Source organism: Idiotropiscis lumnitzeri, chromosome 5, assembly GCF_059441095.1.
Source record: "Idiotropiscis lumnitzeri isolate Australia: NSW breed Sydney's pygmy pipehorse chromosome 5, RoL_Ilum_1.0, whole genome shotgun sequence".
NCBI lineage: Eukaryota > Metazoa > Chordata > Actinopteri > Syngnathiformes > Syngnathidae > Idiotropiscis > Idiotropiscis lumnitzeri.
The window spans coordinates 26,888,338-27,176,695 of record NC_142395.1 but is presented as its reverse complement, the minus strand read 5'-3'; the positions used below and the strand labels follow the sequence as shown (position 1 = coordinate 27,176,695).

The following is a 288,358-nucleotide window of genomic DNA, read 5'->3' as shown; positions in this document are numbered from 1 at the left end:
GGCATATGAAACCAACAGGCTAAATCTCTGCTCATATCTGTCACTCTGAACCTTGCTTTGACTTTTTCAGATTTGGCTGAAATTTGGTGTGTAAGTATATATATGTATATATATATATATATATATATATGCAAGTCTTTTTGATTCATGTCGAGCTAGATTAGTGCTTCTCAATTATTTTTGGTTACGTCCCCCCAAGAAAGAAGAAAACAATCCGCACCCTCCCCCACCACCACCCACTCACCGCCGCAACTATAAATAATAACATTTTTTTGTTGCAACACAAACCTACACCCAAGAATTAATACTCACTGCGCACAATAGGCAAGGAGAGCGCCACTACCAACTACTGGAGTGGATGTGCAATTACACTTCATTGTAGTACAGCGGGAAAAAAAGCATGTTCCCCAGGTTTTTTTTAATAATATTTACAAACTTGTTTTAACTTGTGTTCTTATTATGCTCAATTTATATGATATGATAAGTCACTACTGAAAAAATTCTGTAATTCAAAAAAAAAAAAATGTCTAACTGAGGAATGCTTTTGATTTTATCGACTTGGTCCCCTGGACAGTACAAGTTGCACAGCTCAAGTTGAGGCAAGGATAAACTTACTGAGTTCACGCAGCATTCTGAATATTAATATAAATGCCTGCCAAGTGTACAGATGTCTATTGCTACATCGGATAAGATGTGCTGACTTTAAAAGCCTTTTTTCCATTTGCATTGAATTTGGCATTCTTTCCTGTGATGAGATTCGAACACTCGTCTTTGTTAAAAATACAAAAACAAAACAAAAAAAAGGTCAGCGGCAGAAATAAAACACTATGGCAAAATCAAAAGATAAACCCCTGACTTGATAGTGAACCACAACAATATGACAGTATAATACAGAGCCATGAATAAAATAATCTACACTACATCTTTAAAAAAGTCCATAAGAGAACCTTTGGCTCTACCTCTCAACATAATTGACATAATAGCAGCAATACTTACAAGTGGACCTGCCAGACAATGAAACAAAAAAACGTGAGATATCCTGTGGGACATTATTGTGATAATATATGTAAGATTTTAGGTGGTTCGCTGCCAAACCTTTGCCACTGCAATTAGAGCTATACTGTGAGAAGCATTCCTCCATTTGCCAGGCACGATTTCGCTTATCACTGGGTCTTGAGTTTAAGCCCAGGAAACACCCCAAAAAATTATTAAATCCGAATTATCGTATACTGCACTTCCACCAGTCAGGAGGCAAGGATAAATGACTTGGTCACCCAAAATTATATATACATATACACAACGCAGACATTTTCAGTTGATTGACCGCTTTCAGTAAGTTCATACGTAACAGTACCGCATAAGTTATTATGCTTCCTGAGCAGGATTTTTCCCCCAAAGTTCAAATGACAAAGTTCCAATGTTGTTGGAAGACAAACAAACATTTGCACTCACAATCATACCAATATTTATTTATCTAATTTATATATTTGTCTGTATTATTGTTGTATTGCACTGGAGAGGGGAGCCCTCTAATCTCGTTGCACACTTGAGTACAATGACAATAAAGGGATTTCTATTTCTATTTCTAACAGACAATGGTGTGCGAACCTGTGGACCAGCATGCCACCTTATGTCTGAATATGTTCAGTTAAATAAGAAAAAAAAAATTCCAACAGAAGCCGGTGGAGCAATTCACATTTTGACTTATCGTGATGTGAAATTGAAATAATTGTGGTGGTGACAACAATCAGAAGAAAGAACACTAATTGATGTCTGCTTACTGCATTTGCAAGGGATGATTAAAAAAAATAAAAGGCAGGTAATATGTCCTCGGAACAACAAAAATAACAGATAGCAAATTAGATTAAGTATGGAAAAAAACAAAACAAAAAAACAGGTGTGTTGCAACTACCCTTGGTGAGTAAAACAACTTGAGCCCATTGACCCAATGATTTTTATGACACCCATTGAAAATTTGAATCACTAAATTTGAAAATCTAATTTTAAGCCCCACCCTGCAACACTTCCTTGCCCCGCCGGCCTGCACAGCCTGCACCACTGGTCAAATGAGGGAATGTCTGAGGACATCTGCTGGACAGCAGCAGAATATAAGGTTGGGTAAAGTGCAGTATCAGATAATAAGGAGTATACATGTTCGATAATTTTTTAAAATACCATCCTCTACACCGTATTCCTGAGCAGTGCAGATTCACACCGAGCACAAGCGCTGCTTGTTACTTGTACGCCATGCAGCCTTCATTGTCACGGGCACTGGATCTAACCTTGGATATGTGTAACCTTGTTAGCTCCAACACTGGAAGGATAAAGAATAAGCGAGCCAATGCCCTTAGTCCCCCCACCCCCCTTCCTCCCCCCATCATGTATCAAAAGCATACACACGCATGCGCACTCCCAGACCACGCACCAACCTATGCGCACGCTGGCTCACACAATCTGTCCCGGTTGTATTTACTAGTCTGTCGACCAGTGTTTGCAGAGTTGAATAATTGTTAAATTATTCACGCTGCTAATAACCAGCTGAGTCTCTGTGGTACGGAGTTGCCTTGTTCAAACATTGCTGGCTGCATGTGTGTGCGTGTGTGTGTGTGTAGAGAGCACAATGAAATTGAGGACAGTGTTTAAACAGTGAGGTGAATGTGTATGTGGAATGTGTATGTGATGGCAGCATGAGTTATCACAGACTGGGCGGAATGGACTGATATGCTACGTGAGGGTGGTTATCGGATGGGCTTCTGGGTCAACATAAAGGGAAACGGGTTTTGTCAAACGGAAGGTCACTCAACAGCAGTGACTGTGTACTTATCTTTTTTTTTTTTTTGGAACGGCATCCCAGGAAGGAGAAAACATTTTGTTTGTGCGCCGCCCTCACTCTTCACCACAAATATAGATGGTATCATTGTCCTATAAAATTGCGATAAGTAAACTTATGTGTAATAATGTATCGTTATTAACATTAAAGAAAACACAAAACGTTCAGCATGTCCTTTGGGGTCACATATAGTATATTTGAAGCTCATCTCCATACTTTCTTTGTGAAAATCCCCGTTTGGCTTTGCTATTCTTATTTGTGCTTCTGTCTATGATCCTCATCGTCACTCCTCCCATCTGAAGATTTTGCTGATGCACCAAACAGTTGTTTGTGGGATTTTCCTTGCAACTTTCAAAATGTTCCTGTCATCAACTACCCTTGATCTAACCCTTCAACATCTGTTACATAGCACACCAGTGCTTTCTTTCTTCTGAAGGTCATTCCTTAAACGGATTGTGATCAGTTTTTGGGAAATCTTCCTGAAGAGGTTTCCATCTCATCTTTCTACACATGGGCTGTTCTCTGATTTTCCTGTTGTTTACACTTTAACTTAGTGATGGGAAATGAAGCTTCAAATTTGCTTCATGAACCAGTTGCTGTATTTTTGAGTCCTGTAGATGGCACTGTTGGTTTAAATAAAGGGTTTAAAAAAATGGCAACTCAGTGTGCTTTCAGCCCAAAGTTGAACAGGGAGTGCCATCTAGAGGAGTCCAAAAGTACTACAACTGGTTCATGAAGCAGATTTGAAGCTTCATTTACCCATCACTACTAACTTAAATGCAGTCATCACAGGCTAAACCCGATGCTAAAGTGGGCATAGATGTTCAGCACTATTATAGTTTGAATAAACTACACCTGTAATTGGGTATAGCCCCCCCCCCCCAAAAAAAAAAGAAGCTACTTGATCTTGCATCTCCTATTTGTCTACTGCAAAAAAAAAAAAATGTAACTTCATTATTTAACATGAAACGGGACTTTTGGATGCAGCATTTGCAATGACCGGTTGGTATATTGACAAAAGTATGACAACACTCAAACAATCGACACAAAACTATGTAATATGAGTGCAAGGCATTAACAATTAAGCATTCACCATAGTCATCATTATCATATCATCATGCTCGAATGTGTGTGCTTTTATGCCTCCTTTGTGAGTTGGAATCAGCTTGACTGTCTTGTCTTCAACATTTTATAGCTTTTTTGTCCAAGATGCTAGGTGCATGGAAAAGGCGGAGGCATTGGATGACCTTGACAAAGGTCTGATGATTTGTGTAGATTGGCAGATACAGATAACAATGGGAGAAATTAATAAGGCAAGGTTGCATTGGCCTGAGGGACAGGCTACAATGTTGGAGGTGGAGGTGCGGGGCAGTGTCGGTCTGCAGTATTTGGGATGATTGGGTTCGGGGTGGGTGCGGGTGCAAGGCAAGAAAGGTGGGGCGAAAGGGTGGAGGGGGTCGGGAGGGAGAGGGCGCAAAGTGTACCATTTCCTTAGCAGCGGTGTGGTGCTGCAGTCCATGCTGTCACACGTCAAAGAGGGAACAAATCAAAGGCAGCTCTTTTGATGAATATAAAACAGAGCCCTGCTGAGAACCACTCTCCCTCCCTGCTTTTCTAATCACAGGGCTGCAGAGGCGACGGGCTGCATCACCCCCCCCCCCCCAACCTAGCCCGTGCGGCACAAAATGAACGAAAGCCAGAAACAAGGAGCGGAGGACAGACAGCGCGAGCAATCTCAACAATGGCTGCTTTATAATAACAGTAAACATTCGTCCTCTCGAGATGTGTGCACAGAAAGGATGGCTGGGGTGTGGCAAGATGCCACAGATGCGTTTATGTTTTATCTGTAAACATCAAAGCGTTATAGTTGCTGGGCTGCCAGGCTTTTTTAAAAACACGTCTGACATAAGCTGAAAAATCTGTTCTTCAGACAGAAATAAAATGCTGACGAGGATTGTGACTGATGTGAAGCTGTTTCATTATCAAATTATTAACTCGTTGTTTTTCACTAGGCATGACTAAGCCATTTACAGGTTAAACATGATTCTTGATTTCCATTGCATACTATTGATTAAAAATAAGTGACATTCAATAAAACAAATTAGTAATAATTAAGGAATAATTTTCTCACCGAAATGTGCATGCAACCTAAACCTCTTTTGTTTACCATTCTCCAGTCATAATCGCTGTCAGTACGATGTAGTGTCAATCTACTCCTGCCAAGAAGAGCATTCAGTGCAACACTCCTCAAGTTGTACGATTCAGAATCAGACCAAATATGTTTTGAGAAATTATGCCTCGAAAGTCATGCAAATGTTCACTCTTTCACCAGACACTGTCAAAAGTATCTGCGGTCTGTCTCTATTGTGCAAGTACAAAAAAGGCTTAAACTTTTTATCAGAAATAAAAAATAAACTTAAATCGGAACCATTCAAAAGCCACCATACATCATTTTTGAGCTGTCGTAGAACAGATGTAACCAACACTGTACCCATAGCTACCAGGAAGCCCTCAGGGACGGTTCGAAAAATAGCTCACCGATGATGGAACATTGTAATTTTCTTGGAATGTTGTAAAGGTGATCATTTGTAAACACTTGCAGATATTTGTAGAAATACTGTTGCATTATAGATTTTTATGTTTCCTATTATGGTAAATATGATTGCTGAAGGTGGCAAATCCAGGTCCAGAAAGCAAAATCCCCGCCACAGCTTGGCTTTTGCCACAGGTGCTTCTACTCGACAGGCAGTTAAACAAGCTCCCCAGGAGCTGATTGAGTAGAAGTCCTGTCGCTGTGGCTTTGACATGACTTGTTTTTTTTTTACTTTCCCAACCTGCATTTGGTTCTGGTGATATGGAAAACCATGAACATGGGCAGTGTCATCACAAGGAAAATATCATTAATTATTAATTCATTCACGACCAGCCGATTAAAAAAAAAAAGAAGATTTACCTTTAACGACTTTAGCCGCCAATGGCAATAAACAAGTTAACAAAAACATGATTGAACATAATCTGAGCAAGTTTTTTCTTTCAGATGTGCACCAAAAAGGCTTTCTTGCAGCCTGTAGTTCTTTGTCACAATATTCAATCCGAAGTCCGCTTCACAAGCACTGCCTAGCCTCTCCTCCACAGGGAAGTGTTCTACTTGTCCCACGGCAGCATTTGTGTGTGACACCCAAGTCCACTCCCACCCAAGCCTTAGGCCCGGAAAGTGACACATGCATTGGTGTCACTGCTGTTTCACCTCTTGCCTGCTGAAGTATGAGGCAATTTCCTGTGAGTGGTGCATGGCGAGAGAGTGAGCAAGAGAGAGGGATGGTAGGTGTAGGCCAGCTCTACCGTTCTCTTTGATACTGTCAAGGAAGAGTAATAGCTCTCTGCAGCAATAGCCACCACTAAACTAATGTAGTGTGACTTTGCTTCTCCGTTCCAAAGCATTAACGCCGTTGTGAGTAGAAGAGAATATACACGGTTGAAATGAACAAATATTCAGAATTGCCATTCACGTTCAGGAAATTCTAAACAAGTAATGGATTGGCTAATATTCGTCCAGTTGGTCAACTTTTGTCAAACAAACTTTTGCACTGTGCTCACTAGAACTGGTTCTGTTGGAACAGATTGCATTCACAGTGATGTGTCGTCTTTTTCTCAAAATCCAAATCATTTATCCTCACCGGGGTCGGGGCACTCATCGAGCCGATGTTCATGTCGGTTAAAGTGATGGCTGTTGCACCATCCATGAAGTAACTTTTGCGCATGCCTGAGATGTAATACCACTCCATACCAACACGTAGCAGTAGTCAGTCGTAGTCGTTCAAAACAGGTAAGCAGAAGCTCGACGTTGTGGAATATCAAAGAGTAAACAAAGCATATCGGCTTCATTTCCCAGTTGCTACCATTACTTCAGGATGTCTGCAAAGACAGCTGGAAAAGCAAGTGCAAGAAATAATATTATATGTTGATTAAAAGAAACAAACAATAGTGGCATAGAATCGTGTAATTCCTTAGTAACAAAAAATAGTCAAACTTCAGAATGCTCCTCGTGCCCTGATCCGCTAGCCAAAAGCCCATCAGTTTGATCACCTGTCAAGGAGAGCCTCCGACGGCTGACGCTAACATGTTGAATTGGCCAGAAACAACAACAGCTGACTGACGATGCCGACAATGCTCACAGATTGCTCGGTGCCGGCTTTGTGTCTTACTTTCATAATCGACATTCCCAGCGGCCATTACAACCTTGCTCAACTTGTAAATTGATCGCTCACAACCTCAAAAACATCACCAGGAATAGCCAAGAACGCATTTTTGTACACGTCTAGTCACATTTCTAAAAATATTCTTAAAATATGTGAAGGTGATTAAAATTGTGCAATATTGCAATTTATAATTCTAGAAATAATATCCCAGTTATTCTCCAGAGATGCATTCAGATGTGTAGAGGCCTAAGGGCAAGGAGCCAGCCTTTGATTCTGACCTTGACTTGGACAGTATATCCAGTCAGTGCCATCATTACAAATCCAATTAACTGGTTCCACAAAGCTATAGAGCTGAGCCAGCTCTACAACTCTATGACGTCTGCATTAAAAGCTAGATGATGTGAACATGATTTAGTAATTGGGTCATTTCAATTTCGTTGCTGAACGATGGCTGGTTTCACAATTACAGTATGTACACAAAATCCAAGAAAATTTGTGCTTTAGACGCATACTGTACATCCCAATGCCGAGGTCTCCCACCTGTGGAAATGAGGCACCATCACCTGGCTGAAGGCCTGTTTGTGCTTCTTTTCATTCACAAGTTCTTGTTCCACTGTATCATTGCACCATCAGAGGTTTTGTGTTTCCCAATGGGCCATTATTACAGCTCATTATTTATGTCCTGATGGCAGCCACAACAGGCCAAGCTTGCCCTTTTGAGTTCTTCTTGAAGTTCAGTAATAAGGAGCCTTTGATCTCTCGCCACGATGACAAAGCCATAACCACCAGGTCTCCTAAATGAGCCTTTTACAACTCAAGCAGCTACATCAAGTACAGCTTTGCAAAAAAAAAAAAAAAAGCAGATCCACATGGAAAAAAATAAAATACAAGGTCCTCAGTTATAATTAACTATGATGCGCTTCGAGCAGATGTGAGACTTGGAAACAAAAGAGATTACTGATTCTATGCGATTCAGTAGTCCAAACATGGCATTCAATTTTCCATAAAAAACAAACAAACATTTCATTCATTAATGTGAACAGCGAGCCGGTCACGAAAATAGAGCCTCGTGACTCTAAACGATTGCCTGATAATCAAAACAGTTGTCGATTGGTAATCGATAAGTTGTCATTTCAACAGTGAATTGTTCCATCTCTGAAGCTTATCTTATAAAATGTTAATATTGGGAAAATAACAGAGTAAAGGTCTACATCGGAACCAATAAAATATTAAAACATTCATCTGAAACAATAAAAATTACGGCATGTACATTTAGTGCCATTGACGGCTTAAGACGTCAAAAAAATCCATTTTTTTTTTTTATTTAAACTCGGCTGGTAGTGAATGAGTTAAATAGTAGCCACCACACTGAATCTACTTTGTGTTAAAGAACATCCACTATGTAGTTGCTATCTCAGCAATGCTGCCACCTACACTTGTCATCAGCACTCCTTTTTCCCAACCAGACACTGGCGTTAATGCCAGAGGCCCCCTTTCTCATTCAACAAGAAATCAAAATGATAATGACTCCTTATTAGAAATTCTATCTGGAAGGCCACATAGGAAACATCAAAAGGTGCTGACAGGGTGACTGGGGGCAAGCATGGGGCTTAATGATAATCCACATCAAAGCAGAGGCCAAGGGTGTGGGGACATCTATCAGGCAAGCAGGACTGTAACACAAAAAATAAATAGAGAGAGGCAAAAATGTTCAATCCACGGCCAGGATAATTCACTGCTCTGAAATTGGAGCGCATTATTGGTGACCATTCCCAAAAGAAAAAGGCACTTCTGTGGGTCTGATGAGCCCAGTTGAAGGAAAAGCCGGGGCAGATGGAATGATGTCGTTTGGTGAATTATAAATGATAGCTCCTCTGAAAAGACATCAAGGAAATAATAAAATAAAACATATTCTGGCGCCCGGATGACCGTGCGCTGCAAATGTGCACTTCAGTAAACAATCAGCCAGTACCAATTATATCAAATTGGACTTGCTTTTTTGGCAATGGGCACAGTCAACCCTCTAATGACAGACTGTACCATTATTGCTATCTGTTTGCTTCCATTTTGAATTCACAACACCTTTCACACAAATACAACAAAGAGTAGCTTGGCTGGTTCTTGAAAGTGAGGTTTTTTTTTTTTTTTTCCTCGCAGGGAGCTTAACCAACCATTACTCTGACCATAGCAATGCGGCCACAACCTCTGGAGGCAATCTGACCTCCTTCCAGCTTCCACATCAAACACAGTGAAATGGGATTATCATCGCAAACCTCAGTCAGTACATGATTACCAACCTGCATCAAAGATTTTATTCCCTAATTGTACAGTACTGTATCTGCTTACTACAGCCACGGTGCTCGGTACGGGGAGAGGTGTGTGTAGCTCCCAATACGTCAGCATTGTCAATATCTGAAGACAGAAAGCTCGAAGAGTCGGAATTAAGACGATCAGTGCTGTCTTTTGTCTTAACCTTGTAAGCATGAGGATACCGTTATAAGTTCTTTTCCGCCAGGCTCGAACAAGTGTGCTCAATTTCTTGGCCGCAATTTTAAGACACCAGGAAACTAGTGTTGCATTTGGCAGGGTGTTTTAGTCTAGGCTTTGTGTCAAGCGGTTAAAAGACTGGAGCATTTGAGTCTTATTCTTATTTTAGTCAGAATTTTCCAAGACTACTTTGGTCTAGTTGTAATCAAAAATCCTAATTTTTGTTTAATTTTACCTCTCCCGGAAACTGTTTTAAATTTGGGGAGCACAATTTCTCCTTTTAAAGTTAAACTCCTATGCCGAAGGGAAAACGCCTGGTCTACGGGCTGAGAAGCGCTGGCAAACGACAAAACATACTTTGCCCGCTCAGTGAATTGCCATTTTATTAAACCCTTTATTTAAAGCAACAGTGCCATCTAGAGGACATAAAAATACAGTAGCTGGTTCATGAAGCAACTTCGAAGCTTCATTTCCCCATCACTACCGAAAACTTGCAGCGGCAAGCATTTACTGACCTTCTCAGTAACATAATTACTTTGCACTTTAACCATTGAGATTTCATCCACACAAAAATCTGATATGGTACCATTTAAATCAACACAACACTGACACAACACCACAAATGGTAATAAGGAAATTCATTCCATTAAATTGGACTTATGCCAATTGTAAAATCAAGACTACACGGGGAAATCCATGCATAGCTGTTGCTAGATTAAGAATGGTTCATTGTTAAGTATATGATGGCTTGCTTGAACATGAATGCAGCAGCAGCACAATGTCAGCAATATGTGCTCATGTTTGCAAGTTGTAGTAAAATACAAATGTGGATGACATCTACATAGATACAACCGTGCCTTTCCACACACAATACCTAAGTCATATTCTTCCGAACACCTGTGGAATTTTAATCAGTGGTCATATCAAAGCATACATTCCTTCTTTGATTACAAATACTTTTTAAAGAAAAAAACATCATTATATCTAACGGGCAAGTTTGTCACAAAGAATGTTGGAAGAACCTTTATGCCGGTTCCCGGGGGCCACCTTCTTTTTCTGTGTTATGCTCTTATTAGCGAGTCTCGCCCACTGCCAGCTATTCATTCTCTGTCTCTCTTGACCTCTGCGTGGATGGAATTTCTGGCTATTACTTGTTCATTACATTACATTGGAGATGATCCGTTATTGTTTGGTGCCGCTGTACATAAATATCATAAATTTAAAAAATGTACAGAAATGAATCATGTGAAAAGAGAAAAGCAATGAGAGGAAAGCGTCCTATGGTGTTCCGTGGTTTAAATTGTCCTAAGTGGAATGATAATCACCCCAAGTAGCCACCTTTGTTCATTCTATTCAGCGATCTGAGCTCTACTGAGTGGTTTTCCGAGTATGCACGGTCATTAAAGCATTGCTAATGCAACTGGGGGCGGACAGTAATAATATCGCCACTAGCATATCAGTTATAGAAAAACATTCATACTATACAAAATGCCTGGAGCAGTTATAAATTGATCAAATAAATAAAAACAATGACCTAAAATTTATCCTTCTAATCAGAGATGCTGAGTCTTAAAAGTATTAATGTGTGCAGATAACTCCAGACGTGTTTCGTCAGTTGAACTTGGCTTGCGTTGTCCAAGCCTGCTCCCATTTTTTTTTTCCTGTCACAATAGGCAAAGAAAGGTGTTCCTCAAGGTCGCACAGACTGCAATGATATTGTCCCACATTGTTTCAATTCACCATGCTTGTGCTGCATGATTCTCAACAATCGATTGGCTGTCACCGATGCACCGCCGAAGAAGACGACGACCTGACTGACTCCTAAAATGTGGCGTAATTGTCGCTATTGACACTCGACAGACTTCCTCCATAAATTTTTCCCAAAAGCGCCGGTGTCTTTCATCCCACAGTCCATCGTCTCTCACAGATTCTCACTGCCGATCTTAAACTTTTTGTGCCAATGAAAACCGGATGGTCTGCCCATGCAAGTTAATCCATAAGCAAACGGAACCAGTTCAAAAGTGAGCACAACACAAAATCTTATTACGCTCTTCCAAAGTGTCTCCCCCATCCTGACTGCATTCTGCAAAAAGTCAACTGTGATGAGCAGTAGTTGGCATTTGCTCATCGTCCAAATTGCAAACAAAAATGTCTTTAGACATGATATTTTTTTTGGGAGTCTGCAATGATTTTAACTGCCCCTACAATGTATTTGCAATTCATACCCAAGATTTCAAGACCATCTTGGTATGCATAACGACGCATTTTCCACATTTCCCAGAATAATGCATTACTTTTTATCCAAGCACGGGCAGGAGGTAGGTATCCAAATTCGGATTACGTGGTCCTGGCAGCGGTCTCCCGAGTACCATTCCAGTTTCCATGTTGATGAAGGACAAATGATACAGGTTGTTTGAATGAATAAAGGGGATTGACTGAGTAAGGGGAGGACTGACTTTTACTACAGCAGTCTTAATGTCAAGCTTGAATGGCTAGCCAGGCGAGGACGCCAGCTTTGGACTTGATGAGGTAGTCCAGCTGAATGATATACATTGGCAGCCGCTGAGAGCTGTCCATTAGTTGCGAGGGCCTCCTGTAAAAGCCGGCTTCACTACATTAATTCCAAATACATCAGTCAGCGTTGCGCAACACAGATAAATTCTAATGTGTAGGAAGTGCAATGCATACTCTCGCCACTGTTATATTACGCTGCAGGTTAGGAGGGCAGAAAGAGCGAAGGGTGAAAAATGTCATTTATTTTTCACCGCAGCCAGTATTCTTGCCATTAGCTTCAAACATGAGGTAAGTTATGGACTTTAAGAAGCGCCTTTAGCCACTATAGCGTACTGCACACAAAAATGCAAGCGGCGAGAGCACAAGAAGAAGCAGTGGTAAACTAAATGCAAGTTTGTGGTGAATTAACACTACGTCCACCTTAGTATACATTTTTTTTCTTTATACCATACCTGAAATCAAATCATCAGTCTTTGATGAACACTGCATAGTGTGTTTGCAACAGAGCAGCTCAGCATTTTTTAGGTTTGTTTGAAAGACTGACAAAGGTTCGATGGATAGGAAGTGAAGTAAAAGAAGATAATGATGGTTGGACCAATGGCAGTATTCAAAATATGCTTGATTGAATTTCACAATAGCATTCTCATCACTGGGCAACCCATAGGACTATAATACTGAAATGAGATTCTTGTGCAAAAAAATAAATAAAGAAATAAACTTCCCGAGTAAAAGTAAAACTTGTAAAATGACCAGTGTTAATCTGGTGGCACTGATCTGGCAACAGTAAAAAAATAAAAACAATTTCAGAAAGAAATTATTATAAGATTACCGGTCTGTTTTGAGATACAAACAGTGATTGATGAATTAGATGGGTGTAAGGGATTTTAGCGACTCAACTGAACAGTTATTTTGGTTAAGTACGGCTGCCATGCGCAAAAGTGCCACTTATAGTTTTGATCAGCATTTATTGGTTTATCAGTTAGCAGGATTACTCCAAAACTGAAAAGCTACTTTCAAAATGCTAAGAAGGCTGTAGCAATAAAAAAAAAAAAAAAATGAAACAACAAAATCAACAAATAAACAAATTAAATAAAAATACATAAATAAATAATATAAATAAATAAATAAAAATAAATAATTAAATATAAATAAATAATTAATTAATAAATTAAAATCCTGCTTCTTAATCACAACACAATGTCACCCCAGCCCCAAAATAAGTCATGCCCAATTCATAGGCGCAAATTCACATTTAAAAAACTGTCTATTGGCTGTATTTGCCATTACATTTAGGTAAGGATAGCTTTTGACCATTTTTTTTTTCTTTGTTCAATCTCAGTTTAAGTCACAGAAAGCGCCCATAACAATCTGGCACTCTACTTTTTACAAGCTCCAAGTATACTGTATTAACTTTTCTACTTAACTATTCCCCTTGAAACTTCCTCCACATTTAGCAAAGCATGACGTGTCACGTCAACTTGTCTTGCATATCATCATGTGCCAGCTCTGTTTATTCCAACAAAAGTACTGGGACCTTAACATATATGAATTATAAATAGGACAAGACGCTAAATTACTTCACCGAGCCAGTCTGAATAATGCAGTATTCTGCCATACAACCATGTTTGTGCACATCGCATGCAATGGTTAACACAACTGCTTAACACCGCTGTGTTCTCTTTGAGAGGTGTGTATTTCACGATTAGTCTCAGAGATGCATTTGCATGCATGGACATGTTTAATGCAAGCGACGATGGCATTTGTTGCATGCAAAATGCAGCCATTCAGGACAGAGACATGTGGCCATGCACATGTTTACCCTCTGGCACTTGTCTGTGGCTCACCAAGCACGAGAACATGGAGAGAGAAGAGAGCTGCTCGGTGAAGCAGAAGACACGCCGAAATACACGCACTCACATGATTAGACACATGCACATACCTGCACAGGAATTACCACGCGGGATTGTAAGACTAAAGGTGTGCGAGCTGGACAGTGAGTTTATCTGCTATGCAACGGAGACGTGAGAAAGTGAGAGACACGATGCAAAACTTGGCCACATGTTGTCGAGAGGCAGGCTTTCTGCACTACCGGTTCATGCATAAACAGATTGAGAAGTTTCATTTTGCACAGACTAATACGACAATATTTTTAGTCATCCACAAAGTACAAAGTAGTTTTGCACCTTTAAAATTTACTTCGATTAGACCTGCATGCATTTCAGACAAGGAAATACCCCCTATTCATTGAGATAATGGTGCCTTTCACCTTTTGTAAAATGATTGAGGTTCATCAAAGAATTATCGACTTTAGAGGTATGGCGATTATTTCAAGGCAGGGATGTTGTGGACTTTTGCCAGCAGAGTAATGTGCCTTCTATCAGGTGAACGAGTGACAACAGTTTAGCGTTCTCGTATTTTCAGTCATCTACTGCTAGGCTACAAAACTGCCTGAGGTGGAGGCGCATCGACTGGGCGGCAAAAATTAGACCGTGTTGCCTCCCACAACGGCGCACATGCCCCTTTCTACCTGTGCTTGTTTGCCCAAAATACCAATTGAAATAAATCTCCAACCATGTGCACAGTTACGCTGTGCTTTGCACCATGCTTGTGGTGGACACTAAAACAGGGCCTGAAAATTTTATAAGGGCAAGAGTTTGACTAAGGAATTGATTATTTCTATTTTTCTTATTCTGTGTCTTAAAGGAATTGAAGATTGAGATTTACCTCCTACACTCTAAACTTGTCACATCATTGTTGTAAATTATTATGAGAAAGCAGTGTTTTCACATAGACGAATGCGATTAATTATTAATAGCACAGTTTGATAAAATGTGTTCTTTTAAAAGTATGTATCAAAACCGAAGCTCCCTGCCTAAAGTTACCACTGAATTACCCAGCAGACACATCACAACACTAACAAAGTTTTGTCAACTTTGGTGTATTATTTTATTTGTCATATGCAATAAAAACCATGCATTTATTTGTGCTATAATGATGAAAAAAGGTTGTCGCAAATATATCATAGTTATATATAATAGAAACGCAGGTTATTGGTCGCTCATTGTACAAGCAGAATATGTGCACTAGAAGGCATTTAGAAAACAGTTACAACAAAAAAATGGACATTTATACAGAAATGTACATATTACAAGATTAATATAAAATTTCTTTCAAACTTCAGAAAAGGAACAACAAAGGTCGGTGTGTTCATTGGAAGTTTCCCTTTTCTTCTTTTTATCCAAAGTTATAGCAATAAACATAAAATATAACAGAGCACTTGCAGATGTATCGTTGTTCACGTTAAAGGGGACAAAATGTGATCGAAATTGATTCTTACAAGCAAAACGCCCCTCTGTACGCACGCATCAAAGAAGAAGCAGACGCTCTTAAGGCGGAGAGGGAGGTGGCAACACGAGCTGTATGCACAAAAAGCTTTCTTCCATTTAAGTTCGGAATTTTCCAGGAGACGGTGAATGGCAAAGTTCCAAAAAAAGAAATTGCTGTGAATTTTCATGGAGGTCAGCAGGCCCCTTTGAAGAAAATCCGTGATGGCCGCTTTTGCCAGCGATGAGGTCCCAAATGTAAAACTGTAATGCAGTCCCTTGTTTTGTTGTCTTCATCCAGGGTAAGGTCCGTTCACGATGCAAAGCAGGCCGATTGTTACGTTTGTGACGTAACAAGATAATTGCAGCAAATAGAATCCTGCCAATCACATGCACAAACAAAGATCTTGCACTTGAACACATCAGCATCATCCAATTCTCCCAGGTCTCCCAGTCTGAGCTGGGCTGGTGCTGGCATCCCCGAGCGGGTACTTTGTGCAGACTATACATGCGTACCTTGAGACTTTCCTGCCCACTCCTCGTGTTTATTCCATGTAGATTTCTTCATCCAAAGAGAACAGCAGTGACAATAAAAAGAAAAAAAGTGCAGTACAAATGTTTGCACCCAAGCAATGAGGCAAAAATCGGAGGCGCTCCACCCAGTCGAAATCTTCCGTCTCTGCTTTTGTCTCCTGTTAATTTAGTTTCGCAAAGAATTAGAGAATTAGCACCTGCTACTAAGCCGTCGTGGAGGGATTTACGTGCACCCTCCCCCTGCAAATTTACCAATACCACCTTCCACTCCCCTTGCCAACCCTCTTTCGCCCACTGTCAGTCCAGCACAAGTTTTTTTTTTTTTCCCAGCCAGTCATCGCGCCCTCTTTGTGGGTGTGCTCGTTGAGTTCTGTGTGGTCATGAGTGTGGTGCACGTTATGCCAGCCTGGGTAGGAGGAGAGAGAAGGAGGGAAATACCTCTTTGTAACTTATGGGAAGGCTATAAAAACGGCACCGCCGCTCATAAATTATGTGGCTCATTTGAATATTCCGCTCATAAGGTATTATGCAAATGCAAGCATAATTTGCATAATGAATTCAGCTTGTTGCCTGCATTGCTGCGATATTAAAACAAACAATGGTAGATTGGCACACATTGCGGCAGTTTGTCGATGTTTTGTTTTTTTTCATCGTCAGGGCGTTTTTAACGACATTACAGCGCTGTCGCTAATTGAAGCGCGCAGAATTTGTGAACGTTGATGAATTTTCCTAAATGAGCCGATTCCGTCTTGACTATTAAAGCAAGGGGCAGCTTTGCTAATTAAGAGCAGTGGGCATTCGCCTCCTCCATGCGGGGGAGGGTATTAAATAATTAAACGACATCTCCAGTTTTAATCAGCGCCTTACTAAATGAGCAGAATTAAGAGCTGTGGCAGAGACGTGCAGACGTGACTAAGATTTAATTACGCGGCGATGACAAAACCGCTAAACGAAGAAAAGAAGCGTTTTTATTTGGATCCCCGGCATATCGACAATTACGCATTTGTTTACAACCGGATTTTTACGCCTTTTATGGACGGCTAATGAATGTTAACGACCGGGCAGATGGTTAAAAACGTAAAAAAAAAAAAAAAAGATTCATGATCATGGCAAAATGAAAGACAAAAGATCGTATTGTGTTATGGGAAAGAATCAATTTCAATGAACTGCAATCTAAAAAGACGCATGAAATTTTTACTGCGTGCCGTGGCATATTCAGACCCATCTTCCATCGCTTTTGTCGCATTGAAGTATGGCCACCGTGGCTAGCGATTCTCTTTTTCTCCATCCAGAACCAATGCGGACGCGGAGCAACCCGGCGACGAACACGGCTAATGCCAGTATACACTCGCGCTTTTAGAATCAATTAACCCACATGTTAATTAATGTCAAGTCCGTAGAACAAAAGAGGGCAGTGCTAGATGGGTGCACCGGGCATGTGGAAGGAAAGCAAGCAAGAGGAGGAGGGTGGGTGAGAGGGACTGAGAAAGGGGATGGGCAAAATGGGGAAAAAAAAAAAAAGAGCGAATGCGCTTGATGGCAGAGAGAAGTTGGCACAGTGCCAACCACTCAGTGGTAGCACCAAGCCAGACTTGCCTTCGCTCTCCAAGATAGGTGCTGAGATGGAGCTGCAAGTCAAAAGGGTACCACCGTCGTTTGGCTAGTCTCAAAAATTAGATAGCTTTTCCCTTCATCTTGTTTTGGATGGATCTCACTGGACTAGAAGGTGGACCTCCCTGGACGACATATTCATGCCATCTCGCCACGCCATGGCGGACTGCTGAATCTGAATCTGGGATGGACATTGGAAGAAGCCACCAGAATGGACTGACTAATCAATGAGCTACCAAGTTGCTTCATGCGCCATGATGAAATCATGGCCACCCGGCAAACTACAGCAAAACGCCACATCACAAAGGAGGCGAGACAGGAAGTGAACCCACATGAGAGACGAACATGCTGACAGACCTTCGTCGGATTAATTAGAGTGAAATTCAAAAACAACGGCGTTGTTTTTGTTGTCCTAATAATAATGGTGGGTGTGGCGGCGGCACAAAAGCAAACTCCTCCCACTCTTTCAGACTAGCTCTCTCTCTAACCATCTGAGGCACAGCGCTCCGTGCCAAGCAGCCAGTCGACCATCTGGGCAGGACACGCCATGCCAGTTTGGAGCTGCGGACATGGACGTTGGCGATCAACGCCATTTCGATGTCGCCGTTGGCAGCAACGGACGTGATCGAAGGAGTCGGAATGTGGCCTTGTCGGGTCGAAAACTGGATTGGCATGCCAACTGGAGTAATACAACATCTGGCAAGAAAAGTGACGAAGGACAAACAAAGCGGGACATGCACTTCAAGTCATAATCCAATCGCCTCATTGACTGTCGGATTCTGTCATCGGATCGAGCGTCGCCTCACAAAAACAAAAGAGCAAAGAACAAACAAGAGGAGCGACAGCACCTGATATCACTAATTAGCGCAACATTTGCTTCGTTAATCAAGGCGCCACTTCCGATCAAAGGAATAATCCAACAAAGACTCATTAACGGAAATTAAAAAAAAAAAAAATGAGTGGCAAAACAAAGCGGGCGACACGTTCTGTGCCAAAACCATCAACGTTTCCATTTTGTTATCGCATTGGATGGCAGCCATATCAACCATGGCACTGCTTCTTCAACAGATGCTGCCAGCCTTGTTTGAGGAGGAGGAGGGAGTGAAAATGGACCTGGGGGACTGGCGAAAGCTCAATGGCAGCTGCTGAGGCAAATATGCAAATGAGAGGATGCATACTAATGAACTGGCAAAACAATTTGTAATCAACAAAAGGAAAAGATGGAATCCACCCCCCCAAAAAAAGTGATGACATCATTCCATAAACGATGATGGGAGTCGCCCACAGAGAGTGGGCTTCTGTCTCAGGAACACCCACAGAAGAGAGGAACAACTATTTATTTTTTTTAATCAATATTTGCAGATTTTACCACAAGGCTGCATCCCGATAGGCTGAGTACGTCAGACATCGGATATGGCACACCTGCAAAATGAACGGGTTCAGAAGGCACAGCGAGACTGAGTTCAAGAGGCACTGAGGGGGAGGGAGGTGCTGGCCTGTCTGCACCCAAAGTGAGGCTAGTGAGGCCGTGGGAACTCATTACAGATCTCACACCCACATCTCCATCACTTTTTTTTTTGTCCCCCTTATTGCCAACCACCCAAAAGAAATGAACAAACTCCACCCTTTCAGGATTTTCCCCTCTGTGCCAAACTATCATAAGCAGACGCAATGTCGGCTTAACAGGGTTGACTCGGGCGTCCGGGAAATGCTGAGGGTCCGAAGGAGCAGTTCTTTGGTTCCCGCGAGGTTTGCTGGCATCGGGCACTGAGCCAAGATGGGCATCGACGCAAAGGCAGACAATGGAGGATTTTTATCAACTTTCAAATTCGGAATTAAAGCGGAATTATGTTCATCAGCATTGCTAGGATACCCGTCCGCATCCAACATTAACTTTTTTTTTTCTTTCCACTGGAATGAACAAGAGGCATAGTTGGGGAAAAATGAATAATTAAGGAAGTCATCCAAAGGGAGGGATTATCACATCTTTGTGCTTGCTTCTCTGCTATGCCATGCACAACCAAGATGCCCGAATCTGGATGTACCGTCATTAAGGAAGGAGGCATCAATTTTGGAATTATTTTTCGGTCATCTCAAGCGCGATAATTGGGATGGCGACAAATACGATTAATTTCATTTTTAATTACTGTTTTCGATCGTCATCGCGAGGAAACGCTTGGATATTCCCATCTTCGACGCTAATTAACTTTGGATAATCATCTTTTTATTTAATTCCACGGGGGATGCTAATTGCGCAGTGTCTTCATTACACAAATGGATTACAAAAAAAGAAAAAAAAAAAGGGGGCTTGCACGAGCAAGCAGAATGGAAGGGGAGGTGGAGTGTGTGCACGTGAGTTTGAGAGAGGGAACATGAGAGAGGGAGAAAAGAAATGCAAAAACAAGGATATGTTTCTTGCTTCGTTGTATTCCAGTAGCGATTTAACTGAAATGGCAAACAAGTAGAGAAAAATCTGCACTGCCAGTGACAAGAAGGGCTCCGCTTTTGGAAAACATTTTCTTCCTGCCAGCTCTCCAGAGTGCCAACTGTCACGTATAAAGACAACTGCCTTTACTGCGCCTGGATCATACAATCCTGGACCAAGAAGAACCCTGACTGGATTCTAAATTTCTCCTCAACTGGATTTTTTGTGCGTTATTAATTGGAGTCCATGAGAAATATAGATTTTAATTGTACTACGATGTTGGCGCTTGGGCGAAGCGGAACGCAAGGGAGAAAAAACCAGACTGTGGCGGGCACTGGCTAATGTTCTCTGTGCTTAATCATCCCACCGCAGTGTCGTTTTATGCATATTTCATTTGCATATCATTAAATCGCTAAGGCGTACTGGCAAATGGCGGTGGGGAGTGTGGGGGTGGAAACAGAAACGGGTACAATATTTATAGAAAAAAAAAAAAAGGCGACTCATTAGCCGATGACAATCCTTAACGCTTGTTAACGTTTAACCTGTGCCTGTTTTTTTTTCCTTCGGTGTTAATTAAAAATGTGCTTTGAAGCTTTACGGCTGATTCATTGGGAACTTTACAATATAAGGATGCAAAATGTATATATTTATGGTACATACCCTACATAGCAGACTTGATACAAATATATGCATATTGTATTTTTTTTTTAATTGGTGCCCATTTGAATGGCAGCTGATTTACATAAATGCTTATATAGAACAAGTGTAGAATGCAGGTATCCCATTGGACTCATGCTGAATACAGTGAGCAATGAAACATTTTAAATAAAAACCTGAAGAAACCAATTTGGGTAGATTGCAGCTTTCAGAAAGATAAACATTATTTTTATTTTTTATTTATTTTTAAATCAAGGACAGGTTGCTATTTAGAACATGACCAACAACAATTAGTTGTTATTGCACGACTCAAATCAAATTATCTCCAAAAATGTCAGCATTTAAATGTGTGTGACCTATTAATATTAGCAAATACATTGGGACGGCAAATCTCTTGCGGAGCGTGACTCATTGTTCATATTAAAAAACAATATATGACAGTATGAGAATCGTGCAGAACAATTCCATGGTGCCATTTGTTCCACAGAATCTTGTGTGTCTAATTACGGCTCCGCCCTTTTCCAGACATCCTTGCTTAATTCCCTCTCTATGCAAAAGGCAAATCCCCCCAAGCCAGAATATTCAAATGAAGCGAGCTTCACGCCTCACACAATTAGCCATGTTTAGTAATTTGAGAAATGAGCGCCACAGGGGATGTGGAGGAGGGGGCAGCACAGACGGCGGGCTAGCAGGGGAAGCCCAGCCAAGTGGGTGGGTATGAGCTTGGCGCTTTGCAACCGTGGCACATGCAGATGTCGCTGTAGTTCTTCCAAAAGCACCTACTGTACCAATCGAGTGGAAGGGAGGTAACGAGAATCTCGTTTGGGATCGCACACCTCCACCGTGTGTTTCCTAGGGGTGTTAGCATGTGAAGTGCAGTCTGGGAAAAAGGCTCGGCAGCCAGTTGGAGGGCGATGACGTGGGTGGAACTCGGGCGAGGGGAGATGCCTCGCTGTGTGTGGGAATGTGGATGCAAAGAGCTGGAAAGCCTCGGCAAGGAAGGGTTAAGCAATATCAGGGAGGTGTCTGAGAGTTTCGAGACAGAACATTGAGATATTATGCGGAGTGCTGGCAATAATATGCATGTCGCGCTCATTATTATTCAGCTCGGCAAGCAGTCATATCAGTGGGTTGTTCTGCCATGCTGTGGTTACTGTCTGAAACATGTTATCCATCGAGGACAAACGCTCACTTATCCCCTTTTATTCAAATGTTTATTGGTCATAAAAAGGAATGAGCATTTTGGAGCAAAGCCAGCAACAATAAGCTGCAGCAGGATATGCTAATTCTTGCCGAAGGGATCAATTAATATAGGAGGATTTGGGGAATGTTGTAATTGCTGCATTGTTCTAATTGAAAGAAGTTCCAGTGTATTGAAAAATGGCGCATATGACAAATGGGGGTTAAAGTTTGAGAAGCTACTGCGCTTCACTGAAAGTCACCCCAGGCCCTTTTAATGAAATGTCATGTCTGATGCCTTGACATTAATTGGTACCTTGTAATTCTTTGCAATTAACATTAATAGGTATGACCGAGGCTATCGAGTTGCTCCACAGCATCCAGCCAACTCCTTATAAACCAACGTGAAGGTCAACTGTCAATCAACAGACAACGCGATAATCTCAAAGTCGGCAATAGAAGGCCATTCACAGCAACAGTAACAGTAAATGAATAAAAACTCCTCACCTCATTGTGGAGAATTCTGTATTTTTAAATGGATTAGTTACTTCAGCTTTGTACACCGAAAAGCCGAGAAAACCGTCAGACTAAATAGTTGCAATATCAGCTTCTAATATCAACACGCATGTCTGTAGACGTGACGGCGAATAACGCTCTCAGACAAATTGAACCACTCGGAAATACTAGCCTTTGGGCAGTAGTGCACGAGTGGTTACAGATGTGATGCAACTGAAAGGCCTGTGATAGCTGTTAGCTTTCGATGGAGAAGTCAGGAAGCGCGAGTCGTGAAGAGTGATCAAGTTCTTAGTCTACTGACCTGGGTAAACGCCCCAAGATAAACACTAATACTGACAGAGTAGACTTCCGCATGTAAAGCAGCCACTCTTGAGTCCTGTATGTGCTAATCTTCAGCGATTTTGGCATGGACACATTTTCTTATCAGTGGACATGACGTGAAAAGTTGCATATTGAGTTTAAAGTTTAACAATAGAAGCGACTGTCTGCAGAAATGACAGAGGAAGAGGGAGGCAGAGGCAGCGTATAAAACTGCATGAGGAGCGCGAGTGCAAAAGAAATGGTGTGTCAGTGCAGTGTCCCACTGGACCTGAACTGGGCAGCGAGCAAGGGAGCCATTACATGCGTGCCTTTGACAGCTCATTCTCATTACAGCAGCAGACAGTTAACACTTCTGCTCTCAAGTCGCCAGGATTTTTTTAATGCAGACTACATCATCCCTTTCCGGAGGGGGCTTAGTTGTAGATTTAACATTAGTAGAATACACAACGTTGTATTTTAGCTTTGTGGGGGACAGACGGTTTACTTTTCGACGTCCCTGTAATGGGAAAAACCCCCACTAAATTTCCAAAAGTATTCGCCCACCTGCCACGCTTAAATAAATAAATAAACATATAAGGAAAATGGTAATTGTGAAATTGTCATAAGAGGTTGTCTCCACCCGATTGTTTTTTTTTGTTTGTTAAACACTCTTTGACCGCCTGAGACAGGTGCAGACTTTGTGTTTATCTTGTTTTCATGTGAAAGCTATACGTCCGGGTTCTTGGAGGCTCCGAAACAGATGGGCAGTGCTGCAGAAGTCTGTTTTATAGTTTGCTCGAGAGCCATCAAATGGGGAGAATATGATTGGGTCCACAATTTTATCCAGATTTTTCCCAGATGTATGATTTTGTGGAAATCAGCGTCGTATTTTTGATGTGCTGCTAGTTCCTGATTTCAAATGAACTCATTTCATTAAAAATTTGTAGTGGCCTCAGACATTTTCTCCAGCACTTTTTGTAGGAGTCGATATACTTTCTGAAATAACACTGTATAGATGTTAAAGTTCATTAGTAACCTATAAAACAGGCGTGGGCAAACTACAGCCCGGGGGCCACATGCGGCCCGTTATATTTTAATCTGGCCCGCCGAACTTGAAAAAAATTAAATGAAACCTTGTTAATGTTTTATTTTCTAAATACTGTGGGTTTTCAAAGACACATATATTGTTGTAATCCTTTTGGTCACTTTCATTTAAAATTAAATGGTTTTTTTTTCCAATGAGGTGAGGTTACCAAAACATTCCAGCCATTTGCTCTTTATCCGGCCCCCCTGTCAAATTTTAGAACCCATTGTGGCCCGCCCATCTAAAAGTTTGCCTGCCCAAGCACTAAACATCTTTTTTTTTTTGAGAGCCAAATTCCATAAGTTGCATTACTCACTTTTTCTTGAATTGTCTTTTTTTTAAGTCAGTAACGTGAAATTATAAGGCGGTACTACTGCATCACATTTTTTTTTTATATAAGTACTTTATCAATGAATCTGAATTTCATGCAGAATCCACTACTTTATTGGTAAAATATAGTTGCTATTTGTTATATCACACGGCAGTTGATTGTTACTGTCTGAAAATAAGTCTCCAGCAAATGACGCAGAACACGAAACCATCGAAACAATGAACTCTCGCCCCAAAATATGCAGTTTCATGATCCCTAGGAGGACCTTTACAATGCGCTAACAGGCTAGCAGATGTCCAGCACTGGCTATGGATGTCCTGAGGCAATTAAATAGTTTACTCTGTAACTCCTTTGCTGCTGTTCTGCAGCTGAATTGAATGCAAATTACGTGCAATAATAAACCACTGGAAAACGAGGTGTACAAATAATACCCAATATCCTCAGAAAAATTCACTCTGACATAATTCAATGATTTTGCTTCCGTCAGTGACCAGCCACTCTTAATTCGGAGTACGTCATCTCAGAAAGATTGTTACAAAAAGTTTGCGCCTGCATGGAAAAAGTGAAAGTACCTTTTATTGTTTTATGCTGTGTGGTCAGAGACCTTTGGCCAACAGCTTGACCGGATATCTGTGGCAAGCTGCAGGCTAAAACGTCTTTCAACAAGCTCACCCGTGCTTGCTGGCGTGGTACAGCAAGTAGCAATGCTTGACTTCTTCATGAACTCAAAAACCGAAACACAAGTATCATACATAGAACTCTCGCCATTTATGAGTTGAGAACAAGCTTCAACAATGATAAAAAACAAAAAAACATGTAAACTTCCTCTAAACAATGTTGCAAAATACATTTGACATTACCCTTGAAAATAAATGCTCCAGATGTGCATTGCAGAGATCTAGATGAACTTTTTGCGACGGTGGGCCCAACCTTTTTTTCTTGGTTGCACCGGCACTTAAGATGCACCAAAACTTAACCGTATCACATTCAAAATCTAAATTTTACAGGTTAATTAAATATTACTAAAAGTTCTTTACTTTAAGTACAATTCCGCCAGACGGGTAATTTACTGAAAAGTCTTGGAGCTTAAAGTGCTACAGCAATGCAGTAACAAGAGTAGTCGAAATTGGCACAGGTAGGCCTGGATGATTGACTGAAATATGTTTTATAATCTTTTTTTTTTTTTTTTCTTGCAGAGCAGTTTTGCGAAAACTTTCTAATTTTGTCCAGAGATCAATTCGACTACTAGTTTGCTGTGCAAAGTTTAAAATGCGGAGATTTTCTCTGCGGTTCCAGTCAGACGTTTGAGTTTATTGTTCAGTATATACACGATATAACTAAATCCTAGTAAAGGGAATAGCCGTACAATGATTTCTGAGGAATCGGACTCTGAAACTTGACGAATAATTGTATCAAAGTTTTTCAAAACCTGTGTTGTAAATGCACGGCTAGTACTTAAATTACATGAATAATTCATACGCAAATGATTGGTGAAGCAGTGTTATGTATGAATCTCCTTGATGGATCTGTCACGTCAGAAAGGACAAGGCGACGAACCTTACATGCTGCTTTCAGGCACCGCTTTCAAAGTCACCCCGGAAATTCCTCTTCATAAAAAGATCCTGAATGTCCTTTTGCGATCCTGCTACGTATTATCAGTACGATGCAGCTAAGTGTTGCAATTAGGCTCGGCCTTTTTCATGCAAATCAGTTTGACAGCACAACAATCAGTCAGTTATGCTATAGCTCCCGCTTCTTCCGACCTCTCCTTCTCGTCTAGCTCATTTTCTCTGGCATTTACAGACATTTGAATTATTTATCATATAAAGTTAGCATATGAGCCACTAAGGCGCAGGCCTTCACTTTTAAGCACAGTAGACACTGGCAGAACCCAGCTATGTCAGTTCATGGAAAAAAAAAACACATACAATGCCAAGTACTTGCATCCCTCTCTTCAACTTCACATATTAACGTGGAATAATATCATGTTGCCGAGAGCCACTTGACAGGAAGCACCACTACAGTCAACATGTCTTCCTACCTAAATAACACAAATGGTCATTTTCAATGGCTCCTCGATGATATAGTGGATGAGAGCTTGCATTGCGACCGGGAGGGGGGGGGGAAAAAAAGGGATTTTATTTTTCCTATTTTTACAAAACAGATGGCAATATTGTCAATATTATCCCCACTGGACAATTATTGCTATACAAGTAAATGACGACATGGGTAATAATCTGGTTCAGGCAGTGGTGATAAACTAAATGTACTCTTAAAATTCTAAACGTAGAGGTTACAACAAGGCCTAATTGTACTTGCACAAGCATAGAGTGACCCTCGAAAGCATGTGAGTGTCTTCTTTTTTTACAGAAAAATGTGTTCAGTGTTTACATTAAAACACAGCCGTCAGCAGGTGTTGGCCAAGAAGAATGTTGACATTCTGGGGCAAACTACGTGATTTTTTTTTTTTTTTAAATCACCTTTTTCTTCGGTTCAAATGGGTCATCAAAGAGACCCGTTTTGGAGATGTGGCCGTGAAGAAGACATGAAGCAAGACAGGCTGGGCGTTTTTCTCTCAGTGAAATGGACAGGGCATACGTGGTTTCTTAAGTCGGTGAGGGATGGACAAAAAAAACCCACTACCATCCTGGCTTAATTAGTCCACTTTAAAAACAAAACTTTTCGTCCTACGTCCCCAAAATGGCCGTCCGGAACATTCCATCCCTGCTAAACTACAAGTGTTCTTCAGGTATCCAAATATATATAGAAAAAAAGTCCTTTTTATTTCATCTCTCTTGTCTGCTCCTTCTCTTGAAACTCACCCTGTCCGGAGTGTTATTATTCTCATCGTTATTTTCAAGTCCACGCAGGGTGACCATAATAAGTCCATCTCTGCTTCTCTTGGACAAACACGTTTATGGATGACCATGGGGCATTTTAGTCTTCCAACGGTGGCGCCTCATTAATGCCGACCTACTATGAAGTCGTATAAATTCACCCCTTCAAAGTCCACAGCTACTGTAAGTTCAGAGGCGAAACAGGGAGACAGAAAGACAAAAATCAAAAGGAAATAACTTCAAGTGATATTTTTTTTTCTTTGGGTCCCAAAAAAATTTATTCTGATAGGGGGAGAATTTAAAAGATATAAAAAAAATAAAATAAAATACAATAAAAATAAAAATAAAAAAAAAAACGCTGTGGTTGAAAATAACTTCAAGTGATATATTTTTTCTTTGGGTCCCAAAAAAATTAATTCTGATAGAGGGAGAATTTAAAAGATATTTAAAAAAAAATACAAATAAAAATAAAACGTAAAAAATAAAAAAAAACGCTGTGGTTGAAAATAACTTCAAGTGATATATTTTTTCTTTGGGTCCCAAAAAAATTAATTCTGATTGAGGGAGAATTTAAAAGATATTTAAAAAAAATAAAATAAAAATAAAACATAAAAAATAAAAAAAAGCGCTGTGGTTGAAAATAACTTCAAGTGATATATTTTTTCTTTGGATCCCAAAAAATTTATTCTGATAGAGGGATAATTTAAAAGATATTACAAAAAAAAAAAAAGCTGTGGTTGAGGCATATATGATATGTGAGCGGGAGAGGGCATGGTGTGCGCGCCTTTAACATGGAGTCTCAATCTCACATAGTTTTGTTCCTTAAAAGGAAATCAGGGGGCTTAGCTACAACAGTGCCTTGAAAGTCATGAATAAACATCAGGCTCCTTTTCTGTGCGTACATCATACATCACAAGATGACACTACCTAATGGAGGAGGATTCCTCACCATGGGAAACATGAAAAGCTGTGAAATTACCCACCAAAACATGCAGCCATATGGTTTTAAAATGGACCACTGAGCGAGAGAAAGGGGGAGGAGGAGTACTAAGAAAAGGAATCTCTTATTAAAATGGCTCCCTGAGATAACAGCGCTCTCTCTCTGCATTCCCTCAGCTGTGATAACCACATTGCCTGTTCACTCCACAAAAATGATACATACAGTACAATACTAATCATTTACAATTACAATGACTTTTCCTCCTTTTGTGCGTCTCCTGGGACTGTGTCTCCTCCTGTCATTTCTGCAGGTGTCATTTTTAACATGATGTGGCAGTCGCCATTTTAGATCGGGGTTCTTATTCGACAGGAAATTTAGAATCACGGCTTTTGCAAGAAAAGGTTTTGCTTTTGCCAGTTATGACTTCACAGCAAAGGTTTAATTTGTCGAAAATGTCACGAGCGTTTATTCTATTCTGTTTGAGGTTGGAAGAGAAAATGAGTTGAAATCCTGCAAGGAAACAAAAGGACTCGTTGTTCAAAAGGTTTCTGAGGACTGCAAAGGTGGACGAGTTGAACCATTATCGTACAAAATCCTATCTCACGGTGCAAGGTACCCGGATAATGTAAAGCAAAAAGTCAAAGCAATGACGCATGGAAATCAAACAGACTAAATCGTATCTCAAATCATCGTTCCTCATTTCACTTAATGGAAATGAAAAGATAGTTCCAGCCACTTTGGCTGTGTGCGTCTTGGTCACCAAGAGCAAGAGGCAGTACAATATAGACAAAGATGTAGAAAAGTTTTAATTGATTTTCGCAGAGGATAAACAATGTATCTAAAATTTTTGCCTGCGGGACAAAGCACCAAAAAAATAAAAAATAAATAAATAAATATATATATATATATATATTAAAAAAAATGGGAAGTCGGGTCACTCGTATATCAAGGCACCACCGTAAATGCTAACAGCATGCACCACATGTCAAAAACACCACATCGTCGCCATTCTTGGGTATTTTTCTATGCACGCTATAGGTGATTAAGCTGTTCGGTGACCTGTGACCTGCTAACAAGACAATTCTGTCTGATACTAGACATCACCTTTTGCTCCAAAATGCTTTGAGATTTCAGGACACCCCCATGCTTGATGTCACAAAGCGCCCCCAGAGCAAAACACAGTCTCAGTTTCACTGCAGGTCCAATAACTTGAATAATATACAACAGTGAGAAATAATTACAATGTCCGTATCTGGCTGTAAATGTGAGTTCAGGCTTGTGTTTGTGTGTTTCAGAGAGGGGTAGCAGAGGGATGCACGACTAGAGAGGCGTAAGAGCAGTGTTGTGCCACTGGGTGCAGTCATTTCTTTGATCATTTTTAATGGCCATTCTTTCATGCGAGGCTGCAGCTCACACATGGTTTCTTGCAGGTGCCATCTCATTCATGTAGTTGTGGGATTAGTATGCGGCAGGTAATAAAAGAAAAAAAAAATAGAGAGGGGCCGTTACACTGCGCAGGACACATCACATAATGTCAACGCACCGGGATCATTACCTATTCAAAGGATGATATAAATGTACAGCAAGACAAAGCAGGAGCGCCTGGAATGGAGGGGGAAAACGAGCTAAAACAGCAGTGAGCATTCTAGACGGGATGGAGAGAATTAAAAAAAAATATATAAGGTCAATCAGTATTACAAATAATTGCAATGAGGTGGGCAGGTAGAGAAAATAGATCTCTTATAGCATGTAGATAAGAACACACGCAAGAATAATTATGAGTGTGGACAGACTAAAACTCAGTGAGTATTAAATTCATAAACGATTCCATTTTAGAATGAGAGAAGAAAAAAAGGAGAGGGTGTCTATCAGTGTAGTGTGCCTCCATCAACATTACACGCTAATTCAAAGCCATCTTTTAGTGCGTATTGAAGTGAATTAACAGCTGGCAAATACAGTATTGCTTTGACCCTAACAGACCTCAAAATGAAGGAAAGAAATGATATCAATTTGATAATGAAAGAATGAACTTTATAACCTTGCCATACACTTGCATTATTAAATGTTCCCTGAATCTGAAGTTACAGAAGCAGCAGACCTCAATTATTTCTTTTTATGAATAAATACGAATAATTTATTTGCAAAGCTCGACTTTTATATCGCTAAGTGAATTTACCAGAAACATCTATAGTCTGCCATTTTATTGTTTATATTTCTGTAATGAGAATTCTGAGATTTTTTTTTCTAAATACATTATATATGCTTGAAGATGATTGCTGAAAACACGCAGAGACTCAAAACTATACAGTACTGTACTCAGTTGTAGAGATATACCTTTAAACTTTTTTTTTTTTACCATTTCAGTTTTAATGTTTTTCGTTTTTTTTTGGTTTTGGACTGTGGGGTGTGATGGTTAAAACCGCGCCATGTGAAGCACTTTTGCGTCTGGCATGTGTCACCCCTCCGCCACTCTAAAAAGACTTGGGTGCCTTTTTGCGATGCACACTTAGCTAGCTCGCAGTGCATACATTCCAAAACAGCATCTTCCCTTTTGATAGTTAGCTGGTGAGGCCTATTAAAGAGTGCCTCATTGTCTTTCGTGAGTGCACGCATGTAACGCAAAATAAAATAAAGTCCGACTTTGCAGCCAGCGTGTGGACTGGTGCGTCGCACTGGCGTGGTAGCTTTAGAGTGCCTTGTTGTTGCTTAACCACGAGTTGGCAGGCTATAGTGTATTCCATCCAGCAGAGGCTTTAAGATAATATATTCTTGCAGCTCAAACCTCTTTATGAGTAGACCTAAAATGATGCTAGTCGCAGTAGCACCCAAGGTCGTAGCAAGGGCATTTGATTGGCATTTGATAGTGAGCGGGGCGTGTTGTCAAGGCCACAGCATTTGAGGGCGGAGAAAATGGGTTGATTTTACATGATTTTAAACCTTCATTTTATACACTTTAAGATAATCCAAATCAGGCAGGATTGTTACCAACTCTTATCCGTCTTGTTTTGTTTTTCATTCAAGTCCTGTGTGGAAGCCTGAGGCCTCAGATTGGAGAACCAATGTGAGTCACTGACCTACAGTACATGCACCATGGTTTAAAAAAAAAAAAAAAAAAAAGGGGAAATCGACCAACACACAAAAGCTAAACTAGGCTATATTTCTGTGCTCGAGGATTGCTTGTCTTTATTTCTCTGTGAAGACTTCACTACACATTTGCACTTAACACGGCAATTAGCTGACTCCAGGGAGATGCATAATGTGAGCGAGGCTTTACACTCAAAGCTGCTAAGCCGCAGTATTTTTCAGTAAGCTCATAAATCACCAACAATCTGATGATATCAATTATTTCAGTAAATAAGTGAGTCGAGATCAAGCCCTTTACCCTCACTCAATGCCTGCATTGAATTAGCACACTGACAGCTTTAAGCAGCTAATTAAAGCAGAATGAAGCTTTGTAAAGGATTAATGGAGAATATGTTCTCGTGTTGTGCAGCGGTATAAATTAAGTACATAATACTGAACGGTTTAAAAAAAAAAAGATGCTAGGTTTGACTGTCTACAATATGTCCACCAGTGGTGGGCGGTCAAAGACTTTATATTTATGATAAAAGTATGTGTTGCCTCGCAGATTTTATAGTACGCTTTCAGAAGCAACAGCGTGGGCTTTTGCCAACAGGATTTTAGAGTTGATAGTTGCGAGAGCCAATCAGATCACGAGTTGTTTACGATGAGGCCTAACATTGAACGTGCGAACGTTCTGTGATACTCACTTGTGACAGGGCGGCGCTATGCGGAAATCGACACCTGACAGTCTTTCCCGGCAACCATTCAAAAATCTAAAATTTTTAAAAAAAATTTTTAACCTACAATGGCCGAAGGAAGGAAAAGTGCATTTTATTTTAGATATATTTGCAAGGCCATTTTGACGGACCAGATGTGTCTGTATTTTATTTGTCCAGCCGTGATGTTCTTATGAGGCCTATTTATTTGAGTTGGGCTAAGTAGAACTTCTCTGAAATGCACAGCCCGCCACTTATGTCCACAATATCTTGATAGATACCTACAGAAAAAAAGTCATTCATATTTGATTCAATTGATCTGGCACGTAAGATCCCATTGGTTTATTTTATGGTTGATATCGTTTCTGTGGGCTTAGGACAGTCTGAGGTGTCTCCTTGCGATTCAGCATTGACCTCTTTTGGGGTCAGAGTGAATTATTTGAAGTAAAAACATCTGAAAGAGATGTCTGACAGGCAATCTGATTCCCTGGGTGCATAAGTGGGGGGGCTCCCACTGGTCCGATAAAAGCCCTGGCTTCTTGCACCAAACCATGCCTGCATGTCTACGCTCCAATTTTAATTGGCCGCTTTCGGTAGCTGTGAAACGTAATGACTTTGTTCCGGGATTAAAAGCCTCAGAGTGTTCAGGCAAAGCAAGGGTCCTAACCTTTTCTTGGCTGATCTGTTTCTCATCCATATATCCCACCGTTTCCCGAGATTGTCATTCTTCTTTCCGTATTGCAGCGATTTTGTCTAACCCGTCGTTCTCTTTCTTATTCATTTACAGGACTGGATTTTAACTGTTTGGAGGTGCTCGTTGATGCTCATCTTTTTGGATAGTGGTTCGTTAATGTCACATTTTTGGTTTTTGATTCTGCATACTTGTAACCCCAACTGAAAATGTACTAGAAATTCTACTAGTTAAACTGCCTTCCCAGATCATCTTCAGATTCCGATTTTTCACTTTTGAACTTTTGATTTCTTTCCTCTCAGAGGAAGCACCGGGAAATACTTGGAGGCAAGGTTGTGTAAATTCTAAAAATGTTTAGGAAAGGTGCCTCGATGCAAATTTTAACCCACCTTTATAATTGTGAATTAGTTTACTCATCGTCCATTATTTGCGACAGTCGACCGAAAAAGACGAATTCTATGTAAAGACGGTCAAAAGTACTGCAGTAAAAAAATAACTGGCAAACCCAAAAAAAGTCCTAAATAAAATGTCAACAGTGAGTTTAGCCTCTTTAAAAAATATATAAATAAATAAATTTAAAAAAAAAAAGGCACTGCTGGCAACAACCTAATTCAAATAAGTGTGGCAAGCACACATGAATTGAAGCAGTACTTTTTATTGTCCATGTTTGAAAAGTAGTAGTTTCACACTAGGGGCTGAAAAATGACATCAATTCTCACTTTTGTGTGATGACGTCAGTTAGGAAAAATGGAGTTGAATTCATTTGAAATAATGCAGACTTTCCCTATGTTTGAACGAAAGCACTTTTTGATCTCGCCTTGACCCGATGGCATTTTCCACGAGAGTTAAAGAAAGCTGGTATAAAGGTTAAGAGATTGCACACATCTCCAAACCCTTGTATGTCAAATCATCTTTCCTCATTACAAACAATGGAAATGCCCTTAATCTGTGCCCCCAAAAGACAAACAAAAACATTGCAGTATGTTTTTTCAAATTAGATTAAATAAAATATATAGTAAACTAACATAATATATAATTAAAACAAATGGGTCATATGTCAATGCAGCTCATTCTAATGTGTGGGCAGTAAAAGGCAGACACCGATATGGAGCCAGAAAAGATATGACTACTCTGTCTACAAACATATGTTCCTGCACCATTTGTGTTCAAATATCAAGTCACTTAAAGGGTTATCACGCCGCCGCATGAATAATCATTTTTTGGGGGCTTTTCCCATGTGCAAGCGTGTTAGCATGAGCATTAAGATGGCGGATTAACAGACACGTTTTTTTTTTTTTTCAATCTATGTAATTTTCTTGAGATGATAATGAAAGTAGCAATAAACAGTTTGATAACTTTGTTTGTTGACAGATATGGATTCTATTTGACAAACAGTTGCTTGTTGGGAAGTGACATTAGTCATTGCCACTACATATCGCATCTCAAATTTGCGTTTGCAATGCAAAGCAAAAAAAAAAAAATGACCCATTGACAGCTCGGATCTTGAAAAACTGCCCGCACATAATACATTTCTGGAATGTGTTGCGCAACAGGACTCATCACATTTGCATTACTGCAAAGGTTTCTATCTATAAAATACTAAATATCTATTTATTGTATAGTTGTATGTACAGAGAGAGTTCTTGAAAATAAAACAAAATCATCATCAACCTTAGTGTTTCAGAGGGCCAACAACTGCGCTGTCAACACAGTAATTGACATGCCAATCAATGGCCGGTGCGTGGCCAGCTTTTAGAAGGTCCCTAAGGTGACTGCTTGAAGCACGCTCAGTTTAACACAGTGGCGATGCCAGAGTGTAAACAGAGACTACACATTGACTAGCTCATCGATGCTGTTGATCAATTAATCGACATTATTTGCAGTTCTTTGTGCAGGTCTTGATGTCTACTCATATGCCAGAAAGTGCAGTGCCCACACCTGTCTCTAGAGGGAGACAGTGCAAAGAGCAACAAGAAGAATCCAGAGATCAATGGCCAGGCTGAGGTTTGTTTAAAACAAATACTGATGCGAATGGAAATGTATAATTATGGAGATTTCCTCATTTGACGTTGCATATTGGCAGTCATGAGAAATGATCATTGTAAGGTCATTCCCAAACTAGTTACTAGTGAGAAACTCTTGCCTGCTAAGTTTATGTTCATCTTTTTTTATTTTTTAAAGTAAAAAAATGTTAGTTTCCTGGCAATATGAGCATTACTGGGGGGCATAATGTGGAGGAATTGCTCTTCTCTGCCACAAATATGATATTTTTCTATTATGGTTACATTTTTTATGTTATTTTTACATAATCCAGTTATGGGGAAAAAAATCCATCCCTTTTATACTAATCTCAGAGTAGGCTCAAACTTGCCACCACCGTGTTGCAAGTAAATGTGCAACATTTGGTTTAAAAATATATATTTTTCAATATAACATCAATATTAACAGTGTGTGGGATTGTTCTGTTTATTTAATCAATCTCACTGACTGATTTTGTATTTCTTTTTGTTTGACTTTGTTAGATTTATTTAACAAGTATTTTATGTTCAGCACTTTCAGTGCATTTCAGCTGCCTTTTCTGCCCCCAAAGTGCTCTATAAAAGTTTAATTGATTTTTAGCACAGATCTACAAATTGCACCGCTACTTGGTTAATTGATATCTTTTATACACAGCACGTCATTTGATATAACGATGATAAGTGCTTCAAGTGTGCATGTTCTTTGCAAGGCCTCTCTTAAAATTAACAGCACTAAGGAACAAGGCAAAACCTAGTATTTAGAATCCACTACTTCAATTATAAAACTGTCTGGAATCACTATGGAACTTGCATAAAAAACAAGGACACTCAAACACTGAGCTAACAGCTCTATTCTTACTCCCCAGAGATAGTAAAAGCATATTGGGTTCCGCAGAAGAGATAACACAGACGGTTTGACTTTATTACATAGCAGCACAATCATGGGAGTAAATATGCAGCAGCAGTAAAGAAAAAAGGGGGGGAAATCCAAGAGAAACATGTGACTTTTTAAACCACGAAATGTTGCAACGATTACGAATGTGGCATAGTTAGAAAGTGGCGAGCACATCTGCCTCATAATTCTGAGGGTGGGGGTTTGAATCCGGACTTCGGCCTTCCTGTATGGAGTTTTTGCACGGTTTTCTCAGAATAAACCGTTTTCCTCCCTCAAAACATTCATGCGACACTATGTATGACATTGAATGTGAGCGTGAATGGTTGACTATATGTACACTGCGATTGCCAGGCGACCAGTTGTTAGCGTTTTTTCATAGAATCTCACCCAAAGTCAGTTGAGATAGGCTCCATCTTACGTACCTCTTATCTCATGGTTGGCCGGAAAACACTAATGCTCGAAATAAGATGGCAACACAAGCCATTGTTTGGCAGACATTTTGTTCAGACTGAAAAAAAAAGACAAAAGAGCACTGTAAGGCAGCAATCGACCGAACAATTAAAGAAAAAAAAAAAAGTCTTCAAGCTTATCGCCAGACCGAGTAGATGTTTACTGTCAAATTAAATAAAGAAAATTATAACAACCACAAAGATTAGCGCTCTGAAATTCTTTTAAGCATATTGCACAAAAAATAAAGACATAATAATGCAAAATGAAATGGCTAACAGTGGGAATTTGTGTTGTCTTATGAGGAGCAGCACTTAGTTTGATAGACCGAAGCAAAAATGTGGCAGACTTTATTTCTTTAATCATTTAAATGTTACACTTTTTAAGCATTACTCACACTTTTTTAAAATAAAATATTAAAGCGTGCTACTTATTAAAAATACAAAAATTGTTGGGCAGGAAAAGATTATTTGCATTTTGATTCATGTTTGAGTCTACTAAAAGTTTCACTGATAGGCGATAATTTACACGGCATAAAATGGCCTGAGAAGGTTTAGCATATACTGTATCCTCGGTGAGTGCCATGCTACTTGTCCTTAGCCAGAAATTTATTTTTAAGAGTCAACACAATGGTTTACTCTCAATAACTCGTGTGATACAAACAAAAGGCCAGAAGGACAGATTGCGATTGTCTTTAGTTAAAAACAATCCTGGATAAATGGCCCCTAAATCTGTAAAACTCTTGAAATCCATGATGAATTTTTATTTTTGCTCTCCTCTCAAAGCATCCACTTCAGATAGATGAAAGAGTAATATTCCAGAAATAAAGCTTGATTTACATCCCCTCTGCCGTTCTCCCTCTTCCTTTTTTATTTGATCATTTAGACGGGATCATATAACTGTATATCAGACACAAATGAAATCAGGTCCCGTGCACATTAAGGCCATGTCGTTCTGCAGCTAACATCCCCTCCAACCCAAGCAGGCAACTCTACGGCAAGCCAAGGGCAGTGCCATTCATTTTCAGGCCCATTTCCTCTTATGATTAGGCGATCAATCAATCCCAGCATTCAGTCTCATCAGGCAGACGGGATTATCTGCCCATCTTCGCCTCTTCCTCTTTCAACTCCCACCCTCCCAAACACGCAGCGGCACATTAACATCAGCTCAAGTATCACCCAACAAAAGCAGCGTGCCGCATCCCCTGACCGCAAACACACTACCTCTCATTTTAGTCATCCCTCAGTCAGCCATATCTTCACCTTATATCGCCCCCGGTGGTGCTCACGCATACTCGTATACCTGCAGAACAGTTTGTATGTGAGGTGAGTCACCGCAACAGGGATTTAAAAAGATATAACGTAGTATAGAACATAATACAAACCCAAGCACACTCTTTGGCACTTCGTTAGACCTTTAAAAAAATGCTTGTGCAATAATGCTATTCTAAGTTGCGCTATCAAGTCATATAAGGTGATGGCAGATAAAGTGAGGATAGATGCCGCTGGTAAAAAGACAATAACAATGCTAATTGGAATTGGAATATGGTCATATATCAGCGTCGTTGTAGGAAAAACAAATATACCTGACTAAATGTATTATTTCTTCTTCACAATCTATATTCCTTATGCCAACATTTTACCTTCCCCATCACACTTCACTTTTTTTATCGTTCTTTCGTTGAGAGCATTATGATAACATCATATTGTGAGGTGTCGAAGAGAACGAGATCTATTAGTAATAAAAATCGACAGAGAACGCACAAAACATTGAAATTACTTTTAAATGCCATCACTAATTTTTAATATTTCTCGCAGATAACCACTTGCTAAAACGGAACATTTTCCCTCCACACTCAAAATAATCATTGAATTTCACTTAACGGCAAAAAGCTTTTTGATGTAGAAATGTTAATTCCGCACCGCACACTGTCACGCTTTCAATACACACTAGCTTTTAGTGACCATGTTCCAGGTTAATAAAGTTTCACGCCTGAGAGACAACATTTCTTACCGTGCTAATGTCTCATGAAGGTAGGAAGCAATTGAATTATCACACGACTCCAACCCCCTCAGACACAGAAAGAAAAGATGATTCATTTGCACAAGTGAACTAAGGGGATGCAACCTAAATGCAAAAATGTGCGTACATTTTTGTCTTAAAACAAAGTGGTTGACAAAAAGCTTGAGACCGATGAGTTAGCGCTTGACCTTTTCTAGACGAGTTAAACTATTCAATCAGGAGTGATTTTTTTTGTATGTGCCTGGAATGTGAAACAAAAATTGAATGAGAAATTGTTTTCTAGTGACATCATGACATTAACATCATACAATTATTGGGCGGGGTGGGGGGGCTAACTTTTACAGGGAACGACCCCAGGATTATGAGCGGACTCCCGGGAAGGCCGAGCACCAAAGTATGGTAAAAAGGCCACCCAAGTAAAATGCTAGAATTAAAAGGAAAAAAATGACAGTTGTATAAATTCTTGATGTTAAACATTCTTGATGGCTCACAGGAAAGCACAAGATGAGTCAGTTGCTTTTTTTGAAAGCAGTGCAGTCCTTCGGGCAGGTGTGAATTAGCTGGCCGATAAAATAGCCTCTCTGGGTTCATAATGGGACTATGACTTGGCAACATTTTTGTTACAAACTAGATGATTATCCTTTGGCAGCTCATTAGACCATCGGCTCAGGCCATTCCCCCCCTACAGCCTTTAATTAAATTGTAATGATTACAAAAGTACAGATCAGTCAACAGCTATGTGACTGCCAGACTTAACTGCATAATGCCAGCAGGCACACTTTAAAACTTTGCTTTTTTTTTGTAATACAAGACACCGTCAAAACTCCCAGAATGCCTCACACTGTTGTAACCTCCTCTTTATTTCATTCAGTCGTCTTAAGTCTTGTGAATTGATGACGGCTTTATCTGCTTGCCAACACATTTGCAACTAATTTGATATATTTTAAAGCTCCTTGAGGATGAATAGATTATCTTCCTTTGCCATACATTTACACCCCCAGGTTACTGTGATGCATGAATTTCATATTGTGTATTTGTTTGGCACCAATGACAACATTAATTAAACGAGCCTTTCTGGTCCGAGCTATGGATGTCTTTTCCGAAATCATTAGCCATTCAGCGGTTTCGGGTAATCACGAAATACTCCTGAAATTCCTGATTGCCACCACACCCCTGCATCCGACCAACGTATGTTGGAAGAATAATTCTTGAGTAGGAACATCAGCCATTTTTCCCCGCAGCCACTGTTTGAGTGTTAAGATGCTACAGTCAAAGCACAATCTGATTATGAATGTGATTAGTTTGCGGCGCGGTGTTTCTGCTCGGTCCTGACAAGATGGACCTGCCATTAGATGAAGGAAAAGTGACCTTGGATGCACTTCGGATTGCCTATAATCACCAGTTATGTTAAAGGTAGAATTAAAGGTTTGACTCGGTACATGTGTTTGGAATAAGACTGGATTATCAATCTACTTTGTATTTAAAAGTAATTAGAATTTGTCATTTCTTTCCAAGTCTGAGCAGAAAGCCGTCGGGTGGTCTTGGTGGGAGTTGACAGGTTAATTGAGGAATAATACCCTTCAGAATGATGGATTTTGGTGACTTGAGATGTCAGAATCCATTATAGGGAAATTTAAAAGTGCAATTAATGGGGGAGGCTGGGTGCAAAATTCTTTCTTTTTTAATTCCCCCTTGCCTCTCTTCTGTTATTATTAATGTTCTGCATTAAATGTCCAGACGCTCTCGTCTCTGTTTTGGCGCTCGCCCACAGTCCAATACAGTTTGGCACAAACAAGGCTTAATTAATGATCTCATTCCTACAGTAAATTAAATAGCTTGGGTCTGAGCACAATGGCCGAATTGAGGGACATTTTATGAGATAAATGAGAATATACAGATCATTGACTTAAAAGAATAAGACCTACATGAGACAGAAGTAGGAAGAAATTTTGCTCTCTCTCGTATTTACTCCGTGGGCTCCAAGAGAATTTTCCAAGATCTTATTTTCATTGGGAAAAGGACCAACACGGAAATGTGATGCAGATAAACAGGTGATTACTGACATGCCCATATTTCTGGACCCGGGTGTTGGGTGTCAACACTTGTGTCAATAAATTTGAAGTGTGACATGTTTTGCCACCTGCTACAGGCTAAATTGTGTGTCACCAAAGCTCTGCAAACGGTGACTTTAATGACATGTTCTTAACTTGTTATTGTTATCTCTATTACCGGTATTTATTCTAAATTCAATACACTGTGGTCATTACTGTAGAATAAACTAAGGATTGTAATTTTGTGGGTGGAAGAGGTGGTTATAAGTCTTTGTAGCTTACCGATTTGGAATCAAAGTTGATGTGATAAATGAACGATGTCATTCACTGACGTTGTGCTTGTACATACACATTAAGATTATGCAGAAGAAGACAAATGGTTGTCTTGATATCTATTCGATGCACTCGTCTCTTCTCCGCTCATGTCCCCCATCATTCGGACAGCTGGAAACAAAATTCATCCGATTCGTTCTGCTGCTTTTCTCTCTCCCCACTGCCCCATTCCCGTACTCGCAGCCCCCACCACCACCCCCGATCCCCCCGCCCCCCCCACTGTCGTAATAGGATCTGCAGGAATCATTCAAAGGCTAGATATAATTTACTGCTTGCCGTGCACAATAACCCCTCCCACTTTCACCCCCTTTCTCAATCGCACAAGGTGCCCTGCGGATGAACTAATCATACTTGAAATATTATTTCTGCTTCTTATTCCTCCATTTTATGAACAGCTCCTTTTTTATGGTGCGATGGGTTTAACCCCTGCCTGGTCTTACCCACATCAGTCTGGAGGAGGCAAAAGGGAGTGTGTGCGTGCGTGTGTGTAGGCCACAGAAGACTGACAGAAAAAAATTTCTTTGTTTACATACATGCTTTATACGTGTGAGGGGTTTGATTAATCCCTGTCATATCCAGGAGATGGCTCTATTGTGAAAAAAAAAAAACAGTGTCCAATGTTATAATAACGCAACAAAATGTAATCAGAAAAATCACAATAAAAACTATTTACAGGAAAGTCACCTTGACTTCTTTATGCAGTCCTCCATATTGACCGACAGCCCTTTTCATTCACAATGTACAATATAAGACGCAGTAAATATTCTCATTATTATGACACAAATATAAATTCAGTCCTACTGTATGCCTTTGAGATGATGATGTGCCACTGAAAGGAAAAAAAACACAGAAACGGACGGATCCGACACATGGTTTGACAAAATGACCAATATCGAACCTTTGGCAAAAGCACAACAAAAGCTTGCAGAAACTCAAATCAAAAGAAAAAAGTATGGATGGATATAAATGCACCCCGAAAACTAACAACAAACAGCACATCTGGCGCAGAAATTGAATCCACAAGAAAGTGGAGGCGGAGAAGACCGAAAAACAAATTGGAGGAAATCAACCCAACAAGAACTTCTTGTAAATGGGTCGGAGAAGATAGCTCAGGACAAAGTGGTGTGGAGGGGCCTCATTGAAGACCTAAGTCCCACCTGAGGTAGCCACTCGCGATTATCATTAGCATCTCGCTAATCGCCAATTAGCAGCCTCTTCTTCTCAATTTATCACAGCAAAATATGATACAACATAAAATAATGTTCAACGGTTTTAGGTCTCCCATGGGTTTTAATCAATTTCTTTTCCAAGACATAGTTAAGCGAACAACAGCTGATTATAGCATATTAGCATTGAGGCCTAGCCTCGTAGCAAGCAAAGGTTGCGCTTACCGGAGCTCAACATGAGGGATCATTCGATGGAAAAAAAGCTCTTCTCATCAATATACATGCGTACACTTCGTTGTCCCAACACGCAAGCAACCGATATGAGTGAGTTAATCACGGTTTTGTGATTTTCACGGGAGATTGCTTCATTTGACCAGACAAGTCTTTTTGACAATGGATAAGAGAGATCCGCCACCTTGTGGCAAAATTAAGTATTACCTTGAATATGAATTCATCATTTAGTTACGTGTCAATTTATGGTTTTATGAAATTGGGTTATGAAAAAGCTAATTTATTAAAATCAATAAATCGATTTATAAACCCAACTCTATTGGTGAAATCTGAGCACTGATGCTTACGTTGTGTTTAACAACAAACAAGGAAATGTGTTTGCCTCGTATCCCTTTAATAAGAGCGTTTTTCCATTGTTGTGACCCAGATGATCAGATCACAATTTATGACCAAATTACGCAGGAAAAAAAACCAGGTACGTAAATCCAAAAGATTTGCATACTTTTTCATCCAAGTGATTAAAACCCACGAAGAACAAAGTTCAACTTTGGACAATTTAACAGAAAATAAAAGGGGAAGAATGGTCAAGTAGTCACTTTCAAGATTTAAGTAACAAACGATTTAAGTTGCGAACGGCTATATAAAAGAACCTATATATTTTTTTATGATTATGACGTATGTGTAGTGGCGCAGCAGATGTGATCATATGATACGGCGTGGAAAAGGGTGAAACAGCAAAGAAAAACAAGAGTACAAACTAGACGAGGAAGAGGAGGCAGACCACAGGCAGCCATCAGCTGCTCACTTGTACTTAGGGAGCACATTTACTTCTCATTGATTCCCCATGTTTTAGTCAATTTCTTGTCACTTTTCATTGCCTGTGCATGTGATCTCAGTTTAGCAGCGAGTACAATAAAAACAACAAATGGATAATTCAGTCAAGAAAGAAGCAAACAGTCCTCTTCATCTCAACTACAGTTAGCATATGGGGGACTTGCGCATGTCAAAAAAAGACAAATAAATGACATATCAGAAATGTGATAGTGTAACAGGCAAAATATGCACTCGATGAAAGTGTATATGGTGAGGCCATAATGAAGCTCCTAAAGCGGATCATGCCAGATGCAACTCAATAACTCAAAGTCAGACGCCAAACACAGTTAGACAACAGATGTTCTGACCCAACACTTTGCATAAATCACTCAAAAGTGGTTATTCTTAGTTTAATTACTTTCTTTACTTGGGTTATCTGTTTTTTCCACCCCAGCTTCTTCTTTCATGTTGATTGGCTACTCTCTGAACAAACACATTTCATTTTCTTCTTCTACCTAATATTTCTGAAGTTGCATTAGGACTTACCAATGTTGCCGTGATCTGTTTTGGTTTCGTTTCATGTTTTCTTTGTGTTACTTTGTCTGTGACTCTCTTGGTAGGTTATTGGTTCCACCTGTGCTTGTCATCCCCGGTGCCTTCTGTCTTCGAAGCCACTTGCGTCTCATCCAGGTGTCTCGTCACTTTATTTGTATTTAGTGCCATGCTTTCGTTCTGTGTTTAATATGTTTTCTAGTCTTCCATAACACCTCTGCTAGTGATTTTATTTTAATTATTATTTGGGTCCTCTGCCTACAACCGTGACATGTGTTTATTCTGATATCTGTGACCTGGAGAGAACGCAACATTCGGATGGGAACGACAACTCACAGCACAAGCTTGAGAGGGAATGCAGAACTTAACATTTGCAAGAAATGTGTACGTCAAAATGTACCTAAACCTTAATTTTCACCTAAAATAACAGGCCTATTATTTTGGCACAAATGGACCACCTTAAAAAATATTATTATTAGGCGTAATGGGAGTAATTTTAATATGTTTAGTGCTCATGTAGTAAATCAAATCAAAATATTGTAAAAATATTTCAGTATAAAGCAGTGCAGTCTTTCACCGCTGTAAACTACAACCACAATAAAAATTACACACCATCAATTACTAATATGTTCATCGACATTTTGTATTTTCTTTGTAAAAGCAGAAATTAGGACACAGTATTTACTTTTTTCTTTACCAGTTTAAGTGGTACTAGCTGGAAAAAAAACAACAGTTCTCCTAATTGAATATATGTAACAGATGTGTTTTCTCTTTAATTACAACGCTGAATTTTGAAGCATGTGCATAGTACGTGAGCCAACAATCTAATTTAAGTACAGCTTTTAGATAAAGTATTCTAATTATCACACACACTATATATATATTTTTTTCTCTTTTTTCCCCCCCCTTCCAATGTGAAAGGGGACATACAAAAACTACATCCTACACATCACTCCCCATGTTGACTGCAATGACATTAGCTACCACCGGCTTGTTTGTGGCTCTAATGACAAGTAAGAGGGGGCTGCTGTTGCCATAGCAACAGCCAAGATTTAATACATCATACCTTGTTACGGTAGTCAAGGGGGGATGTTTTGGTCAAAAATGAATATATCACAGGAAGGGGAGCAGTGTGGGACGACTGCTCTGCATTAATCACAAGGTTGCTAATTGCAACATTAATATAGTGATGCAGAAAGAGGCAACAATGCGCAATGGATGTTCAGTGACCTTGGTCTGATGTGGTGAGAGTGTCATGTGTGCATGAGGAAGACAGTGAGGATGATAAAGAAGCTGAACAAAGATTGGGGAGGGGAGGGGGGCTGTTGGGGGGGGGCATAGGCTCCAGGCAGTGAATGCTGCACTTTAATTGCATATGATTCACAATTGGAGAAAAACAGACATTAAAGCACCCAGACTCATCTGCAGCTTGACTGATGAACTGCTTTTGTGTGGGTTTAGATGTTTATGATTAAATTAAAGTTTGTGTTTGTCATGATCTCTGAAGCTATTTTTGCCTTTTTATGTACTGTATTAGCTGGCTGGACAGACAGAACTCAAGCTTACTCGTTTATACTGACCTGCTATATTCATTTTTTAAAATTGTTCTTGTGCTTGGTGCGGAGTAACTTCATGACAGCACATGCCTTGCATTATATTAGAATACACTGATGCCTTGAGATACAGATGACCTGACTTAGTCGTTTTTCCAAGATACAAGCCGAGTTTAGGATTACTTTTAGAACAAATCTTTGCAATACGACCCGCGTGTGGTTGCGCTGAACTCAACTGGGGTCGCTTCACACCAGGCTGCAGTTTGACATTGTGAATAAATTATTAAAAAAAAAAACAAAAAAAAAAACAGACTTCACTCCCAGTTAGTTTATTGTGAAATAAAAAATAAAGAGACTGACTGTATTATATTCTTCATGATTGTTTATACCCCCTATTTTTATTTCCACACCATTGTTGAACACATTTAAAACCTACAATTGATGTACCTAATGAAGTGTCCATCTTGTGCATGTGTAGCCTTTTGTCTGCGAAAAAACCCTACTTGAGCAATTACTCTAAGTGAAACACTGTCTGCATTTATTCGCGTGTACTTCCTTGCATGCTTGTTCATAATGTCGCCACTGTCATTAGCCCACATTCAGTGAGAATAATGAGCAATTCACTCACTTGACAAAAAGCCCTCAGTAGAACCCTGTTAGGTTTAATTATAGGATAATCTCGGGGAAGACAATGGACAATGATGATAAGAAAGTTGCTGCTATTTGTGTGTAATCAATGTTTAATATGTAAAGGCTCTTGAAGATAAGGCGTTAAGTGGGACTTTTCCTCACTTGAGAAAGCGCTTCCTCATTTGAGACTCTTTCCATTTGATTTACTGAGCCTCCAATGAGAGGGGGGAAAAATGGGACAAAGTGTTTTTCCCACAGGATTTGCTTGGAATACATTCTTGGAGTGTTCCTCTTAAGGGTTAAATTGTTGATGTTAAATAGCATGCTGGAATCTGCTATCTACCCGCTAATTAGATAGCAATTACAGCAGAGCTATGCGAGCCTGTCTGTTCCAATTAGACACACTTTTAGCAGTCAGTCTGCCTGACCTTTGCTTTACTTTCTCTACTTTAAATTAATGGCAGATACGAAGGGTAAAATGAGCTTGGATGGTCAGTCTTGTTGCTAGGCGAACCAAAGACATAGGCACACTTGGAGCCAAAGACAAATTCAGAACATATTTTTATCTTATCTTCATCTATTTTCTCTACAGCGTATCCTCACTCAGGTGAACTGGAGTCGATTCTAGATGACTTTTGGGTGGGGATTGGTCGTGTTTGTGTACATGCGTGTGTGTGTGTGTATATAAAACGTGTCAGCCAGCGACAGGGACAATTGCTTTCAATAAAATATGGCAGGTGATGCGAATGTCAGGTGTGAAACCTCACACCATTGTCCTGCGAGCATGACTACATTTACGTACAGACAATATTTGGGTTAATGTGAAAATTCCGATTTCTAACTCATTCAGAATAACCTGTTCAAATGGCTCGCGTGGACATTAGAGTCACGTCTTCCACAAGTTCAATGAAGACGTCTGTTTCGTCCTTGCTCTAAAAGCGAGGTGTCGTACTTACTCTAGCTTTCGCCATGTTTTGTTTATCACTACTTGTTTATATCCGGTGGTTTTGCACGCCGAACACCACACATACAAGCACTTCCTGGACTACAAAGGCCAAGATTCCTTGCGGTGTTATAATTTTATATATTGTATATTTCTGGTAGGTTGTGCGCCAGACGCAAAGACGTGAAAACTTTACAGAGAAATCAATGCATTCAAGTTAGGCTTGCTTAGTGTGTGGCAACGTAAAATGCCCGTATGTTTTTAAGAACCCAAATTTGAGCATATTCTGGGTTTTGCACATTTGCACCCAAATATCGGCAATATTCAGTTTTTTAAAGGGTAGTCACTATCACCTGGGAACTTGTCCTGCTGTGTTATCGTCTCAAGAAAGATGTGAACGTGTTACTCTCTACACACACACAGTACAACAAGGGCAACAGTTTCAAATGTATCAACTCTGGGACCCCCAAAATATTCTATTTGGTTCTCTTTGGTCAAAACACCAATGAAATCCCTTCTCCCTTAAAAACGATATCATGGAAATGGCTCTTAAGCCCACCGCAGGTTGCAGGAATCACACCACGAGCCACTCTGTTTGGTAGTGGTTCGCCCCCCTTTTCGCTGTGAGGAACTCTCCGAATGACTGAGGAGTGTCTCATGCATCTACAGTCCACCTGGTCTCTATTATCTCTCCATTTCACAGGCTTGCACCCCCTAACAGGGCAGCCTGGGAATGGGTCTGGCTCTTTCATCTTCCAATCATTATAGCAGCCAGCTCAGGGTCATGGGCCCATGCAGGCTGACAGGCATTCCAGCAGCAATACACTACAAGTGATTTTGGTTAGCTTTTTGAAAAACACAAAAAGCCCAACAAGGAAAAAAAAAAAAAAAAAACGAAATATCCATATACGAACAAGTCTCAAAGCACTTATTGTATTAAGAATCCGTTTCAGAGTTCCCATCCAATGTGAAATCCGATGCTGCACCTCCAAGCTGTGCCTCTCGCTTCCCTAATAACGCCTTTACTCAGCCATGGCCTCAATGAAGCCTTTTTTTGTGGCACAAACACAGAGAGGCACACAGGAAAACCAGGACTAATTTTATTTTTTTTAAACATCTTCCCATATGAAAGTGCTGTTTACACGTGTAACGTGACATCATGTTGATTCCCCCCGACCCCTTTCTGCTGTTTTATTACTCTTAAATCATGTCCACTGAGGGACATTTGAAGACAGATCAAGGAGAAGCCAAATTCTTTCCCTTCAGCTTTAACGTCCAAAGGGATTTAACAGACTCTTCTCAGACAATCTGTGAAACACATTTACGGAGAAAGGATACACCACCTGATGGTTCGGCTCTGACATGGTACACCCATTATCATTTTGCATATGAGAGCAGAATGAGGTGTAATAATTGATCTCTCATGTACTGGCACTCAAGCTCCCACAACACTGTCAGCGCGCCGTTGTTTCAAGGGGAACGCACTCTCGAGCGGAGCGCACTAGAAGCCTTTTCAGTGCATCATCACATCGAGGTTGCAGAAATGACACGAAAGGCACTTTGAAGTTGAGGAAAATTCTCCCTTATTTCTGCTTCAACGCATGATTTATTAAGGCCTAAAAGTGGTGAAACGAGACTAAGAAAAGGGCAGATAAAGGATAAAGACGGACAAACACATTCCCTGCACATATTCTCTTCATTATGAGTGATAGGGGGGGGGGGGCGATCATTCAATTACCGACTGCCGTCACAGGCTAATATTCCTGCCTGTCAGGGCCCATTCTGACTCAGTTTTGGTCGGACTTCTTCTGATGGACCTCATTTCCTGTTAAACAGAACCAGAAGGTGCTGCGAAAATGGTGACACTTGATCCTGTGTTCATGAGACGGGAAATGCTGCAGCACAGCCCTCAGCATGCTATGACAGACTGCACACCTTCCCAGCATGGATTCTGGAGGGAAGGGAGTTTACCTGCCACTCACTCCAACAGCACTGCTGCGGACTAACAATGAGTTTCTTTGAAATTAATAGCTTGCTTGTTTTTCAGTCTGGAAATGTGGTGATTTACCTGCCACATTGCGCTAAAGTAGCATCGTAGCTCAAGGTATTTGAATCTCTGTCCTTCACGGTCATCTCTATTGGATGGTCTTACTAGTGGAGAACGCTTCCTATGCAGAAAAGGTCTCGTCGCTTAGGGCACACTGCGCAGCAAATCATAGCCAACATTAAACTTCTGACTTAGTGTGAACGCGACAAAACTGGTTTGAGCAGATTGAACACACCCCCCAACAAGATGGTGGATGTGACGCTATGGAAGGAAATCGCGGCCGTCACGCGCTTCAACCAGCCGCAATACAGACCGGTCGTTCGAGAAAATCCAGAGATTTTCCCCAAATTCCCAATGGCCACCACACTCTCGTATATCCTCAATGTTAACATTATACAAAATATATTCAGTGTGTTTATTGCTTTCAATAGATAGAGTTGATCAGAAAATATTCTACATCGACACTAGTTCCAAAAGGTTTGCTGTTTTATCAGAATAATCTACTGGTTTTCAGCATAATTGGCTATAATGAATATAACATTGAAAGGGCAACATACTTATTGAAGTTGGACAATTTTATTTCCAAGTGGGCTATTTAGTACTTCCTACCAGTTCTGCCTCTGCCAAGGCTGATCAATCCTGAGCTCATTTATTTGGGGGTGTGGGGGGATATGATGGCACATCACAGTGCATTCAGAGTATGTGCCATAATCTGGAACCTTTTTTTTTTCCCAAAAATCACACTTCATATGCTAGCTGTTGGGCATCACTGCCCAACTTGGCTTCAATACAAACAGATTGTAATAGTGATAGGTTTATTCACAAGATTAACAACGAAAAACCTAAATCAATATCTCATTATACTTAAATATTATGGTAATCATACAAAATTTGACAAAAGTTTCTTATTTTATCCACTCCACATTTGCCTCAAGTTGAAATGTTGGCTTTCCAAGCAAAGTACAATCTTTCAAGGAGTGCCCACGAAAGGGTCAAACCCTTCAGGGTAACATCATCCATCATGGTTTAGAAAACAAAAGCAGAACTCAGTCCATCCAAAATAGCCACACTTGTCTTTTATACCTCAAAAGACATAAATGGTATTTCAATGTTTTTTGGGAATATGTCAGACGTTAACCATTTAGAAAAGACAGCTGAAAGGTGGAAGCCATACGCCCCATTACTTTCTTACAATGAATGACTCACTCAGACACATTTGAGAATAATAATTAAATATGGGGACAAGTATTACCGAGGTGGGCTATTCTCCTCACACTGCCCAAGGCCTGTGTTAGGCCAAGGCGCTAACCCAATTTCACACTGTGTGACTTGGTCTGGCCTGTTTCAATGCACTATCACAGTGTGAGTGCCATCTGGTCCTGGCCTGTGAAGGAAATGGCCTTGCTTTTCACACAGATCAGATTAGGGTGTTTTTAATTCATTCGGGATGTGCCCTTGTGTGTTAATTGGCACAACATGGCCAGTGAATCTCGCCTGTTCCTTAAGAAAGGATGGAATCTCCTTTGGAGGTTTTAGTTTCCTAAAAGCCCCCCTCTTTTCATCCGTCTTTTACATATTTCTTATCAATTATCTGTCGAGTCTTCAACTGTATCATATGGAGTGTATGAGCATAGATTTTCCTTCTGTGAAAACAGTTGGGCCGGAGTGTGATCTGTTTTTATCAAATTCAATCGTGGGTTTGCGGAAGCATTTTTTAATTTTTTTTTTACATTGTTTGAACAGATATTTCATTATATTATGTGGACACAAAGGTGGCATGCAAATGTCAGCAAAGAAAATTAAACCACACAAATTAATGGGAAAGAAAATGACACATGATGCCAGCAACGATCAATGGATACCAATAGCCACTATGGTTGAACCAAATACTACTTCACGACTCTGCGTCAATGTTCAAAGCTTCAAATCGAATATCTAATGTATTTTTTTGGCACCTCACCTTCATTTAAAGACGACTTTCAACTCAAGTAAAACCTGACATCTTACGCAATTACGAATGCTGATTGTCCTGAATCTGGAGTATGGAGTTTTGAAACTCCTAGCAAGGTTAGAAAAGTCCCGGGCCATGCATTTGCCACCTCGGCCTTCGGTGAAGTCCTACTTAGTTGAACTTGAAAAAATCCCCCTCATATTACCATCATTTATGACACCAAGGCTGAAATAATAAGAAGAAACACACTTACACGGTACTCGGTGAGTGTTGGGCGACCTAGCTTCTCTTGAAGGGTCCGTCTTGAAAATGGCCTCGCAGGTGTTTAATTAAATCCACACGTTTCCCTCCTTCGGCCATTGTGGTTTAAAAAAGCAAGAATATATTTTAGATTTTCAAACGGTCGCCAGTTACGACTTTCGCGCGTGTTGATTCCGCATAGAGCTGCCCCCTCACGAGTGAGTATCCGATCACAAGCCGCGTTCATCAAGTCCAGCGTAAAGCTAGCGAGAAAGCTCACAATCACCAACTTGTGATCTGATTGGCTATCGCAACTGTCTATCAAATCTGAAAGTTATTTGACTTACACAGAAGAGACGCTCGCACAATTGTATCTGAAGGCCTCGGAAAGAATAGTGCCAGCTACTGGTATTGTGAAATCTGCCTGGCAACACGAGCTAGCGGAATCCTGATTGGATAAAAACTCTCACCTAAAAATACAACGCTATAGGATATAATATGACAGTGTGAAGTATATGATATTTTTTTTTATTATGTTAGGCCAGCAGATAAGGCCTTTAAAGCCACCACTGAGATTATATATGATGTAAATCATTTTATTCATACGATCCATCAGAACAGAGAAGAATGAGTCCAGAGCCCAAGAGTCGATGCTCATACTTATTTTAATGTATCACAATGAGCAAGAAACATACTTGATGAAATATTTTCAAAGGAGTATATTCAATTAACATCTACAATCAACTTAACTAGGACAACAAGGTTTTGTGACAAAAGTTTCTTTAAAAGTCTGAAGTTCCATGTGGTTTGTATGTATGTCAGTTTCCATGTCATTTGGTACAGTCTGGAAATCTTCATCATATAATTACAGTAACAAAAAAGCTAACAAGACTACAGTATAGAAAAGACATCAAGAACAACATTTTTGGTTTAACTTGCTCTTTTTTGTACATTGCAAGGCTGTTTTTTTTCTACCCTCAGCTGGGCTGCCTGGAGCCCCAGAGCCATGCTTATGAGGCTCAAACGAGGAGTCATTTTAAGGAAACCAACAAAAAAAGTCTTAAAGGTTTAAAAAACAAAATAAACCAAAACAAAAAAAATTGTGGCACCAGAAGTCACAAAAGGAACAGATCGCCCCAAGTAACAGTTCATCTTTGACGTTGGAGCAAATAGTTGTTTGGTTGTTAGTTTGGTTGTTGATTTTGGTTAATACGCTTTTCTTTAAGTGTACAACTGCCTCTTTTTTTTAAAAAAAAAAAAACGACAGTTTGGAGAACCCGACCCCGCCCTGTGCTGTTAATTTCTCTCTCTTTTTTTCTTTGAACGCAGAAGCAACAGAGAGGGGGGCGAGCTGCCGCGTGACTTGAGAGCTTTACTTGTCAACCGAAGACAAGCGGAGGGGAAAGAGAGACAGGTAGCAACGTGGAGGAGGGGAAAGAGGCCAGCGTCTCTGTCCGTCCTGTCCTGAAATTCGGGAAACATCCATCAGAGGGGCAGAAGCGGAGGCAGATGGGGAGAAAGAAAAGAGGAAAGAGCAGCTGGAGTCAAGATTCAGTTTTCTCTTTCACTGTCTGTCTGTCACACATCGACTGTCGGTTCCAGAGTCCATTCTCGTTGTCACTAATCGGATAAGGAGGTGGTATTTAAAGCTGTTTCGGAGCCTGCCCTCGGCTCCCATGCCCAGTTTTGGTGTGCCCACAGCCTCTCGTGTCCTCCTGACAAGAGCTCCAAAGCTTCCCAGAGTCTTAGGTTTTTTTTTTTGTTGTTTTTTTTTCTTTGCAGTCCTTCTTCATCTCAGAAACAAACAAACAAAAACTGATGTCTTGTTTTAAATATATCTATATCTGTATACTGGTACACGTTTCTTTTCACAGTGGGCAACGATGACCTCTACTGCATCACTTTGTCGCTTTTTGAATGTCGAAAGTATCCCAATGTTGGTTTTGTGGACACAAATATCCACGGTAACATTTCGATAAAATATACACTTGTTTTTTTTTTTAGGGGGCTTGTGGACAAATGTTTAACTGCCTAAATGTTTGGCCACATTCATCTAGATCAATCAGTCAAAGCTATCAGAGTCACTTTGAGCATTCGATTTTCTCAGTTACTCAGAATTGTTTTGATGTGTAACACAAATAAAAGGGAGGAAATTAATTGGCTCTTATGAAACACGTGCACGCACACACATTCCGAATTCACATACAGGCCATGCTAGGTGCCTCTGATGTACGGATTGTAACTTCCACTACAAGAGAGCCAAAAATGATTACAGTATAACTTTGGAAACACGATATATTGGACATAGCTTTGAAACAATTACTTATATTAAAAAAAAAAAACCTCAATAAAGTGACCAGGACAAATCTTTGTATTTGTTTCCTAATTTGAAAAGAATAATTTCAAAACTAGTGTTAATTTATGATTGAAAAAAAAAAATATACAGTAACCACAAACATACAAATAATTAAAAGAAAATGAAAATACATGTTTGACATTTTAGGGAAATTAAAATACATTTAGGAGAAGAAAACAATATAATTTAATTGAAAAAAAAAGTAAATAAATTCAGGGAGGCTGAATTTTCGAGAAGTGGCCAGCTTGCAGAGTCAATCTTTGATCTGAACAACATGCTATGGTATCAACTCCAAAAGGCATTAGAGATTATTGGGGCGTATACATATATCTATATGAATTGGCTATACAATATTGGTCAAAAAAGAAATTCTTCACAAATTTAAATAAGTTTTGGTTTCGGTTGAAAAAATATACATTTTTGTTGGTGATCAGTGAAAGGGTGGTGGGGGGGGTACCTATGCACATCCATTTCCATTGCGATACGATGAAGTGAGTGACTTCTTTGGGACACGAAAGCCTCCTAGCCGTTTGAACCGAGGGACATCTCCCCCCAAAAAAAGAGCGACCAGAAAGAATGCTTTGGAATGAAGATGCCCCTCAAAACCTGTAATCTAAGCGTAAAAGTGGCACCCTGCTTACACACGGGACAAGTCATTGCTGGATTTCCCTGCAAGGGGGGGAGGGTGTGCAATCGCACCTCAGTTAAAAAGCTATCATTCGCCTTTGAAACAAATTTTTCGTTGACTGGCAAAAATATGATTAAAACCTAGGAGACACATCAGTACCAGATATATTATATACACTTTTTGGTAACCTAACCACCATTACTTGCCGGACAAGTAAGCAACAATCTCAACTGGATGGAGTATTCCACGCCTGCACAAATTGATCTTTCAGTAAAAAATGTACACAACAGTGGGGGAAAAAATGGAGTGAAAATAGATTATGACACTTAAAACGAATTCAAATGACAAAAGATCAGTCCTTGCGTCTTAAAGAAAACATCATTGTGGTATTTGGAATGCACTGTTCTTCACATACGTCGTAGATCATTGGCTTCAAAACGTTGGTCTGTCCAAAAAAAAAAAAAAAAAATCAGCAAAATGTCCTTTGGAACATACATATTCACAGTCTTCAAAGTTCCGTTTTTGCAACATGAAACAAAAAAAAAAGGTGTTGCAGAGAGGCAAGAAATTGGTTTATTGTTTGTTTTCGTTATAGCTTCGCCAAAAGCAAAATGAGCATGCATCTAGGTACTTTTTTGTTTACTTTCAAAATTCTACATTAGCAGCAAAACGTACGTCCTTGAAGACCGGACCTAATACATGATGTTAAATTAAAAAAAAAAAAAAAAAATGGACATTTGAATGTGTTCAAAGGTCAAACAAAGATTTATAACGCTATCTTACAAACTGCAATGGCTCTGTAACGGTGCTACTCCACAATGCAAGGACGAGGGCCCTTTTTTGGTTTTTGGTATTTACGTAGAAAAGCCACCTGTTTGCTTGCAAGGAAGCAAAAAAAAAAAAGGGCAACTCTAATGCGTACTCCTTTGTCTTTTAAAACTTTTTCTTTCCTTTAAAAACAGCAACAAATTATCAAGTATAAAGAAGCCTCTTTTCTCATCTTTATGCACCAATGGTGAAAAGTGTTCAGTCTTTGGATTTTCTTTTTGTCTTAAAGCGTGAGAATTATTATTAGTATTCTTTTTTTTTTTTTCACTTTCATGAATGACAACAAAATAAAAAAGGACAACAGAGGACCTGCATTGCATCTACAAATACAGGACAGCCAAGGGAAATAAGTGCGAAGATAAGAACACGTAGAGTGAGAAATGGGACTCAGACAGTAATAAGTGCACAAAGGTTAAAAAAAAAAAAAAAATTAAATAAAATTAGAATTTCAATATTTCACCCTCAGCTTGTTTTCATCCAGTTGATGCCGTACCAACCGACCCCTACACGTTTTTTAAATAATGCTTAAAGCGGTTTCCTCCTTTTCCGGAGGGGGAAATCTGGATGAATATCTCCCATGAAGGTTGTGAATCAGACGGAAATATCATTTGGATAAATGACCTGCCCATCATCTAAACTATCGGAATGATCAAGACAACATCAAATGAAGCGCCTTAAAAGTTGGACAATACAAAAGCGAAATGTACACAAAAGGTTTCTCAGGCTACCAAAACTGTTTCAATTCATTTCCAATCCAGCAACCTACAAAACACCACAAATGTTGAAAACTTTTATAAATACAGAGGGTTGTTTTTTTTTTTCCTTCCTTTAAAATCTAAATTATTCATGGCCCATTTTTTATATCTGCAATGCTCTCTTTGTCTCGGATAACAATTCTTCTCCCATTTAGTCTTTTGTTCAACAGTTCAACTCTGCCCTTTTAATGCCCAGAAAAAATGCCTCATCAATTTGCACCCTAATTAAAATGTTGTGGCAAATCAAGAGATGAAGAAAGCAAGCGTGTAAAACATGGATTTGCTTGACAGAACAAAACATTTGCCAGCCATTCACCTGAGAATAAAATAGACAATACATTATTATTTTTACTTTTGCAAGCCATTGGTATCTGAATGCTTAAAAAGCAAGAACATGGACCGGACTATTCTCCCACACAGTACATACTGGCTTTTTGTGAGTGTGCTATTAAATATAAATTATTACGAAAAAAAAAAAAAAAAAAAAGGACGTCTTCTCTACTCTGTTTTTTTTTTCCAAAGGGTTTCTTGGGCCATTTGTCAGCATTCCTCTGTATCAATCTTTTTTCTTCTCATATATTATTAATATGCGTGTGTTTCAGTTGAACAAAACAAAACAAAATGGAAACCAGCATGTTGATATGGGAAAACAATCCACTAACAAAGTTTTTGGTTACAAGCTTTGGAATTGCAGTAAGTCTTTACATCTTTTTTTTTCTGAAATTGGTTTGTATACCTTTAACGTATTTAACATTGCTGCTTTTTCTGTTTTTTTCCATTTGTGTTTTTTTTTGGGTGTAATTTTTGTCTTTTTTTTTTAAACATTGTCCATCACCGAAAGCTCTTTTACAATCTGATGGAGTCTGTTCCTACGCTAGCGAGATTACTACTACAAGAACTACTGTCTTTGACAAAGCCAGGTTGCTGCGGCTCGTCTGCCGTCCTGCCCAGTCTGTCTGCCGACTTCTGACTGCTGTCAGAGTCAGACTCGTCAGTAAAGACGTCTGTTGGTATCGAGGTCTGAACTCCTGAGGTGCTCAATGAACTTGAGGTAACCGTTGAGGGTGAGGACACGGGAGGAAACAGGGAGGAAGCATAGGAGGGACTGGCATTGGGCTTGCCGACTAAAGCTCTGGAGAAAGGGGCCTGGGGCCAGGGTTTGCTGGCAGCTGTGGCGTTGAGCTGTGTACTGGAGGAGGAGGAGGAGGAGCAAAGGGGCGTGGACACGGCAGATGTTGGCATGGTGGCTGATGTGGTTGGCGGTGGAGTGGGGCTGCTGATGGGATGAGTGGCAGACTGCGAGGTAGATGTGGTGTTAGGAGTGGGGAAGCAGGCTGAAGAGTGAGGTAATAAACTAGTAGCGTGCTCTTTGGCATTTCTGGCTGATCGCTTGATTGTTCTGTGTTTGTGCAAAGCTGATTCCAGATGTTGACCGAGCGCTTTTTCCCCATCCAACGTAGTGTCACAAGCCAGGCAGTCGTAGAGACTTCCAGCCTCGGCACCTACGCCACTGGGGACGCGCAGCAACATCTCTTGCAGGTTCGCCACAGACTGACCAAAAAAACAGTTAGACTTAAGGTGGGTAATAGCCGCTTCTTCCTTGATGAAAACTGCTTGACACTTCCGGCATGCCAGTTTATACTGCACCTTGGGGACGATGAACTGGTCTAGATGGGGGTCCACCGCTTTGCCATCCAACTCATTCTGCTCAGCGCATCTTTTATTAAGAGTGGAGGAGGTGGAAGGTGTAGTGGGAGACGCACTGTGGTGGTTGCCCTTTTGCTCCTCTGCTTTCACTGGATCTTTGGCAGATTCTTTCCGATCCCCCAAGGATTTAGGGGGAGCTGGAGTTTGGCTTGCCTTGGGTTGCTGGATCTGCTGAAGCTGCCTCTGCTGCTGCTGGAGTGCTTCCTGCAAGCTCTGCTGATATTGCTGATAATGCTGCAGCAGGGATCCCGGAGACAGGCCCATCAGTGCTTGTGACAATGCGGGGTTGTAGGGGAAGAGACTTTCCATCCCGTACATTGGTTGCAGGTAACCACCTTGGAGAGCGCCAGGGATCTGTGGGGTGTAGTATGGTGAAAAGCCAGGCATGAAGTAGGGCAGGAACTGGTTTGTGAGAAGAGCTGTAGGGTCTGAAGCCAAGGCAGCCTGCAGGGCTTGAAGCTGGGCAGGATCGACCACATACTCCATACCAGGTGTAGGCATAGAGGTGGCGGGAACAGCTGGGTCCGGCTTTTCCTTCTTGGCGCTGGCAGCAGAAGTAGAAGGGGCGGGGGTGCTTCCAGTTGATGATGGTGTTGAGGACTTCTCCGTCTTTTCCTTGGGCTTTTCCTTTTCTCTTAGCCTCTCAACGTCACGCTCTTTGGGGTGTTCAGGCCGGGAGACGGACGGGGTGCTTGAGGAAGTGGAGTTGGATGTAGAGGTGGGGCTCGAGTGGGAAGCAGATGTGTTGGTCTGCGCTGGGCTCGATGTGGACAGGGATGATGATGAGGGAGTCTTGTTGGGCAATCCAGATGTGGGCAAGCTTGGCGAGGGAACACTGGCACCGGGCATGTTCAGCAGGTTTGAAGGTTTAGGAGGAGTTAAAGCTGAAATATGAGTACAAAAAACAGAACAACAATAAGGGCATTAACCGAGTCCGGGTAAGCTATCCCCTTAAAGATTCAAATAAAATAAAAATGATAGATTGAAATTTTAAGTACCACAGTTATTATATATATATATTACTTGTATACAATTTTATTTAGAATTAGAATTGTTGTCATAGCACATAAAAAACAGCAACATACCTGAGTTAGATGAGTTAAAGCTGGAAAGAGAGGGGCTTCCAACCCCTGGCAAGAGGACCGGAGGAAGGCCTTGTAGATTGGAATAGGCTGACTGGAGATTCAGCGCCTGCATTGCAGGGTTGTCAAACATTCCCTGTTGCTGCATGGCCTGCTGCTGCGCCAATCCTAAAACTTCATTGGCCTTCTTAATGCGGTCCATCTCTTGCTGAGCCATAAGTTGACGGACAGTGGCTGGGTCAAAGTATTCTTTTTCTTTGTCAATCTGACTGCCAATGGTATCCTTTACCTTGGAGATATGCTGCTGGGAGAATATGTGATCGCGAACAGAGAGGCGGGCACTATACTTGACGCTACACAAAGTGCATTCAGTCTTGGGCCCCTCGTAGGATGTCTGATTAATTCCAAAGTGCTTGGCCATGTTGAGCTTTGCCTTTTTCTCCTTGGCGCGGGCATTTTGAAACCACACCTGAACCACTCTCTTTGGAAGTCCAATATCATTGCCGAGTACCTCACATTCCAACATGGTGGGAGTCCTGTAGTCATTAAAACAGGACTTCAACACTTTAAGCTGGAGGTTTGTCATTTGGGTTCGGAAGCGCTTTTGACCAGGACGATCACCGCTGTCAATGCTCCTGGTTCCTGAAGCTCCAGGGCTTGGCGAGCAAGGATCCGCCAGGCTGGATGTCTCGCTGTGGTCAATTATATGTTCGTTTTCACAGTCCTTCGCATAATAACTGGTAGCAGGGCTTACGAGCCCCGAGGACATCTGGTCATCATTTTCAAGGATGGGGATGGTGACCCCAGTCTTAGGCAGGTAGTCGCTACTACTCTGGCTGTGTTTTGCATCGGCACTGTCGTTATCAGCATTAGCCTCATCACCTGTAGTTGTATCTGTGATGGCTGTATTAACTGAGGAACAGTCGTCATTATCCAGTTTGTTTTGATCAAAGCTGAGGTTCACAGCAGACATGGCTGAATTCTCAAAATCTTCCATTCCTTCAACTTTAATTGACGAAGGACTCAGAAGAGCCCTGGGAGATGAATCAATCCCTCTATTCACAGGAGACATGGAGGAGCATTGTCCATCCATATTTGAAGATGCCATTTGGGAATAGCCTGTCTCCAAGGCATCCAACTTTAGTTGTATCCCATCATGGTCAGGTAACATACCAGAGAGGGTCAAATTATAGCCAGCACGTTTGGCTTCGTGCCAATGACGAGAGCGAATGTGTGCCTCCAGGGCAGTTTTTGCTTTAAAAAGAGCTCTGCAAAAGGGGCATCTCCGATGAGCTTGAGCCGGCCCCACCGCTCTAAACTGGCCTTTTCTCTCCCTTGCCCTTGTATTTTGAAACCAGACTTGCACGACTCTCTTCTTCAGGCCCACTTCATGTGCAATGTGGTCGAGCATCTTACGTGTAGGATTCGAATCCAATAGGTACTTCTGATAAAGAATCTCAAGCTGCTCGGGGGTGATGGTGGTTCTAAGCCGCTTGTCTCGATGTGGCTCTTCACTGTTTGTGCTGTCATTCTCTCCCGGGCTAGTTCCAGCTTTCTCCTCCAACTTCCTCTTCAGGGAGTTCATTGTGGATGTGGGGGTGGATGGAGAAGTGGCAGAGCTGCTGGGGATCTGGGGCATTGTCCCAGAGAGCAACTGACCTGCCAGCAGAGGATTGCTCGGGTCGAATAGCATGAAAGGCATGTCAATTGAGCGGTCGATGAATTGCGGGTGGATGAACTGGTTCTGCACAGAGAGGAAGTGTAATTGCTGGTGCTCCTGCCAGTGCTCAAAAGACGGGAAGCCAATCTTGCACTGATCACACTGGTATGGGATGAGCTGCTGTGCCATTTGTTGTGGAGCCGAACTCATATGGGGATTGTGGCTCAAGTGAGAGCTTTGCGAGGGCGCCTGGCTTGTCTGAGAAGCTGATGGAACACATTGCAGTTGCTGCTGGGTGAAGGAAGAAGAGGAATGTTTGTTAGGCTTGGACATAGGTTGGATATTCTCTTCTCGCTGATGTCTATGCTTTTGTGTCTCTGATTGTTGTTGGGGTACATGTTCCTGCTTGACAGAAGTCTTATTTGGCGGATCAGAAACTTCTGAGACTTCTTTTGACTTTTCCTCATGGAGGTTTGAGGTGGTTGCTGGTGACGCCTCCTCTTTATCAGCTGAAGGGAGGTGTGAGAATGCTGAAGTTGTCGGTGGAAGTGGGCAGAGACTGGAGGAGGAAGGCATTGGGGTGTGGCAAGAGGAACCGGACGGAGTATAACATTCATTCAGATCCATCGAATCCTCATTGTGGCTGTCATACTGTCCATCCTCGTCTTCATCTTTGTAGCACAACTTCTTTTGATGTTTTATGAGATCAAATATTCTCTGGAAAACCAAGTTGCATTTCTTGCACTGGTAGTTCAGATTTGAGGTTCGAATATAGCGATCATTGGAGAGTTCTCGTCTCTCGCAGTCTTTCCCCCCATCAGACTGGTTTTCGTAATTCTTCCTTGCTTTTTGGCGAGCATTTTGGAACCAAACCACAATAACACGAGTGGGGAGGTTCAGAAGGTTGGAAAGCTGTTCAAACTCATCGTCTTTAGGATAAGCATTGGCATCAAAGAAATCTTGCAAGATTCTCAGTTGGTAGTCTGTAAACCTAGTTCTAGACGATCTCTTACTTCCATAGAAGTCTTGCTTTTGTGGTTCGGGGGAAGGTGGTTTTGAGTCAATTTTAGTATCATCAAGTGTTGTGGTTGGTGGGTTGTTGAAGTTGTATGGCGAGTCTTTGTTGCGTTGTCTCTCTTTGAAAAGCGTGTTTCTGAACCAGTGCTTTATGACCTTTTGCTGCAGTCCTGATTTATCTGCCATCTCTTTAATCTGATCCTCATTCGGTGAATTGTTTATATCAAAGTACTGTCGCAGGACCCGAAGCTGGTCATCTGTGATACGCGTCCGTGGCCTCTTGTTCTGTTGCTGCTGCAACATGGCTGGGGTGAGCTGTTGTTGGTAGAGCTGGGCCAAGTCGGAAGCCAGGCTGGGTTCAACAGAGGGTAGCTGAGGTGTCAGCTGGCTGGGCAAAGACTGGAGCGACATGGGCTGCATCATTAGTGGCGAAAAGATTGGCAAATCCATTGGCATTGGAATTTGCTGCATTGGAACTGGAGGCTGCTGAGTCGGTACAGTTGGAGGGGTGAGTGAGGCAGCAGACACAGGAATATTTGGTGTAGGAGCTCTTTGGGGCGGTGGAGGTGGGGGAGGTGGTGGAGGAGCTGGAGCAGCCTCTGGTGTAGAGGGTCTCAGTGGATAGAGTTTATCATAATTCTCTCTGTATTCCTTGGCAAATCTCTCAAGGGATCGGAAAGGGAAGAAAGCCTGGTGGATATGCTCCTGGTGGCTCTTTAGAATCAGTATATTTGAAAAGAGTTTGCCACAGGCTTCACATTCCAGTTTCTCCAACCCTTCGATGGGATCCACCACTCTTGTGATCCCACCTGGTCCACTTGATCCTGTCGGCACGGTTCCCCTTTTCTGGGCCTTTTGTTTGTTTTCATTATACTGAATAACTAACTCAAAGCCAAAATTTTCCAGCAGTGCTTTGGTTGCATTTCCACGAGCATCTGAAGCAATCCTTGGCGGGAGCAAGCCAGAGTCATGATTAATACTTGTTGAAATGTGTTGAATGTCCTTCCTTTCCTTTAGTTTTTCCATTGACTCTTTGTTGATATCCTCGTTTTTTTCAGTTGCGTCTTTGTCTTTCTGCATATCTTTTTCGTTTTGGGAGGAAAGTGTCTTCTGCTTTTTTTCAACCTGCTGGTGGAGAGAAGCACTCTGCTGCAGCAACGCCATCTGTCCCTGTGCCTGTGAGTGAGGCGCCTGCTGCTGCTGCTGCTGCTGTTGAACTTGCTGCTGAAGGTGGTGATGCATCAGTTGCTGCTGCAAACAGCTCTGTTGGGCGGAGTTCTTGAGATCTTCTAGCAGCGAGGACGTGGCGGCTCCTGTTAGTCCAAGAGCTGAATTACTGAGGTTGATCTCCGGGTTGAGCTGAAATTCTGCTCCAGGGATGTAGAAAGGAAACAGCAACTGCTGTTGCTGTAAGGGGAGAAGTGCGTCAGTTGTCATGGGGAAGTGCTGCAGAAGTGCTGGGTTAAAGAGCTGGGATTGGAGAAGAGCAGCCTGCTGCTGGAGCTCTTGCTGAAGCTGAGCTTGGGCTTGAGCGTGAGCTAATTGCTGTTGTTGCTGAAGCTGTTGTTGACTCCGTGAAGACAGCATATCTGCATATTTCGCCTTCTTTACCTCGTTATTCTCAGATGGGGAGGACTGGCAGCTCACTGAGCTGCTCGTTTCGTGGCTATGACTTTGGGAGGTGTGGTTTCCTCCGAGAATACTCTGAACTGTTTGAGACCCAGAGGTGCCGTGGTTGGTAGAGTTTGTTGTTGAGTTGCTTGCTGGGCCTGGACTTGCCGTTGACGTGCTGATGGTCGTACCTCCCCCACCTCCACCGGTAGCGCTCGCAGAGCTCGTTATCCCTCCCGCGGCTTCAAGTTTGGCTGCCCTCGCTTTTGTTTGGTGTAGAACAGAGCGCATGTGGATCTCCAAAGTGGAACTCTGGCTATAGGCCACATTACAAGTGCTACACTTGAATGGCTTGTTGTCAGGGCTGCTCGTTGGCTCTGGCTGACCAGTGGTGGACTCCTGAAGAGCTCTCTTGACCTTGTGCAGATGGGAGACGGAGTTGTAGTGAACCAGCAGGATATTCTTCTGTGTGAACGACTCTTTGCAGACGGTACACTTGAATGGACGAGATGGATCTAAGAATTTCTCCATCGTAAAGTTGGGACCTTTTCTGAATGGCAAAGCACGTTTTGGTTCAGATCCAGAATCTTCCAGCAATGAGCCAGAGTCACTGCCTGTTGGGCTTTGCTTTTCTTCTGGGTCACTCTCCTCCCCTTCTTTGTCATCTTCACCCAGACCTCCATGTTCTTCACCTAGGGCCGGGTCACCCATGACCATAATGTCACCGTTCATTAATAAGCCGCCATACAGCTGCTGGATATCAGCTTCACTAAGCTCCAGGTGGCTGGTTTCAAGATGTTTCTTCAAGGCTTGTAGCGTCCTGAAGCTCCGCTGGCAGAGGCAACACATGGTTGCAGCTCGGATCACATGATACTGGGAATGGAGTTGAAGCTTCTCCACAGTCTTGAAGGCCAAGCTGCATTGGTTGCAACGATATTTGTAGACGTGGCGATCAGAAACAGGTAGCTGAGGCCTTTTGTTGTGAACTTCATTGAAGTGCATCTGGAGAGAGTTGGATGACTTGAACACTTGATTACAGCCTTTCTTCCAGCACAGAAACCCAGTCGTGTCATCCTTCTCTGTTTGTTGATCTGGAGGTGACTTGCGAGCCTCAACTATTTCTGTAGGAAGTGAAACTCCCTTCTCCAGATCAGCATCTAAAGCATCTGGAGAGAAAACATGAGTATTGAGAAATGTAAACACTCCATATAAAATGTGATTTTTTTATAAACCATGAAAAATAAAAGATTGCCTTTGATTGAAGGGAAAAAAAAAACAACTTTTCTCGTTCAACAAAAGCCAGACACTAACCAGCTTGTTTTGTTGTATCTTCGTCAGCGTTGGCAACAGCATGAGAGGGGTTCTGAGACTCTCTTTCTGGACCAGAAACCGGTATGAACATACTTGCTGGTAGGACATCGGTTGCTGTCACCTGGTGAAAAAAAAACAATAAAAAAAAATAAATTAATAAATATGTAATAATAAATGAATAAACCATCCACACCTAATCTAAGCAGAGTGAACCGAGTTTTATACCAAACATAATTTCCGATAAACACGAGTGGTGATAGGTTGCCAATAGAAATTAACATACTCGAATCGAGCTTTCACTTCTGTCTGGCAGAAGCGAGGGCGCAAAACAAAAACAAAAAGCAGAATGATTTGAGACAACTACTTTATTAGGCTATTAGCGGAACGAGCAAAGTATCCCAAGGTCACTTTTGTATTGGCCCGTCTAATTGGCAAACATAGTTCAAAATGGCTATCATCCAGCCAGACCCAGAATTAATGAAGCTCATTTTCATTGCTGCAAGCCTTACACAGACTGATAATGAAGCACCAAGTGAGAGGGACGGCTGGGGGATATAAAGAACTGTTTGTAACTTGCGTGCCCTAACACACACAAAAAAAAACCGTTTTGTATAATTAGGAAATTCATATATACGATTAAGAAAACAGCAGTAGCAGTCGCCAAATAGCTTGGGGGGGGTAATTAAACATTTGTACCAATTATATGATGATGAACTAGCATGAGGCTTTAATTAAAATCCTGGGCTAAAACATTGAAAACACCCATGTGGGGGGAATAAAAGTGTCCGGAAAGAAATCCTAGAAAGAGGCCGGAAAGACTTTGGGTCGACAGAACTGAAGTGGGATGGGTGTGATGTGAACACAATGGGATGATAAAAAAAGGGGATGAAATGTAGGCGAGAACATATCATTATGCATGCTTGGCGTGAAATAAGTCACCTATTTCAGAATTAATTATGCTCCTCTCCTTGGATGAGTGTAAAGGATAAAGTACTTTTCCGTCTGCATTCGCTAGTTATAAAAAATGTGTTGGCTTTAATGTGTCTCCTATTATGGGTCTTCTGTCATGCTACTCTGTAGTGGTTCAGTACATTACAACCTCTATAAAAGAAATAAATATTGCAGTCTACCATACTAATGTTCTTGCCATTTACTTTCGAGATGAGGGGGGGGGGTTGAAGACGGCCAGGCGGCGGCAGATCGAGTAATGTTTTACTGTGTGATTGTCCGGCCAGCTATTGAGCCGTACAAGATAGAACAGAACAAAGATTTGCTCAGTGATTTACAAGAAAACGGGGCAAATAAAATTTTATTTCCCCTTTGATGAGCATTATTGGAAGCAAGGAGATGACTTTCGGAGAAGAACAATGCAGCAGTACACTGCGGTTGATATAAATCTCACGACAGGCCTCAGTATCTCCCCTTCCGTCTGTTTGTTTATGGAAACAAGCGTGCCGATTAATGAATTACTCAGTCATTCAGGCGAGAGGGTTGTCGTTCCCGCTGAAGCTTTATTCCGCATCTTACAGAATCAGAATCAGAATGCCCTTTATTGTCAGTGTAGAGATTGGGAATTTGGGAGAGTTTTGAAGGAAGGTCCAATTCTGCTCTCACTTGGATGAGGTTGGCGTGGGGAAGAATTTGAAAGCACTGAATACAACACCCTTTTGGGATTTATTAAAACAGAAATGGTGAGTCAGCATTAGTGACTTTTGACATCACAAAAATTCTTCTGGATGAATGGAGAAAATGCCAACAGACATATTACGATATAGAGTAGCATATCCAATCCATATTTACGGTACGTAATTTGGAAATTCCTGTGTGTGTGAGATGGCCAAACATTCCAATAATTATGTCCATTTTGTGCGTTTTCTTATCCTGTAGGTAACACTTTATTTGACGTTTGTTCATAGGACTGTCATAATCATGACATGACACCTGTCCTGAACATGAAGGAATCCTTAGGTGTCATTAAGTATCATTTGGTCAATTAGGTCACTTTTGATACTTTGGTCAATGTCAACTTTGCATGAAATGTGTTTTTATTTATTTCTTATGAACAAACTTCAAATAAAGTGTTACCGATAAATCTTTTTTCTTTTTTCTTCCTGACTAGCACATGGCAGTGTTCAGAATTAACCAATCACACTCCATTCAAATTCATGTTAAATGGGAGCCAGGAGACACTTGTCAGGGTTTAAAGTACCCCAAATCCATTTTAAATGTCCTAGTAGGCTTTCTCAGATTTAAAAAAAAAAATTCATTATAATTATTATTTATTTATTTTATTAAATGGCAAACAAAAAAATAAACATTGGTTTCATTGGACCATAAGAAATCCTCGCAAACAATTGTGGCAAACCAAACATGATGAAACACAAACATGACGAACATATCAACAAAAAACAGAATTTGAACCAGGGATGGGGGTGGCGTTGACTTTTTCCATCCACCATACTCAACTGTATTCCAATTCCCCCTAAACGCTGTCTTAAAAACGCTGAATATTGGAGAACTCCTTCAAACGATGTCATAGACTTACTGTGGCGATGAGCTTGTCAACACAATCCGGCGCGACACTGTGCAGGTGTGTGAGGTGGAACTGCAGGTGGATCTTGTTGTTGAGCATATCCTGGCACAACGGGCAACGTAACATGGGCTGGACAGAGTGCTGCGTCATCACGTGCATTCTGAGTCGATTCAGGTCTGTGTTGGTGAACTTGCAGTAAGGGCACTGGTACATCTGAGTCAAAGTAGATAGAGACGCCGATGAGTGTGGGGGGGCGGGGGAGTATTCACAGAGGGTTAATAGGGTGAAATGGCTTTGTGAGAGAAGAGAAGCTGCAGATGAGGAGGGTAGGGTGAGGCAAGCCTTCCCTCAAGCAACCAGATTCCTCTGATCACAGACAAGTGTGTAATAGTGAGAACCACTCACTCTTGGCACCCACTTCAAAGTGCTCTCATCTGTCAAATACCTTATTGATTTTCCACCTTATACACAATTAGCAATGCGACTGCAGCAGAGAGGCTAAAATAATTTTTGAAAAGAAAGTACTGAATACTATGAAAAGGCTCGGCAGGATGAATACATAATTCATCCAAAGTAGTTCTACTTCTTCTAATTGGAGTAAAAGTTATAAGCTGATAATGAGGGCTTACTAATTGGCGATCTTTTCGCTCGGACTTTTATAAAGCGCACGCATGGCTGCTCGTCAAGTTGTGCGATTTGCGACGCTCACCTGCTCTGCGGCTCGCTTTTCGGCTGCCCGGGGACGCTTTGAGGACAGCGGGCTCTCAGAGGTCTCCGACCGTGACGAGGGCCTTTTGCTCGGGATCGGGGAATCGGACTGGTGCTGTTCTGAATGGCCGGACACTGCTGAGTCGACACACATGCACAGAGGGATAAAGAGGAGACGTCAGGATGAGTTGAAGGCTTGGCAGCACGAGACGGGTCAATCAATATCGGTGAGGGTAAAGAGCTAAAGGGCTGTCTTTCGTAAATGTGCCATATCTACGTTTAATGGCAAACGGGCAGTATATCACACACATTTAATTCTTCTTTCATGCTGCTTTTAACGCCAGAGCCATAGACATCATCATATACAAATGTTAGTTAACCACAGGGTGCAGCTTTAGGTTTCACCGCACCTTCTATTTTTTGTTCACATGAGTCTTTCAAATCAAGACAAAGTACATAAACATCGCCCCATTGGTTCACATCCATCTACGAGCTCTCGGCTTTGTTCTGAGAAATTCTACGTGGGTATTCTTGTTAAAGCAACAGTTTAACAGCTTGTAATAAGGAGAACGGCTCCTCTGTTGCCATGGCGACCTCGGGCCTTTTACTTTAGTGGCCTATAACATTGGTGGACAGCCCCCCCCCCCCATGTTGTGTTAGTGACGTTACTATTCAGAATTGTGTGCAGTGCCGGTACAAACTTTGTCAAACACTCAAATGAAAAAGCCAGAGCATCATAAAACCTTTAGTTCTAATCCAATGAGATTCTTAGCTGTCAACCCCCAAAAATTTATTAGCAAAAATTTGTTCTATGCGCCTTCACTCGTCTAAACATGGCATTCTGATTAATACGAAGTTTGTGGAAGCAGCAAAATGCACCCGTTTTTAGCTATCTCTGAAGTCGGCCATTTTGTCACTTCTGTCGCCTGAAAATAAATGACATCACAGTTGCTCCGAGGTCAGGTAGCGGCCAATCACGGCTCACCTGTTTTCTGAAGCTGAGCCATGACTGGTTGTTAGCTGACCCCTGAGCAACTGTGATGTCATTTTCAGTCATCAGAAGAAACAAAATGGCCGCCTTCTTACATGACTAGAAACGTGAATTTTGCCGCGTAAATCATATTCCACAAACGCAATATTAATCAGAAAGCCACGTTTCGACGAGTGGGCCTGCATAGAACATATTCTAGTAAAGTGCATTTTTGAGTTGACTTCCCCTTTAAAAATATCTGAATGAGCTCACAGGACGCAACAGTTCAATTTGACCGAGCTTAAGTGATGTTGCATAACTTTGAGTGTAAATGCGAACAATGCAAATTAAAAAGACTCATCCCCATGTTTGAAGAGCAAAGTCTCACTCATGAGCCGGTGCAAAACACTTTAAAACTCCTCTGCGTAACAAAGAAAGAGAAAATGGAAGTGGCACAAAGTGAATCATCACACTTAAACGCTCAGTTAAGCTGGAGCTTACACCGGACCTGAATTCACTCAGAGCCATCATGAGGAGAGCTACAAATTCACGGTGGAACATAAGGAGGCACCTTACTACCCACTAACAAGCCCATAAAGAGTTAAAATTGGCCTGATTTGTACAGTCCCAGAAGGGCAAATTGAGAACAGAGGGCAATAGTAGGGCGGGGTGGTTTGGCAGGGGGTCAGGTTAAGCGGGGCTGACCACGCTCTCGCTCCAGACATTAAAGTGTCACCTCCAATCAGGAGGACTTGAGCTGATTACCCAGTGGGGAACCTGGCTTTGGACAACGCCGCCTGCTCGATCTCCCAGAGACGCTGGGATCAGTCACCAAGGCCCTGTTAGGGTCCAGTCACAGCCAATCCCATTAAACACATCCACCTATAAACAATGAGAACGTTAAACAAAAGGAGACTCCCATTCCTGACAGGAACCAACCGCTCAGCCATGGCACGGTCCTCGCCAAATCTCCATCCTCACTCCTTTGATACTTTCCATCTTCGTAATCTTGTTTGGTAACAGCAGAGCCAGGCGTGGTTGGCTTATTAGTAGGAATAGACCGGTATGCTTGTTTTCATTGTCGATACCGATTATTAGTCGTCATGGAGGCCGATAACCGATATTTCAAGCCGATATTCATTGGTTGAAAAAAAGGGGGTAAAATGGTGTCAAAATAAAAAAAAAACTCCAAAACTTGACTTAGTTTAAATGCCTTTAAGCACCTGTTATAAACAACTTTAGTGATTTACAACACGCTAAAGCTTCTTTAGATCTTAGAAAATAGAAAACTTAATTTTAAAAGTCTAACGAAAAGTGCACAGAGCTCCCAGGCTCAGCTGCAAGTATTATAGCTCAATGAAACTTTTATTACGGCAAATAGATTTCTATTATTATTATTATTATTACTATTGTGAGTTGTAGTAAACTGAAATGTATTCAAATTTCGGCAAAGTCTGGTTCCTTTCCTTCCTCTGCTTGCGGGACCTCTCCCGTAGTGCGTGTGACTCAAGGTGAAAAAGCAAACAGGCAGCTTACTGCTGATTGGCTGCTAGAAGGAACCAATCAGATGGTGCTGTGGGCGGGCCAATCTGTTTCTGCAGGCAGGGCGACAAGCTCAGCAGAGAGGCGTGTGCTTCATTGAGCCAAAATAAAACATCTTTTAATATATCGGCCTTGAAAGTTATCGGCAAAATGCCGAATATCGGCGCCGATAATCGCTCCATCAATACTTAGTAGTCAACATTATTTGGCAAAAACAACACATTTTTGTACAGTGAGATGGCATTTGCAGACATTTTCCTTCATTCCTCTGTGAATAATGCATGAATCTTAATGGCAACATGAGGTTGGGATCTTCAATGGGCAAAATGTTGGCGCTGGTCTATAATAAATCTGGAATTTCAATCATTTAATTTAGGTCTTCAATCTTTTCAGACACCTGAGCACTAAGTGAAAATGTGCTATTCCATGTGAATACCAATTCGGCGTCTCCCTTGATAAACATGTCTTCACACTGTTTTAGGGCTGTCAGTATTTAAAAGTGAACAGTCGAAGCACAAACAAATACATCGCAGAATTAGTTCAGCGGACAAATGGACCATACAAGCCTCATAATTAGTAGAAGACGCGGGATTTATTCCAAGCCAATTCCATGTTAATTAGCGTGAGAAGTTGCTGTTGACAATGAGGGGCTGGAGAGCTTCCCCGAAGGGACCCCAACTGGCTTCCCATCAGGGTGCGACATAGCGAGCGGGAGATGCAAGCCCGGGGTCGCTTACTTGGACACAGTGTCTCTGGTCACGGCCAATTGGGGCGCCATAAAATGTGATCAGTTGCTTTTCTTTTGGGATTCCTCCAGCCCAACGCCATCACCAGCACCGTGACTAACACCCAACTCCTGTATGTTTTCTGTTCGTCCTTGTCGAGAGGCGGGTGAAAATAAACGAGCGTCAAAATGGAGAGGATAGGGTGAAGAAAACAGTTGGATATCGTATCCGGGTGGTGTTCCGCACGTTAGACACGCATATCTCCTGTGCAATATGAACAGGTGGTCACAAGCGACGACCACAACATTGACACCGGATTGCGCTACGATTGCTTAGAAGTGTTGACAAGAGTGAGCGGGAAGAAGACGGAGATTGGTGACACATTCGTGGAGAGAATGTGGAGCAAAAAAAAAAAATTTAAGGAAGGATTTTCTTGGTAAGAGTTTTTATCCAATCGGAATTCCGCTAGTTCGTGTTGCCAGGCAGATTTCACAATACCAGTCGTGTGCACTATTCTTTCTGAGCCCTTCAGATGCAGACCGAAGTAGGATTTCCCCGAAGGCCCACGTGTGAAATGCACGGCCCGCCGCTGGTGTTATTAGACACAAAACCAGCATCCTTAGCAAACCTTTTCTGACACATTGACAGTATAGCACCTTGTTTGAAAGCACAAATATGGCATCACTGCCAAAATGGACTCAATTAGATGATTATTAATTCATGCCCTCTTTTCTTTAAACCGGAGGCTTTTGTGCTGTTGAGTGAATTGGACGTTGGCACCGAGTCTCACCTCTCGCATGGCTGCAGTGTATTATTATTTAGGCGGCGTGGGGAATGTGGAGCGCGTTGCAAGCCTATCTGGAGCCTTGCTGTGCTGCCGGACAGAAAGCGCGCTGACGGAAGGATCGGAAACAGGTCATCTGACGTTGAAATCCATCAGGGCAATCACAGCCGCCATCAATCTACTTTGTCCTCTGGGTACAGCTCGACTCAGGTGGTAAATGAAGTGGTTGGCCGTGATTTGAAAAGTTGCTTGTTCAACTCCTTTGAGCAGCAGAGTTACTCGGCTTGCTTTTGACATGCCTTTATTCATCAGTGTGTGAATAAGTTAATTGAAGTAAAAAAAATATAAAATGCTGTCAAAATGAAGCAACATTCACCAGTTTATGCTGAAAAGCAAAACGAGGGCATCGGCCATTTGTGCATAAATACTGAATAGGAAGCAAGAGAGGACTGAAGCCACATTCTGCAATTCCAAACCCATAGAAAAATAAAACTGGTCCGTTAGGTCAATTTTTAAAACTCTTTTCTGAGACAAGCATCATTGTCATCAGTCCAGCAAATATTTTTCCATAAACCGATGGTTTGATTGGCTCAAAAACAAGTTTAAGTCAGGAGATATTTAGGGAAGCCATGCAGACAGGTGAAGGCAGCTCAAGGGTCCTCATAAGTCCTAGTCAGAAAATGTCTTGAGTGAAACTTGCGCGGTCATGTCGTGTCTCGTCGGTCGCACTGCATTGTGGCTCAATTACAGACAGCGAAATGTCTCGTGCTACAGCTACGAACATATGAGACCTTGGTTCAGACCCGGACTGCAGTCCGCTACTTGAACGCTGAGATGAGTCAACTCCCACAATGACACAAGCGCTTCTCTTTTCACGATATTACAACCAGTGGCGGGCGCTGCATTTCACACACAGGCCTTCAGTGAAGTCCTACTTGAATAAATACCTTTCGTGACACCGTCGATGACGCAACGGCTGGAGAAATAATACACAGAAAGACACTTACGTACTACTGAGTCAGTGTTGGACGACTGAGCTTCTCTTGAAAATCCGTCTTGAAAATTGCCTCGCAAGTGTATCTGCAATTAATTCCCTCCTTCGGCCATTGTGGTTTAAAAAAAAGCAAGAATATATTTGAGATTTTTGAACGATTGCCAGTTAGGACTTTATATTGTGTTGATTCCGCATAGCGCTGCCCCCTCACGAGTGAGTATCCAATCACAAGACGCCTTCAACGTGAGGCCAGCCAGAAGGCCTTAGTGCCATCAAATGGTGATCTGATTGGCTATCGCAGCTGTCTATCAACTGTAAAAGCCTCCTTGGGACACAAAACAGACGCCCGCACGATTGTATCTGAAGGCCGTACGACTGCTATTCTGAAATCTACCTGGCAACACAAGCTACCTGAATTTTGATTGGATAAAAACGTAAAACCTTAAAATTCAACACAAATTTATAATACGACATGAAATGTGGAACATTTCGGCCCAGTTTTTAATCTCCTTGCCGTCCAGACAATTAGAACAGTAGAATTATCGACTGAAAATGTAAAATTATGAAGAACATTATTCAAACCCTTGAATGAAACCACGTCCTGAAGTGTGTAACGGTCAATTCTTTCATTCGAACAAAAAGACACACTTGACGGGAAAAGCAAAGGAGGGCTTGAGCGTGACTAAGCGCGTGTTCTCACAGGGCGCGAAATGAACATGACGCCACGCATAGGAGTTATTAATTAGCAGGATTGTTCTTCATCAGGCTGACTGGACAACAGGATGACGTGGCGTTCACCTTTACAGGACACACAAGTGGAGCTCGGCCATTAGACAAGCGACTCGTAAACACCCAGCTTTCAGGGGCTTGGCTCGCAAACAAGGACAATTTACGGCCTATTATCTTCAAAGACAAAGGGAATTATAATTTGAAGGATGACAAGCATCCAGAGGATGCGTTATGAATATGTAAACATTTGATATTGTCATACTACTTTGACTTTATCAGCAATCACAAAGCCGGGCGGCAAACATGGTCTCCTCGTGATTCGGTGGCAAGTAACCACAGGCAGTAAACGGCTTATATTTGTGCGCTGTTCGATGCAAAACAAAGCCTAATATTTGTCTTCTGCTGAACGAGCACAGACTGCGATGCCTCAAAGGTGCGTCTAGGGGATGCTAATTAGCATGTTCATTATTCTGCCGACATGCGGCCTGTCGACAGCTGCTTTTTGCGTTCCTGCAGAATCGCATCTGGATTGGCAAACACATGGCGCAGGAAGTAACACCTAACGCATTCACTGCCATTGACGGGTATACAAGTCAAAAAAGTGCATTCATTTTATCTGAGCTGCTAGCGAAGGCCACCACATTTATACTTCCACAATCCATTGACGAGCTTGACAGCGTAAGAAAAACATGATGTCTCGCTAATTGCACGGCAAATAAAAGGCTATGTGTAACATTTGAAATTGTGCCCTCAAACAGTTAGATAGAGAAAGACTAACATTTTGGTCCGTGTGATCAGCACAGGAAGCCATACTTAAAGTTAAAATGTTGCAGATGCAGGCTGCACAAAGAGTGGACACATGTGAGCGTCATGTTTTCAGTTAGCGCTGTCATTTGTTTTTGTCTTGTAAAAATGTCTCAGTGCGTTTTGTACAAGAGACGTTTAAAGTCCTCCATATGTGGGTGAGATTCCCCCGCCCTTTCTTCTTTCTTTTCCCCACCTCCCATGAATCCGATGCAAGGAAAAGGGATAATAAAAATTTCAGTGACAAATATACACTTGCATTTGTGTGTATTATTAGTATGTTTTTTAAAAAAAAAGAAAGTGTTGTAGGATCATCTTGGCTTGATTACATCCTCGTGTGGGGAACCAATGTGACTATTCTGGTTTCTTTCCATGTGTCAGATTGCTGTTTCACTGAGGCGAGTGGGTGTAAGTAGAGCAGGTTTATGGCTATTTCACAATACATATTTCATAGTAGTGGTGGGCAACATGGCAAAAATATCATATTTAAATTTTTTAATAATAAAATCACAATCACCATCTTTTCACAATTTTTTTTACATTTGCCCATTTTGGACCATTTTCAGCAAATCTACAATATATATAAAATCCTAAAAAAAAAAAAAATAAATTTTAACGCCAACAGGTTGTAATTTAAATTAAACGTGATACAGCTACCATAAGGTCACCATAAAATATTTTTTCTTTCCACTGTTTTAATTGTTATTATGTCTCCTGTATCTCAGTTACTTCTTCCCCCCCCCCACTTGCTTTTTAAAATTTTTTTTTTTTTTTTTTTGACTGACATTGTCAGACATTCATTTATATGCTTATCATAGTGGCGGGAATATGCGCAAACACCACTCATGTGAGCCGTGCAATTGTACGTCTTTGCAAACAACAACCACAATAATCAACATTGCCAACGGTGTCAGCAATAAAACTATCGTTACCTTCGTGACGGCAGCTATCACTAGACCTCATTAGGCAGTGCAGGCGTACCTAATGAAGTGACCGACCGGCGAGTGTTGCTCCTCAGTGCAACGATCACAGAAACCTGCCACACGTCGACTCTGTTCGCAGTCGCTGACGTTTACATGTGTCTGCATGCCTACAACGAGTGCACGAAGGCGGCATCTTTTGCGATAAACACAACTAAATAATGAAGGCACCTTTCAAAATAAAATGACGCGCGGGGTACATATGCATTTTACAGCCACTTCTGATGTACTTTTAAGTGATTTTAATGAACAGCGAGGAGCCGGAGAACAAGAAAGGGGAAAATGAGATTGACAGTGGCTTTGCGACTTTCTTCTGCGCCGGCTAATGTCGCCTGCGTGACAGTGACTGTCATTTGTAAAGGAACAATTGTGCCCTGCTCTGGCAACTACATGACAATGATGAGAAGGAACACTCCAGTCGTTGCAAGGGTGAACTTAGAAGAAGAAAAATAAATAAACAGTCGGGTGCCTGAGCACCTTTCGGATAACGAACAGCCCGGCCGATGCATTTATTGGCCATATTGTTAACCTGCAACATCTGTTTGCCGCCTGCGTAAACATCATCAGGCCAAACAAAGCGCTTCTCTGCTTACCGCATCCATCGGCGGGCCCGACTTGCCTCAAAATATGCTTTTCTGCACTTGCTTTCGATGACCATTGTGTTGATCAGTCACACGAGAAAAAAAAAAAAAGTTTGAAGCACAAACAGGAGATTCTTCCATTAAAACTACAGCTGCCTGCCTTTTGCTGACAACACGGCACCCCAACCCTCTCCACCCACCTTTTTTTCCCTGACATCAAACACAACCTCAGACCCGGTTCCCTAATGCACATGCTATTTTTAACTAAGCGTTTCTAATAAGCTGCTGGGAAGCTGTAAATTTTTCATATGCAAGCACATATTTCCTTTGTGAAAACACAGAAACACACTTATTTGGTGATTAGCGACTGACAGAGGGAAGGGAAGGAAGCCAATGCGCTTGTATCAAATTGCATGCCTTTCAAAAAAAAAATAAAAAAGGAAGAATCCTAATGCGAGGAGTCATCTTCCTGCGCACACCAGGTATGAGTGAATTATTAATCGGCCGGCTCATTTTAATGCTTTTTAAAGTGCTTGATTTTGATGTGCTAAAACATACTTTTAGCCATATTCAGTCAGGCATGCATATCATTATTTCTCCCATCAAAGAAGAGTGTCACCCTTTCAAAGAGCACAAACAACTCAGCCTCATTTAAAATAGAAAGTTCGAATATCAAAGACGTTTTACAAAGACCGGGCTTCAAACGCTGATGGAGTTTTTCCCGGCTTTTTGTTATTTTCCGGCACTATTTAAAACAAAAAAAAAAGAGATATGCAAAAAGGTCTGGATTTTTTTTCTCTAGCTTTTAACCTAACGAGTGTAAATCAAAACACCGTGGACTCACAAAAAAAAAAAAAAAAAAAAATGACAAGTGAGAAGTAGCTATCCAAGCTGGTTCGAGTGTTTTGTGTCAGCATGATCAGAACTCTCCTGTCGACAACGGCTTGATTGATTTTATGACACCGGCAAAAAGACTTTTGTACGAGTGAAACGAGTCCTCGAGTAATTCGAGTACCTCGAAAAAAAAATGCAAGAGCAATTTCTTCTGCCACAGTCGACAAGTTTAGTGGAAAGAAGAAGACGACAGGCCACCAACGTGCTGAGAAGGGAGGGGAAGCAGGGAAGCCCAGACTTCTCTCTCCCCAGCCACTTCATCCAGCTCCTCCTGGGGGATCCCGCCCGAAGCGTTCCCAAGCCAGCTGGGAGACATAATCCCTCCAGCGTGTCCTGGGTCGTCCTCGAGGGCCTCCTCCCTGTGGGACATGCCCGGACCACCTCATCAGGGAGACGTCCAGGTGGCATCCTGACAAGATGCCCGAGCCACCTCATCGGGCTCCTCTCAATGGGGAGGAGCAGCGGCTCAACTCTGAGCCCCTCCTCGATGACCAAAGTTCTCGCCTCGTCTTCCCAAATACAGTTTTATGCTTTTGGAATGTGGGAGGAAACGGTACAAAACCCCCGCAGGCATGGGGAGAACATGCAAACTCCACACTGGAAAGTCGGAGTTGGACCGATGATCAAAATAATAGTTTGTCACAGCTCTAATTGTGAAAAAGTCGATTTTTGATTGTCCAGTGACAGCTCAAAGAACACGACAACATAAACCTCTCTGAAGCTCCGCAGAAGTCAGCCGGCGTCACCAACCACAACAAGCCGTCCCACACGTAAAAACCTCCAGGTGGGATACTATCCAAGCGGAGCACGTCATCTTGTGTGTGTGTTTGCGTGAAGGGGGCGGTGCTAAACACACACGTGTTACAACTAGCACCAGCAGCACACTTGCAGTCTGCCCCGAAAGAACGAGCTGTGATTGCAACTGCTCTCACTATGTTGTTGAAAAAGGCCTCATATGCAGGACAATTCAGGTGCAGGGCCCCCCCCATGTACCCCCCCTCGCCCCCGTCGCTCCCCCAAGTGTGTGTGTGTGTTTTGGAAATATTGGCCTTACCTGTCCCTTTGGTGAGCTCCTTCTCCCCCCCACTTTCTCTGTCTTTGGTTTGGTCCTCCTGGTCTGTGGTGGTCTCACTAGCAGCCACCACATCCTCACTCAGCTCTCCTGAAGGGGGGAGGGAGGATGGGAAATGTAAATCACCAAGCCATCAGAATTGGTGGAAGCACTTAAAGGGACGGCAGCGTTTTGTTTCTATAGGCGCTCACAACAATTACATTTGCTGACACACGGTTACGAGACTCGCAAACAAAGAGGACACAATCTGCTGTCTGTTTTCACTCTTCGGCCTCAAATGGAAATATATTGAAAAAAATGTAAAAATGCACACATATATATATATATATATATATATACATATGTATATATATATAAATATATATATATATATATACACATATACATATATATATCTATAATGTATTTAATTTATTAAATTTTTTAAATTTAAATTTTTTAAAAATTATTTAATTATTATTATTTATTTTTTAATTATATATATATATATATAAATTAAAAGAAATAATTAATTAATATATATATATATATATATATATTTAATTTATTTAATTTTTAAAATGTATTTAATTTATTTATTTTTTTAATTATATATATATATATATATAAATATATAATATATATATAAAAAAAGAGAGAGAAAGAGATTTTTTTTCTTTTGGTCAACCTAATTGTATTCTAATGTGGTGAAGCATCTTGCAAGCAAAAAACCACAATGCATCGTGTCCCCTGCTACTAACTAAACATCCTCCAGCCTATTATATATATATTGAGAAGAAAAATAAATATACATAAATATTTAAAACTCTCAGGGATGTAGCTCCTTTTACTTTAATTCAAGTCAAAGGCAGCAAACCCCCCCCCGTAACCACCTTAAAAGCCTCGGCTCGATATATCAGACCATTTAGGTTGCGTCGAAGTCCAAACAATGGATATCCAATAATGACATTTGTAAGTAACACACAAAGGAAAAGGGAGCGAAAACAGATAATAAAAAGACCATCAATCACCTTTATTTCCCTCCAGCGCCCCTTGAACATCCCCTCGCCTGTAAAGTTTGTTTAAAAGTAGCGGGACCCTGCACGCAACAGCATTGATCCGACAACAGTAAACTAGGCCGTGTGGTCAATAGGCCTTATCAGTTATTACACAAGTCAGCTAATTCTCAGCAAATGTGCTTAAATGCTCTTTAGAAAATGCTTTCATGCTCAGGTCCCGACACTACGAGCTATTGACGTATTGACGACGTTACAAGAGCCATACTGAAATATCCTGTTCAAGTATTCAGCCCCGCAGCCATCACATGGCCAGCCCGATTCAGCTCGCCACATGACTACCCGCAGCAAAAACCACTTTTATGATGTTACATTATCCCAGACGCTCGCTGTTTATCCCGTCCGCGGTCTAACACGGCGCGGCAACGTGAAGAGGGTACGCCGTCATGAAAGCTTTGACAACCACATAAATACATATATATATATATATATATATATATATATATATATATATATATATATGTGCGAGTGCTTATGTGTTTTTTTTTTTTAAATAAAATGAAAGGCTCGGTAAGTGAACGCAAAATGGCTAAATAACAAGAGTAAAATATCCATGAAGAACGCTGCTTGGTTAACAAAATAAACACCGCTAACATAATCACTTCCTGTTCTTTCTTCTTTTATTCTGAAAGAGCAAGTAGTGCAAGTTGCTAAATAAGCATATTTTTACCACTAAACATCATGAAATCAGAATCATTTGTTGCGTATTCGCGGGCATGCACCCATAAAGCAAAATTTCGCAATCGAATGTTACGATAAAAGATTATCGGTTTGAAGTTTTATTTTCAGCTAGGCCGTGGGGGTGTGATGCATTTGCACGACAAACGACTGACACAAGTGGTTTCTTAAATATCAAATTCAGATGCTGGACGGATTTAATAAATACGACCATTTTTTTTTTTTTTTAACGGTTTCTTGAATCAATCCTTTTTCCGTTGGACATTATACAACACTTCTGTTATGCTTCCCAAGCCAACTACAAAATCTATCGAGTGGCGCTCATCCCCAGCCGCTGAGGCAGATCTTAAATATTCGTGCGCAACAAGATTTGTCAATTTTAGCAGAATTAGAATATTGCTCAGCTGCACGGGTGCTAAGATTACAAAATAATCCCCAGGTACATTTTAAAGGGGAGGAGGGGTGCATTTTTTTTTTCACTGTGCCACTTGTCGTGGGACTAATTCTCCACATCTACATTATTATAACCTTCGACTTTTCTCTTGAGATTCCCCTGCACATATAATCACTCCGGTGATACATTTTATGCTTTTTTTTTTAATACGTACACTGACCAGCCACAACATATGTTCCACAAAATCTGACGTTCAAGAGGTATTAATACTTCATTTGGATTGACATTATGTTCTTATGTTTTATGTATTTGTGTTCTTCATGGAGGTGTGAAAAACTCACTGCATCATAAATTTAGCCACACGAGTCCCAATAGAAGAACCATTTCTCATATCGCGCAGTACGGTCTGGAAAGTACAACGAAATATTTAGTTTAGTTGCTAATCCCGATTTCTCTTTTATTTTTGTAAAGGCATATTTTTCTTTTTTTTAACCCACAATCCAGGGTGACATCCACTATTGTTTTTTTTTTAATTCAATTCCTGGAGCTGCATTATGTACGTTGAAGTAGAAAACTAATTTACAAAAGCCTCAACTCCGCTGGCAACAAATTATGAAATCCATGCAAACCATAATTAAAGAAAGGTCAAAAGTGGCCCAAGAGTAAAGACGGCAAAAAGAAAGAAAGAAAACCGGCAACACTGAAAGCGATTGCAGCAGGCTATTTCTAACCCAAATTTTGGATATGCAAAGACCAATAGCCTGAAGGTTGTCTTGTAATTAATTGTCTTCATTAACCACGTTAATACAATGATATGAAGCACTTCCATTAATCTAATCATGCAGGCTGAATAAACTCACGGCTGACACAAAGATTACACTCATTTGTTCCAAGCAGACGAGAATCAGATTTGCTCTGCCACTCACTCAATGGGGACAGTCCTCAGACACACACATTGACATGCGCACTCACACACACACACACACCCTCCAGACATCTAGCAGCTTTACTTGCTCCTGTGTGTGTGTGTGTGTGTGTGTCGGCGGTGAGTGCAGGGGCTTAATCAGGCCCATAGGTGTCACTCTTTACAAGCTGGGAGAACTCACACACACTAATGAGGTGCACAGAGGGGGGGGGGGGGGGGGGGCGGCAAAAGAGAGAGAGAAAGAGAGTGAGAGGGGAGGGGGGGAAAAAAAACAGAAGAAATGTTTGGAGATGACAAAAGCAGATGCTATGCAAAGGACGTCCGGTGAAGATGAGACTGGAAAAAAAAAACAACAATATTACCTTCATGATGAGCGGGAACAGCCTTGGTTTCCCCCACCCACACGCACACGCACACACACACACAAGAGCAGTGATTACACTGACGCTAATCAGACTGACAAGCACAAACGTCCCTAATAAATAATTGATGGTAACCACTGCACTTTCCAGTATTCCTTCCCAGACCGTGGAGAAGAAGAGCAGCAAGTAATAATAGTCAGTCTAAATATCTTTCACGAGGTCAGGCTCCTCCTCCCTCCGTGCTCTCGGCCTCGGCAGATGACACGGCCGTGATGCCGGCCGACTTTCTTGACAGAGCTGAGAAGCGAGGTCCTACCTGAGAAGGGCTGCGGCGCGTCCTAAAAAATTAAATAAAATACAACTTTGCATGCTAAGAAGCATCTACAAAGGCGAGATGAGAGTTTCTAGTTGTGTCTCATTATGATCATTGAGGCTGCGATTATTTTAACCAGGCGTCATCTAACTGCTGTCGAACTCAGAGGTGAGCTTCCACTGCTTTATCCAAACCTAGACACCACCTTTTTTTTTTTCTTTTAGCACAGCACTGTCGGATAAAAAGTGATCTTATTTCACAGTTCATAGACCCTCTCTAGCTCTCTTTCTCTCTCTCTTTTTTTTTTTTAAATCCCCCTTTTGCCCCCCTTCCCCAAACGCTCCATGATGCCTTGCACCCCTTTCCTCGTATCAAAGTTGTCCTGACTCCGGACTCGAGGGTGCAAAATGGAAGTGACAGGAGGGGCAGGGCAGGACAATGAGACACAGGAGCCATGCTGAGGGCTTTCATGCATTGTCCTCGTATCAGCACCTCTGCACCCCGCATATGCAACATGACCACCCCTCCCAACACGCTCGCATGCAATCCCCCCCCCCCCCACCTCAGCCCACCCCCTCTGACAGACCGGCCCCCACATCACAACCCCACCCCACCCCGCCCACGAGCTGTTCGTGTTGTCCATAAACTCCGGATTGTCAATGCAAAGTTAAATACAATGAAAACATGTTTTTGTATGCCACGGTTGAAATAAGGGACGGACCGAAATAAAAAAAATAAAAATAAAAAATTAATAAATACAAATATATATATATATATATATATATATATATATATATATATATTAGGTTGATGCAGAGTCAGATATTTCGAATAATAATTAATTAGCTGATTAATCCCCAAAAAAAAAAAAACATACCGTTTGGACTTTTTTGCAATATTTTGTCCGAAATTTCTTTAAATGCAAAAGAGAAAAAAATCATCCAGGAATGTTTGAATGCCATTATCTTTGTCATGTAATGTGTTGATGTGCAAAAAAAAAAAAAAAAAAAAAAAAAAAAAAAAAGAAAAAAGTTCTGTGTTATAATTCTATTGTTATTGGAAAAAGTATTGCCAAATTCAAAAGAGCTAATCCGATTGATTAATCGCTCGGGTCTTTAAAGTTTGCGCAGAATCTTCCATAAGAGACAAATGTATTGTAATCCACAGCTCTTAAAACAATCAGTCACGCGAGAACTTGACTCATCATCAAATTATTTCCGGACAAAACTGTGTGGGGGACAGTTTGAGCAAGGCCCTTTTTTTGCGTTCCCGAGGGGATGAATTTGGTGCCGGAGAACCTGATAGACATGACCTTGAGTGATCTAGTGCAGAGATGCTGAGTCAGGACCAACGTCACAAACACCATCCAGCATCTTGTCCAAAGTCTTGCCAGACAATTCCAGCTCTTCACCTCTTGTAGGTGACCCAATATGAGGAATGCGACGTTAAAGAAAGAAAAAAAAAAAAATTTGCGGCGACTCGTCACTCCCCGTCTCCCACACATTTTTCACAGAAAGCAAAGAAGCGCTGCTGGTCAATGTTACGTGTTAGATTCCTGACCTGTCTATTGAGGAGGGGATGGGGGGCTGGGGGGGCACGACACAGGCACGCATGCAGGCAGGCAGGCATCGCTCTCTCGCCGCTGGCCCTGCTGTGACCTCAGGATCTAAATGTGAATGAATACTTTGTGTCTCCATGGGGCTGAGGGCGAGCGTAAGGAAAGGAGGGAGGAGCCTTGCAGGATGGAGGAGGGGCACGAGGGTGAGGGCAGCTAATAACTAAAACAACTTTAAAGGGCAAGTTAATCACAAACAGCAGCCGGAGCTCACACCGACCCGAGTGAGCCGACCCCCCCCCCCCCCCCATCACACATGAGACCCGCAAGTCTTCATCCCAAAGTTCATCATGTTCATCCACCTTGTCTATAAGTAAAGCAAATAATTTGAGCACCTACAAAGTGCTTTTTAAGTCTCCCTTTGAATTTCCATGAATGGAAATGTCATGATTGTGTTTGAGCCCCCAACAAAAATGTGTTTTAATAAGGAGACGAGCGAAAAATATATTCAAAACAGTTTGTGCATCATGATCAATTTTTTACGGTTCCTTCTGGTATGTGTGACTTGGCCATGCGGGTGAAGTACAATCCAGTCATACACATTAAAGAAGAGTTTCACAACTATTTTAAGTGACTCGGTGAAACGTAATTGCAACTTTTTTGTCGGCTTTGACAGAGGATACAGAATATATGAGATATAAATTCTCTGTCTACATGTGTTGCCGCACCTTTTCTGTTCCTTAACTCGTTTTAACCCCCTTAGATTCTACTCATTGACCTATTTACGGTTTTCCAATTAGGTGTTAGTACTAAACTAGCAGACATTTAAATAAATACCAGATTGTAGAGTTTTCTTGATGTTTATGAGTAACAACACAACAAAAAAAATTAAAAAATTAATTATTTGCAAATTTGAGGCTGCTTACAATCATAAAATTCTAATCATCATGTGTTAACATTTTTTTAGACTTCCGAAAGATTAATTTAAGACATTTGAATTATTTTAGTTTAGATTTATGGATTCAGCGCAAATTATTTTTGCAAAAAAATAAATAAATAAAATGGCCGAATGATGGCCTGTATCTTGAAAAACTTCGCAAGTCGTACCTCAAGGCACTGCAGCTCTTCTTAAATGAAGAGCTGTTATTTAGCACTGAGCATGATGAATTTGATATTTTCCCCTAAAGTGGTGTGTCTCTCGTGGGAAATATCGCTAATTAGAAATAGTTCACCATAATGGCATGTTTAGATACATTACCACCCCCCCTCCAAAAAAAAAAGTGAGTGGCGCTCTACTTCTCTTTGTGTTGAGTGATGAAGGAGAGAAGGATCTAGGTTAATGTGGCTGCACAGGGAGTGCGCATTCAGGGACTGCTCACTCTTCTGCCCCGCCACGCACACACACACACACACCCGCACACACACACGCACATGACTGTGAATTCCTTGAATGTCCGCTCACTAACAAATATTATGTCCACAAAGGGGGATGCTGGCTGTACTTTTTCCTGCTGTAAGATGTGGGACTAAAAGCCTGCATGGGGGCAAAAGCATCACTGGCCACTGCGCTTCCATCTACTCTGCCCGAGGGACAATATCCCGCACAAAGGGTCATTCTGGCTGTGTGCCACCCCTCCCATGCATGTTTGCGGTCGTTCTCATCTGCCTCCTCTTAAATCACTCTCCTTTTATTAATGCATCTTTTTTTCTCTCTCTCTCTCTCTCCCGTTCACACTACAATGCCTTCACCTATTTGCAGCCATTCAATAGGGCCTTACAAAATTGGACGTGGGGGGGGGGGGGTGAATGGGTGTCTGGCAAAAGAAAAAAAAAAAGCCGCTGTCATGAAGGGCAATCACATCAAGTCTGAAATATTCACCAGTGGCTTGGAAAATGCGATGGTACAGTTATGACAGGCGGACAGGCCACTCTCACCCCCCCACCGCACACACACACACCCATTCAGGGCAGAAGCATGGTGCACACTCTGAATATGTATAGCCTGGAAAATGTATTGATTTTTCATTTGGCAACAACTCCAAAAAAAAAAAAAGAAAAAAAAAGGGACACACTCATGCACAAAAATCACCTAACCTGAAACTGTCACAACTCTTTTGTTCATATCTCATCTCTCCTGATGTTTGGCTTTTGCCACAAACTCTCTTTAATTACCAGGTAGAGCCCGCTTCAGAGCCTCCCCTCCACTGAGACGCAGCCACATTCAGCCTGCTGGGCTTAACAAGACAGCCCACATCTATTATATATGACATACACCCAGCAGCTTTTGTCTCATATCTGACTAATAAGCGTGGCGAATATGACTATACCCACTGTTTGTTTTGCGATTACACACAAGGTATACCTGCTTACGCGGGAGGAAAACTTGACAATTAAAAGTACAGACTGCTGTGAGGAAAGTAACACTTTTAATGTTCCGTACTCTGTTCATTGTTTGGAAGAGAGACATTTACAGCGTCAACTAATAATTTGTTTAATAATCGATTAATCTATCGATTTCTTTTCGATTAATCGATAAATTGGATGAAAAATTCCATGATCTCAATAATCAGTATAACATTATTTGGCAGTGCATAAAATGCACATCCAACTATTTCCCATCCTTCACAATATAAGAATAAAAAAGCAGATTTTGGTAAATGTCTATTTCTGATGAAACACAAATACAACATAACAACAAACATAAAATATATAACATATGTTTTGACGTCTATACACGTCAATGGCAGTGAATGAGTTAATGTTGTAAGGCTGATAGTTGGATTTTAAGTTCTTTAATCAATTATCAAAATAATTGTTGATTAATTTGATAAAAAAAATAAAATAATTGTTTTTCCTCTACAAAAATATATAGAGTAGTAATAACAGGCAGGTAAATTTAAGACTCCAAATTGGCCGTGGATGTGAATGCAAGCATAAATAGTCGTTTGTTGTCGGTGCCTTCAAATTGACCAGCAACTCATCGAGCCTCTGAGCTTTTTTCATGTCCAACTTGAAATTTTGGTGGGCTTCTATCTAGTGATGGGGAAATGAAGCTTCAAATTTGCCTCATGAAACGGTTGTTGTATTTTTGAGTCCTCTAGATGGCACTGTTGGTTGAAATAAAGGCTTTAAAAAAATGGCTTTCAGCACAATGCTGAACAGAGAGTGCCATCTACAGGAGTCCAGAAATACTACAACTGGTTCATGAAGCACATTTGAAGCTTCATTTAGTCATCACTACTTCTATCCTTCAATATTCTAAAAGACAAACATGATTGGATCCTTAAATTAGTAAAGAGTGACTAGTTGTGTCCAATCCGCAGCACATCTGCGACCCGAATGAGGTTATCGTCAAAGAAAACAAATACAGACGACGACAACAAAAAAACAATAATAAAAATCTTTTTCTTTTTTTAAATTTAGGATCAATTGACATTTCCAGCGAATCCAACTTTTCTCGCACATTTTCTACTTCCAACGGTTGATATTGCAGCCAACACACATTGTGCGTTTGTCCACGCAAGTGTGTACGCGTGTCCATTAACAGGTGCTTATCTGTTTATCTCCACTTTTAGGCACCGCAGAGAACTGCGCTGACTGAAAAAGATCTCTGCCTGTCGATTTATTGAATGCGGCATTTGCATATCTTTGTAGTCCATCCATCTGCCCGTGGACTGTTGCGTGGAGGTATTAGCGGAGAAAATCAATGTTGCAATGGTGGGGCGTTTGTAAGCGCCCAACCCCATGCGTGTTAGGTGTCTGTTCGGCGGCTCTCGTATCGAGCTGATTAGCATACGGCGCCATTCATTCAAGGTTTGTAAACTCCCCGAGTAAACACACAAGTTTCTTCTGCCCATCCGTAGCGGGCTGCTATGGTCATCCCACCCGCCTGATCCGCAGCCGTGGGCCCGACGGGCTGTTTGTTTATGAGAGCGTACGCCGAGATAAAAGAGACTCGGCTGAGTTATGAATATCAATTTTGCTAATCAATTTAATTTCAAATATAGGCCATCATTGATGTGTGTTTGCGCTCCGAACTTTAACAACTAGCTAAGTAGAGATTTTCAATGATACAAGTGGAGGATGGGAATTCAACTTTTTACCTTAGGCAAGGAGAATTTTTATCACTGTTTGTTTATTAGGAGAGAAACTAGAAGGAATAATTACAGCTGCGGTTATATGAAGTGTATTATTAGGGCTAGAATGAAAACAACAAAAATATCATGCTAGGAGAAGAAAGTCTGAATAAGAATGTCAAAAATTCCTCACAATGCTAAAATGCACTTCTTTTTTTTTTGGAACTAAAATTTAACATTTGCACTTGTCCATTGTGGTCCTGATATAGTGGTGCCTTGAGATACTTGGTAGCTAATATCTTTCACCACTGAAATAAAAATATAATAAATCCATACAGATCAACTTTATGACAACATGAAGTCATAAAATCATTAAATAGAATGTAAAGAATTAAGGGCGGCACGGTGAGCACATCTGCCTCGCCCTGCAGATGTCGTGGTTCCAAATCCAGCCCCGACCTTCATGTGTGGAGTTTGCATGCTCTCCCTGTGCCCGCGTGGTTCCCTCCCACATTTTACATGCATGGTAAGTTAATTGGACGCGCTAAATCAGGGGTAGGCAAACTACGGTCCGGGGGCCACATGTGGCCCGTTAGACGTTTCAATCCGGCCCGCCGAACTTGAAAAAAATGAACTGAATGAACCTTGTTAATGTTTTATTTTCTAAATATTGTGGCTTTTTTTTTCAAAGACTTATTTATTGTTGTAACGTTTTTGTTCAATTTCATTTAAAATTAAATGTATTTTTTTTTTTTTTCTCCGATGAGGTGAGGTTACCAAAATACACCGCTCGAGACCTCCGTGAGGATAGCCGGTGAGAATGATAGATGGACGGAGGGTAAAGAACTTTTTTTTTTTCTACAAACTTCTTCTGTTGTGCATGCCTCGGCCACCTGGGGGCAGTATAAAACACTGCGTATGGAGAAAGCCTCAGCTCCTCGTTACAGGAGCAATTGTCATTCTTTGCAGAGGATAAAGAATGTATGTTTGATGAGTATGGTCATATTTTCCAATCTACATGTGTTGCCCCACCGTTTTGTGTCCAAACATCCATGGCTTTGTTAGCCAGCCAAGGGGATTTACCGTTATGGTAGCTGACGTTAAAACAAAAGTCTGCGTCTTAATTTGACGGCGCGCTACAACTAAGAGAGGCAATAACAGCGTGATGCCTCCTTTTTGAAGAATTCTTTACTACGTGCCAAATGGAGGCACCACTGTAGTCCATTGTAGGATAAAAGTGCAGAAGTAGGATTTTTCTCTTGACAAATTGTAGGTATATATAGGAAATGGGTGTCTACGAAGGCGTATAGTTGAGTGTTCCCAATTAGGATTGTTTGGCCTTGGTGGAGGTCTGCGCTGTATTCATTACATCGCACGGGGGGGGCATATAACGGATATACAGTACATTTTTCTCCCGCAGAATGGAGTGGATAAACCGGGCGAGCTTTCTTCTAACAAGCACCCTTGCTGGTTGCTCATAGCTAATTGCTAAAGAAATCCAATGATTACACTGCACAGGCACTTAAACCATCCACGAGAGTGCTCGCACTTACGGAAAAAAAAAAAAAAAAAGCTCTCCATACCTCTATCCATTTCTAATACAAATCAAACACGGGGGGCTTTCTTTCACCATTTGTCTTTCTTTCGGTTCCTCTTTGCATAGGCCATCCATTACTTTCACATGAAATATGAAAAGGCAATATCCTCTCTGTGTTTGTACTGAAGCGTAATGCGATTGTGTTGTCATTTATAAGAAATAATCGCAAACCTCTCTTTCATTTTCCAGTTCAAATAACCATGAAAAATTAGCCTTCAATGTCATGGAGGACAACAAAGGGATGCACACAGACTATTGCGTCACCACCGCGCTTGACATTTCCCCTTAATAGGAAAGCGGCTGCTTGTCCCTATCTCGCCTTTTCAATCTAACCTCTTCCTTTTTTTTTTTTTTTTTAACCCAATTAAAAAGCGCTGTACTCAGATCTTTGTAAATGTTTCCTTCATTCTTTATTCATTGTGGAGGGTCTGGAGGTTAGGAAGGATATGGAGTGGATTACAATACTCTGGCCCTGCTCATTAGCACCCTTGCCACAGTCCGTTAATGGCCACTGACGGAGGGATACGTCACCAGACGAGCGCTACGGGCCGTCCGTCGCTGTGACGACCGTCCGGCAGCCCGACGGATAAATAATTCAAAAGCCATCAGACGCCTTGGTTCCCCCCTAAAAAACACAGACAGTGAAGCGCCAGCTTGCGCAGGCGTCCCTCGCCGATCGGCATTTACAGCCAGACGTCAGGACGGACAATTAGACTTTGTCGTCGGCGGAGGATGTTTTTCATTGGCAGAGATCTTTCGTATTAGTGTGCGCTGCAAAGTAATGATAATTGCTAAGTGTGTTGCTGCCATTAAAGGCTTGAAAGGCTGGTTGCTTTTCCTCTGTAATTATGTGCAAAATGATCAACTTGGCAATGCAATTAGGTGATGAAATTATGTTTTTGGCCAAAGTATGGAAAGAATGAAAACAATCCAAATATCACTAGAATACAGCGACGGGCAGGGCATTTTCGTCCTACTTGAATATTGCCATCCTTGATGAAACCACGGCTGGACAAATAATACACAGTGGGTGTTGGACGACCTAGCTTCTTCTTGAAAGGTCCGTCTTGAAAATGGCCTTGCAAGTGTATCTGCAATTAAATCCCCACTTTTGGGCCAAAAAGCAAGAATATATTTTGGAATTTCAAACGGTCGCCAGTTACACTCACTGGCACCAACTCGTGATCTGATTGGCTATCGCAACCGTCTATCAAATCTGAAAGCTCATTGACATTCGCAGGAGAGATGCCCGCATGATTGTATCTAAAGGCCTCGGAAATATTGTGAAACCTGCCTGGCAACACGAGCAGGCTGAATTCTGATTGGATTAAAACTCTCACCTAAAAATACAACACTAGGATATAATTTGACATCAATGTGAAGTATATGATATTTTTTTCTTGATTATGTTCGACCAGCAGAGACGGCTTTGAAGGCCTTGACGTCCTGCCACTTCATTTCGAGTCATTTGGAAGTCAAGATTTTGACGTTACGTATTGCCGCTGAAAGGTGGCGCTTTAGTAATAGTGTATTATCATAGTAGAACTGCAGTGTCATCCTAAAAAAAATATATATTATAAACAACTACTCCACATTTACTGCAGTCGTGCCTAATGTTGTGTTTGCTGTCGTTCAACTTGCCTAGCACTCGCATATTCTTGGCTTCTTGATTTCATCTGCGCGTATGCCTCGTGATGCATATAATGAAATTCCCTCCGAAAAGAGCTAATGAAAAAGACTGGCATCATGCAATTAGTTGCTCCTTAATTCCTTTTCTGGTAATGTATTAATTCATTATCCAAAATAATTGTGTCCGGATTATTTATTTATTTATCTACTTGATTATGCAGCTTCAAAAAAAAAAAAAGCCGGGTGGATGCGTCGCACCAACTCAACGGTCAATTTGGACCTTGTTGGGCTTTTTTTTCCCTCTGTGGTATTTTTCAGCTTTAATCAGAATGCCAATCTGCTTTTGGCTTTCAATTTTCACCTGAGACTCAAAAATGCTCCTGAACGACACTTGACAGAACGCACCTACGCAGTTCATTGTGTATGAGGGCTTCTTTTTTTTTTTTTTTTTTCCCTATCTCTCCTTTTTAGTTTTATTAAATGACTGGTTGTACCACTTCAGAAGAGCATACCCTCTCACAGCAGGTCATATTTACTTACTCTCTAAGTACAATTTGATTTGAGCCAATTCTGAGAGGATCCAGCAGTCCGAACGACTTCAAGACAAACAAGGCGAACGTTCCCGTGCATTAAATGAGGTAAGTTGTGCAAAATTCTCTTCGTCTGATTGTTCGCGAGCAACACCGCAGTGGAAGTGGGCCGCGGAAAACTCTCGGAGGTTTGGAACGGTGCTGTCCGCTGTGCTGCTCTCCAGAGGAACAGACTTGGAGTGATTACAGTCAAACTCGGTTATCTTTGGCTAAGCCACAGGAGAGGAAAAGACAATATTGGGCAAAAAAAAATTAAAGTGATGATGTGGCTTAAACATGAACCGGCTGTTTGAAAATACACAAACCAACGACTTCTGTACTGGGATATTTGCATGCATACGAAATTGATAGACCACCTTTTGCATATGTCAGAATTTAACCAATTCCTTGTATGCTTTCCTGATTGTAGCAAGGTTGTAAGCAAGACTGGATATGTTTTCCCTTATGAAAAAAGATAACCGCCACGATGCGGCCAAAACTGCCTGAAGTGGACCATCCCGAAAATTGTCAACTGCTTGGCACACAAAGCAGATTAGCACCGCTTATCCACTGAGATGATGCATTGGAAAAACTGCAACCGTGTATTAACATGTAATAAACTGCACTGGATTTTTTTTAACCACAAAAGCATAGTGTGATTGTCAAAGAAGAAGCAGATTGGAAGGGAGGAAATGAGCGACGACAAAGGAGAGGGTATGGATATTTTCAGATGTTACACCCACACATTTCCGCGACAGAGACTCTCCACACTTCGCTTTCTCAAGCCCTGGTGATTTGCTTGATAACAGGAAAGAAAAAAAAAAAACTGCACGACTCAAAGCAGACCACAAAGTCAAACTCGCCATGATGCTTATTCATCCAGAAGGGATTATGGATTATATTATAATACTGCATTATTAAGTGATGTGACATACAAAGGTGCTGACGCACAGATGAGTAAAGTGCATCAAGTGTGGCAATGGGGTCTGGATCAGCAACTAAATTTTTTTTTGCTGAATCTATGACTCATCATTTAAAAAATAAATAAATAAAAATAAATAAAAAGATAAAATAGAAAATAAAAAAAATAAAAATAATAATAATCTATATATATATATATATACACATTTTGAAATACATTACCCACGCCGTAAAGCTACAGTAGCAATTTTTTTTCCCGAACATCTTAAAGATCTTAAACGAGACCCCTCCAAAACCCGCAAGTGCGGCACAGGCTCATTCGTCCTGCACACCGCTGCAAGAGACGATATTATTAAAGTGAATTTCCAAATGCCCTTGGATTCTCAAGTGGAAGCCAATTAAAAAAGCTTAGCAACATCCATTTTGTGCCCAGTGAACAGGTATGAGCATGGAAGGGGGGGGGGGGGGGGGCGACGGGGGTGGTAGCCATTTGATGGATGCGGCAGTGCAAACGGGAGATTGCGCAGGCAGGTGCTTTGCCCGATTTGCACCGTCAAATCTCCACACTCAATGGATTTTTAATTCAAGCGCATTGTGGAACGTTACATTTAAGGCAACTTCGACTTGAATGAATGTCACATCGGCAGCATTTGTCAAATGTATTTTATTTGGGATTTTTTTCGCTACCTTTCCTGGCGCTGGTGCTGACCAGGCACATCGACATGGAAATGAGAACTTATTTCCAATTCTAACCTCTATGAGGCATTGTGAGGGATTAATAACTGCTGCCCTGTGGCTATGCTCTCCCATTTCTTATTGCATGCACGCCTGCGCGTGTGTGTGTGTCCGTGTGTGTGTGTTTTACAGCAGGTCATTCACTCATTAGTCAGAGTTGGGAGAGTTTGGGGTGAAAGCCCAATAAGACACCAAATTAATTATTCATTTTGTGCTGCTGGTGTTGTTGGGTGCCGCACGGGGGCCTAACGAACAGAGGTCGGCCTTGGGAGGACTGCTGGGAATAAACACTTGGGACAAATTGTATATATCGTAGGTGTCAGTAAACACAAACACTAATTACCAAACTCATCATTAAACCGAGCGACTAACAATAACGTGGCCCTGTGCGCATTGTTGCTTCCTCCCTTGTGAGCTGATCCAGCATCCTAATGCTCCATCATGCCCTCAGTGTACAGCGAGGCGTCGCTACCAAATACAGCTGGCTTCCTCCAGTCGGGACCAGTCCAGCGGCCTCCTGAGAAGGCCGTGATGAGAATTCATTTCTTCCTATTATGTGCGCTTGTCTGTTGCTTCAGTCCATCAGTCGGGCGCAACCAAGTCAATGAAAGGCCGTGTAATGAAGCAATCAGATGCAGCCTGCTCGTCTGGGCCCGTCACTCCACTCTCAGCTCGCTAAAGTCGTATTGCGGTGGGATTCCACCGGTGGAAGTGGTCGGATGGCCAAACTTCTATCCACCGTCTCCTCTAACGGAGCTTCAACATGTGGAAAGTATTCAAGAGGATTTGGTGCGAGGAATGTACGTGTTGAAGCTTTAAGCCTCAAAGTCGAGGATTCTGTGTCTCATTTGTTTTATATTGCGATGGAAGTTTCTTTTCAAATTAAAAAGGGGAACTTTTTGATCTAACATATTGTTATTTCAACCTTCGGGGGGGATGGAAATGGCTTAAATGTTGATGGCATGGACTGGCGGCGCAATCACTGCTTGACAAAGATGAAAGTCACGGGTAGCTGTGGAAAATCATCTTGAGGACAGTTACAAATTGTAGACGCGTGTAATGCGAAGAAAAACCTGGACTTCATGTCACCCCATGCAGAATGTGGATGACTGATTTCGACCCAGTTGAAAAAAAGTGCAACTGGTTTAAAAAAATTGAACATAAAACATGAAAGACACTAAAATAAGGGCTCTAGTCTCACGCTCTGTTGAACACCAAAGGGGGAAAAAATTTGGTTTTGAGGTGGGGTTGAAAAAAACGGACCTCATGTGATGTGCACAAAGATGCCGTTCCATAGTTTCGAACCAGTGACAAAAAAAGCAGCTGCTCAGTTGACCTGAGGCGGTAGAGATGGGAAAATGAAGCTTCAAATTTGCTTCATGAAGCAGTTGTTATATTTTGGAGTCCTGTAGAGGGCACTGTTGCTTTAAATAAAGGGTTTAAAAAAATGGCAATTCGGACTACTGGAGTCCAAAAATACTACAACTGGTTCGTGAAGCAGATTTGAAGCTTCATTTACCCATCACTCGCGTACGGCACCATTTATAGATTTTGAAAAGAAAAATGAACTCTAAAGTGGTGCGAGATCACAACAGGGCTTCCTGTTTGTGCTCCCTCTCACAAGTTCCAGTTAAGGATTGCGCAATTTGCCCTTGCACAAGTGTCCCCCTTGGCAAAAAAGACCCCCACGGCTGCATTCTACCTGACAGCCGCTCCTTAACAAGCAGCAGTCATTAACCTCAGGAGCAGGCAGCTGCCATGTGATGTAGTACACTCGGCCCGCTGCAGAAGGGCCCTATTGATCCCGGACATACTTGGTGCCTTCCTGGATGTCTCTAATCAATATGCAAATGGCCCACGGCATTGATTCAATATTAATTTTCAATTAGGGAATTCTCAGCGGGTCTGGAGGGGTCAATACAGATGTATTCAGAGCAAAGGCTTAAGCAAGTTGCAGGCATTGACGTTCCTCTGCCCAAGACAACTTACTTACTGTTTATTTAGCCTGCCCGGCTGTACGTCCCGATTAAGGCGTTGAGTAACGAGCCGAGAGACGGATCGGGCCTTTCCGCACTATCCCAACCCATAAGTTTGTTTCGTTTTTAGTGTGCTGCTCAGTGAAGACAAAAAGTATTTTCATGCCAATATCGTGAATATATACGCCTACATGCAGACAGTTTCCACCATTTAAATATAAACCAATTTATTATACAATAGAAATATATTTAAAATGAGACTCGATAATTAAATTAAACAGCAATCTGAGGTGCAGAGGAGGAAATAAGTAAGCGCAATCTTTTCCCAAAATCAGACTCAGACTAAACATATTTTGTCTTTTTTGCTCTACAAACGGGGAAAACCCTCGTCATGAAACTCAAACATGAATGATTACGACAATAAAAGTTTGTATTTCAGGCGTGGGCAAACCCGATTCCAAATAACGCAACGTAGAACAATGAGAAGACTTCAGCCTTCCATTGTGCGTCAATCAAAACCGCTTTGCCGTTTGTCACTCGGCTCTGACTCACTGTCATGTTATGTGTTGCAACTGGCGAGGCGCTCGAGTTCTCGTGGCGCTGGACTCTTGCCATCGGCTTGTATCAACACTAAACTTAAAATGACGTGTAATATTGATAATGAGAGAGATAATTGCATGTACTTAAAAAAAGAACAAAAAAAAAAAAGAATACGTGGGAGGAATTTGGCCGGCAATTCGGATGGATCGTGTACTGTCATTATAAAACAAAGGAAGAATAAACTTGCAAATATAAACAATACAGTCGGGACTTAAGGAGCGGTAAAGGAGGCCGGGAGAGATAAAAAAACATAGAGATAACGTGAGCGTATATACTGGCCAAGGTAATTGGTTTAGGGAGAACATTAATTAGCACATTGCTCATTAATGGCCGATGCCTTTATTGGTTCGATTGATCAACAGGACCTGTTCGCCGTCATCCTAAGCAATGGTGGATGTAACAAGCTTACATATTGGCAGACCAATTAATGCAATCAATTCCTGTCTAGATGTTGCTATTCCCCTTGTCTGCACACCAACCATTACAATGGCCCCTTGTTTCTACGATAACTTCATCGTAAAAAAGAAAATGCACAACAAGAAGAACAAGTAGGGTGGGACACTTTTGCACGTCATAATTTGTCGTGAGAAAAATGCCACGGCGCACCAACAAACAAAAATACTAAGGGCTGTCAAAATGAAAGCGTTAGCTCAAGATTGATTATAAAAAAAAAAAATTAAAAAAAATCACGCGATTAAATATTTTAACTGAGTTAACTCAGTTTTTTTTTTAACTACCAAAATTAAATTGCATATCTTTCAAATTCAAACACATAGCTGTACATCTTTAGCACATCATCTCAGAACAAAAATTCCTGCTCAAGTTACCACTGGGCCTTGCGAACCAACACTGCTGGAGTGTGGCGCTTACAATAAATGTTCTGTGTAAGTTTTGAGAATTGCTTCTAATAAATAAGTCATTTAGATTGTACTAAAGGATCAAAGAAAGATATGAGAACATATACTTCATATTTGGTGATTTTGCATTAATTACAAGATATTATTCAAGCAAATACCTGGTAAAAGCTTCACAAAAAAATAGTAGGAGAAAACAAATGCGATTAATCGCAATTAATTAAATTAATTAGTTAAAAAATAATCAGTTAAAAAAATGTCATCGTAAAAAAAAATATTAAAATAATATCTAACTGTTTTACACACAAATTTACTTTGCCAGCGTGAAATCTAAGTCAGTTTATTGGAACACAAAGATAACAAAATTCCAGTACACTGTAACTTCTGCTGTTGTACGAGTGGCAACAGGTGGACGGACAGGTTTCTTGTTTCTTCTTCTTTCTCTAGAGTTCAGAATATACGCTAAATAAATCTTTTTTTTTTTTTCTCTTGGGTCTGTTTTAATGAGCAAAGTTGTTGCCGTGTTAAAAGGCACTGTTTACATCTGTTTACAAAAAGAGTCCGGAAAATATGGTCCTTTTGCTTTCCCGCTAAGTTAAGATGCAAACCTTTCTATAGTTTGGCAATCCCTTGTCACAGATCAATGTGCCATCCAAGACATTGATTGCTGAAGTTAAAATCCCCTACGCGACGCTTGCGTTCCGCAGGAGGCTCTTTCTTAACAACACAAAGCGCTGTGCGCTGTGACGTTGTGAAATGACTAGAACATTGCCAATGAATGAGGGAGCACGGTGCGATAACTGAAAGCAAACCGTGACAAAGTGGAGGGATTTACCGTTGGGCCCGGAGCACTTCATTTGCTTAATAACAGATGATTCTATACGAAAGTAGCTGCTCCGAGGCGGGATATCACCCAACGTGGATGTCTCACTCGCAGAAATCCTATTTGAAGACAACACCTTCCCGGCACTCATCCTCCTCCGCGCCTAAGACGATCAACGCGCATGACAGGCCCCATTAATATGACGCCCCGTGTAACTTTGCTCTTTCCCCCCCTCCTTCATCCAAAAGGAACAAAACAGATAGCCACGGAAGGCGGGGCCTTATGTTCGGAGTGAGCGTGTACCGGGGGTTGGCATGGCGTTCATTTTAAAGAGATGGATCACATATCCTGCGCTGACAGACACTTTGTAAGAGGTTGAGGGAGAGCTGGAAGCTGATTTGGGCCTCTGCAAAAAAAAAAATTATATCTTCGACTCATGTTAGACCAAAAGCCAATAAAGTTGATCTTAATTTGACACCATGCAAAAACCATCCTTGAGCAACCTGCTGCCTACAGAAAGAAACTAAAACTACAATACAATAAATACAATATTTATTGTACTAGCCTTGAAGCATTTCACTGATTGGGTGCGATTTTGTGTTCTCAGGAAATAAAATGTATAAATTCATGACAAAATGAACTGTAATAAGAAGAATTGTGTTCTATCGAAAAATAAAATAAAAAGATGTGACCCACTTTCAACACTAGAAAATGCAGTTTTTTGCCAGTACCCGCTTCCTAAAATTACTTTAATTAGTATTTTTTACTTTTATAAATATTTTTATTTATTTATTTATTTTTTTACATAATTTATCCTTTATCCTGCCAATATTTTAAGTTTAATATCTTAAAACATACTGACAAAAAAAAAAAAAAAATGAAAAGTGGTTGTACTATCAGATATTTTTCCACTTTTTCATATGTTTTTGAATATTACCTTTTATCCCTCTAATATTTTTTTCTATTTTATAACTGGCAAAAATAATAGAAAATGACATTTAATTTCATGTCATTTGAAGAAATCACTGTGGATATACATCACTATTTGAATAGAAAATGACTTATCGGCATTTTTTTTTTTTTTTTTCTGTCCCTAATGCACAGCATTACTACCTGGAGCCCACACTTGCCCACTGCGGGACCTCCTGAAGCAATGCACAAGTGGGCTGAGCAATTAACAATTTCATACTGATTGCCTGAAGCATGTTTTTTCTATGCCATAAAGATAATAGCGTGATGGGTGCTGTGCAGCGTAACCCCGCTCCCTACCGCCTCCACCCCCGGCCGCCTCCCACCACCTCTGCTGTTCCTCTATTGCCTCCATCTCTCAATTCTCTGCTGTGCAATTCACATGTTGGAATGACGCTCTGCCTGCTTGCTTTATTAAAGACACTCTCCTTGCTTAGACGGCGCATTTAAGAAAAAAAAATTACAGAAAGATGACTCCCTGAAGAGTAAACAGGGATGATTATTAAAGGGAAGGAGAAAAGTAGTGTCGCGGTCCCCCACTGGCTTCTTGATTTGAAAGTCTAATTTGGCAGGCGCACACGACAGGCAGGTAGACAAAAACAAACATGTTCCATTTCCCCAGACAAATGGAGCATGCTCGGAGAGGCAGTCAGTGACCGCCCTCGTAGTCCTCATTCTCCTCCCCACGACGACGTGACAGAAATCTACTCTGACCGTGGAGCTGAACGGGAAAATGTGCGGCACACAAAATGCCGCAACGACATGACCATGTGACTTTTCGCCCTAAGTTTTGTTTGCAGCGACTGATGAGAAATTTATTTGAATCATCAAATAAAGTAGGAGGCAGTTTGGTGGCTCTTATTTGAGCTGAAATGGACACTACAAAGCAAGTTGGAAGTTACTGATGACAAACTTGATTAATAATACAGCTTCTGTGTTTATGACAGTGCTTAAGATCTCAACATGTTCTCTCGTCAATATTGACAGCGATGCATTTTTGTGTAATAGATTACACGACAAAGACATTTTTAAGATCACCTTCCCAATTTTGTCTCGGGGATCATCCAGCATCATGAAGCGCCTTAATGCATCCTTCATTTCTACTGAGATTTCTGCGTTTTTACCATTTTCAACACACATGAGTGATTGCAAAATGAGTTCACCTGATTTTTTTCGGCAAATTTGTGGCAGCTCCGTGTACTACTTTGAGATGTCAGTAATTAAATTATATTATAACATTGTACTACCTTTTTTTTCTGCACAGCAAATTACTATACTGCAATTTGAAGTCTTGAAATAATAATTAATAATTATATTCATTTACCATATTTTCCGGGCTATATATATACACATACATGTCTTTTTAATTAATTTATTTTTTGCATTTTTTTTTTAATTTATTTATTTATTTATTTTTTTCTAATTGAAATAGACCAGATATTTAGCGTATTTTCTGAACTATAGAGCGCCCCTACTGGTGAAATAAAAATCCACAGAAAATCTGCACCTTTATATGAGCCGCCTGGTTCAAAAATCTAGGAAAAATGTAGCAGCTTATCGTCCGGAAAATACGTTAACTTTGCCTTTAAGTGCGCTAGCATAATGCTAACCCATAATTGCAAACGGGCTAACAGGAGCAGCAATATTACTGCGACTTACTGCGGACAAACTCCTTCCACCAAGTGGCCAAGACGCATACCAGAAGGAGCAGCACAATGTCCGTTGAATTGCAGATACATCCATTGTTGATCAGGGGATTCAATACGTAGAAAGGGAAAATCATCTTCTTAATGGCAATTTTCAGGGTCCATATAATAAAGTGAGTGTGTTATTCTGAAGAAATTACGATATTACCGAATCATGTTGGGATTAACCACTGCTGTTAATTTCGAGCAGCAGTGGCATAAAGCTGACATTGGCTGATGGCGTGATACTTTTATTAAGTACTGAGGGGAACATATTCAGTACCATAAACAATTGCGGGATCTCCAACGGGACGCATTGTGCATTTGCAGTTAACATAGTGTCGTACTGCATTCGGCCGACCACGTAAAACTGTATTATTGTTCTCTGTAATGATGTGAACAGCTGAAAGAATATGATATGCCCCTGCGGAAGTCGCAAGTTACGAGGCGTCTTGCCAATTAAAAAAATATAGAATATACAATCTCCAACAAAGTCATCTTAGCAGGTGCAAACGGCCTCTGCTCTGGGTTTTATAGTATTTCCGAAGAAACCAAGCGAGCACAACAAACACGAATTAAAAAAAAAAAAATAAATAAAAAATAGTGACTAGAATCGAGGAGCATCTAAGTGTCCGGGCGTCAGCATTATTAATCACGTCGCGCCAGCATCATTGTTCCTGCGATGTGAAAACAAGGCCCAAAGACATAAGGAGGAGCTGCGGACAAAGGGGAGCGGCACCAGCCCCCTCCGGCCCGCCCCCCCCTTGACCCCCTTGCTCACCTCCCAGGCTTCTGGGGCTGTGTGTGAATGTCCAGCTGGCGTACTCAGCACACACACACACACACACACACACCCCCACGCACACACACACAGCTCAACCTTACGCAGCACCGATATTACATCCTGTCTGATATGACAGAACTGACCACTCATTCAGAGGCAAACATTTGCAATGTAACGTGTTTGCGTGTTCACTTCTAGGACACAACACGGCATCCTCCCAACTTATAAATTGCAGTCACATCCTCCGTTGCAAGAAGGGGATGATAATTGCGGACAGCCAATAAATTACTGTTGCCTCCACATCAATTATAAGCATCACGTCTGGCAATGAGGAAAATGAGATCTTGTGACAAATTTCATGAGGCTGGGCTACCCGGCAGCCTTTCTTAACATGCTACAGATAGCAATCCCTTATCTAGCCTCTGTAATGGGGAGCTACGGATAGAGAGATGGAGCTGCAGCCATTTAATTAAAAAGCTGGGGGGTCGGGGGGGGGGGTGGAGAGGTGTAATTCATTGAAAAAGGCACAGGAAGGAGACAAAGGCTTTGTCTCAATACATATTTTGCTCGATATTGTCACTCATCAGAGGCCAGGTTTAGACGCGACTAATTCAAGAGCCTTTTTCTCCTCGGCTTTGTGCAGGTCTTTCCTCGATTTTTTTTTTTTTTTCTCGCCATTTTCTCTTCTTGTTTTTTATATTTCCCCAGAGTCCACTGCAAGGTTTCTCCACTGGGACGCCTCTCTTTTTTTTTTTTAAACAAATGACTGCTGCGGACAGACACAGGCACTGAATGAAATGGCCCCTGCACCTAATTGTATTCCCACCTGGGGATGGTAGGCAAGGGCAGAGGCTTCAAGAGCACAGCAATGAGGATTTATGGCAGATGAGGAGACGGGAAAATAAAACACCAAAAGGGATGGCTCTTAAATCTCATTTCCAGCGCAATATTCATTGTAGTTGCAATTGGGTACGCTGATAGAGCGCCGAAAAAAAACCCAACAAAAAAACGACCGCTGTGTTCAAATTATAGCTGTACTCTCTACTAACATTTAACATCATTAGAAAATCATTAGAAAACCGTCATAAAACCTGGGATTATGACCAGAGCATTAAACACAATGATTATGCAGTGTGTTCCTTCTCTGCTTTGCCTTGTAAATGTGATTTGCTGTGCTGTGGCACCCGTAGCCGACAACTTTGAATATTTTCCATAATTACGGGAACATTCCGAAAACATGCAGAAACGTATATACCGTGAAGCATTTGTCTGCGCAATGAAACATTTTCTGTAAGATTATGTGTGGGCTATCATGAATGCATTTCCATGGTAATATCTTTTAGAATAATAAGAATATTCCAATTTAATGGCATACATAAAATCAAACCTTCTTGCTGCATTTTGTCCTATTGAGCCTATTAGCGGACCGCAGCAGACTTTGTTAAAACAACCATTACGAGCATCTTCATGTTTTCCCCGTGCCTGCGTGGGTTTTCTCCGGGTACTCCGGTTTCCGCCCACATTCCAAAAAACATGCGTGGTCAGTTGATTGGACACTCTAAATCAGGGGTGGGCAAACTTTTCGATTGACGGGCCACCACAATGGGTTCTAAAATTTGACAAAGTGGGCTGGACCAGGAGCAGATGGATGGAATGCTTTGGTAACCTCACTTCATCTGAGAAAAAAAATAAAATTGAATTTTAAATTAAAGTGAACAAAAGCATGACAACAATATATATGTCTTTGGAAAAGCCACAGTATTTAGAAAATAAAACATTAACAAGGTTTATTCATTTCATTTTTGGCGGACCGGATCAAAACGTTTAACGGGCCGCATGTGGCCCCCGGGCTGTAGTTTGCCCACCAAATTGTCCCTAGGTAGGAATGTGAGCACAGCTGGTTGTTTGTCTCTGTGTGCCCTGCAATTGGCTGGCGACCAGTTCAGGGTGTCCCCCACCTACTGCCCGATGACAGCTGGGATAGGCTCCACCCCCCGCGACCCTTGTGAGGAAAAGCTGATTTCTATGAATCTGAATGCAAACTATTTAAATTCCGTGGAATGACCAGCACACGTGATTTGTGTTGAGGTGCAGTTACAGTGGCGGACATTTACGTTAATCACCACTCATTCCATTGGTAAGTTTTGCTTACAATGTCGAGAAGCAGCTCATAAATGCTAAGTGGGTCCGAAAGTAGTGCTACAAAGTATCAATGGATGCTTTTTTTTTTTTTTGAAGCAGCAAATACGTCTATACGTTCTCTATACTCTGATGTATGAGTCTACTTAAAGCGTGCCAATAGTGTCAGAGTTGAGTCTTCACTTTTTGGGATTTCTCGGCAGCCCCATTATCAGGAGCAGCCATCAGCACAAAGATAAAAGATCCTAATGGAGCTGGCCCTCGTGAAGATGAAAGGTGCAGAGATGGCACACAGTTATGAATCTCTAATGCAGCCGGCGTTTGGACGCTAATGACTGACACAATAGGACGCTTGCAGTGCAGCTCTTCTCTTCCTTGTCACTGAATAGCAAGGCAGCCACCTCTCCGTTTGGAAAACCACCCGTCTGAGATGGGGAATAAGATGTATGCGTCTCGTCTGGCTGGCTCGCCACACCGCTCGGTTAATTACCGCTAAATAATTGTGTATACATTTGATTGAAGCTGCACACAAGACGGTTTCATTTCAATGTCAGTCATATTTTGCGCGCAAGGCGAATATATAGGAGCAAATCGTTGTCGGGCTTTTCAGCGTAATTGAAGTGACACTTATGAGAGCCAATGTTCTTTTGAATGCGCTACTTGGCAGATATTCAGGTTTTGTCCCTTCAACTTTGCCAGCGACAAATTACATCCATTGAATGACAGGCAGAGGTGGAAATATACACGGTGAGAAAGAGCAAGTCGTCGCCCCCCCCCCGCCTCCCCCCTCCCGTCCCTTTCACAGAACCTAATGGATTGTGAGCACTTAATGCATTAATCAATCAATATCTCTCACTGTACATCAACAGTGCGACCAAGTTATGAATGACCTTTCTAACAAAAAAAGGACACTTTAATGCAGAGAAAATGACTCCTGGGTTAGTGACTCGGGCCCCGGGTTTTGTCACGCGTGATTACACCTTCACAAGGCGCGGGGCCATTAACGAAGCACTAACTGGACTCGTCAGGCTCATGCAAGTTGCATCATTCGCTGACTGGAGGTGGAGCGAGCCTGTAACCTTGGTCGAGGCCTCACTCAATCACCTGTTACGAGCGCTTTGTTGTTGCGGCGGAATATCAAATTTGGATCATTTACTGCACCGTTATGAGACCGCCATGTCTTGTTCACATAATCGACGGCAAGAAACGCTTTAAATAACGGGAATCGGTGAGAGTACATTAGGTACACTTCTTTGTCGTGGATGAATACTTTCCTAATTCCTGATAAAGGTACACGGATAGCAAGCTTCCAACTTGGAAAAAAATCATTTTAATGCCATATGGTAGGCCAATCTGTACCTATTGTGAGTCATGTTCACAGTTATTCTGCGACTTTAATTTAATGTCTGATTTGGAAAAGTCGCAGCTACGATACATTGAAGCGATTTGAGTGGAAAAGTGTGATTCCATGAGTGATGACGGGGGGAAACAGCATTTTGCATATCATCCTGCCTCACAGGTGTTCTAATCCGTTAATTTATTCACTACCAGCTGAGTAAAAAAAAAAAAAAAAATGACGTATTTTGCCGTCAATGGCAGCTAAAAGGGTGTTAAAAGATAAGAAATACATAACATTTGTTTCAAAGTATGATTGGTCGTCAGATGAAGAAGAAAGCAGAGGAGAGAAGAAAATGTTCAAGTGAAAGTTAAGAAAGTAATCCAGGAAATCAAAATGAATTCTACATTTTAAGTACAAAGAGTCGTCAAATCCGATGACGACATTCGACATTATACGTGATAAGATGAGGAAAGGCTATCCATAATATAAAGCAGCCCCACATTTAGATGGAAGATTTTCATGCTTCTTCGTGGTTGTGAAGCAGAAGGAACAAATGAACAAATGACTTAAATACGAAGAATGTGCGATATTTTCTGCTTAAATAGTAACATGAATACATTATCACGCATATTCTGTCACGAACCAGAATTGCTTATTAGCATACCGAACTTATTACTTATATAGAATTGATTATTTGTAAGGAGAGTCATACATTTAAACCTTGGTATAATTTGCTGCTCGTTGCCTTTGGAGGACGACTGACAAAAACAGTACACGTCTGTGATGGCGAGTCCTGGAAACAGCGTTTATGGAAAAATACTTTTTTTTAAGAAAAAAAAAAACACTGTACTATATGTATGCAATGTGGGAGATTATGTGAGAAAAGCCTATTGACTTAGTTTTACACTACTTTGAAGAGTGCCCACAAAATGACGTGACGGTAAGAACGTAATGGGACTTGATGTGAGACAGTAAAACAAGTCTTTTTTTTCCTCCACGGATAAAAAAAAAATATATATATATATATATATATATATATATATTTATATATATATAAATATTAAAAGCGTGCATAACAATATCTAAAGCTCATTGGCTGGCTAATTTCCTATTCAAATCCATTTAGCATCATTTACAGACTCCAAAACACACTTGAGTAAAAGTCAAGCTAGCGAAATATAGCAATGACAATGGATTTCGATCTAAATTAGCCACCTAGGACAAATATTTAAACGTATTATCTATATTATGAACATCGAGCACGCAGCTATAGTTACCAGAACCTTTCTGAGACTCTTGTTGTCGTATGAGGTAAATTCATGAGGTGAGCTCGGACTGAGGACGAAGTGTAAAGATGGCTGTATTTATTGCACTTCATCCTGTTGCACAAATTAAATTAAAAAAAAAAAAAAAAATTATTAAAAAATATTTTGGCTCTCACTTGCTTCTTCACACAAACGCACATATTGCTCTGGTGTTTTTGCCCACTTTAGTGTCTCTCACTCACTCTCAGTTGAACTCTCAGGACAAGGCCCAGTACACGCAGTAGCATTACAAGATTTTATTCTGCCCTGATTGCAGATTTTAATTTCATATATATGATACTTAACTCGGTTAGGGACTACACCACTTTGATAACGGCAATGGTGACAGTGGGGAAGACGGTGATCGTGATGGGGGGGGGGGGCATGTTTCTTCGCCCCTTCCTCAACACCGGTGGAGCGTGGAAGTGAAGCAAAGAGACAGAGTGGAACGGATATGAGCTGACTGCAGAGAGCGGAAGAAAAGAAGGGCAAAAACTAATGCTATTGTGGACCTCGCACAATGGATCCGGCAAAGTGACTGCACAGGACCCTTAAACAAAGACACCATTGCCATTCCGTGCTCCCCCAGCCAATTAGATTCTTTTGCACCGTTTTTACATGACAAAAACAGCCTATTTTTCCTAATTCGGGCCGCCGTGCCGGCCCCCGCGCAACCTTAAATCGAGCCTCAGAACATTAGCCCGTTGGACTGACGGTGACATGTGACATGGACGCCAACACACGCACTCTGTTCTCCATTGTACGCCTCACACACCAACATGTGCCCCATCTCACTTTCCCAAGTGCTTGAAATATTTAACATATACATGCCAGGCTCTCATTTCCAGTATACCTGCACACATCAGGCACAGATAACACTTCATGCATCACATTTTTTGCGCGCGCACATTTTCATGTTAGATGTGAAACAAACACGTACAGAAAAAAAAAATGTGCAAAATAAAATCTTTTTCTCGATATTATCTAACTCATTGAATCCCAGCTGTTTTCACAAGGAAACACCTCAATCACAGCGTTTTTGTTTCTGGATTTGGACTGATTTAGGCCTACATAATATTGTGTTCTAAAGATATAAAACATGGAGCTCTGACACAAAAGGCTAAGACGTACAAATACGTCTTTGGGAGGCGGGGACTACAACTTTCAGAACGTATATATACGTCTTATGGATTGAGGATATCTAAAATATTTGGAGACTACTTCACAAATACCATATTTTCCATGCATCAAAATATTCATTCCGTTTACATTATGACAATTTTATGAGAATGAACACAAACGCGGGATGTGTTAGGTCACTCTGATTTAATTAGCGGGTAAATGTTGCACACAATTAATATGTAGTCGCTAAGCATTTTACACATGTAAACAGTCCACTCAGTACATCAACGGGTAAAATATTTTTATTTCCTATTTATAAACTGAATAATTCATCGGCTTGTGTTCCCGTCGAAACATTAGCATGCTAATTTCCAGAATTACACATAACATTACAACACTGCAATGTCCACAAAGCGAGAGTGACAATCCTCAGTGGAAAATACAGGGAGATATATATTTTTTTTTATATCGCATCTCCGACTCTTTATAGCCAACCAACTCCAACAGGGGGAATAGAAATTGCAAACCCTTCCCTCTCGTCAGTGCACTGCAGCTGAACTTAATCGATGTGCTCTGCTGTTTGCTTACTGAGCAAGTAGCATGAAAATTGACCTTTGCTTGCTTTCTAAACAGTGGATTATTCATCGTAATGCTTAGAGATGACTTTCTTCTCCCGCTCCCAAATTGTTCCCCCCATTTCAATTTATTAATAAACTGCTTAATTGCTTTTAAAGGACAAGACACCTTTGAAGCATACTAATATATTTGCAATCTCACATTGAACGCGGAGTAAGCTAACAGGATATTGAGCTAGCTTGCAAACAAGTGCAATAGTTACGTTTGATATAAACAATTTCATCCTGCTTGCGATGATCTGACACGATAGAAAATAAGGATAGTGGAACTCGTATAACTTATTTAGCGCAAATTGGAACTAACATCCGCCTTTTGAGGCAAACACCAGCGTCCGTTTACACCTTCTCAATTATTTTCTGTTACGCCCCCCCCCAGCAAGAAGAAAACAATTCACACCCCCCCACCCACTCTCCGCCGCAACTATAAATAATAGAAATGTTTTTGGCGAAACAAACCTACACCGTAGAGTTAATACTCACTGCACAAAAATATACAATAAGCGCGCTACTGCCAACTAGTGGAGTGGAGGTGCAATTACACTTAATTGTAGTAAAAAGCATGTTCCCCAGGGTCACATGCGGGGCCTCAGGATCGCACCGGCCCACTATTAGAGACGCACTAGCATGCTAACGGCTAGCCATCAGAATTACATGGGGCATGACGATGAGGCAGTTCGACTATATTTTTGTCATCCGCGGAGGGTTACCCTAAATGCCATCTTCCCCCATCAATGACTGACCTAACGAGTTTTCCTCCTACTCGTTTTTTGGTGATTTTTTTTTTTTTTTAGCAAAACTCAACCATTTCTCTTTACGCACCCTCCTCCTCCTCCTCTTCCCTCCTCAGGTGCCGCGCTGTCGGCCACGGCGTGAATCAATGACTGGTGCTCACGCCCACAGGTAAAGGTTAGAGAGGTTCTCTACTGAATTATTTCGACACCTCTCCCATCGCTGCCATCTGCCCGGCTGCTTTTATTTGATATAGTTGAGATGCTGGAGAGGACTCATTTTGCTAATGTGAGACAAGGACGTGCGCGGTTTTGTGTGTGTGTGTGTGTATGTGCAACCACCATGATGGAGTCCATGTTGTTTGGCTGTAGGGATGTTTTTACACTCGTACGCGCTACACAGGCTCATGTGTCAGAGTGGATAATGAATCACAACGTCTGTGCTTTCACATAAGTCTTTGTTTCATCTGGCTTCATTCTACACGGGCCTTGGAAGTGTGAGGGCAACATGCTGCAGCATAGGGCATCCTTCACTCTCTGGCTTTGTTTGGCTGTCAGCGAGGCCAGTCTTCTCCTCTGGGCCCAAGGGGTGAACTCATCCATAGTACAGATCACGGCCTTTGATCCAACACATCTCTTGGGGAGCACAAGCGGCCTTATTAAAAATGCCTAAATAAAACTTTCCCAGCCTAAACTCAATAGTTCCCAAACTTGAGCGGTACTTCTTCTCTCGTGGTGCCTATGGCCAAATTGGGACTGCGTGCATCATTGTTCACTCAATAATGCAAAACTGTGAGTACACTCTCAGAAAGTAAAGTACACGGTTGTACTTTTAAGGGGAGAGCGGCTTGTCACCTGCGTGGGGAGATTTAATGGAATGCTATGTAACCTCAAAATTTGGAGTTTTAGGTGGATTTCACAAATGCTTACCGTATTTTCCGGACTAGAAGCCACTAATGTTTTTCCTAAATTTCAAACCATGCGGCTAATACGGCGATGCAGCTTTTTTGTGGATTTTTCATAAATCTGGATTTTTATTTCTTCTCTTGGATCTGTTCTGTTTTAATTAGCAAAGTTGTTGCCGTGTTAAAAGGCACCGTTTTAGGAATCTGTTTTTGTCCCTTGATGTGCATTCACAGCACAAAATCGTTCTGTATATGCAGTAAAAAACTTTTTTTTTTCAACATGAAAAACTGCGGCTTATAGCCTGGTGCGGCTTGTATACTGTTTGTTTTTTTATTATTATTATTATTTTTTTTTTTTTAAATAATATTTATTTATTACTATTATTTTAATTTATATATATATATATATTTTTTTTAACAGCTAAAATACAGACGCGCCTTAAATTCCGGAAAATACGGTAATTCGGTCCTTAAACTATTTGGACCCGGAAATGGTACAAAGCATGAACCCAGGGGTCCTCAATCCTGTTCCTCGAGGACCGGGTGTCCTGCCATTTTTCCATCTCACCTTGCTACAACACACCTGATTCAAATGATCAGATAACCAGCAAGGTTGATAACTATCCTGATCATTTGAATCAGGAGTGTTGCAGCTGGGAGAGATGGAAAACAGGCAAGACGCCCGGCCCTCAAGGAACAGGATTGAGGACCCCAGCATCGACCATTCCCGAAAAAATGAGGGTGCTCCACATTGGACTGACCTTGAAATAGAAGAGCTACTACAGCGCCACTTTTCTAGCGATTCCAAAAGCCGATGGTTCGATCGTCGTCATTTTCTCACTTTTTCCCTCACTGCATGTATTTTTATTCAACTGACACGACTTGTTTCCATAACGTATCGCAACCGTTACGTCTTTGTCACCTAATCCGTTGACTCTTCTGCTGTCTGTCTTTCCCGAACCACTGACTTCCATCTGCACTCCTGAGTGACAGCCCCTACGGGGGGTTTGCGGTCACTCCGTGTGACAGGCATTCGAGGCGGCAGGGCTCCTTGCATTACTTCCTGCTACTTAAGATCCGACAACCCCGGCAACTCAAACCAACCGCCGCCACCTCTGCGCCGATATCCGGCAGAAAAGCGTCTGCGCCTGAAAATAGAACTCATTAACACGTAAGAACTAATGAGATGACTGTCTCCTGATGGACTGTCTATCTTTTGGATCAGTTTTCAAGGAGAGACCGGTCCAGTCACGATGAGCCAGGGAAACCAATATCATAATGTGCTGCCAGGGCACTCTGAAAATGGCTTCGATGACAGGCAGAGCCCCTCGTACCCTAACATAGCCCAATCTGACACCATGTGCATGCTGATATTATACAGTCCGTTGGTATGCCGGTTTGAAGCCTTTTACATTACTTGTATTTACAACGTAGCATAAATTGTGGAAGAGTAAGGTAATAGAACGCCGCGATTTGATGTCACGCATCCCGCGATGCACGGCGCCAAATGGAAACAAAACAATTTGGGCAGGAAAGAAAAGTTGTCGCTAATTTGCGGAAATGTCGCCGTTTTACAAAGGTTGACAACTGTTGTTCACTACGGTGCCACGACAGGAGGGGACGAATGAAGGGGCGACCAAAAGAAGAACCAAGGCATGAGAAGTGGACAGCAGCCATTAAAACGGAGATTAAAAAAAAAATAATAAAATTATGGTGTTGGAAAAATGAATGTACTTTTTGGCGTCTATATCCGTCAATGGCAGTGAATGAGTAAAACATTTTTTTTTCTCGTTGGTGCCAGCTGCTACTCTAAACACAATGGCCTTCGCATGGGTGACTTTGGACTAAAGCAGGTATGGGCAAACTACGGCCCGGGGGCCACATGCGGACCGTTCAACGTTTTAATCCGGCCCGCCGAAGTTGAAAAAAAAAAATTAAATGAATAAATCTTGTGAATGTTCTATTTTCTAAATTCCATCACAGGCCAGTCATCCAATCCTATTTTAAAAGGGCCTTTCCTTTCTTTAGAGTTTCCATCAGGGCTTTCTGAAAAGGATTTGGGGAAAAAAAAACTAATTTTGTGTTTTAGGCTACTTTGAGATTTGATTTAGCCTTTCTGTGAATTCAACTTTTGATATAAAGTATGTCATATCTCTTATTTCATTCACATTTCAGGCAGTGCAAAACTGGACAAAAAGAGACTTTAGGATTGCACAGAGGCTTTTCTTTCAAACCAAAGCGGACGGTATGGCAAACAGAAGCCTTGCTTATATTGGGAGGAGCAGGAGGGTTCATACAAATGCTGATAAATAAATCTTAAAAGTCATCATTTTGGCTTTTTAATAAACACTTTTTTTTTCAAAATGAAAAGTAAAAGGGTATTTGCGAATTTCCTGGCACGTTCCGTGGACAGCAAACAATTTCCTACGCCGTCTCGATGCCCTTCGGACAGGGATTAGGAGGCAGGCGGCTGACGGAGGTCTGACTGAGCTGCCGGCCCCTTTGGGGCCCCGGACTCATCCCAGCCCGCACAGTCTTCATCCTCATATCCACTCTGCATCACCAGGGCAATAACCCGCCTTTATTAAAAGCGCATTGCACCACTGTCTGACTATGCAACGCACTTTCACATTGGTCATAATGTGGCATGGACAGGATTCTGGTGGTTAGGGGCTACAATATCCTGTTTCTGGAAAGGTTTACTTTGCATTTTAACAGGCATGAATTGAAGAGGACATTCCAGAAAAGGGCTACTGTCTGATTTGCTCTCGTCTGTGGGGAGAAAAAGCTTAGCTATGACCCCTTGCACGCCAACAGAGCGTGGCTTGGCTCAACTCTGATATTACCTGGATCTTACAGCTTTAGCCTGGCCACTGGACATGCAGATAGTTCAACCATAATAGCAGAGGCGGCTTGCCAGATGTGTTGCGTGACGGAACGACAAACGGATGAATTGCGCACAATCCAATAAAATGACATGTTTGTTAACAGTAGTGTTGGGTAAATGAAGCTTCAAATGTGCTTCATGAACCAGTTGTAGTATTTTTGGACTCCTCTAGATGGCACTCGCGCTGAAAGCACACCATTTTTTAAAACCTTTATTTAAACCAACAGGATCATTGTAGCACTTTGGAACGCCCCCTTTCCCACAGTCGCGGTTATACCAGCTCATTAGCAACCTTAGCTAGCCAGCGATGCCAACGCCTCAAAAAATGCATCTTCCCCTCGGACAGTCCGTTGGCATAGCCGCTTTAGAGTGCCTCGTAGTTGGCTGTGAGTGCTGAAACCACGCAGAGTAAGGTGGAATAGGGAGGAGGGGAAAATTTAAGAACGTCTTTCGAGCGCCTCGTTGTCAGCTGTGAGTGAGTGCACATTATGGAGAGCAGTAGAGTAGCAAGTTTTATTTCAATTTTATTCACAGCCAGCTTTTGGACAAAAGGTTTTCGCTGACAGGGCTGCTTAGAGCGCCTCATTGTCACGGTGTGGAAAAGCCCCACGACGACCTGACTGGATACATTTTAGCCACCGAAGGCTTTAAAGCGTTTATTTAACCCAACCGTGCCATCTACAGGACTCCAAAATACAACAACCGGTTCATGAAGCAAATTTGAAGCTTCATTTTCCCATCACTAGTTAACAGATCCTTCTGAAAGCATGCGACGTCCCGGCATTTCCTTCATTAGCGAACCGATTCTTTGTCATAGCCTATTTTGCAGCTTTTTTGGATGTCTCAAGAATTATGCATGAGACAAAAGGGGGGGGAGGGGTGGGAAGAGAAATGCATCTGTTGTCAGGACAGGCCTCGCTATTAGGTGTGTGTCCCTGGAAGTGCACCCCTTTTAGTGAAACAAGTAATGGATCTCATTTTGGATCGCGCTATTATGCAGTCATTTGTATGCATCCTTTCGTCTCATTTCCATTTAATAATGCACATGGCTCCACTGGCCAGTTTCTCAAACTGGTCATTAAAAGTAACACTGATCTAAACTGGAGGTTTAGACTCCACTTACAAGCTCCGGTGGTGTGGTGGATGAAACAACTGCAGGGTCGCCGACTAATAAGCCCTCTCCTAACCAGTCTTTGCCCTCGAACACCCCAGGCTCTCGTGTCTACACACTCGGCTAACAATGACTTGTGGTCGTCCGTGGAGCCAAGCTCCAACCTTCTCCTCCCTGGCCTCCTCGACTCACAGAGGCAGGGATTTCCTCCCGTGCTGAGAGCCAAGCCGTCACAGCCCAGAGATCAAGAGCCTGCCATCTGTGACTGTGGAAGATTTACAGCAGGAGCTAATCCAACTGTCAGCCATGTTTGTTCTCCATCTTTTGCGCTTTGACATACATGCACGTATGCAAATACACGTTCACATGCTGAATGTCATCAATGAAACATATTTTAGCTTCCTGAAATGTTATCTGAATTTAAAAAAAATAATAATAATACATCAAAAAGTATTAAAATTTGTTCTGTCAAGTGCTGAATTTTTTAAAAATAATTAATTGCAAGAATTTACAGAATTGATCGTGATTAATCGCGATTAATCGTGTTTTTCAATGACAATGTTTTTTTTTTTGTTACAAAGCTTGGAACTGATATTTACTTGCGTAAAATCTTGGATTTAAAAAAAATATAAAAGTATATTTCTACTCAGACTGTTCTAATAGCTTTTATTGATTTTCGAAAAGTTTTGGATTCCTCCAATGAGACACAGAGCAAATTTTTTAAGTAAAATCTAAAAGTCCGTCTTTGCCACAGTAACACTCCTCTAACTTGGACTGCACAGTGAGCAGAGGTCAGCTGCTCCACGAACTAAATACAACTGAGTTAACTATTTTTAGTGCCTTATAGAATTTAAATTAATCTCCATAATTAATGCTTTCACTTTGACAGCCCTAATTAAATGATTTGAGCTCTTTTGCATAGCTACTCTAAATAATTACCACAAATAGAAAGAACTCTCTCCGTTCTAGACCTGATACGTCACGTGTGCCAAATGTTGTATCCAGTGCGAATTTACAAACTATTAGGAACGATTCAGCACAATTAAAACCCCGCAAATGGCCATTATACAAAAATACAGGAAAAAAGGTGAACTTTTGAAACGTGTCAGTATTGGAGCGTTCCTAATTAAATGCAGACTTAGTGCATTTCCGCTAATGGGCCGATTCTGGTCCAGTGTGTGCAGTAAGTGTAGCAGAAAAAAAGTGTCTTTTCGTCAGGCGTCTGTGCACAAAGGGCAGCTGTGTGGCTGGGCTCCCACTGAGGCCTCCTTTGTTTCACCCCCGAGATAAAGGGTTAAAGAAGACAAATGGAGGCGGGGCCAGCGAGCAACTTGCCTCAGCAGCACATTGTCAGTATGAGTAAGAGTTAAAACAATGTAAGCCTTTATTCTCGTGTAAGTCTAATTGGAGAGAAGCTCATTTCTGCTGTATTTGCTCTCCTCAGACATCCACCACGGAGGGAATATGTGGCACTAAATCCCCGGAGCCGGCATTTCCTGCACGCTCATTGGGAGCATTAATATGCAAAGTGGCTGGATGTAAAACACACACAAGGCTGCACAGGGGCCCATCTCATTTCAGTCGATTACTCATGGAAATGTCATCGGAAGGTATCGGTTGACGACCGCATATAATTGACCGTTCTCTTACTCCATTGTGTAATGTTGGGCGTTTTTGGGGAGGGGAACGCAAACAGCAACTCACACCCAAAGCGCTCACAGACTCACAAAACAGCAGCAGCAGGCCACGGAATGACTGTGTAGGTGACCCACAATTCCAGGGGCAACTTTGTTTTAACAAGCCAGGCAATGTTCCATCACTTAGCAAGCATGCTTCCACCACAAAAGAGAGCCATGTGTCGCACAAGTACTAATGGAGAGGAAATTAAATATTACACTAAGAGGGAATAAAAAGGTTCGGCCGTGAATGGCGCTTCGAGCGGGTCTGGGGGCAGTTTATAGGAGATATTACGCTGCGGGCACTTGCCAAGTGGAATGAAAGTTTACAGCGACGGACATTTAGACAAACTCGGTTTTCGCTACAGTCGAGCCTTACAATGTGCTTTGCTGCGGCGATTGCAACATAAATCCTCATCTTGCCAATGAAGAGAAAACAACGCGGCTATAGTTGTGCTGCTCTTTCTGTAGACATTGCGGTAGAATCTGTCACAAAAGTCCATTTATGAGGCCGGCCTATTAATAAGCATGGAGCCAGAGACATCAGTTTTTCATCAAAAGTACAGACCACTGCCGAGGTTATTTGGTGAAGGAGGCCTTGCTGTGGGTGGGTTAGATCATCAGAACATAGTTAAACACACTCCAAACCTTCAAGGCACACTAAAATGACACGCAAGTCCCCACGGTGGAGAAACTCCCTTTTGGTGGAAAGCCAATTGGCCGGTGAAAAGGTCACGTACAATGGAACATTGGGATGGTGTAATTTTAAGACAACATTAGTTTTAGCTACTTGGAAATTTTATATGTACTTCAGAGACTGCATTGCGACATTTTCAACCCATTTTTGAGTCACCGGATAAATTTAATACCGCACAAATTCAGCTAGATTAAATTAGCGTGTTAATTTTTATTTTTTTTAGAAAATGCTCTGTTTTAATTTTGTTTTTGTATTAGTTTTTTTTTTATTAATTATATGTTGTATTTGTTGTGTGCGAGATTAAAAAAAAAACAAAAAAAAAAACAACCATATTTTCCGGCCGCTATTTTTTCCCTAGATTTTAAACCAAGCGGCTAATACAACTGTGCAGCTTTTCTGTGGATTTTTCTTTCACCAGTAGGGGCGCTCTACAGTTCAGAAAATACACTAAATAAATTTTTTTTTCTCTTAGGTCTGTTCTGTTTTAATTAGCAAAGTTGTTGCCGTGTTAACAGGCACTGTTTTAATTTCTGTGGATTTTTCTTTCAACGGTAGGGGCGCTCTATAGTTCAGAATTACGTTAAATAAATCTCTATTTTTTTCTCTCTCTCTCTAAATATATACATATATATACATATATATATATATATGTATATATATATTTTTTTTGGGGGGGGGGTTATTTTTTTCCCCCAAAAAATATTTGCTGCGGCTTATATACAGGTGTGCCATATAGTCCGGAAAATACATTTGTGTGTTATCAAATAACAAACGACAATCTCAAATGACAAACTCAACAGCTGCAGTTTTAGAGCATGTGCTTTCGCCGCTCGATCGGTAAGGAAGGCAATTATTGTAGTTTTCACGGCATGTCCTCACAGAAGCACTACTGTGGGACCACAACTGGAGTGACTCGACAGAAGAGACCCGCAGGCAGTTGTGCGTACGTGAGTGCAACACAATGCGCGCACAGCCACAGCGAAGGGGCCCATTAGCTCTAACCTTAGGCTTTCATCCCTCAAAGAGGTTAAAATGGCCAACAAGCACATCAAACATGAATAAGAAGACAACAAAAAACGGATTGATAAGCACATCCGCCAAAAAGAAGAAAAAAAAAAAACATCTAAGTACAAACCGTGCCTCCACTCTCATCTGCACAAGAGAGGAAAAGTAAATTCCCAAGCCTTTTAACCTAAATAGCCTTTCCTCTTGCCGTTGCATGTTCGCTTGTCCACTCTACTGTAGTCATTAACATATTTGGAGTGCAGTGAGCAGAAAGCTTAATTGTCCCTAATTGCTCAGCTAAATATGTTCTCTAATGATTTGCTTCAGATCTGTGACTGCCTTTTGCGCAATTTCCCGGCCGCTGGCTTCATTATCCCTGCCTCCGTGGAACAAAGCGTCTTCACAGTCTGCCCTTTTTTTTCTTTTCCGTAACGCAGACAGTGAGTATGTGTGCGAGGGATGTAATGGCTCCCTCTTGCCGGGGACACACAAAAGAGCCCCTTTGTGAGGGCACCCGAGTTAAAGTGATTAGAAAACCAAATCTGTGCTAAGAAAGCGTGTTAATTGACCACACTTCGCTCATCCTAATCAGTCGATAATAAATGAGCAGTCCGGGCACTTTGTTTTAGCCTTGCGAGTGTGTTTTGTCTCCTGATGGCCTTCTCCTTGCGGCAGCTGCCTCTGGACTTTGCAATCTGGCCGACGTTCTTGTGTCTTAAAGACCCTGTCATGTGATCTCAGGGATTTGCTTCTCATTGATAATTACGGAATAATTGTGCAAAGACTGACAACTAGGTAGTACTCATTCGTGGAAATGAGTGATGGGTAAATGAAGCTTCACATGAGCTTCATGAATCAGTCGTAGTATTTTTGGGACTCCTGTAGATGGCACTCTCGGTTCGACATTGCACTGAATGCCATTTTTTAAACCCTTTATTTCAACCGACAGTGCCATCTGGAGGACTTAAAAATACAGCAGCTGGTTCATGAAGCAAATGTGAAGCTTCATTTCCCCAGCACTAGTGGTGCCACTTGACACACTTTGTAATTCCCCCTTTCCCATAGTTGCGGTTATCCAGCTCATTAGCAACCTTAGCTAGCCTGCTATGCCTACACCCCAAAGAGTGCCTCGTAGTTGGCTGTGAGTGCTCAAACCACGCAGAGAAAAGTGGAAGAGGGAGGAGGGAAAAATTAACGAACGCCTCCCGAGTGCCTCGTTGTCAGCTGCAAGTGCGTGCACATTATGGAGAGAAGTAGAGGAGCAAGTTTTATTTTCATTTTATCTTTTTTAAAGAAGTCCTACGTTACAGCCAGCATGTGGACAACAGGTTTTCGCTGACACGGCTGCTTAGAGCGCCTCATTGTCACGGCGTGGAAAAAAGCCCCATGACGACCTGACTGGATACATTTTAGCCACCGAAGGCTTTAAAGCAGAAGTGGGCAAACTTTTTGATTGGCGGGCCACAATGGGTTCTAAAATTTGACAGACCAGGAGCAGTTGAGCATCGTTTGGTTTCATCGCACTGAGCAACATGCGTATCAACGCATCATTTGTCACTTGGCAACTCTTTTAATCATTCAAATTTATTTTCAGTTTACTTTACTTTAATTAGATCCAAGTTCTGATTTGAGGGAACCGCTCCAACATAAGTGATTTCGCTTCACTTTGAATAATTTAACCTGTACTGCATTATCATATAGAAAACGTCTGCATTTTTTTTTTTCAAAGTTCAGCCCAAATTAGTATATTATTGTCGCAAAATACGGTGACTTTAGCGCACGTACACTTTATAGACAAAAGTTTCCATTTTTCATCTCACAGACACACTTTAAATAAACGTATGCCTCCAACTTGAATGGAACCATTTGGCGAAGGCCCCTTTTCCTGTTCCAAGTGCAAAATGCAAGGCCCACAAAGGCATGCTTGGACTTGATTGGTGCGGAAGAACCTGCGATCCCTGACTCACACCCCATCAAACACCTCTGAGGTGAACTCGAGCAAACATCGCAAGCCCGCCTCTCAAAGCTCTCAAGTCCAACATCTGTATTATCGAACCTCATCAAAAACTGACGTAGACGCTCCGGCATCTGCTAGAAAGTCTTCCCACAAGAGTGGAAGACACAACTCCAAAAGGACAACCAACTGGATATTTTCATTCACATCCCGTTCCTTCCGGTTTAACGGGCAGTTGACCCAAACATTTTGCCCGCAAAACAAAGACGAGAAGGTGTCTAACCTGTATCCGAAGAGGGGCATTTGCGAATGGTAAAGATGGAGCTGAGGTCTTCGTCGTCCTCGGGCAGGCCTTTCTGCAAGCGCTGCAGCTTCCTGAGGCTCTCGCTGCGCTGGTGCTTCATGGAGCGCACATGCTGGATCAGGTTGAGCTTGGCCTTGGTCGAGTAGTTGCACAGCACGCAGTGGTAGTAGCAGGCATTACCCTCCACCGCGTTTTCGTGCTGCTGCAGGTGCTGTGGGAGGAAACGGAGAGAGAGAGAGAGAGAGAGGAGAGAAAAAGTGAGAAAGTGGTTCTTGTGGACGACACTTTTGCTCACACAGCTGGCAAATGAACAAATCAATTCCCAATCACAGTCCTGTTGTTTAACATCCAGACCTCTTCCACTTCAGAACAACTGTTTGGACTGCGCACTTTGTCTGCATTGAGTGTCTGTATCAGCAGGCTAACAGGACAGGAGAGGCCTGAGGAGGGGGGGGGGGGGGCACACAAATCTCCCGAGTGCAAAGACGGACAGCGATGGCATCAGCTAGTCTTCAGAAGCCGTGAGCTCGGCAGCCCGGCAGACGGGAAAAAAAAAAACCCCATTGATTCCCCTTCACTCAACACAAGCCTCGCGCCTCTGAAAAGGAAACTCCAAACATCTGCCTGTTTCACGCTCGGGATACTAAATATTGATCACGGCGAGTTAAATCCCAGCTTTATCATAGAGCGCGGCACGCAGGCCTTGAGAGGCAGGAGGATGACCGGAACATTCCGCAACAGGACGACCGTCAGAGGACAGTAAATCAGCATCGGTATTGACCCGTCAACCCCCGTGACTTCCTCCGTGGCTAAACACAAACCCTCGCGTGAGCCGTCCGCCTTCACCCAGCAGTATCAAAATGCGCCCCGAGTGACGCCATACGGCCACAAAGTCTTGTCACACCAGAGCCTCAAGTCTAATTACCTCCTGCATTGCTCAATCAATGATGCAAGACCGGACCTGGCGTGAGCAAGCCGCTTATTCACCATTATCCTAAAGTATCACACTGGCTGCTTCTGAAGAGCCCCCTCGCTCTGCGTGGACTCTCGTGCCAGGTCTGTCATATTACACTTCAACATCACAGCTGGCCGTTGGATGCGACTCCAATCAATGTCAATCAGCAGGCGTTTTCCATTTGTTCCGGGTTGAGAACAAGGAATATACGGTGGAACGACGGATTCCGGATTTAAAGGATACGCGATTTTGATCAAGCGCCCGTATTGCGCAATTGGACGAAATGGTGTGGCCAGTGATCAGATTGTAGAACCAATTAAATACGTTCACGGAATATAAGACGCACCTGCATATAAGCTGCAGCAACTCTTTTTTGAAAAAAAAAATCAAGAAAAAAACAAAACAACACAAGCCACAGCACGCTATATGACGCCGTTTTCTATGTTGAAAAAAAAACTGCATGTACGGAACGATTTTGGACTGTGAATGCACATAAAGGTACATAAAACTTAAAACTACTTAAAACAGTGCTTTTTAACAGTGCAAAAAAAAAAAAAAATCAAGATTTTTATTGAGCGTATTTTCTGAACTATAGAGCGCCCCTAGTGGTGAAAGAAAAATCCACAGAAAAGCCGCACTGTTGTATTAGCCGCATGGTTCAAAAATCAAGGAAAAAAGTATCAGCTTATAGTTGGGAAAATACGTTATTTTTTTCTGTTTAATTAAGAGTGGTGAAGATTCAAGTTGCAATAAAGCCGAGTCTACTTTGCACTGCCAACACTCCCCCCCCCACCCCCACACATCCTGCAGAAAGCTTGAACCTCTCTACAAGATCATTAATCTCCACCCTCGTCCTCATATAAAGTCTCTGAAGACGAGAAGAAACCGAGATAGATGTCCTGCACACGTCAGCAATTTAATCACATTCCATTCAAATCCGATTGCTTACAAACCGAAAAGGGGGGCAAAATAATTTCAATCATGTTAAACGTCCTTGACAGGCTTGTGTCGCTATCTCCCACTCTTTGTTTCTTTCCGGTAATCTCGTAATATTGCCGTGAGGAGTTGCAAGAGATTCTATTTCATTGTTTTATTTTTTTCTTTCATATTCGTCTGTTAAACACCTAAAATGTGTATTAAGACACTGCTTCCAGGGAAAAAAGAAAAGCTCTTTCTTCCACCTTTTTTTTTTTTGTGAGCCCCACAGTGCGGTGTAATAGAGTTATTAGGTGATTGCAAAAGGCTCTGTCTCTGCATGCTCTCTTTTCTCTCCTCATTTTAAGCTATCCATGATGTCATGAATAGGTGTTGGTAGATATTACGAGGAACACCCCCCCACCCCTCCCCCGCTTTTCCTCTGTGCGCAAATATTGCATCGGAAGTGAGGCGCGGAGAGATTTGGTAATAGACAACACCAAATCCATCAACGCAAACTGCTCTTAGTCCTCGCAGATGTTCTGAATTAAAACAAATTCTCACTGCAAATGACTCACAGCCCCAGAAATCCATGTGAAGTCAAGTTGGAGGAAAAAAAAAAAAAAGGACAGCACCTGACTAAAAACTTCAAAGCTAGTCTCAGGAGGTAGGGGGAAAAATGCTGGGAGTTTTATAGTTTCCCATAAAAAGCCTGGGGTTTATATAGGAGTAAACCCGAGACCGCCTGCTCCGGCATCAGCCATAATTCACTCGTGGACTGACTGGCCAGGACCGTGGCCTCAACAGAGCAAAGAGTGGCTCATTCCAGCGCCCGTAGCTGCGTCTCTAACATCAAACGCTTCTACCTGTAAAGCCGCCCTTGCGCCACCTCTGCTCTTGCCATGACCCCGGGCAGCTGGGGGCAACTCTGAGTCTGGGGCTCAACCGGGATGATGATCGGTTGGGTTGGGTCACATATCGACTAACACCACTAGGGCAACATGATAAAATAAACCTCATATTAACATCTGCTCAGAGATGGTATTTCTCAGGAAAAAGTTGACAAACAGAAAAAATAAGTTTGCCCAACCTCCGCTAGAATTTCACATGTGCACACTAATATAATGCGCAAGACAGACAGAACTGTGTCTGTTTCCTATGAATCTGCAATGAAGCCACTCGTTGATAAATCACCTCCAACTGGAGTGCAGGAATTCACCAGCTTAATGAAAAAGGCATGTTAAGTTGTTCGGCATGGCTCTGGGCTTTCTAATCACCCCATGAAGGCCCCAGCAGAAGAAGTGGTGCTGAGGAGCCCAATGCAGCGGGGGGGGGGGGTCTGGCTTTGCCATGTCAGGGGCATGGATTCAATAAGTGTGTGACCGCCTCAAATGCATTCAACACAAGTACTCGTGTGGACTGTATGTTTAAATCATCATCATTCATCATTTGGACTTTGTTCTTACAGACGACTATTGACAGGATTTTATCCATACTACTATTTGGAACGATACTGTTTATCGATTTACACACTACAACATAAGAATGAGAAGGACGTTCAAACATTCATTCTGAGAAAAAAAAAAAAAAAAAAAAAAAGAATTTTCTCAGTTTCAAAGTTAAACAAATACTGAAAAAAAGTCCGTCCGCATGTAAGCGTTAAATGACAAAAATATATATTTTCTTAATTAATCTGTCAATTAATCGGTATATTCTACCAAATATTTGCAGGGTTTGCTATAAAACAATCCATATATATATATATATATATATATATATATACACACACACTTCCATTTATACTGGAGTGTATTCTTTTTTTTTTTTCAAAAGTTTCAAAAGTCCATGATGGCATATCAAAGCTCTCTCTGTAGAGCACCTTCTCTCTCTCTCTCGGTGTGGAGGCTGAGGCAGTTGCTCAATGCCTTTTTCAGGTAAAGAGAGATAGGGACGGGGCGGTGTGGGCACCACCCCATCCTCTCGCTCAGAACTCCACAGTGCACCTTTGCCCTTTGAGTGGGCACCGCACGCCTGTATCAGTTTCACCACCCACCAAGAGCACGGCAAACATCTACATTTCCATCCACTTAAACGCACAAGTAAAAGTGCACCTTTAACACAAAACTGTGTGGTTGCTGAGAGAGTCGGACTCACGCAAGATGGAGGTGGGTATTACTGGAAGGGTGGATGGGAGACGGAGAGACGGTAATTCCGGAGAATGGCTCCCAATGGAGCTTTATAATACAGCACGCGCACGCAGACACAAATAAAAGTATAGACAAAAAAAAAAGCACAACAATGTATAAACACACATGCACAGACAGACTTGTGCACACACACAAAACCACAAGCCATTAAGTTCATACCCTAATTTCCACCATTACATTTGGCAGTGCTGTTAATACAAAATTAATGCATTAAAACAGACGGCTATCTGGGAGCTAAATAGCTATCAATTCGAAGGGAGCTGCCAAACCTCCCCCTGTTTGAGCGCCAGGGCGGCTCTGCTTTGCAATTGCCCTGAAAAAACAAACAAAAAAACCTAAAAAAAAAACCCACAAAGTTTTCTTTTTTGCATCGCGACACAGGTTAGGATTCGGACACATGGATGTCCAAAGATCTCTTTATTAAAATTCAACCCGTAATAGTCACAGTTTATTCATGTAGAAAACTGATTTCACGCCGAAAGGATAAAATCTGCCCAAAGGAATGAAAAAAAAAAAAAAAAAGCAGTTTAAGTGTCATTGTCGGACAAACACGTCTGTGGGGTGTATTTTGTAGCTTCCTGTTACATTCAAAAGTCGGAAAAACATCAGAGAAAGTGTTTGTACAACTCTTGCCAACTTGTCAAGGGTTCTAAATCAGGATTATTTATCTATTTTAATGACGACGATGAATGTCAGGAGAGAAAAAAGCTCGAGGGTGAAAATACGGCTGTGGCGCGGGGGGGACTACATTCGCATACTGAATGTGACTCTGGGATTCCCCTGGAATGAAAGCAGGTTATTTCGCGAAGCAAAGCAGAGCAGAGCTTGGCCCGAGATCTCGGCTCTGCCAGCAGCTCGAACAACAGCTCCCAACCGCAGAGGCCCCGCTGGCTTCCAAGTGTGGTGGCTGCTTTGAATTAGGCCTCGCAAGCTGCAACATGCCTCAAAAGATAGCTTATGGAGTATTCCACGACTCAAGTGGCAACAGAAAGCCTCCTGTATCTCATTCTCACTCTTCCTTTAATGCATGTCATCCCTCCACCATATACTGGTCCTCTTTCAAAAAAGTGCTTCCTCTACTTGCTTCGACATGATCCATCACGAGCAGCGAATAAAAACAAGCTGTATATTTATCTCGGGGAGGAAGGAGAGAAACAAAATGGACCTGTGGGCAGAGAGCTGAAGATGGATGTCTTCAGGTGTCCTTAGAGAGGATGCCTTAACGCAAAGCCATGAAAGAAAGTCGTAATGGAGGATGGCGGGCAGGGGGGGGGGGGGGGTGAAAGACACTCCAAGACAAAACAGCCACCACTCTTCGTTACGTTACGTTAAATAAAACAATAATGATTGAATTCTGTTCGAATGAGTAAGATGGTGGAAAGTAAACAATGGGAACATAATTGCAGAAGGAAGGCAATCAATGGCGGCAGTAATTTGGCCTATGCTGATTGTTTATGCTTTTGTGTGTTTGTGCGAGTGTGTGTGTGTCGTTTAATACATTTGTGTAGGACAGGGGTGGGCAAACATTTTGATTGGCGGGCCACAATGGGTTCTAAAATTTGACAGAGGGGTCGGACCAGGAGCAGATGGATGGAGTGTTTTGGTAGCCTCACCTCATCGGAGAAAAAAAAATAAATTAATTAATTTAATTTGAAATGAATGTGAACAAAAGCATAAGGTTTATTCATTTAATTTTTTTCAAGTTCGGCGGGCCGGATTAAAACGTTTAACGGGCCGCATGTGGCGCCCGGGCCGTAGTTTGCCCACACCTGGTATAGGACATCTATCGCATATATGAGCTATACGGCACCGTCCTCCCACTTGCAAATCACTGTTTCAGGAAATCAAAAACGACATCTTCCTTGAGTTGCCAAACACAACCGCTATTTTTTTTCACCGCTGTTGCACGCAAACATGAACACATCACCTAAAATCTTTCTCAAGTGCTTATTTATTAAGCTACAAAAACTAAACAAAACATGCATTAAAATTGATAAAAAGTGGTTAGAACAGTTGTCAGATTTCCAAACACTTTTTTCAAAGGTCTGAGAGCCATGCGTGATAAAAATAAATAAAATAATGAGCTGACTCAGCATTTTAAGAGGTAGAAATGAATTTAAACACAAATGTACCGCCACGGCCAGTTACTTCAGCAGCGAAGCTTTTCCACGATGCATTTGGAACAGAACAGGCTTACTCAAATGTTACTTAATTATTTTCACCCCTTGTAGTCCAGAATACATTCAGCGTTTCAATCATGATGGAACTGCACGAGCTCCGTGAATACGGCAAGACTGTTTAAGAGGAACGATACAATTGTTCTCAAGTTAATTTTCAACACTTGAAACAAGTCGATGATAATATATATAAATATATACATAATACAAATATATGAAATTAACCATATTTGGCTATTTTCCCCCCCAATCAGCGATGCTATTTATCGTAAATGAAGAGTCCATATATGCTTTGGCAAAGAGCTGAGTAATACACGCACAAAACTGGCATTGGCCTTGACCCTGAGTTCAGAAAGACGGCTCTCAATCACATGATCAATGTGTCCCCATAATTCATGTGCAAGTCGGTGTCTTTGAGAGACCAGGAAGGGGATAAGCATGCACGCGGTGATGAGATCAATGCCCCTTGTGAGGTGATAACGAGCCTGAGCCTATGCCCACAGGAGCCTCACGACGCCGTCCAGGGTCTCGCTCATTAGGAACATTTGGATAGGCATGGCCATACATGCGTAATGTGCACTCGGAATCGGATCCAGATAAACACATTTCGCCACTTCTTAATGAGCCGGGGCCTTGCTTTTTGTAAGCCAACACGTTGACAGCACAACAGACAGGAAATTGTGTCAACCCCCGAAATAAAAATGAAAATGAAAAATAAATAAATAAATAAAAACGCAAATTGTCAGCAAGCTGTTGCCATTCACCGAAGGTAGCTAATTAACAGCTTAACCTCCCGACGCTTTTATTAAATCTGCTGGTGCGGGCTTGCCAAAACTGCAGTACAACGTGTCTGCCTGCAGGGGGCTTACAACAGGGTGGAGGCAGTTTGGGCACCCAAACAACGCTTGCAGACTGCTGACTAAGTTCTGGCAAGGTACCATTTGGAAGCTAAATTGGACAACTCAGGACTTGCCCGGGTCCTTTGCGCTATTCCCGACTATTTTGAAGCAACATACGTCCATTCAAAAGGATTGCTAAGCTAATTAACGGTGTATATGATCCCAAATACGATTGTGGATAATATTGTTTGCCAACCACAATGAAGGCTGAGATGCAATAAAACTTTAAAAACTCATTGAGAATTACATGGAAAGAGGAGCAAGAAACCCAATTGGTGAAAAGTTCCAAGAAAATGACACTACCCATAAACCATTAATTTCACACTCCCTTTCCTTCTGGCTATGAAGTTGGGCCAGCAATGACGATTTGAAGTGCTGCCGATTCTGTTCAAAAGAATGTTTGTCATGATAATGACCCGAATTGAGATAGCCCTGTAGGCATACAAACTACAAATCTAACAGAATCGTTTACCTCATGCGTGATGAAAACACAAGTGCATGTCAAAAACATCGCTTTCGGCTCCTTAAAATCCCACCAGAGTAAAATAAACGGGCCTTCTCAATTTGACATACCACAAAAAAATGTTGTTCACAACCCTGCCATATTTGATTTCTAAATGCAAATCATCAATTACATAAAATGAGGCTTCAAAATAAGGACAAATCAAGTAGTTGTCCCTGCTCTCAAACGCTTTGGGCGTTTTCGAGTAATAAGATGAAACCACACCACGTTTGACTGCAAAAAAATAAAAAATAAAAAAGTATGCTACTTGGTGTAGAGTCATTCTTGTGGCTACACATTTAAATGTGAGGTGCTTAAATATATCCACAGAACCTTCCTGTTATGAGGTGGGTCAAATTGACCCGTTTGGAAAATCGAGAAAAATTAAATCGATTAAATTTAGTAAGCTGGCCTCCGTTTATCATTTTGGTTTTTGAATATTAAAAAAAAAAAAGCTTCGTTTTACGTGATATTTTTGGATGATTAAAAATTAGGAGGATTGTTAAACCCTACAAAGGTAAACGTGTGGCTTTATTTCTTTATTATTATTTATTTATTTTTCTTTAATCCCCCCCCCCAAATTGAACATGTTTATATTTTCAATGTAAACCTGCTTATTGCATTTGTCGTCCTAAAACAAAACTTGTCTGGACTTTAGCGTGGCACTGTTGGCAGCAAAAAAAAAAAAAAAAAATGTTCGATGTAAACAAAGAAATGTAGTGATTTAAGGAGCTCGTGAGTCTGGTAACGAAGGGGTGTTGGATTAAGGCACAAGCAAACACCACTTGCAATGATTAATGCAGTCAATGCGAATTAAATGCAGAGCAGGAACATGACCCAAACACAATTAGTCTTGGCGAACAAACATCACATGGGCATGAATGCAGATTCATTGCAACACCTTCGCGGGCCAATCAGCAAAACTAAATGAAAAGGATTGTCCTAATCTCAATGTGCAAGTGAACACGTCTCCATATTGTGTGTCCACTTCCTCGAGTTCAGCGCTTAGCATGACCCAAAAAGCCCTCCGGGGGAGGGGTGTGGGGGGGGGGGGGGCCCAAGCCATAATTACAAATTGACCCAAGCTTTTGGCGTCGTATTAGTTGAGCTCGTGTTCCGTGTTTTTGCAAACACGACGGTAGAAAGGAGACACAGAATACCGCCTCCTCAGGCTCATATTATCTCGCTTTCACCCCTGGTGTCCTTGGTTTGGTCGTGTAAATATTTTATTACCACTTAATTGGTTGTTGCTTCGGGTTACGTAATAAGGCCGTGGTAGCAGAAACGCAGCATGTTTTCTAACTATCCCGTTTTTTGTCAAATCCATCGCAAAGTGTGAAGAGGAGACTGGCTACTCGCCATCTTATTAAGAACAGTGATTATATGTTCAGATAGTGTCAATATTTAACGCTCGTCGTATGCGGCTATCTTTATGAGACGCATTGTCATGAGAAAGGCAACACGGTCTTCGAGAGGTGCCTCTTCTTCAAATGAAAATTAATGAGTGGGGTTGAGTGGAGGTGAAAACCTAGAGTGGGTCTATATGTGGGCTTATTTGCATGGAGCGTGAAGTGCTCCGTTGGAGTGAAAACGGCAGCTGAGGGTTCTTCACACAATTCGTACACCAAACACCCACCAGCTCCACCGGTCAGCACTTCCCCACTGGGAAAACACGAAAGCTGCAACTTCCGTGAGTGCAGAGCTTACTGCAGTCTTTACGTTGGGAAAAGGGACAGTACAAGTTACAGTAAAATAAAACGTGACTTTAAGGTCCCATTTTTTTTAGCGGGCCGACATGGACATTTTTTTTTTTTATCACTTAACATACTTGCCATTTGCCATTTTTTTTGTATCAAAAAACGTAAAGGTTATTCATCACGTGGCATTAAAGGGTCAACTTTTAAAAAAAAATACTGTGTATGAATACATGCAATGTATTTAAAACAACCACACAACTCCGCCTTTGGGGAACGTCATCCAGTTTAATAATTACACACTAAACAGCAGAGACAGGCTCATATGTTGCCGCAGTGTTAAGCCTTGAGCACACAAACGGTGGCGCAACACATGTTGACAGACAATATAACAATGCTCACAGGCATATATTTTTTATCCTCTGCAGAACACGAGTATTACTGGAGCTTACTGAGTCAGTTTCAAATTTCGTCATCTGTGTCTATGACTGTATTATACTGCCCACTGGTGGCCAAAGTTGGCACACACCAGGAGGAGCAGCACAATGTCCATTAAATGTAAGCAAAAAATGTGGGAAAAATTGTTTGTCTTTAAATTATATTTAATGATGCCGTTACTGTGTTATAAGGTGCAATTTATTCATTTTTTTATTTAAAAATAATACTTTGTTGTCTTTTGTTGTCAATTGAGTATGGCAAAAAAATTTGAGATGTTTTTTTTTTTTGTGGGGGGGAGTTATACCAGGAAAAAGATTCCACTCCTATCCCAAGGCACCACTGCAAGTGGCTTTTAACATCTAATTTTGCATCCATTTCCATATTCCTCATCCTGTATAGGGTCACAAGGAAATAGGAGCCCATCCCAGGTGACGGGGGATTGAGCGAATGCTGACATGTCAGTCACAGGGCTGACAGACAACTGCTCACACTCACATTCAATCAACTTCAATGAACCTCACGTGCATGTTTTTGCAATGATGGTGGAACTTGGAGCCCCCGTCGCTAATCCACAAAAGCACACAAGAACAGAAAAGTTGGAGCCAAACTCAAGTCCAAAACTTTTACCGGGGGGGGGGGGCAACAATGCAATCTTCTTCAGCCCAATGCAGGATCAATCTCTTTTTTCCCTGCTTTTATTTAGTCACCTATTGACCTTCACCCACAGGGAGGAAGTGCACTTGCTTTGACAAATGATTCTGTAAAATGTCCCAACCCCTTTATCCCATGAGTATTAGAAACTCTGTCACTAATATATATGGGCCTTGTGTGGCAATGCACATTTACAAAGCGGATTCTGTTGCGTGTGCTCATTAGCCAAAAGGAAACAAAACAAAAAAAAACACACTATAATTTCACTTTCCATATGAAAGAAACAAAAGTGCTCATTGATCAGGAGGATCAATAGAGAATCAATAAACTAAACCCTCATCATTCCCAGAGCAGTGTAATTGCTGCTGAGATGTAGTTGTCATCACTAAAAATCAAACACAGACTCAACTAATTGGAGGAGGCCGTTTGCATTCGGTCATGCAAAAAGTCCTAGAAAAGAATTTGCGACGGCAACTCAGTGTGGTGAATTTACGCTGGCTGCCTTAGCAGCACGTATAAGGCCTGCTGGTACGCATTATTCACATTTTAGATTATTTCTCTATGGCAAACCCGACACAAAGATAGAAATAAAGAATTTTACCATTTTGGTTATCGTATGTGTGGTCCGATAATCGCAACACAGACCAGCACACACATTAAGAGTCTGTTCTACGATTGATCTGAAAACTAAGTCCTCCGAAGCAGAAATCTCATCACACTTGATATTCAGAGATGGGCATTCAGTCCCAAAGACGGAAAAGTCCGTCCATCCATATGGGACGGATACCCATTTTGGAGATGGAGGCCGGAAGATGAGAAGTTTTCACACTTTGTTCCTGATCTTGGACTCGGGCACACGTCAGGAATTAGATGCATAATTTCCTACGGATATATATTTTTTGATATATAAAATAGTGCCTGACATCACATCTGCTCGATATTTTCCAGGCTGGCAACCAGCACATCAACTGTTTGGAAAAGAGAAAGCCTTCAAACTGCGGTTCAAAGACGACCACTTTGCCCCCTTCCTGTTTATTGATCACGTCGCGCTCCTGTTGGGTAATTGTGCAGTAAATCAAGCATGGTGAGCACTAATCTCAACCCCGGGAGGAAAGTGTTAAAGGTAAAACCTGCTGAAAAGTGCATAATGATGGTGCAGTGTTGAGCCAGGAGAGAGGGCTACGCTCCTCCCTCTCACATTTCTCACTCACTGCCTGCCTGCACAACCAAAGGCAGAGGAAGGAGAGTGCTTGGCAAGAGGAGCAATGGGAAGAGTATACAGTTTCTAACCACCTCGCACTCTCTCACTTACTCTTCCAGTCGCTGTCAGTGCATTCCCAACCAAAGCGCCGGGGGCGCCATGCTTGTAAAGAAACCACAGCCTTTTTAAGGGCTTCTTGTATTTACAAAGGGAGGCATGTCGGAATCAAAGGCATTACCACATGACACAACACATTAAACAGTTGGCAGATTGAGAATTTATAGACTACAAAGATAGTGAAGTGGGTAAACAGGAATAAAAAAAAAAAAAAAAAGATTGTTGGAGGAGTTTAAACTTACCTAAAGCGAGTAAGTCGTAATGGAGCAGCCGTCAGCTTTGCCTTTCCCGCAGACCATACGGCTCACGCTGTACTCCAGGTGGAGACAGCTATCATTTTCCCATCAACTTCCTGTTTCTCTCGTCTCCCCAACCCCTCCCCCCCCCCACCCCCTCTCGTTCCTCGCTGCTCTCTCACTCGCAGCTGCACAACTTGATTTTCTGTGCCAGGTTTGAGGAAATACAAACCTCTGCCTTTCACCCATCTTCTGAAATAGCTCACAAGCTTCAGTTAAGAGACTTTTTTTTTTTTTTTGCCCCTCCTCCCTCCACTGTTATCCTCCTGCCCCCGTGTTGCTGCTCGCCCTAATCTCGCCTCACTTTTTACTTCACCTTCATCAGCAGAGACCTAAAAATACATGATGAATGGAATATGATATTTTAAAGTCGTATCTCTCCCATCTGTTCTTCCAGTGCGAATAATAGGGTAGTTAATCCTGCAGATCCTCCTCAAATTGATTAATCAGCACACGCGGACAATCAAATCAATGATTAATATTCCTCGGCCCCGTGGTCGGACAGTTACCCCCCGAAACCGTCAGTAATAATTCAGTAACCTTTCGGAGACCACGGGCTGCAGCTAGTCAGCCTCGCTCAGCATCAACCCCTTCGGATGTTGAGCGGGACTTTGAACTCTCCACACACAAACCGAGACACGGCGGCGTGAAAACAATCCGCAGTCGACGCTCCCTCCAATCGTCCGATGACGGCGGCCTGTCTGATCAGGCTTACGCGTCGTAAAACAATACAAACAGGCGGAGCCACGCTTGGCTTATTCTGTGAAGGTTGTACGGTAAAATAAGAGTTTTCAATGGTTCAACAAAAGTGCACGTTGAGCGTGTCCGCTAAACCGCATATTGTCGGGCAATCTTTTTTTTTTTTTATATATAGGAAAATTCCAAATTCAGAGTTTTCAGTGGAGTGCCACCAAGTAATGCAACATACTGGGAGGTAATGAGCTCTACTCGATATTATCTGCTCATATGCAGAATGTTATGCACGATTCAAGTCAATTACCCGACCTGAATCCAATTGAGCATGCAAAAAAACTGTAGTTAGCGTTAATCTACCAAACTTTAATACTCTGGGGTTTAAACTAACACAATTGAATTCTTTTTTGTTTTACAGGTCTGTTTTGCAGTAAAACAAGAAGAAAATTATTACTAGGATTGCAATTTTTTAATTAATCTAAAAAAAAAACAAATCTTGAATTAATTCGATTAATCATTTTTCAACTCGTATTTTTTGTGACGCTTGTCACAGGTATTTACTTGAGTTATATCTTGGAATGAATGTAAAATCACCAAATATGAAGTGTATTTTAAATCAAAGATTGTCGTAATCCATGAATATAATTTAAACAGAGTCTGCCATTTTTCTTAGAAGCAATTCTCAAGCACCGTGTTTTTTGTTCTGACATGATGTACACCTAATATGGTACAGTATTTGAATTTGGCTTTGCAAGATATGCAAAATATTTTTGAAGTAAATAAAACTGCGTTAAAATATTTAATTGTGTGATTTCCCCCCCCCCAATTAATCTAAAGTTAACGCTTTAACCTTGACAGCCCTAATTATTACTAATACTACTAAGGAATACTTTAAACCATGTCTTTTAAGTTTAAATGCCTTTCAAACCAATTCAGAGTATTTTTTCTCTCGAAATTGCATTTTGTTTTTCAGAACTTGTTGTAAGGTCATTATATGTAAAACATCAAACCCATCTGAGAGTTATGAATGTGAGAGGCGAGTGAGGGGGGGGTGACATAGAAATATTACCCTGAGCCAACATCTAGCGAAGCAGATGTCTCATGGCACAACACCGCCAGACTTTTTTTTTTTCTTCCCCAAACAGAAACTCCACCATGCCTGACCACACGGATGAAACACAGCCGTCCCGCCGGCTGCGGGACAAAAATGGGGAAGAAGCGAGCTTCTTTTTTTCCTCTCTCTCTCTCTCTCTGTCACCCATTACCATCGCTATTCTTCCTCCCACAGAGGTCAGTGAGCAGCCATCGGCATCATCTTGGAGCTGTTATTAATCAAGGAGAGAGCCAAAGATGAACGAGAGGACCTACGATGTGGACCAAATCTTTCTTTTTGGACGCATAATGTCCTGCAAGCCGCAACTCATGCATAGGCTAAACACACGGGGACCCCCCCCCCCTTCCTAATCCCTTGTTACTGCTGTACAGGAGACTTGGCCTTTGTGTTGCGACTGACCAGCTGGCTGCCAGAATCAGCATGTGCAGCTGTCCACTGTGACAAATGCTAGCACACTACCGCCGGTCCACGGTGACTCCTCCTCACTGCACAGCTACTGTGACAATAGCAGAAACACACTTAAAAAAAATTAAAATAAAATCACAATTGGGATTAAAACACCCGAGTACAATTTTACCCGGCAAATAGGCCATGTGATTTATAGTTTTGTCATTAATTGGAACCCCCCCAAAAAAAGGGTTTATCCAAACATCAGCGCTCACTTTCATCTCTTCTCTTGTTCAACTGTTTATAAATCAGCTGCACAAATATTTATGTGCTGAACGAGGAAAATGGCCGGTCTGGGTTGTATCTCGACCCGCCTTCCCTCCCTCCCTCCTTCCCATCTTCTCGCGTGTATGCGTGCACGAGGCCACCACAGACGCGACACGTCAAGGCTCCAGGCTTCATCCATCATTTCTGCTCTTTCGCAGGTTTTTGTGAGGTTCCCGAAAAAGCTGATGGACCAGATTGCTTAAAAATAACAACATGAAAATCAACCAGGCTGCTCCACTGCGATCACACACCACTAAAGTAAGAGAAAATTATTTGAATCTTAACTCCTTCACTGCCATTGACGAGTATAGAAGGCAAAAAAGTACAAGCTGGCAGTGAATGAGTTCATTATCAGCATTGTTCATTCCAAAATGGAATGAAAATTGCCCCCCAGTATATAAAAATTGGTAGCCAATCAATGCCTGTGGTGCACACACACACACACATGGAAACATGCACACAACAGAGGTGTTTTGTCAGGGGTTGGTCCACACAAGTATAGAAAGACAAACATACACACACACACACACACACACACACATGCATAAATGCCCATAACTAATGTAACACCATCAGTAGAAAAGCTTCAAAAATAATAATACAAGCACGTTCAATACATTCCATGGCCCGAGCTTCCCTTTTAGCTCACCTATCTGTTTCTGCCAACAGAACACACAATGGGACAGGCCCAGAAATTCTGGATCCATGCTGTGTAATTGCTCCCCTTAGCCCTGACCTCTGATCCAGATCTCCGTGATACACAGCATATCTCTTAAATTGGGAAGTGGGCAAATATTCTTCTAATGACCCACACTACTACAAACCTAGATGAAAAGAGAGAGGAGGGTGGAACCAATCTTTCTTTTTTTTTGCTGCCTTTCACTGACTCCATTAGTTTCCTTTTTTTTTTTTTTTTTTTTATCTAAGTGTTGCCTCCCAAAACTGTGGCGGAGAGCTGAGCAGGGTGGAGTGTCTATTTTCAACCTGACAGGGCAGTGGACTTCACTGAGATGCATTACATTAACGAGGAGATAACCAAGCAACGCTCAGAAGGAAATATCTTTTAAACGGCATCTTGACTGCTTTTCGATGTACGCATTGTGTTTGCTGAGCTGCCATTACAAAAAAAAAAGACAAGCTTAATCTAAAACTGTGCCGAATGTTGATCTTGCAATCTACACTCCTGATAATTAAAAAAGATAAGTTGGTTCAAGCCGGGATAAAACCAATTGGATTCGCTTTACGCCATCACGCAACGTGGGTGGAGAACAACAAAGACGATGTTAATGCAACGCTGCATCTGTTTGCGCGCGGCTGTACAGTAAGGGTGCATAAAAAAAATTAAAAAAAACGTGTGTTTTCTGCGGGCAGGGGCGGGCGGGGGCCGACGAGGTGATAGTGGTGAGCTGGCTTGTCGATCGATGCGGTGATTGGCAGTTAATGGCTTTTCCTGTTCTGCCTTGGTAACCCGGGTCTGATGGCTGTTGCGTCTGATCAGGGATGGCAGATGGGGTTTGATTTTCGTATATAAACCTCTGACTTTGTGGAGATGGCTTCATCATGTTTAATGATTTCAAAGTTAAGTTGAAAAACTAGGCAGAGTCTATCGCTCAGGAACGCTCATTTGAAAGCATTCGACGCTCCAGATGTGAGCTGTCGTGCATACTGTGCACATGCACGCGTACGTGGTCTCCCACAAACAACATGGTCAAAAATCGCTGTCAGGCGGAATCCTCGTTGAACCAGTCGTGATTTTGACGCAAGTTCTTAATTCTAATATTGCCACAATGAACAACTGTGTAGCAATATCAACACAATAAGATCTTCACGAGAGCAAATAAAAATAGTTACATTAGTTACAGGAAATGATATCCTCCCTGGACAACGATTATGTGTTCGTGCGTATTTCAGAATCAATCATTTGAGTCCAAAAAACGGATTCCAAATTTCACCATTACCAATTCTGAACATCTCCAAGAGCCGTCACTTTAACAGTCGCTGTGCAGACAGCCTCGACGCTTCAAATGATTTCAATATGGTTACTGCATCCTAACGAGCTCATATTAAGGAAATTCCTAATTAGTGACAGAGCTATGTCATCTGAAGTGAAGATTTATGTTTGAATTACCCGGCTGGTCTTCATTTCAAGACTATAACTGTCTTGACTTGTTTGTATTGGCTGACAAAATAAATTTGCGAGTCTGAATTTGCTTCTCTCAAAAAAAAAAAAAAAGAAAATAACTTATATCAGTTGTCACCTCTACCTGCTTTATTTTCCAAATAAAATTAGAGCAGACATAATATGTGGGCTGGGCTTAAAATCACCATATAATAGCACAAGGCTCAAAATAAGTCGCTTAGCATCATAATTTGCGCATAGCCAAATGGAGAATCACAGATTTTGAATTTTTTTCTCCCAATTGAACAACAAAGACAGTGCCAAAAAGCATCGGTGGGCTGGAGGCAACGAAATCATCTCACATACGGCCAGCTAGTCTGCGGTTGAGGCCCCGAAGCAAGCTCAACACTACTTAGGCCGCGCCAGCTAGCTAGCAGCGAGCTTCAGCTAGTTAGCAAGTGTGGCAAAACATGTACTAAAGTTGCTCCTCAGCAATCATCAAAAAGATTTTGACTTGTGAGAAGTAGCGTTCTCATGAAGGGATGAAGATGACTGACTAAGAGAAAACAGGAAAGCCATGCTAATTGCAAAGCTAACCCAAGTTTAACATGTAATTGTTTAACATCAGAGTTAAGTGCTTGGGTGATCACGCACATGTTACACATAGGTTTGGTTTGAATCGCGTTAAAGCGGATCGCATCAAACTTTGAACAGCAAAAGAAGAGAAAATTATACATAATAATGCTAGACTGAAAATTAATTATGTTACATTATAGCCTAATCCAAAAGTATAGTAACATAGTATACTGAATAATTATAATATCAGTAATATTATTTATTTGTTTGGACTGTTGAGATCTGAGCAATAAATGTAAAAATTTTAAAAAATTTAGATTTGCTATAATGAACAACCCATTCAAAAATTTTAACTAAAAATTTACATTTGTGTTTGAAATTTCCACACTGAAAATGTTTCTAGACAAGAAAAAGTAGTTTTATTAAATTAAATTTAAAAAAAAAAGAAAAAAATGGGACATTATACAATTAAGCAAGCCAATTGTTCATTTGTTATATTGTCATATTGTGATTGTTTAATAAAACGACTTCCGCTCTCTTGGATTTGCAACAAAAAAAAAAATCCTCACCAAAATGACTCATTGTTTTCTTCCTTAAATGAACTCACTGATTAGCAAAACTGCTCCTCAAAGAAAAAAGTTATTCCGAGCCTTGGCATTATATATTTTTTTCCCCCCACTCGACTATCCTGTCTATTTTGGGTATCGGTTTGTCATGGAGGAATGCGAAGGCCAAAATATATCAGCGCCCTTGAGAAGCTAAAGAGCATTCTTATCCCCAACTGTTCTCGCTGCTTCTCTCTTTCATTCACTACCGCTCGCTCCCACTCAAACCCCTTCCCTCTTATTCTGGGAGAAGGTTTAAAGTAAAACACAGGTGTAGAAGACGACACCCGTGGGAAAGATAACGTTCGGGAACATTCCTGGCGCTGAAAAAGAACTTTTCCCCCCCGAAATACTTCATCTAAGGAACTATAAAATTGCCTCTATTCCAAGACGATGCCTTTGACCCCTTTGAGCCTCCACCCAACGTTCCCCAGCGCCACTTCTGACATAACTACCTAATAATTTAAACAAGGGATTCTATTCTCTATCCTTTTTCCATATTTTGTATGTGAAGAATCAGAGACATGATGAGAAAACAAGATGCAAATGATATTTTCCAGAGGCCCCAATAAAAACCGCATGACACTCGGGGCCGCGTCGTTTAATTACTGAAGAATGAAATCTTTTCTTCTACATCTGGAGGAAACATCATCCGCATAACACTGATAGATTTATAGCTTCCAATTTGAACCCTTGACTCCAGCACATGGCAAAATTAGGCAAAACACGAATGGACAACCAGTACCCAACCAACTTAAAGTTTGGATTTGTCACAGAGATTTTGTGCTCCCCAAAAAAAAGATAAAAATAAAAAATCTGAATGCGTCTTCCCTTTGGAGTCTAAGAAATCAGAACTAAAGACACCGTTGTCGTCAATTTCTGTCCCTCGGGGAAAGTCCACGCTAATGTTCCCCATTGGGCTAATTATTTGACTCCAAATGAGTGCCTACCAAGAATCAAAAGATAGACCCAAATCTTTCCAAAGGTACAATGATATACTCGAGTACAGAAACTATATTTAGTGTTGAACTTGGCTGCTTTTGCACAAACACAGCTAAGAGGCTAGATCATTGGTTTCCAATTCTGGCCCCCGGGCCCAATTTGGCCCGCAGTGTTATTGCATTTGGCTCGCGAGGCTATACCAAATGACTACTATACCATTTTGCATTCAAAATTACAATAGTAATTTTAAAAATTAAATGTTGACATTGGTCAACTATCATCCAAGAGGAGATGTCAGGTATCAAGCCTGAGCACATCAAATTAGATCAGTGTGTAGCAAACTGAGCAATAATTAATGTTTTCTTGATGCACTTTCTCTTGGGCTTGAATGGTTGATTGATTTATTGTTTTTTTTAATTTTTAAAATTATTATTTATTATAATTCAAATTTTATTTAATAAATGAATGTCATTGATTTTTTTTTTAATTCAATTTTGAATTAAAATTTGAAAAAAAAAAAGAAATAAATAAAATATTATCTGGATTAATAAATTATATATTTTATAGTAATAAGTGTTGCTTGTTCCATATTCAATGTTAAAGCAAATCTTGGTTGGGTCCATATGAAAAGGTTCTTTCGGTCAATGCTGGCCTGCAACTTTGTTCAAGTTTTACTTTTCTGCCCACTGCGTATTTGAGTTTGACACCCCTGGGCTAGATGGACTAAATCTATTCTCAGAGACAACTTTACCATTAAATGCAAGCACCTCCGGCTCTTTAGGCGCTTGTAGTGGTGAGCTATATGTACAAACCAGATGGATTGGGGGCAAACCTCTTTATGGTAAAACAGTACATTTAATTTATATTTTACACATGTGAAAAAAAAAAGGCAAGGACACTAAAATGAAGCAACGGCAAGGTTCACATATCCATAATTGTGCATAACACGACAGCCCTGCTCTGTAAATGAAGTCCAAACAGAACGTTGGTCCCAGTGTGGTGCTCCTGGTCCATACGAGAGGAGCTATCCTGTCTCCTCATCAGTCTCCTCACCCCAACTTGCTTTCATGTAAAGCCCAACTGAACACAGACCTCAGAGCTGAGTAGTTTTGCAGCTCCAACCACGCGGAGGCCATTAATCTGGCGGCTAAGCCACTGATGTATTGATGGCACAGAGCCGGTAAGCCTGCCTGCTTCACTCTCTCCATCCCTTCAGTTTAGGGACTACGCAGACTCACAAGATTGTAGATTTGGCACAACATTCACATGCCCATTGACACTTTCCATCAGGTGTTGTGTATTTCTTATCGAAGCACCTGAGCCATGATGCAACTTCAAATGAGGTTACACGTAAGGAAACAACGCAATAGCCTGCTAAAATATTAATCGTGTTTCGTTCTTATTGAACTGCAGTCTCTTTGATTAAAAAAAAAAAAACATTCCAGAAGGTTTTAGGAGAACTATGGTCTCAGGAAAGGTTGAGCACCGAATTAGACAAACGGGTTAACGTTCACAATTGGTTTAGTGGGCTAAAAGACTTGATCTGTATTTGGACTTGATTGACTTTTAACCTATTTAAGTGTAGATAACAACACGTGGGGAGATGACAAACACTTGTGTCACACAAAAAGGAATCAAGAGGAAGTCGCCCCCCCCCCCAGTAAGTGATGATTAACTGTGATTTATAAGAGGTGTGCGGGTGCGTCTTCTTCTGTGTGCAATCAAAAGCTTCTGCATGTCAAATGGGAGAATGGGCCGTCTCCCAGGATGTGCAGCGAGCGCTTTATTAGAGCGCTAGTACCAGTAAATCAGCGCTCAGCTCTTCCTGGAACTGCTGCAACCTTTCCCACTGAGCACTATTACTGAACAATCATAGGCAAGCCATGATAATTAGAGGATCTATCCGTCCCCCCCCCCCCCCCCTCTCCATCTTCCTCCCACACCTCCTCTTTATAGAGGTCTCGAGGGTTCCGGCTGGACGTCACTTTGCCAAGGAGCTTCTAACATTACCCCCCTGGCATCCTTTTTGTGATTTCTTTAAAAGTTTGAATCTTTGGGAACGGATGACGGGTTAAATCTGAAAACTCATCCGAGTCCGCTATCTATTTGGTCTTGTGCAAAAGCGTGGAAGTGCAAACTTCCTCGCGATCGTCCCACAAGCACTGACGATAGCTCACGGCAGAAATCAATGGTGGCACTTCTAATCACGGATGTAAAGAGATCATCCAACCTGCAAGCCAGTGAGCAGAATCATCAGTGAAACCTGCTGATGCCACGCCGCTGCTAATCCCTTCATTTACTTTACAGTCTATTTTCCTCTTTGCTCGGCGGATTCGGGAGACGCCGGATGTACTCGTCGCGCCGCAGTGTACGCTAATGTTTCGGGAATGCACTCAAGGGTAAAATAATTGTACCGTCGTCAACCTGGACAGCTGTTTTGTGTTTGTTCATTGGCCAACGCCGGGCTCCGCTTGACAATGAATGTTTCGAAATGTTGCAGGTATGAGACAGACAGCGGATTTCAAATCGCAGTGAGGCGCTTGAAAAGTTTGCATGTGCTCAACAATGCAGGACGAGCCTCGGAGACAAGGGGTGTCAAGACTTTCAGGAAAGTCCCCCCCCCGCTCCCATTTGATAGTGACGGCACTCTCGGCCTCTCAGTCCACGGCCAAGCGGCATCTGGAGTGGATTTTGTGCGAGCAGACACTGAGGAACATGATTACATTCAGCTAACTGCGCTCTAAACTGATTATGCAAGTGCCAAGCTAATGGACTACATTTGCGAGAAGAAAAATAACATTCAATCAATCTCAATTACCGCCGATTGCACCGGCCCGCGAGACAAGGAAGGTTGCCAGCTAGCCCCCCCCCCCCACCACACCACACCACCCAAGTTCCTCCTCCCCCTTTTTTGCCGAACCCTTGACTGGAAGCTGAGGCCTATTTTGGCCCCACCCATTCTGTCTGGCCGGAGCAGCCAGAGCCTGAGAGCTGGATTAGTTCCACTCATCTCACCTCCAAACTAACACATAGTTTGCCCTGAGGCTGGCTGCTCGTATCCGAGCTATCAAATTCAAAAAAAAAAAAAAAAAAAGAGAGCGAATAGAGGGCTAGAGGACATGCATAGTTTGAAAACACTGTACACAAACGGACAAAAACAGCATTATTTCGAGAGGGGTCTTTTTGAGGGCATGTGGAGGACTATCGTCATCGGATCTGAATTAAAAAAAAAACTAACTCTTTGGTGGCAAAGAAAGAAATTCAAGCGCAAGTTGGCAGAGCGTGGATTACTTAGAATGGAATCTGTCATCAGAGAGCACACTGCAGAAGAAGTCATCACCCCCCCCCCCCCTCTCAATGTGTGGTGGTCTGAGCGGTGAGGATGACTTGCTGGATGTTTCTGTGGTCTTTTGGAACATTCCAATACATGAGGTGGTGGGGTTGATATTTTTAGAAAGCCCTAATATGGGCCACATACCACAGACTCTCAAATTATCCCGTGCAAGCTTAGCTCTAGGTTTCAACCTCCCTTTTTAATTCCAGTAATTACAGGCTCCAATTTATATAGAGCTGTGCACACAAAAGGGCCCGTTTAATGCAAACCAGTTTGATTCTGGCAAAAGCATCCCGAGCGTCCGCCACATCTTACACTCTGTTTATGCTGATTTGTTATATTTTCACAATTTTGCTATTTGCATCACATTTATTTATGGGAGGAATACATGCGTGGGGATTTTCCTTTTTTTTTTTTTGTCCCTGCGTATAATGCCAAGTTCGGGGTTACAGGCGTGGGCTAATGTGGGTTTGTGTCTGCCAGTATCTCCACCGGGACAGTAAATTCAACAGTGCTAAGTCTGTGACACCAAGTGCGGAGTCAGTATTGCCAAGAGGCCTTACAACCATGTACTTGTTGTCCACTAATCACATTTGTGAGTAATAAAACGCCAAGTCGTAAAATAATACTTGTCATCGTCGTCGTGGAGTTTGGTTGAGGGTTGAAGCGAGCTTCTGAGCTCCTCTCTGGGTGCGAACGCAGGTACGTTTGGCTCTGGAGATTCACTGGTTTGAAGAAACACGGTGCCAACGTAAGAGGCTTAAGTCATAAGAACGATCATTTCTAGATGTGTTGTACATATTTAATCCGCCCGCAGCCCGAGCAGCGGTATGACATGTGTCTTCTCTTAAAAACTTGAGCGGAAAAAAGAGACAGAAGAAAATCTGGTTCTCTTTTTCTCTTGGGCTTGCTGCTGCAAAGAGGAAATCACACATCTCATGTAATGTCGTGCACAGTTTATCCTGTGAGACAAAAACAATCCGCCCCACCCAAAAGGTGTGATGAGGAGAGCGAGGTTGCCAGAATCTGGTTTAATCCAAGACGGTCATTCGAAGGTGGGCGAGTGTACGTCCGGCAGAAAGTTCCACATGGATCTTATCCTTGCTCATTTCTTCAAACATTTTAAGGCGCATGTGAGGCAGGGGGACTTTCCTGTTTTTACTTCCTCGTCCCCTGGACCCTCTTTGATGAGTTGGAACCGGTCTCTCGCCTTCCCCTTTAACCAAACCATGAACATTGATTTCTCTCTCTCTCATGTTGTTTCAGTAGAAAGGCCTCCGAGACATGAGCGCTGCGTACGTACGATGCCGGTGGTTGCAATAAAGTATTCATAAAGCTAAATTATTTTATGGACAGTCTTTTTGAGGGGCTTCTCAGACCACTTTAAATTGAGCTTTTAATGTGATTGGACAGCATATTTGCTCACATGCCTTTTAATCTGCGCTTGTTAAAATATACCGTCAAATAAAGCGATGGAAAAATGTGCTCTAATGGAAACTTATTTTGGAGTGGACATTAAATGATATTAAAGTGTGTCTGGAAAAAAAAATTATATCTATATATATATATATATATATATATATATATATATCTATATCTATATCTATATCTATATCTATATATATATATATATATATATATATATATATATATATATATATATATATATATATATATATATATATATTAGTGCTGCCAAGGGATTACATTTTTTAAACTAATTAATCACAAAAAAATTCTGTAATTAATTGCTATTAATCGCATATTTCAACTATTATTTTTTTGTGAAGCTTTTAACGGGCATTTATTTAAATAATATCTTGCAATTGATGTAAAAATCACCAAATATGGAGTGTATTTTCAATCAAAGACTTATCTAATAGCTTCCTTTGATCCTTGAATACGATATGGAGCCATCGTTGCAAGGATTTTTCTCAAAATTTATACAGCACGAGCAGGGTGTTTTGTTTTGAAATGATGTGCAAAATATGTACAGCTAATATGTTTGAATTTGGCTTTGCAAGATATGTAAATGAATTTTTAAAGTAAAAAAAAACAAAACACAGTTATCTGAGTTAAAATATTTTATTCCGTGAATTTTTTTTTTGCCGATTAAGCTTAAGTTAATGCTTTAATTTTGACATCCTTAATATATATATATATATATGTATATATATATATATATATATATTAGAGTTGTGTGTTTGCGTGCGGGTGTGTCTAAGATTATATTGCAGTGTATGTAATGACTTCCAGAGAGGATGTGTTATTTGTGCTTGTCTGTGATTTGTTGCGTGTACTTATTCTACGTGTGTGTATGTGCCAGTTTGGGTTAAGTGTGGAGTGGTCAAACCGCAGACTCACAGGATAGGTACCTAAGTGGAATCAGGGCTGTTAGATTTATGGCCATTTGTTCGGAGAGTGTTCATCCATTGGCTATTATGGAATGATTAGAGGAGAAGGTGAAGCTCCAAGTCCAGCAAAAATCAATACAGCTGTCGAGAACGATTCAGCCTCTCCTGCTCCGGGGAGTATTAGCACCAAACCTCTGTCTACTCGCACTTCTTCATTCATCTCCAAGTGATCCACCCCACATCTAAGACCAGCTTTATGTGCTCTGTTCCTTTTGTGGAAGCAACGTGGCCTTCATTTCATGGAGCAACCAGGAAGGTTAGCCAACAAATGACCCCTAAAATGCCTCAACAGCATTGCTGTGAGAAAAAAAAAAATTGCAATGACTGTGTTTTCAACATTGCACAAAGACCAACTCACTGGGTTTGTGCATACTAATTTCCTGGAAGAGAATCATTTTGTCTTTACGTTGTATAGTGGAACCGTAAAATGCATTTAATTTAGCCGAACGTTCTTCAAAGATTTTGGTATGAGATGTTAGCATGTCGTTAACACAATCACCAAAGTGCTGAAAAAATGACCAAACTAAGTTATAGGCTGACTGGAGCAGTTATAATACCAAATGTTTTCCAATTTAAGGAGTGTATTGTATTCTAGTTTAACAGTGAATGTGAAATTTGACCCCGACACAGATTGATTTTTTTTTAGTTCTCTCCTATTGGCAGAATAGTTCCAAAATCACCCCCCCCCAAAAAAAAAAAATATAAAAAAGGGGTTGATCAACATGCCAACAGGACGTGTTCCATTTTTTTCAAAAGGATTTCTCTCTCACCGTGACATCGGATAACATTCCCAAATTAAAAAGTTCATCGCAACAAACATCATCGAGTATTTTGTCTCCAAGTTCACTCACTTATGAGCTTCAGAATTCAGTGAATTCGTTGATATTCATCTATGCAACTAACAACCGAAGGCTCACACCACAACGAGGGACACGGAAGAAAGTGACTGGACAACCACGGTAAAAATTAGAAAGTGACGCTTCGCCGAGACCCTCGTGAGCCACCAACAACATAAGGTAACATCATAAAAATAATATTTAACTTACCATATTTTCCGGACTATAAGCCGCTACTTTTTTCTTAGATTTTGAACCATGCAGCTAATAAAACAATGCAGCTTTTCTGTGGATTTTTTTTTTCACCAGTAGGGGCGCTCCATAGTTCAGCAAATACGCTAAATAAATCTTGATTTTTTTTTTCTTGGGTCTGTTCTGTTTTAATTAGCAAAGTTGTTGCCGTCTAAAAAGGCACTGTTTTAACAATCGGTTTCTCTACCTTTACGATTGATTTTTTTTTTTTTTTGGATTATTTTTTTTTTAAAGAGCTGCTGCGGCATACATGCAAGTGCGCATTATAGTCCAGAAATGACGGTACTTCATAAAAAATTGGGCTGATCTAAACAATTAGCAGACCACTGACCTTGTAAAGTTTGAGGCTGGCCTCGTGTCGGGAATTGACCGTGTGCATCCTCAACTTCTCCAAGCTGTTGGTGTAGTAGTCGCAAGCGTTGCACTTCAGGTGCACCGGATTGCCAATGGCCACACATTTCAGTCGCCACTCGTTGCCTTTGCCGCCCTCCTTAATGTGGGCGACAAGCTGGTACTTTTGAACGTGCTTGTCCGTCTTGCAGTGCAGCTGGAAATTGGCCTTGAGTTGAGTGGTGTAGTGGCACAACTTGCACTGGTGCGAGTCGCCCACCACGGCGCGCCACTCCTCCTCGGGCAGGCTGCGCTCGGCCCCCATGTGGATGCCGAGCACATCCAGGTTGTCAGTGGTGAAGCGGTTGCACACGGCGCACTGGAAGAGTTTGAGCGAGGGGTCGCTCGTTTGTGATAGACTTTCTCCCAGGGTCATCAGCTCCTCTGACACCAATTGGCCGCTGCCAAGGCGCATATCCATCGGAATCTCCCCACCTACTTGGATGTGAGAAACACAGACAGAGAAGCGGGAAATAAAGACACTTTGATCATTCGTCAGAAAACGCGACCGCATTGCATGTTTAAGAACTGAATAAGAATTTAGATCACTTAAGTACACCGTAATAAATACAATACAATACAATTTTATTCATATGGCGCATTTCTACAGCAGCAGGAGCAGAACAGCGACAGTCTCATGTTGAGTCGAAAGCTAAAGAATCAAAACGTATCTTGAAACGGGTTTTAAAAATGGACAGAGAGGGGGCGGGGCTTGCCAAACATTCAATGGGAGCCCATTCCATAGGGAAGGACTGGCAACAGAAAAGGCACGATCCCCCCCCCCCGTGGGTTAAAAAGTGGGTTCAACTCGTGATGGGGAAATGAAGCTTCAAATTTCCTCGATGGTTTTAATAAAGGGTTTAGAAAATCGGCAAGTCAGTGTGCTTTCAGCCCAATGTTGAACAGAAAGTGCCATCTAGAGGAGGCCAAAAATACTACAACTGCTTCATGAAGCAGATTTGAAGCTTCATTTACCCATCACTCGGTTCAACCTTGCAGTAACTTTTCAAATTTAATGAACTTATAAAATGTACTCAAAATCTAAAAAAACTAAAAAAAAAAAAAAACTTTCTCAAGTAAATATCACTCCCCATTTTTTACAGTGTTGTTCACTAACCCATACACCCTTTCCAAGAAACAACTTTTGAAGCTCACCTCATGAAATTACATTTCACCTTTTTGGGCATGATCACTACCATGTTGGTGTTAAAAACAAAACACTTGTGGGGCGTACACGGGCCTTATTTTATTCATACATCTCCCATGCCACCTATTCTCTAAATAACTTTTTTGTCGTGAAAATAAAAAGTCAATTCAAAATTCAAGCACTTTCAGTAAAGAACATAAATACTTAAGCAATCTAAGGCACCCGTGGGAATACAACAAAGTCAAAAAGGTATCCGATAGAACTCCCCGCCCCCTGTGCCCGCACCCCCCTCCCCCCATTCCCCTTTTTGTTGTTTGTTTAAAGCTGCGTTCCCCAAATCAATGCTCTGCTAAGCACATGTGTAATTGTTCTCCAAAAACTCATGTCAGGCCTTCCTCTTCCCACGCATCATCATGATTCCTCCTTGTACGACATCATTTAAGCGTCGGGAATATGGACGATCAGACTGTTCCACCTCCCACAAAACCCTTACTGCATGTGTTTGTACGATAGAGTCCTATGATTCTTTTTATGCATGTGCTGGGGGGGGCAGGCGGGGGCAAAACATCTCCTATTGTGTGACCAAGGATGACACAACTGACATTTATGAACCTAGCGTGTGTCATCATTGCCTCCCTAGTAACATGCTTATTAGAACGCACCTCACAGGAAAATGAAGCAGATGGTGAAGAGGGGGAAAAAAACATGAGTCACAGCAATCAATTCCTGTTTGTGTCTTTGAACTGGCAACCGTTAGAGACAAGTCTGCACAAACTGCGGGGTTGTAACGGGCACGGCAAACATGCTGCCGCGGTGCTTAATCGCCCATGGTGAGCCCTCTAACCTTTCTTCTTTGACCGTGATAAAATACGGACATAAGTACACTTACAAAGCTTTAAAAATAAATAAATAAATAAATAAATAAATTAGAAATGAGGAAATCCGATGGTGAGTTTCAGCAGCAGTTGGGGAATAATGACATTAAAACGCCTGACACGAGCTGACTCCAGGGGGGGAAAGTCTTGGAGAGGAAAATTTGCCCCCCCTAATTAACCTTTTTGCTCACGGGAAAATTGGGTATCACAAAGTAAACTGCAGTCGTAAATGCATCGAAATAGAGTCACTTAAGAGTGAAAAGGAAAACAAATAGTATTTCAAAGCCATGACCCTCTCCCCAATAATAAGTCTTTTTATTTTCTTTTTTTTAGAAGTAAAAAAAATGCATATATATATATATATATATATATATATATTGTAATTTATTTATTTTTTTATTCTTTAGCTTTCGACTCCACCTGAGACTGTCACCGTTCTGCTGTTCTTCTGGTATCTATTGTTTATGTGCTTTAATTAGTGTTCTAATTTCCCGCTAATTTATATTACTCCATATGCAAAGTGCTTTGTCACAGTTCCAGCTTTTGTGAAATGCGCGATATCAATAAAGTTATATTTTATTGTATTTTATAGATGTAAAAGGAGATGCTAATCACGTAAAAGACTGGATTTCATTCGAGAACAAACTCACCCAGTGCAGGAGTCAAGGCAGCCATGCTGGGATCTAAAGTAAAGCCCCCCATCAGGAACTGGGCCTCAGGTCCTGTTGGGTCGATCTTGAGGCCTGGTGGTAGGCTCATGTTCTGTGTCAGGTAATACTGGTAGAGCTCAGCCTCGGAGGGCGAGGGCATAGCTCCCAGCGCCAGTCGGCCGTGTTGCATCTGAGTCACGTTCTGCTGGAGGAGCATCATGTTGTGCATGTGCTTCTCGCTCGTCATGTGGATACGGAGGTTCCGCGCCACGTTGGTTTCGTAGTCGCATACCTCGCAGCGCCAAGTAGGTTTGCTTTTTGGCTTGGTCGGTGAGGGGGCCCCGCACGGTCCACTTACATGGGCGGAGGACTGTGTGGGGTGGTGGTGGGCAGGGTGGTGGCTACTGGCCTGGGTCACGGAGGGCACGGCCACCACGCCTCCCGGGCCGTGACCGAACACCTGCTCCTGTGCGGACCCAATAGAACCTCCGTTCTGCAGTGTCTGCATGTTGTTTAGGTGTTTATCCGACTGCATGTGGATGCTTAGGTTCCCCTTAGTGGTCGTTGAGTAGTTACACACCTGGAGAAGCAATCACAAAACAATCAATTCAAGCAAGTACAGTGGTGCCCTGACATCCGAGTTTAATTTGTTCTGAGACCATGACCTTAAGTCAAAACGCTTGCGTTTCAAGTCATATTTCTCTATTGAAATGAATGAAAATGCCATTAATGCGTTCGAGCATCCATCAAAACAATAAAAATTGGTGTGATGGCCATTTTAAGAAGGAAATAAAGCAATCAATAAATTTGTACTTCATAACTCAACTCCTCTCTCATCTCAATCATCAGTACGGCACTAATATTTGTTGTTCTTCAGAAGATAAATGATTTCTGAGTGCAGACATATTGTCCGTGTGCATGTTGCTGCACCAATTGTTTTCCATCTGTTGCTTAAAAGGTTAAAGGATCACAAAACTCATGCTAATTAGTGTTAGCATTGAGCTAGCAGACTGAAAGGCGATGGTATGATTGTTTTAAATACAGAAAGCAAAATCCTATTTATTTTATGTATATTTTCCAAGTTGCTACTTTTTTTTTTTTAAATATGAGTTGAGTCAACTGCCGTCATTTTTCAAATTCCAAAGTCAAAGCAACAAAATCATCAGAATGATGGAAAAACTCGTAAGTCAGGTCACTTGTATCTCTAGGCACCACTTTAGTAAAAAGTTTTAACTTCATCGCAGGCCCCAAAAATAGGCCAAAACACCTCAAACACTTTCTTGAAAAAGTTCAATATTTTACCTACCTCACATCTGAAAGGTTTGTATCCACACGTATAGCTTTCTCCCCGCGCCAGACGAGGATGACTTTGACCGCTGCTGCAGTACACACACGAGCCTCCCGAATCTGGGTGCTTCTCTTTCATGTGAGCCTCCAACGTCTGTTGATATTTGTAATGCCAGTTGCATTTGGGACACTTGAGGGTCTTGCATGAATTCCGCGAATGCATCATGGTCATATGACCCCCCAAAGAGCGCGAGGAACCCAGAACAGTGTCACATTTGGGGCATTCCACCCCACTTCCGACGCTGCCACCGGGCCCGTGGTTCTGCGAGCAGTCATTCGCCCCGGTGACATCACAGGAACCGCCGGGTTGGGGATGAATGTGGCCATGAGATGAAGAATGCAGGTGATGATGGTGGTGGTGGTGGTGGTGCATGTGGTGTTGCTGCAGAAGGGATCCATTTTCCTCCTCTTCCTCAGCCGGGCAATCATTTGGTTCTGGAGCTGTGGCACTATCTCGATTGGCACTTTCATCAGCAGCAGCGTTGGAGGACAGAGGTGAGGAAGAAGTGCCGGCGGTGTCCTCCTCACTCTTTCTGACATTGGCTGCCGCCATCGCCATGGGAACGGTAGTTCCCTGGCAGTTAAAGCTCAGAGGGAGCTCTGAGGTTCTCCCCCCACCTTCGGTAGCTGAAACCTCCTCCTTGACAGAGGAAGAAGTGGAAGCAGGGGATTTGCTGTTTCGCGTGTAGCTGAGCGCAGGGGTGCAGGCAGAAGGCTGGAGAGTGCTACTAGGCATTAATAAAGGAGATTTGGAAATGCTTTGGTTTGAGATAGCTGGTTCCCCTGCATCACCTCCACCGCTGCTACTATTAACACCACTGGTCACTCCTGTGCCTTCTGCCTCCTCCTCATCGTCTTCCCCTAATAACGGCTCCCCTTCCTCTTCTTCTGAACCCCCCGCCTGGCTCGATAGGTGCGTTGCACCGGCCCCGTCGTTTCCCTTGTAAGCCAACTCTTTCCCAGTAGGCTCCTCTGTTCTCCCCCCGTGTAAAGACAGGGCATTGGAGTCTTTGGCAGAGCCCGGGGTTGAGGGAAGAGTGGAGGCTTTGGGAGTGCCCAGCCGTCCCAGAGACAAGACGGAGCTTAGCGGAGTTTGCTGTTGCTGGAGGCTAGAGTCAGAGTCTTTGTTCAGGAGGGTCTCGCTCCCTCCACTGCCGCTTCCAGGCTCCAAATGGACGCCACTAAATGTGCCGTAAAAGCTCTGGCCAGAGTTCATAGGAAGCAGGGGAGGCGGTGGCACAGGAGTGCTCTTGGTTTTTGGTTCCAGGAAGCTGATGAGGGGCTCTTTGTCTTTCCCGATTCCCTGGATGATAGCAGACGCGTGGTCGTCCCCCAAGAGGCGGCGTTCATCCTCGCACAGCGTCATGCGGTGGTCATGGACAGCATGGGTGGCAAAGGAACGTGCATAACCAAAGGACAGCTTGCAGAGGAAACACATGAGAATTGGCTTCCCCTTGCCGTACAGGGCCAAACCATCAAATTTGGAGAAATCCACATTGTTAGGAACATCTTTGGATACACAGGACTTCTTGGCAGACCCGTCACTGTTCAGGTAATCCTTGTTACTTTTGTGCCGCACGTCAAAGACACGAAAACTGTGCAGGACAGGACTGAGGCCCGCCATGGATGAGGTATTGGAGAAACCTTGGTCTGAGTTGCCAAACCATTTCCCGAAGGACGAGGCTATGTGGAACGTGTTGATGATCTGAGGGTAGACCGAGGATGACGTCCCAGCAGGTTCCCCGGGTTTCCCCCCACTCGTGAGAGAGTTTGTGGGAAGCAGGCCGGGAAGCATGCTCCCACCGCTTTGGATGAGCTGACTGAGGCTCTCGACGATGTAGGCTGAGCCATCCGCTTGGTAGACGATTTCGCCAGCCAAGTTCTCCACGTCGCTACTCTCCTCTTCCTCTTCCTCCTCTCCTTCCTCACTCCCACTCTCCGGCCCACCTTGCCGTTGGTTGGGCGGAGGGCGCAGAAGAGTGGACATGGCCCCTCCGCCTTGAGCCATCACTACCCCGGGAAAGGGCTGGAGACTCGAGAAACAGCTGTCAATTTCCATTTCATCCAAGTCCTCCGATTCTTCCTCTTCTTCGCAGCTCAATCTGTCGCGCTCCTCTCCCTCGCGACCCTCTCTCTTGGAATGCAGCGGACCGGTGGCGGGGATATCCCGGTGAGCCTGGCTCGATGTTTGTTTTGGCTGGGAGTGCAGGGACTGGAGTTCTCTCACCTCGTCATGGAGAGCACAAGGATTTGGGGGTTGAGAAGGATAAGGGGCAGGAAAAGACAGCGGGTCCAAGGAAGGGGCCTGGTTGGCGCAAGGAAGCTGCAAGCTAGGATGATCGTTCCAGGGCTGCTGCTGCTGCTGGGAGGAGCTGAGCCCATCGTCTGTCCCAGAAAACACGGGAGACTCACAGCTGTCCATGCTGATGCCTACATGAGGCGGTCATCGCATCCAGGCCTGAGAATGCACAAAAAAAACGGCAGATTAGATTGCGTTGCTTCGGTAACGATGGAAAGGAGCAAGAGTGAGTCAGTCTTTGAGAAAATTCTTAAAAAGGGACACAGCAAATAAAATGCATCCTAGAAAAAAAAAAAACGTGTGTTCATTACGCAAAATTAGGCACCGAAACAATCGAAGGATTCATCTTCCTGTCAAATCTTTTATCTTCACATCCTAAACAACATTCGTAATCTTATATGCCGCAAAATCCGACATCTATTTTTAATTAACTCGCAGTCAGAAAAAGGAGAAACGGCGCAAGTGTAATGGATCAAACAGATGTGAGATAATTAGACATCGAGACGCAATCCCATCAGTACTTTGAACATTTAAATAACCTGCAGAAAAGTGAAAACCCTGGCAACAAATTCAAATTCTTAACTCCATCACCATTTACACTTCAAAATGGAAATATTGAGACGCGTATTAACGATAGCAGCCAAAAAAACGTCAGACGTCAGCGCGGCGGTGTTATGATCTTGCTTCCACAGTTCGGCCTCCTGACTAAACAATAAAACCATCCTCCACCCTTGAAAAAAATAAATGCTCGCTGAGCTTTTGGGATCTGGCTATTCTCTGAGACCCAGAGAGGCCCGACGCGGCAGAGCGCAAAATAGATAAAATGATAAGTCCAGATACTGCTGAGCTAATACTTTTTATTAAAGGATGCAGCCAGCATTGATTAAAGGGGGCAATCGGGCTAAAACCAATAACTCTGTGCTGCCCTTTGACCCCCCTGTGCTGCATATTACATGAGCAAAGTTTCCCAGCACCAAGCCCCCCCCCCTCCCCCGCCGGCTGATTAGCACATTCATTGCTTGCGCTTGATTTATTTACTTATTTACTTATGGATGCAAATTTTAGCCGCCGAGTCTACCCCCCCCCACACACACACACACTCACACCATATAAAGCTGAGGGAGACGAGAGATTGATAATGTCTGTCTCACTTTTCATGAATGTCTGATGAGGCTCTCACCCACACAACATACCTGAAACCTCAAACACACTCATTCGCAAAAAAAAAAAATAATTAAAAAATCATATTCACTTGCAGCAAAAACACGGAATATTAAAAAGGCAAATACATATCACCGAGTAATAAAATAAATAACTTAAAGCAATACAGTATGCACATAGAACACACTTTTTTTTGGGAATGTCAACTTCATTATTATTTTTGCTTACACTCAAAAGAAGTTAAATAAAAAAAACACACTGTCAGGCTTTTTTAGCCCGACTTGCTTAATGTGGCAAAATATGATTTTGGGATATCTGCTTTATTGAATGTGGTAACTACTGGTCGGCATTTATTATGCAATGGATTAATAGGCAGCTACGGGCTTCGCACGCAGTCAAACTAATGGGAAAAGGGAATTCAGAGAAGCGCTGAAAAATATCTGCATGTCTAGACAGTAACTCTTCTTGAGATTACACATTCATGAATTAAATGACCACTTTGGAATACACACGATCGCCATCTAGAGGATTGAACGCAACATTATCCGCAACATACGGCGCTATTTCCCGCTACATTTCTACGTCTTCCATGAGATGACCGTTATTGATCAGCCACGGCTGTTGGTCGGACTTTATCACTTTCTTTCCATATTCTTTTTTAAAATTTTTTTTTTAGAATGCTTAAAACCAGTGGCGGGCCGTGCATTTCACAGTGAAGTCGTACTTGAATAAATCCCGCTCATGTTGCCATCATTTATGACACTCCAGCTGGAGCTGCTCTAGCTTCTCTTGAAAGGTCCGTCTTGAAAATGGCCTCGCAAGTGTATCTGCAATTAAATCCACAATTTTCCTATCTTCGGCCATTGTGGTTTAAAAAAGCAAGAATATATTTTAGATTTTCGAACGGTCACCAGTTACGACTGTCGGTTATGTGTTGAATCCGCATCGCGCTGCTCGCTCACGAGTGAGTAGCCAATCACAAGACGCGTTCATCACTTTCAGCGTAAGGCCAGTGAGAAGGCCTTACTGTCATAAACTCGTGATCTGATTGGCTATCGCAACTGTCAAATCCCCTCATTAACACAGAACAGACGCACGAGTCAATCTGAAGGCCTTCGACGAATAGTGCGGGCCACTGGTATTATGAAATCTGCCTGGCAACACGAGCCAGCTGAAGTCTGATTGGATGAAAATTCTAACCTAAAAATTCAACACTAGGATATAAAATGACAATGTGGAGAATATGATCATGATTTCTTGATTTTGTTAGCCCAGCAGTGACGGCCCGCCACTGCTTAAAACTGCTCATCTAAACGCCAAAACGTCAGAGCACCACCGGTCACGATGGACAAAATCCGTCAATGGGGACATGGCTATCGACTTCCAAGGGCTCCCTGATGAGTCGGAATCAAGTGGCTATCGTTGTTGCATTTACCGTCTACAGTATAGCCATCATTCCCGCTGCAGTGTAAGCAACCTGAATCAAGAAGAAGCCTACAAGGGTGACACTTGTTCAGTGCGACAGATACGCACCGCTATGGTTGCGTCCGCTGCTTACAGAAAACAGAATTGGCCTTTAAAATCAAGATGGTGTAATTCAATAAAGCGCAGTGGTTACTGATGAGCTACGGGATTGTCTGGAGACAGTAAGTCGCAGATGGGCCCGCTGATAGAATGCTCGTCTCTGAGACTGTGCCTGGCTCGGTGACACCTGTTTAGGAGAGGGAAAAGCTTTAATCTCAAGGAGGCACCAAACAAGTCTGAGAGACAAACAGGAAGTGGAAGAGGCCGGCCGGCGTCTACGTGCGCTGACTGTGTTAAGAAGCACGACTAAAAAGTGGCTTTTTAGGTGATGTCACCATTGCTTCTGCACTCATGTTGAACTGAACAGAACCCAAACAAGTTTTGAGCTCACAATGAGAGATAATAGGGAAAAAAATTCCTCGGCCGATATCAGGGTCTGTTTTAGCGCACAATCTTGTTTCCGCCTGCCTTCAAAGCTTCATTGTATATAAGTCCCCCTTCTCTTCCTTAAAAGTCAGACTTCACTTCTTTCCAATATGCTAACAAACATGATGGAGTCAAGCTAGAGAAGAAGAACAAGATTTGTGCTGATACTCTTCATCTGCACTCCCCCCAAAAAAGATCTGATACTACGACATGGATACTACTTCGCTTTCAGATTTTCTAACACCGACCTAACCGGTTGAACTAAAAGACAGTGTGGGATCGCTCGATCCGCCGATTTGGCGCAGTTCCAGGATTGGCGCTCGGCAATCTTTTTGCACCATGGACCAGCCTCACATAAAGACACAAACTCAAAGATCGTTGGAACTGCTGTGTAGCGAGACCGAGATGTCCACCCGACCCGCCGCCTTGTCGACAGCCACTCAGTGCGGTTGTAATATAACGCGATGCGCACCGACGCACCACTTACAGTATGAGCACTCCTGTTTATAACTGAAATGCTTTTCCTTACAAGCTGAAATAAAGTGAAATATGTGGTAAGGCTGTTTGAAAACATGCATTTGGATGATAAAATTACATTAATAACCCTCTACCAAGTGTTATTTTTGAGTGCAACTTGTGTCATGTTCAAGCAGAGTGTTTCTGAACAATCCATTTTTATCCAAATTGCAAGACATAATTGCATTATCAAACAACCGTATTTGATATCAGTGATTTCTCAAATAAAAGTACTTGAAAGAAAAGTCATCGGTGCATCCCTCCCGCCATCAATGCCAAATGTGCATTTTTGTCCCTGTTGAATGTTGTGTTCCTGCGTCTGTGAGCTTGGCCAGACACCGCAGGGTAAAGGGCGCTTATTGGAAAATCAATGGCGTGAACGCTAAGCAAGTTCCAGGAAGATGTGGGAAGGAAGGGTTCTTATTGATAAAGCAGGGGAAGGCCTTTTGATGTTGCACGAGGGACATGCTCATTGATGGGGGGAACCATTGTACTCCTCGGGCGAATCGGAGCTGGGCTTTATCGGCTAAGTTAGTTCCAATGAATGGCTTTTAAAAACATCGGAGTGTTGTGCTATTTAACATAAGTCAAAAGGTCATACTTGACGTAGCTGAGTGAATAGTGGAATTGCACCTTTTTCTGTTCGGGACATTTCCTCTTTCATTTAACGGATTTTTCAGGACTATAAGGCGCACATGCATATAAGCCTACCGCTGCCCCCTAAATAAATAAATAAATAAATAAATACGATAAAATATGAATAAAAAATTAATTAATTAATTAATTAAATAAATTAAATTCAAACTAAAGATATACAAGCCGCACCAGGCTATAGGCCGCAGTTTTCTATCATGAAAAAAATTGTGTACTGCATGTACAGAACGATTTTGTACTGTGAATGTACATAAAGGTACATAAACAGATTCTTAAAACGGCAACTACTTTATTAATTAAAACAGAACAGACCCGAGAAAAAAATAAAAATAAATAATCAAGATTTATTTAGCGTATTTTCTGAACTATAGAGCGCCCCCTACTGGTGAAAGACAAATCCACAGAAAAGCTGCATGGTTCAAAGATCTCAGAAAAAAGTAGCAGTTTATAATCCTGAAAATACTGTACTTTAATAGTATATCCATGACACCAACAGTTTTAATTATGGTCTTCACAATTTGTTTTTTTATGCGACTGAAAAATTGACGACACACTCGTTTTAGAGTACCTTATGCACATTATGCAACAATGCGCATGTTCCAGTTATGACACTCAGCGGGCACATTTAGGTACACCTACACATTTAATAAGATCCAGTACAATAACATAAAGATCACATAGGGGAGAGCTGCACAATCTAACGCAGGTAAATTTCACCAGGATGACAGCAATTCTACAAAAACCGGAGCAGAATCCGTCTAAAGGTAATACTTTATTTGTGGCCCTGAGACATTTTGTACTCAAAGAACTAAAATATTCTATGATTATCCCGTCAGACAGCAACGCAAGTGTATTTAATGTTGTGGCCAGTGATTGAACAGTAATTGACATAACAGCAGGCCGTTTTTATAAACCCATTCAAGGTACGCAGTCTTGGTGCTCCGGTTGATTTAATTGTACAGATTTACCCCCGTGAAACTGTCAATTAACCGCATGTAGATACAGCAGAGCATTGTTGTTTATTGCAGCTGCAATTATTTGCTCAAGCATTTTGCTCATGCAGGCATAAAGGTACTTCAGCATTGTTCAGACTGCAGGAGGCAAAAAGTCACCTGAGGTCGATGGCACTCAGCCTGTAAACAGGGCTTCCCGTAAAATCAATGATCCTCAGTCGGAGATATCAGTGTGGGGGGTTGGAGGGGGGGGGGGGGGCAGAAATAGCCATGGTGGTGTTGAGTCTGAGGGAAGAACAGCTCTGGGTGTTTACACGAGAGTGTGGAGAGGAGTGAGGGGGGGGGGGGGGGGTAGTGGGCGCTCATTGGCACCTCCGAATATTTAGAAGAGATAGCTGAAGTGAGATCAAGTGAGCTTCCGTCAAGCTCAGGTTGCTATGGAGACTTCCCATATTAAATTATGGACAGTGGAACATCATTTTTTTTTTATGCTTCATCCCTTTACAGAAATTCTGAAACGGAATCGTATGAAATCCAAAGTAATATTTCCCACAGAAAATAATGTAAACCGATTTATCCGTTCAAGATGGACAAAAATCTTAAAAAAAAAAAACATTTCATAGAGAATAAGTACAGTTTTAGATACAATTATACATAATGACTAAGGAGGTGGATAATTCTCGATTTTTTTTTTTTTTTTCTCTTGGGTCTGTTCTGTTTTAATGAGCAAAGTTGTTACTGTGTTAAAAGACTTTGTTTTAACAATCGGTTTTTTTTTCCAACATAGAAAACTTCGGCTTATAACCTCGTGCGGTTTGTATATCATTTATTTTTTATTTAATTTTTTTAATTAATTAATTAATTTATTTCTTTTCTTTAAAAAAGTGTTGTTGTGGCTTATATGCATGTGCCCCTTATAGTCCAGAAAATACGATAAATACGGGTTTGGATCCAGGATTTATTGTTTTGCTTTATTTTCTTTTCTTATTTTCTGGGTGAATTTCTTATTGAGTCATGGTAAAAATACCAACGATAACATTCAAGCAAAAGCATAACGTTGTACAATTCGGTGCTGGTCCAAAGTATTCACATTTGGCCTCGGCTGAATGTCATTGTAGTTAATTAAAGAATCATTTGCCATCACATTTAGTCCACCTAACACGAGATTCATCCTAATTCCAGTAATACGATGTTAGTCTGAACCATCTGATTGGGACCTGATCACAACGCAAAACAACTTCCAGCGACCTTAAGGAGTCATTTCCAGTGGAGTCGGTTTCTCCTGTTTCTTTTGGTGCGATCGAAGCGGCGTGCTGGTGTAATTAGAAGTAGTTAATTAACTGTGGGTTAATTACTGGGTTGTGCAGCGTGCAAGCGAGAGACTTTGCGGGTGGCAAAGCAAAAGGAATCGGTATACACACAGCGAGAAGCCCTACAATTAGCCAGCAGCGCAAAGGGGGGGTTTGGTTCGCTTCTATCATTTCACTCAACGAGCAGACAGCGAGAACAGACAAAGAACATTACATTAATGTTGCATGCATTTACAGTAAATACTTGCTATTGTTGAATATTTTAACAATTACTGCGAAGGTCAAGTCAGCAACTGGATGCATCATTTAGTTTTCCAAATTGAAAACAAAGATCCCGTTGTGTACATGTTTGGTTATTTGCTACATGGTGTAAGAAGGCAGATGACAAAAATGGAGACAAAATAGTGTGACTTGAAAAAAAATAAATAAAAAATGATCAGATTAGTAAGATAGACATCACAATTTGAGCCTAACAGATCCGGATTGAAGGATTTGCTCCAGTCTAACATGAAGCCTCTCATCAATTAGCATGCACTGCTGACTTTCCCATCATTCGGAATGCACAAACTCTGAGAAGACACTCGCGACTTTGTACACTGCTCTGCCACGCTGGCACCACTCCAGCCGAGCACCAAACATGATGCATCTTGGGAGAATTACGACATGGACAATATTCACCAAGACGGCGAGAAAAGTGAGGGAGTGAAAATGGACACTTACAAGAGGACTTGAAAATGAGGGAAGAAATGAGCCAGAAGGTCAGAGATGAAGGGGGAAGTAGCTGATCATAGTGTGCGAGCCCCGGGTCTATCATTTCTACTAATTATAAAATCCGCTCCTATTTATATCTGCTGGAAGCAAACATTCTCTCATGAGAGGAAATAATGCTAAAAGCTTTAAAAGCTTCTGTTTGCACTCACTTCATTTCATTTTCACCACAGAAACAGCATGAGGGTGGCAGTGAGGGTGAACCCAAGGTCAATGAAGCGCACATCAGCATTCACGGAAAATCATCACCAAGGCGCGAGTAAAAAATACAAAGTACCAAAATTACACATTTATAAACGCCGAGAGAGAGAGAGCTGCCGCCTGAAAAGCAGAGAGAGGGCCACACGCACAAACATGCACACGCCGACCGGCACGGTGGTCGTTAAGGAAACCACAAACACAGTTGTTAAAATGATCAATATCCTTGAAATATTAAACCATAAGAAGCCACACTATTGATTAGCAGACCAATAATAAAATGCTTTACTTATGACTATTGTAGGAGTTTTGGTAAATGTTCACAATATCATCACATGGATGCACAAACACTCACATTAGGACAAGAACGGTATTTTTTTTCCCTGTTTCAGACGGATGTCCATATTAGAGTTGATGATGATCTAAAATTCACAATATGCTATCAACTGAAGCCTGTTATGGTAATGACATAGTAATAAGAACATACGTGTAAAATTTACAATGGACGCATTTCTGAATGGGTCATACTAGCGATGGGGAAATGAAGCTTCAAATTTGCTTCATGAACCAGCTTCTGTTTTTTGGAGTCCTCTAGATGACGTTGTTGGTTTAAATAAAAGGTTTAAAAAATGGCAATTCAGCCCAATGTTGAACAGAGAATGCCACCGAGAGGAGTCCAAAAATACAACAACTGGTTCATGAAGCAGGTTTGAAGCTTCATTTACCCATCAACAGATTATACGATATAATCGCTTAGGAACGCTAAATTGATGATGGGGAGTAGTTAAAAAAAATATATAAAAATCAGCAATAATAAATTCATTCATTCTCTGAAATGTCGCGGAAAAACGACAAACAAATCTAATATTGAGAACATTTATTGTATCCTACAGATCTCCAAAGTCTAAATAAAAATAGTTTTAAATAACAGAGTTGTTCTTAAAAATATGTATTATACTAAATGGAGCCTTTAAGGTCAAAAGTATTTTTGCTCAACATTTGATTTTAAAGGTTCATGCTGGTTGAGTTTTTGGTCATGTAAGATTTTCTGTCTAGACTCAAACATTTACGCTGATATCTTCAAACGAATTTAAGAGCGGTGTTGAGAGTTGCTCCCCTCGCATTAATTTCTGAACGTAGCCTGCTTTAAACCAATCAGCATCTCGTGCTTGAACTGTTTCCATGTGTGCTGCCTGACGCTCTGGGCGCACCTTGGGGAACTCTGGTGGTCCATCGATGTGTGTGCCGTGCGATTGGCTGGCAACCAGTTCAGGGTGTGCCCGAAGACATGCTGGAATAGGCTCCAGCACACCCGCGACCCTTGTGAGGAGAAGCAGTACAAATAATGGATGTATAGAATAGAATGGACGCAAATATTTACATCACGTACTGTATGTTAATTGAGAGGCCGATGTTTATCGTGTTTGTGTATGCGAATGGACAGACTGATGTTTGCCTAAGGCATCAAAGCACTTGTTACTCTGAATATTTATTGAAAAAATCAGGAGAACACAGCAAAAGCATAAAAGGGAAAAACCCAGGCTATGGTCCTACACAGATCATGCCTGCACAGATAACATGTCTATAATCCTACGCCTCCGTGTGTAATCTGCAAAACAAATACCTTAGTAATGACCCGGCCCCGCACCTGGTAAAACACTGTGTTCACTGGCACTTTGAATAAGACAAACAAAACATTCTCAAGGGGACACCATTCATGAGAAAAAGCCTTTGTTACACAAGGCGCCCATGTATTGATTCAAAGCAACTTCTGGATGTCGGTCCAAAGTGTCACCGCCATGAGCTTTTAGCCAGGCCTTCACTTTTTTAAGGTTCCCACTCAGCGGTGTGATGATCCCATTTAGGAGGCATGTGAAGACCAAATGAGCGAAAAAAAAAAAAGCAGTCGAATGTGGTTGGAAGCTGTCTAGGGTGGGAGCAGAGATGCGGAAAGTTGCACAGTGTTTAAGTGCGGAAAAGGCTCAATTACTATCTTTTTCGTTACGCGCTGATACTGAGAGGTGGTGAAGACTCATGCACAAATGTCAAACACACCTAGAATATACGCCAGGGATTAGAGGGTGTCCTAGCGAAAACATTCAGTGGAAATTATTTCTTTTTAGGGGGAAAAAAAAAAATGCATGAAAGTCATTGGTGAGCTAGCCTCTAATTCTAGAGTAGGATATCCTGGATAAATAATTAGAGGGCTTTTTTCTTTTTTTTTGATGATCTCGCACAGTCAAACCTTTTGCGCTCCCTGAGACATTTGTTAAAGTCATTAATGACAAAGACTTAGAAAGAAAACGCTAAAATATGTTCACCGCAAGAGGGGAAAAAAAAAAAAAAAAAAAAGGTTATTCACAAGGCTGGTCCGAAATTATTTTTCTTTGGAGCAAGAGCTCTTATCATAATAGCGACTTTAATGGACATGATGCGGAATGCATGGTTATTTTCATAGCACAGCGTCATACGTCTCCAGTTAGCGCTCACACGTCAACCCTGTAATTAGTTGTCCGATCATAGTATTACATTCATTTCAACGCATATTGCGCTCATTCCTGCTCAAGAAAAATACACTTAGCGTTTACAGTTTGTGAGATTCTATTACAGACCGCTTGAAAGCGGTACATTTGCATGCATTTTACATGCCGGCTTGGATGGAAAATCTTTACGTGACGAATTATGAACTGATGTTGAGCAACTCTCACAAAGAGGGGCTTCGAAAGTAAAGCAGGCAAAATTGAGGTTCCTCCTTGGTAGAGCAGTGACAACTGAAGGAAGGAGTGGATTGGAATTTCTTTTTTTTTTTACAGTAAATCTATAAAAGGCGGCCCAGAGGGGTACCGCTGAAAGATACGTCACCGACTGTGTGACGAATACCAGACGACATTGGTTCGCAATGTTCTTAAAAGCCCGGAGTGAACAAAACTACGAGTTTGTCGTCAGATGAAAAGATGACTTGAAGACAACAAGCCCGTTTGCCTGTTAGTCAGTTTAAGTGTTCATGGGCACTAAATCTAAATTCTGTTCCGAGTCGGAGACCTCCAGGGAGACCTTGTCTAACTTGAGAGAGGGCTGCTGCCACATGACTGCGACTGAAACCAACTAACCCGATTCTGAAATTGAAATGAAAACAATGAAGCTCAGGGTTGGGTAACTTAAATGATGGAGAGGGCGACCATTTTTTTTTTTCTTATTACTGGAAAGACATGATTTTCTTGATCTAATTAGCTCTTGGCGCTGCTGTGACGTGGCCTCCCATCCACTCTCACCAAAGACACAGTGGGATCACTTTGTTCGTCATATAGTGGCGAATACCTTTATTACAACTAAAAACGGATGAGGTACAAAAACATTTTTATAATTTTCAAAAATGAATCGAGTGCGGGTATGGGCTGCGCGCGGCACGGGGCTGCAGCTGCCCATCCCTGTTCAAGCTATTCTGAATCATGTCGATGAAGGTGTGTATGCGTGTGCCAGTGTGAGACCGAGAGAGAGATAGAGAGAGAGAGAGAGAGAGAGAGAAAATGAGAGAGATCGACAGAGAGAGAAAGATTGACAGAGAGAAACAAAGAGAGAGAAATTAAGAGAGAAAGAGAGAGAGAGAGAGAGAGAGAGAGAGATTGACAGAGAGACAGAGAGAGAGAGAGGATGCGAGAGATCGACAGAGAGAGAGAGAGTGCAAGAGAGAGAGAGACAAAGAGAGAGAGAGAGAAAGATTGACAGAGAGAGACAGAGAGAGAGAGAAATTAAGAGAGAAAGAGAGAGAGCGAGAGAGAGAGAGAGAGAGAGAGATCGACAGAAAGAGAGAGAGAGAGAGAGAGAGAATGAGAGAGATCGACAGAGAGAAAAAGATTGACAGAGAGAAACAAAGAGAGAGAGAAATTAAGAGAGAAAGAGAGCGAGAGAGAGAGAGAGAGACTGACAGAGAGACAGAGAGAGAGGATGCAAGAGATAGACAGAGAGAGAGAGTGTGAGAGAGAGAGACAGAGAGAGAGAGAGAGAGAAAGATTGACAGAGAGAGACAGAGAGAGAGAGACATTAAGAGAGAAATTAAGAGAGAAAGAAAGAGAGCGAGAGAGAGAGAGAGAGGATGAGAGAGAGGATGAGAGAGATCGACAGAGAGAGAGAGAGACAGAGAGAGAGAGAGAGAGAGAAAGATTGACAGAGAGAGAGAGAAATTAAGAGAGAGAGAGAGAAAGAGTGAGAGAGAAAGAAAGAGAGAGAGAGAGAGAGAGAGAGAGAGAGAGAGAGAGGCTCTGGTGGCACACATCCCTCAACTGTGACAATTGGCCAAAAGGTCAGAGTGAAAGCAGCTGGACAGTCGAGCACAACACACGAATGTCAAAATGCAAATTCTCAGAAGGAGTATATGGTAAAGCCCAATTTGATCAAAGCAAAGGAATGATAGGAATGAGCTAAACGAGAGCAGGAGAAAAGCAGAAGCCAATGTAATATTTTCAGAGCGTATGAATAAATTCTTAATATTCCTCACCCTCCCTCCCTCTTCCTGCTCTGAATGTTGTGACAGCCTCAGTGGTGTGAAGCTATATTTGAGAAAGCGCAGCCCCCCTTGTCCCTCATCTGCACAGACACATGCACACACTGCTGCCCTTGTTCATTTGCCTTAATGAAATGGCCACATGCCTCCTGTCATCCCAGTGCTGCATGCACACTGAAGCACCTGGTAGATATAAATCAGGACGACCGCGCTGTATTTGGGAAGTGAGGCATTAAGCATGACAGGGGCTGTCAAAGTTCAGATAGTAACAACCGCGACATATAGCGAGAACCGCTACGGAACAGAGCCCAAAACCCAGGCCCAGACACAACCAGACGTCTTATCTGCTGCATCGCGGGCTCCGCGTGACACAGCTGCCACATCTGGGCCCCAGCTGGGCAGCCTGCTGAGCACACGGCTCGGCACAACTCAAGTTGGCCGAGGAGATCACTTTAGCAAGCCCCCCAACGGCGCACATCTTCCGGCGGTAGACTTCCGCATCCTCCAGGAAGACGTGACCCTGGATTCGCTGCCATATATTTTTGGCTTCTTATCTGTGAGCTGAATTTCTGAGTGCTGTAGCTTCTAACTCCAAGTAGGGGCGGGAAGATAAAAGTCAGTGAGTGTGTGTATTGTTGCAGCATTATATATGTATGTGTGTGGAATTTCAGTCACGTGAGTTCAGGGTCTGAAGGTCAAACTTTGCCAAGAGAGCCAACACATTCCTCGGAGGACAGGAACATATCTTAAGTGCGCGGGCATGTGTTTGAAAAGACTGTATTAAATGTGGAAATAATATCTGTATTGAACTTGAATATATATATATATATATATATATATATTAGTGCTGTAAAGCGATTACATTTTTTAACAATTATTTGCAAAAAATTCCATAATTAATTGTTTTAATAATAATAATTAATTTGTTTCTAATCTATTAGACTATTATTTTTTGCTAAATTTTTAACAGGGATTTACTTCCACCAAATATGAAGTTTATTCTAAATCAAAAGACTATTTTAATAGCTTTTGTTGATCCTTTGCAAGATATGCAAATTAAATTTTAAGAAAAATAAACTGAGTTAAAATATTTAATCTGGAATTTTGTGTATATATATATATATATATATATATATATATATATATAAAATCTGCTACATTTGGTTTCTCACTTTGGGAGTTAGTCCTGATATTGCAGTCTTAAAAGTAAAAAAAAAAAAAAAAACAGATTTCAAAACATGAGCAAATATTTTCCGGTTGTGGGCTTTCGGAGATGACGACGCTGATGACGCTGATGATGTGGGGACAATTCAAGCAGCCTTGCGTCGGCTCAACCCAACTGTAAATTAAAATGCTGATAATGAGCCGTAGGATCAAGTCAATGACAGATGCATCTTGCAGGGGAAAAAGAAACCACGTGAAGACGACCGCAGGATTACTTTTATGACACATAATATGAATTGATTCAGCCCTGTCGGGGGCGGGGGGGGAGACGCTGTGTGTCAAGGTTGTAAAAACTGCACCACGTTTTGGATAAAATATAACCCAAGTTATCTTTGCCAGAGGTATAAAAGATGCAGATTTGAATCGGAGAATGACCTGGTATTGTCTACTTTGTTGATTATCTCACTCACTCAGTCGCAAGCGCGGCACGATATAACATTATAATTTAGCCCCAGATGACAAGGGCGACCACATTAACAATTTGAACGACTTACAACACATGCGACCACACATAAATACTGGCGAATGACATCAATATAATCATTACTTACAGTACTCCTAACCTCCCGACTAAAAAAAAAAAAAAACAAACCAAAATGGAATTGTCACAGGATTATAAACCTTTCAGCACTGGCAAGTGATCCTTGGAAAATGCACATTTAATGGTCAGTTCATTGGTGATGCCAATGACAATTAAAAAGAGCGACAACGGGCAAGACAAAATGATAAAACCCAGCTTTGTCTGTTGCTCATAGCACAATGTATTGAGGATGTCCTGATCGCAGGTTTTTTTTTTTTTTTTTTTTTGCACCTCATTCTGAATCAAATTAATGCATTGACTGCCATTGACGACTAAAGACGTCAAAAATGAATTTTCTTTACTTGGCTGGTTGTGAATGAGTCAACTGCCGCTAATGAGTCTCCGTCTGACACCTCGGCAATGTATTCAGGAAAATAGGAAGCATATTTAAATGGCTCAGATATCGTCAGCTTTATTTATTTGAATATGAATATGATATATTTCCATATGGCTTATGCGGAAGCTTGTAATATAAAACTAAGAAATTGCTATTCCATTTGAAAATAAAAAAAAATCCTTGCACCTCTGGGTTATTTTGTTGCATTTAAAAATTAAGAATCTTTTTCTCCCAATTCTGATTGGATTTGTGCAACTCAGGTCAATATTATCGCACAATACCAAATACGGAAATCTGTCTCATAAATGTGATCAAATTAGTAAATTGCACACTCTAGTTTACATTCGCCAACAGAGCGAAATAAGGTCATATTGTCAATCTGTTGCTCTGAGAAGCTCAATGATCAAATCAAGCTCGTGCATACATGGCAAAGGAACACTTAATGGTCGCATAATTAGGTACACTTGCACAATATAGGAATAAAAAGGTATGTCGTGTTCATACATACATCGTGGTCAAAAGTTAGGCTAACATAAGGGTGCAGCGCACATCGTGGTTGTGCAGGTGTACCTAATTGTTGGCCAAAATTTGGGGTTTCAAGTGGACAGGACAAAACTTGCTAATTAACATTTATGCACAATCCGTCGACCGGGGGGGAAAAAAAATACGTATTTGAGCAGGACCAACTCGCTGAAAGTTCAAGTTGAGTGCCACTACAAATTACAAGTTGACAGGTGAAATTATCCCTCGTATGTTAGGTACAATGTATGTGCATGTTGGAGTGCGCTTAAAGCAAAGTGCCTCCAGACAACTGTTCCGTATGAGGTATTTATATGTCAACCAACATCTCAGTCCGGAGGGGAAAAAAAAAAAGTCAAAGAGAGAAAAGGCCATAAAAGCACCTTTGAGCTTCATTGACAGTAGCTTCCCGCCACCTTCTTCACGCTGACGCATCTCTACCAGATGCCCCCTTATTTGAGGGGGGGGCTGATGGTGTAAAATGAGACGATGACTAATTGGTTCATAAGCTGTAATTGGGAGGATGTAATTGGAGTGGACCTCGAGATGCCAGGTGCACCTTAAAGAGTTGGGGCAGTGGTTTGCCCTTTGACTTGGCGTGTGTTGGGGAGGGTAAACGTGTGCAGAGGGGTGGGTAGGGTAAATGTGGGCGGGCAAACAATGCTCCTATGCAGAAGGCCCCCAAACAATAGAGCTTGGGTGTGGTGTGTGATGATTAGGTCTTTAAAAGCGCATGCAAGCTCGTTGCAAAGTGCTGAAACTTCATTTAGCTGCACAAAGCCGCATTGATAGGAAAATGTAAAACATTTATGATTTTACAGAGTTTATGCTCGGTTCTGATTGATACTGTCAGAAAGGTATTCATTTAAAGGAGCTGGAAATTGAAAAGCAATATTTAAGCCTTCCAAATTTGACGCACTACAGAGATAAGTGTGTTGTTCACAAAACAGCTGAATTATTAAAAAAAAAAAAAAAAAAAAAAAGAAGAAAAATCAAGTCCTTGTCTCTGCTCTCAAATGCATAAGCGATGTAAAACCTCATTCCCTCTACCGCTTGGACCTCATTTTTCTTATCGCTAGACGTCGTTACATGTTTGAGCTGCAAAAATAAAACGTCCTGTAGTTTTCCACGCTAGGATGAGAAGTGCTAGCCAACAGCTAGCTTGTGAAAGTTCGTATATAGTTGCTAGAAGCCCAAGTGTGTTACTGGGTGCTTTTTTTTGCCACGCCCAACTTACCCCCCACGCCCCCCCCAAAAAAACAACAAAACAATATCAACATTAAAAAAAATAAATAAATAAATCAAGAAAACTGTTTTGATGACAACCACTCTAATGCTATAGTGCAGTGCTTCTCAATTATTTCCATAAAAACAATTTGCGCCCCCCACCTCCACCCACTCTCCACCGCAACTATAAATAACATTTTTGTTACGAAACAAAGCTACACCATTAATAGCCGCAGTGAACAATTGGCAAGGAGAGCGCCACTGCTAACTACTGGAGAGGATGTGCAATTACACTTCATTGTAGTACGCGGGAAAAAAAGCATGTTCCCCTATTTGAGAAGTACTGCTGCATAGATCTCGGTCTTTTTAGGGATTACCTTCCAAAATATGTCAATTATTTACAAACAAACCTTTGAATTCACTTTGTCGCATCTTTACCAATTTTTATCACTGCTGTTGTGCTTTTCTGTAACCAGCGTTGTGGACAAGCAGCTTCAAATCCACTGACATATTAATCCGCCGGCGGGTGTAAAAAAAAAAAAAAAAAAAAAAAAGAAAAAAGGGGCAGCTCAACATTTTCTCATGGTTCAGACGATGGGTCGATGTGATCAATATGTTCACGACCCACCTAGCCAATACGACACGATCGCCAATCAATGTAATGGAGGCTGAGTGTTAATTGGTACAGAGTGAGAGGGAGGCGGCTGACGGAACAATCGCTGGATTTGTTTTGCAGTAGCATAAAAAATGAAGAAAAGTGTGGAGGTAAACACGTCGCCGGCGTGTTTGTTAAACGCGTTAATGATGAACGTGAACAATGACAAAATGGGGATGGCGTGTTTGTGTTTTGCGCGAGTGTCAGGGGGAGGTTATTTGTGGGAACATCTGTTTTTCCACCTATCACCATATGATTTTCAGTAATTAGCCGGCACACCTGCACTTGCTCGGGTTTTTGTCGAGCGCGACTTTCTTTGGGCACGGTTTATAAAGCAACCAACTTGTCACTTGTGAATTCAGAGCACACAATTGATCTTATGAAAAGGCTTTTTTTTTAAAATAAATAAATCAGGTTAGGATGACTCGGAAATTGATATTTATCATTCAAATCAAGATTTATTCTAAGGAGGTATTAATTGTTTGTCCATATGTCTGTAGATGGTCAGTCATCCGGGTCGCTAGAACCCACAAAATTCTTGTTGGTTTTGCTCCAAAAATCTTCTTCAGTTCTTTTTAGGTGTAGATTCTCCCTAGTTTAAAATTGTATTTAATGTTGACATTATACTGAGTGGATTGGCCTAAAAATGTGTTTCGAAATACAAACTCAAATAAAACAAATTGATGACGGCAACTAATGTGAACCATGAAATTGCACACCAACAAGAATGTTGATTGTACACCGTTACCACAAAAATGACGACACACATTAAGCTTTGGCATTTAGATCTATTTTTAGCAGAAAATATTTGGACTCTCCCCTATTGTCATACTTGCTTTTTTATCAAACAGGAAACGAAAGCTAAAACTGGCTGACGGATAATAAATCTGCATGCCTGAGTCGAAATATTCCATAAGATTTCATCGGTGGAGTTGCTTGGATGAGATATATTGTTAAAGAGAAAATATTTGACAATTTTTTTTCTATTAAAGGAAGTAGAACAGGACATATTCGCTGAAGAAATGAACAAATTAAACAAAGCGTGAAGAGAGTGAAAGTGGGGGGCCACATCTCAGAATAAATTGTTTACCGAACCTGGCGAGTGTTTGGCGGATTTTTTTTTTTTTTTTTGAGGGGATGTGTGCGATGAGAGACTGCAGCTGACAATGAATGATATGTAGCAAAAAAAAAAGTGTTTGGCATGTATTCTCCCAGTAAACGCATTCAATCCATAAGACATACATATACCTTTTTAAAAACATAGTCCCCGCCTCCCAAAGACGTATGTAAACGTCTTAGCCATTTTTTTTTTTACGTCACTTTTTTACGTGTTTCTATAGCATTAGAACACAATATTCTTTTGACTTTGCAAAATAAGTCAGAATCCAGAAAAATGTGAGGATTGAGGGGTTTCTTGTAGCGAAAATGTCTGGAAAGTGGCAGTGGGAATGCAGGGTAGCGGAAACCGCCGTGAGTCGAGTGGAGGCCCACGTGATGCCTGCCTGTCTTGTCCTTGTGTTTACAGGCCTGCGGATGAGTCAGTGTGGCTTTGGATGCAGAAGAACAGCATCCTGCATGTTTTTAAGTGCAACACGGTCACCCGCACCGCCTTTATTTCAATATCCTGCCAGTAAATCACTGCAACGCTGCAGAAAAACGACGACTCCAATTGGCTATAAATCTCATATTCAGAGTTGGACTTAGAGGTGACGATCTATGATGGAAATATATTGATCCCTCGCTACTTTGCTGTAATTTGGAGAAGATTAATTTGCATTTCAACCATTGGTCTATCCTGCTGACATGCGGAATACCAGTGAATCAGAAGAAGGACTGAATTGGGGACACATTTGATCCCAAAATGCTCCCCCCCCACGGGACCGTGGCATACCCCTGGCCTCTAAATTACCTTAGCGGACACCATTGGCCCATTTCTGTTCTGTACTCTGGCCACTGGCTGAGCAGGTCAAGACCTCGCCTATTAGAGAGCAGGCCAAAGCCACATAACTCTTTACCTAAGGTGAGGGTCAGTGTGATGCTCTGTCTTGCCAGGGTCAACCAGAGGTTCCTGGCCACTGAGGTTCATGGCAATACAATAAAGTCATCAATCTGGGCGCTGGGCCCTCGTCAATAATAGACTCCCAGACGGAGGAGGGTCACCACCTGTTCCCTGGCCTCTCCTTGGACTGTCCTAGCCTCCTGAAGTGCTTGTGTCTTGGATTTCACTGTCACTGTCCTGAAGGAGGGGGGGGGGGGTGGACAAGTGGTTAGCACGATGGCCTCACAGAGCAGAGGTCGTGGGATTCCGGCTTCCTGTGCGGGGTTTAAATGTTCTCCCCGTGCCTGTGTGGGTTTTCTCCGGGTACTCTGCTTTCCTCCCACATTCCAAAAACATGCATGTTTCACTCGAAATTGCCCCCTAGGTGAGAGTGTGAGCACGGATGGTTGTTTGTCTTTGTGTGGCCTGTGATTGGCCGGCAACCAGTTCAGGGTGTACTCCGCCCGAAGATAGCTTCGATAGACTCCAACACCACTCCCAACCCCGCGACCTTTGTGAGGAGAAGCGGTACAAATAATGGATGGATGTCCTGAAGGGGGAACTGGCGGGTTTAATCAAGCCCTGACATGATGGCCAATCCAAGACAAGGGAATAGCTGGAACATTAAAAAAAAAGAAGAAAAAAAAAAAACCTAAACAATAAGTATTCATATGCGCAGTGTCAAAGTCACTATTCTTGAAAACCTTTTTTTTTTAGGAGAATGTCGCTACTCCTGCTTCCCTCATATGGAAGACAGACAGCATTGTTGGCTCAATATGAGGCAGCAGTTAATTCTTGGCTGTCCTCTCTTCCCCGCTTAAAAGACAGGTATAGAATTTCGAGCAGCTCCAGCAGGCTGCGTATGATGAAGATGTGAGCGCAATCAGGTGATCTAACCTCTCCTTCCTTCCCTTACAACCCCAACAGGCCGTCCAACAGTAGCACCACCGACAACTTTTCAATCTAACATTTTTTTTTGTAATTTTTGGAACCACACCTTCCTCGATTTCCAGTTAAACCAACCCTGATGTCTCAAACATTTCCTGTCTGGCAGTGCCTGCGCCCCAGCTGGTAAGATGCAACAACAACAACAAAAACTTCTCATTGATCATACCTCAACTCAATTTTATTTCTAGAGCAGGTTTAAAAAAAAACTGAGATGCATAAAAAAAATAAATAAATAAAATTGACTATAGCGGAATTGAAGGACAAAAAAAAATACAACATTGAATGAAGGGCTCATATTTTAAACCTGCGTTTTAAAAATGACCAATGAAGGGGATTGTCTGATATGCAACAGAAGTTCATTCCATAGTTTGTGTCATACACTGTCATGTTTGCATGCGGGAGTGTGGAGGCAACAAATGCAAGGAAGGTGAAATCATTTGAACGTACTTAATGACAAAAAATAAGGCAAACAAGGTTCATTTAAAACAATAAATCAATAAATAAAAATAAAAAATTCTCAAAGTCTACCAAATCAAAATTCAAAGTATCAAATGAACACAAGGAAACAAAAACAATCACGACTACACGAAACGAGTCACACGACTAGAGTTACAACAATGAACATACACAGACTGAGAAAAAAAAAAAGTGACGAAACATGAGTCACACCTGGACAAGGCACGAGCGGCAGGAGGGAATAAAAGTGAAGTGAAGAAAACAATAAGTTGAAATCTTGTTTCCACACAGGACACACACATATCTAGAGTTTTTGTTCCGCCTTTCCAAAAAGTCCGTTGACCTAAAAGGAGTCCGAGTATTGACGAAAGGCCAAAAGGCACAAACATGTTTTTAACAATCCCATTTTTTGTGGGGGCACAACCTAAAAATATAGCGAAAACTGGAAATTATAAAAAAATAAAAATAAAAAAAGAAGGACTGTAAGCATGCCAGTGCAGCCATTTTGTGTCTCCATCTTAACTTTTTTTTTTTTTCCTCTCCTCCTAAAGCTCCCTCCTGCCAACATGACATGTCATTAAGCAACTCAATCTGCATACTATTTGCATACATCTGTTGTCTTCTTATTGATTGCTTGTCATTCGTTGAAGATTCACGCAACATAATTAATGACAAGCCCTCTGGTGCCACACCCGAGGGACGGCTAATTCCAGCGCACACCGAGAGGGGGATTTCATCAGAGGGCACAAGTGGCCTCGTCACCGTGGGCACCGGGCCAGTTTCATTCCCGGTGCCTTCGCTGCCTCTGGCTGTCCTTGGTCTCGGGCAGCCCCCCCTAACAAGGAGAGCTCTTCCTGGGCCACGTTAACTAAAAGGACAATTATGCAGAGAACAACGACGCTTTTCACAAGGGGCGGCGTTGTCATTAATGCAATGGGTCGGGTTACAGTAAGCAGCTTGACCTAATTAAGTTCTGCTATCTGTGGCGTCTCATTGGTTTTTTTTTTCTCCCCCATAATTGAGACTTTTTTTTTTTCTCTTTTAAAGAATAGGCATGTTGTGCTAGCCCTTAATCATTTGGAAATGTGTTTTCACATGACATAAAATGCGTCATTCGACATTTGATGCCGTTTTGTCACAATCAAAGATTACATTGTTCTAATTATGCTATTAAAAGCGAAATAATTTGATTTGTTTCCGGCGCATACTTGGCTGCCCACGATGGCTGCGCAACTCGAATGAAGTCGCTTCATCTCCTCCGTTGTCATGAAAGTATAATATACAAACAAAAGTAGGAAGTCATTCATTTTAATCAGTGAAATAATCAATCAGTGGTTGAATCGAATCTTAATAAATTAGCATAAAGTAATTGTCCATTGATATGATTACCGCGGTGGGATGATGATTGTTCGGCAAAACTGTGCACGTACGGAAAAAAAAAAAAAAAACTCACATGAACTCATTAACTGCCATTGACGGCCAAACACGTCAATTTTATTTATTTATTTTTTTAATTCGGCTGGTAGTGAATGAGTTAAGTGATTATGAGCATGGTCCACTTTGAGGTCAAACAATTCTCTCGCCCGTTCCTGTAGGTGCAATTGCGAGGTCTCCCAATGCTTCAAGTTAGTCCCAACTGCCTGCCATGCGAATGACTGCCTTTTCAACGACAGCTGACTTTTTTCTTTCCTGCGGCCTTTTTGGGGGGAATTTAGTCACTAGTCACTCACCACTGACTAACAACACGGGGAAAACGGAAGGAATAACCGAAGCAGCCAATGTTGTATGAGTGCTTGAAGCGTCTTCCAGACTCTGAAGAGGAACGCATGGTGCTGAATGTTAAGATGAAGCATAAAAATCATCCAAAGCCATTAGACAGCTCTGATGAAACATTTCTGCTGTCTCAGGACTCCGAGACAATAACAGGCAGTAGAGCAGCCAATCATACGATATTTGAAGTCATAAAAATCCACCTTGAAAGTCTTGTTTGTTTTCAGTCCCGAAGAAGTGTGTGGTGGTTCACAAAACATGTGCGGACAAGTCCAGGGGATCTGGTTTAGCGAGTACGTATATGTATATATAAATATATAGATGTCCTTACTTGCAAGGCATTGTGATTGTGATTGAAATGTCAACAAAGGGCGAGTTCAGAGAGAGGACGGGGCTATGCAAGGATGGGGGTTGATTGTGTGGACTAGTCAAGATTTATTAAAAGCTGCTGAAATACTCATGTTCGTCACAAAGGCACAATAAGAAAACAAAAAGAAACTAAAGAAGTCCTACTTCGTCCTTCTTGTATAAATCCCATTCAGAATACCGTCATTTATGACACCACGGCTGGAAAGACACTTACAGAGTACTAAGTGAGTGTTGGACGACCTAGTTTCTTTTGAAAGATCCGTCTTGAAAATGGCCTTGCAAGCGTATCTGCAATTAAATTCCCTCCTTCGGCCATTGTGGTTTAAAAAAGCAAGACTATATTTTAGATTTTCGAACAGTTGACTTTCGGGTGTGTTGATTCCGCATAGCTCTGCCCCCTCACGAGTGAGTATCCAATCACAAGAGGTGTTCGTCACGTTCAGCGTAGATCCAGCGAGAAGGCTCACTGTCACCAACTCGTGATCTGATTGGCTATCGCAACTGTCTATCAACTTTGAAAGTCCATTGACTTTGACAGAAGAGACGCCTGCACGATTGCATCTGAAGAATAGTGCCTGCTACTGGTATTGTGAAATCTGCCTGGCAACACAAGCTAGCTGAATTCTGATTGGATCAAAACTCTCACCTAAAAATACAACGCTAGGATATAATATGACATCAATGCGAAGAATATGATCATGATTTCTTGATGATGTTAGGCCAGCAGAGAAGGCCTTGAAGGCCTTGACGGCCTTGACGGCCAGCAGCGGAGTGAAACTACCAGTAAAACGAAGATACCATGATGCCCATGTCTGGGGTCACGGTGACCTCATCATGACTCGTCTTTGCATCAACAGCAACGCAGCCTCTTCCATTTACTCTGCTTTTAGCTTCTCAACAAGAGAAATGTACTGTTTTAAGTAATCCTTGTTTGTACTGACCATAATTGATTGGCTAATCCTGGTTTAACATGCACTAAAGCCAGTGCTTAAGAATCTATTAAGAGGGCTAGCCGCTTAAAGAGGACGGATCTATCTAACGTTGACTGCTAGATCTCTGTTTTAGTGCTTCCATGTTGGAAAGTTGGAAGCGGACCGCTCGCCACCGATCCAAAATAGGTCACGTTTCCAGGTCATGTGATCAATTCTGCCTTTTTAATGGTCGCTCTTGCTCAGTTTCACTCAATCTGTCTGCTGGCGCAACGATACATCCGTATGCCAAGGTTTATCTCCATCGGCAAATCTCTTGGAATTCTTCCATCTCGCCTCAGACGCATTCCTGGTGGCGTTTGGGCCGGGATTCTACCTCGGAGCCACAGGCACCCGCGTCGGCGCCAACTTGACATGACACATGCCAGGCCGCACGCCCGTCATTGTGACAGCCCTGTCATCATCAACACAAATCTCTCCACGTCAGCATGAGCAAGGGAAGGTATTATGTGGCGTGGCTTGGCGAGGAGGGGAAAGGCAGACGTACTCAGTCCAGGTCACTGTGCCGTCGTCTCAACTGGCGATGGGCTGAATGCGCACACGAGACACGCGGGCTTGGAGTGGGCTGATTCCTGCCGCGCCGCCTCCTACTCGGCCACTGCGGCGGTTTACGTGGGAGTGGGCGCCTCGGTCTCGCGCTTGCTCGAAAGACGAGCAGAAGAATAACCCCACACCGAGACCTTTACCTTAATGGGGCCCACGACTGTAATTGCAAGGCACACATTTCAGATCAGGCACTTAAGTAGCCAGCGGAGAGTGCGCCCAAAACAAAAAGCTCTGTAATTATCGTCTACCTCCTCTGTCCCCCATCGCAACTTGGGTTACCGGTCATGCTGCTATTTTGTCCGTAGCTGCCCCTTGCCGGTGCGCCGGCGTATGCAGGATGCACATTTCTACTTGCAGGGGCGAGTGACGACATGGCACACAAAGATAGCGGAAACCTGAGTCCTTGTGAGCACATGAATGCATTTTTCTTTTTTTTTTTTTACAAGAGAAGGGAGGATAAGGAGAAGGAGAGGGGGGGTCAGTTTGCTCCAGACAAAAGATCCATTGTGCAGTGAAACTTTATATACATATTAGAAACTTGACACCCCTAGCCTCCGAAAGTAGGACTCTTGTAACTGTGAACAAGATAATATTACCTATTCTTTTCTTCTGTCCAAAACAAAAAGCAAAGCTTTCAAGCCTATTTTTTTCTTCTTTTTTTGTAGCAAGCCTCTGATTCTTCGTGATGGACTCTTTTGTTTTTGTGCACGGTTATAATATCAGTGATAAGAGAGCTGTGGTCTCCAGGCAGTTTTGTGGCCCATTAGGTAACACATTCCCTGGGCGGAGCAAAAGCAAAGCGCGAAACACATCTTGTCGACAGAGATTTGCACTGGTTCTCTTTCACTACCTTAACCCCCCCCCCCTCACCGCCCCACTACCACCCCCCCTCTCAACTCTCAGGTGTTCTAAAAGGAATGTTGAGTCCAAAACTACACTGGCTCTCTCACCCTCTTCAGCTTGGAATGTATTCAAGCTTCTCGGACTCTTTGCAAACAAGATCAACTTGTTTCTCTTAATGCTCCTTTTATGGCTGCAGTCCCCACCTCTTCATTGTGTTCCTTGCATTATCAGTGACCACAAAGAAAAAAAAAAAACGTTAATGGAGTGTATTGTGAGTGAGTCACGGAAAGCAAACATGAACACATGATACAATGCGTCCTTTCATTTCTTTTTGGAGTTGTTCTCACCTGACGTGCATCTGAATGTTACTTTAGGGAAAGAACCACAGCGTAATATCCACAAGCTTGACCAGTTGCGTCATGGACATTTCGACATGTTATTAAGAAGAATTAAGCATGTAGGGAGAAGGACAGCTGAAGGATTATAATAATTACATGATTTTTTTTTAAGATGTAATTATGGCTGCAAAATATGTACAATGGGTTAATGAAACAAATTTTGGGATTTTGTCTTAAAGGTGTTAGCAATGCATAATAAAACTATTCACCAGCAGTCTTGATGGCTAGTCTGGAGTGAACGAGGCAAGAAAAGCAGAGAAAATATCAAAAGAAATTGCACCAGATTCTACCTTTTTGTGCTTGGAAATGTTGGTTTGTCAATTGGATTTGGGAGCGTGTGGCATAAGATTATCTTCAACCATATATCCCTGGACTATCTGACTTGTAGATTAAAGATTAAGTAGGTGGGTTTTCGGAAAAAACTGAGAACCTTATTTGACTTTTGTTGGACTTGAAATGTTAAAAGACCATTTGTATTCTGACAACACTGGTATTGTTATTCTAATATCCTTTTGGGCCATTTTTTTTCAATTTTATTTTACTTTATTTTATTCTATTTCAATGTAATTTAATTTAATTTAATTTAATTTAATTTAATTAGTTTTTCTCTGTTATTGTTTTGATTGTTTGAATACTAAAACCCAATAAATAAATTTGAAAAAAAAAAAAAATAGAGAAGCCCAGGCGAATGTCTGGCGTCCGTTTAAAACCTTGAATGAACCCTGACGCGAATGCAACATTTGCTACCTTTGCAAATACTTGCAAACGTTGGCCTCTGCTCATCAATGAAACCTTCCGGCGCCTCTCAATCTCATCATCCTACAAGAACCCGGAAGTAGTCTCCTAACAAACTCACAAATTGGACAAAAAAAAAAAAAACACAAAAGTTGAGAACTTTTCTTCGCAGAGCTTGGTGAACAATGTAACGACGTCCCAATACTTTTGCGCATTATGCGTCTTTCTGAAAAGCAACCAATGAAAAGACATCAACTCAATAAAAGGGCAGTAAGCCCTCGCCTTTATAATAATAGACAACAAACATAGGCGTGGGGTGACTAATCCCGGTGCTTTCCATTTTGGTTCTGGCTGGGTCTTTCTATCACAAAGACATTCAGTGAGTGTTTGGATAGCAGACAACTTCCATTTTTACAAGTTCTATTAATGTGGGCTCGAGGTGGATGATTCATGGAGAACAAGACCTGGAATTTGTCATCCCAAATTCTTCCATGATACCGAGGTTAACTTTTTCCACTGATCTGGAGCTAGCTAATAAAAAGCTCCAACCGGTACATATTAGGCTGATTTAAATGTTTATCGTGCACTGGTGAACGGAGCGTTATGATTATCAGCGCGCCAGGAAAAAGAAATATAACGGCGCAGGTTTGAGCAGAGAACAAACCGCGAGTCTGATTTGTGGCTCTCGGCGGTTCTGCATGTGGAACCATTACATGACATCAAGTTAAATGATGAAACGGGGCGAAGGGGAGGGACTGGACTGGCTGCCGTGGCGTTGTCACAGTGTAGCGAGCTGAAGGTGGCGGCAAAGCAAGACTCGGTGTGATCTTAAAAGTCTGTCGAGAGCAAAGAGGGCTCTAAGTTAGTTTTAATAGGCACATTATTTCCCCCCCCCTAACACCCGCACAGGCTCCACTCGGAGCCAGTGGCTGTTTGAAGTTGGTAACAGCTGTAGTGTTCCAGCCTTTATTTAGAGGTCAACACACTGACTTCACATAAAAGCAGAGTAGGACTGAAGGAGGGAATGAGAGAGGGAAAAAAAAAAGAAGACAAAGCTGTGGGTGGAGGAATAAAGAGGGAGACTGAGGGAGAGGTGAAAGAATGACTAAAGAAAAAAAAAATATGAGAGAGTTACTAGTGCAGCCAGGGATTAGCGCAGGGAGAGGTTAAAAGTTTGTAGTGTTGCATCTGGCCTCCTGCCTGCTCTGTTGTTTATTGCCGCGGGCCTGAAGATCTTGTGCCAACATTAACCACACCTGAACCACTACACAACACACACACACACACACACACACACACACGCGCGCAAACACATGCGGACAAAACAGGAAGAGGGAAATGCAGAGGCTGCATTTCGCTCCAAAGCTTTGGCAGGAAATATCCAGCCAGTCAAATCTCCTCGTGCTACCAAATTGTGCACAGGTCCGTGTGCCAATTCTCATGACTGGTCATTTGGTAATGTGACGTTATAATATCGCACTTTTAGGAATTCAGATGCTCTACCCTGAGGATGAATGAAATGGGCATTTGAAAACAAAAAAAAAAAAAATAAATCACGGTTGATGACTCTTCAATGCACCACAAATCCTATGGAGGCGCTGCTATGTAAAAATTGCAACCCTGGATCGTTTTTTGATGCTCCACGTGCATTACAAAATACAATTTTTTATTTTTTTTAACCGTAAATATTTTCAAGGAAGAAGCAGATGACCACGAAGAAGACAAAAAGGGTGAGAATGAGAACAGAGTGTGGATATTTGGAGACATTTTTACTGTTCGCAAAGATCGAGCTCTGCATTCACTGAATTTACTCGTGCATTCTGGTGCAAGAAAATGCTAAATTATAAATATACAATATAATTGTGAAACACAATTTACTGTGTGCAGCAGCAGCTGCTGGTACGCTTAAAATCAGCAAGTACTGCACATCTGGACTATAATGCGCACCCGTATAAAAGCCACAGCAAGCACGGAAACAACTTTGCTAATTAAAACAGAACAGACCCTGGGAGGAGAAAAAAAAAATAAATCGAGATTTATATAGCGTAATTTCAGAACTATAGAGTGCCCCTAGTGGTGAAAGAAAAATCTACAGAAAAGTCAAAATCTAGGAAAAAAGTAGCGTCTTATCGTCCGGAAAATACAGTAATGATTTATTTATTTATTGGAGGGGGATTACCAATTATATCTGTAACTCCGACTCCGTTTACCGGGCGATTCAAATTTCGAGCCGCAGCAAAACCGGCGGCAACAGTCGGCCACTCATGAAAACTAATTTCCGAACGTCACACTCGGCTGCACATTTCAGCCGATTTCATTCCCGTCGCCAAGTGCGCGGCTGGCCTTTAGTCTTACTACATCCCAACGCTGAGTAGCCGCATGTTAGCATAAATACATATCACATCATAACACTTTAAGGGTCTCGGGTCCTCTAAAGTTGACCTTATGTAATAGTAAATGATGCCATAAGTACAAATTTAGCGTAGCCGGCAAGTCAAGTCAAGCACCCAAAAAGTTGAACATAGCACAAAAGGGTGCCAGTGAATTCAAAGCGGGGAGAGCGTGGTTCAAACCACAGAACGGGAAATCATCATCTCATGGGAAAGGGCCTTGCCGCTCAGCATGCGACGAGGAACACAGTTAATTAAATATCCACTACAGACAGAAATTAATTTTAACTAGCTGAACGTAAATAGCATCGCTCTGCAGCACCTTCCATATTGCTTCGCTGTCACGTTTTACACGTGCATTTAAAAAATGCAAATTGAGTTGGGTTAATCTTTTGGTTCCACCACATCCTAAATGCACTGTTGACTATGCAGTGTGTACTTGGTGACCCCGCAATGTTTTTTTTTTCCAAATTCAACAAAGAATCTTGAAAGTGTGCTGCACTTAAAGCGCTTTTAATTTGATCTTGCAAATGACGTCATTTGCCGAATACAAAAAGATGCCCCACATGAGTCGGGACAAGTGTTTCCTCTTAAACCTACACAAGAAGTTCAGTGAAGTCAAGGCACATGGGAGTTGTCAAACTTCATATGGAAGTCGTATGTGCCAGCAGACAGCAATATATCACAAGCCGGGCCGGAGGGACACACAGAGTCACTGTGGGCAGGAATCACACACACAAAGACGAATGTTCCGATGCCACCCACAACAGTTCCGGGGGGACAGATCCTTCTCTGTTCACGTCCTGCCTTTTTGCTGGAAATTCCCGTCATGACGCGCCAGCTTATACGGTGTACATACGGAGAGGCGCATGCAAATCGTCACATCATAAATGCTGAGGGCGCATAAGGCCAGCGGAAAGAAAGGGAGAGGACATTTAAAAGATGTCAAGAAAATAGGTTCTGGGTATTCCCTTGGCCCGAGGCTGTTTTAGCCAATGGGCTGAAGCCGCTCGTATAACCCCCACCTTCCCGTGCCCCAGTCCTCTGAACTTGGAGTGGCCAGTGCTGGAATGTTGAAGCCAGTTATGTTCACATGCACATCAAAAGTGATTAAGTACAAGCCTTGTGGATTACGATGAGTCCGTAGACCTTCACATCTCTAGTTAACCTCCCCAAAGCACTTGGCTTGCTCCTGCCACAACAGTATCCAAGTTCATCTTGGCCCTCGACACGGGCTCCTCCTTTGCTTGTGGAAGTAATACCAGATTACAGAGCAACTGTTGTTAAATGTTGATATAATGTGTTTTTCTTCTTTTTTTCCCTTCCACTCTCTTTGTTTGGACAGCTGCACCGTGGCAGCGGGACATCTAGCGCCGCCGCTTACTTGCAGCAGAACTGACATTTCACTTCAGTGCAACAGACACCGCTGCTATGAAAAAGGGAGCGTCTACTGCTCGTAATATCTGATTAAATAAATGGCTTACGTGGTCGTTATTCACCATTTGCTTTAATTTTAACGTTTGTCTTTGTTAAAGGCCAGCTGTGTCGGGATTGGCACACTCCAAAGCGCTGTGTGGGTTAACTAATCCGTCTGTGACTCAGGTAGATGGGACAAGTCCAGACAGGATGTACAAAACACTAACACACAGATATGCACGGTCCACACTAAGGGGGTATTTTCACATGACAGTTGAGGGAAAACAAAGGATAAGAACGCAAAATATATAGCGTATTTTCCGGACTATAAGGTTCACCCGTATATAAGCGGCAGCAACAAAAAAAAATTATATAAATAAATAAATAAATAAAAAATAATTAAAAAATATACAAGCCAGGACCAGGCTATAAGCCGCCATTTTCTGTGTTGAAAAAAATTTGTTTATTGCATGTACAGCAGGGGTCTTCAAACCTGTTCCTCGAGGGCCGGTGTCCTGCCCGTTTTCCACCTCTCTCGGGTGCAACACACCTGAGCGTTCGTGATCTAGCTTCTACAGACCTTGCTGATTATCTGATCATTTGAATCAGCTGTGTTGCAGCAGGGAGAGATGGAAAACGTGCAGGACACCAGCCCTCGAGGAACAGGATTGAGGACCCGTGATGGTTTTTGTACTGTGAATGCACATAAAGGTACATAAATGGTAAGAAAAACGGTACCTTATAACACGGCAACTACTTTGCTAATTAAGACAGAACTGACTCAAGAGGAAAAAAAATCTAGATTTATGTAGCGTATTTTCTGAAGTAAAGAGCGCCCCCTAACGGTGAAAGAAAATTCCACAGAAAAGCCGCATCACTGTATTAGCCGCATGGATCAAAATCGGGGAAATTTGTAGCGGCTAATAGTCCGTAAAATACGGTAAACGAAAAATCAGGCATCACCTTCACAAAACAGCGCTTCAACATTTTAACGTTAAACCCTTAAGCCCCCCCTCCCCCCACCTCCTCCATGTGTGAACGTGCACATGCGACGACCCTTTCGCAGCTTGGAATCCGTCCCAGGATTCAGATGGGCTCTGTCAACACAGAGATTCCAGAGAGGAAACGGGGTTTTACGGCAGCGGCAGGCTGCGCACTCAGCCAGGACCTGCAAAGACCGGGAGCCAGAAGACGACAACCTGCTCCACATCAGCACAACCGTCCCAGTGTCAAGTTTGAGCCCCGTGGCTCAGTGAGTGTTAGCAGGGAACCACATGCTTCCTTCCTTCCTTCCTTCCTTTTTCCACCTGCCACCGTCAAGAAGCAAATAGCTATTGGCTGCTCAATAACGTGGCTCTAGTGCATTGGCGTAAGTACCCCCTCTCTCTTACACACACACACACACACTCCCCGCCTTGACAAGGTTGTATTGACAGAGCAGTTACACAAGAACCCATTGGGGGAGATCCTCCACATTGTGCCCCAGGCAGCTGATAAATGGAACTCATAGAGTACCTGTAAGCATGATCTCCCGCGCACGGACGCGCAAAAGTGCATTTGTGTGTACACACGGCTCAATATCACTGTACTAATGCAGACATAAGTGAGGGGAGGGGAGGGGCTTTATGAAGTATAATGCAATAAAGCCGTGAAGCTGCGGGGAGGAGGGGAAGAAACTAAAAAAAAAAAAATAAATAAAAAAAGCTGGGCCGCAGCAGTTGAGGCCACCTTCCGTGTGTTTGGCTCAACGCGGATGTTGCTGTCGAGGCATGTTGCGCCTTTGGTGGAACTCGATCAGCGTCCTGACCAAGTATCACCGTTCACGTCACCGCATTGCGATTGGGAAAGCCTGATACGACTGCGACGGGCTGGCATCAAAGTGTGACATCTCACCGGCATTACCTGTGTAACCTGCTAATGAATTCGAGGAGAAATGTGAAAGGAAAACAAAAGAGGACAATGACGTGAATCCAACATTGTATTTTCTTTCCTCTTGGCATGTATCGGTTTATTACAAGATGTGAACAAGGTGTTTCTCTATTCTTCCAGTCTATTTAAGATGTTGGAAGGAAGTGACACGTTTTAGCTGATCAATCAACAGCCTGCAGTGTGCCTTTAGGTACTGTACCATTAAATTACCCAACAGCAGCATACGAAAAAGAAAATAGAACGTTTTGAAGTATACCAATGTGAAGAATTTGCAACTATCATTTTTTAACCACTTATCCAGAGTTGGGTCATGGGGCAGAGATGCTAAGCATGTTTTTTTTGTCCCCTCTGCATCGGGAGAGTTCCGTTTCACACTACGACCAGAGCGATTTGGTCGTGATGGGAAAATGAAGCTTCAAATTTGCTTCATGAACCAGCTGTTGTATTTTTAAGTCGTCTAGATGGCACTGTTGGTTTCAATAAAAGGTTTAAAATCGCCAATTTAGTGTGCTTTCAGCAAAATGTTGAACAGAGTGCCATCTAGAGGAGTCCAAAAATACTACAACTGGTTCATGAAGCAGATTTGAAGCTTCATCACTACGATTCGGCATGATACATATTTGAGAGTTTGCATCATGAGATTTTAAATTGGCTTTTAAAACAGGCTTTGTCACAATTCGACTCAAAATCGGCCTAAATGTTTGATAATTGAAAAAAAGTTAAATATTTCTAATATTGTACGACAAATATGGGTTGTTTTTTAAAATAATGCAATTTTGAAAAGTGCAAGGCTCACCTTTGGAAAGTTTATGGTTTATAATGGATTTTCTACTATATTCAAATTTTCAATTGTTAAGTGCTGTACTTTTTTTTTGGGGGGGGGGGGCACGGAGGGGAGGACATGAATACAACCTATTAAGTATATTGTCGGTATAGCCAGCAGTTTAAGACCCACCCCCAGCCACTTCATCCAGATCTTCCAGGATGACACCAAGAAGGCGTTACCCGGCCATCGTCATCTGGCTCTTCTCAACAATTAGCAATGATAAGACATTCGGGAAGACTGAGAAGGAGAAGCTGAGTTTTTTACACTGCCACATCCAAGCAGAAACCAAAATGGTCTTCTGGAAGAAGTCAGAACAGGAATTAGAGCAGGGTGCTCCAACATGAGAGAGAAAAGTCGCTCTCTCTCTCTTTCTCTGTCGGATCTGAAACTGATAAATAGCTTGAGGTGCAGCACTTGCTTTCACTTTGCGATATGATGTCAGTAACCTTCATTGATCTGCAAGCAGGCAGCGGGCCTTATCGCCGCCTCTGCCTCGTGATATACTGTGATCCAGGGCCCCGACTGCTTTTTAATACAGTACACTTTAGGAAACGGTGTCGCAGGCTAAACACCCTGCTTACGAAGACCTGAGAGTGTATTTTAACAGCGCGGTCATGTGGCAACAGAAACACACAAAAAAAATTCGCCTGACTGGTTAAAGTAAGAAAATGATGCCAGGGAATTTGTCTGACATCTCTTAGAAGTGGCCAGGTGTATTGAAATGCTCGTGTTCGCAAAGGTCATCCAATCTGAGCACCTCCGGTGGCGGTGTCACGGCAGTGCAACCAAGGGGATGTATTCATAGGACAAATCAACACAAGTGTCAGAACATTGAGCTTGTGTTGACAGAGCACAGGGCTCGTAGCAGGACAGAGCTAGTACCGACAGCCACTTCCTCTCAGCAGATTTATACACACCTGAGCTGAATGTCAAGAGCTGGACTCTGTTTTATGTTCGCCCTTAAACCAATAAAAGGACACTGAATTCAGCCTCCTGTGAACTCAGACTGAGGCGTCCAAATGACCCTCACACATTAAGCAGTGTATTTGGCAGAAGCGAGCGCATCTTGGAAATAGTGGCGCTGAGAGTACAGCGCCAAGGAAAAAAATGAAGAAAATAGATCACTATTGTGAGCCCGAATGGCAACGATAGGAATAAAGCAAGGACAGACAAACCCTAAGTTGCAAATTAAATTTCAGTTGTGACCATGAGATGAGATTTTTGCACTTGAACGGAACAACTAAAAGCAGAGTCATATAGTCTCGCTCATCATCTTTAAGAAATGAGTACATTAATTCCCGTAATAACGATACATAAGGTGAGCATTTCGTTTTTCATTGAGTTAGCGCAGTGCTCCTCGATTATTCTATGTTACGCCTCCCCCACAGCAAAAAGAAAAAAAATCGTGCCCCCACCCCACCACCCACTCTCCGCCACAACAATAAATAATAGCATTTTTGTTGCAAAAAAAAAAAGAAAAAAAGACACAGAAGAGTTAAAACTCGCTGCGCACAATGGGCAATGAGAGCGCCACTGCCAACTACTGGAGAGGAGGAGCAATTACACTTTTCTAGAACGGCGGAAAAAAATTCCCCCTCAGCACCGCCCCCCCATCCCCCCAGTATTTAACTGAGTTAAAGGAATGCAGGTATTTAATAATAAAATCTTCCCCCACAAACCAGTGCCAAACAATTGTAGCCGTCTAACTTTTAACACGGGTAGAGGCACACTTCTACCAATAGGACCACCCCCATGTACATAGGTTGCGAAGGCTGCAGATAAAGGAGACTGGACGACGAGCAGGAGAATTATCCCAACTATTGATTTTAGCTGTTGGGTATTACACAAGGAAACAGCGGGTTTATCTGGCTAGGATCCCTCTGCACTTTCACTAACTAAACGAGTATTTTCAGAGCTTATCAGGCAAACAGCCCATTACGGATGGTCTCAGCCGCCCCCCGCAACTAAAAGAAAGGTTGGTCACTATCCTGTTGTAACTCAATGAGCTTTGCAGAAGAATTTCGTTTCGGACAGTGCCAGAAAATGTTTTTATTGTTAACTGCAAGATAAGACAAATTAACAGTCAGGGTTACCCCTAAACCTTAATTCAGGTGTGGGCAAACTACGGCCCGGGGGCCACATGTGGCCCGTTAGACGTTTTAATCCGGCCCGCCGAACTTATTTTCTAAGTACTGTGGTTTTTCAAAGACATATTTTGTTGTAATGCTTTTGTTCACTTTCATTTAAAATTAAATGTATTTTTTTTTTCTCCCATGAGGTGAGGTTACCAAAACACTCCATCCATCTGCTCCTGGTCCGGCCCCTCTGTCAAATTTTAGAACCCATTGTGGCACGCCAATCAAAAATTTTGCCCACCCTTGCCTTAATCGGTTATCTTACTAAGACATTTTGGAAAGTGTGATGCAGGAACATTTTTTGGGTGACAAAGGCCTTGAGCTCGACTCTGTCAAACAGTGATTGAGAGTCAGCAGGACCTCTCTTAGGTCCAACGTCAGCGACAAAAATATCTCCACAGACACACTCAATCACCATATTTTCTTCCCTTTCCCTGTGTGATGCGAAAATACCCCCCCCCAAAAAAAAAAAAATCTTGTCCATATTGGTATCACTTTGGGTCAATGCCAATTTCTAGAACTTCTAAGGACGAGAACCAGAGATAATTGTGAGTCCAATAATCCCTCAGAGGAGCCCAATGCCATCCTTAATCACATAAAGAAATATATGTTTTAATTACCAAATGAAAGATCCAGACAGATACGTGCGAGGTACCTTTGGCCAGATCCTTGCGGCGTCTTATCGACAAAACGGAAAGAAGGCAAATGAGTGTGGCTTCTGAGAAGGCGGGATGCATTAAAAACAATATCATACTCAGAGACATTCAAAATGCGTAGCCATTTCCCAATATTAATAATGACGAAGAGGCGAGACATGAAAATTTCCCTCAGCAATTACGGCAAAAATCGATAAGTCCTGATCAATGCGCAATCCCAAGGATTGTCTTAATACATATAGAATATAGACAACACGGTGCGCACGTGTGCGTGCGCACAACGTGTCGGAATTTACTGTGGCGTAAAATGAGCTCAACAATATGGGAACATTATGGAAGGAATAAAATCGGGTTGTAATGATTTACATATTTCATCACAGGCTGCAATGAACACAAGTGATTAAACACATTCGATATGGGGGAGGGAAGGGCGAGGATATCGACAAGGATGAACAAGACAAAGTGCTGAACAGAAGAAAACAATAAAGAAATGAAACAACTTCCTATTTGGATGAGCCATGCTAAAAAAAAAAAAGTGGATCATGGTGCAATATGACACAGTGGATAAATATGTTCAAGATGCGCCGAGCCGGTCTTGGGTTCACTGAAGACTTCCAAGTCGACACGAGAGCAGATCGCTTCATGGTCTACTCGCCAAGCCGCCGTGAAGCAAAGAAGGTGGCAGAAGCCCCGGTGGCCGTCCTGACGCTTGGCCCCCCCCGAGGGGGGAAGTGCTTGTCTGCCCGCCGGCCTGCCTTTACCTCTCCATGTCAGCCCTGCAATTTGCTTGGGGCGGAGATAAATCTTATCTTGGAGACCTGATTAAGTTTTTAATTTACACTCCAATCAATAGCCCAGGTCTATTGGCAATGTGTCTAAAACTCTATTTACCAAAGGATTCCCTGCTATCAATTGATCAAGGACCCGGCAGCCATAAATTATGGGAACATGTGCAAGGGAGCATGGGGTGTCAGACAAAAAGTAGTCTCGGGTGAGAGCGTAAGATTGCCAGGTCAAATGGGACAGATATTTAGGCGGGAACGGGGACATGGGGCGGAGCTTTTGCTGATTAGACTCCAGCAATTAAGGGCTGGACAGCTGACAGGGCAACTATTGACGTTTGGTCCACGCAGACGAGTCAGGTTACGCTGTCGACCGCCGTGGTTCAATCCTGTTCCTCGAGGGCCGGTGTCCTGGATGTTTTCCGTCTCTCCCTGCTGCAACACACCTGATTCAAATGTGCAGGATTGTTATCTCGCTTCTGCAGATTTTGCAGATTTTCTGGTCACTTGAATCAGGTGTGTCGGAGCAGGCAGAGATGGCAAAACAGGCAGGACATCGGCCCTCCAGGGGGGGCGGCGCGATGCTGGGGGGGGCGCATGTGACCCTGGGGAACTTTTTTTCCGCCGTAACAATTACACATCCACTCCAGTAGTTAGCAGTGGCGCTCTCCTTGCCCATTGTCGCAGCGAGTATTAACATAAACTCATTCCCAATTTCAAACATTTTTCCCTGGGAAACACAAGTCCAAGAAACGGCTATTTTGAGCCATTCAGATATTTGCTTAGGAGCAAAGAAGATGGGAGGATTAGCCACGGCGCTCTGGACCATCTGAAGTGTAAAGATCCAGTTAATCCGAACCGTCTTCACCTGATTTCAGAGCGGGGCTCACGGGGGATAATAAAGGTGGTACAAGCGGGCTTGGGAGTGAAGGGCACAAGCACAGCTGAGGCCAAAGAACTGCGCTGTTCCCATGCAGAGGAAGCAAACGGGAGGGGAAAAGAGGGCAGCGTTATCGCCGTTTGAGAGTGTCGTCATGGCGTTTCTGCACTGACCCTGCTGACTCGCCGATTCCTTAACATGAGATCATTTTGGACAGCTGACCTCAATATCGGCCCGAGGACGAAACGGATTCTATGGATCCTCTTTTGCCCCCCCCCACGCTGCTTACAAAACATATCCAGGCCGTGCATTTAGCAAGGTTTGTTATTCAAACTGTCTTTCTTCACAACATCAAGACATTCTTCGGTGTTATGCCATTTGTGCGCTAGCATTCCACAAGTGGACACATAATATGAATAGTACATTAGTCGTTCGGGGCATGAAACTACAGGTGAGACAAGCTTTCCAACCGCCACTTAAAAATGTAACGTAGAGTAAGAATAAGGACGGAAAAACATTGCAGCAACAAATGTTTGGGAGGATGTCCCGGACTACTTTGTTATTAGTGGAGGAGCTGTCTGCGAACATCAGGCATAAACATGTCAGAATTACATGTAATTATAGGTGAAGAACTTCCGTGCCGCAGTATTAATCACCTGTGCAGCTGGTTTGTGTGGCGAGACGCAATAGAGCACAGCTCACCTTCGTGGGGGAGGGGCTTACGGGGTTCACGAAGGACATGAGGGCTGACGCGAGGCCGGAGATCTTGACTTGAGGGTCCTCTGCCGGATTAAGAGCCACCAACGGATGCGTGTAATCAGTCCTATCCTTGTGTTTCTCCCGCTCTGCCTCTCTGGCTAATGTCTCCGCCTGATTCGATTGAGGCAATTAGGCAGTAATCTATAGAGCCAGGGAGTGATGGAAACATTTCCCACTGTCCTCCTCATGTTTCTCCGAGCTGCTATAATTAGCTAACTTTGTTTCTCATTAAACATCAGAGCAGTATTTACATACCCAGATCCAATTTGGCTCCGCAGAGCCCATTCCTTTTAAACCAACTTGAAAAACCCGAAGCACATCTGTAAACAGACATAAAAAAAAAGGGGGGCGCTCTCTAATTTGTAGTTATTGGAATAAAATATTTATATTGCATATCAAAAAGAGACAGTGTATCTTGAACGAACGGATTAAAAATAAGACTGGGTTACAGTACACACCTGGATTGATTACGGATTTTTATGTGAAAATGCTTGTGACTCGAATTTAAAAGGAAGTTTGTCCCGACAAAAAAAAAAAATGTAGGCGATCTTTCATTGCTGGATTGAGTGAGACAACACATGAATTGGCTTAATAATATTTGCCTATGACTCATACGCAGTTTATATTAACAGAGAACATTGGGAGGGTGGAGCTGTAGTGAACACTGTCATAAAGTATGCCACATATCTTAATTAAGATGCGAGCGTTAAACATTTGGTTCAAACGACATTACATCACACTTGCAATGTGGATATTTATGGGGGGGTTAATCATTGCCCATCATATCCAAAAACAAAATAACTAAATAAATACAGTATTTTCCCGACTATAAGCCATTACCTTTTTCCTAGATTTTTAACCATGCAGCTAGTACAAGGGTGCAGCTTTTCTGTGGATTTTTTTTTCACCACTAGGGGCACTCTATAGTTCAGAAAATACGCCAAATAAATCTCTTTTTTTTTCTCTCTTAGGTCTGTTCTGTTTTAATTAGCAAAGTTGTTGCCGTGTTAAAAGGCACCGTTTTAACAATCTGTTTATGTACCTTTATGAGCATACACAGTACAAAATAGTTCTGCAGATGCAGTAAACAACTATTTTTTCTTTTCAACATAGAATGCTGCAGCTTATAGCCTGGTGCGGCTTGTATATCGTTTTTTTTTAATTTATTTATTTTTTATTTTAATTAATTTATTTATTTTCTTTAAAAAGAGTTGCTGTGGCTTCTATAAATGTGCGCCCTATAGTCCAGAAAATTCATTAAATATCTTCTCCCCTTGCAATCCTATACTCGACCCACCAAATAATGCAAATTAGTAGATGACTAAAAAAAAAAAATTGAGACGTATGCTATGATAGTGACATCTTACAGACAAAAATCTAATCCTCCCAGCAGCCAACCAACATAAAGCCCAAAAGGCTTGCTAGAACCCGTGTACACAGTGGAAAAAAAAAAGAAGTGATAAACATGTGTGGCACTAAAAGTTAAATGAGCTGTCACTTCCTCATTTAAGGCCACGTATGAGTAAATCAATAAATGACATGAATAAACAAGCACTTGAATGTTCGCAAAGTATTCTCCTACTCAAGTGATGAGATCATTTTACATTTCCATCCCAATGCAGAGAGTTGCACTCATGTAACAATGGCGAAAATCATTTCCTCAACATCCGCACGCCTTTTAATTGCTTCACGTTTTGGATGTGGATGAAACGCGTCCAAATCCAACGTGTCCGTACGCTCGCCTATAGTCGGCTGTAGCTCGAAAACAGGCATCCAGCCAAGACTGAGGAGAAGGGTAATTCAATCAGCGGCACTCCATCTTGACACAGATTCACTTTGTCAGTTGTGCCTCACCAGTAATTCATCTTTCTGGAAACTTATACTATCCCAACAGTCATTCCTTTCAACTGCAATACCTGCTAGAGGGGCGAAAACTCCAGCGTCCCTTAAGATCTCAAGAATAAGTTTTCTTTTCTTTTCTACTCATGGAAAGAACATCTTGCGTGTGTGCATATGCGGGGGCATAATTCCCGCAATTCTGCATTAAACCCGCAAGTGGCCAAACTTTCATGTAGACAAGACCAACACACACATATAAGCAGTGTGACCACTGATGGAATGCATAAGTAAACAGTAAGAGGGTAAGGGGTCCAGATGGGCAGTCAGGGAGGCCTGTCATGGGAAAGCTCTTGTCTTGAAACCCCGCACACCCCTCCACAGTATGCTCCTCTCCGGCCTTCTGTGCAGCGCCGCAGTTTGCTGCTGCGAGCATTACAGGGTTAACTGCTGTGCCCGGTCACAGGCGTGAAGTGAAACAATCAAATAATGGCTGTGAGTGAGCGCTCAAAGGCAGGGGGGGGCAGGGCGGGGGCTCACCATAGGCTGCTGCAGATGTTGCCGGGTTTGGGCAGGTCACACAATCGCACGTATTTGCATTCCTGATGGAGGGAGCGAGGATTATGGAACTGAATGCCTTTCTCTGAACATGGCGGCAAAAGACAGAAAAGCAGGCGAGAAATGTTGGGGAGGAAACGTGGAGCTGTCAGGGAAGCACAATGTTGAGAGAAAAGGGGGAAGTTGCAAAATAAAAATGGCAGTGTCGGATTGACAGAGTAATTGGGATCATTTGACTAAAAAAATGCTAATGAAGCAAACAAAGCAGATATGCGATAAAGACTTCAATTTGTCGTGGGATGAGTGGACGACCTTGGACAAATATCTCCTTTTATTATTTTTTTTTTTTAAAGGAGCAGTGCAGAGAAGAGCAAGTGTATGTGCTGCCCGGCCCTTTTTGCCTTGTTTCCCAGGACAAATGTCGAGGGAGGCCTCATATTTCTGGCTGGCTACTGTCAGACAGGCCAGGCTGAGAAGCAGAGACAGCAAAGAGCAGCTGTTCCCTCACACCGGGCCTTTCCAAGCCTTATTGGTCCAGCACAGCATCCCAAGAGACCCTTTTTCGGGACCAAAGCCTAACTCTCGTACATGTTTTGTGGTTTCATTTGTCATTTCTGTAATGCACTTTACTTTGGAGTCAGCCAGCCCTCCCCTCAAACGCCTCCAACTGGTGCTGTGCTAACATGGCCAACAAAAAATTGTGCTTGCATTACATTAGACAAATGTTCACTGGGTGCCTTCATGTGAATTTTTTTTTTTTTCATAAAAAGAAATAAATAAATAAATTAGTAATAGAAAAAAAGAGATTAATCGCAATTAATTACATATTTTTTTACAATTAATTAGTTAAAAATGTAATTGCTTGACAACACTTATATATATATATATATTTATTTATTTATTTTTTTAATTTATTGATTTATTTATTTTCAAAGGAGCACTATAGTGGCATGATATGGACCTGTTTTAATAAATTTACAACTTGTGACTCTGGATTCAAAAAAAAAAAAAAAATACTGTATGATGTCACAATATGACACAGCGATCACCATCCCGCCTACACATCCAGCTGTGAAAACACAAACTGGATCAGGGTTTACAGTTCCAAATCATACTGAAAGGAGTTACCTGAGTTGTTCCGCTTAAAATTATTGGCAAGGTGGCTCCATGTATAATAATATAGATATTATACTCCAGTGCCCGTTAATTAAAAGCACAGGTTTGCATGTTTTGGCACAAATGGTTCAGCGACCACATAAAAGAAAAAAAAAAATGACACTTGATTGAGGGAAGTTGATGCGGTAACACAAAGCCACTCTTTGCTCTCTTTGTTTTAGCACAAGACAAATAATTCCATAAGAATGCTGGCTAGCAAGTTTGATACGGTTGTATATTCAGTCAAGATTTAGTACTACAAAAGGGCACTGACAACAAAGCATACAATGAGCAGTAGTTCCTGAAAAATAAATGTGAAAATTGTCAGAGAAACCAAATCGCGAGAAAAACAAAAAGAAAAAAAAATGTTGATTTAAGGTGTTGCTTTTCAATTTGAGCTTTCCGAACAGGAGACAACCTGGCCTGTCTTTGCCCCTGTCTTTGCTCCTTGATCACATGATACGTGAGTGCACACACGCACGCGGCTTATTTACTGCATCTTCTCCATTTGCAATATTCCCGAACATCGTCTTTAATCATGAAACTCTTTTAACACAAAGAAGCATCTGTGGTTCCCATTGCTACAAATAGTAACCGTTGGGCTGCAGGAACATCTCTATTTCAGACACGCCTGAGTTCTATAGAATTATATGGGGGGGGGGGGGGGATCGGAGGGGGGGGGCTTTAGGAAAGCTTCATCCTGTTCTGACTGACTCACAGAAGGAAGAAAAAAAAAATTCACATTTGACAGGTGAGGGAGGCGTACCTTTGTCCCCATCCTTTGAATGTCAGTGACTCTACAAGTTAATATTTGCTTCTGCCTGCTCATAAATTTGCATCGCATTAGTACCTGACCTAAATGCATTTTTATAAACCCACGTAATTAGCGGCGCATCAGCTGTTGGAGAGAATACTACGAGAATGAACGCACCCTGCGCCGTTCTGGCAGCGCCGGGGCCCACCTGATGAACGAGGAAGTGAATGGCTGGTTTTTATAATCTACGACATTAACTCGAGCACCACAGGTGGAGGAGCTAGCCTGCGAGCAAACAGCCCGGCCACACTAAAAGGGGAGTGTCAATGAGGGGGGGTAATAAGGTAAGACAATGAGTAAACAAGCAGGGGAAGTCCGGGGCCGGCGTTTTTTTTTTTTTTTTTTGCAAACTGCCAGCTTCTGACAGCCTGGCACACACAAAGGCCCCGCAAGTAATTAGCCATCCCAATAGGTTGCGCTACATTTGCATATAAATGCCCTCACAGCAAACACTAAACACGCTGACACAAGCCATGCCCAAAACAGACAATTGCCACACCTCTACCCCCTCGACCAGGCCTCAGGGGTCCACTTATAGCGCACAGTGGTGCTTTGAGATACAAGTTTAATTAGTTCTGTAAAAACAACAACAACAAAAAAAACACTTGTATGTGAAATCCTCTTTTCCCACTGAAATGAAAATGTCATTCATCTGTTACGGCACACCTGTAGCAGCAGCTCCTTTTTGCCATAAAGCAAAAAGATAAAAAATAAATAAATAAATAAATAACAAATACAAGCTGCACCAGGCTGCAGTTTTCCATGTTGAAAAAAAAATGCGTTGTTTACTGCATGTACAAAACGATTTTGTACTGTGAATGCACGGCAACAACTTTGCTAATTAAAACAGAGGAGAGGAGATAAAAAAAATAAAAAAAAATCAAGATTTATTTTGCATATTTTCTGAACTATAGAGCGCCCCTACTGGTGAAAGACAAATCTACAGAAAAGCCGCACTGTTGTATTAGATTCAATATCTCGGAAAAAAGTAGTGGCATATAGTCCGAAAAATACGTTAGTCAAATGTCAAATTTTGTATAAATGATTAATCATTTAATTTAAAATGATCCCAAATCCTCAGAATTTCAGCTTCTACACTGTAAATATTCCTGTAATGCTCCATGAAAGCATGCCGGTTATCTTTGTGTTGAATCACAATACGACATTTTGCAAACATCTGCTTTTACTTTGTGACCTTGTAAAGGTCAGCATGATGTCATTCTATTTGTTTTGTGTTTAGTTTGACGCTAAACTTCAACTGGGAGTGGCAATAAACAGCTTAAAGCATTTTTTTTAAGAAATCTTCACTATTTGCTTAATGGGAAGCGAGGTGAGCAAAGTTCACATGTCAAAGCGAAAAAATAAAAACTCGCCGAAAAACGGTTGAGTCGAGTCCCTCTTATCTCAAAGCACATTCCCACTAAAAAGCTGGCATGCATTACCCAATGTGAATCGCGCACCGTATCGTGTGTACTACTTGCTTCTTGTTTCTCGAAAGATTGTGAAACAGCAGGGCCCCTGCTTCCTGTACAAGACCCACAGAGCTGCCTAAACACGAGCGAGCAGATTTCACCCTGACCGCAAAGACAGTCCGGGACGCAAGCGGTGCAGGTGTTTGCTTCCACAGCATTTGGGGAAAAGAGGAAACAACGCATACAGATATAGCACTTAGGACCAACATGCATGCGGGCATATGCGCACGTGACCGTGCACAGAGATGTCCTCAGGAAGCAGCAGGTTCGCAACGTGTGAGAAATGACTGTTCTCTCCGGATCAGGGTCAAAACATACAGCCTTGTTTTAGGTTGCTTGTCACATGGTGAGATGAGAACTGCAGTTTTGGCAAAACACGTTGAGCTGATTAGTGAGATAGGCCACATTTACACAAGGTTAACGGCGCCTGATAACAGACATGCTGGCACGTTTTAGATACTCACTTGATTTTTTTTTTTTTAATAATAAACTGTTTTGATGGAAATTTATCCTCAGGCTAACACTTCCCTTTCTGCCTAATGTTATTTTGACAATGATGATTCATAAAAAAAAAAAAAAAAAAAAAAAAAAAGCCCAATATAAAGGAAGGAAGTGATGGGACGTGTGTCTGCAACCCCCCCTTTCCTGTCCCTGACCAATGCCTCGCTCTCTGTAGCACTTCCTCTAAAGTCATATTTTCGATAGTGTAAACAAAGCTTGATAGACAAAAGTATTGGGACGCCTTGCCAATGCACGCACAGGAAGGCAATTTGCAGCTCTCTATTCTGTCTTGGGAAGACTTAAAAAAAATAAATTAAAAAAATTGGTAATTTGTCTGTGGAAATACTGCAGGTCAAAGGTCACACATTTTGGACAACAAATATTCTCGCTCATTCCAAAGGTGTCTGAGGTCACGTTCTTCCCCGCTAAATTCATCTAAGCATGCCTTGCATTATGCACTGGGGAGTAGTCACTCAAAAGGGGCATTCCTGAAATTTAAGAATAGTCCAAAAAAAGACTCAAGGGGAGCTGAAGGGTCGAATCCGAACACTAATGATGTTTGGGATAAATGACACAAAACGTCTCATCTTCTATTCAGACAGCGCAGCATACTACTCCTGAAATGCAAGAAAAATTTTCAAAATGCAGTGGAAATGCATCTCGCACCATGACATGTGACATCGGGGCAAGATCCGACAAGAGGAAACACCTGGCCGCAACACAAAGCCGGCAGTGAGAGAGCGAGAGGGGCCCGTTCCGCTGCTCGTCTCCGCATACAGACGCACACCTTGAGTGGATCTGGACTGACGCATGCCAAAATCAACGATTTTTACACATAGGATGTGTGGGAGTTTTTCAGCGTGTGTAGGGGGGGGGGTGCTTTGTGTGAAAAAAAAAAAAAAAAGAGTATCCGTTTAGATTCTAGCTATAGACGCTAAAGTTGACTTCCTCCATGGCCTGGCTGTTTTCTTTCTCTACCTAACAAAACAAATTTAGCTTAGCAGCGATATCAGGCACGCTCAGCCGTATCTAAAATAATGCGACTATTTACAAATTGCAAAACGTGTGCCCCCGCAGAAGGAATAGTCGAATAAACTAGCGGTAGCCTCCCTCTCCATCTTCCTTCATTAAGGCAAATGAATGCCATGGCGACCAGACCAAGTAAACGACATCGCAAGGCCGAGGTCACCTGTCTGTCACGGCCGTCTGGCTCCGTTCTATCCCCAGGGGACCAGAAGCGGTCCCTGTGGACCACCTAGGCCCAACCTCTGCTCTGTGCCATTGCACATGCGAATGAGACGCAAGCGGTCACAGAGGTCCTGCATGTTCAATATGGAAATCACGCAGAAATGTCCCGACGAGGAGCCACTGGACACAAAAGCGAAAATGAAATCATATGCTGCGAGAAGGTGTGGAACTTTATATATATATATATCCAGTAAAAGATTATGTTTGGTGCAGTTCCACATGCAGGCACATATTTCCTTGTGCTTTGTGGGAGCCTTCACTTTAATCAATTTATTATGAGACACCAAGGTCCCTATGTTTGTTCATTTACGACAGGGAAAAGAAGACACCGCATTTGTTTTTGGTACAGTGAGACCCATGGTGGGAAACGCATATTTGGGGAGAAGCATGAGGCTAAAAAAAACGTAGTGGTAGAAACACTGTACAGTGGTGCGCCTTGAGATACAAGCAACCTCACTTGAGATTTTGCTTTGACTTGCAAGCAAAAAGAGGCGTCAACTGTAAAATGAAACAAAACAGAATTATTTGTTGTGGATTTCAAACAAGCGCATCATTTTGTCGTAACAAGCCCGTTTAGCTTCATGCTGACACGGCAAAACGCCATAGACGGGCTAAGGAATAGCATTGTGTCGCTGTGTTATATCCCTATAAAAAAAAAAAAATCAACACAAACGGTGGAGCAACACATGTTGACAGACACTATAAAAATATTGATCGGTATATTTTATTCATCCTTTGTGAGGAACGGCTATTATTGCAGGTCACTGAGAAGCTGGGAGATGTTAGATGAAGCTGTCCATATTACACTACCGGGTGAGCAGCACGATGTTAATTGAATTGGTGTAAAAATTAAAAAAAGATGTTAAGTGGTTCGATTGTTTAGAATGTCATTACTGTACATTTTTTTTAATAACAAAACAAACATTTTAGGTGAGAGGCTGGAAAGGATTAATTGCATTTACAAGATATTAAAAGAACTGGTAGAACAACTGGAATGGCATCCTTCAGTCCCTCAAAGGACAATCTACACAAACGTACCCAAGGCGATGGAATTCAATGTAACTGCCTTCCAGTCACAACCCCACTGAAGGTGACGGCAATAATATGCTTAGATTGCACTGCGGCATCGTAGCCCAATGTTGGTTTGATTACGGCCCGGTGTAACATTTAACACGGGCTGTGCTACAACTGGCAAAAAAGGTTTACACACTGTGACAGTGTCATTTATAATTCAAAATCTTTCATAAATCCACTGACACACTCACTACTATATGCTTATTTGATGACGGCAGACACGCCGAGTATATCTCCTTTTTTTTTTTAATTACGACGTCTGCGACGGTGGGCTATAAACAATCATCTCGGCAATCAAACGCGGCGCCGTCGACACGGTGCGTTGATATCGTACAATTCTCCAACCTGAAAATGTTCAATTATTCATGATATTTGCATCATTATTGTCACAAAAAAATAATCAAGTGAACACAGGTGTAAAATAATAGAACAGCTGCCAGATAGAAATGTAAGGCTGGATGGAGTCGGCAACAGCCTTACGGTTTGCATTGCATTTGGGGTACACGGAAGAAAATACAACCCTTCCGTTGAATGCAAATATATGTACAGAATGATCTTGGACTTCAATAATACGCGTTGTGGGGTATATTAGTGTACCCTTGAATCCTACTATACCGATATTTCTGCTCGTGCTTAGCAAAAAGAAGTCATTTGCAATCATGATTCCAAATACAAACGGCAGGTTGCCTGCCACAGCCAACATTGCATATGCAAATATCCCCTCGACTGAGCCGTTTCGTATCGCCTATTTGCATACAGGAAAACGAGCCGCGCGTGGCAGAGCAGCCTCGACGGGAAAAGGTGTGAAAAATACTGAAAACACGCACGGACTCGCAAAGACCATATACGCGGGTGTACCTGAATGCGTCCATGCAAACAAAAGGGAAGCGAGTGAGAAGAGCTGACATGATCGTACGGAGGCAACGGCACTTGGAGGCCATTTTATTGCTTGCGCTGTGGTCAAGTGGGGTGCACCGAGCTCAATTCCACCACAACGACGACAAAGAGGGCCGCTGAGACAAAACAGGGCTAGCCCTGCTCTTTAACCCCTTTAATGCTGGCCTGACAGTCACCTGGAGAGGACAAATAGATTTTTTTATACAAACCAACGTATGGTGGTTTTGTTGAGATTTGTTAAAAAAAAAAAAAAATGGATGTGTATGAAGCTGCCGTGAATCTATCAAAGGGGCGGCTGGAATTTTGTTTCGTGACCAGCCAGTAGCTTCACCTCAGCCTCTTCGCCTCTCAGTGAAATACGCCGCCGTGTGCTCTTTATGTCGTTGCATCCCGGCCCCTCCTTCCCTCCCAGCCTGCCTCCATCGCTCGCTTCCCTTCTCACTCTCGCCCCCCGCCCCCCTCTCTCACATGCAGCCTGGACATAGCCACTGCACATTTGCAAGTGAATTACACTTTTTTGTCGGGATGTTATTGTGCATTTGAATTGCGCAAAAATGAGGAAAAGGGTGTGAGAGCGAGAGGGCGCTCCAGCATTGGCTCATTTCTTTTCTTCTTGCCGTAATCCCAAGGAGGATAAGCTGTAAAGTACACAGAGAGGAAGTGGCACAGACCTCGGGTCCGGACACATCCGAACCGTGCATTCCACCATCTCGGTTATCGCGAGCATGCATGGGGAGACAGAAATGAAAGTAAATTGGGACAAATAATAATAGCAACGTGAGCATGCAGCTCACATAAAGGATGGAAAATAGTTGCAAAAGCAAATTATTCATAATATGATCTCAAACAAATCACTTTAAATGTTAATTTTAGTAAAAAAAAAAAAAAAAAAAAACTAGCATATGAGAGTACATTGTTCACATCTCCCTTAAACATCTCTATCCACGCAGGAGATAAACACACACACACATGCTACATTTGCTCCTAATGGCAGTGTGATGCTGGCTGACCTTGCTGTAAATTAGTGATGACGCCAAAAAAAAAAAAAAAAATACAAAAAAAATAAAATAAAATGACACTGCAACTGCCTGAATTGCAAATCACCAAGCTGCTATTTTGCAATTTATGTCCCCGCACAAAATGTGAGGTCAGTCAAGGGCTGTGTTAACAATATTATCTAACCTTAGCCGAGGACAATAATTTTAAAATACACTTCATAAAAATACAGTAGCATGTACAGTATGTCCGTAGAGATGGCTTGCACGCCACACAACTCCCAGGCACTGATAAACAATGTCCGTGCGGTTATCGCTCTGCAGAGAACAGTAACATAAAGGAAGAGGAAGAGGATGACAAAGGAATAGGGGAGGATAAAAAGACGGCGTATGTGTCGTCAGAGTCACAGGCCGGAGGGGCCCATGTATTGTTCCAGGGCTCAGAACGGCGAGAGAAAGCCGACCTGTCTAAGCGTCCTCCATATTTTATGCATTCTGTCCTTTGTGATGATAAGCGCCAGTGCGGAGGGTGGAATGCTGGCCTCCAGGGTCCAAGAGAGGGGTGGGCTTATGCCGTGTGGCTAGGGTCCGTTTTTTTTTTTTTTTTTAAATGCAGCCCTCGGAGAACGCTTCTTAGCCTAGTGTGTAATTGTGTCGTCTAATGACGCCAATCTGTCCTATCCCGAGACGCTCCATGCTAGCTGCCGCGGCCCAAAATAGGACGTAGCCGCTATGCTACACACACACGCACGCACACGCACACGCACACACATTCTCTCTCGCTACGATGCTGCCACTTCTGAACAGGTATGGATCACATGAGTCTTCTCCTGACAGTCAGCGCTGTTCTGTTATAAAACTGACAAAGCAAGATGATTTTTTTTTGTGTGTAAGAATTGGAATACAGATTTGTACAAATGTATCATTGTGTCCTCGTCTGCGAGGGTATATCAAATTTGCAATCACTACACATTTCGGAAAGAAAAATAATAATAATTCTCCTGCCTCGCAGACAGTGACGTGAATAATGTAATAATGCGAGCATCATTGTAGGTCGATAGTCATCTGCATGGAAAGGCAAGTTTTTGTTGTTGTTGTTTTTTTGGGGGGGGGGGTCAATAGGAAGAAATTATAAATAGAGGGAAAGTCTAAAAAAGGCATAATGAGGCATTGTGGAAAAAATGTGTTTCATGTTTAAAATATTACAAACCGAGCGACACAACATTCGGGCCGTAAATCTAGGTGTCCTGTGGTGATTTAACCATGATTGTTAACATGAGAACATATTGAGAAAAGCAAACCACAGAAAAAAACCCTGCCAGAGTTGCTTATATAAGGATGTCACTGACAAAGTAGGGGGAAGAAAAAAGGAGACGACTGCGAGGAATTTTAGAGAAAAGTGGAAAGGGGGAAGTAAAGCCTGTTTGGACATTGGCATTCAGGATCCAGCAGAGAACACACACACACACACACACCTGAGAGTACGGCATGAATGTCATCCCACCCTCCCTTTCCCTCCTCCTGCCTCCAACCTGCCCACCGATAGTATGACGCGTCACGCCACCTCGGTCGCAGGACAACTGGAAGAACTGGTCTTTATACCACGCTTGGCCTTGCATATTCAAAACGCCGGCTGCGATTCAAATGGCCGTCTGCGTCCACGACGACCTGATCACCGACACGCACATTTGCCTTTATTGAGGAAACGTCCGCACGACCGGCAACATTAGTGCTCTGACAAAGAAGGCACGATTTGACGTATTTGTTCGTTTCACAAAATGGGGAATGTGTATTTATTGTCGTGTACGAGGGGCCTTCGTGTAGCACTCAACCAAAGAAGACTCCCTTTGACCGAGGACATGTCAGCGAGCTCCCCTGCTGGGCCAGTACCCGCCAACAGGAAGGTGGGAGGTAAGGAGGGAGCTTCAGTATTTGGAGACACACTGAGGAGCAGATCGCCAGCGAGGGAGGGAGGGAGGGAAAAGGGAGAGAAAGGGAGGGAAGGGGTTACGACTGCCAGAGGCGGCGACCTCCCTTGGCTCCGTGCTACCGCCATACGATGAAACAAACCAACCTATAGTCTCCACGAGTGCACGTACGCTCGCCAAATTATGCCGAGATGTGAAAGAAGAGGAAGGGGGGAAAAAAAAAAAAGCTATCCTTGTGAGTGTGTTGTTTGACACGCTCGCGTCCACTCGCGTTAAAATGCTCAAAAATGACAAATGATCACAAGAGCAAACGCACACACACACACACACACACACACACACACACAGCATGTGCACTCACTTTAATCATCACAAGTCATGTTTATTCAGCAAATGCAAAAAAAAAATGCTGTTATTTAAAAAAATATATCTAGTTATCTTTCCGGAGAAATATTTTATTCATGATCTGTACAACGCATTCAAATAACATGTTGACAATTGATTTTTTTTTTTTTTTATTTAAAAAAAGCAATATGAAATTTGTGAAAATAAATCGGATTCAATTGAAACTGAATTAAATAAAAAACAACAACCCTAGAGTGTTTACCAAAATTCTCATCATAGAAATTTCCACATGACATAAAAAAAAAGAAAAAAGATTTTAATTGGTCAAGGGAAACCAAATTCTAAACACGTTTATGGTGTGAATAACTCCTCACCACTAAGACATGAGTGTAAAATTAAAATGGCACCCTTTCGATATTTTTTTTTCATAAATGTCATCTTCAGCCACGCTGTCATATTTAACTCCTTGCAACCCGGCAACTGGCTAAAGACACACACACACCTACACACACACACACTCAACCCATCATGCTACAATGCTAGACTGGTAGATTTGATCGGTGTTTATAATCGACTGACAAAGATGCAAGACAGAAAATACGACTGGGGTAAATATTTCCGTGTCTGTTTTGTAACAGAAAAAGGGAGACAGGGAGGACGAGGAGGAGGAGGAGCAGGAAGAGGAGAAAGAGTGTTGGTGTGACAGGGGAGGAAGGCTGATCACTTGAAATCTACCTGTGAGCTTTTCTCGTCCAAATGTAGTGAAAAAAATAAAAAAAAATCCGCCGACATGCAAAAATTGCAGTCTTACATAAGCATGGTTGATTTCAACTAATGATAAGAATAAAATAAGAATAATAAACATGCTTTCCAATCTCAATGTGGCTGCTTCGCTCCATTCTGAGAGGTAGGGATGTGTTTATCTGACCTCTTCCCCTGATTCCTCTTCCACGGTCCATGGCTATCTGACCCCTACCACCTCAAAAACACCCTCACACCCCCACCGACCACTTTTTCTTTTCTCCTCAGCGCAATATATATTAATACCTTTTTTACTGCCCTATTATTTTACCTTCTTACCTCAACCACATGCCATGTCTTACGTCTTGCTACTGCCAGGCACGAGTGTGTTTGGCTCTGTGTGCCACCCCTCCAACCCAAAACAACAACATCACCCTGTTCCTCCCTTCAACAACCACCCCCACCAACCCCAAGCCCTGACATAGTCCCACGGCTGTTTGGCGAGGGGGTTTCCTCTCCTTGCTTTTTTATCTGTGCACTCGCTCCGTGACCCTTGTTCCCCTTGTTTCTTGCTGTCTGACCTACACGCCAAACCACCCCTCACCCCAAACACACACCATCCTCAGTCCTTCTGTGTAAAATAGCCAAGCCACTGCTGATAAATCCTCTTCTTGCCTTCCATCCACCAAAACTGACTTCTATTTTTTTTTTTTTTTTACTATTTTCCAGATTGAACATTTGTGGGATTTAACGGTATTGGTCTTCTTTATTTATTTTGATAACACATCTTTGGGCTTTTCTTCCAATAAGTACAATCTTGACATTATGTGTGCTAAGTGCTTTTAAAATGTGACCTGCACAATGTCAAGTTTCCACTCCTGATGCCTATAAGATCGGAGGAATGGGCCAATGTTTTGTTTCCAGTCCTCTCGGAGGTCTGGAGCCAAGTGCTCGCAATGCGTGCAGGAGAACCAGCGTGCACTTTGCAGGGCTGCTTGGCTGGCGGTCCTGCCTGATCCACTGCTGTCATGAAGGAGAACCCGGGGCTCCCTTTTTTCATAGCACGCCCGCACGCACGCACGCACGCACGCACTTGCACATCGCGAGCACGCGCGAACCGCTCACGCACGCACGCACACACACGCGGGATCGATTTGTACGGGACTTGGTCTGGGTACGGCGGAGAATCGACTTAAAAAAAACTGAAATACAAGGCTCGAAAGAAGCAAAGTGCCGTGGCCGAGTGAGGGAGACGAGCCGAGCCGAGGTGGGATGAAGCCGAAGGGGGGAAAGAGTGGCCACGAGTCGGGGCGGAGGGCTCGCGCAAAAAAACTAAACAAAAAAAAAAAGATTCACGGAGAAAGGATCTCATAAACCACCATGCCATAGCCCTACTACCGGAGAGGCATATTTTGAAATGTTTTTTTGGGCATAAAATGCAAGAAGCGAGAGCTCCGAGATCGCGAAAGAGTCGCCGGACCCACGCGGAGCCAACAGGCTGGACTTGGAGCTCCTTCCCGGGGCGACACTCCGCGGCGAGACGCCGCTGCCCGACCCCCGCGAATCCCGTCCAAACACGTCTCTCGACACCCACGACCCCTCCACGGACGTACCGGTCCCCACCAAAAAGCCCGTAAATGCTTTCAAAGCGCTTCTTTTTTTTTTTTCCTCGTCTCGAAGGATCCGCTTGTTCTCGCCCGTAGACCAAGAGGAGAGGACGAGCGCTGATGTGAACACAGGTAACGACACAACGCCGGCAAGGCAGCCCAAAAATCTCGAATAAAGCTCGAAACTTGCATGAAAAGAGCCTTTCTTGCACCCGGAACGTGAGTTTCGCAAAGGGGGGGACCAGCTCCGCTACAAGTCCACCGCCATGGAAGAGGAAAGAGGCTGAGAGAGAGAATAGGATCGCGCAGCAACAACAACACACAAAAAAAGGGAGACAAAGTTGAAACTTACAATTTGCCGCTTTGTGATGTTCGCTTTTTAATCCAGTCGCGAGACGATGGAGCTAAAGATCCCATCAAGGCGAGAAGAGTCCCCTTTCGGTCAGTTTGCGCTCGGGGGTGGCGGAAAAAAAAGAAAGATCATTGTTGTTGCCGAGTGCTTGGCTGGAAAAAGGGGCGCAAGTAGGTAGCTATTAGTTGTTAAAGGCGATATCAAAAATAATTTGGATGCAAAGCAGCCGAGTCCGGAGTTGGAGGCGCGCGAGGAAGAGGTGAAAGTGAGATCTGATGATTGGGGGAAGAAAAAAACTCTTTGGATCTTTATTCCTGCTAATTAGTTTCCTGCGAGAAAAAAATGGCTGTGATTAATTCAGTGCGCATGTGCTTCATTACACAGGCACGAAGGGAAGGGCTAATTAGCCGCCTTGTGGATCAATAAGATTCAGCAGAGGAGAGCCGGCGGAGGGAGGGCGAGGAGGAGGGAGGAAGAGGAGGGAGGGAGGATGGATAGATACAAGGAAGGGCGAGAAAAAGAGGAAAGTAATGATCAGGAATAGAAAATATGGAATTAAGAGAGGCGGGAAGTAAGAGTTTGATTAGTGAAAGTGAACGCTGGCTGGCCGCCGAGCTCCACGCTGCGTGCGAGGCTTCGCTTCCACTCGGCTTGCTCTCCCCAAACACACTTTTTTTCTCGCCTTTTAAAACACTTGTAACATTTTTATTAAATACTTTTTAACGCGCGTTTTGCACATTATTCGCACACTTAAAGCGGCATGTGTTGTAGGTTTATTTTGGTGTGTTTTCTTTTCTCCTTCCTTGCACGAGTTCGCGATGGTTCGTCACTGTAGAGTTGAACAGCTTAAAAAAAGTATATATAATGTATATAAAAAGCGGAAAGGAAAGAATATTACTATTCAACATAATGCAAATGCGTTGCTTTTGCTGTGATTGTTGTTTTAAAGAAAATATTAATTCCACACGCTGTATGAAACACAATCTACGGGATAATTTTACTTGTGGATCCGTAATAAAAGAGATAACATGAGAATGATAAATACACAATCGATCTTAAATTGTGACTCAATGGTGCGTTTGTAGTAAATACCGTTGCATAGCGATATTTAAGTCACACTCTATGGGAATGTCAGTAGATATTAACATATTTTAAGGTAACATTAATGTAAGGTGCAATTAAGTTTCTGTGGGATATTTTTATTCACATACTGTATGACAAAAGTGGATGAATTTGTGTGTCGCTATTTATAAAGACATAAGAACGCATCGGTCTTTCAAAAAATACATTGTTATTACGTCACTGACGAGGAGTAAATATTTTCAAATATTTTGGAGTGAAGTGGAGAATCCTGAGTGAAGGGCACTAATGCACTGTTTTATTTTTGTTGTGTGTAAGAGCATTGAGATTTTTCGCTTGCAAAAAAAAAAAGTCGTTTGCATGGGTGGCTGGTGAAGGGGGGTATCAAAACTATTGGGCCAAGTGTCAGACATATAGAAGAGATGGGCGTGATATAATGAGGAAGAAATGACATTGACGTGTCATCGTGATGCCTATTGTGAACAATACTGTCAATACATTCATCTTTTTTATAATGAAATAACCAGAAAAGTGAGCGAGACTGCAGGTGGCTCTTCCCTTAATTTCACGACGCTACATACTTTCCTTGTGGAAATGCCAAAACTTGCTTGTGTGAGTTATATATACAGTATATTCGCCCCTCTCCTGAATAATAAAGTATTTAATATTTATACCCACTGTCCTCTGTGTCTATATCGCACGAACATACATTGAATGCATTGTGATGATGTTGCGCTTGCTTCTGTCCTGTCTATATACGTGCAGTCCAGAAAGTCCAGCAGGCAGCTTGAAGTGATCACATAAGGTGCCATGTTTACGGAAACAATGTGAATTGGATATTCTCCGCTATAATGCATTCCAGCGCTGGTCAGATCATAGATATTTTACGTCAAGGGTTAGTCCAAACATGACTTACATGACACTGAAAGAATTGTTTGAAATAGATCAAATGTAAAGCATTGCAAGGCTCGATTTTAGATTGACTTTATAAGGTTTTTGGACGTGAACGCACTATGTAATCTTTAGGTCCCACGCGCACACACACACACCCCCACACACACGTACTGTTAAAACATTCGCTGTGTTGCAGACTGGCATTTCCAGCACACTTGCCATCCACAAGTTGAGGCATGCAATGATACCTGTTTTTTTTGTTTTTTTTAAAGAGGAAAACATACGTACACACGCGCGCGTACACACACACACACACACGTGCATGGTTTGCACTGCTTTGGCAGAGTGCAGGAATCTGGAGGATTTGCGACATGTCTGCTCTCTCGGGAAGAAGACATTGTAAAAATGAATTGGTTGAAAATAGCGTGCGAGGGGCTTGGAGATAATAAAAGAGAGGCCGTTGTAATTTGAGGCTTGTATGGAAGCAGTCCTGCAAAGGCGGTCAGTGCAAAAAGCGGAGTTTACCAAAGTGTATGCATAAAGGCCCGAGTGACATTAGTCCATCATCATCAGTTGGAGGGAAGGTGGGTGGGGGGCAAGTCTAAAGGGGGGGGGGGGGGGCCTTCATGCTTTTAGGGACCCTCTGAAAGAGGGGGTAAAAAAAAATGGGTGGGGGGGGCTGCTTTTGTGTGAGCAGCATTCAATTGCGCCTCTCTGTGGGAAGGGTAAGCGTCCACGTGCCAGCTTCAATAGGCGGCACATCCACCAGTGGCATTGCACATTGAACACAACCTGTGGCGATAGAACACTGCGTGGACGTGACAAAAGGCACAAAGAGGGGCTTCAAGTGGACAAATATATACGTAATATATGAAATAAAATACACAAACATGGCGCACGTGAACGCACTAACATCGGTATGCAGTTTTTCCATCAATTTCACCATTTTTATTCTTCTTCTTGTGAATATTATTATTATCATTTTTCCTGCCTGTGCGTGCGTCAGACAAGCGCGTGCACAAGTCTAACCCAAAAACAAAGCACAAAGGGAAACGGAGGAAATGAGCAGGGGTGAGTATTTAGGGATCAAAGATTCTATATCGAGACAAGTCATAACTTCTTTTTTCCTGTTATCATGGGTGATTATTTTAATTTTAGATACCTGTTCTTCGATTGCAATATTAACGAGGAATGTGATTGTGAGATGTGTGATAATATTATGGATAAACGTGAAAAAACGGCATCAGACGTCCATCTGTAGGATGAATATAGTTATTTAAACCCGTTTCAAAATAGAAACATATAAAAATGGATTGCATGGGTTTAAGATGAAACACCAAACTGTTTTTTTTTAATATATTCCAAATGTAAGTTTTGCATCTGATGCGTGACGTTGATGAAAATACAGCCTGAAAGGTGCTATATTGAAAATGCAGGTTGATATAATTCAATATGCAAGGTGACACAATCGTGTTATAATTCATTTTGACACTGAAATATTATTTGCAAATTGTTGTGATTTCACACAAACGCATTATTAAAAAACACTGGAATGTTTGCTGCGTGTTTTATTTGTTTGTCGACGAAAAGTGTGTGCGTGTGTGCACCATGAACATGCTGGCCCATGCATGTGAGGGGTTGTGTTCTTCACACTTGCACTTGGGCAGCCCGGCCAGGTGCAATAGGAGCGCCCTCTTATGTTCAGCTGGACCACAGGGACAGTGCAGCATGACTGCAGCTCCACGGGAGGCAAGCTCACGGACCTGCGCACTTGGGTCTCGCATAGGAGCGAGTCGGACCGGCTCTGAGTGGCTCATGGACAACACAACACAACAACATCAACACGGGGTTGAAAAAGCGTTCATGCGTGACGAATATGCTGAAAAGAAATGAACGCAGTACTTCTTTGTCTTCGTTTTATATATATATATATATATATATATATATATATATATATATATATATATATATATATATATATATATATATATATATATATATATTAATAGGTAAATAATTATCTGATAATCTGTCTGTTAGGAAAAATGCAAATGAACCTTTTTAAGGATTCAGAGCGGATTAACTAAGTAAATGTTCTTCTTGTGTTTTTTTTAATAAACGGATACATATTTTCAAAATTTAATACAAGCCCTTGCTAGAATTGAAAACAGGAGTTTTTAAATAATGCAGGCTTTGTAATCGTCATCACTACTTGTTGACGTGTCATTTATAGTGTGTTAAGCATTTATTTAAAACGTCTTATTTGTTTTCTTTGGGAAAGGGTGGATTCGATATTATGTGATTGTGGAAACATGGAGAGTGTCGTGAATGGGAGTATTAATGCTTTGTCCATACATATTTGAAATCTGACATATTGCACGTTATAAATTCCACTATTTCACTGTACATTATGCTTGTTCGATTTTTCATCATTGTTTTAGGAAATAGAACGTTATTTATTTTCGATAATTATATATTTTTTTGATCCTGTATGCAAACGTGAATACACTAATGATATTAAAATTACGATTGGACCAAGATTTATATTTTTCCCCCGAAATGAGAACTTGAAACGTTTCCAGCATAAAATGATTTGATGCATGACAGCTTACACGCGGGTGCAGCTTGAGGTGAGAAATCAGAGAATGTGTGCTTCTGCTGTTGTGATGTTAAGAGTTCGAATTAAAAAAAAAAAAAAAAGCAACTGGCCGTCTGGTCAGTCTGCCTCATTTCCATAAGAAACAAGGAGGCATATCAATTCATCTCTCTCTCCATCTATTTGTCCCGCCACCCTATTAATGACCCTATGCATAATTCAATAATATCTTGAGCGTTGGACTAACAATATATTTTTTTCTTTCAGACATAATCCTTCCTAAAGTCACTTTAAGTAATGTATGTAAATATGTTAACCCCGCTCCCCAAAAACATTGATGATTTACAGCGAAGTGATGATGCATTGATGATATATTTTTTTATTTTGCTTTGATAATATATCGTACAAAAAATCCAATAAACCAAAGCAAAAAAAAAATGCACAGTAGGCTTCTTCTGTGTTTGCGTGTGTGTGCTTGTGTGCGTGCGCGCGCAAGCGAGTGTGTGGGGAGGGACGTTATATTTTGTCTGTTGTTTAAATAACAATAAAATCCCCCAAAATTGTGTTTTAATCTATTACGTTCGATTTTTTTAATGTTTCATTTGTCCATTTAATAACATTTACGTACACAAAATGCGTGCGTGCGCGCGCACGCGTGTGTGAGTGTGCGAGCGGTCCTGTTGTGCGCGTGTGTGAACCGCCTATTCAACATCATCGCACCTCGCCACAGCTTCAATGTCAGAATATTGTGAGAAAACCGTCAGAAAAAAATGTTTGGGCTTTGTTTGTTTTTCGTCGTGCTTTTGCGTTATAACGAAGGCCTTTGACGTTTTGTTTTGTTTTTCGCCAACTGGGAACTGTCAGATCTCCGTTTTTAGAGCACACACATATGTTAAAATAAAATAAAAAAAATAAAAAAATCACACAATTTGGACAGGGGGGAAACGAAATATTAGTCGACTTTTAAATGTTATTGATATTTTAGCATTATTCATTAGAAATAAATACAAATGATAATTTGACAGTGTTTGAGACGTGAATGTGAAGAAGCCCTGCAAACTGCAGACCGGGTCTTGACTCGGACTTGACTCGTGTGTATTTTATGTGCTTGGAAGAGGTTCACTGCAAAGGAGGGATCCCAAATCAGAGCCATATGAGCCTTCCAAGCAGGAGCAACACTAGCTGCTGGTAAGTCGACCCAAACCGAACAGAGGATAATCACCGCACCACAATGCCAAAGCCATTAAAATGCCTCTTTGCTCTTGAATATACAAACTTAAAGCAAGTAATTTTCCTTCATGTCAAGAAGCGGCCCCCCTTCCCCCACTCACCACTTCCACCCCCCAAAAAAAGCATGATGAGATGAAAGTTGACATGTGGAAGAGATGCATGAGACAAATACAGATCAAGGATTATTGCCAGGGGTCAAATCCAAATTTTGCCTCACAGCCTGGATGGGCTTGACATGATCATCACCATGATGTGTCTTGGGTCAAATTTGAAAAACAAAAGGCATTCTGAATAAGATTGAAATTCCGCTTAATAAAATTTTTATACAATCTAAATAACAAACGGTGGTTTTAAAACAAGTTGAAATCAACTTAATTTGGGTCAGATGGACAAGTAGCGACTGTAGCTAGCTAGATAGCAAACGAGATAGAAAGCTAGCTAGCTCGATAGCTACACAGATACTGTAGCTCAAAGGTCACCAACGTGTCGCCAGCGCGATGCCGCTGAAGAAGAAGAAGAAGATCTAATGGTCTTAAAATAGCAGTGACAAAATGTCATTTAGCGAGGCCATAAGAACAGTTAAATAATCACGGATTGATGTACTCATGATGACAGTTTTGTTTCGGCATTAAATGATTACGGACTGACGATTCCGGACAGGTGGTCCGGCCGCTAGCCAATGATGACTGACGGACCGGCAAAATTTAGTCACGTGTCCACCGCTGTTATTTAAGAAGGTCGGCGAGATCGGTAGGTAGCTAGTTAGTTAGCTAGCTAGCTAGCTAGACTGTGTAGCTAGACAGGCAGACAGATAGCGCTTGTAAAAGTTGCTTGTGTGCAGGCAGGTGAGCCCACCCAAAGAGTAGTCGGGGGACAGGGTCACTGGGAGCCGCTGTCCTTCAAGTGGATTGTGCCGGGAGGCCCCCCTTCAGACCCCCCAACGTTTCCAGGGACCAATAAAACCTTGTGATTAGTAGTGCTGTTCCATTTTTAGGTGCTAGCTCGTTAAAGGAGTTAATAGAGCAGGTGTTTATTTTTGTAAGACACACACACAAACACACACGCATATCGAGTCCACACACACTTGACAATACACTCGTCTCATGTTGATTTTTATAGAAACAGCAGCAACATGGACATCTCAGAACTGGATTTCAGTGGCTTGTTAGCAAAATTGCACGAGTCCCTTTTAAGCATTTTGGGATTAAAATAAATAAATAAATAATTCAACAAACTAGTAGAGTCCAGTAGCTTCAACTCAACATTTGCAAATTACCATGACTTGGGTGACTGAGAATCTACACAGACAACAAAAAAGGTGACAAGACAAAAGACTAAAGACTGTTTACATTATCTTCGGAGGCCAAAAGTGATGCAATTAAAAAAAAAAAACCAATGAGCTGACCAGACAATTTCTGCAAATTAATGTGCCCACAAATATGTTTCTGTAATCATGCATTACAGCAATCAATTTTCCAAAAAGGACATGCCAACAACAATCTACTATTCCAACTATTTTAACTCAGTTTCAGCACCAAACGATGGAAGCATACCAGAGTGTGTAAGGTTTTGGTTAATTCACCTTTAAAAACATCTGACCGTGTAGGGCAGGGGTGGGCAAACGTTATGATTGGCGGGCCACAATGGATTCTAAAATTTGACTGGACCAGGAGAAGATGGATGGAATGCTTTGGTAACCTCACCTCATCTGAGAATAAAAATACATTTCATTTCAAATGAAAGTGAACAAAAGCATTACAACAAAATATACGTCTTTGACACACCACAGTATTTAGAAAATAAAACATTAACAATGTTTATTCATTTAATTTTTTTCAAGTTACGCGGGCCGGATGAAAACGTTTAACGGGCCGCATGTGGCCCCTGGGCCGCAGTTTGCCCACACCTGGTGAAGGGCCTGACCATCAGCACTGATTAATTTTGCTTAAATTGACCATATTTGCCCATATAAAGTTTCTGCCCCTAAGCAACGATTCAGAGTACGTAAAGCACAACTACAAAAAATTCTGTTTCCTCTCAAATGTTGTTTAAAAAAAACTGAACCGAATGAAGGTCACACAGCTTCCTGGAAGCACCGTATGCTGGCACTCAGAGGGTACCTGCACATCCCGACTAAAAAGAAAATGCACTTTTCTAGCTAACAATCACTGACCCAGTTCCTGTGGTGGAAATTCAAGTAGCCCGTACATTGTGTTTGCTTGTGTCGAACAGGAGGCACAAGTGTTTTGGGGTTATCAAAACAGCTCGGTGGTAGCAAGCCTGCCATGTAGGTTCCATTCTGCTCGGCTTCACCGTGTCAACACGCATTCACAAACGTGTGACGAACAGACATTAAGGCGAGCGCACCAGCACTTTTAATTCTGCCAGAGGTGTGGTGTGCTGAATAATTTGCGACGTTCACGCGGCAGTCACGCACGGCAGCAACAGGCCGAGCCCCCATGTTGTTTTCAAGCTGATACGGGCAAAGAGATATCAACATGAAAAATTGTCTTTTGGGTTCTGAAAAGGTCACTATGCCCCCCCCCCCTCCCCCCCCCCCAACGTCCTCCCACCCGGTCAAATGACAGTGATGGGATATTCTCCTTCATAGCTCAGAAAATAAAAGCATGGGCGTGTCATGTCATTTTTTTTTTTTTTTGTATTCTGTTACTAACATTTTTTGAAATTGTCCTAAATTCTCAAATCTCTCAGAAATAGAAGGGTGGCACTGTCTCTTCAGCACATCAATCATTCAATGCAATTGTCAATCGCTACAAGATTGAGCATGTTAACTTTTTCTTGAGAGGATAATTCAATCAAATGTAAAGTATTAAACAGTTTGTGCATGATTACTTCACTGCGGCTCATTCTACGATGATTTGGCCTTCAGGGCCACGATTATACAAACGTGCGGACATAAACAAAAGAGGAACTGTACGACTGTAAATGACTCCGGAAGATGCTGCAGAGAATAAAATAGATAAGGAACCGTACGTATGGTCACTGCAATAAAAAAAAACGGTATAAAAACTTGTATCTAAACTGTATTTTAATTGTCATGTGAAATAGTAAGATCATGCATGTTTAAAATTCAAATTTAGCTTTCAATTCATACAATGATAATTATTGTTTTATTGTTCTTTTTTCAGTTTCTTGTTTTCTTTTTTTTATTATTCAAAATAAGGGCACAGACAAAAAAAGGCAGAATTGTGGAAATTGATATTTAAGCCTTTAATAAGAGGTCAACACATTTGTGAAAAGGTCAAATAAATGCTGGTCAATATAATTTATATATCCTATTGCAAGAGTTACACTGAGGCAATTGGTCATTAATTTTAAATAAGCTAAGGTTAAGTTACACTTTCATTCAGAGTATGCATGCCGCACACACACATGCTCACACGTGTGTGCGCGTGAACTTCTTTTTGGCACTTTCGGGGACTTGGGTCACAAAAACAGTTCTTGTGCGCTCAAAACATCCTTTTGTACCCCGAATTTCTGAGGTGCTTGTAATTGTGGCACAAATCTAACGTCATACTCGACCCCTTGCCTGCAGCACACGTACTTGTGCATTTTCAAAAAAAGCACGAAAGAAGAATCATAACAAAAAAAAATCTATATACACAGCATTTTATGCATTTGGATATGCACAAATACATTTCCTTTGGAAAAAAAAGACGGAGGTGGAGGGTTGGGTCACAGGAAACGGGTTTTGCCGTGGTCTGCTTAGAATTGTAAATGTATCGCATAGGCCATGCTGTCAAATTATATATATCTTTCATTTACGAAATCATGCATGTCTTTTCCTCTAAAAGGGGGGGGGCGCCACAAAGGGAGCGTGCCCTCATGCAGGAGAACAGTGTGCAGCCCTCATGAAAAATAAGCAAGTGTCGAAGCCCTGGGCGAGGAGCGTGGCTACATCAGCACACAGGCCAGGGAGGGGAGACACAACACACCACAGACACACACACACGCACCCCCCCCCCACACACACACACGGGAGCTTTCACCGCTCCAAACTCCTGCTATAAAACCACTGTCGTGTTGTGACACAGCTGACCCAAACTGAGACTAAATAAATCCTCAAGATATGATGTTTATGAGCTCGATCACAACAATTACTTCCAATGTAAGGATTTCAATTAGCATATTTTTCACCTCGTCAACATGTCTTGTCTCAAGACACAATTAGCCGAATTTTTGTTAAATGACTGAGATTCTCAGAGAACAAAAGAACAAAGCTTTATCTCTCATTGAAGAGATAAATAAAGTCAAGTCATCGGCTGTGAACAAACAGCAATCATAACTTCATATTAGAAATAGAAAAAAATAAAAATAAATCAATATTCTGCTGTTCAGATGACCTGCAATATTTTAGTCGAATAAGAGAACAACCAAGCTATGAAACGACTTGGAAATTGGACAATCGTCAAAGTTTGAATCCGAGTTAAATCAATTGAACTGGTCACCCGGAATGGAAATGCTCATTTCAGAGCTGCAAATGTGCTAAGAACGCCCCCCCAAAATGCACATAATGATCACAAGGTGCAATTTATAGATTTTGACAAGTGAACATTATGCTAGCTTATACAAATGACACACAACAACACATCTCATACTCTCCTCTGTCCACGCACTAGTTCAAAGATTATTTCTGTCACGTTTGCAAAGATCCCACAAAATTTGCCTTGCACTTGCACATTGGCAAACATCGCATTACTGGCAGAATTACAGAGAAACGCGAGGCAAGAGTGTAACCTGTGTGACACGTTAAATACAAAGTGCCAACTTTGTATAGATGAAAAGCTTTTTCAGTAAGAATGCAGGCTTACAACAGAAAAATACTAGAAACACCTTTCGCGTTTCATGATGCACCACAAAAAAGAGATTTTTTTGTAAATTATGTCATACTTTGCAATTGATTGTGCATTACTTATATAATTTGTTTCATTGTGACTCAAGTTAAATCATTTTTAATAAATTATTGCTGTATTATTGCACTTTAATTATCGTCATATTATTTTGTGATTAACTGTGATTCCTTTAAAAAGTTTGTAAAAAAGGCTTGATGTACTCGTTCCTGGTTTTTGAAGTTTTCAAATTGAGTCTTAAAAGCCTTTCCAACATTTTTCTTGGGGTGCACTGCAGACGAGCGAGCAAGGATGTCCAAATTTGGAAGTACTTGCAGAGCAGGCAACCGGGAAGTAACGTAGATGCGTCTCCCACTGGTTAGTCTATTGCTGTTGAGCGGCGTGAAATCGCTCCGCCAGCCCCTCTCCTATAGCATGCGCCTTATGACATGACGGCAAAGGCGCCGTCGAATGGAATATTTTTCAATTCGAGAGCGAGTTACGGTGCAGCGTGCACCCGACGTGACACGAGGTTCCATCTTTGAGCCCTGGTAGCACCTACAAAATGAATGGCGTCGTCGACGCCTTCTTCGACAGTGCGCTGGGTCCTGCTGCAGTTTGAAAGGACCTTTACTTTTTTTTTTTTTTACTGCCTCTCTCGGTACAGATGTTTTTCCGAAATCTTTTTTTCTTCTGGTTGAGTACACAGAAAAGTCTACACACCTCCTGTTCAAAAGCTGCTGAAACTTGCTATGTTATAAAAATGAGACCAAGCTGTCATTTCAAAGGTTTTTCACAAAATCTTCAGGCTTCAGTTAGAAATGTCAGGAAAAGCCCACTAGAACAACTGAAATGAATTTGAAGGGTAATCAGAGGCAGGCGTGTGCTTAGTCCAATTCATTGAGTTTGAATGTGATTAGTTAATTCTGAACACAGTCATATCCTTAGAATTAAGAGTGTATGTGTAAACACATTATTTCAGGTATTTTTATTCCCCTTTCGAGCAGATTTGAACAGATTACTGCTATCGGTCATAATAATGAATAAAAAAAAAGTTTTGAAATGATTTATCTTTGTCTTGTTAAATCTGGCATTTAAACAGGGGTGATTAGACTCATACCCACCGTAGGCAAAATCGAGTGCAGTTCTATACCACTGCAACCTACAGCCACATTGATAAATCAGCTGTTAAATAAATCCAGCTGACAGTGGTAGTCAGTGTCAGTCATCACCCCCGATGATTACGTTTGCGATGGCAGAATTTTCGATACGTCTCTTGGACTGGATCTCATTAGATTGTGCAGGTGCTGTGATATGTATTTCGATGTTCTGACAATGTGACAGTGACAAGGCCCGTAAGCGCATCTAGCTGTGCTAGCAGCTTGTAGCGTACGCAGTTTTGGATTTGACAGAAACGGCAAGGGTCCAGTACAGAACTCAGAGTGATGATCTATTAGCCCGGTGCTTCTCAATTATTTTCTGTTACGCCCCGCTCCCCCCAGCAGCAAAAAAACAATTTACGCAAACGCCCCCCCCCGCCACACACACACACACAATGTCTGCCTCAACTATAAATAATATCATTTTCATTGCAAAACAAGTGTTAGTTAACACTCGCTGCGCACAATGGACAAGGAGAGCGCCACTGCCAACTACTGGAGTGGATGTGAAAATGACACTTTATTGCAGTATGGTGGGAAAAAAAAGCATGTTCCCCACTCTTTGAGAAGCACTCTATTAGCCAAACAATACTCACATATTAAAAGTATGGTATCCAAAAGGAACAAACAAGAGAGCAGAAGATGAAAGTTGGACATTTACCCATCAAGTCGTGTGTATGCGAACACAGAAGGGGAGCTAACAATGAGAAGGACGTAAAGCGGGGATAAATGCTTTCAAAGGCCAGCAGACAGTAAAGGGCTCAGGCTTTGGACAGCAGGGAGAGGGGATGGTCATCGCCTTACCTGATGGGGTTTTTGGTCTCACTTCCTTCCACACCGAGTCCTCTCCGGCAGCGCCGTCTTTTCAAGTGTCTGTTTGAAGCCAGCAGGCAGAAAGGTCACGTCCTCCCGGTCACAGTCGGCTCGTCCAAACAACGGATGGCCGCCAGCTATTGCTTCTGTCTTCACTTTTTTGTCTTTGTTGAGTTGTAAAAAAAAAAAATGATCAAGTCGATGTAAAGCTATTGGTGTGGTGCCTGGGCACCTGAAAACATTTTGGTGATGTACTCCTAGAATTCCAGGTATTTCCAGGGTTTTCCAAAGCTATACTGGGATTTTAGGGACTCCCGGGTCCGAGAAGAGCCGATCAGGATGAACGGATCACCTGCAATGACAAAACGAAATGTTCATTTATTACACGTTTCAATCCAGTGCTGTGAAGAGAGCCATTTCTGTAAAAAAAAAAAAAAAAAACGTCAAAGCTCATCAGTTGTTCCTAAAACTCGAAAATGAACCCGTATTCATTTGCGAACGACTCCGCAAAGACGGATTCTCGTGATTATATTTAATTTCTCTCCTCATACCGCCGCCGACTTTGAAAAGGAGAAATGACAAATATTTCCGGCGAAACTTAATTTTCTCGTAAGCAGAGCAAGACATATTCCTGTAATAGCATACATAATTGCCTGCTCTGCACAGGATCTCTCGCGCACATGACAACAAAGTCTCAGAGACAATACGTATTTATTCTGCTGTCAATTCCAGTGGAGGGAAAATAAAATACTTTAAAAAAAAAAAAAAAAGGCTTTGAATTCCACATTGGGCCTGGTTTGTGAAGAAGGGTAAATATGCTTGTCATGTGTTCCACTAGTTCCTCAGCAACAGAGATTTAGAGGGGCGGGGGAAGTAATACAGGAGGGAGAAGCGCACATTTTGTGATAAGTGAATAGCGCTTTTGAAGTCACTTCCATTTGGAAACATTGCGTGATTATTTTTACCTCGGTGGTTGTGACTCAAGTTAAAACCCCCCCGTTTAATTGTTCCCAAGAGTTCTTATTGTGTCGCTGATAAGGAGCTCGCGGGAGCAGCGTTTAAAATTGCGTCAAAAATAACTTGACTTTGCGCTCGTCGGCCACAGGTCTGAAAGAGCGACGGAGAGAGACGAGACTCGGGTTGAGCGTTTCTTCACGCTCTTTGTTTGAAATATCAATTCAAACAACGACCCCCGAGCCATCGTAAATAAAGGCGGCGCGGCGGCGCATTAGTAATAATTTTACCAGGGTTTCGTCAGCAGTTTGCAGATGACAGACAAAGTATCAACGATAATTTGTCGTCAACCCCCACCCCCCTTGCGTTTTCGCCTTCGCCGGGTGCAAGGCCGCCACTTGAAGGTTGGTCAATGCGACCTGTGGAAGCATGTTTGTCAGATCAATAGCCCACCCACAGCAGCGCCGCGGGCCATCCCTGACCCGGCCCATTGATTAGGCCTCGCTCAGCTGCCAATGGCAATGTGCCGCATGTGACACCAGGCGAAGGAGCAACGAGGAAAGGGGGGGGTGATGCTGGATTGCCGGTGGCAGCCCCACAGCACATCGCAGATAAAAGTCAATTCCACTTAAGCAAATCATTGACAACTAAATAGTTAGCGTGTAGAAGAATTCGGCGAGTCTCCGACGGAAGCAGCTGGCTTTGGGGAGTTCAGCGACTATGACCCCGTGTCAACGGGACATGAGCGTTACTTCAATTTGTGCACGCAGCATGACCCCCAGCCTCCACGTTTAGTTCGCTTAGACACTTCACTGTCAACATATGTGCATATAGAAAACAGCCAAAACGGATCTGATGAGATCCAATACAACCAACTGTAATCGACAGTCAGCCTTTCCAAAGAAAAATGAGGCTTCCTTTTCACCGACACGGTCGCAGATGTCGTCATTTTACAAAAAAAGTTATCTTGCAGAAGTGGACAACGGTGATGCATGATAGTGAGAACCGGTTTTAACACTTTTGCCTGACTAATTTAGGTAAAGATGTCAACAACATGCAAGTACTGTCAACCACCCGCATGTTCGGCAAATATGCGTAAAGGTGAAAATGCAATCATGAGGCAAAAGAAAGCGTTCTGAAAATGCTCATTTGCTGTTGTCCTACAAATAATGACTGGAATTATGACTTAACGACCGTATGAGAAGCAGATTTGAAGCTTCATTTACCCATCACTACGTATTAGCATCGGGTTGTGACGAGGGCAAGTTCCGACTTAAGTACAGTATTTTCCGGACTATAAGCCGCTACTTTTTTTCATAGATTTTGAAACATGCGGCTAATAAAACAATGCAGCTTTTCCGTGGATTTTTTTTCATCAGTAGGGGGCGCTCTATCGTTCAGAAAATGCGCAAAATAAATCTAGATTTTTTTTTCTCTTAGGTCTGTTCTGTTTTAATTAGCAAAGTTGTTGCCGTGTTAAAAGGCACTGTTTTAAGAATCTTTTTTGTACCTTTATCTGCATTCACAGTACATGCAGTAAACAACTCATTTTTTTCAACATAGAAAACTGCGGCTTGTATACAGTTTTTTTGTTTTTGTTTTTTTATCTGCGGCTTATATACAGGTGCGTCGTATAGGCCGGAAAATACGGTACATCTCAAAAAATACAATATACTCTCTACCAATATTTCCAAACCTTTACTGAGTCAACCCTTAACTTCTTTACTTCAGAAAAAAAAAGGCACAAACAAAAATACTGAAATAATGATGATCTGGCCTTAATTTAGTCACAACAGCCTGTTTAATGAAACACAAAGCTGACATATGTGAAGGAAGTTATAACTTATTCGGTTATGTGAATGATATCCACGTTTACCTTCTCATGAAAGAGCATTTAATTGTTGCGCCTGTCACTATACATCATCGGTCGAGATAGGTGAGCCAAGATACATTTGTAAATAAGGATTTTTTTTTTCTGGTGAAATGAGATGAAATCGGAAAAAAAAAAACGGACAATCTCTCCCAACCCGCAGCACCCAAGTTAGAAATGACAACTCTACACTAGTGCTTCCCAATAACTCTGCTGTGAGAGATCATCAGGTGTGACGCGGGAAATTATCCAATTTGACTTAATTGGTCTGAAAATTGTTATTTAAGCACTCGGCATGTGTCTTCAAATCCAAATATATCTGCTTTGTGTTGAACACTAGGAACGGAACTAAATCATCCTTATCTCATGATGTATTCTTTTTGAGGCATGTTTTTGTGTGGCTCCAAAAACATAAGGAAATGCTGTTGCTGCTTGATCATGAATGTAAATCGTCTTTTTTTTTTTTTTTTTTATATAGGAGCGCGTGAACACAGGTAATCACTGCACCATGCACACGCATTCCCATTGAAGTTGTCACACTCCTTTTGATCCATCTTGCTCACAGCCATTAGCGCTCCATATTAGAGTAGTTTATATGTCACTTTACTGCTCCTTTCACTTGTGAATGTAATTCTGTGGCCGCTACCTCTTTGTGCATTCACCTCCTATCTACGGCTCCATATCTCTTGCGGTAATTGCTGAGTGACAGAAAGGCAATAGTGACCACTTCATTATAAAGACAACCAGGCTGACTGGACGCCGGCCTATTGGCTTTAGGTCACGGTGGCCACGCTGACTTTATCTGCCCAGGTTGTCAGAGGTCAGTCCCCCCCAGAATCTATAAGGAACTTTACTGGATGTGTCCGTGGCTGCGGTACAGGAGGGTCTGCTGACCCCGTTGGGCTGCTTATATCCACTATTGATTGCACTTTGTCTCCTTCACTTGAAGGTGGAGTCACGTCTCAACATTAGCTCCACGTCTTCAGTGATTTAACAGCAAATGATATAACGACGCGGATTATTTGTGGGGTATGACGTAACACCACATTTCACATTAACAATTTATTTTTTTTTAATATTAAATTGGTCTGGCTGGCAGATGTTTCTTAAGTCAGAACCATAAGTTGGTCTCATATTTTAATAAAGATATGTCATGCACAGTCATAAAAAGCCCAGAAGCTCTTGAGATAGGAGCGACCCAACTTTTTCGAGATACGAGTTGTATTTTTTTGCCTTGACTTGAGAGCAAAAATTTGAGATACAAGCGTGGTATCCTGTCATTTCACAACAAACAGTATCCTGGCAAAATAGTGAACAATTTTTCAAAAAGGGAGGTTCCACGCTGTTTATTTACAATCCCAACAAAAAACTAAACATAAAATCCACAGAATTACATAAGGAATTAAAACAAATGCATAGCTTTGCTTTAGATAAGGCCGTTTCACTAAAAAAAAAACAAAAAAAAAAACAACGACAACACCATTCATTGACAGGCTAAAACAAATAGCATCAGTGTCATGGTGTTATAACCCTTAATGCAATGATCGAAACACAAACGGTGAGGCAACACACATTGCCAGACAATCGAACAAATTTACAGGCATACATTTATTATCCTCTATGAAGAAAAAATAACCGTCGCTTACAAAGGAGTATTATATGGCCTTTTGTGTTTCAGTTTGTTTGTAATAAAACCTGAGGTGGCAAAAGTGTGCACACCAGAAGGAGGAGCTATGCGACCATAGATTTTGTTATAATCCACATTATTATTATATATCACAATATTAATTCTTATTACATTTATTATGTTACAGAAACCATTGCAACATTCCTTCAAAATGATGTTGAAATTACCCAACAAACTTTTATGAGTACAAATAAGATCGAGTGTTCTCACACTTCAATTTTTAGGACAAATGGCTTTTTTTTTTCTTAAGACAATGCACCTCATGAATGAATGTCCTCCTGAGCGTCATAACATGCTTAACTTTTTGCACAACGCCCTAAATTCTCATGAGAGAACTTAGACCTGCCGAATCTCTTGTATTACTCGCAGAAGAACATCACGAGCTGGAAAATGAAGCAAAACAAGTCGCTCGTTCGTGTTTACCATCGTTAGCGCCGTCATCGGGATGGAGGTGTGTGTAATTGTTTGTGCGCAACTAAATGAGTGCCAGGGTTGCGTTCATCGCCGCTTGTGTCTGCGCGCGACCATTTATATACCCACTAAAGCATCTGTGATGCTCGTTAGATCTTGTCTCTCGGCAGCTGGGTGGCAGCGTTCATATTAAATCACCGCAATGGCAGATGAGCTCTCGCACGAGAGAGACAAGCATCTATTTGAAACTGCACTTTATTACACTTTGTTCCTTTTAATAAAAAAAAAATACGGGAAAAGATAACCCGGTTTTAAGGATCCCGGATAAACAGCAACGATTGCATCTTTAAATAATAGATGACCTCCGCCTGTTACGGACGGGAATATAACTGAAAATAATTGAAGACAACAACGTCCTATAAGAGCACCACTCCGGCAGTGCTGATTCGGAATGTGTTACAACTTCAAACAGTCCGTCATAAACTATGGATAATCTGTACAAGAAAGGCAGTCGCCTGTTTACAATTTCCGTCTAATTAAGGCTACAGGATGAGTTCTACCTTTTTCTTCAACTTGATGTGCGGTTGCTCGATTCACTGCGAGGTGGGGTTGAAGGGTACCGCACCGATGGCAAATTAGGCTTGGGGAACAAAATGAAACATACAATAACACTAATCTAAACGGCAGTCAAAGGGATAAATATTTAACTATCTGTCGACATTTGACACACTTTAGGTGGAGAACAAATAGATCGTGAACAACAACAATCTCAAACTTGCAACAACAACTGCTTTTGACCACATTGTGATTTAGAATTCTGCTTGGAGTGTGATTGCAATCCGTCCTCATTATTTTGGGCAGTCAACGCCTCTGTGTTAATTCCGTCTCGAAAAGGAATGACACCGATCTCGCACAAATCAAAACAAATCAAGATGTTGCAACGGCAAAAACATTGAGCTCGTTTGTGCGGAGGAATTATTGAGTTGGACGAGTATTATTGTTGAATGTTGCTCAGAGCATTTTTTTTTTGTTTGTTTTTGTTTTTTAACTTAACTCAAATGCAGTATAAATCGTTCCATTTGGAATGTATCTTCGAAATGTGTCTTCTTTGCCCAATAATCATTTGCATGAGGTGTACAGTAATGAATCGTTTCATCAAGAAAACCTCCTGCGACAAGGCACTCTCAAGACCAGCGGCAGGGAACTCTGGTTCCTCAAGAGCCAGTGGTAGGCGGTCAAAGCCTTCAAGGCCTTCTCTGCCGGCCCAACATAATCAAGAAATCATGATTATATTCTTCGTCAGAGTTTTTATCCAATCAGAATTCCGCTAGCTCGTGTTGCCAGGCAGATTTCATAATACCGGTTTGTCTGTTCTGTCTGACTGTGGGGGTTTTACAGTCGATAGAAAGCTGCGATAGCCAATCTGATCGTGAGTTGATGACAGGCCTCACGTTGAAGGTGCTGAACGCGTTTTGTGATTGGATACTCACTCGTGAGCGAGCAGCGCTATGCGGAATCAACACACCCGAAATTCTTAACTGGTGACCGTTCGAAAATGTAAAATATATTCTTGGTTTTTTTAAACCGCAATGGCAGAAGGAGGGAAAAGTGTGAATTTAATTGCAGATACACTTGCATGGCCATTTTCAAGACTAGGTCATACAACACCCAGTGATACGAAACTGTCTCTCGAGGATCCAGGTTCCCTCCCCTTTCTTTGGGCCATGTCATTTAAAGGCAAAACATACCAATGTACTAAGTGAGAGGAGGATGCTGGCTTCATTACACTTTGCAAAACAAGTGTGTATCTTTACATTCTCCTGTTGATTTCTAGTTCTCTTTGATTGTACAATGCAATTTTTCTTTTAAAAATATTATAAAAAAAATATTTAAAAAATATTTTAAAAATACGGTCCGGATTTTTGGACAGCCGGGAGCGGATTAACAGCATTTCCATTCATTTCAGTGGGGAAAGTTGATTTGAGATACGCGTGATTTGCGTTACAACCGGTGACACGGAACAAATTAAACTTGTGAGTCAAGGCGTCACTTTAAAACGATACGCCTAATACTAATTTGGTAGGTTGAGAGTTTATCTTGCCAGTTTGCCTACAAGACTGCATGGATGCTCATTTTCCGTATTCTGTGTGTGAAGCTGGGTAGCTGAGGTGGGATAAAGCAGTATTTGATGATTAATCACTGGACATAATAAAGCTTCTCGCCATGAGTCCGGAGTCCAGCTGATTCTATGATACGATCGGAGGCGATTAGGGAAAAAAAAAAAAAAAATCATTCCTTACAGTGCATCGGTACCACACTCTAATGATGTCTTCTGATTGGACCGTGTGGAGAAGATAATAAAGGATCTCCTTCAGAATGGACTTGGAGATTATTTCTTTGCTTAACTTTTATGAAACAGGGCAATGAGCCTGGATGCTGCCGATTTGAGGATTAAGATAAAATGACCTTTCACATGATGTCGCCATGTATAAAAGATGAAGTTTACAGTCCCTCATCACATTAGACCTTATCAATGGTGAGAGCCTCTGTGACATCCCTTTTGAACATCACAATCTTTTTTTTTTATTTAGTCTGCAATACAAGAGGCCTTCACCCCCCCAGTGTGGGATTATTGTTCCAGAGCGTGTATGTGTGTGTTGTAGAACACTCGTGGGGAGAGGCACGTTTGCTTTGTTTGGGCAATGATGTATTGCTAATCCTGTGTATTGAGAAAAAAAAAAAATCTTTTTTCATATCACAATGAAAACGTAGATCAAGATGGTTGAGCATTTTATTAAACTGCATTTTTTTTTTGTTTTTGCAAGATATGGCTTAGTGTTGTTCTACTCTGCACTAGAAAATGCCGTTGTCGTAAAGTTAAAAAAACTATAAATAAATAAATAAAATAAATCAATGTTAACAGTTGTCTTAAAAAAGAGAAAAATAAAAATAACCGTCAAATAGAAGACAAAGTATCATTTGTTTCAAATGCAAACCAGCGTGTTTGTTGGAGCAAGTTCAAGATGCGCCGTTAAAACTGAAGCGATAGCTGTCACTTACAGATCGGATCCTGTCACTTGTTTGGGTGTCAAAGACAATGAAACTATATTTGAAACCAGTCAAGCGATCTCACCTCAGTGGCACATCAGTTTTGTTTGGAGCCAGAACAAAACTCAATCGTGGGTGAGCGGCTCTCGGATTAGAAACCGGCCTCTCGCTCTTTGCCGGGCTGAAAGGTAGTCGGTGTTTTACAGTCATCAGACAACCGGCCACCATCACCCTGCTCCTTTGATATGGGAGTTATTGTTTACCCCTATAACTTACAGCCCGGCTCTGCAGGGACTTATATTTATAACCTCTATTATTTTCTGTCATAAATATTCAAATCCAGATAAAAAAAACCCTCAAGCTTAGCGAGGAGAATAGCCAAAAACAACATGCGGCTTTTCAGCTCCCCCCCAGCTCGCAGTCCGCTATAGAAAATCATTAAGAAGATGAATAAAGAAATCAGACAGAATGCTGAGACGAGCGCATACAAAAAAAAAAAAAGAGTCGGGATGGAAATTTTTGCCCAAGCATCCTGGCTTCTTTTGTTCTTTATTTGTTGGAGTGTTTCGTCACGTTCTGCATTTCCTCCTTATAGACAGTGAATTAATATTTGCGCTTGGAATATTAATCCCGATTCAGTTGTGGATTAGTTTTCTATTGTCCTCCCGGCGCTGAGCCATAAATAAAGGCGCTGACATGGAGAGGAAATCTATACCTCCCTGGTCTGCAAACAAAGACCTCTGCACCCCGAGATAACACATGTCCCTGCAACACGCCCCCTCCCCCCGTCCGTCGCCCACATGCCGGATCCCCCTCTCCCATCACCCCCTCTTCCCCCTTCTACTCATCATCCCCTCTCTCGCTCTCTCCTTCAGAAAAACTTGGCCATGGTAGATTTGCAAGGCAATTGTGCCCTTAAAGCGTGCCTCTTCCTCAGCTTATACCACGCATTTCCCAGAGTTTATCAAAGAATACAATGGGGTTACGCTTTCGCCATTATTCTCCAGGCAAGAACAGTAATTCGACGGCAGCGCGAGTACTGAGGCGGCCATGATGTCTCACTACAGAACACAGAGAGCGAGAGAGAAACGCGATGCATTACTTTGTTGACCTTTCCTGTTCCCATAGTTTACAAACAGCTGTGAAGCTCATTCCTCTGGGCTCTTTGTACATCAGAGGCTGGGAGTGATGGAGGCACGCCAGGCTTAAATGAAGGGCTTTTCCAAGCTCGCCTCCATCGCGGCTGACAAACACAACCTAACAAACGTGCGTCCGCTTTATCTCCACCGCCAAAGCCATCGCGGGCGCGCGGGAAGAAATACACAGCAAAACAGATAGCATGACATCCTTTCATGTAAGTATATATTTTAACAGACAATCTGTTCAACAACAGAAGAAGAAATCTAAACATATCCGAGCATCAGCATAGCCACCCACACGCGCGGGAATAAATTGCGTTTGCTCATCCAGGACCGCTAAAACTAAAAAGCATGCGGCTTCTCTCAATGGAAGTCATCCTCAAAGCTGCGAAACAGATGCTGAGAAACACTATCATAAAATGTTGCTACACCACCCACTGGCACTTTGCTACAATGTCAAGTAGTCAGTGTACAGCTTGTAAAACTAAATTTACTGTCAACGCAAAAAAAAAAAAAAATCAACACACAGAAATTAACGTCTAAAACACTGGCAACAAAAGTGAGTACACCCCCATGTGAAACCATCCAAATTGGGCCTCATGAGCCATTTTCCCTCCCTAATGTTCTGTACCGTATTTTCTGGACTACAAGGCGCACCCGCACAAAAGCCGCAATTGTTTTCGTAAAAAAAACAAAAAAAAAACATAAAATAAAATAAAATAAAATTAAATTAAATTAAAAATAAAATGCAAGCCGCAGCGTTCTATGTTGAAAAAAATGAGTTGTTTACTGCATGTACAGAACGATTTTGTACTGCGAATGCACGTAAAGCTACAAAAACAGATTGTTAGGGGTCAGGTGTGAACGGGGTGCAAGTTATGTTACCACTTTGACACCTTCACATTGGTCATTGTGCGTTCAATATGGCAGTTCATGGTGAAGAACTCTCAGAGGATCTGGAAAAATAAAAACTTTCACTTTTGTGAAAGCAAATGAGAACATTGATCAGTCTACTTCACAGAATGGATTCTCTCACACTTTGTGCCTGGAGTTCAATGACAGTTCAGTATTTGAACAGAACTGAGAGGAGAAGATGGAGAAAGAAGACACATAGCACTGAGCGAGAAGATGACAGAAGAAAGGGCGAAAAAAGGAATATTGTTTGAAAAATCTCTGTCAAGGTACAAGTGTTCGCAAAAGCACGACAAAACGATGAAGCGCCACATTTGTGTTTCTTCGGAATGTTGTCAGCGAGTCATTTAGCAACTTGCTGGTTCATGGTGCTAAAACACAGGTTGGAGAATCCAAAGCCGGATGCCCTCAAAGTAGAGCGTGGTAAACAATTGAGGCTAATCATGCAACGGACAAGAAGTGGCAGCCGCGCCAATGCCGTTGCATGTTCAATCAATCCAGTTGTGTCTGCGCGTCTAGGTGGGGAGTCGCTCACAGTCTGGAAGGGGTTAATGGGAAATCAATGAGGGGATGCGCTTATGAGCAGGACAGCAGGGAAGGAGCGACACGGCCGTGTGAGTGAGAGGAGACAGAAAGGAGGGGTGGAGTGGGAAATACGAACATTGTTTCTGTGATAGCGGCACACTTCCCAGATGTTATCTGTCACTCAGAGGACAATTCTGGTGACCAGATGTTTAGGCTCGGAGTGGTAGATTGGCTTTACATCTTATTGGCGGATCAATACAGGTCAAGTGCAAGGCAATATTTACCGCTAGTCTGCAAAGAGAAGACATTGATGTATTTGAAAGACAGAAATGTGTGTAATGAACTTGGGGCCAGATGGATCTCTTCAGGATTTGATGGGCTCTTTTACAAAATTCCAGAAATCCATTTTCAATATGGATATCATGTATGTGTACACATGCGGGATGTCACTTTTCTTTTTTTTTTTTATAGCCAATTCTGAGTCCAAGTCACTTGATTTTCGATACTAAACGTACGCCCACCAATAGCATTTCCTATTTTAAGTAAGCATTAGGTTAGCCCAGTGCTTCTCAAATAGTGGGGCGAGCTCCCCTGGGGGGGCCACGCCGCGATGCTGAGGGGGCACGTGTGAAACATGCTTTTTTTCCCGCCCACTACGATAAAGTGTAATTGCACATCCACTCCACTAGTTAGCAGTAGCGTTCTCCTTGCTCATCGTGCGCTGCGAGTATTAACTTGACGGTGTTTGTTTTGCAGCGAGAATGATATTATTTATCATTGCGGCGGAGAGTGGGTGGTGAGGCGGGGCGCGAATTGTTTTCTTCTTGCTAGGGGGGCGTAACAGAAAATAACTAAGACACGTTTGGTTGGTTTAACTACAAGACAAGTACCATGTTCTCCGGACTATAAGGCACACCCGCATATAAGCCGCAACAACTCTTTTTTGGGGGAAAACCTAAAAAAAAAAAACAATATACAAGCTGCACAAGGCTATAAGCCGCAGTTTTCTATGTTGAAAAAAATAAGTTGTTTATTGCATGTACAGAATGATTTTGTACTGTGAATGCACATACAGGAACATAAGCAATGCCTTTTAACATGGCAATAACTTTGCAAATTAAAACATAGCAGACCCAAGAGAAGATAAAAAAATAAATAGATTTAAAAAAAAATAAATAAATAAATAAATAAAAATCAAGATTTATTTAGCGCATTTCCCGAACTATAGAGTGCCCCTACTGGTGAAAGTTTGGGGGTGCAATAATCAACCCTTTGCGCTATTAGCTTGATTGTTGTCTTATTGATACGGATCATAACATGTCCGCAATCTCTCCTTTGTGTACATCCATTTCTGGTAACAAAGGCCAATGCCGATTTGAAAGGTATAAAATAAAATGCAGCACGAAGCGAGCAGGCCAAGCAGTCCTCCAAAGGCCCCGGGGGCCATGTGGGGAGGCGGGTCGGTGCTTGGGAAGGGGGAACCCGGAGCACGTCCCAGTGCAGTGAGCTCTTTGTAGTTCGAACAAGCTGAACTTGCCAGAGGCTTTCTGCTCTAACCCGTACCACTCAGACTGTTTGGGGAAATTACACCAGCGAGTAATAATTAATCAAGTAAATGTTGAGTCGCTTTGATTTGGATTACATTAACATATGATCAATAATGTATTAATCAAATACAAATAAACACGTCCGTATAATAGCGTACTTAACGGCATACATTTTCACACTGATATTTGTCAATGAGGATGACGCCAAGCGGTTACCATGGTAACACGGAAGGATTGCATCTTTGCACTTAAAACAAAAAATACAGAGCGATTATGTTGGACTTTACCAGCATTAGTCACGTTTGTGTGACGTTGGCGTATATAACGGGAATTTTGATTTTTTTTTGTGGTTAGCAAGACGGCAACTCGGATCAGTTTAGCAGTCTAAGGCGGATTCACTTTGTGTTGCTCCAGTTTGGTACTCCGGTCGGACCGACGCAATTGTTATGGTTTGTAACACGCAGTCACTCCTGGTTCACTTAGAGTTCACACTTTATTAGTTGAATGTGAAACATATGCAGAAAGCTCCAACTTAATTGAAACGTATCAAGACATCATGTGACTTGGATTATACGACCTTTTTTTTTTTTTTAATTTGGTGATATTTTTACGAGCCGAGATAAAAGCTTCGGAAGGTTTTTTTTAATGAGAAATGAGAAATGAATGGCACTCACGTCGGCATACAGATGGATTTTGTGCGACGGAATGTGTTCAATCTTTGCTTTTATAGAATCGCCATTTGGATGGAATAAATGAGAACGAAACCGGCGATCTTGAAAGGCACACGTTTTTGTCTGCTGACAGTCGATTTTGTATTTACCACAGAAGAATAAAAGTTAATTGTACTCCACTATTGGGAGAGCCCCTGAAGCAAAACTGCAACAATTATTCCATGGAGTTGCTTTAACTAGCAACATTGTTTGCTTCATCGCCGCTTCAGCCATTCCGAGGGCTCACACCAGAAGGCAAAAAATATCATGAATTCATTTATTTATTCTGAACAACAGCAGACCGCATCTGACAGAATAAATAAAAGCAGCGCTAATGAAGAGTGGGGAAACACAATGCATGCAATTTGTGCAAAGCAACTCCAAAAGTAGCCAAGTGGATTGAAGCAAATTGTTAGTTACCGCTATCATTCGCAGAGGAGTTGAATCAGCACTGCTTTTGTGTTTTGATATTTTCACTTAAATGCATGTTCTGTTTTGCTACGATAAACTTGTGCTGTTTAAATGAAAGCAACCGTTCGCACCTTACACTTTTGTTCATCGGGGGGGGGACTTCATGCCCGGGGATTTTCGAAACACAATTCATCAAAGTGGAACAGCACACGTTTTTTTTTTTTTTTTTTGCATTCCTAATCCTTTTTGCTGCAGATGAGAGATTTACTGTTCAGACTCATTAAGATTAAAGCATTTTGCCAGAGTTATTTAAGAATGCAAAGTTCCATGTGAGACCGTTCAGAGTTCAGAACAGAGGAAAATCCTATCAACATGCTTGGTGCACTGGGGGCGGAGCTTAGCCTATATTCCTATATTTGGTGTCAGTGATGGAATGATCGTTTTTCACAATGCATTATGGCTCCAATCAGGTTGGCTTTCTCGCTATCAGGAATGGAGGAGTGTGAGTTCTCCTTTTGTCTTCACAATGTGAGATTAGATTTATTTTTTTTTTGCTTACGACATAATTTCCTGTTGTTTGGCATAAACTGAAAGCCAAATCGGTTTTCTTGAGGGGAGCAATATATCAAGCGGATAATGTTTACCTGCATGGTTTCCAAGAAGGTATTTGACTTTTTAGTGTTACTATGCCAGCACATCATGGTTGGATGCCTGCACTCAAATATTTATCTTGCCAAGGTAGCAGTCGTGTATCTTAAAAAACAAAACAAAACAAAAAAAAAAACATCCAAAGACACGTGTGTTGCCCATCTGCTTGAAAATGATTAACATCACTTTTTTTTTTTTTTCAGCCAACGGCTAAGCTCCACAGCTCCAGTCTCAGCACCTCTCTGAAACTTTCCAACTCCAAGTGTCGCAATCTGGTTCCATTTTACAGCTGGCCTTGGGATTGTAACAGAGCTCCTTTCTCTCCCCTCTGAACCGCATATTTAATCCCTACGCTTATGTCAAACTTAATTACAGGACCTTGTACGAAAAAATAACAAGTGAGCCTTGTAAGAGTGGGCGAGAGGAAAGGAAAGTATTAAGAGAGTGAGAGAAAACGAGACCTAAAGAGAATGCTAAGAGGTGCAGGGGGAGGTGGGTGGGGGGGAGGAACAACAGAGACATTTAATCTGTTGACTCAGTATGTTAAATAGCCCAATACGAATCTTTGATGTTGTTTTTTCGTTTTTTTGCCCCTCCTTGGAAACGACCCTACATGTGTAAAAAAAATTACTAAGGATTCGCTGAATCCATATTAACTCATTCACTGCCATTGACGGCTAAAGACGTCAAAGATCCTTTTTTTTTTTTTTTTTAGTTAATGGACTTAAACATGCATTTGGTCCGACGAAAAGCACCGAGATGTCATCTGTGCGACAAAAAGCCGCCCAAAAAAAAAAAACCTCAGGAGGTGTCTTAAGCGGCCCTAAGCACCATCTTTTTCACGAACAAATCCCCTCAGAAACCGCACGAGCCAAAAATAAATAGTCATTAAAGCCTATTAGTGCCTGTAAAACTATTTACTCGGTAGAAGTGGAAAAGTCAGGAAGAGAGATGTTTAGTCTGTCAGTTTAAAAACTATTATCGCTAACTCTGAAAACATCAGCTGAGTCTGTTGTGCACCGACAAGGGAAGACAGCACTCTGAAGAACAAACCTTTGAAAAGTCAAAATCATTTTTTTAGAGGTGTTGGTGTTGGTGGTGGGGGGGGCGGGTATCAGCAACACTTGACTGCAGTGCGGAAAAGCGGAGTTTGAAAAGCCCTGATTCATACAATCTTCTTAAGACAAAACCGCATAAATGCTGTAAACATGGCGTCTTTTGAAAAGCGAGACGAGAGAAGCAGACAAAACACATCCGAAGACCACCATATTTCCTTGCACTTGCCAAAACGTTTTTTCCCGCCCACTGAACACTCTTACCCTCTTCTCCTTTTGGCCGGTCTGGAGGCTAAATCCTTCTCAGACTGGCCTTGAGTGGCTCAGCGGCGGACCACAGGAGGTTCCCATGCCACTGGTGCTGCAACTGGCGCGCCACCCGGAGGTATTTATAGCAGGCCAGCACCAAAGGGCAGCGAGAGAGGGCACGCTTGTTTTCCTTTCCATTCCCTAGGCACTCTCCCTGGCCTCACATGTGGGTGTTAAATATATACCCAAATACTGGGAGCAACAAACAAGGCTTTGGGTTCCTTGAAAATAAAAGTGAAGTTTGGGGTGAACAGGGAGCCAAGATGGACCGTGGACCACGTTGTTGTGAAAGTAAAGAATAGGAGGTGAAGGAAGGCCGAAAGGCGGCCAAAAGAGGAGGTAGCGCAACAACCCCGGTTGTTGTCCTTGCCAACATCAAATAACCTCTGAATCCAAAAACTTGCCTGACTGTCTCCATGTGCTTCTGTCTTTACGCTTCTGGGATGTAGCTTTCCCCTCTCCAAGTCTTTGCATGAGAATCCCAGAGTGGCTTTATTACTATGATGAAACCAGACCCTATAAATACGGAGCACTGTGATGAATATAACAGCAATTATGGGATATGCGATAATTAGATCAGGACAGAAAGAAAGACTCATTGAAGTCAGCACTGTTTTTTTTTTTTTTGTATTTGGGAATTCCTTTCAACCTTGAGTCTTATATGGAGAATTACTGAGGCAACAGCGGTTTGGTAATCATGAGGGTCTCCATAGGGGCCTCGCGGGACCCCGTCAGTGATTCTTTACACGGCTCTCGAGCTCGGCTCCGTCTCACAGCTACTATTTTTTAATGATGTCTGCCCAACAAACAATTAATAAGCTGACCCTCAAAAATGAACATTCCGGGATGTGGGCTGCTCCCAAATGGGCCCATCAAGCCGCTTGGTTTATCAGCTTTTAACCTTGTCAGCAGCTTGCCAACTCGCTCAAGTCCGAAGACTTCAGTTTCGCTGTACAGGGGCCTTCCCCGCTGCATGATTGCGTCAGAAAGATTCCATAGCCACAGCCTCTGTTTTTTTCATACTTGTGGGAAAATCACAGTTCATGTTTCCTTGGATGCTTCACACATTCCTCACCCTGTCTTCACATTGCAGGGCCCCTGAGACTGGGTAGGGCCAAAGGCACTCGGAGGGAGGTGCTTGGCAGACGAGAGGTGGGGCCAAATGAAAAAAAAAAAAAAAAAGATTTTTTTTAATGTTTATTTAGGAGGAAGTTGCTATGCGGTGAACGTCAAGAAAGTCGCTAATTACATTTCCCAGAGTTTGATGAGTTTAACAGATTTTTTTCCAGCCCATTTGACATCTCCGGACACAGGTGGGAATCATAGATAACAGAACATCTGGAAGCTACAAAAAAATACATCTGTGTGGTGTAATACATGCAAAAATCACCACATCCTACATTGAATGACAACTCAAAGTCGCGGGTTTTGTCTTTAAGGGGGGGAGGAGGAGCCATCCTTGAACGCCGTTGCAGACATTTGAGCAAAGGTTCACGAGGCATATAAACCAGTCTGTTTGGTATTCCTAAAGTCGAGTGAATCAGCGCTCGGGCAAAAGCCACCTTAAAACACCGATTCATCTTCATTTACCTGTAGTCACACATACACACAGCTCGGATGAACTCGGCCGCATTCAAGTTTGGTCTCATCCCCAAATTCCTGACTTCCAAATTTCAAGACAAAGATGATTAAGGCTGATTTATTCATGCGTCAGTGTAGGATGAAGGGAGCAGGACAGAGCAGCAAAGCAATTAATTCTGATGCTGAAAACATTATTAATGGTAATGTTTAAAACATCAAAGCAGAGACTTGCCGAGACAAGGCATCCCGACTCTGACAAGATGGAACAGATGAGCTCACTTGAGTCAGTCAAGGTGAGGCACGGGAGAAAATGTAATTTGTCTCTCCACTGATTTTCATTAAGACTTCTTGGAGAAGCTGTTGTTCAAGCAGAAGGTTGAATTCAAGAATAGCCTCGCTTCACCCTCGTGGGCTTCATGGAGAACGGAATGTAGCATTGATCAATTAAACAATCCATCAGATGTTGCATGAATCTTAATTCTTCATTTTGCTGACTGTTGGACGAGTCCGTGAGTATTGAGGTTCAATTCTGTTCCCAGTGCGTGAAAGCAAAGTCCAAAAATGCTTGATGGAGGAGTTTCAACCCCATCAAACACAGGAAGTTGACGGAGGAGTGAACATGAAAACCAAGTGCAGTGTGAAAAGGGTTTAAGAAGACGACACCTTATTTTGCACTTAGGCCAGTTCTTCTCAATTAGTTTTGGTTACACTCTCCCCTAGCGAGAAGAAAAAAAATTAGACCCCCACCCCACTGACAACTAGTGCTGGCTAAAGGAAGCTTCAAATCTGCTTCGTGAATCAGTTGTTGAATTTTTGAGTCCTCTAGATGGCACTGTTGGTTTAAAAAGGGAAATTCAGTGTGGTTTCAGCCCAATGTTGAACAGAGAGTGCCATCTACTGGAGTTGGCAAATACTACAACTGGTTCATGAAGCAGAACCCTAAAGCTTCCTTTACCTATCACTGCCGCCCATTCTCCGCCGCAACTCTAAAAAAATTGAATTTGTGTTGCAAAACAAACCTACAGCGTAGAGTTAATACACGCTGCACATAATGTGCAAGGAGAGCGCCACTGCCAACTAGTGGAGTGGAAGTGCAATTACACTAAAAAAAAAAAACACGTTCTCCAGGGACATACACGGCCCCCCCCGGGGGGCCCCGCCCCACTATTTGAGAAGCACCGACTTAGGCCAACTTTACTGATGGCTCCATGTTAGCGTTACGCGGATCAAAAGAGAAATTAACAACAAAACAATAGGAACATTCCAAAAATTCCCACAGACTCCCGCGTCACCTGCAGGGAGGCTTTTAATAGTTGCAAAGGGGATACTACAGCCTTCAATTTCTACTTCCTGAATGTGTCATGGCCAGGTTTGACAATAAATTTGTTGAAGTATTTTGACTGAACTATATAACAAATAGTTGTCATGCGATAATTAGATGCGAGCAGCACTGAAGTTAATGCAGGACATACAGGACAGCCGAGGACACAAAAAAATGACTAATGGGGCGAACGAAACGCCCCTCCCCGGTCTGTGAGGACCCCTCAGTCCTTTCGGTAGCTTTGGGCAAAAAGGTAGACGGCTCCGCTCACTTTGGCATATTCATTTACCCCCTACCATGATCCCAATTCAACCAGCGAGTCTGGGGGACGCCGCATTGATATTCACAACGCATCTCCATCCCCCAGCCACACGCATCCCATCGGAAAAATTATTTCATTACATATATTATGCAGTCAGTGTGAGTGAGCCGGTGGACGCGCAGCAAGCAGGCGCGTGGGCAAACTCAGATGCTTGACTATGTATACATCCAAAGCAGAGTTTTTGAAAGGGTTTGTCCAAAGATGTATAACGCTTCAGGGGCCCGATGTTAATGGTACTTAGTTTACTTTGTCAGATAAAATGTTTTTATTTCCGAATGCTTTCTGTTAATGTCATAAACGTGTTGTTATTTTCCGGTTGAAGTTTCCAACAGAGTTCTCCTCACATGCTGTGTACGATGTGTCATGTCGAGCAGAAAATGAATAATGTGGCACCCATCACATGCCAGTGGCCGTGCATATTTGAGCGGCTCAACACAAGGCGCTCTTGTTTGATTTGAACTGGAATCAATTTGGAAACGAAACCATTTCACCTCTGATTAAGCACTGTCCGCTCACTGCTGTGGCATTCTGACCTTTCCAGTCCGTCTTATGCTGCCAGGAGGGGCCGGCGAGCCGGGGTGATATGCTCAGCTAATTAGGCCGACTGACGTGAGTAGGCGGCGCTTGAGAGTGCCTTGAAGTTGAACCCTGAGCCATTTGATGAGTCCCGACCATATCTCCGCAAGTATCCCACAGAAAATCCCCAAAATCGGATTTTAATGGCTAATTATAAACACAAAACATGTGTCACATGGACGTACATTCTTTGCAGGGTTCATAACCCTGGTCCTTAAGTCAAGTTCAAGTCGTTTCTAGAATGCTTGTGTAGATTCCAAGTCATAAGGGAGTTGTTTTCGTTGTGTGGCGTGACTGGTGACCCTCCTGTATACCACAGGTGTCAAACTCAAGGCCCGGGGGCCAGATCTGGCCCACAACCTCATTTTATGTGGTCCGCGAAGGGCAAATCCCGTGCGTCAGCTTCCTGTTTCTAGCACATTTTATTTACTTTTAACAATATGAGATATTGCGGTTTATTTGTTTACAATCATCCTCTTTTAAAATAAATTGAAAAAAAATGTTGACTTATCTATGTAGTTCTCCTTTGTGTCGTCGATGGCCCAAACAGGGCTCGTAGTTTGCACTTCTGTGTAAACAACAGTTTTCTTCACTAAATTAAGATGAACATCTCGTCATTGGACATCGGGACACTTTGTAATATCTTCCTCCCACTCTGCGATCCCATAAGGATCGTAAAGTTGCTTTCCATCTGGCAACATTATTTTTTTTTTTAAGTAGTTTTTGTGTCATACTTTACAATTAGTTGGCAGTCATCCTCGACAAACTGGAAATGGGTCTTTCCAGAATGTGGACATGGTTGTACTCAAAGGCAAGTACCTTCATTTTGAGATGTCTCAGAACTGCTGGTTCTGGACCCAAAGAAAATGTTCTCCTATGTTGTGCCATATGTTTGTGTAAAGGTAGCTCGGTGTCCTCGATGTAGAGGTCGTTGCGCTTCTCACTACACGACATGCATGAACCACATTGCTGAATTTGCCGTTTCATGAATCTTTTCACTTAATTTGATTGAGAGGCTTTCGTAACGTGTGCACAATGTAAATAGATTCGATACAACAACTGAATGAACAAACAGTCTGGTTTGCCAAAGATAAATCTCACTTTCCAAGAATGGATATGCTTTAATGTGGCCCCTTGTCTTTTTGACCCTATGACCTCGATTAACTTATTTTGAAGAAAGCCCATTTGAAAGTTTTAATACAACACAATAAAATACAATTTTATTTATATAGCGCATTTCACAACAGCTGCAGCAAAGCGCGTTCCGTATGCCGTCCTATAAATTAGCAGGTAATTAGAACACAAATTAAAACACATTTACAATAGATACCAAAGAGTCTTCAAACGGGTTTTAAAAATGGACAGAGAGGGGGCGTGGCTTGCTTAACATTCAATGGGAGCTCATTCCATAAAGAAGGACCGGCAACAGAAAAGGCACGATCCCCCCTGAGGCTCCGCTTAGTCGTCGGCACCTCCAGCAGCATTTGGTCCACAGACCTGAGGCAGCGGGCAGGTGCGTAGAGGTGGAGAAGCTCATTGGATGGCCGAGTGGTCTAAGGCGCCGCGTTCAGGACCCAGTCTCCCCAGGAGGCCTGGGTTCGAATCTCGAATTTCCCCATTGTGGGACTAATAAAGGCAATATTAAAAGATTTGAAGACGAACAGAAGTATCTCAAAGCGAACTCTAAAGTGCACTGGGAGCCAGTGGAGAGAGGCCAAGATTGGGGGGATGTGATCCGTCTTTCGAGATCCAGTTAAAAGGTGAGCGGCAGCATTTTGGAGCAACTGGAGACGCTTGAGGGAGGACTGGCGGCCTCCAAAGTAAAGTACATTGCAGTCATCTTGCCGAGGTGTAACGAAGGCATGGATTACTGTTTGTAAATTCAACGATATTTGAAGCATCCTGGCTTCTCCCCAGTGCTCCAGGTTGCCAGAAGATAGTCGAGCTGATATAATTCTGTTTATACAAATTTCATGGTCTGCATCCTATGAGGAACAGCAACTAACACCCTCATTTTCACTTCAAATAAACGGATGAGAAATGAAATGTAGTGATTTGGCGCTCTCCTGCATACTCCCAGAGAGTCCCGGTTGAAGCAAACCTAACCTGCAGATCAAGTGGACTCCTCTCCTCATCTATTGGCGCTCGTTCGGCTGCAGGGGGGAACACGCGCCACTCTGACCCCGGGGCACTCATCCAATCAGCTCGCTATCTGCTGCAAGGGCCTCCATAATAGTGACATTTTCCCACCTCGTCAATAAAGTGGTGAAAGCCACCCTCTACCCGCTACTTGACCGCTTAACTTCCCCGTGAAAAGGCTCTTTCTTTGCGTCCGTCTCCATGTCTGGCTCAAATCAATAACAGCGGAGCAAAGCAAAGAGGACGATCCCGAGGCTGCGTTAACTGCCGCACGGCTTCCACGGACGGTTCAAAGAGAAGCTCCGGTCTGTCTCATCCACACAAACCCCACCTCTTGTTTACACACCTACACTGTGGTGACAAAAGTGACACATACATTAACAGATGCAAAGCGTCTACTCTTTAATGATCATCGCTCGCCGAGATCCATTTAACGACGGCGGTCACACATCAGCACACGTCTGTGGTGACTGACATAATGGCATGAGAGTGAGAACAAAATGTCTTCCGATGGCGGCAGAATGAGAGAGATGGGTTACACCGAGGCCCGCGACGAAATGAGCGCCGAGCTTTGTTTGGTTATGCTGTCTGAGCTGAAATTGATTTCTGCTGGAAGCGTACACCAAAAGAGTCCCTGAATTCATATGAAATGAATAGCACGCACTCGCACAGATGGGGAAGGGCAGGTGGAGAAAGGAGCAGAAGGTGAAAAAAAATGGAAGGGAAAAATGATGGCTGGGGTTCAAAATGAATATACAAATAAAAAATAGGTGCATGGGGAATAGATGAAAGGCAGGAAGATGATTCCCACGTATGGTATGTCCATACGGCATTAAAAAAAAAACAAAAAAAAAAACATGGACGGGTGACAGCTAAGACACCGGCAGGAGTGGAGGATGAGCGAAAACCGCACAACACTCTTCAACCACAAACAACATGACAGGGACTCGGCTATTTTACACCATGAATTCGATATCCTATGAGGTACCGTCTTTTCCGGACTATAAACCGCAGCAATTATTTTGGAGGGAAAAAAAAAAAATAATTAAAAATAAAAAACAAATTAAAAAATAAAAATATACAAGCCGCACCAGGCTATAAGCTGCAGTTTTCTATGTTGAAAAAAATGAGTTGTTTACTGCATGTACAGAACGATTTTGTACTGTGAATGCACATAAAGGTACAAAAACAGATTGTTAAAACAGTGCCTTTCAACACGGCAACAATTTTGCTAATTAAAACAGAACAGATCCAAGAGGAAAAAAAAACCTAACAATTATTTAGCGTATTTTCTGAACTATAGAGCGCCCCTAGTGGTGAAAGAAAAATCCACAGAAAAGCTGCACCGTTGTATTAGCCGCATGGTTCAAAATCTAGGAAAAAAGTAGTGGCTTATCGTTCGGAAAAAATGATAATTAAAGCTGCATTGTTTGTATGACACTTCTGACAAATGTTTCAAAGCGCTTACACGGTTTGGTGTTAGTCAACTGATCCTATCCTCAGTCTGCTAATCGGTAGATACTGTAAATAAAAAATAAAAAAATTGAACGCTCCTCTCCTCCACGGATAGAAAGCAGAAATCGAGGGTGAAACCAAAATAAACACAGACTAACGCATACACACACATGCATGCACACACACGACCATATTTGGTCGTATTGTATGGCAGACAGATGTTCATCCTGTTCAACAAGCGCTGAGATGCGGGGACAAGTTACATCACGCCCAAAGTTACACTGCAATTATCTCCTCTCTGTCAAGAATTAATTATACAGCGTATCATCACTGAAAAAAAAAGTCAAACACCTCGCAAGCAGGTATACAGCTAGGAAAACATGTACATGCCAAGTGCAGCAACAGAAGGAGAAATGGTTTTATTGAGGAAAATCCTTGCTCGACAATTCAGTTTCACTTTTTGTGAAAGCGAAAAGACACCTGAGGGAGAGCATACTGAAGCAACACAAATTCAACTTTAAAATGAAGTTTCTGATCATTAAACGTACAATATTCTCCAAAAGTTAGGGATAGTGGGCTCACATAAAATATTACACTGGGCCTAAAATAGACTAGAACCTTCCCAGGTGAGTTTAATTTGAATTTGTCGAAGCTTCACGTCCACCGATTCAACGTCAATGAGTTGAATGGCAGAAATTTATTTGGTCCGTGAATTGACGGATAATTAATTCAACAGTACTGTCGTCATGTTGACATTTTGACACTACGTGACCATAAAATAAATAATAATAATAATAAATTAAAAAAAAAAAAAACAACAACAAAAAAACACCCAACAGTGGTTTAGCAGCACTTTGAGGTATCAACAAACTGGAAAATTGCACATTTCCCCATTGTGGGAATAATAAAGGCCATCTTTATCTTTAAAAATGGCTGAGCATCACCATCGAGCCTAGAAGAGCCACAGAAAGGTATAAGAGTTGGTTTTGTGACTCAAAACCCTGTCTGGATTTTGCCATTCTGGCCCTTGTTAAAGAAAAGCAAGTTGTACAAAAAAAAAAAACTGTTTTCATCGAAACCAGTCGTTTGCCTTGGGCATCTACTGGTCTCTTTATCGCCGACTCGCCAACTCCTACCACTACAACTAAAGCAAGAAAAAAACGAGTCATTTCTGTGGCACGCTGCACATTCCCACAGTCATTTCACTCTCGATACATCTGAACGTGAGCGGCCTGTGCATGAGGCCCTTGACCACCGCGTACTGAATAAATTCACTTTTCACAAGCCTTTTCTCTCTCTCTCTCTCTCCATTCACCAACAAGGATAATGACACATTCTGGGTTTTTTTTTTATTGTCCACACATTCTGCTAACATCACAGACATTGACCTCAGTGTGTGCAAATTTCGCTAATGATACGCAATGAGTCATTTTCTTTTGAGTAGCTAGAACTCCCCCCTCATGGAGTGATCCCTCTTGACAACAGGCACATGCTGGGGTAAGGCTTCTTCGATTTTGATGGTTTCCGATTTTATTGGACGACACGTGGAGGCAAGCGCTGTTTTTTTGTTTTGTTTTTCCCTGTTAACGGCGTCAAGCCAGTGGGAATGAAAGCATCGTTAAGGGTCGCCCGCTGGGTTGATAATTTATGCAAATTCATTTCTCAGAGTGAAGAGACAGGAGAAGGCGCCGGGTGCCAAAGCTTGGCCAGCAGTCAACATCGGGCAGAGCTGCGCGTTGGTGGTCCGGGAAGTTTCGCAGCGGACTGAGCCAGGGACGAGTGCCAAGCCACAGTGACGAAGACTCCGCACGGTGTACCAGCCCTCTTCTTGGCAAGGCTGGCGGCCAATCAGGTCGGCGGTGGCTCTCTCGCCGAAGAATAACATGGCAACGCTGGCCCTCGCGCCGCCCCGCCTCCTCTCGCTGCTGCACCACGGCTGCCCAGAAGGATTTTCTAAACATTTTGCCAGGGGATCAATACCTGTATTGATCAACCATTGTGAGAGTGATCCGTCTAAAACCCCGAGCAGCCTGGGAGCTGGGAGGAGCGAAAGAGAGAGGCTGCGGAGAGGATGGAGAAAGCGAGAGTCTGCAGCCACAGTGAAAAGGAGAAGAGGTACAAGGGAGGAGAAGGGGGAATCCGAGCGAGCGGCGGACGCGCAGCCCAGCAGGTTGGGATGCCGGTTTCGGACGATGCTGCCGGGCCACTGGGATTGGGCTGAAGCCTATGGTAATTGCTTTCTCATTAAGCGCGGGCGAGGGAGGGTGACTAATGACGCAAAGTACGCGGCTAAGTGATAGATGAAGCAATAATGCAAAAAAAAAAGAAATTTGTGAAAATGTTGGCGAAAGGATGGAGGTCCACTCCACACCTGAGGTTGCTCATGCGTCTGTTATGACACACTCTCAGGTATTTTGTTGCATGTGTGCTGAGCATGACTGCATGAGGCTAAAAGGAGATTAGCTAAATTCGGGAGACATTTCTAGCTCCGAAAACTAAAAAAAAAAAAACAGGGAAATTGATTGATCTGCTGTTCTTTTAATATTGTTTTTGTTGTGTCTAGAAAGAAACTCATCGATCATCTCGCTGCCTCGGATGCAACATGGCCCAAAGTGGACTGAGCTCATGTTCAACTGCTATAATAACAGCGAAATTGGAGAAAATCATGGATTTGGTGGGAAAAAAGCAGCAAAAGCAGGAAGGAACAAAAAAATGCTTCTATTTACGTGTCAAATCTATTTATTTTTTTTAATTTAAAGCACAACCTAGCAAGTCACAGTTTTTGGAATTGAAAGCACGCTTGGATTACAGATTTTTTTTTTTTTAATTCCGAGTTTGTGGGACTACCATTTATTTTTTTTTTTCCCTGTGGATAGAGTGGACAGCCCAACAAAAGCAATGAGCAGTCAATGAAAGGCCTTGAGCCGTGCTGCACCTGAAGAAGTGTTTCCAAAACCCCTCTGGGATCCGTCCCACCCATGCCAAACGCTAATCGGAAATCAAGATTGTATTGATTGCTTTTAAACGTGATGTCCTTGTGCATAATTGAGGCTTTGAGAGAGACAACATTCCGAGCTGTCCGAGCTTTGTTGTACGGCCTTGCTTGCCACTGCCACTCCAGCTGTTGTGTGGGAAAGCACTTGTGTAAAGATGATTTTTTTTTGTGGTGGGGGGGGGGAATAAAGAATATTGTCCATCATAGACGTTGTAAACATGGTGTACAATTTGTGGCTCATTTAAACAGGAAGTTCATGTGAACTGATGGCAGGTGGTCTGCAGTTTATTTTGTTTCCCACTTGGTTCACATTCTCACTCAAGCAGCTAAATATAAATAAATGTAAAGCAACTGTGAGCACAATTCATTTCTACTGCATTACAATCTCATACTTTACATTGTCAAAGTGTATTTAATTAATTGCGTAATAACATATCATTGCTGTTGGGCAAAAACCCTGAATGTCCAAATATTGTCAATATCAGTGTAAGTTATTTTCACAAAATGATATGATTAGTCGATACCGACATTGTCAATTATTTTCACATATTAATCAATTTAAAGTGTTGCAAATAAATTGAGAACAAATCCATCAACTTTTCGACCCTTAAACTGTAAACTTTATACATCATTATGTCATCTCAAGTCAAATTCTGGATGTTTTCCCGAGTGAAAATAGTTCAGTCAGATACATTTGAGTAAGCCCGCTTAGTTGGGTGCAGAAGGAAGCCGCCAGCCACGAAGGTAAGTGTGTGCAGATTCAGGGGCGCTCTATAGTTCAGAAAATATGCTAAATAAATGTACGCGTACAATGACTTTTGTACGAGCGTATGGGTAATAAATTCTTTCAGATGCATGCAAAAAATCCAAAAGGGACAACAATTTAGTATGAATTCCACATGCAGCTCATGACAGTTTTCATTTAGAGGACAGTTTTCATATTCTGACATTCCCCATTAGGACAATATGTTAAAACCCTAATGCTTCAATCCCAACGGTGTGTAATTTCTCCCCATTTGCGTCAGTGCCTCGCCATATAATAACAAGCTTCATTTCAAGGAGATAAACGCTATTAAATGTTATCACCTTGCACATTTGATTCATGTGCTTTCAAAGCAGCCTCTTCTTGTTGACTTTGATCCCGCCCGTTTGATTCCGCTCTCGAATGAAGCGAACTCTTGGATGGGTGCCAAACAATAAATGAGTATCTTCATTAGGCACATCACATTCAAATTAGCATTCAATTAACAGGCCAGTCAACCTCATCTAATCAAGCAATTAGGCATTGCGTGTTGACAGAAAAGCGAACAAAAGCACACAAGCCCCGTGGGAAAATCTAGAAACGCTGCCGAGGAGGCGCGGCGTGAGAATGAGATGCTCGTTCCAGAAAGACTCGGAGAAGATAGGAAACGGGGAAAGACCTCTCCAAGGAAATGCACCGACATCACATATTGCTCAAGCCTGACGTTCTTTAGAATGAATGAATGAATTCAACTAATTATCTGTCTCAATCACAAGGTCTACCTTTTTGAAATTTAACTGAGCAGCAGCGGTTGGCAAATCGATTATTCTTAAACCACATGATTGGTTTCTTTAATTGATCAGTTGATTATGCACAAATCTGTAGAAAGCGTGGTCATAAAACACTGATACACAAGTATTGGTCAACAAGTTTAAGCATCTCAGCATTTTTAGATAATTTCTTTGAACTGATTAATAATAATAATAATAATTATAATATTAATAATAAATGGTAATATATTTAGCAATATTTATCAATTAAAGGTTAGGTTCAGCAAAAATTTGGATTTTTTTGCAAAGGTCATAGCTAGAAATTACAATGCACAGTAATGTCCGTATTTATAGGTCAAATAAAAAAAATTGAAATATAATTTAAATAAAATATATAGAATAGAATAGAAATAAAAAAAGAAAAACTAGAGAACTCATAAATCCATTAAAATTAGTTGACCAGTCGAAGGCAAAAATCAGGATGGGATATAACAATATAAAATGGACTAATGAATATCCATATGTACAACAATTGTAATTTGTTAGTGAAGCACAAAAAACGAGTTAAAATTGGATCAACTTGAACGTTAGCGCGAGACTTTATTTTTAAAGGCCAAGTCAAAAATGTTTATTAAAATCATCTTTAGTCATACTTTTTCAAATAATCATTATGACTTGACAGTCGTACACAAAAAAATGTTTCTGGTCCCATCTTTTGCCTCTAACTTCATAAAAGACCACAGCGCCCGAGGAATAACAACCAATCAGACTGTTAAATTATTTTATCTAATTATCTGTGGCATAGAGGCCTAATCTAATGAGACAGAAGGCATGACTTGAATGGTGTCAATCACACACACCCCTGCAGTCTCTCTCTAAAAAAAAAAAAAAAACAACTTCAGACGATAACATTTAGTGTTATATTAACACAGCTGGAGTGTTGAGAGAACAGGTGGAAAACTGCAAACTCTTCTTTTAAGAGTTCATGCAGAATTGATCCACATTTTAATGACAACATTTCCTTTTTGGAGATAATACGAGGCTTTTACTTTTCATACGACTTTTTATCCTAAATGCTTGCATGAGTCTGCGACTAAGTGGCACGTACCTTTTGATCACCGTAGGTTGCAGGCTATTCAAACGACAAACCCCACAGAAGGCCAAACCTACGAGGAGAAACAAACGTGGCGTGTGAGAAGGTAACAGACCGGATTGGTATATTTTCCATGCGGAGACATCTTGTCTGATGTTCCTCGTTAGAATATCCGCTCACGGCTGACCCCTCGTTTCCTTTCAACTCTCGCCATCTTAACATCTAAAAGGTCTGGTGTCTTATGGTGCGCCAATCCAGAGGATCCCATTAATGCAAAGAGTAAATGTCGGAACAAGGCCATCTAATTGTGTCATTACTAATTCATGTTTATTAATGCAGTGATGTAAGATGGGCTCCTAAAAGTGGACAAGGCTCGTCTGGAGTTGTCATGTAAAGCTAATTCTTGGCGGATGAGCTCTGCCGGCAATATGGGCCGCATATGGTGGCTGTGGGGCATCTGGTGTGTGTGTAGTGACAGTGCCAAGTGGTGTGTGAGTTAAACATGGAGGCAGTGGGGGTGAGTGATGGTGCTGGTGTCTTCCATTGGCTTCGTGCCAGTCCCCCGCCGCCCCCTCACCCAGAGTCCCCAGTGCCCCAGCCCCTCACTACTCCAGAGCCTCTGGGCAAGTGCTCTGTTATTGTTTTCACTGGTACGCAATTAGCAGCACTTAAGATTTATTTAGTCATGCTCTAATGTGCGCTGATTAGCTGGGGGCACAAATAACCCCCCCCCCCCCCATCACTGCATCACCTTTCGTGGCAGACTGTGAGGGAATGCAAGGCAGTTTAAATGAGGGGGGGGCAGCCGAGAGAGAAGGATTACATGAGCGCTACGGCATCACAATTTTTTTTTTTTTTTTAAGAGATCTTCAGGGGCCTGTTGGCTGAACACAGAGCAAGAGGAAAGGGCAAATACAGCCCAGTTACACTTTTATAGAATGCTTTGTGAAAAAAACACCCCAGACGCCCTCCCTGTCCTGCCAGCTCCGTTTGTCATTTGGCCCAGGGGGGGTTCCGGTGGCCAGTCACATGACCACCGGAATGACCTCAAAGGGCAGCCGGAAGCCACTCCCACAAGCTGGACTGCTCTTCGGAGGAGGCTGTTTGGGTGAGTGCATAATGCGAGATGCATATGGCCCTTGGGGTGCCATCAAGGGAACGGGGGGGGGGGGGTAAAGAAGGAAACCAGGTCAAATAGATTATTCACAAGCTTCTAAGCAAAAAAAAAAAAGAAAGACAAAGAAAATGATAAATGATCTCATGTTGTTGGTATGCAATGCTTTGGGGGATTTCCACTAATATAAAAATATTTTTACGTCATAGATTTGTTATCCATGTCAGTGCATCCTTTATTAAGACAGAAGCATTTTGTGATTGGAGTCGCATCAGCTCGGTCTTTGTGTCCGATGCTTTCGGCAATTTACTGTACAATTTGTTTTGCGTGTTTGGGCTTCCTGCGTTGGCTAAGAAATGTGTTATTTGTAATTTGAAATTTTGCATTTGTGAAAAATCCACAATTCAAACAATTCAAGATGATTATTGCCACTCCCAGGTGAAGTCATTGCCAAACTACACATAAAAATGAAGCAAGTTATTTATTCAATGATGTACTGAAAAGTACTAGAATGACAAATATTAAGTTGCATTTTCATTTCAGGTTCCAGAACAGCCCGGCCACGTTCTGACCCAAACTGGCTTTTGTTGCTTTTTCCATTCCAACAGGCACCAAACAATTGGGGGCGCAACAAACAGACAAAAACTCACTGTTCAGGGTTCAGGGATTTTAAACCGCTGGTCTTGCAGCGATTCAAAATATGAATCGTCAATGTGGTGACATGGCAAATTCCAGCTCATTAAATGCACAGTGGCTTTCACACGAACGGAAAATATATTTCCAAGTTTAAGCAAGAGAGGCACGCCAAGACATGAAAATGCAGTATACACAATACACATCCAGAATATTGAGTTTCACAACAGTACTTTACATTTTTACAATTTCAGATAAAATTATAAAAAAAAAAAAAAACTTGTGGTCAACATTCAAGTGAATGAGCGATGAGTCCCGTCTTTCACGAGATCCCCATTTTGGTCTTTATGGTACCCTAAAGAGGCAAGTGTGAATAAAATTTTATAAAATAGTTATTCATAACCCAACTGTTTTTAGAATGTATTGTTATAAAATACAATACATCTGTACTATTTATACTGCATTTTTATGACTTGGCAGTGGCCGTCTGTTTCGCTGACTTAAAACCAGGAATTGGGCGTTTGCAGTGGAGTTCCTTGCTTCGTCGCGTAAGGAAAATGCCCACATCTGTTAGCCAACCCGATGACAGTGGCTTCACGGCCCTCCTCGGCCTGTGCTTTAGAACCAGTTTGGAAGAGGTCCAAAGGGACAGTAAAAATGTAACCGGAAAAGCGACCACATAAGGAGGAACCCGTTTTTTTTGGGGTACAACCGATACAACGGAAAAGGTGCAGCCGACTGAGAAATGACGAGTGTGTGTTTATCTGTATGTCTGTATTATACTGCCCCCAGGTGACCAAGGTGTGCAAACTAGAGCATCATAATTGAATTCAAGTGGGACAAAAACAGCAATTCTTCCTTTACATTCATTTTGATTACATCTTTAATGTACGTTTTTATTCAATAAAATATTGTACAGTGCTATTTTTGTGATTTAAAACATACAGCTGGAACAGAATAATGACATTTCCATTCATTTCAATTGGGAAAGACGATTTGACATACAAGTTTTTGAGAGAAAATTTAACTCAGAGCAGGAATAGTCTGGGCGACTTGAACTTGAACTACATTTTCCTGGAGCGAATGTTACGATAGCTGTGACTAGAGTCAAACGCAGAGGTGGGCATCGTCAGTACGTCACTAAGTTCCCGTCAGTATTTCAAGCTGACCCCCATGGGCCCAGTCCATCCTTCGTCGACAGCCAATCGGCATCGAGAACATAATTTCCAGATCGCATGCAGGCGCAGCACAAGCAGACACGCAACCAAATAAATAAAAGAATTAATGAATAAAAACAACAGATACACACATAGGCAGTGTGGTGATCGGTGAAATAAAAACAATATGGAACGCGCCATTGAGGTCTGAGTGACTAAAACGGATATAACACCGTTTTTTTTTTTTTATTATTTGAATGCGTTCAGGTGTGTGTCACCTGCATGTGACATGGTACTGTTAAGTTCTAATAAAAAAAAATAATAATAATACTGCAAGATTTTATCAGCGACGTTTTCTGTGTCGAGTGCTGACTGTTAGATGCTTTCTAATCATTGCGCGACGGCTCAACTCCTCACTGTACTAAAATCGCCGTGCAGTCGAGATGAACGGCGCCGTAAATGAAATATAGCTGTCCGTTTTATCTCAGGGAAGGGCCGCGTGATGCTCAAAACCAATCAGAATCTTACAGGCTAAACTTTGACCCTTTTTCCATCTCAATATGACAAGCATTATCTTGCAGAAAATTAGAAGCGTCTTGCTATTGTTCACAGGCAGAAGCAGGTGCAGGTTATTTCAAGATAATACGCCTTGGCGTTCGCTACAAAGGCCCAGCACGTACAAAAGAGAAATATTCCTCCTTAAGTCATGTGACTGCATTCATGCACATACATGTAAAGCGATCTTGATTATTCACGACAACTGTATCGTTCATATTGTGAACCGGTGAACCATTTGTTGGGCAAGCAGGTTTCTCTGAATGCATTTGTAGAATAAAATGACGTGAGCACTGCTTTAAAGCATAAGCACAAGTTTTGAAATGTAATCAAAGTAGGTGATTTTAATTTCACGTTCATTTTATTGGTCCCCACGGGCAACGGGCTCATTGCTGGCATTTTGAACAAGTGTATTTGTGTCAGAATAGTTTCAGGATTCATGTTGCAAAAGATACATTTCCAACCCATACTACAAAGTTTTCTCCTTCAAAGAAATCTCTCTGGGGTCTTTATAACCCAGGGGTGTGTAAAAATGACTAAGTGGTTGGGGGGGGCTGACATAGTACTGACATATAAGAATCTCTAATATACTGTCCCTCTCACCACATGTTGCTGAATAAATAAATGAAAAAATAAATAAAGTAAATATGAAGAAGCGCCTTTCAAAATGACGCGCTGCATTTCTACGCCACCGAAAGCCACAACTGTGTTAATAAATGTAACGTTCATATCTCTCTGCCAAAACTCAGCATTAATATCAACGTAAGGTCTGAATTATCTATTACCGCTCTTGTATTGAAAAATAGTATGAGTGAAAGGGTGATTATTTACCGCTAAAAATGTGTGTGATCAGGAAAATAAATGTTGAATATATATTCCGAATGTTAATGCGGACCGTCGAGGCATGGAAAGAAACTGACCATGAATTTGAAGTAGCTAACAGACATGCAAATGTCTTCCTGTCCTCAAACAGCAGGGAACTCGCTAGTTCTATCCAACACGTGTCAACAGTGGGCTACGCTTCCAAAATAAGTGAATATATTAACATTTTTCTTCTCTTTCTGCACCTTTAGCACACGTTATTATCTATGATGGCGCATGTGTAATGTTATGGCGGGTCACAGGCTAGTACTGTTTTAAATGTTATATTTCCATGATTGGTTCATTTTCTCCATTTCCTGTTCATTGTGGGGAGAGCCGGCTTCATTGTCTGAGGCTGGATTCTGCCGGGCCCTCGGAGGGGCCATCCCCAGGGAGCAATGCATCTTTTATTAATCAGAGGCGCTGTGCTACAGCCCTCCTTATCTAATTTAACAGCCCGCCTCGGCTTCGGCTACGCCGGGCTCGGTCTGGAAAGGAGGAGCTGGGGTGCGGGGGTGCGGGGGTGCCGTTGGTTGGAGATTGGATGGGGGTTGGGTGTGCTGCCTTTATTATTTTTTTTTTTCGATATTGAGGGTGATGCTTCGGTATGGGTGGGGGGATGGTTATGTGGTGCTCGTGACTTATCAGACACCTCGTCACCAAGTTTTAGGAACGAATCACAATATAGCGTATTACCTTTTGCTGACAAGGAAAATTGAAGACAAGCTTCATATGGCTAAAAAAAGCGAAAAAAAAAAATAGGATTGTCAGGAAGAGGTGACAGATTGATTGCTTAGTATGCAGATGTAGTAAGGGATTCACGGGAAACCTCACCACGTATATGCAGAAGTGGTTCATTCGAGCAGGTAGCGGGTGAAACGTCGAAACGACATGCAAGACGGGAGGACTTTTCTTGGCTGTCATGAAGCCGCCAATGAACAGAAGGCAGTTTGGAGTTCACTTCACCATGTCGTGATGGTAAACAGAACACGCGCATGCACCCCGCCCCGACCACCCCTCCCCCACTCTTTCTCATCTGTGTCATAGCGCAGATGAATCAGTGTCGCCGGTGTTGAGAGCACTTACTGTCAACCCTGGCGCCCCGGGCTATGCCACTGATGGACACAAACTATAAAATATCAGCCCCCTGGGGAGACATCGCTCAAACGCTGTCCCACAGCCCCGAGGGGGTGTGAGCTGGTCAGTGTGCACGTTTGTGCGAGTGTGTTGGCTGAGCAATAGTGTTTGGTCGTGCATTTTGGTTGTTATCCCCCGAAAAATGGCCATGCGTGTCCAACCAAGTGGAGCATTTGCATTAAGAGCAAGAGCACTTAGAGAAGAAGCGCAGGCGACCGTTAAGACAAAAAAAACGGTAGATTTCCCTCTCCCGGCTTATTGGCGAGTGTCAAATTGTTGGGACAAAACAAACAAAAATAATCACTTGATGCACCGTGCAAGACGAGATGCGCAGCATGCTGTTCGGATCAAGTCATTGCATCGGTGCGCATTCAAGAGTGTATGTCTGAATAACTGTTTATGGAATGTGGGAGGAAACCGGAATACCCGGAGAAAACCCACGCAGGCACAGGGAGAACACACAAACTCCGCACAGGAATGCTGGAGCCGGAATCGAACCGAGAACCTCTCAACTGTGAGGGCCATAGTCCTAACCAGCCTTCCACCGTGCGGAGTCTGCACATCCACCAGAATAACAAGGTTTGTTCCAATACATTTAGTTTCAACTGATTCATAATACAGAAGGCAAAGTACAAAATTACATATTTGCCAATTCTAAAAAAAAAAAAATAAAGATAAAAAAAAAAAATAAAAAAAAATAAAAATGCGGCTTTCTACGCAGACCAAAGATGCCCTCGCTCTCTTAAGACATTTATTTGCCATTTCCATACCACCGCACAGTTCTCCGTGGGGACTTACTGACAAATTCCATGAGTCTTTATGAGCTTAGACCAAAACTGCAAGCATCCAAGTGGAATCAATCAATAAAATCAATAGCTCTGTCTGTCATGTCCTATTTCAGCGGTTACATCTTTTAACCTCCTTTTCCAACTCGTCTGCGTTTGATGGTTTCAAAATAAAACTGGTGTAATAAATATAATAAAACGCAAACAAACAGCAGAGGGGACACAAAGCCACGACGTCCAAAAGGTTACTGGCTCCAAGGTCACCACGCTCCCGAACATATCTATGCATGAAGTCAACATAATTATTATCAAGAATGCAGCACAACTTAGATTGTGGTAGATGAAACATTCTTGAGAGCAGAGGCGAGGAAAAAGTCCATTTACACAAATATAGACGTCTCTAAACATTGCTTACTATTCTTCCAGGTATTGACTATTCAATTAGACTGTCTGCAGCCGCTTGATTGGCCTAATATAAGTATATTAGCAAGGATCCTTTGAGACTCAAGGACAAAGGCACCGATGGGAACATCACAGTGTAGCGCAATAAGACACATGACAGCGTTACACTCATTGTTTAAAGTATGCCATATGCACAGACGACATGTTCAGCCCAGGAAAACTCAATGAACATCCCGTATGGGGGATAAAATAAGGATGATTTTCATGATAAATCCTGTAAAACTTGTTTGTAGGCAAAATTATTCGCTGACAGTTATGACAGCCGCTTGGAAAATGGGAAAATAAAATATATTTTTTAGTGCAAATGCTTTCCAAGTTAAGTGTCTTAAGATCAACTGAAGGTGAATTAATTATATTGTGTATTATACATCCATCCCTCATTTATCTGAATGGATTCTCCCCACAAGGGTCGCAGGGGTGCTGGTGCCGATCCCAGCTGTCGTCGGGCAACACCCTGAACTGGTCGCCAGCCAATCGCAGGGCACACAAAGACGAACAAACATCTGTGCTCACACTCATACCTCGGGACAACTTAGTCCAATCAACCTGACATGCATGATTTTGGAAAGTGGGAGCAAACCGGAGTACCCGGAGGAAACCCACGCAGGTACGGGGAGAACATGCAAACTCCACACAGGAAGCCGGAGTCGAACCCACGACCCCTGCACTGTGAGGCCTACGTTCTAACCCAGGGGTGGGCAAACTTTTTGATTGGCTGGCCACAATGGGTCCTAAAATTTGACAGAGGGGCCAGACCAGGAGCAGATGGATGGAGTGTTTTGGTAACCTCATCTGATCGGAGAAAAAAAAAATAATTAAATGAAAGTGGAAAAAAAGCATTACAATATATCTGTCTTTGAAAAACACAGTATTTAGAAAATAAAACATTAACAAGGTTTATTTATTTAATTTTCTTCAAGTTCGGCGAGCCGGATTAAAGCGTTTAGCGGGCCGCATGTGGCCCCCGGGCCGTAGTTTGCCTACGCCTGTTCTAACCAGTAGTCCACATGCTGCCTTTTCATTTTACATGTATAATAATTCAAATAATTGCGTTTGGAGATCGCATTTACTTTGTGATGTAGCAAAAATATCAATAGAAGCCGACCAGAACCATGCAGGACTGATTACCGTACATGAACCTGGACCAGCCTTGCTACGAAGCTGCACGAGGTCTCGCTGCTGTAGTCTAGGAAACAAAATCTCTTTTTTTTTTTTTTGTTCCATATACAATACATCTTTAGCATTGCATGTCCACGCTCAATGTTCTTCCATTTGAAGGCTGACGGGGCATTGCGGACCCTGAGAGTCACTTAAGTGAAGCACTCGCCTGCCAGGCCTGCCACCACACACTAAAATTCATCTATAATTTGTGACGAGTGTAACGCCATCTCCACTTTATGATGATGTGATATTCTTCACCTCCGCCACAGCCAGTGAGGCCAAGAGCTGGCAGTCTTATAATGAGGTGCCTTAAGAGTTCATCTTAGGGGAAGGCAAGGTAGAGAGATTTGGCTGATGATCGCCATATTAACATCAAGTGGATAGAAAAAGTCTACACACCCCTGCTCAAATGCTTGATTTTTGTGTTTAAAAAATTGCATGATTTAAAAATAAAACTTTTTCCACAATTAATGTGACCTGTAAACTGTACAAATCATGATGCTTGAGGGTAGCCGGAAGAGCGGCCTTAAATAAGGTGGAAAGAATTGCAAACAGGTCGCCAGTATTGGTACAAAACCTTCAGGCTTCGGCCGGAAAGGAACAAAGAGAAAAATATCAGGAAAAGCAAACTAGGACAGCTAAACTTTTTTTCAGGGTTCACCAGAGGCACTTTAAATCGCGTTTGGAGTGCCCTGGCTACCATTTGACACAAGTTTGATTGTGATTGGTTCATTCTGGGCACAGACACATCCCAGTTATAACACTTAAGCAATCACTCTACTTCAGTCGTGTGAATTTAATTTTTTTCCCATCAACTGAGTCATAAAGGTCATAGGTCACAATATTGTTAATATAGTTTTTTTGGTTTGTCTTGGTATCTTGTTTTCACAAAAATGGAATTCGAACAGTGGCGTGTAAATTTATTTTTTTTACATCAGAATTTCAACCGAGCCATGTGCATGTTTTACGACAACACACACCGAGCGATGCTATGATGCTGACGTTAGAATTACTGCGCATCATTCAACTAATCAATACTTTGGATACAGTACGTCATTTCCTGAGAAGCGTTGTCACAATAAGTTGTCATGGCGACTGTCGTACAGATCCACCCATGGGACAAAATGATGAACCATTGTGAAAAAAAAATGTTTCGTACCTTGCAAGACGAAACTTAAATTGAAGCATTACTCATGCTACACACGCAGCCTTGCGGCATTTTTTTTTGTTGTGATTACTGTTGCAGTGTAATATATCAGCTGCTAATATTTCCCAAGATACAGGACTGAGAAAAGGTCTTAAGATATCATGATTTTTTTTTTTTTTTTTGCAATGCGATAATGAATGTCGTCACATAAAGTGCAGATTTCTGACAATGCCCAAATTTTTGCCATTGAAAGCTCTCAGTTTTGTTTTTGTTTTATACTTTGAGTTGTGACAAAGCAAGAAATATCACATGAAAGTCACTATTCCTCTTCACAAAAAAGCACATTTTCTAGCCAGAAGTGTTCCTGATGAAACCAACCCATGATTTTGGCAAATTTTGGTCTTGTATTTTTCTCACTAATCCCTCAAAGATATGACACTATGTTCTCGGGCTAATGAGACCTTGTCACAATAAAAAAAAAAAAAAAAAAAAAAAAAATGCAAGTTATTAAATGGCTGCCCGGTGCCGGAGACTCAGTCAAAAAAAACTTGATAAAGGGAAAGATGGCATCCGGATTTTGCTGAGGATTATGTCCACCAGGGAGCTCTCGGAAGGAAAACCTAATTTGCTGAGCGCATTGCTACGCGCTTCCGTTGGATGTTATGAATAAGTAAATAACAACACTTTTCCAGCCATTTAATCTCCAAAGCGCCTCAATTAGTAAGTCTGTAGTTTGTGCTGCCTTTTTATCTGCACTCATTATTGTTATTGAAATATCACACTTATTTAGCTCAAGGATGAATAATAAATAAGATATAATTATGAACTTCAATGAGCTGATGGCTTGACTGGGCCATTGGTGAGGGGAGAAGACTCCAATCTCCCCCCTCTGACTCCATCCCCCCCACTTCTCTCTCTCTCTCTCTCTTTAATTTGATCTTTGTAATTAGTTTCTCTGATGGATCTGGGAGGTCTGTGGCATCCTAAGCCATGTTCATTAGTGCTTCTGTAGGAGGGTGCAATTAAAAAAAAAAAAATCCTACTTTGTCCCTCAGATGTCAGAATGCTATACCAGTGATCTGGTCAAAAGCAGCAAAATCTCAATCATCTTTTCTTATTGAAATGAAAGGAAATGTCATGAATCTGTGGTAGACTTTTTAAGAAAACCAACAAAAAATGCTTGTAAGGTTTTTAATGGGCAAAGCAGTAATCAGATTTATTTAATAAAACTTAAAGTATGTTAATAGCATAATGGAATCAAATGCAAAAGATTGTAACAGTCTGTTGCATTATGATTCATTTATTGTGACAGTTTCTGGTGTGCAAGACTTGACCACCGAGGGGCAGTAAAATGCAATCCTGAAGACAAACGAAGAAGACTTTCAGCACTACAGTCAGTGCCTCTGTAAACAGCGAAATGTGTTATTTTTGCATAAGATAAAATAAAAAAAAATACTATACGATACTGAGTATTGTTATTTGTCATGTCAACACGAAGCACCGTTTGTATTTAAATACTTTTTTGCTTAGAATCAGAATTGTACTCGAGACTGGAGAGCTCCCTGCTCCAGTGCAATAAAACAAATTATTTAATTAAATATATAAATTAAATTCATTTAAAGCTTAAATAATTTAATAAAAAATAAATGGAAATTAAATAAATAAAACACTATTATTTTATATATGTTATCGTAATATCATATTGCAGTTCTGTTAGTTGTGTGCGAGCAGCATTGAGATGGCTCTCCGGGAAACTTTTTTTTTTTTAGTTGATTGCTTATATTAATAAAACGATCAATGTGCATCATTAGCCATCTATGGTGTTTTGCATTGTGTGTTTTCATGCTAACGAAAAGCAAAGTAAAGTTTCTGTTTTACATACGCAAATTGTAATTCACTTGGTTTGCTCTTGCGTTTGACCGTCACCTTCAACTTGGAGTGACAGTCAATGAATTCAGGCCTCATTTGAAGAACTGTGCGATGCTGGGTCAGTCGTACCACCTGGCACCATCGTAACAATTAACATTTATTGCTAGAATAAAATACAAATTAAAACAAATAATAATTATACAATCTTTGTCATTTAAAAACAAAGAAAGTCCTATAAGCTGTCGTTGCTCCGGACGGACCATTCTTCTTTAGCTGCAAGCATGCAACCATACACGCACACATACACTCAACACAATATGCAGCTCTATAATATTCAATCCCCCTCCAGCACCGCAACACCATACTCACTTTTTGTCCCCCCCTCCCCTCCTTCCACTGGCCAGGCTACACTAGACATCTCTCCCTAATCAGCAGCCTTGTCTCGCTCAGACCCGTTGCCATAGTAATATGCCGGCTGGTCGACATGGCAACCACTCTGAGGTCCACTATTAAATGAAAAAAAAAAAAAAAAAAGAGAGGGAGGGGGAGAAGAGGAGAGACAGCAGGGCCAGGGAGAGGTGGTCCAAGATGGGGGAAGGGGTATTTTTGGGGGGGGGGGGGGTGTAAGGAAAATGAAAAAGGGGGATGAGCAAAGAAAAATGAGGAACGCGACACAGAGAAGGAGGGGCAAGTGCCGCACTAGTAGTTCACCGTGCCGTACCTATTGCATTGTGTGCTATTAAAAGCTAAGGCTATACGCAACAATGCCATTAAGCTAATGCATGACGTCAGCTGCTTAATGCCTTCCACTTAGAAATTTATAAACATGAAACATGCTTGCACAGCCTTCTTCAATCTGGATAAAAGATCATAAACTAATAGCATGTTTTAAGAGCTACTTACAGTATGTGATCATCGTCATTCCACATCGGACACGTCGAAAATATGTAATAAAAAAAATGAATATTTATAAAGTATAACCGTTTTATGGACTGCAGACACAACATTATAATCAGGGACGGAATATAAAAACGTCGATGTGGGAAAACGATAAAATGCTCCATTTTAAGGACCGAGTGAAGGAGCACCGGCGTTATTTTTCCAAGGGTCTCGCAGCTGGCAGCATCCCACGTGTTCCACTTGATATGTCACTTTAGGTGAAATATGTAAAATGGGTGCAATTCCCACATCCAGCGCATGCCGGATACTTCCTGGAGACGTATTGTCATCGGCAGCGGCACTCGTTCACATCTAAAGTGACATTTTGCCGGGGCTCACACATGCGTCTCGTCCGTGATCTCCCTCAATCACTCTTAGCTCGCCGCCTCTCGTCTTCATTTCTTATTTGCGCCTTCACCTCTATCTCGCCGCCATCTACGGCTTTTTATCACAGCCACTAGCTCCCTTTGACCACTTCTCTCTGTCTTGCCTTCCTCCAATGTATGACTCTTTAATGAATAAAATGTCAGTCCATCAAGATGCCACCACAAAATGGCATTTGTTGCCTCGTGTGTCAAATTCCTCCATGAATTGGAGCCCTCGCTCGCATTGGCGCCCCCCCTCCACACGAAAGCAGCTTAGGAAAGATAGCTAATTGCATGTCCACATTGTGCCTTCAGTCCCCGCTTCCCCAGTGCACCGTTCACAGGCAATTAAAGTGAGCTTAAACAGAATAAGAAAGTGCGTCATCCTCTTAATGCAATTAAGAAAGTGTGCACGCAAACATTACAGTTATGCTCTGAAGCACAAAAACAGCAACGCACAAATGGAACATACGGGGGGTCGCTTCATTTATCAACATCCCAACTTGGATTTGTTTGAAGGTAATTTCATTTGTTTTTGATTGATGATGACGATTCTTAAGTCTTCACAAGCATTGTAATATTAGTGAGTTTTTATTTTTGGCAAAATATATTCATACAATGCTCACGAAACATTTTTTTTTTATATCTTCCATTAATTCTCGGTAAAGAAACGCAATACATTTCATTCCGACATGAAGCCCCATGAGGTGGAGAATTGACATTTTGGAGCAAAAGCTAGACGCTACTTTCTCCATTTTGTTTTTTTAACCACATTTTTTATCTCAGTGGAAAAGCATGACAGCCCTTGCAAATAATAAAATTTAATACTTAAGATACTGACATTCACAAGTAAATTTTCGCAAGGTGAGCACAATAAAAATACATAAATAAAATAAAGACAGCCTATTTTAACTTATATTTATCTAAAAATAATTCTTTCTGGGTTAAACTGAACATAAATGGTCTAATTGTTATTATTAAAAAAAATGATCTTTCTAGACTTCAATTAACATCGACACGTTTTGCGGTTTCAGTGCTTTGCGGCCTTTCCAAAAATATTCAGCAAAAAATAAATAAAAATCTGTTGGAAAACTCATAATGTTATTCAAATGTGCTGTTCAGTTAGTCAGAATCAAGTCGAATAAGCAAATCGCAAACAGCTGTGTTCAGAAGCTGCAGCGGAGCGCACTCAACCATACGAAAAAAATGGAATTTTAACAGGGGTGTGCAGACTTTATATATGCTATACGACATGCAACAATTATTTCTGTTCTTACTTTATGAAGAGATTTCTATTTTTTTTTTACTCTCTTCAGTAAGGAAGCAACAAGTGCCGCAGTTCTCCCCATGCGATTTCAAAACAAGACAATGTATTAGCCCCCCCCAAGGGTGTCATTGGCAAATATTAAAGATAACAGCACGGTTTGAATTTAAACAGAAAATCAATTAGTGGCGGGTTCGATCTGCAAAGCAGTTAATTTGGCTCGCTGGTTAAACATTAGGTAGCGTACACCTGCAAAAATCTCGAACTGTATCAATAATTGGGACTCTACGAAGATAATAACGATACATTTTAGGTATTAATCTAACATTGTTTATTAATGAGGTTGGATTTTATTGGTGCTGCATCGTATTAAGAGGTTAGCTACGTATCACTTTGAATAGTTGATTGAGTTTTTATCCAGGCGACATGAAAGAAAACAAAAAAACTAAGAAATACGTCATTGCAGACGAGCAGTATTTCTAATTTCGATCGAGGTGGAACATGACGATAAAAACAACTTCAATCACTTTTACACATTATTCCCCCCTTTCGTTGGGAGCTCAAATAATGCCACAAATTACGCAAGAATAGTAGCTAGAAAAGACATTGACAAAAAAAAAAGCTTTAAAACACTAACTGCAGTCTTTGCGAGTGACTACACCCACTATATGCTTCGAAATCATGTCCTTTTTTTCTTACAATATGTGAGCCACTTGTGTTGATTTTCATTGTTGCAAGAACATACATGCCGACTACTCACAGATGCATTATGATGGATGACTTGATTTAAATGGAGGCTTTTGCCACCAATGTCGCACCCCCACTCCCCCCCTCCCCCCGTCCTCAACCCAAACGTGACCGCAACCATTTCCGACACCAAATGTAAAGTCCAACTGCCCTCCAAATCCCTCCCAATTATAAAAGGTCCTTGAGTTGCTGTTTTGTCCCCTCTCTTGCTTCTGTCTGATTACTGAGTGTGGGGCAAGCGCCGCAGGCAATCAGCCCCAAAGCACACAGGACCAAGAGGACTTGGAGCTCTGTTGCCATTGGTGGTGGTGGTGGGGGATCAAATCCAAAACATTGCAAAAAAAAAAAAATAAATAAATACACTAAAAGGGGACTTGCGGACCGCAATTACAGGCCATTGAGCCAGGCCTCGACTCGAGCACTCAAGAGCGGCCGTGATTTCCGACAGAAACGCTCATTAGATTTTATTGGAGGAAATAGAAGCTAGGTGACTTAAAATGGCAAAGTAATGTTTTGTTGAGGGCGACTGGAAGGAGGCCCGTTGACCCAAGTCTCCCATGGGCCTCATTGCGCTATCGGAGGGACACTCTGACGTCGTAGTGCGGAACGATTGTGCAATTTTGCTTTGTCTTCCAAAATCAAAGTTCAAGGCCAATATTCACGCATGATGTATGATACCTAAAAATGAAGATTTTCTTTTCGTTTTTTTCTTTTACTTTTTATTTCCACCCCAGACACCCATTGAACTGTGTTGTCCATTTGAAGCAATATAGCAGTGCAGCCGCCATATTGGATGTGGCAAATAAGAGTAAAACTCGCGTTCTTGCTTAATGATGCATTTCTTCACTTTGCCACATTCCATGCAGCAGTGGTGTTGACGCAATTTATAAAAATAATCAATTAATAATAATAATAATAATGCCCGGTGGTAGGATTTATTTTTCATGTATTTGTACATTATATGTTGTGAGCTTAACAATTGCAGACCACATGTTTACATCTTGTTCTTTATCAGCTGATACAAGCCACAGATTTGTTTTGTTTACGCTGCTATCATCTGATTTATGGCTTAAGTTCACGCCACACTTGTTGGCAAGAATTTTGTGAAGTTGTCGTACTGAATTCTTAAAAGACTGCCAGACAAAGTATTTTGTTAGTTCAGAGCTCAAACTGAAGTTGATAAATAAACTGTACTGTTTTGCACTGGTACATTATTTGAGCATAAGCCTAACCTTTACAATTGATACATTTATGGATAACAAATCTGATAGACAAATTTTTGTTAAAAAAAAAAGCATGCAAAGAAGATCGTGATAAAAAAAAATAATTGCATATTTAAATCACAATTGTAATATTGAGTAGGGAAAACGTAGCAATTTTTTTAAATTCGTTCAGTCCTATTAAAGATAGCCACCGTTCTATTCAATGGATGCATTTTCTCCTTGTGTCAGTTTGCTTGTCAGCGCACGCAAGCATCAACACAACAGTCGGCCGTACGAAAACATTGTGAGCGAGCATGGCGGCGGTGTGTTTGCTCGACTCGCTGTAATGACTGCCTGCAGATTTCTCGTCACGAGTGTGTGGGTCCGAGGCTCCGAGAGGGACGAGCGAAGTAGGCGAGCGTGTTTGCTTTTGTGCGGGGCCGCCAGTGTGTGTACCGTGCGGCGTGTGACGTTATTGCAAAGTGTGTAAGCTATGATGTGCCGCCAGCCGCCGGATGAAGTCCTCGCACGTCTGTGTGCTTTTCACAACCGGAGGAAATATTTTAAAATCGAGGATTATTTTGCGGCTCTGACGTGGCATCTCAATCACTTAGGTGTACACAACGCAATTATTCTGTTTAGGAGGGTGTAATAAATGAAATCATATATTAATTTGATCAGTTCTGAGTGTGCGTGTTTGTCTTCATTGTGTTTGCAGCTCATTCGCTCCTCTCCTAATCTGTATTCAGGGCAGGTGGGCTCCAGCACAGACCCACAGCTCAGTAACTAATGGAGGGGCTGATGGGAGCCTGATGACGACCACAGGGCCATTTATACGCACGCGCACGCACACGCACTGTGGACATTCACAATCCCGCAAACACGATGGTCATTTCCAAGCATATCCCCGGTTATCATTCAGCAAGCCAGATAAGTTAATTACAAGGAACATTTAATATTTGGGGTGGATGTTTGTTTGTTCATGTGTGAGAGTGGGTGTGCGTGTGCGTGTGCGTGTGAGATCCATTCTCATTCTGTGGTTGTCAGGCAGAGACCCAGCAAGCGTGAATGGTCAAGTTGAGTTCTCAAGCACGAATAGCACTTGGTTAAGGGAAACCGTTTGGCTTTAGTAGTCTTTCCCGGAGGTAACTTGAACTTCCTTTTCATGTAAATATCAGGAAATGTAATATATATATATATATATATATATATATATATATATATATATATATGAACACTCCAGTCTCTCCTTAACCAGGGTAAAAAAAAAAAAAAACATGTTCAATAGAGTTTAAATCAGGGGATATTGCCTTCTCCAGCATTCATTATGATGAATTCCTTTGTTGTTTTCGCAGCATATTTTGAGTCATTATGTTTCTAGATATGGCCTACACACTTTTTTTTTATAGGCAAACAACATTTTTTTGTGGACTTCTGAGTCCATTTTTCCGCTGCTATCATTTTGCTCATCAATGAAGATTAATGAGCTCGTCCCAGAAGAAGCCATGCAAGCCCAAGCTGTGACATTGCCACCACTGAGCAAATCATTTTCCCCCCTCAAAGTTAGTTATGTCTTAAACTTCAAAGAGACCGGTAGAGTGTAAAAGAAAGCAAGTGCGAATTTTCCCTCACGGAGTCAACACTTCGTCACCCAGCATGCACGCAAGACAAGTTTGTTTGAATAATTGCTGTTCAATTAATGTGCATTTTCCGTACTAGGAATTTATATATGACATTTAATCTGAGGATAAAAAACATTATTGTAATTGCTGTGTAAGGCAAAACCTTCTTAACATCCGGTACGCAGGTCTTTTTTCCTCTCGCCTAATCACATTTTGTCATTTGCCTTCTTCTGGTTTCCTTCCCTGCTGCTTTGCTTTCCCTTTCTTCCTCCTCCTCGGCTGATCTCAGGGCTGCGAGCCGGCTGCCTGCGTGACCCGGTGGCCTCCGAGGCTCTCGGGGAGAAAGGTAATGGGCCCAACCCCGGAACACAATCTCACCCTGGGTGCAAGTCGGGGCTGCCGGCGGCTTTGATCCGGTAGCCCCTGCTTTGGTCTCCTGACGCCTGCTGAGGAAATTCATAGGAACAACTGGAAGAGGCCTGTGTTTATTCAGCTCCTTTAATGAGGAGGGAGACGGATTATCAGGGGCTACGATCTCCCCCCCCCAAAAACAACACACCGACGGAAAACTGCTGCTCCTTCCAGATGTTGCTCTATCACTGGTCACTCCAAAAGAAGCACAGCGAGAGGAAGAGCGAGCGAGAGAGAGACGTGAGGAAGTTTTAGTGTGCTGTATGGTGAACTAGCGGTTGGAAAAGGGATTCCCCTGAATCGTATATGCTTTGTGTGGCCACATGTGGAAGCTATTTGCTCTTAATTTGAAGCACTCTATAAATAAAAGCTCGCAACTGAAGGAACATGTTTTTCAACAACACGGAAATTTAGTTGGAAATAAAAGAAATATTTTCCTATACTGTATTTTCCGGACTATAAGCTGCAGCTTTTTTCCTCGATTTTGAACCATGCGGCTAATACAAGGATGTGGCTTTTCTGCGGATTTTTCTTTCACCACTAGGGGGCACTCTATAGTTCAGAAAATACGCTAAATAAATATTTATTTTTTTTCCTCTTGGGTCTGTTCTGTTTTAATTAGCAGTGTTGTTGCCGTGTTAAAAGGCACTATTTTAACACTCTGTTAATTATTTTTTTTTTCTCCAAAAAAAGAGTCGTCGCGGCTTATATATGGGTTCATAATAATAATAATAATATTCCCTTTATTAGTCCCACAATGGGGAAATTCGAGATTCGAACCCAGGCCTCCTGGGGAGAATGGGTCCTGAACGCGGCGCCTTAGACCACTCGGCCATCCTGGCAGCCAGCCTTAAAGCCCGGTTAAAAGTACGGTTAGAAAAATTTTAAGCGGTGCTTGTTAGCTTTTGCGTGTTGAACTCACCATAGACTGTACGTTATATTTACAGTTGTCATTTCTGTAGATATTGATATTTTAGATATTAATAAACGCTCTATAGCTGAAAGTCAAACCTCGAATTTCAAATTCATTGCAGTGGTATAGAAAGGCAAACTATTATCAATTGTTATCCAGTTTGCGTTAAAAATGTCTTCCAGGGCTGCTCAAGCCAATTTTTACCTGCAGACATAACGCAGATGTCGGCTGCGTGTCACACTCTTGACCCTTTTGCCTGAAGCCCGACCAGATCAATACATTGCTCAATTGTCAAGTCATTTAGAAGAGGATGATGGGTCAGCCGCTGGTCACAAATCGACACCGGGGCGACAGGTCAGTCTGGGTGGCCCGTTTACATCTCATTTACATATCGTTTACATACATCAGCTCCTGTTAAGATGAACACCTGTGATAACAGGTTGTCTGGCACGACGGTGCAACGCTAATGAAGTCAAGTCATATGTCAATAATGTCATTTGTGTTGTGGCTGGAGAAGACATTTCTCAAATATGTTTGGTAACATGTCAGAAATTGTGTTGAGAGGAAAGGAAAATGTGAAATGCTTTTTCGTCGTCCCTGGCTCACGCTACCCGGCTGGGTTAAGTTTCAAGCGTCTCCCAGTTTCTGCGTCGTCCTACTGGTGGATGGAAATATTACTGACCTGGTAGAGGACACATACAGCTATTTGGAGAGGATTTAGTGCCACTAAGTAATAGTGTACAACACAATTTGGTTTATTATATTTAAATGAGTTATTTCCTTTTTGTTGCTCTCATTTGTCCCATTTTGAGTTCATGTGTGAGTTTCACATTTTTTAGACATTTTTTTTTAATGATTGGATTTATCATCACTACAGAAACATACATTGTAGAGGTTATTCTGGAGCTCAAAGGGGAAATATATCATAACCTCCCTAAAATAATGGCCAGTCATTTTTTTCTCTTTTTTTTTTTACATGAAAAAAACTGAATCAAATCCTTATTATATTATATTAATTGATCATTTCATTTTTAGGGGTATAAATGAATCATCTCTTTAACTAAGGATGTAGCCAATTTTAGCAGCATTGACCAGCATCCTGAGGAGAAATTTGAAGCATGGCAAAATATGACATTGGTCATTATTTTAAGAGGGTGATTTCCAAAACAGCTCTCAGGAAGATTCACTTTAGTTCTAAACCACTGTAAACCACAACATGGTGTTAATAAGAGGAGGGGTGCAACTGACTACATTTACTCCATTATATGTCAGCAACCTTTTGGATAAAATGTATTTTCAAGAGTAGTTTTAATGCAACAAAAATTATTTTCTACTTTAACTTGAGTCATCATTAATTTTTTTAGGTGTTAAGAAGAACGCTACTTTCATGCATTTATTTATGCGTCTTGTGTGTCTGCCTAAAAATGTCGACATTTCAGCCTACAAGTAACTCCAGTTCAAAGTTGAGAAAACAGGTTTTTAGTTTCTAGCCATGTAATTTCTGCGTGTTGAGCCTATTGTGAAAATTATTGTTTGTTACGACTTGATTTAATAATGTTTTAATTAAAACTGACATTACTGGCCAATATATTAAGTTGCACATTCCAATGTTCGATTTTTGCGACGTGAGATTCGGCATTTTATTATTAAGATTATTAATATTTTTTTTTAGTTTGACTACAGTATTTGACTACTGTATCCACCTCTAGATGCGTTTTAGTTTGTGAGTGTGTGTTGGAATCACAAGAAGACTTACAGTAAATCTAACTTGAACGGGATGGCTTTCAAAATGAATTATTCAGAATGGAGACTGGATTCCCTCCAAAAATGTTATTAAAACAATGCGAGCACGTTGCACATCGTGAGGTAGCGTGTCGGCAAACTCGAGAGAAGTGATGAACTGTATGAATTACTCTAGGCTATATCGGAAACAATATGTTTATTTACCCATATTTTTGTGGAAAAAAAATTAGACAACTGAAACTTTGTGCAAAAAAAAAAAAAGTATTTCTGAACAAAAACAGTTTTACGGAAGCACTTACCAACTGTGAAGCCGAGGAGCGCTTCCCTCACAGTCCTACGCCTGCAAAACATGAGAGAAGTGCATCATTGTTGACAAGCAGCCTTAAATCTCATATCCTTGACTGCATGCAAGAAAAGAAAATAGCAGTGAACCACAGGTCTTACTGCTCATTGCACTTTCCTAACATTCCAATCGCGAACCTCATGCCAACATCCATCTTTCAGATCAAAAACATTTGCCTCAAAGCTGAACTTGGCTTGCAACCGTCTTACGTATGGATGGATAAAATCAAATCACTGAAAGCCATGATCATTTGGATTCTAATCATTATTATATGTTTATTATTTTGCATTCCACTCAAACAGAGAGGAGCATGCTGTTTGTTATTAAGTCATATTGCAACTCCAGGGCAGGAAAGGAACCGCGGTAATATGCCTGAAATATAGAAGGCCCACAAAAAAAAAAAAAAAAAGTTTTTTTTTTTTTTTCTAGACTCTCATTCGCAGTATATACGGTGGATATAAAAATTCTAGACACCAGTGTACAAATACCAGGTTTTTGTTATATAAAAAATGAGACCAAGATATATTTTCCATCATTATTGTGACCTAAAATCTGTTCAGCTCTGTAAAAAAAAAAAAAAAAAAGTCAAAATAATCAAGTGAGATCAGGACTATGGTCCGAATTAACCAATCACATTCAAGTACATGTTAAATGGGATGAGCCCCAAATGAAGTTCTGATGTTCTAGTTGGCTTTTCACCTGCTCATTGAGTAGTTCCTTCCGAAATGCATTTGCCGTAATTTGTTTACCTGGTCGTCTTTTTTTTTTAAGATGGCTTCCATTGATCCATTCTACCCCATAGTCCAGAAAAATGAAGAAAACGCGACTGTTGCCAAGTGCACGAGACAGACAGCCCTACTCCAACCTACTCAAACAACTGAAGTTCACGGAGGTATTGTGGCAAGTCTGTGCTGACTCACATGGAACATATATGAATGTGAATCGTTAATTCTGAAAGGGGTGCAGACTTTTGCAACCCCATCATTTCAGTTTATTTTAACATCTTCCGAATTATGTATTTGTTTCTTCCATTGAGTAGTACAGATTAAAAGTCACAAAGAATTTGAATAAGGGTGTCTAGACTTTATATATGCACTCTATCGACAACAGTTGTCATTCCTCCTCCAATCTGGTTTTGTATCACAGCGCCCGAAACTTGGAGTTTGTTAACATGACTATATGTATACACAAAACCAAAAAGTTTAAAGCTGCAGCTAAAAGACATTCCGCTATGGCCATTGCAGATACATCTGGTAAGTGTATTAAAACTTAATCACCATTTTTTGAGATGGAGATCCAAACCTTGGAAAACATGACCTTGAAAATAATTTCCTTTCTTCTTTCATTTGTGAAGAAATAATTACAGACGACATTCCAGACTCCCTCGGTGAGCAATACATTAGAGTTTAATTTTAGTCTCTAATCTTCAGTTGAGGGAAGTGCAAACCTTACATTGCAATGGTCTTCAAGATCTGGAGAATTAAAGACAAAATAAACTAGTGAGTACTAGTGTTATGAGAGTGTAGACCTCCGCCAATGTCAGGGGGTTGTTAGTGTTGAAGATCACTGTGATGTTACGGGGGTGGTCTTAGTATTCCAAGGGGAGCTATAACATTCCCCTGAAAGGCCCCTGAAACTGCCATAATGTGCATTACTGAGTAAGAACCAACTTCCAAAGGCACTAGGCCATTTTAATCGGATGGGTTACTTTCTATCTCCTTTTTAAACCACAGCATTCTTGCCTTGCTTGATTTATGTTTGATGGGTCTAATTACATCATTAGAAGGCTAATATCATCTCAAATCATCTTTATCAATTGAAATGAATGGAAATGCCATTAATTCGTTCTAGCCTTCCCAGCAAAAACAAACCCCAAATAATTTTGTAATGTGTATTTAAAAGAGGGGAAAACAATTGTATTTTGCAAAAACGCACACAGCAATGACATCATTGGATAAAATAAAAAAAATAAATCAACATTTTTCACACTGCATCAATTGAATGCTCTGCTGCTCTTTCTAGTTTGCCCTCCTTGGCCACCAGTGGGCACTATAAAACAAGCAGACTAATACAGTGCTCACTGAGACATCTGAAATCCTCTGAGCTCATCAGTACAGCACTAATATTAGTTACTCTTTGTAAAGATTTTACGACTGGGATCTATCTACATGTGTTAGTGCATTGCTTCTGTTCCGTCTGATGCATGAAGTGTTCGCGCCACAGCATAGATGCTATTTACCGTTAGCATTAAGATAGTGGACTGTCAGGCTAAGATATATGGATGATTTAAAAACAAACGGTGTAACACAACAGAGACACGCTATCATCAACAGGAATGGCATTGCACCATCAAACTAAATGACAGAAACTTTACTAATAAGAAACAAACACTTTGCAGTACGCTGAGAAACGCCTTGCAAAGGATCCCGAAACCTCAATCAGTCCTTAACCCTCTGCCCTAAGACAAGGTAAAGCCATTCAGTCCCTTGACTCCAGGTCAGTAAGTAAGCTTGTATTTTGGGATGGCTGCAACCGATTGCGTATGCACTTTAATAAGAAGGCTGCAGGTCCCGCAGATTTATTGGCCTGATGTTGGGTGGGGGGGACCGGACTCCCTTGGCCTCCAGCTTCCCTCGGTGCCATTACGCCAGAGTGAGATATAGTGGGATATTGATCCCGATGCCACTTCATTTTGCAATAACTATTACACGATATTCTCCCGGGCGGCGCACGGGCGCCTGATTTATGCCGCCTTGCTATTTACATTAACAGTAAGTGTTTTTCTATACCGGCTGGGGAGGGTCTTCCAGGCACACGAGTGGACATGTGGACATTCACATTCCATCCCATACCCGTGAGTCTTTTTGCAGCGTTTGAAGCCTTCACGCACAGGCTGAGGTGCTGAGCACTTTGCCGTCTCCTACGTGAGTAATGAAAGGTACACACACAAACATATTGCGGAGTACATCCCAGCCGTCATTACAGATGCATAAATGTCCTTGAGGCAATGTTACTCACAGATATTAAATTGTATTTAAAGTATATGCTTTAAAATAAGTCAAACATGTTGATAGTCCTTCACACTATAGTGGGTATAAAAAGTCTACACAACCCTCATGACAGTTTTTGGTAATATAAAAAAAAATGAGATCAATATAATCATTTTAAAACTTTTTACACCATCAAATATTCGTGTTTTTTCATAAGTGGCAGACTCCCATTTTACCAGATTTTGGAATTAAAGACGGGTGGCACGGTGGACGACTGGTTAGCAAGATGACCTCACAGTTCAGGGGTGCAGGGTTCGATTCCAGCTCCGGCCTGACTGTGTGGAGTTTGGATGTTCTCCCCGTGCCTGCGTGGGTTTTCTCCGGGTACTCGAGTTCCCTCCCACAATCCAAAAACATGAATGGCAGGTCGATTGGACACTCTAAATTGTGATTGTGAGCGCGGATGGTCGTTTGTTAATTCTGAACACAGCCACATGCAAGTTACAAGAGTGTGTGCGCACTTGTATAACAACATTAATTCTGTTTATTTTTAATTCTACTCTCAAATTTTTTTTTTTTTTTTTTTTTTATAAATCTGAATCAGAATCAGAATGCACAGTGTACAACAAGATTGGAAACCTCCTCTCTCTAGTGCAATATAACAAATAACTTAATTAAATATATCAATTAAATGTATGAAAGATTAAAAAATTAAATTGTTTAAAATTTATTTTGGCAATTATTTTTAATTTACAAAAAAATTGGCAATTAAACAAGGGTGTGCAGACTTTATATCCACTGTAAATCACAATATAAAGCCACCAAAAAAAAACATACAAGCAGTCATGTATATAAAGAGCACATCATTTGAATCAAGTGGCCTTTCTCTTGCCCCGTCAAAAAGATTTAAATAAACACCCACCAGAGTGTTCCATTCATTTGCTATTGAATGTTTAATTGATTGCCGGCGGTTGGCAAGGCCTCTCGTTTGAAAGAAACTGATGAGGTTAATTAGGATAAGCAGTCAGGGGTATGGTGACCCGGCATTTGCTGCAACCAGCTGCACACAGCAAAGCTGGGCCTTTGCCAAAGTGCTTTCCCATGCGGTGCCAGGCTGGTGCCGAGTGTTTGTTTACACGCAGGCACACACTGTGTCAATGGCAGCCGTGAATGAGGAGGCGGGGGCGGGAGCGCCACGTTGTTTTGTGCCGACATTCCCACAGGCAATCCCCACAGGGGTCACCGTGCCCCAGATGCTGCGACTGTTACACGGTGCCAAAAACAAAAAAAAACCAAAAGGACTAATGACCCTTAATTGCTTTGGCGCTGTTTAGAATCAGATGAGTGTCGTCTAAGCGGCAGTATGTAAATCAAATCCCCACGCCCCCCTTCGTCGCCCCACTTCTTCACAGACTCCCCAAGCGCTCTCCCCTGGCACAATCAAGCCTTTCTCTGATAAGGGGGCGGGCAGCTTAGCAGGCACGCTGCCAAGTGACGAGAACTGGCAAGCGTGGTAATGCGCGTACACTTGTTGCTACAACGGCTGCCTGTTACGCCGGCACATTGTGGTGATGAGTCGACGTGTGCGAGGAGCAGATGGGCACCCGAAAGCCTCCGCGTGCTTCCGCATTCAACGTGGCGGAAGAAAAGAAGTGTGCCCTGCGCTGTGTGTGCATGTGCCATTCATTAATGGGTCCATTCATATGCAACTCGTAGTTTGATGGGAGACAAATGCCCCACTTGGGAGGAAGGGATTGCTGGTGAATTGAAATTAGCGCGCGAGTGTATGTTTGTGTATCGGAGAGGGCTTATTTGCATTTGCTTTGCATATATTTGAAGTTTGAGTTTGCAAAGAAAATACTTGAACATATTGTTTGTCGAAAGAGGTCAAGGACGTTTTAAAACGATTTTGGCAATATCGATCAACTCATTGTGTAGTTCAGCAACAGAGGCTCTCCGCGCTTAGTTTTTCTTTTTTTTTTAGCCACAGGTAGGCTACATATAAAATTAGAAATACAGCTAAGTATTATTTAAATCAATTTACATTATAGATGCTAACTAGTTTTTTTTGTTTTGTTTTTTTTTTTAAAGCTAATGCGCATTTTTATCGACTGTTGGTGTGTATCAGCAATTTTAATTTTGAATTACCGGTCATCAGCAACTTATTTACCAATTGGCAAGCCTCATAATTTACACAACAGTTCAGTTTGTGGAGAGGCCTTCGTGATATTCAGCTTTGGGGTAACATTTCAGGATGAACCTAACATGAACTTTACAGGTGAGCTTAATTTGACATTATCAAAACTTTTAAATGCCACGTCCAACTGTTAAGTATTCGAGGATTTTTTTACACAGCTTCCCGTTCCCAAAGAGGGATCTGAACAGGAAGCCACAGGTGTTTGATCTAGGAATATTTTCAAGGACATCCACTGACACCTGTGCAACTGTTGGGTGACGTCTTGGTTTCAGGATGTCAAAACATTGACAAAAAGGCGAATATAGCTATCATATTTTCCAGATTATAAGGCACACTTGCATATAAGCCGCAGCAACTTTTTCTGAAAAAAAAAAAAAAACAAGATATACAAGCCACACAGACTATAAGCCGCAGTTTTCTATGCTGAAAAAAATGAGTTGTTTACTGCATATACACAACAATTTTGGACTGTGAATGCACATAAAGGTACATAAACAGATTGTTAAAACACAGCAACAACTTTGCTAATTAAAACAGAACAGACCCAAGAGAACAAAAAACATTTTTTTAAAAATCAAGATTTATTTGGGGTATTTTCTGAACTAGAGAGCGCCCCTAGTGGTGAAAGAAAAATCCACAGAAAAGCTGCACTGTTGTATTAGCCGCATGGTTCAAAATCTATGAAAAAAGTAGCGTCTAGTCTAGAAAATATGGTAATTGTGTAATTAGTGGACATTCTATATAATATTATAAATCCCCAATGTGATACAGTGAAGTTCGACATCACTACAAACTGCAAAATCGTTATGTTTGCAAAGTTATGTTGCGTGAGCCACTGTCACATTAAGAGGAAGGTTTGTCAGTGGCGGCAGTGTCGAGCTGGTTGGCCTAGTGAGATGTGAGCAATGTGCCCCCGGGTGTCCCCCCCAGCTGCCGCCACACCCATTAACATCAAGCCTTAATGCATTTCCTATACCTGCATGCTTTTGCACGATATGGACCGCCCTGATGATTTAAAGACAGCAACAAACCTGTCCCATTTTCAGCGTGATATTATTGATAGACTGTCACTTCAAATTGTAGGTAACTGCTAATGGTTATTTTATGGCGACCATGTCAGAACTGATGTATACATGTTTTTCGCCCCCGCCTCTTTCCGCATATGAGTCTGTTTTATTTGAGTGTAATGATTGCCTTGAGATCACTGTCCCACTTTTATTAGAGCAAACATGACTCCCCATACGATGGACCAACATTACCAAATGCAACCATTCACATAAAATGACGTACCATGTGCCAAATGGACTATCTATTTGAATTATTCAGTACGGCAAATGTGGCCCAAAAAAAGAAAAATGAGAGAATGTAGCAAATGTAGTTTATTAAAAGGAGTTGTTGATTCAAAATGGTTGACTCTTGGGCTCCCCCTAGAGGTGGACGAGCTATAATGTGAATTTCTGAGTCATTGGCGCTGGTTGACTATCTTTAAATGGAAACACGGCGTCAGAAGCTCAAGAGACAAAGCAAATTAATCATACTATTATTATAATCTTCACATTGATGTCATATTACAGCCTTGAGTTGTAATTTTAGGTGAGAATTTTTATCCAATCAGAATTCAGCTAGCTCATGTTGTCAGGCGGATTTCATAACAGTAGCACACACTTTTCGTCCGAGGTCTTCAGACATATTCGTGCGGGCGTCTGTTCTGCGTGAATGTAGGGGCTCTTACAGTTGATAGACACTTGCGATAGCCAATCAGATCACAAGTTGCTGACAGTAAGGCCTTCTCGCTGGCCTTACGCTGAAGGTGATGAACACGTTTGGTCTGCTGATTGGATACTCAACACGGAGTCAACACACCCGAAAGTTGGAACCGGCAACCTTTCAAATAATTAAAATAAATTCTTGCTTTTTTTAAACCACAATGGCCAAAGGAGGGAAAAGTGTGGCTTTGATTGCAGATATACTTGCAAGGCCATTTTCAAGACAGACCTTCCCTGAGAAGCTAGGTCGTCCAACACCCAGTAGTGCTAAGTGTATGTCTGTATATTATTTTTCCAGTCGTGGTGTCATAAAATGGTGTTATGAGGGAGATTTATTTAAGTTGGACAAAGTAGGGCTTCACTGAAGGCCGATGTGGGAAATGCACAACCCGCCACTGCTTTCACTGTAACTTTGAGTCAGCCACTAAATCCCACCCATAGCTGTTACATGTGACATTCAAGATGATTACGCTAATATCTTCAACAGCATCTCACACTCCTCGTTTTTGTAAACATTTTACTCTATGTTTTCATGGAACAACATTGAAAAAAAATGACACTTTACTACAATAAAGTAGTACAGCTTGCATAACAAAGGACATTTACTCTCATTTCAGGTCTAAAGAGCTGAAAGTGTCACATTTTGGCCCAATTACCTCACCGGTGTCATTCGACTCGTTAATGTTACCGGGTCTCAGGTGTGAATGGGGAGCCGCTGTGATAAAATTGGTGTTATCAGTCTTACACACTCTCCTACAGGTTACTGTAAGTTTAATATGGCACCTCATGGCCAAGAACTCGAACAGGATCTGAAATTAGAAATTGTGAACTTTTTGGAGATAATATATACTGACTGCTATTACAACTAGCACGGGTATTTAGGCAAGGCAAAGCAGCTGGAAAAAAAGTATTGCTTTTACACTGGGAGGAGATTTAATTTCTATTGCCAGTCTATTCCATTCGCGTGCAGCATAACAACTAAATGCTGCTTCACCATGTTTGCTTTGAATGCAGATCTCAGAGCCCCACTGATTTTTATTCCATTTGGATTTCCTTCAAGTGATCGGGACCTAATTAAGCGATTTACAGTACAGAGCAGTAGTGTAATTTTAAAACCGTATTTTACAGCTGAGTGGGAGCCAGTGTAAAGCCTTTAGGACAAGAGTACAGACGAGGGGTGGGCAAACTACGGCCAGGGGGCCCATTAGATGTTTTAATCCGGCCCGCCGAACTTCAAATGAATAAACCATGTTATTGTTTTATTTTCTAAATACTGTGGTTTTTCAAAGACATATATATTGTTGCAATGCTTTTGTTCCCTTTCATTTCAAATTAAATTCCTCTTGGCTGGACCACTATCGCTAGAAGATCCTGCTTTTTTTTCCCACACACACACACGACAGACGGAACTCGGGCGTAGTGAAGTGGAAACGGTGGAGGCAGAGCACCGCGTAACCCGAGGACAGCCTGTAATACATTTTAAGCGCTTTGTTCTATGCGGAACGTGAGCTGCAGCATTCTGAATGAGCTGCAGCTCTTTGATGTTCGTTTGAGGGAGTCCAGTCAGTTGACCATTACAATAATCAAGTCTACTGAAGATAAAAGCATGGATAAGAGTCTGCTGGTCTGCTTGGAGCATCCGACTCTACAATTTGGATGTTTTTTTTTTTAGCTGGCAAAAGGCAGTTTTAGTGATTGATTTGACATTACTGCTGGATATCAATCAGCACCCAAATAATTCAGACTTGCTCTTTGGCTTTTAAAAGACAGTGACGCTAAGTGTTCACTAACAGCAATCCTCTTTTCTCCGTTGCCCAAAAAACAAAGTGGTTGCCTGTCCCCGCTACCTAAAATCACACTTTACCATAATCATTTAAATCCTGAGGAAATGTTACATTTTGTTAGTCAGGCTTGATACCCCAACATATTACACCCTTCTGAAATTTTTGGGGAATGTTCCAAAGAAAATTGAATGATTTCAATCCCCCGCAGGCCATAGGAAAGACAAAAGGAAATTCACTCGTTTTTTTTTTCTGTAGCGTTGATGATATTTCAACTATTGTCCGATTCTATACTTGAAGAATCTTGTCACCCAAGTTATTTATTATTAGTCGATTTTTATTTATTTTTATTTTTTTATCACTGCAATGCTCTTAGTCTCAACGTGCTTTAAAACTAGCGCCGGTTATTTTCAGATACTTAAAAAAAAATCATGAGATGGACCAATACAGTAGAGTAATTTATGTGTTGTTATGTGTACTATGAAAATTAAAGTTGCTAAAAAAAAAAAAACAGCAATTGAAATGTATTCTGAGAGTTACAGTATAACAAGCAAATGGCATCAATTTGGACGAATGGCTCACAAGGTGTTGCTTTAAGGCAATCAATCATGAGTTGCGCTTGCATGTTCATCATGTCGCTCTTTATCCACTCCGCTGTTTCCCCCCCCCCCTGCGAATGTCGACCCCCTCTTGTCATGGATTAGCTTCCATACTTGCCTGAACAAAGACGCTTGGACTTGTGTTTACGTACTGGTCCATGCGTGGTGTGAAGAGGAGCCACGTCCCCCACTTAAGTCCACGTCTTAGAGGACCCCAATTTGCTAGTCATTAATCAGAACACCTGCTCTGAGAGGACCCACTGCTTTTCCGACAGACTTTTGGCTCCGCCACTTGAGTCATCAGTGTCATTTGAATTACATGCAACGAATGTGCCCGAGACTAATTTGAGTATGCAAATGCCTCGCTGGGAAAAGGGCGCCGTGCATTACGTGGAGATTAAACAGCAATATGTAATTCGAGTGTTGGTCCAGCAAGCACGTCTAAACATAGGCCACATTTAAATAAAGTTGAATTTGGCGGCTTACGGCATTGACATGCTTTGTGGGCGGACAAAGCATGCAACAGAACAATGCAGGTAGGGGGGGGGTGAGTAAAATACTCTGACAGGATAAGGAAGACTAGGCCTGGGGAAGAAAGGGCGTCTAAGAAAAGAGGTAGTAGAGGAAACAAATGAATAAATTCATGGGGCACAAAATGAAAGTGAAGATGGAGCGGAGCCGAGTGGAGAACAGGGGTCGGAGTCATCAGTGGAAGATTTTTTTTATTGTCCGGATACAGGAGATGCACACAAAAGCACCGGGAAGATTCAATTAAGTATCATATGCAGTGACCTTATTTCCATGGTTACGGAACAGTGGAAAATATTAATCAAGTCTGCACTCTCAACAGGGAGAAAGCAGGTGGAAGGAAAGACGGGAAGGAGAAAGGCAACGATGGCTTGGTAGCTTGGGGGGGGGGGCAACATGGCGTATTTAGCATCCAGTTCTGACAATGAAAAGCCAGTTTGTGACAATGGAATTCGGAACAATAAAAATTCTGTCCGATGCTGGAATTAAACTGTTAACTCAACAAAATATATCCCCAACCTTTTTTTTTTTTGGGCAGAGCTGAACTCCGTGACTCACAAAAGAATTGTTTTTACTTCTGGTTGGATTTTACATCTTGATGCCTTTGTGGAGAAGGAGGGGGAAAAAATGGAGTATCATCCTCGCAAATGTTCGCCACACAACAATGTTTTTATCCATCAATGAGTTTCCTTCCTATTTAAGGATGCACTTACTCTGAGATGGGGGTCGGGGGGGTGGGGGGGCTTCTAAAAAAACAACGCTTGCATATGGTTAGAGACACAGATGGTAAAAATTATGACAATGGTTTGCAATCATATTCTATTACAATGCTCCTCTCTGTCACATTTCCCTGCACGCGGCAGAGGGGGAAAGTTGAAGATAGTTGTGTTTGATGAAGCTGTAGAGTGTTTGCTCGCTGTCTGCAGGGACTGTCTTGAAAACAATCTATCTGAAACTCCCCCGCTGTGCAAAATGTTAAATAAACAAAAGGCGAGGATAAACAAAATCACTCCGTTTCAATGTCACCGAGAAGAAAGACGACATTTCAATGTTGCCATGGTGGGGAGAAAAAAAAAAAAAGGTGGCAGCCCTAACGTTTAAACTTTGGACACATGGTGAAATGTTTTTTTTGTTGTTCTTTTTTTTTCCCAGCAGACAATATTTATTTATAAATATATTGCCAACACAAATGTGTTTTTTCTACTTTGTGGTGCTGATGAAAACAGGATGAGGAAAAATAGTCAACTCCAATTTTTCTCCATCTGCTCTTTTGGATTTACTGTATAATGGTTTAAATATTGAAATACTGTACAAAGTATGTAAAGAGCAGTGTCACAAGTTTAAGACATTTTCTTACAATTATTTATTTGGAAGTTTTGTAGCTCCTGATGCAACGTCATCAAAATGACTGACGTGCAGGAAGCTGTCGAAACATAGCGACGAGCCGCGACATTGTACCCATTTTACACATTGTGAGGCATGTCGATACAAGACTTGCATATTTTCCGTGCTTACTTTTGACTGAGACTGTCAGAGAAGTATTCATTTAAAAAAAATATTTATTATGGTTTTAGTTGGCACTGTTTTGACATTGCACTCATTAGAATGTCAGATGAGTCTTTTTTTTTTTTTTTACTTGCCGTTCACCTGGCAGCAAGACTGCTTGATAGTGGCCACTCGTTGCGAGGTATGAGACCATCTTTGGATGTTTGGACATTTTTCGAAGCAACGATTGGCAAAGGTACGCAGTAATATGTTTCATCTTACAGTGACGCAGTGGTGGGCGGTAAAAATAATATAAAAGATAAAATGTAATTAAATTTATAGAATTTTTTTCTAATTAGAATTCAGCAGGAATTTAGAGTTGATCACGGGTTACTGTGAGCCTTCTCGCAGGCCTTACGTTGAAGGTGCAAACGCGTTCTGTGATTCGATACTCACCCGAGACAGAGCAACGCGATGCAGAAATCGTCAGACAGTTTTTCCCGGCGGCTGAAAAATCTAAAATATATTCTTGCTTTTTTTTTAACCCAAAATGGCCGAAGGAGGGAAAAGTGTGGATTTTATTGCAGATATACTTGCAAGGCCATTTTCAAGACGGACCTTACAAGAGAAGCTCTCTCGTGAGCCGAGGTGGTGTGTAAGTTTGTGTCTGTATATTATTTCTCCAGCCGTGATGTCACAAATTATATTACGAGGGGGTTTATTCAAGTTGGACTAAGTAGGACCGCATTGAAGGCCTACATGTGAAATGCACGGCCCGCCACTGAATTGTTAGTAACATTTTGGTTAAATAGTTTAGTTCAGAACAACGGGTGAAACTACAGCGTGCAACTCCATTGCCTCACAATTTACGTTTACTGTAAGTTACAAAGTATGTCATGCGCTGTCATCATTGTCTGGCTTAAAATGTCCACATCAACACGCAAGAGCTCCACTAATGACCTGTGCTTTTTCCACAAACAATGAGCCAAGTCAAGACCATTTATGGTGACAAACACGTGAATTAAAAATATATTTATAAAATAAATATTTTTTTAAATCATCTTTTGTTGTTCAGTCCTTTATCCTATTGACATTCATGCGCTGTCACATGATGCATGGCGGCTAATGGTGACTGTCAAAGTACGGCAACTAATCTTGCCGGTGGGCACGGCAAGACCAGTCGGGGCAGGCGTCCACCAAGGTGGAACTCGGGAGGGCCCGAGCTGAGTGTCTGTTCAAGTGCCTGATGCGACCATGACCACTTCCAGAAACAATTTAATTCCAGCGCTTCAGCCATCTCCAGCTGATCTACTCTTCCAAGGTCATTAAGTGTGCCACTGAAGGTCACATGATTAATGAGTGACAGACCCTCCGGTGCAATAACGTGTATGAATGTGGCCCATTAATTAGACAGGGGGGCCAGAGAGAATGAATGGCCAGGGACAGCTTGGCCCCCTCGCGACCCCATCCGTCCCAGACACCATTTTTCATTTTCATCTTTACAACAAACACACACAGACACATGCTTCTATTCTATTAGTCCAAAAAAAAACACAAAAAAAAACAAAGAAGCAAAACAACCGCCGCCCACAAAAAACAACAATTCTATAAAAAAAAAACCACACACCCGTAATACAGTTATGAAAAACTTTTTTCTTAAATTTCAACATAATTTTCCAAAGCATTGTTCAAGTCCGTCCACATAACGCAGCCCCCCCGCCCCAAATCTGCCCAACTATTTCTTATGTCTTCCGCTGTTGGCATGGTCCTCAGGTTGATCTGCTTATCTATCAAACATCACAATGTTGCCTTTTTCCAGAGCTAAAAGCCCTCTGCATTAGTGAGGACAATCTCCAGGAGGAAATGAAACATTCTGCTGCCGCCGACTGACTTCACGAAAAAACAAAAAGGATGTAACCTTTACAGACGAGGACGTTTACTGTAAATACCCGATTGTCGCCACACTCTTTTCAAATGGGAGTGTGTTGAACGCAGCACTGGCGTGTCAGACTAATCAATGTAATGCAACGCCATCAAGAGTGGCCATTCTGATGCGGAAGCTTGTTCTTTTATTTTCACAGATGTATAGCTTGCTAAGTATATTGAGCAATAATATCAGAATCCTGTGCAGCCAGTGGAAAACATTTCAATTTCACCTCCAAGTCAGCATTATGGACACACCCCAATGTGGTCGTCAATCAAAAAAAAATAAAAAATGCATGCACAGTTTGTAATAGCAGAGATCGACTTCAGATGAGGTTGTTGCGCAATATCAGGCGACACAATGGCTATCTATGTACACAATCTGATCAGTTCACACTCTGCACCTGGGTCACTTCTCTACAAACCCCAAATGCACCGTCAGCAGCAAGTAAACGGAGCAAAAAAAAAAAAACACATTTTCAATTGTCCCAGAAACATAACAAGCAGTGACAGAGCGAGCCCAATCCAACAAAAGAAAAAAAAAAAGGGAAGCATTGAGAAATGTGTGTGTTTGTGAAATTACCCTAAAATGAATTCTAGGTCACCGAGATTTATTTGTAGTTATGAATATGGAGGAGAAATTATTTACGAGGCACGGCGACAGTAAAGATGAAATTGAAAGGTGCGGCTGATGCTATTTACCACTCCGTTTTTGAAAGAACGAACAACCAAAAACGATGATATTAAAAATATTCTTTCATACGTCAGACAAGGAATGAACCCGTTGACCCTTGTGAATAAAGCTTCTCTCTAGAGATTTGACACACATCTTTCAGCACACATCTGAAGACAGACATGGATGTTGTTTGCCCTCTGATATATTTTTAATATTCAGATCATATCAAATGTGTCCTTCTTCAATTATTGATCTATCTATCTACTCGCAACATAACACATGCTGCGTTCTGGCATGTGATTTCCACGGCCCAGCCAGTCGGTCGTCTTATTCAGCATGATTGGCGGGGGTGGAGCAGCATCTTGGCCAAGGGAACTAAGGACGCACGCTCCATCAAACACCATCAACCGACTCACAGTCACGTGACAGGGGCTACCTTTGCTACGTCTGTCGTCATCTACGTGCGTTGACGGCAACGCTTCAAAATTAGATTAAGACTAATATTTCTGACCTCATTTTCATAAATATTCTTCTTAAGACTGACGATTAAAAAAAAAAAAAATTTTGAGTCAGAGATGTATTGAATCTTACATGTTGTGGTTCAATTGTTTTCAGTGTTTAAAATACAATGTTGCCCATTCCATCGAGTTAAAATATGTATTTTTTAAAGACAGCAAACTGTAATAGGAATAGGAAGGAATGTTTGTCATGATACTGCTCTACTTTTCAATATGTAACGTCAATATATTACCATTTTCGAATAAATGAATTAGGAAAACAAATTACCTGAAGTGTATCAAAGGCGAACTGCTATGACCGTCGCAGTTAGCGTAACATAAGCTGAATCCGAAACAAGTCCGGACAGCGTCTCCTGAACCATTCCCGGCACTGATGCACCTCATCTCTAATTTTTACTGTACTTTCTTCTCGCAACAGCAACCAACAGAGTGCGCTGGCTTCTTATTTAGGCAGCTTCATGAAGCCTAAATCTCATGTTCGCCCCCTAGTGGTTGGCGGACTACTGTTTGCGAATTGATTGATTATATATGCAGCAGAGGCCACGTTGAAAATGTAAATATTGCTGACGATCAGGTGAATTAAATTGTGGCTGCTAAAATCGTGATCATGGTTAAAAGTGTATTTTTTATTTTAATTTTTTCAATCTGTATAGTCAAATTGTACAGTTTAGTTCATTGAGCATTCAAGAAGTTTAATGTTCAGATTTTACATAATGTTAAATATACTTTTTATGAGTGGTTTGGCCTCGTTTTGAACAACGGCTTGGAATGAACACACCACTTGAGATAATACAGGAACGAAATGATATTGCATCTTGAATGTTTCTGAAAAAGGCTAAAGAGCAGCTGTAGAATTATACAGTTATCGTCTAAAATATGACAACACTCAATTTTCCAAAGGAATATCAAGCAACATAATGACACTTAATGGAGCAAATGTTTTTCATGCAGTCTTTTGACCAACAGCATCTCCTGTGGTGGCTCATTTTCATGCATGGTGCTCTCACCCACCATGTCCGGCTTGAGGGGGCACGCTGGAGCAAAAGCAGCAAAGTAGAGGAGAGACACCATGCTGGGTGAACAGAAAGCTTCCATGCGCGCAAGCCCGAGTGGCTAGAGGACATTTCACGCGAATGGCGGCCGGGCCAATTGAACTGACTGCAACGCTGCATGATTTGAAGGTCAGGAGACAGCGGATTATATTCCAGTGATGGCGGAGGGAGGGGGGGGGATTGGCGGAGCAAAATGGTGCCTCCCCCCTTCACCCCGCCCCGTCTTGCACGCTCCTGAATTATTGCAGAAGAGCCAAGATTGAATCAACATAGCACCAAACGCCGCCACCATTACTCTTACAGATAGCACGCTATGAAACACGGGGAAGGACCAGTACATCAAAATGAGAAATTCTACTCAGGGAAATTTGAAAGTTGCATTTTTCATATCATAAAACAAACATTGCTATTTTTTTTTTAAGAAAACAATCAACAATTAACATTTATTCTTGACTGTAGTTCATTCTTATGTGTGCAATATAGGAAAGAAAAATTCACTACAGAGCGCAATTGTATTTCTTCTTCGAGACACAGGCGACAGCCCGAATGAACGAGTAGGCCTGAAAAAGCACAATTTATCAGGATTGCAGCTGGGGGTGCAAAATCTACTCACACATAACAAAAGCATGAGGTGATTATGCACATGACTGCGGTAATAAGCTGTAATAAGACGAGGAATGACCATACGTATTTAGTCCAGACATTGTGCAAGAGGGCCTAACATGATTACATCACATTTCCATGTTGCAGATTTCAGGAACCCACAGGCCAGCATGGACACCAATTTGCACAACAACAACATCAACAACAAGGGCAGCAATAAGGACGCCGAGAGGCGTTTCGTGAAATCGGTGACATTAATGTCATTAAACTAATTCTATGGATGCACCAAAGTCGGTTCGCATGCTTGAGAAACGTGTTCAGGGTGAGCATTGGTTCACGCTAGCCTGCACTGATTTACACAATGTACGAGTTGGAACTTCTGATTGCAAGTCAACCTATGGAATGTGATCAGAGACACTAAAAAAAAAAATTAAAAAAAACTGCTTTAATCACATAAGATCAATTGACATTTTTATAACTGCTTTCACAAAATATACTCGCAGATAACATTATGGCACGGTAATTCATCTATATATTCTTAACCATTTCGACGGCTTAGGAAGAGTTCTGATGAGCTATGAACAAAATGTTGCCATGGATGGACTGCAGCTTAACATCACATAGATGAGATCACAACATTCTTTTCGATTATTATGCTCATCCCCTATAGTGCCCTATCATATTGTATCAAATTTATGCGTTTAAGTCGTTTCCAAGAAAAGCTGCCCCAAAGCATCTGATCATCACACTATATGTGAAAAAAATACCTATTTTGGAGAAAAATAAAAATATATATTTAATGCTATTTTTGTCAAAATTATACAATTTGTATTCAGTTCATTTTGCCTTTTTATTATAATTTATATTTTGACTGATTCAGGTAACAAAAAAACCTAAAACAATATTGTCTGCTATAATTAATCAGTAAAAATATAAAAACTCATACAATGTACCTAAAAAAAAAATAAAAAAAAAAAATCAGTCAAACCGGAAAATTAAAAAATGTACTCGTTTGACAAAAATTGAAAAGCGGGAATCTGAAAATTCTACAGCGGTTTTGCATTTTGGCCACGGGAAATAGAATGATGCTTGATTAATTCCAATGCTGGTAAAAATGCAGCAAAAAATATTTCAATATCTTTAATAACCCATATTATATGGAAATAATTTATCAAGCAAAGTAATTTGACAAAAAAACAAAAATATAAAATGTACACTGTATGCTAGAAAATCCGCCAGCATGTTAGCTTGACCGTATACGACAAACTATCATATGCAATTGTGTCAACATTTTTTACGTATAATCATACTAATGATTTCCACGACGTCAGAACAGGTGAGCGTTGTCACCAGGAAAGTGAAGGCGCTGATGACTTCCCCTTATTCTTGCCGCAGTTGTCAGGCGCTAACAAGCAGCAAAGTCAATCCAGCGCACGTTTGAATGGCCGACCATGTTAAGCTCTTAAAGCAGCCGTTAATCCAGGATTTTAGGAGGAACGCGCAAGTTTGGCACATTATCATGGGCGAGCCCAGACCTTCGTCTGAGTTTAATCACTACGACCAGCAGCACTCAAAGTCTCACACAGACCTTAAACTTGAGCGAGATGAGATAAGAGGGGATGTCACCGCTATTGTCACGCTCCAAAATTGCATTTAAGTGGCTGACCGTTGTCTGCTTAGATCAGCGGTTCTCAAACTTTTTTACAATCAAGTAGCGCCTCAAAGAAGTTTGTTGACAAAATATGAGGCAGAAGTATATTGAAAAGTATGCACTGTTCAAATTAGGGCTGTACAATTAATCAAAATCCAATTACGATTATTGCACTCAACGATTACAATATTGGCATAATCTTAATTTTTTTTTATTTTATAATCACTATATAGTATTATAAAATTGTTAAAATAGTACTCATTTTACAAAGTCTAAAACTACAGCGCCTATACTTGAGTTCAAAATGTGAGCGTTTTGTTGAAATTGTTCATTTAAATGTTGCAACAGATCTATGGCAATTAATAAGTTTATAGCAAGTAAAGTCCAGGACGTTGTTTCTTTATGCAAGGAAACCACACTCAAATTTATACATTTGCACCGTTTTTTTAAAATGATTTTAAGATCAAATAAATTTGATTTGTCTGAATGTTTGTTTTTGTTTTGTACCTCAAAAAAAAAGAATCGTTTGAATAATTGTGATTTCAATTATTCCTAAAATAATCATGATTAATATATTTTTTTCATAAGAGAGCAGCCCTATTTTAAATATTGGTAATTACAAAAAATAACTAATTAATTAAAATGTATTCCAAATCAAATGTATTTATAAAAAAAATGTACCTAAAAAAAAGATTGAATCCAAATTCATTGCAAAATTAAACAACTGGAATGTAGCAGAATCATAATAATATTAAACGCATTTTGAACATTTAAATGAGTTCTTCTTTCACATACCTGCAGTGCAGTCACATATGTGATGATTCTGATTAATTCCAAATTATTTGCCTAATTTTGATTCACAATGTTTTTTTAAGTAATTCAAATAATCGTCAACGTACTTCCAAATAAACATATACACACCCTATTTTGATCTAAGCACGAGAAACCGCTAATGACAAAAGAAACACATTCCAAACAGTGGCTAGTCATAAAACCCTTCACGCCTTAAACCTGGCTCCTGTGATTGCGATGATCCCCCCCCATCCCTGATGACTACGGCAAACCATGTTGGCTCTCACGACGCCCGAGTGACCTCCAAGGTCACTTGGCCAGTCTCCTCCTCAGACTGGCCTCAGCCGCCAGACGTGCGCAGGCCGCAGCAGACGGATGCATTCGCGGTGCCCTTGACTCCAGCTACACACGCAGGCCAGACGGGCGCGCATCTAACAAAGCAACGCAGACAGACTAACGCGTTAAGAGCTGACAGCTGCAGCTCCTAACCATGCATCTGCATGACAGCCATCAGCCAATAAGGCAGAATTCATGAGGAAACGCTCACGTGACTCAACTCGATTCCAGGGAGCCGTCGTGGGCTCGGGTCAAGGTTTATAACTAGAGCGGGGGGGATTTGGTAGTTGCTGCATGGAGGATATTAGTAGCAGTGGACGGACTGATAAACCTGCCTGCGTAAGCGACTCGGACACGACTTATCACGGAATATATGAAAAAATACCACAGAAGCTGTGGAGAAAAAGGAGGAAATGAAATGAAGAAGGGGAGCAAGCTTGCTTTCCTGTATTGTTTTTGTTTTGTTTTTTTCCTTCGCAGTCGAGCACTGTAAACAGACACTCCTGAGTGTACAGTTTTCATGCAGGTCGATGCAAACACTTGTCATGAAACGCCACTCAGAGTGAACAATTAATCAAATTCAAATTGACATTACAATGTTGGAGAACTGAATTTTCAATTTTAAAAAAATAAATAAATCAGTTGATTTATTTTGGTTGGCCGGTTGGATTTATATTCAAGCGCATAGCTGAGATATGTGCGCGTATTTATATAGTGTCTAGATAAGTCCAGTTCACATGTTTACACATGGCTTTGAAGTTTTGTTTTTTTTTGGGAAAGAATACACGATAGCCCTTATGTTTACAGATCACAGTCTCACGAAAAAGAACTGATAAAGCCACAGATTTGTTTGCGTGCACGTCAGAATCCGATATCCGATTTAGGATTTACTGATTCATGATCACGCCACTTTTGCTTGGTAGAAATTTGCAAACTTGTCTCCGTGAATGCTTAAAAGACTGCAAGTCAAAGTGTTCAGTAAGTTAACGACGAATCAAAGCTCTTAAATAAATGTCCTTTTATACTAATTAACGGTCCATTTGCCTTTATTTTAGTGTAAGATATAGCTAACATTTATAAAAAATTAATCGAATAGTATTTATCGTGATAAATAAATTTATTTTAATTTATTTAAAAAAGACATGGGAAGTAGGGCCTTAAAAAAAAAAATCACATTAAAATCGCAATATTGAGGATAAAAAAAAAAATCGCAATGAAGCTAAAACAGATTATCATGATGACGTGTTCCTTCGTGAGGGGTAGGGGGTGCGGGGGTGCTCGACTCCAGATCAACACTGAGCAGCATCAATCAGAATCAACACTTGCTTTGAGGTCAAATATGACAGAGGCAAGAAAGTCAAAAGTTACTCAGTGGTTAGAAACCCGCCATGGCAGCTCAGAAAAGTCCCAATTAACACTCGTCGACTTTAAATAAATGTTGCTGAATATTGTGTGAGAATCAGTTACATGGCGTTGGGGGTCTTGTGCGTGTGCGTGTGTGACAGTGAATGTGAGGAAGTGAGTGAGTTAGCGAGGGAGTCCAAATGGATTTCAGCGCGGGAATAAATCACTGTCGCCACAGAAACTGGCCGACAGTTGTGATGGATGGCTGAAATTTTTGTGTTGATGTCTTTAGTATTGCTGACAATTTGGTCGTGGTGGCTTTTTTTTTTTTTCCACTTTTTGCGCCACGCATTTAAATGTCGACACGTGTCGCCAAAGTGTGTTTCTCCCACCCCATGAGGTCATACTTGCCAGGATGCCCTCTTTTTTTGTAAAATAAAAGGTGGCTACAATAAAGCAATGCGTGAAGTGATTTTTGTGGCTTATCATGCTGATATAAAAACTCAGTTGGAAGATAACAATGGACACCATCTTGTGTGCGTGTGCACGTGTGTGTGTTTGTTTCTGCGACAGTCACATGGACGCACTGACCATTCTCATTGGGTAACGTCACGGCGTGACACACTGACTGTTTGCTGCGTCTGCCAAATACACACTATGCATGGCTTCTTTGGAGGAAATAGATAATTGTAGAATATTAAAAAAAAAAAAAGATCTGATCTGAAATAACTATAAATTACTACATCTAGTCATGTCCAAAATGTCAATAATTGAAATGCAGTCTATGTACTTTTGCATCAAGTTATACAAATACAAACCAGCACTCAACTTCACTGTGTAAATTCCAAACATTAAACACATGCATAAATATACTTTAAATACATCTTAGCTTCGCTTCAAATTATGCAAAGATAACATTTAAAACTCGAACAAAAACTCTTTCTCTACATAATCTGAAGGTCCAAAGCCAAAGTCATTTTTAACTTACTGTCAGAATATCAATCAAAATTAGCAGCGTCCTTGCTTTAAAAAAAAAAAAAAAAAAAAAGACTACCATTCAGGTCATAATAAAATGTTGAATTGATTTTTTTCAAACTTGTTAAAAAATAACTAAAAGTCAGAAAGGCTACCAAAAGACTGAATGCATGTACTTAAAAACAATATCTACACAATTTTGCAGCCTATACACACACAGCACGACAAAGTACGCATCCTTGCACACACGCACAAAACTTCAGAGTTGGGCCACTCCAAGTTAACCCCCACCCCTCAACACAGACTCACACACACACACACACACACACACGCCCCCCACCCTCCCCCAGAGCACCCAAGTCCAGTGTTTCCATGTGCTCTCAGATGCCAACCTCAAATCCGAGCACGCCTGCCACAAACTTCAACAATCAATACTTCCAAAGCTTCAGTCGCATCTCTCAAAGTAGCCAGACTCCACCACCACAGCACACATGACAAAAGCATTTACTGACCTTTTTTTTTTTTCTTTTTTTCCTTCCCCTTCTATGTCGTTACAGTCCCCTCTCTGCTGGTCCTCTCTACACCTCTAGTCTCAGTAAGTCATGCAGGAGCCGCTTCGTGCTCCTGTTCAAGCCCCACGCATCTGTATGAGTCTGATTTCACAGTCCTGAAGGGGGCGGAAGGTGGGGTGGGGGTGGAGATGGGGGGGGGGACCATGAACGTGCTGCTTATTTAGAAGCCGGCGCGCAATACCTGGGCTTGTAGGCAGCTGTTTAAAGCGCGAGACAACATCCAGGGTGCATCATACCCCCTCTTCCTTACACTCTCACACAACACGCACACGCGCACACACACACACACACACACACACACCTCCAGTCTCTCTCTCTCTCTCTCTTCCTCTCGCTCCAACACATGTGCTCACACTCACTAGTCGGCTGCCTGGCTCACTACACTGCACACACACACACCCACAGACGCACACACACACACGCACACACGCACACACGCACGCACACACGCACGCAAAGTGAAACAGACAGACACAAGCAGCGGTCTGTCAGAGGTCTCTCTACCTGAGCTGGGACAGCGAAAACACAGTGAGAAAGGTTGGCCGCTCCGTCCCGTCTCCTTGTCTTTTCTCCAAAGTATTTAGAAGACAATTTCAACAAGGGATTGCTCCCAATCTAGCAGGGTGATCCACATGGATGAGTTATAATATGCTTGCCACTCTCTCCCTCACCATCTTCTTCAACTCTCTCATGCTTCTTGTCTTTTCTCACTATTTGGCGCTGGAGCCTATCATCAAGCAGTCGCCGGACGATCCCCCCCCCTCCTGTCCCCTTTTCAATATTTTTGCTTTTCTTCCTCTGGATGTGCCAGCGATGGGGCCAGAGACTGTCTCCACCTGAACGTGTATTAGTCAAATGCATTATTTATTGCAAAAGCTGCATTCATTTTTTTTTTTATGCCAGTGGACATTGGATGGGGATGGGTCGGTGGTGGTGGGGGGGGGTTAGCAGTGGCTGCATCAGCAAGGACGGGGTGTATAAGTGATATGTCAAATTTGGGGGGGTGGGGGATGAGGGGTCAGGATTTGGCAGAGTGAGGGTCTAACGGGAGGAGGAGGGGGAAAAAACACATGGAATATGATTTTAATGTATTTATTTATGCAGTGGCTGGGATTGCCTTATCATCCAGGGTGATACTTGAGGGCATCGTTCTGCAAGCCATCCCAAATCACAGTGCCACTCTTCTTTTTTTTCATCAAAATGACTTCAATTTATTACACTTTGTGTCTACAATCTGTGTGTATGTGAGTGTATGTGAGTGTGTGAGGGACGTGGGAGGGGGGGATGACTGAAAGACAGAGACAAGAAAGAAAGAGGAGAAAAAAAAGACAGACGAACAGAAAGACAGAAAAATAGAATGACAAAACCAGAGAAAGACAGAAAATGATAAATAGAAACAGAGGCGGATAGAAAGGAAGTCAACGCGACAAAATGAGACTAAGACAGAAATGCAGATGCAATCGGATGCAAAGAAAGAAAGAAAGAAAAGAAAAAAGAAAAATAAAAAAAAAACGAAAGAAAGAAACAAAGAAAGATAAGAGTGTAATATCACTCACACATAAAAACTGACGGGACAAAAATGGCATTTTCCAAATAAGGCATAAAACTTATTAGCTCTCGTACAAAACATTATTGCATCCAAAATGATGAAACTAATTACAAAAACTAATCTTCAACATTAAGTCCCATTATTCCTAGAAGTTTCATTATTTCCTAGAAGTTAAGTTAATTTTGCCCTTCTTCTTCATTTTAATAATTTTCATCACCTGAATCATTATCAGCACGCATTAATTACATTACTTGCTTAAATCAAAAAGTTGGAATCCAGACTGTTATTAGTGTTAAATCAAGTTAATTTGCATCCTGAAATTGTACAACTACTTGAACATATTTACATTTACTTTAATTAAACAAGTAGTGATGTATAATGCTGCCTAATGAGAATTAAAAAAAAAAAAAAAAAAAAAAAAAAATCAGGTTTTAAACAAAACTACAACACACGGCCGTAGAAACTGATTCCTAGATGTGAAGGTGCTCCCCTGTATCAGAACGCCGACAATCGTTTCCTGAACGGCCATCCAGCGTGCCATGTGGCCCAAGGCCCAGCCGGCCTCTTCTATCACCACCATTAGCCCAACTGGAAAACGACTCCACGGGCATTAACAGTCCATCTCCATCATTTTAATACTATCGTAATGATGGGAATTTCTAATATTATTTTTAAAACCCTCTGAGAAAAAAAAAATCATTTCCTTGACTGAACTATATGAAAATGAGAGGAACATGAATAGAGAGGAAAGTGATTTGACGCGCGCACACACACACACACACACACACACACGACCTAAGACTGCCCGCTCTACCTGTATATTATAAAGGGACTATGAAAAAAAAAAAGAATAAAAAATAATTCCACATTGATGGACCAACTCAAGAGTCTCTAAACCGACTCGACAGCGCCCCTGCTGGTGGTGTGAAATGAAACATCCACCAAGTTGTGTCCACTACATTCCTAACACCATCCAATGTCATTAAACATAACAGTAGAATCAATCCTCCTTTTTTCTTTTTCTTTTTTCCGCGGCGACTTTAGATGTTCCTGAACGGCATTATTATGTTTTATTAATATCTCTGAATTATTACTCATTTCCCTCTTAGAACGGAGTGCTTTAATCCACATTTGAAGTACTCATCAAGGCTGTTGAGGGAAATCAGTGTGGAAGGATACATTATATTTGCAAAAATGCAAAGGATGAATTAAAAATATATGCTGATACTAAAATATTAACTTTTAATTTTAAAAAGATAATTTACCCAGAATATTTGATTCATTTTTTTTGGGAGCAAAAAAATATATGATGTGATTACATTATAGTGATTCTCATATTTCCACTATGCAATTTAACCTTGTGTTCATTTATATATTTTACATACATTTAAAAAAAAAAATGCTTTCAGCAGATGGAGGTTTACATTTGACATTGGGAGGGACAAAAAAAAAAAAGCAAAATCTAAAAAATGCTTCCAAGCGTGATAGTTTCAACTATCCTGCCTTCATGTTCACTCTTCATGTTTTTTCCCCCCCACAATAGTGAACTGTAATTCCCATGATCACCCTTGAAAGCATGACCTTGTGCTGTGTGACGGGGAGATAGCTGCAGCATGAAGACAGGACGCCACTTATCATCAAGGGATGAGGTGGCTGTTTAATTTCACACCACCAGTGGCTAAAACCCCTGTTAGTGTTGAGCATCACAATGGCGGCTACGCTGGGGGAGCAGATGTCCCGGC

General features: G+C 41.7%; 2 protein-coding genes and 1 long non-coding RNA gene across 6 annotated transcripts; 1 reads left to right on the top strand and 2 right to left on the bottom strand.

The window, feature by feature from the left end:
- Window positions 1-50,776: 50,776 nt before the first annotated feature.
- zfhx3b (zinc finger homeobox 3b) lies at window positions 50,777-202,400 on the bottom strand. 3 transcript variants are annotated; one of them, XM_088295762.1, is made up of 11 exons: window positions 202,007-202,400; window positions 146,726-149,224; window positions 145,420-145,999; window positions 142,689-143,185; window positions 116,686-116,917; window positions 76,383-76,490; window positions 66,327-66,463; window positions 65,630-65,830; window positions 63,085-63,205; window positions 57,489-62,939; window positions 50,777-57,287 (listed from the first exon to the last, which is right to left on the bottom strand). In XM_088295762.1, exons 2-11 carry the CDS (start codon window positions 149,186-149,188, stop codon window positions 55,543-55,545), a joined length of 11,535 nt encoding a protein of 3,844 aa, XP_088151888.1. In that variant the 5' UTR covers window positions 149,189-149,224; window positions 202,007-202,400; the 3' UTR covers window positions 50,777-55,542. The 3 variants fall into 3 exon arrangements, with proteins under 3 accessions (XP_088151888.1, XP_088151889.1, XP_088151890.1); XM_088295763.1 differs by having other exon boundaries at window positions 66,327-66,460; XM_088295764.1 differs by having other exon boundaries at window positions 142,689-143,182.
- A 33,615-nt stretch (window positions 202,401-236,015) lies between these two features.
- On the bottom strand, window positions 236,016-278,155 carry LOC148337511 (uncharacterized). 2 transcript variants are annotated; one of them, XM_088296959.1, is made up of 4 exons: window positions 278,011-278,155; window positions 263,236-263,276; window positions 242,865-242,922; window positions 236,016-236,145 (listed from the first exon to the last, which is right to left on the bottom strand). In XM_088296959.1, the coding sequence occupies exons 1-4, from the start codon at window positions 278,124-278,126 to the stop codon at window positions 236,133-236,135; spliced, it is 228 nt and encodes a 75-aa protein (XP_088153085.1). In that variant the 5' UTR covers window positions 278,127-278,155; the 3' UTR covers window positions 236,016-236,132. The 2 variants fall into 2 exon arrangements, with proteins under 2 accessions (XP_088153085.1, XP_088153084.1); XM_088296958.1 differs by lacking the exon at window positions 236,016-236,145 and adding an exon at window positions 238,791-239,202.
- On the top strand, window positions 238,857-240,450 carry LOC148337512 (uncharacterized). The gene is made up of 2 exons (XR_015843274.1): window positions 238,857-239,478; window positions 239,813-240,450. It is a non-coding gene; the product is annotated as an uncharacterized LOC148337512 (long non-coding RNA).
- Window positions 278,156-288,358: the final 10,203 nt, after the last annotated feature.

Excerpts from the sequence above, each read along its gene's own strand:
- LOC148337511 (XM_088296958.1), bottom strand. The coding sequence starts at position 278,126 with ATGAGGTGCATCAGTGCCGGGAATGGTTCAGGAGACGCTGTCCGGACT. Across the intron at positions 242,923-263,235 it reads GCTCCTCGGCTTCACAGTTG|GTTTGGCCTTCTGTGGGGTT; the intron begins GTAAGTGCTTCC and ends TTCTCCTCGTAG. Across the intron at positions 239,203-242,864 it reads CAACCTACGGTGATCAAAAG|AAAATCCTTCTGGGCAGCCG; the intron begins GTACGTGCCACT and ends CAAAATGTTTAG.
- zfhx3b (XM_088295762.1), bottom strand. The coding sequence starts at position 149,188 with ATGGACAGCTGTGAGTCTCCCGTGTTTTCTGGGACAGACGATGGGCTC. Across the intron at positions 65,831-66,326 it reads AAAAGCGAGCCGCAGAGCAG|ATGTACCAGTGCCCTTACTG; the intron begins GTGAGCGTCGCA and ends ACTTTGACTCAG. Across the intron at positions 57,288-57,488 it reads CTTTAACTCATCTAACTCAG|CTTTAACTCCTCCTAAACCT; the intron begins GTATGTTGCTGT and ends CTCATATTTCAG.